At 39.9% G+C, this 288,358-nt stretch overlaps 9 protein-coding genes across 15 annotated transcripts in view; 4 read left to right on the top strand and 5 right to left on the bottom strand.

The window, feature by feature from the left end:
• The window catches only part of LOC121963142 (rab GTPase-activating protein 1-like), a 95,007-nt gene extending 79,941 nt beyond the window's left edge, over positions 1-15,066 (bottom strand). The window contains exons 1-7 of the mRNA XM_042513472.1: positions 14,987-15,066; positions 8,913-9,127; positions 7,490-7,649; positions 3,939-4,143; positions 2,828-3,002; positions 1,755-1,912; positions 3-113 (exon numbers count right to left, since the gene is read on the bottom strand). Of these exons, the coding sequence (XP_042369406.1) occupies positions 3-113; positions 1,755-1,912; positions 2,828-3,002; positions 3,939-4,143; positions 7,490-7,649; positions 8,913-9,050 (947 nt within the window). The 5' untranslated portion in view covers positions 9,051-9,127; positions 14,987-15,066. The remainder of the gene's footprint in view (positions 1-2; positions 114-1,754; positions 1,913-2,827; positions 3,003-3,938; positions 4,144-7,489; positions 7,650-8,912; positions 9,128-14,986) is intronic.
• A 3,236-nt stretch (positions 15,067-18,302) lies between these two features.
• fam163ab (family with sequence similarity 163 member Ab) lies at positions 18,303-44,925 on the bottom strand. Its single transcript, XM_042484209.1, is given in 6 exon segments — positions 18,303-18,588; positions 18,591-18,737; positions 19,113-19,227; positions 19,574-19,595; positions 19,677-19,776; positions 44,523-44,925. Coding segments are annotated over 3 exon segments (492 nt in total). The 5' UTR covers positions 19,206-19,227; positions 19,574-19,595; positions 19,677-19,776; positions 44,523-44,925; the 3' UTR covers positions 18,303-18,336.
• Positions 44,926-60,859: 15,934 nt separating this feature from the next.
• Positions 60,860-76,280, bottom strand: tdrd5 (tudor domain containing 5). 4 transcript variants are annotated; one of them, XM_042483693.1, is made up of 18 exons: positions 76,165-76,279; positions 74,658-74,901; positions 74,283-74,494; positions 72,536-72,842; positions 72,007-72,176; positions 71,621-71,704; positions 71,400-71,456; positions 69,652-69,814; positions 69,424-69,476; positions 68,925-69,139; positions 67,649-67,858; positions 67,451-67,517; positions 67,000-67,200; positions 65,755-65,889; positions 64,125-64,190; positions 63,639-63,824; positions 63,332-63,512; positions 60,860-61,048 (listed from the first exon to the last, which is right to left on the bottom strand). In XM_042483693.1, the coding sequence occupies exons 2-18, from the start codon at positions 74,899-74,901 to the stop codon at positions 60,981-60,983; spliced, it is 2,619 nt and encodes an 872-aa protein (XP_042339627.1). In that variant the 5' UTR covers positions 76,165-76,279; the 3' UTR covers positions 60,860-60,980. The 4 variants fall into 4 exon arrangements, with proteins under 4 accessions (XP_042339627.1, XP_042339629.1, XP_042339628.1 ...); XM_042483695.1 differs by having other exon boundaries at positions 72,007-72,110; XM_042483694.1 differs by lacking the exon at positions 76,165-76,279 and adding an exon at positions 75,786-75,852.
• A 2,650-nt stretch (positions 76,281-78,930) lies between these two features.
• nphs2 (NPHS2 stomatin family member, podocin) lies at positions 78,931-84,149 on the top strand. Its single transcript, XM_042484218.1, has 7 exons — positions 78,931-79,389; positions 80,148-80,251; positions 80,751-80,823; positions 81,878-81,960; positions 82,261-82,520; positions 83,324-83,402; positions 83,893-84,149. The coding sequence occupies exons 1-7, from the start codon at positions 79,065-79,067 to the stop codon at positions 84,100-84,102; spliced, it is 1,134 nt and encodes a 377-aa protein (XP_042340152.1). The 5' UTR covers positions 78,931-79,064; the 3' UTR covers positions 84,103-84,149.
• Positions 84,150-84,433: 284 nt separating this feature from the next.
• Positions 84,434-98,656, bottom strand: axdnd1 (axonemal dynein light chain domain containing 1). Its single transcript, XM_042483968.1, has 26 exons — positions 98,480-98,656; positions 96,645-96,802; positions 96,456-96,559; positions 95,873-95,966; positions 95,067-95,152; positions 94,907-94,963; positions 94,569-94,677; positions 94,271-94,392; positions 93,720-93,860; positions 93,434-93,538; positions 92,877-92,997; positions 91,834-91,935; positions 91,557-91,723; positions 91,283-91,352; positions 89,678-89,912; positions 89,102-89,318; positions 88,512-88,605; positions 88,062-88,252; positions 87,707-87,797; positions 87,310-87,453; positions 86,879-86,953; positions 86,167-86,208; positions 85,621-85,722; positions 85,411-85,499; positions 84,921-85,060; positions 84,434-84,823 (listed from the first exon to the last, which is right to left on the bottom strand). The coding sequence occupies exons 1-26, from the start codon at positions 98,547-98,549 to the stop codon at positions 84,711-84,713; spliced, it is 3,039 nt and encodes a 1,012-aa protein (XP_042339902.1). The 5' UTR covers positions 98,550-98,656; the 3' UTR covers positions 84,434-84,710.
• A 1,567-nt stretch (positions 98,657-100,223) lies between these two features.
• crb1 (crumbs cell polarity complex component 1) lies at positions 100,224-126,025 on the top strand. The gene is made up of 13 exons (XM_042483964.1): positions 100,224-100,293; positions 104,541-104,780; positions 105,642-105,837; positions 106,000-106,139; positions 107,237-107,416; positions 109,862-110,827; positions 112,571-113,121; positions 113,296-113,461; positions 115,808-116,756; positions 117,431-117,475; positions 118,151-118,273; positions 120,311-120,437; positions 125,786-126,025. The coding sequence occupies exons 1-13, from the start codon at positions 100,224-100,226 to the stop codon at positions 126,023-126,025; spliced, it is 3,993 nt and encodes a 1,330-aa protein (XP_042339898.1).
• Positions 126,026-128,694: 2,669 nt separating this feature from the next.
• Positions 128,695-249,256, bottom strand: dennd1b (DENN/MADD domain containing 1B). Of its 2 annotated transcripts, XM_042515126.1 has the most exons (23): positions 248,980-249,256; positions 248,283-248,347; positions 223,245-223,288; positions 200,240-200,289; positions 199,111-199,230; positions 193,832-193,901; positions 191,991-192,071; positions 190,623-190,682; positions 186,843-186,896; positions 186,144-186,254; positions 177,406-177,506; positions 175,191-175,236; positions 173,511-173,612; positions 162,854-162,979; positions 155,739-155,840; positions 148,198-148,288; positions 146,667-146,707; positions 145,267-145,302; positions 144,765-144,821; positions 143,357-143,446; positions 135,307-135,392; positions 134,682-134,904; positions 128,695-133,783 (listed from the first exon to the last, which is right to left on the bottom strand). In XM_042515126.1, exons 1-23 carry the CDS (start codon positions 248,994-248,996, stop codon positions 132,935-132,937), a joined length of 2,622 nt encoding a protein of 873 aa, XP_042371060.1. In that variant the 5' UTR covers positions 248,997-249,256; the 3' UTR covers positions 128,695-132,934. The 2 variants fall into 2 exon arrangements, with proteins under 2 accessions (XP_042371060.1, XP_042371066.1); XM_042515132.1 differs by lacking the exon at positions 190,623-190,682.
• Positions 249,257-252,865: 3,609 nt separating this feature from the next.
• c3h1orf53 (chromosome 3 C1orf53 homolog) lies at positions 252,866-260,389 on the top strand. The gene is made up of 3 exons (XM_042481861.1): positions 252,866-253,316; positions 256,631-256,732; positions 260,060-260,389. Exons 1-3 carry the CDS (start codon positions 253,047-253,049, stop codon positions 260,129-260,131), a joined length of 444 nt encoding a protein of 147 aa, XP_042337795.1. The 5' UTR covers positions 252,866-253,046; the 3' UTR covers positions 260,132-260,389.
• Positions 260,390-269,929: 9,540 nt separating this feature from the next.
• lhx9 (LIM homeobox 9) lies at positions 269,930-281,308 on the top strand. Of its 3 annotated transcripts, none has more exons than XM_042484226.1 (5): positions 269,930-270,604; positions 271,545-271,747; positions 272,831-273,189; positions 276,970-277,172; positions 280,415-281,308. In XM_042484226.1, the coding sequence occupies exons 1-5, from the start codon at positions 270,425-270,427 to the stop codon at positions 280,469-280,471; spliced, it is 1,002 nt and encodes a 333-aa protein (XP_042340160.1). In that variant the 5' UTR covers positions 269,930-270,424; the 3' UTR covers positions 280,472-281,308. The 3 variants fall into 3 exon arrangements, with proteins under 3 accessions (XP_042340160.1, XP_042340159.1, XP_042340158.1); XM_042484225.1 differs by lacking the exon at positions 280,415-281,308 and adding an exon at positions 277,811-279,914 and having other exon boundaries at positions 272,834-273,189; XM_042484224.1 differs by lacking the exon at positions 280,415-281,308 and adding an exon at positions 277,811-279,914.
• Positions 281,309-288,358: the final 7,050 nt, after the last annotated feature.

Genomic DNA, 288,358 nt, shown 5'->3' with positions numbered 1-288,358 from the left:
ACCTCTCGATGCCCAGCTCCTTGTTGCACATTTGCTGAACTGAAACTACGACCTTCTTCTGAATGCCCTGTCGCAGCTTAAAGTAGAATTTATCTCTGTCCTTAGGCACTGGACTGTGGAGGGAAAGAACAGGGGGGTTGTTACACATAACCTTAGAGACTTTGATGTGATTCAATTTATTGTGTTGTTGTACTGAGGTGTTCTTTAATGTAATTTCAAGTGTATTTTGAATGTACTTTGTTTTATGTTATTTTTCCCTCTGCCTAATGCCCCTTTCTTTGCTAGATCTCGATCTAGTGTCTGCTGTGCTTTCAGAGCAGCTACTGCGCCATTTTTCAGAGGAGAAAAGAAATGAAAATCCATCACTAAAAAACTCGATATATGATGGCTTGTGAAAATGGAAAAATTGTCTTACTGTGCCGATAAGCTTTATGCTTGTAACAGAAGAACGATAACAATCTGATAAAACAGTGTTGCAGCAAAATATTAATGCTTTTCAACTATGAACATATCTGTGATATAAACACTCGGTCCTGAGCTGATAAGAAACACACAGTATGAGTTTTGTGTACGGGTGTGTGTGTGTGTGTCACATCTATCACAGAGCTTTACTCAAAAAAATGAATAATGGCACCCCATGATCATACAATAACAGTGTTTCCCCTACCAATATATTGGTGGTATGGCCCACCCTGCCTCACCAACAGGGAATTAAACCTTTTTTCTTTTACTCTTCTTTTAAATTAAATCAACATAAAGATATTATTAAATAAACTTGACATTTAAGGTTGAAAAATGTCCCATGTTATCATGTAGGCTTCATGTATTGCATTTCTAAATGTTGTGGCATTATGTCCATATAAAAAGGTTGTTTATCTTTCAAACACACACATTATTTGCTTCAGTTGTAGCATGCAAAGTTGCAGCAGGATGCACTTTATTTGGGTTATTTGAAAGAGACTAACTTATAACCATCGGCGTAATGGTCAAGGGATCCAGATGCTGCCTCGTGAAGCACGAGAACTAACGGAGTAACAGTCAAGCCAGCTGACACTTGCAACTTTAGCTACCTCAAAAGTTAGAGTGTACCCATACTCTAACCTTTATGGTAAAAGCCTTTATATTAACTAAGCCGGTCTAGGGCACACATGTCCACTTTCCAAAATAGGATATTAACATAGAGTATATGCAAAGTATATATATGAAATTAATATTTATTAGATTATATTTACAGGAATTATAAAACATGAAACAGGAAATAAGAAATCCAATTAAAGAAATATGCTTAAGTCTTTAATTTTGATTTGCTGAGGAAAAAAATGAAGGCATCTCTGACTCTGAATACATACAGACGCCAATCAAGCAAAGTTTTCTGGCTCAGTTTGGAGAACAACCTAAATTGAAGCTCCAAATGTGCACCTCTAAATAGCTACATTTTTAAAAAAAACATTAGGTTTCATTAAAAATAATGCATTGTTTAAACTGAACTTTACTCAAAGAATGCCGGAAAGCATCTTAATATTTATGTTAAGCCATTTTAGCCATTATATTGTCTCCACCCCTCCAAGACAGCTGATCTGAGGGAAACACTGCAATAATGTAGCTCTATAGTTCTGCTAAAAAAAGGTTGTTTAATTCTAAAGCAGTTTTCATAAATAATGCAGAAGATAGGTTAAATACTTTTTGTGAATGTATAGAGCCATCTTACTTGGAAACACCTATACACCTAGTGCGTGTCTGTGTGGACAGTGTACCTGTAGTTCCCCTTGCCATCATCCTCCTTGATCTCCAGCGAGACAGTGAAGGTGTAGAGGTCGCCGTCAGGCGGACTGGACATCGCTGAGTCCCTGATGTCTGCTGGCCGTGAAGAACGCCGAAAGGCTGTGGAGAAACTGTACAGGATACGACTGACCTGGAAAAAGAAAATAAAAAGAGAAGCTTTAGAGACAGAATAACAAGGAAGTAGAGAATATTAGGAAGAAAAAGTTAATAAAAAAAGAATAAACTGGAATGAAGTAACATGTGAAAGGAAATTAGTAAAAAGAATAAAAAGAAACAAATAGAAATGAACAGAACATGACAGAAAAGGATATTTCTAACAAGAGTGGAAAAGAACTGGACAATATTGAGAAAAAAATACAAAAAAAGACAACAGCGCCCTCAGCTGGTATACTAGTGTCAGTACCTATAGGACTGAAATACATCTATACAACATACTGAAATGGCTTTTCTTTAAGTTACAGCAGAAGAGGGTATTATGTAAATAAGAGTCCAGAGCCTGAAGACAGCTTCACAAATCTGCCACTTAAGAATGAATTCACTTCGGACAAATACTCACTGATTATGGAGTTGTATTGTATTTATAAATGTTAATGGGGATGACTTTGTACACTACACTCTCTTGGTGTATCACGATGGCTTGAAATCAAATCTGCAGCAATGTTACTTACTCAAATGACATTTAACATTTTAAAAAGGAAAGAGACGGCTTATATGGTGTCTCTGGAATGCAGAATTTTGATTAACTACTTAAAATCTTACTCTAACCAAATTACTTTCATAATTCTATTTCCTGTTCAACAGTTCTATTAATATCTAATATACTTCTATTCTTCTTTCTTGAAAAAAGAAATGACAGGAGTACCAAGTTAACCGTCTTAAAAAGTGACAATTTGGTGAGGTTTTGTATTATATGTGGATCTCAAAAAGTAACGGATAAATATTTGGAAAAGTAACTGATATAGAAGCTTTAAAGTGTTAAATTTGAGAACTGAATTTGGTGTGGAGTTCTGCAGTTTATAATGTGAAATACATGTATGTAACTCACAGCCTCTTTGATGTGGCAGGAGAAGACGTGAATCTGGAAGTCCTCAGAGCTTCGGTAACTCTCGGTGAAGGAGAAACAGTCACTTTCCACAGAACCCTCTCGTCCGCGGGCACAGAACAACACCTTGTAGATGGGAAATGAGGCAATCTCTGTACCCGAGGCCTGGTCCACAATCCTGAGAAGAGTCAGTATATTTCCCACGTGAAAATAATGCTCTGGTCCAGACTTCTGATCAGTGTAACAGCATATTAAAGACACTAAATTTCAATTTGTAAACCTGTGTAATCTATTTTAACTTTTAACAAGAAGTAACATTTTCAAGATTCCCTTTTCTCTATAGCTCTGTGAGCTCAAATGCCAGAGCAAACATCAAACATTTCGAAGAACTTTTGAAATGTGTCATATCATGCAAAATTAGCATCGATACTTCACATTACTTTGGACTAAACAGAAGTTCTGTAACAGTCAACTCAATCAATGGCATCAAACTTTGTATTCAACCTAGCTTCCATTCAATCAAGAGGTGAGGCATTCATCTTACTGCTGTCTAGCTGAGCGTAAATATAAACATTTTCAGCATGGTCAAAAAAAAAAGCCATGTCTCATTTCCTCTTTGGTGCAGCTGCATTTCATGTTCCCTTTTCATTTCATGACTCAAGATTGCAGATAAGTTTCTCTCCAAATCCTGTAATATACACTCTATCTGAAACTCCATGTCATCTGCTGGCTAACAGGCCTCAGAGGCGATAGGCACCTTTAACAGGCAAAAAACTCATGATGATCTGTTCTTGGTTGGTCTGACATGTTTTATACTGTACACAGGAACCTGTGATGTGCAAAGTTCTGCTTTAACAAAGAAATAGTGATGTAGTGGTCAGACTTAGAGTCTCTGTAGTCATGTTCACCTCTTTAATGTATCCCTAACACAGTTATCACTGGTTTATATGATGACCATGCATCATTAATATACTGTGTTGTGTTTTAGTTTCTTTGCTGTTAATTTGTAGTTCAATCTGTTTAAAATGCAGATTTCAGCAAACTTTCCTCATAGCTCATTTTAAATCAACAACAACATCAAAGACACATACTTCTGTCTCAATGTGTGCCTGACCTGACAGAGCCGTCTGATCCACAGGGCACATGCAGGGTGATGGGGATGGGGATGGCACTTTCAGCACGCAAGGTGGCCATGGCCCTCTGTGCTTCTGCCTCATTGCGCGGGGCTTTGACCCAGGTGCAGCCAAGGTAGGACAACTTGTTGAACTGGACACTGTCCTCCTCCAGCACTGTAGGGCTAGGTGGTGCTGGACATGATTCTTTGAGCAGACAGAAAGGTTGTGCAAAGTTGAAAGCCCTGGTTTTCTGTTTGTACTCAAAGCTAAACAGATGTCTGCTTTTCTACTATCTCGTAACATCTTAACCAAATTTTAACCAAGATAATAAATATATATTTTATTACCAGCTTTCAACAACATCACTTCCCATGAGTCTGGCAAGCCGTCAAAAGTGTCATGAGAATGAAATTTCACAACCTGTGGTCTAACAGATATACCAGACCGGTGCATTTAAGGGGAGAGGGAAACAGACAAACCCTCAAAAACGAAGTACGAAATTAAGATGAGCACAGGAAGAGACTACGCAGGAAGTTAGAGGGTCTTCTCTAAAATACACTTTGACCTGATACTTTCACACTTTGCAAACAGGAAGCAGAACAATGAGAGCAGCAGCTGGATTTCCACAACTGACTGGCTATTATTCTACACCATGCTAACTATTTCCTCTTAGTTCACTCAGCAATTGTTAAGCACAAAAACAACACTTAGGAGGTAAGAAATGAAATAACGGCAAGTAAATAAATAAAAATGTTTCCTGACGTAAAATGTTCTCTCTAGGATCTAAAAATACCAATCCACAGTTTGCGTGAAAAATAATCACCTCATACCATGAAATATTTTTGACATACCTTGATTTTTGGCATTTTGTTGTGCTACAAACTTCATTGTTGACAGCATTGCTAAACCCACTGTATGTTTGGAGAAACAGAGCTAGCCATGTACTTCCTTCCTCTATGACGCTTGCGGTTTCATTTCACCTGAAAGTGAGGAGCTTCACCAGAAGACGTCATCCATAATCACCTACAGAGGAGCTTTCATTTGACTTAATCTTCTAAGATCCTAGGCATGAAAGCTATCTTTGTGTAGCGTTTGAGGAGCTGAAGGTTCAGGGGTGTATTCCATCAAAATAAAAAAGGAAAACTATTATATTCTTGTCCACACTGACTCTCGATAATATGGAATATGCCCAATTATTGTAGCGCTGAGCCTTCTCCACCAACTCACTCATGGTGCAAATAATAACCTAACACAAAGATGACAATAACCAGAATAAACTACCATTTTTGGACTTAACAAATTCTAAACACTAAAAAGAGTGAGATTTGCATTTTGGACCATAAAAAAGCACACTTAACTGCAAATCACAATCTACTCAGTCCATCACAAGGCATGATGGGAAATGAGCATCGCTACAACATAGCCTACAGTCTAAAATCTGTAGATTGAGGGTGATTGTGTATAAAATCAGGATTAACTGATATAGGATGGCCTATATCAAATAATCTACTGGCTTTTTAAGACTGTTAAAGTGGTGAGAGATGATTTTTTGAAAATGTTTTATTATTCCGTTCTTTGTAACTAAATCAAATATGTACATTTATGACTGGTCACATTGTGAGAAAAACGTCCTAAACCTGGGACAAAAGTGAAGGTAGGCTGCTATACGGAGCTGTCTTTTTGGATTCTTTGACATGTAGCTAAACTAAGTGTAACAGTTATCCTGCCAGACTAGTTCGGCAGCATAAGTTACCATGGTTACTGAACGGGGACTCACATAAGACACATTCATGGAACTGATGTCTTGCTTAATGTAGCGAGACTTATCAAAATAAACCAGGCTTTTCCTTTATCCACCTTGGTGGAATACCCCTAAGGTCTGTAAATCACTAGAACAAGCACATTTGATGTTTGAGTGAACTGAATAATTTGGACAGTAAAATCAGGGCTGAACAGGGATGGACATGAAACCAAAACATAATAACGCTCATGATGCATCAAGTTTGCAGGAAAATAATCTAAAATTCTTAAACATAAATGCCCATAAATAAATCCCAGAAAATGAAATATAATTCAACAGTTTCAATAATGAGAGACCTCAGAGGAACTGGGACTTGTAAGTTTTAACTTTGGTAGCTTTGCACCTGCCACTGAGCTAAACAGCGCAGTCCATTGACCACTGCTAGCTTGTTGTTCTTGCAGAAATGTTCGTTTAGCTGTCAGGGTCAACCTGTCCTTGTTAAAAGAACAAAGACAGTCGAATCAATGTCAGAGAGTTCAGATACCAGCCCTGCTAATCTGATATGGCAAAACTTTACCTTGGTATGTCAATGCCATGCAAAAAGCTACATCGTTACCTGCACAGCGCTATAATTTAAAACATTTCTCATCCAGTAGTGCTTGTTATTTTCACTCTGGTGAAAAAAAGACTTGTACTAACTTATAAATCTCTGAAAGTCATTCCCCATAATAACATGATTTGACAACTACATCCAGATAAACAATTACAAAAGAAAACTACATTTCTCATTGCAGCATTTTTCCATCATGGCCTGGGCCTTCAGTTCTGCATGAACTTATCCATCAATTATTCAATTTATTGTGATTCACTGTCCTATATAAATGATAAAAAGCTCATTAAAATCTGACAGCTTACATATGAATACTGTCACAGTGCCCTTTCTAAATTAAAGGTATTTTTAAATTTGGACCTTATTTTCCTTTGTTTTGTGTCTAAGTGATGAATGGGAACAACAAATTTTTCAATTGGTACAGTGTTGAGAGAGACAGCTGCAGTTGGCAGCTGCAAAACAAGCTGCAATGTTAACTATTTCGGGCATGCTTGCATGTTAAAGAGTTTGTTGTTGAGATTGTTAAAGAGTAAGATCATTTTTCTCTAACCAGAAACAGCTCTGAAATAACCATTGCCATTTCCACCAAGTTGCATTTAAATAAAAACTAATTTTAGCATGTGTACAGCCAGGATATTTCCACATCTAACTGATTCACTTTGAGTTGGAGGTGTAGAAAGAAGAGTGTGTTTTTGTGAGTGTTTAAGATGATAAAATTACTGTTTATTAAATGGAGTTATTAAATGGATTACTGATAGCGATTTTGAGACCGTTTCTGGTTAAATTATACTTATTTTAATCTTTAACAAAAAGGTCGACCTCTGTAGGTATCCTTTCCATAAGTTGTTCAACGCTTACAATAAAGATCTGAACATGTTAGTGGTGAAAAACAAGCACTTTCAGTGGACAGTGCAAACATGTCTTGAATGGTTACTGCAGCTTATCTTGGCCAATACTTGGACAATTTCAAAAATTGCTGTTCCTATTCGTTACTTAAACACAAATATAGGAAAACAGCAAATATGAATATGAAATATAAACAGCAAAGCAATGCCAAACATATCATTTAACTACAGTAGTAATTTTTTAAAATTAAAAGTACAATATAGTTGACATTTCACTTTTAAAGCATGTTTGAGTGAATTTAAGAATAGCTGACTTTAACTGCCTGCAAGTAGATACACTGACTGTAAACGGACCTGAGTCTTTACCTGCTGGTTGTGGCTCCAGGACTCGGCTCTCTGGGTCCCTGTGCTTCTCCATCTTTTCCACATTGCTCTTCTCCACCTTCATGTCATCATCATCATCCAACACCTCCTCCATAGCTTTCTCCAACTGCTCACTCCCATTCAAAGACATCTGAGGAGAGGAAAAGAAAAGAACATTTGTGAGAAACAGGAAGCGATAAAGCAGGATGATGACAAGGATACATAGAAATAGATGCAGCAGAGTGGAGCTTACTGGACTGAGTCAGCGTTTTTACAAAGAACTGTTGATCACTCTGTTTCAGTTTGCTTTCATCATGCTTTCTATCTATAATAAAAGTACAAACACATTCTTGGAAAATCTAATCAGCCACACAAGCTCTGGTGGTAGCATGGGACACCCTTGGCTAAGTTAAAACGACAGTTATCTCTATAAACAGATATCTGCATATGTATGCAGAATCCATGGGAAAAATATTAAGATTTTGGTATCAGAAGCTTTCTGGTTTCAGTCTGTAGTTCGATTCGTTGTGAACAATCATGTTTAAGTAGGTTTTAGTTGCCAACAGATATGCAATGGCCAAAATGTAATCTCAGCTCAAACTTTCAGATATTGTCTAATATCTAATTTAATGTCTAATGTCTAATTTATTTTTTACAATATTTTTTATTTTTTACAGTTTTACAAATGTATTTGCTTCAAAATACAGATATCTTGTTATTGAGATTAGTTCAAATGTTATCTGAACCTGTCTTAAGTTGCTAATTCAACTGCAGACAATGACTAGCACACAGAAAATGAAGTTTTAGCCTGGATATCCACTGTAAGTATTAGCTGTTGCCCCCATAAGATTATTGCTGTCACAGTGATAGCTGATGAGTTCTGAGATCTACAAGAGAGGTAGGCTATTAAATCCAGGAGGGTTATTTAGAAAGTTTTTGATGTTTTACAATTGTAAACCTGACGTAACAGTTGAAATTGTGAAATGTACCTTTAAGACATATTGTGTTGCTAAGTTATGACACTAGATGATGCCTTGTTTATCTTTGAAGTTAGCGGCGCTCTCGCCATGGAGGGATGCCTGTTACCAAACTCCTGTCTTTCTGTAGCCTCTAAACTCAACACTGAAGTAAGGGTACCGTGTATGCTTAATATCTGCTCATGTATGATGAAATAGCAGCCATACAACTGGGCTTTGTAAGATTGATGTGTGGTTTGTAATAAATGACAAGCATTGTGGAAACCCCAGACACATGTGGCTGTACACTTTTGGCTAACTTTACGCTCTCAAAACCTCTATTATCCAAGAAGCACGGACACAAACCGTTACACTGAGCTTCATGTTTGTGCAGTGACAGAATGAATATTACATATTGTACAAGTCAAGTCAGGAGTAAAACTATGTGTTGTTCTGACCTTAAGTTTTGGTTTGCCCTCTGAGCCTTGTGGTGACCCAGCAGCACTGGACTGTACCAGAACAAATTCCTCACTGGTGACGGTGGCCACGGACTCGGTAGAGCTGCTGACTTTTCCAAGTGAGGAGCGGTCATCCATGGCTGGCTGGTTTACTTAGGGTCGGCTGGGGAGACCAGGGTTAAAGCTCTCCCCTTCCCTCTCCTGTCCACCCAGCTCTGCGGGAAGACAAACGGATTAAATTATACAGGTGTTTTTCTAGTATTTCAGTGAATATTTTAGGCACCATACTGACAACAAAAATACCCAATTTGCTTTGGACACATCTGTAAATGAGATGAGGTGATGAAAATTCTTACATGTGAATACATCTCAATAATAGTTACAAGGTCACAGACTTAAGGTACCATCATGTGTGCAGTGTTTTCACTGTGATGCGCAATGCCAAACCACAACACACCCATTAAGTACATGGGCACAGCAGGGACAAAAAAGGCACTGGCTAAATAACTCTGGCCCTTATAGGCCACATTTTTAGGTTGTGAGTCTGAGCCAGAGTAACTCTAACCCCCCTATCATCTCTGAGTTAATGAAACTAGCTGAGAACGTGGGCACAATTTGTAAACCTAACCACAAATCTGCTGTTCTGCAATTCCTAACATTGTTTTGAGTGCGTAGGGTGTGATTAGTGTCTTACAGATCACTCTGGCATTTACCCATTGCTTGTCAGTGTCTGACAGGCCCAAGCTAGCTGGAAAATTTTCTGTATGACTCTATTTTCAACATGCTTCTTCACACAGAACGTTATGAGCATTAAAGAGGAGTGATATGTCAGCAGTATCCACAAATAATTATGTAACACTTTTAATGATACACAGTAGCACAATGAAACGGACGCATTTTAGCCCTAGGCTTTCCTGAGTGTTACTGGGACATTCGCGGGTGTGACCCTTATTTAATCGTAGCCAGAAACCCGCTGGTGATGACCAATCAGCTGGTCAGGGTCAGATCCAATATATTTTACAGCAGTTAAACTGACATAGTTGCAACATTTTGTCAGATCTGTGACCAAACAAATATATTACTTACACAACATTCACAGTAACTGTTGCACTCATGTTGATTGCTATCTATTGTTCTCTTTTTTTTGTATTCTTCTGGACTCTGTGTGTGTTTGCTAGCACAGCACCAAAAGACAAGCACTGACAAAGTATGTCTGCACATCTGTATCGGCTTCTTGTCTCTACATGTTACATCCTGTTGGCTCTTCAATTCTGCTATGGGCAGGACTCCACCACAAACAAACAACTCATCATGCAGAGCCAGTTAAAACCTGGCTGTAAGCAAGTCAGTAAGCTTTATTAAATTAATACACATTAAGAAAGTTTTAATTAAAGTTCTACTGTTGAATTTAAAACAGAAAATGCTGACATTAAAAACTGATAAGGAACTGCAAACTCAAGCCTGGCAGACCGCTTGCTTTTAGCATTCACAAATTATATTTACCTTTTGATGAACACACGGATACAATGTAACCAGAGATTTTTATTGCAAAATGAACAAAATTTAATTGGTTTGAGTTCATAAATTTCATGAACTTGCTGCTTTTCTCTGTTTCGTATTAGTGTACCTTGAAATTCTTCAGGTTTGGAGTGTTGGTCAGACAAACCAATAGATTTGAAAATGCAAATTTGAGCTTTCCCTCCACCCTATTTTCTGAAATAGATCAAATTATTAAATTGATCAATATATGAATTATGCAGTAGTTACAATGCCGCTGAAGAAGCATGCACACAATTGCACTAAAACATTAACACAAGCAAATTCAAATAGCTGAGAACAAAAGCATGAAGGGGCATTCATTCACACACGGTGACATGATTACATGCATACAAAAGGCATTAACCCTGGCAAATTATATATGAATGTGCACACCACACAGACACACATGAGGAGAGTAACAGGGTCATGCGCTCCAATCACACTTATTCAATTACACAGAGCAGCATGAGGCAGAAAAGCGAACACTCCCACTGATTCACTTATGGAAGAAGTTGCAATGAGAGGGAACATTATGTAATTTAGAGCAAAAGTATGCATCGGCTCTGTAGGATCACGTCTCTTCTTCAAGAATCAGACTGGGTCAGAAACTGTTACTGTAAATATAGCCACACTGAACTGGCTATTACTTAGAATTTGGTAATATTGACTGTGAAATTATAGAACATCCCATAATCTCCCTCTCTCACAACAGAAACACATTGGCACAGAAAGGCACTATGTAACACTGTATTTTGTAAAAATTAAAAGTTAAGCTAAAATTGCATGTGATAAGATATATTTCTACCAGCGTAAGTAAATAAGACAGACTGCAACAAAGGCTTGTGAACTGTAAAATAACATTTGGTAGATGACTTTGACTGACTTATCTCTCAAAGATCATTTTAACCTATATCTGTCAGTTGCATGGTGGTCATTTCATACCTGGTTATTAAGAGTATTTGCACAGATTACACTGTTTCTGTCCTTTTTCTTACTCCTGCTTTCCTTGTGTAGCCAAATAGTTATTTCCTCATTGGCTGTAACTCAAACTGTAAACACAGCAGAGAGTTTGCACCCAGTCATTACCAGCCTGCTACTCCAGTACAGTCCCAGTTGGCAGCCTTGCTACCAAACCACTGGCTGTATGGAAACTGTGAGTGCCAAGTGGTGTAGACAGACTGAACAACACCCACAGGTTCTGGGCTTACCAGACACATTACATCCGTGAGGGTGTGTTTCTGTGGGTCAACTGGCTCTGCTGTTACATTCAACAGTGTCAACAGACACACATGGTTACTGTAATCCCTGTCATAAGAATCAGAACAGCACACCGTGTGCATGGACACCAGCTAAGTTGACTGAAACAACACAAAATCTATTAGTACTTAATTATCAAAAAATAGAGACTAGTAATTTTTGCAATGAAAAAGTTAAATAAAATGATACTGGGACACATTATACCTTTATCCAAAAAAATAATAATCCAGCTCTAGTCTAGGTTTGAGGTCTTCTTCACCAACCTGGAACTGACTCATCCTGGTATCATAGACCTTATTAATTTAATAAAGTTAAAATAGATGTAAGAAAATAAACTAGTTAAATTTGGCAACTGCATGAAACTACTGCAAAACAAAATAGAAGATTTCACATTGTTATGGGTCTAATATGTGTCATTTGTCTGTTTTTTACTAATACACAGTAGTTGTACTATGTCAATGACTTTTCCATTTGATTTCTTGTGTTGTGTGGTTCAGGAGTTATGAAAATTGGTGATTTTCAATCAATTTAAACTGGCTGCCAAACGAACCCCATGTGCCATGAGTTGACCTTGGCATAAGCACACTGAACACACCTGTCATTGCAACATGGAAAACCTGTTCAATGGGTATAAAAGAAGTATTGTTGTTTGGGATGGGCAGATTTTAATCACTTTTGTAAGGCAATATTAACTTTATGTGCAATCTTTGGTCTTGTCTGTTTTCACTGAACATAGTCTCTGTACTGGTGATATCTGGATGAGTACTTTCATACTGGGATTACTGTCAGGGTTGGCAGTTCATTTCCGCTTAAGTATTAATGTTCCTGAAAACCGTTTTGCGCAAAACCATCCATTGCACATCTTGCTACAAGTAACCTCAGTCAGTCCTTACATATGAGCATGATTGTGCAGGGCTCACAAATATTTGAGCCTCCTTTGCAACAGGGACTGAAACTCGCTCTGAGGCTTGTTGGTGCACACAACAGAATGTGTCCTTTTTAGTGACACCTCATACCTCACTGAATCACTTCCTGTTAGGTCATTTTCATAGTCAAATACATGGTCTCATCTGTTTGGTCTGTTTATGGCAGCCATGGATGAAGCGCACTGTTTCAACCTGAAATGTGCTGTTGCGAAAATGCGTAATGCACATTATACAACACAGCTGTAACACTGCATACAAAACAATGAATACACTACATGTACTTCAGTCAGACCTAAATCTGATGAATCAATGTGAAACATAAGGTAATTAATTCCAGATATACTGGTTAGTTCTCTATCTGACTGTGTAATGCTACTTCTTACTAGACAAAAACACCTCTCCATCAACACACACAACAAAAGGCCATTTTGGTTTAGTGCCAATGTTAAAGCCTGGCCTTCAGAAGACTAGCAGCTGTTTAGCCACAAACTCCTGCAGGTGAAAAAGCTCCACAGTTGTTAAATTACTATTCTCAGCATTATTATTATTCTCCATGAATTACACTAGTGATATAATTTCCTATTCATTCAAATACCCATCCCAGTTTCTCTGAGTACAAAGTCAATAATCCAAAACCCAAAGTAAAAAAAACAAATATAAAACACAAAAAAGTATAATAACTTAATATAAAACAGCAAGTGTTCCTGCTTAAAAATATCTTCAATACTGATTTTTATCACTTACTTTAAATTTTATTCATGCTATTTTTTATGCTTTATTTTAACTTGCACAACTTTATATCCTTGTATCTTGATTATCTTTTTGTTTCTACTTGTCTGATTTTAGTTGGGTTTTTTTTTTTTTTTTTTTTTTTTTTTACATATTTCAACTGCATTGTTGGAGGGAGTCTGTGACCCAAGTTTTTCAATAGCAATGACTGCCCTTGCAATAGTTGTTCAATTGGCAATAAATAACTTATATAACTAGTTACCCTTCATTGACTGATTATTGCAGCTTGAAATCAGCTACTTTACTTTTAAAATAATGCCAGTGTAGAGCAGCTTTATCATTTTAAAATCAAGTCCAGCCCATCATTAACAATAGCTGATTGCACATCACAACCATATAATATTGTAGAGTTTAATTTTGTTCAACAATGCTTCTGTCCTCTTTGGAAGTAACTGTACTCTTAACTTAAAACTTTTTATTACCCATTTCAAAGTCAGTAACACTGTAATATTTTTGTTAATATCACCTTGCCCTGCTTCAGTTATGGCTTTTGAATTTTTAAGTCTCTGTTTCCCCTTCTGTTGGACAGCAAAGACACAGACAGTAATGATGATGTCATCCGGAGACAATCCTGGAGCTGATCCGCAGGCATTGAAACAAATGCTGTGACACCATGACAGCAGCCGCAATAATGTTACTGAGGTATTGGTATTTTCTACTATTTATCTGTAAGCCCTCCTGTCAAATAAAACTCAGCAGGGTAGAATATGTCAAACAAACGCAAAACAAAGAAAATATGAGCCCTTTCTAAATTGGAAACTAATATTGTGTAAATGGCTCATTTCCAAAAACTGTCATGATGACAATGATGGCATCATTTATTCAGATGTTGCTGCTCTTTTTCCAGCTTAGACAGTTGCCAGTGTTTGTAGATGATGACTTTGCGCCCCAAATCTTAATTGATCATTGTGTGTTAGATTATGTGTTAGGGTAGATTTTCTCAGAAATTACTGCAAAAAAATGTTATTGCAGCTCAGGTGTCTGCAGGCCTGGATGTAGCACATCATAAAATATCTGGAAGCATTAGCTGCAGACTAGCTTTGTAGGGCAGCTTTATTTCAACTGCTGACAAAAGGACATTTAGAAGATTAAATGAAATTGGCAAGGTAGTTGTAAAGCGGACAGACTCCTCTCACAGCAGCTAGCACAACACAGACACACACAGGCAAGGCAAAATTAGCTAGCGGTGAGCTAACTTATCCGCACAAAAACCGCGTCTTTTTCAAAATAACATAATGACAGCAATAACACTGGTTTGTCACAAGCAGACTTGTAAACAAGGAGATAACTGGCAGAACAGGTGAATGCAGTCTAAACAGGAAGTACCTGTGTGTGTGCCAGGCTAAAGCTGCGAGCTAAAGCTAAATTTGGCTAACGCTAACCAGCTCGAAGTCCAAAACAGTTGGACCACTATCTGGAGGAAGGACCTCACCGAGCAACACCCCGCCCGGCTCCAGAGGAAAATGACGACAAATAAGAAGGAAAACAACGTTGTTCTTCCCACTGCATGCCACCGTGACACTGAAACGAGTGTTTATGTTTATAAAAGAGCTGTCAACTTACTTGTTTGCAGCGTAGAGGAGTTGCTTGCTAGCTGTCAGAAGAGTTGCAGCGAAGATCGTTTATGTTTAGGAAGATGAATCACTCGGGTTTAGTGGCACGCCTTCCGGTTTGGAATTTCACGCATGCGCTGTACTCCTGCAGATTAGCGGGACTTCACTGTAATACATCCATGAAACTCACAGACCTTGGACAATGATTTCTTTTTTCTTTTTTTACCACTTAGGATTTGCCATATAGGTGTCTAGCCTACATTTACACAGAACCATTTATTTTTTGAGGTGTATAAAAATTATGCATTATTCTACTTTTGACCTCTTCAATTCATATTGCCCATCAAGTAGCATAATTTCTGTCTATCTTCCTTATTGTCGCATGATCAGATAAAAAAAAATTAAAACATTTTCAGCCATCAAGACTTAGTTTTTGCACTGAAGGGCATTCTTTAGAGCACTGGCTCCTATATGGGGGGCCTGACCCCCATCAAGGGTTAACAAAGCCTCTAAGGCCATCTTGATTTTTTTTTTTTTTTGGAGCATAATTCTCTTTTTATTGGTTTATGTGTAGACAGTGGTATATGCAAATATGCAAGTATGCATATACCACTGCTTTAATGAACAACAGAAGCAAAGTTCATGCGTTGTGCTGACAATTAGTGTCATCATCTGACAGTGGTTGTTTGACTCATGACAATCATTAGCTGGAGGTCAAAGTTCATTGTGCCTTCAGAGCTCATGATTATTTATGACTTTTAGATTTATTTTCTTCCTTCAGCTTTAACATTTTGATGACAATAAAATAAAAACATGGAAATATTTGTGGAAATAACATTTACATGTGCATGTGTGCATAGTCTTGTCAATCACGACAAAGAGCCATTTCAAGCAGTTACAAATCTTTAATTGTCAAAAGTTAACACTGTCAAATATTATTGTTTCAGTATTTGTCAGGTACGATATCTGTTTTAACCACTTCTCTAAAAATCTTTTTTTCTCTGTTTTTAAAGATAACTGGTTAAGTACGTAGTAAAATATATAGTTAATACAATGCCCAAATAAAAGAATGATGACCATGAATCCTTAATTGTGGTAGTAGACAACAACATGGAGAAACTCTGCTTTTATTTCACTGAATCCTCTTCAGAGAATCCAGATTTCACCCCAAAAATCTAACCTTTAGCAATGAACTTTTATTTTGCCTGTACTCTATACATATTTGCCCTTTTAAATTAATCCAGAGAAATAAAACAATAACACAATCCTGGTGTGAAACGGTCTTGAGAAGTTTCAAGATGTATAGTGTAATGGCACTGACAATGGCTGAATCAAAAATGTAACCGATAAATAAAATAGCTGCTAATCAATGAATTGTATTTTTTAAATGCACTGTTGTTTAACCCTTTAAAACCTGAGCAAATTGACTTGATCTCTTTCAAAAACATAGGAAGAAGGCAATAAGCAATGAAAGAAGAAATTACCCAAAAATCAGCAAAATTAGTAAAAAAAAAAAAGTACAAGAAAATTAACCTGAAAATTAAAAAAGAAAAAGAAATTTAAAGAAGAAAGAAATTATTATATATATATTATATATATATAACTATAATAATCCTGTGGCATATTTTTAAATATATAATTTTGATAATTATAAATAGATTTTCTCCTACACATTTTTCCATAGCCTTTAAAAAATAACTTTCTAAATCTATTAATATCTGGTAATTTGTGGAACATTTCATACCAAGTTGCTCATCACAGTTTTTTTTTCCATGTTTTTGAAAGTAATCACACCAATTTGCTCAGGGTTTTAAAGTTTAAATATTTAGGACAGGTGTCTAAGTGCAGCATGAGAAAAGTGATGATGCTCCCGGGTTTAACAGATAATGTGTGAATGATGTGAATGATAACACCAGGCCTGTCCGAAAATCTTGTCAAATAACAATTATCACACCATTCAAGTCCTTAAGGTTACTTGCACTGCTTATTCAGCCTCACTGCATCCTGCTGTACACATAAATATAAAGACAAATATCACTGGAAATATTATTGTGTATGACAGGCAATGTTGGGTAAGTGTTATGTAAAAAAATGAATGCTGTGAAAAGGTTCTCTATCACATAAACGTGTAATCTGACTTCTCACAATATGAAAAAAAAAATTAAAAGAAATGACATGATTATTTGCATTTCACAGATTCAACATGAGAGTAGTACAGGAGTATAGGAGGAGTGTGTGGACAAATTAGCACAAACTAGTAAATCACACTCCCTCATTCAAAATACATCAAATCTCAGGGTGCATCTCTGTCCATAGAGAACACAATGGGATCAAGAGACGTGTTTGTTGCCTTCTGGTGAATATTTACATATCAAACTTTTTGCATCACGGTCAAAAGAGAAATTCACTCAGTTCATTTCAAGCTTTCCACTGTTGCATTCAAGGGCTCAGGCGCCCTTGCTCGTTCACATGTTTTACACCTTGGGGGAGAAAGAGGAGGTTCAGTGTGGATCTAGCAACCCAGGAGAGCTACTGTATCCATGATCCAGGTTTAAATGCTTGTATGTCTATCTACATGTGCAGCATCACCATATCTCACCCGATGGAACAAAAACTGCTGAAAGAAGCAGACTGGAAATGAAGAGCTGCAGTGGTTTGCCAGACAGCTTGCATAGAGAAAGTTCAGGTCGTTTGTCCTCTTCCACCTTTCCTGTAACTCAAGCATGTTTCCAGAGATCCAGAAAACTGCAGATGGGATGTTCAATTCTTGGGACTTCTTCAAATGTATTTCAGTCTGCCTTCTGCTTATCATGAAAACATTGCTTCATATTTACTGCATCATACTCCTTTTTTGTCTTTTTGGCAGTCAGTAGGAAGATGTGTAGCAGGGGGAAAACATAATTTATCTAAGATAGCCCTCAGTCAGTAAAGACACAGTAACAGTCAACAGACAGATTACAAGTTTACAACCATACCCTCATGTGGGAGCATAGAGACATTTTCTTACAAGAAAACTACAGTTTAATCTACCATCAATTACAGAATTACTATCTTACTGAACATGAAAACTTAAAATGTAAGGGTATAAAGTGAGAAACTAGCTTTGAGAGTGATCCTTGCTTGTCACTTTCAGCAGTCGGCTAAAACAATTCTCTCTTTAATCCCCCCAAACCCTAAACAAATGTGATAACCTTCACAAACAGTGGGCCTTTATGCTGCAGATCCTCACTGGCAGCTGCAGTAGGTGTCAAAACTAAGTTTGCGGTCCTGTTAGTGTTGGTGCTGGTGTGTGTGTGCGTGAGTGAAGACAGGTGTGTGTCTGTGTGTGTATGGGTGGTGTTGGGGTTTTTCGGGGGTTGGTCACACCTCAGTGCTGACGGCTCTGGTGTTGGTGTAAAACTCTGGAGGCCGCCCTCTGTGAGTGTCCCTCAGCAGGGAGCCTCGGACAGAGGGCAGCGGCATGGCCAGCGCCTGGTTCTCATAGTGCGTGGGCATGTAGGTGATGCGCTCGCCACCGTTGCGCATTTCATCAGTGGTACGGATGTAGAAGGGCGAGTCATACGGTGAGCAGGTGGGGCAGTAAGTGCGTTGCCTCCCTGTGGGTTTGGTTGGGGGTCAGAGGATCCGGGCGGCTCTGGTGGCGACATGGACAGCGGGGTGACAATCGACCCATCCAGGCCGGAGACACTGCAGGCATTGCAGGCAAAGTGTTGCTGAGAGATGGAACCGCTGTCAGACCCATTCTTCTTACAGCAGTAGTACTGCATTGAGAGAGAATTTCACCACATGTCAAAAATAAAAGAATAAACCGCCTTTCTAAGGTCACAGTGACCTTTAACCTTTATAATGGGAATACATACATAATACATGACATAGCCGGTACTATGTGATTATTTTAATATATTTAACATATATTTGCATTTTGAAAACAATGCTGATGTATTACTCTTCTCCAGCCGACTGTCTGGAAGGATTAATAATGAAATGGGAATGTATACATCTTTCACACACAGACACACAGAGACACACAGACACACACACACACACACACACACACACACACACACACACACACACACACACACACACACACACACACACACACACACACAAACAAACACACAAAAGAGGCGTACCTGGAGTCTACAGTAGCAGAGCACAGCTATGATACACAGAAGTATCACTGTGGCCAGTATTCCTCCAGTTATGACAACAGTTCCAGCTGTCATCCGACCAGCTCTCCATCAAACTCTGACACAGGCACAGGAAGTGACATCATTAACAAGAGAGCCTCCCACTGCATAGCAAATGTGAAGTTTAATCAAGTCATGCAAAGGTCAGCATCACAGCAAACACAGACGCAATGTGATGGAATATATTTTCGATGTAAGTAAGTGCGTTAATAGGGCGAACTCAAAAGGTCATTCTATAATTTATGTGGAGGGAATTAGGTGGAGAACATGCACACTGTAAATGACTTAAGCATGCATTAGGATTAGAACAGAAATGGACTGCCATCATGTAGACACCTGAATATATATATATATATATATATATATATATATATATATATATATATATATATATAAATACTCACGTTCAGCAAAGTTGCTTAACACCTGAAAGCAGAAAACAGTAAAATGTCATGGATAGATAGACAGATAGATAGATACATCTATAGATAGACAGACCAGACTTACATCAGAAGAGTGTTTTAAAGTTGTAAGGGTGTAGAGAAGTCAAATCACAGGTCAAAGGTGAGAGGTCACACCGCTGGATGGCCACAATGTATAAACATCTCTAATAAAAGAGGAATTGGAAGAAATGGAAAGTGTATCAGTTTATTAGAGAAGCTTTTAACATTTTTCTCCACAAGGTGGCACTGATAGAACACCAAAGTATCTCTTACAGACACAAACATACAACACTTAAGACAGGATCATGCCTTGGAATGATTAGGATGATATAAGGATGAAGAAGAAGGGGTTGAAGAAAGTAAGGAAGCAAGTAATGAAAAGTAAATGAAAAATGCAGAAAGAGGTAAGCAATGTTAAGTCTTTTACTGTTGTATTAATGGCTTATTTATCATATGGCCAAGGGAGAGCAGTCGAAAATAAGCTTTTGGCTAGCACTGGCACATTTAAAGTCATTATAAATATGCATTATGATTGAGCATGAATCAATGAATTTGTAAAAACATTATTAACTAAGAATCATATAAAATGTAAACAAGGAATACACATGACACCACAAATGTGTGTTGCATTTCATAACGTACATACAAGATAACAGCAGTACCTGTTCCTATTTTGCATTGCAATGCAATTCAGTATATTTTAAAAAAAAACATGGCCAACTGAATTTACCACCAGAATACAGCTTCAAGCAAGCATGAATTTGCTATAGCTTTTAACCATGTATGCATCCATACCTTGCCCATTTTAACCAATTGGCATGAACACTTCACACACCTTCAAACAAACACTCACTCGAGCTCCATGCCAAATTTAAGCCTCCTAGGGCAAGAAGTGTGGCCGCCAAAGGGTGGGGAAGTTTTTTTTGGACCGGCCAAACAACCAACAGACTGACAGAGTGAGCCATAGAGTTGCTGGTCACAGCAAAAAATATGACAGAGTTGAATCAACTTTTCACTGACACAGTCACAACTCTGCATCACATCTTTCATAAACACAAGTATTAAGGGGCTGTTGGATTGCATTTAAGATGTTCTAATTGTGTCCACCTGCTTCAGATAAGCACAAAATTGTCATTATATTTAATAAATACATGTGATGTCTTGTTTCATGGATTTCTGTTGATGAAGTTTGACCTTCTGTATGTCGCACTCCTTGTCTGAAAAATAATCAGTATTTAAAATCAAAACATCAAAGTGTCCAAATTCTGAGATGTGCTAATTCTTGAGCTATGTCTCCCTATTTCATCCACACACAAATACGCCCAAACACATGCATGCAGCATGCAGTAAAAGTGATTTAGCGGTGAGACGCTCAGTTGTTTAGGGGTTTTATTGTGCAGGCTGAGGCTTGTCTAGGTGAAGAGAAATCTATCACTGCTGATAAAAAATGCCAAACCCATGATTGGGGTGGTAGACAGGGAAAGGAAAAACATTTTGAAATCATTAGGGAAAAAGATGGAGAAGGTGAGAAGGTAATAAAGGAGGAAAGTGGAAGTAAGAAACTACAAGAGGAGAAAGGAAGGAATTGAGGTAGTAGTACTATTGGTAAAGATATGTTTGGAGGACACACACACACACACACACACACACACACACACACACACACACACATTTTTCTGCATGAGTGCCGAGAGCTAATTTCTTAGCCTATCATTTATGATTCCTGCTGTTTGATGTCTAAATGGACCACAGTGTGTGTTTGTGTGTGTCATGTTTTCATGTGAACAGTTTGTCCTGCACATGTGATGTGAAAGATGAAGTGTGTCAGTCCATCTTTGTGCAACGTGTCAGTGAAGCCCAGATTTAATTAGAGCCCAGTGAATCTAATGAGATCTCACTCCACATGGCTGCACGTGGGCTTGACTCTGCATGTGGGCTCTGCTGGATATATGGGAGATGCCCACTGAGAAAACCTGTTCACATCTGTGACCAGGTGGATATTACACATCTGACAACTTCTCTGCTTTTTGTTTTTTTCTGAGACATGGGATGATTGTGTCCTGTATTATGGCACTCAAAAATGGATCAATCTCACTGTGCATGTTTGTATTTTAAATATAGACTTTATAAAAGAAGTGGATGTAGACACTGAGATGTCACCCACTGGGTTGTTGACTACTGTTTTGAAGCCTTGACTTTGGCATTTTGGCTGTCACCATTGTGATGTTTTGAAGCCAGAAGTGACTATATTTTGACAAGAGGGTGGAGCTATGAAGGAACAAGGTGATTTGAGAAGCAGGGTCATTTTCACTTTATACGATTTGACTTCTTTTGCAACCAGAGGAGTTGCCCCCTTCTGGCCATTAGAAAGAATCCAGGTTGAAGGCACTTCTGCATTGGCTTCAACTTTGAAACCAGAAGATAACTCCCACATTTCAAAGTGACTAAGAGTGACCGCATTACATACTGTAATTACACAGAATTACATTGTACTTTTTATGTAATGGATAAAGAGACTAACTGTATTAGATGCCGGTGAGACAGGCTGAGGTCAGCAAAATACTCTGGGACCAAACTGCATCACACTCCTGAGATGTGTTGAACATCTCAAACTGATGACATGTACCATTGTTAAGAGAAGCTGAAAACACACTGAGCTGGAAGCATTGTAAAACTCTCCACTGAGGAGAAGAAAAGGAGGCTGCAGTTTGAACCGCTACACTGGCACCGAGCTCATAAACCATGTTTCTGTCAGAAAGTACACTAGCCTTCAATTATTTGTGGAGACCAAACGGGATGGCAGCTGACAGATTCCTCTTAACATCATTCATCATAACTCTCTCCAGTGCGTGCAATCTCAGACTCGGCACACCAAACTATTTTTCATAATTAATGCCAGCACGGTGACTTGTACTGCATGGAGAAAATGGAAGTAGAGTCACTGCTGCTGTCACCACGTCATCCTTTACTCAGACACACAGACACAAAATAACAGATTTGTTTTTCTGATGTTTACATGTTGCTCTGCAAGCACTTCCAGGCAAACTTGTTGGTTAGATTAATTTGAGTTCAATTGGTTTGAAAAACTACAGTGAGGAATGAGATATCTGCATCAACACACACAAACTCTCACACTCATGCTGAGCACAGACGGAGAGAGAGCTGGATCAGTCACCACTGGGTCCAGATTAGAGTGGCCTTCAATCCCCAGTATTGCCTGAAGAGCCCTGTATACTGATAAGACTCTCACACTGCGCTCATACAAAATTCACTCAGGCAAACATGTACTCATGCATTACCAAATGAATAAGAACATCCTAATAAAACATCCATTATAACAGACAGCAGTCTTCACGACACTTAGTTGCAGTTAGAGCACAAAAGGCACAAGTGTTTCATTTACTAAATAACACCACTAAACATCAACACTCACTACAAATGTCTAATAAACAAATAAGGTTTGATACAGCAGTGTAATAGATGTAACATCCAATTCATTCTAGTGCATCTAGGCAGTAGAATTTATGTCATTTGTAGCAGCTTATAAAGTGCTCCAGGAATGAGTCCTAAAACCTGGGAATGAGTTCGTATTTTAGCACTTCTGGTTCTCTCATCACAAAGTCAGTAGATTTTTTAATGGGTTTTTGGTTAGATGCCTGAAATAAGGTTTGTGGTTAACACAAGATTAACAGACTTTCGCATTTTGTTCTACGACATAAAATACAACAGTAAATACCCTACTATTGAATTTTGAAGCCTTTATGTGTCTTACAAAAGTTGGTTGCTAACAAGTGGCTAAATGAGACTACATTCTGCTGTAAAGTTGTGCATTTGAATATAGGGGTCTATGGGAATTTAATCCGTTTTGGAGCCAGCCCCAAGTGGCCATTCAATGAACTGCAGTTTTGGCACTTCCGCATTGACTTTATCTTTCAAACTCAGTGACTGCTGCTTGTGTGAAACACTTCACAGCTCTAAGATACACACTGAACAAGCAACTTGTCTGTAGATCTATTCCCATCACAGTGGTAATCATAATAATATGAAAATGAGGTGTGTCTCAGGTGGATCGTAGTCTGTGGTTAATGAAATCCTCACTGAATCTATTAGATGGGTCACCTTGCTGTGAGTTGGAGCTGCACTGCATTTTGGTGTTCAGCACATTTTAGTTTTGGACAAACTGTTATTTTTCCTTTAGCTTGAATCTGTAACATTTTAGCTTGTGGCAGAATACACACACACACACACACACACACACACACACACACATATACAAAAAAAATCCCATCACTGTTTAAGTTACCACGCTCCCCATTTTAGTGGGCTTGTGTCTTGTATCTATCCTGAGGCTGTAAGCGATGTTTGTGAGCGTTGCTTTTATTACATCATGTTACACTATTCTAACAATGCAACTTTTAAAAAACTTCTTAATTTTAAAAATAACAAAACAGGTGAAGAGGTAGCCTGTTTCCTAACCTCCTGCATCTTTAATTTGCTGAATGGTTAAAGTAGGTCTGCTGTTGAGCTCATTGACAACTGTTTTCCTTGGCTGAATCAGGGCTTTGAAGGTAACAAAAGATATGTCCTCTTCCTACAAAGCTAACTACCTAGCTATATCCTTGAAAAATTACAGAATGTGCGGATGCTCTTCTAGCATATTTTGAGCTGTCCTGACCACAAGAGAATGCTGCTTATTGTTAACAGCGATGCACACTCCCTTCTGGGGGCAGGACTCAGAATGTTTTGATACCTAGAAGCCCAAAATGATGTGAAAATTAGTTTAAATTGATGAATAATTCATAAGAATATGGGGTATTGCCTTTGTTAAAGTGTTTTTTAATTATATATGCCAGACTGCATTATGCTACACTACACAGTCCTGCTATGCTATAGAGATATTATATTATGTTTGATACATGTGTTTTGTTATTGTATAGACCTACTGCAAACTGTATACTACACTCTGTTACTCTCCATTATGTTAGATTATGCTGTGGTATGGTACAATACACTGCACTGCACTACAGCAGACTATGTTAATGTTTTAAAGCTTTTACACCTGCAATCATTGGTCGTTCATATTTTATGGGTTTCATCAGCCTGTTGGCACTCCATTGTGCCCACTTCCATTATTGGTTTCCTTTGTCCTGTAAGTTATTTTATTTGTAGGATAAAAACTCTTCATGCTGTAAAACTGCAGGTTTCCCATACGCTGTTTCTGGCAAATCAGAGTAATGAGAATATCTCAGGAGCTACTTCTCTCTCCCTCTCTCTCTCTGATGGACTGTTCCCTCTGGAGTCTCAGCCATCAGTCTTCAGAAGCATCAGAAGGACCTTGACTGCTCTGCAGGATTTTTACAAGATTGATTCTTTGGATCTTAAATTCAGCAGCGGTCAGCCAGTCTCTCCTCCTCCAAACACACTACAAACACAGTTCATGCTTGTGACATAAATGCCACAAGTTTGATGCCCACAGTGTATCCCCCTCAAACAAGTAAGGCTTTCTCTTTGCTTTTTTTCTCCATATAGTTTTGTTCAGTGAAATTTGTGGGACATACACGAGTCATTAGTTCAGCCATTAAGTTTTAATGCCCATTCCTGAATAAGTAAATATACAAAGGTAAATACCTCTATAGGCTACTTGGAGAGATGAAGAGATAGAAAAAAGTAATAACAAAAATTGAATATAAAAGATACACTTAAAAAATAACAACAATCTTCAATAATAATAATAATAAATAAATAAATAAAAAAATCAGAGAGAGACAATATAGTTATAATTAAGTGTAATAAGCAAAATATAAAGGATATTCTTACCGAATCCTTCTTTTAAAATTTGGAAGCAATTCTGAACACCTATCCCTTGTTTAAGTTTAAGCCTGGAAAACATCCAGCAAGAACCAATTGTGAAAACCAGGTAGAAGATTAGTGAACACGAGCTGATGATATTGCCTCGCCTCTAATTGGTGAAGCAAACAACTACTTAAAATAGGTGTCAGAATATTAAAATAATTCAACAACTGTATGTCTTGTTTCTCCCCATCTAGTACTAGGAAAATAATTTATCAATAGCTTTAAAAAGTATTATACTAAAACTGAAAACACAGACAGCTCAATACTTAGTATGTGTGTCACTGTAGGAAGTGTTCACTGTCAGTCATCAGTGGTTCTTGAAATGCACGTTTATCCACGGCCTTATCAGACCACAGTGACAAAATTGTGGGCTGCCTCTACAAGGTTAACTTCACCTGAGTCCCCAAAAATAAGGATGAGATAAGTGGAGGATGGACAATCTCCCCTTCATCAATGTCAATCCAAACTCTGAACCCGGGACTGTGTTTGAGAATTTCTTACCAAACTTCTTGCTAAATTATTTTCTATTCTTGACAACTTCAGGTGTTAGTCTCAACAGCAGAAGCTCAGACTCCAAGCCAGTCTACTCAGGCAATAATTCATGCAAAATTTAAGCACACATTATTTTGGAAAACCACCATTTTGTCATTTAAACTCCACCGCTCTATGACTGTTGTTGTAAGCACAGAAAACAAGTCCCACATCCAAACAGGATTCATGGTCACAGTTGAAATGTAATTTGTCTAATCCTGTTATCTGGCGTTCCAAAGGCTTTCCTCTATCTGTTTCCTCTCTCTATCGTCTCTGCTGCGGTGCAGCGTGGGCGTCTGAGTGTGTATGTTTGCATCTGTGTTTGTGTGTGTGCTTTGTTTGTTTGCATGCGTGGGTGTGAAGTAAACACAATTTAGGGGGTCGATTTAGAAATTGTGAAATAGCTTTTTCATGAAGATTATTCACCATAAAAGTAGAATCATGGGTAAAATGTCAAAACAAAAAGAACCTAATCTGTTAAGGCTGTACTGGGAAACTTCACAAAGGGGCAGCTCTGAATTAAATCACAGGATAGAACTGTTTGGATCATTTGATTTTGGTTGATGTTGTGAGGTGACTACCTCACATTGTACACAGCTCTTCATGTTTGTTGGTTGCAGTGCAGCTCTGACTGTAAATTGAAAAAGCACTAATATTATATAGTTTAGTTCACTAGAAACATATGATCAGCTGAAACACATCAGGTGCGCTACTCTCCTGTAGATCAGGAATCAGGAATGTGTGCTGTCCTTGGTGCTGAAGTGATGTTAAAGGAAACAATGTTTTGTCAATTGTTTTGTCATTGTATTTATGTAATTTTGTCTATGTTGTTTAATGCAATAAATCAAATACATTTTAAGTCTGGGGGATTGAGCATAATTGCAGGTTACTGTGTGAATTATTGGTTTGGTTTGGCTACAGAAATTCAGTTTATATGTTGTTCTTGCTGGTGAAACACTACAGCACGGCTGTTCCCTCTTCCTACACACATTGAAAAATCAAGCAAAGATCCAGAGTGGGATAGTGAGGGATTTGGGGGTTTGTGGTGCATGTTTGTCTGCTAAGGACACTCAAAAGCACCCAATTTGGCTTGCAGCAACCTCTGGGGCTGAAAAATTAATTGCAAAAAAACTGCAGTTCCTCTACTGACCACTCCAAAACAGAGTAAACCCACATGTTTAAATAGTCAGCACTACAGCAGAAGCATGTTTACAGCCTGGAAAAAAAAACAACAACAAAAAAAAAGGTTTTGGTCTCTATAGCTAATTTTAACATTCATGACAACTATGCACAGATGAAGCAAACTAAACACAAGCAAACAAAATGAAATGGAACACATGAAACAACCAAGAAATTACTCCAATCTCTTGGATCTGTTTGCCACTTTACTAAAATCAGCAAGTCCTCTGAACCAACCAACTACATACATCATTTGCATTTATCCTCACAGGAGCATTTGCTGAATTCACACCTCTACTGGTTAAGTTGGATTTAGGACAAGAATCCTACTTTGGGTTTAAATAATGTATATATTAAAAGAACTGGATACAAAACCCCAGATGGCTCCTATTTAGTCAAACAAGATTTGCACAGCTGATGCAGATGTAAAAATAACTTCCTATCTTCAGGTTTAATTTCTGGGGTATGCTTCCCACTGAATCGCCGTAGTATTTCTGTTCACAAGTTCCTGCTTGGCTCTTAGACATTATGTTGTGATGACATCACAGATTTTTTAAAACGCTTTCCTTGGCTCGAGAGATTTTTACAATGATTAAACTGCCATGGATCAAAAATTCAGAAAAGTAAGAGTCATAATTGACCTTGTTTGCAGTTTAAGGTGTCCTGTCAACGTTTTTATGACTTCTCTTTTATCTACGGTGATCTTTGGGGAAAATACTTTTTGGAAAAACTGGAAGCAAGTCTGAGCAGTGTTTCTGGGGTCTGGTTAAAATTAGTCATCACATTAGGTAACATGATAATGTAATCTTAGCTATGTAACATGATAATGCATACATACATAAATACATAACTAAGTGTTGACTTTTGGTTCCATAGGGGAACACAAAAGGCCGTCTTTTTGGTTAGTATCAATGCAATGTTTGTTAAAACTCATCCATACACCCTGATCGCCCCTTATACTACATCACCTGACTTCTTCCCTCTCTTCTGTCATCATTGCTACAGCTACTAGAGGTCACCGAACACTTACCTCACCTATGGTGTCATTTTGGGGAGGACAGCAACGTCAAAATCTTTAAATACTTTAAAATCAGATGTTTTTGATGTAATAATGCACCAAATGATGAGTAGATGAACTTCCCGAATGTTAACAATTACATGTGACCTTGAAAGTCTTTATCTACTGAGACACCTAAAGGAGTTCAACCAACCGTTAACCCATCTTACCTCTTAAGCTGTCGCAGCAGTTACGGCCCAGTAGGCAGAGATTGATGACTGAACATTTTAGTTCAATTACCAGATTTTGCTCGAGGTCATTTGGGGGCGAAGAATGCAATGAATGCGAAGAACCACTACCCAGAATGATCTTCTTGGCCCTATAAAAGCACATGATCAATACAGGCGGTAAAGCGCCTTCGCCCCTGTGAAGATGGAGAGAGGACGACAGAGAGTTGGAACACAGTTTCAGTCTTTTTCCTTGTCCAATCTGGACCATGTTCTGATGCCGTATACGCTGCTGGCAGATTTATAACTGGTGTACATTACGCCGTTATGCAGCTCTCCAGGCTACTGTACTCCAGCCTGCCAGCTCCTGATTCAGCCTTTTTACACACTCCCTGAGACTCAAGATTTTCAAGATGTGGTGAATACCTTCACTCACATGGTGAGCAAAAGATTCATTACTGGCGGTCCATCTGTAATTTTATACAAATGTCAAATTCCACTTCCTCTCCTCCAATAAAGGCCTATCACCATCGATCCAGGCCAGTGGAATGGCAGTGTCTCCCAGCTGCTTTTTTATTGCTGTTACTGTTCAATCACAAAAACCCATTACTATTACTCTATGACAAATGCTGCTTTGTGCATAATGCTTACAAATTCTTGATTCTTCTGAATGAAAAAAGGCAGACAGAGTTTTCTTTTGATACTTGACATTTGCTAGATTCACAGCCAGTACTCGAGACGCATCTACTGACCATAGGCAGATTATGACACCGTGTGCCCCTGGGTCTAGACTCGTAAAAGGTCCCCCTAATCCACAGAATTAGAGTCCTGTAAATAAACTGAGGGGATTACTTAAATTGTATCACAATGGTTTCTTTCTTGTGACAATGTTTAACTCCTTCAGGTTAACTTTGAGAGCTCTGTGATTGACATGACTGACTAAGCCTTTTGACAAAAATGCAAAGTAAATAACTTCATGCAGAGTTTCTGGCGCAGGGTACCCCTGAGACCTTAGCCCTTGAGCCAGGGCTTGGTAGACCCGTTTGAAAATACACCCATGCCACTGACCTGAAAAATCAGTTTCTGTTCCTGCTTCTCCATTCCTACATACTTTTATTTCAATATTTTATTGAAATAATTCTTATCAACAGTGAAAAAAGCACATGTGCACACTCACATCTGTGCAATAATCATGTTTACCATGCAAGTTTTTGGTCAGAGACCTTCTTCAAGGCTTGAAGAGGGTCTCTGACCGAAAGCTTGCTTAGTAAACATGATTTTTCATGGATTTGTGTGAATGTGCTTTTTTCACTGTTGATAATGATTCTGCTCCAGCACCTCAGTCTCAGTCCAAATACTGAGTGGGCAGTGTTTTTCCAAGATTAAAAGAATTCTTCAAATGATCCCGAGTATATCAGTTTCTCACCTCGTGTTACACTGAATTCGTGCAGAACCCCTTTTTTCCACATGCCTCCACAGTGAACAAAGAATAAAAAAAAACTGTTCTAGATGAATTGGAGTAGAGGTGGGTAGCGTTAAACAACAACATAACAATATCAATGGATAATATCATGGATTGTTCATTCACTTCACAAATTCCACGTAAGACAATGTAAGTGATATATAAATAATCATTTTGTGGGTGAGGTATTCCTTCAACATTGCTTTGACAGTTTGATTGACATTTGACTTCACTGTTTTTGACCATGTTAACTATTCTCTTGTGTTGATTATTTCAGTAGAGTTATAATTTTATCATGTGTTGCGCTATAGTTTATTCATTTCTTCTGGGTTTTTCTGTCCTTTTGTACAAAGCATTGTGTGCTGCATTTATTTTTTAATGAATTCTGCTATATTTGGAAAATGCTTTATTCTTATGTGTTGGAGAAAACTAACGACTATAACTGTTACAACCCTCGACAGTTGCTAGTAGCAGCTGAATGAATAGCTGTTGGTAACAGAGTGTGGTCACGCAACACACATGACACAAAACGCATAATTATTTCACATTTTAACAAAATCTATCAGCATGAATCACATCAGTTACAAAACTGTTGGTGACGGGGGGGGGGGGCTTTGGAGATTTCTTGTGAGTACACTAAAAACGACAGTGGGCACAAAGCCTGTATCAGAGAGCTCATAAACTATTGCATGTAGGCAATTTTGCTCTAACATGGTTAAATTTATGACAAAGATGATTAAATCTGATGAGGAGCCTGTCACAAAAACTGATAGAAACTCTGGACCAACTATGGAAGTCTGCAAATAAAGCCCTTCTATAAAGCAACAATGGCTTGGCTCAGAGAGCGCCCTTAGGCAAGACACTACACTCTGTAACTGCTGTAGCATGAGCCAACAGTAGCAGATTGTGAGCTAGGTTTGAATGTGTGGACCTGTTCTAATTTAGAGCAGGACAGTGTTAGAAACAAGCATGGCGCTCAGCCCATTTCCTCAGGAAAAACATCCCCAAACACACTTAGATATTAAACAGAGGTAGACAGAGCAGCCTGCAGCAATGCTCAGCAAATACGGAAGATAAAGCTGCACCAGTGGTTATCCACTTCTGCTGTTTGTTTTCTTCAAACTGGGCCGATTTCTATCTGACATCTACTGTTGTTGTTTCTTTTACCATGCTGTAAAATTATATTAGTAGATTTTGTGCTGATTTGGACTTTACAGTAAATGCTTACTGAGTGGGGCTAAACAAAAAATATCCAGAGTCATTGCTGTTGTAAACAACAGCCCAGTAAACAGGAAGAAGAGGAGCACAGAGCAGACACGCAATGTGAGAAGAGCACTGTGTGTCTATGATAGTATCGCTTTCAGCTAAATAAAATGTTGCTGAATGATGCAAATGATTGCAACCATAGAAACTATTCATATACAATCAACGTTAAGAATAACAATATGATGAGGTCTGAGTTCTAACCCACAGAGACGTAAAAATCAACATCCACAGTCATTGGAATATCAGTTTTCACATATTAATTGCTCTTAACAACACTTCTCTTACCATTATTTGAGTGGCAGCAGACACAATCAATGATAAAACAACAGCCCACTCTACCCACCAGGTATCGTTCCGGCATGCGATGCATATGAGTACAAGGGCGGAGACAATAACAGTTTTGTGTGAAACTCCCTAAAAATGTGGTATTTCACCCAGATGGGCATGATTTTGCAGGACGCAACAGTGCACTCTACAGTGAGCTCCCTACCATCTGAGCCCATGTTCTGAGCACACCATAACCAGCATGCATCTTTGCAAGACCCCTTCTAATTTAGTCCATCTAAATGGCAATATATTTTTATGCTTTTTATTTGTACATATTTTCCAAAATAACATTATGATGGACAATTTCAGAAATTTGAGAAATCAGCAGTCATGTGAATATTTGTAGGGACGTCCAGTCACAGGTGCAGCTTTGCCAGCAGTAAGGATCAAAGATCTAAGTGTATTGTCATGAATCCATAACCACACACACAAGAGGAAATCTCTGTTTAAAGTTAGTTAGGCATAAGGTCTCCTGTATGTTTAACTTGGGGTTAACAGTCACAACCCTAAATCATTACATAACTTAAGACCTCCTGGAAATCTTGTCTTTGCTGATGCTGATCTCTATCGGTTTAACCTCTAATGTTGTTTCACTGATTTACAGGTGTGGTCCTAACACGTTCTCATCTCAAGCCGCAATATGTTGCTGCTTTGCAGTGTACTACAGCCCAGTACCTTCCAGGTATCCCTTTTTGTCTGCTACTGACATTACAGGATACCACAACTGTGATATCAATAAAAGTGCATGGTAGGATTGCACTGCATTTGGTTATGTTTAGCCAACAAAAAGCACATGGCAACCAATGCAAGGACATCAACAAATGTATGGATGGATTATTAGATTGGTGTAAAAAAAAAAAAACAACATAACATTCAGACAGGAAGCGAACACCGGACTCTAGCATGAAGGTCTGGGGTTTCTGATGCATCCACCACTCCTCCTGCCGGCCCAACGGACCTTTATGATCTTTATTTATATTATTATTTATATTCTTACCACCAGTGTTTACCTGACAAGACTTGTTCCATCTGGCCACTTTCTCAGCTGACACTGCCAGTCCAAGTAACGCGCTGCTGCAGTTGGTGCGATCTGTATAATAACACCACGAATGGTTCTGTCTGGCATATCATGCAGGCATATACACGTCTTTTGACGTTGGGATCTTATGCCGAAAGTATTATTTATACTTTTACATGCACACTGAAATTCAGATTTTCTTTTATTCTGAATATGACAATATTCTGAATTTGACCAGGTTGTTTAAACAGCATATTTCACTCAGATTTTCTGAATAAGGCCTTATTTGGAATGAAGCAATTTCCGATTAGGACATGTGGAATATGCCAATATTATTCTAGCCTGATACAGCCATCCTGATGACGTTAGCTTCAACATTCTATTTTTTCCTCTGTGTATTAGTCTGGACTCTCTGCTGCCCCAAACATTTTCTAGAAATTACAATCTAGTCAGGGCCATTCAGTTAGCCGGACCATAGCTGACAATAGAAAAAATCCTATTGCGATGCAAAGAAGCAGAATGGTGCAAGTGGCTCCAGCCTTTACACTTTCTCATATTTTACGTGATAAATTACATCCTCGCGTGAGATAACCTGAGTATGCGCGGCTACATGTAAACTGTAATAGTTGTGGAATGTTAGTTTTCATTAGTCATGTGAACACCTGATCAGGAATCTTTGCTTTTTGGAATAAGGAAAAAACCAGAATATTTAAAATGTAAATGTAGTCACTGTTGGGTATGGTTAGAGGTGCAAGACAGCACATTTCTGATCACAGCCTGGGTGTCAGAGGTAAAACAGGATGGAAACTTTCAGCCAGAAAGGACAGCAAAACATGAAGTTACTCTTTACGATTCTTAAAAAACAATCAGACTCAGACTACTGCCTATGGCTTTGAAGGGACAGGTCTAAACACTGAGCCATTGACTTACTTGCACTTCAAAATGGAAGGCTTGAATTGATTTTCTAGCTAATTTATATCCCGTTCAGACAGATTCACAGCGAGGAACTTGAGCAGGAAAGGGGACTTGACGTTAAACATGCATACAGCTCTGCATCTGCCTGCTTTATGAGGTTTGCAGAGGTTTCATTATAGCTGCTCAGCTCCTCCTCTGCTGTCCTGCGATATGCCAGCTTCTCTTTCACACTTGGCAGCAGAGCAGCATCATTGAACGCATACTCTGTATAGGGCAGCGGGCAGCCGGGGAAGCTGTAATTACTGTACCTCCATTCTGCTGGTCAGCACGGCAGTCTCATAAAAGGAAATGAAATGGTCCAGCTACTATCTTTGAGGGAGTAATGTACCACGAATATTACATTAGCATACATTCACATGGACATTTTATCTGTGACAGTTAATAAAGTGAGGGAGCGCAGGCAAAGAAGGCAGGGCTGCTGTGGTGCCTTGCTTAGGAGCACTAACACGAGTTGTCAGCTTTCTCTACAGACCTGTATATGTCCATGTTTCACCGAATTAAACTGTCAACCTTAGAAATGCCTGTGGATCAATGCATATCACTCCACCATAGATTGATTTCACAACTAATTTCTGCTTTAAACATATAGTACTGATGGAAGTTTACTTGTTTAAGAGATTTTTTTTAGCTCTTCTCCTTTAATTTATGGGACAGTTTTAAGTCAGAATCGAACTCACAGTCGCTGCGGCAACGACACAGCCCAGCACATGGGGCACCCGCTCCACCTGGCTAGCCACTAGCTGCCTTGATGGTTGTTTACGTTTAAGCATTATATAAAATATGTTATACTGAAGACAAAGCAGTTAGTGTTAAGTGAAGGGGCTTTCACTGCTTTTTTTCTAAGGTCTAGGGATCAAACAAATGTTACTGTGCTAAGGTTGCAACGGTATGAGGTTTTCACAGTATGGTAACCGCCTCAGAAAATGTTGTGGTTCCACTGTGTCACAGTAACAAAGAATTGATATTATTATTATTAGTAGTTGTAGTAGTATTATCAGTCAGAATGACCTTTGAAGGAATAAAAACACAATGGTTATATCTGGTTTAATAATTGTTTTATCACTATAATTTAATCTTGAAACTACTTTTTTATGTAAGTATGTGATGAAATAGCTAAAATAAGGGTGAGATTTTCCATTCCGTTACATTTTTTTAAAATACCAAAGATAAGCAAAATGTACACAGTATGACAATCCTCAAATGTCATATCTCGGTATACCTCAAAACCTGTATATTGCTGCAATGCTAAACATCCTTTTTTCATTTCAAATCATGATGTCAAACATGACATTGTTCTATAAATATAAAACACATCTGCCTAGAGCGTAATAAAGCTGTCACTATCAAAATCTTGGTCAACTTGCGACCCTTTCCCACAACTGTCAAAATTAGAAATAACACCATATGCTTTGCTGTCAGCCTTAAAATGAATGATGTAGGTGTGAAATTGAGAACACTGCTCAAGGCCGTTCCAACACATGGCTGTGCAAAAACACTGAACCTGTGACCTTCAGCTGACAGGATGGTAACTGAATCCACTGTGCCACCCTGCTAACAGACACACAGGAGGAGAGAAGCTTCCAGGACAAACAGCGACTCAAATCTCATCCCTCTGCATTAGTTAAGCTGTCATTTTTATATCTGTTGCTGCAATAACTGTTTAAATAAACACCATTAAGAATAGGAAGGTCGTTTATAGAAATTGGACCTAGCCATTGTTTTGCAAGTCACAAGTCTCATGTCTTTGCACTCAAGTCCCAAGTCCTTAACTTTGAGTTTCGAGTCTCAAAAAAGCTGGAATGCACTTTGTACTGACTCTAAAAACAGAAATACAGTATATTCATTTTTTATAATTAATTATGCATAACCCCCATGTTTTGGATAATTATAATTATTTTTTTGATTGCGTTTAAATATACTTTTGTATTTATTTGTTTATACCAGTGCAATCAAACCCAATCAGAAAAAGTAATGCTGACACACATTGTCGAAGCACCAGTCAAAGCATCATTAACCATTAACCAACTCCACAATCAGTTATGTTGTTTCGTTTCTCAACTATCAATATTTTCAAGTCAAAGGGTTCAAGTTCAAATGAAATCACAAGTCAATGGTGTTAAAGTCCAAGTTGAGGCGCAGGTGTTTTTTTTATTTTGTCTGGTAGAGTCTAAAGTCATCAAATTGGTGACTGAAGTCTAACTTATGTCCAAGTCAAGTGACTCGAGTCTGCACTGCAGGTAATTTAACAAATCTCACAGAGGTGTGCAGACACATCCATAATCAAAATGTTTTACGAATACGAACATTTCTGATTTATAAATAAAAAGTATTAAAACACCTCACACAAGAATAATTGTTGTCTTATTTAGCAACAACAATAAGTTGTCATACAATAAGAAGAATATATCAGTAACTCAATTTTGACAAAAATGTCACAGAACCTTATAATTCTAAGGTGACGATACTGTTAGCAGATAAGAGAAACAGGAGAGAGAGAACAGATTCAGCCGAAATCCTACAGTCTTCTCACACACCAATTTCATCTATCAGCATCTTTACATTCACACCTTAAATTGTCAGCTTGAGGCAATATTGAGATTAAAGGTTTACATGGTTTAAAGAAATATGATTTCTCTAACATTTTCTTTTACACAGATTAATTTAAAAATCCGTCTGTATGCGCTTCCCTATGTTGTGTTCTGTGGCAGGTTAAAGGCATTTAATCTCCCCAGAAAATAAAAACTTATTATGATCATAGTGTGATTAACATTATCATATGAAAGTGAAATGCTGATGTGCATGTAATGGTTTTCTTAAGGATACCTGCTCTTATGCATTGGTTTCCACTTTTTTCATAAAAGTCATGTTGTGACTTTAAGTTTCTTTCATGGATATATATACTAAACTAACTACTATGTATACTAAGTAAACCCTTATATAAAACTGAAGCTATTTTACAGTCAAAATTATCTTAAAAACGGGTTGACCGTAACAAAAGTGTTTTGGGAATGTGCACAGAAGTCAGTTACATCTCATGTTTATTGATGTATTTAAGTAATGTCTTGAAATATAATGTAATGTAATGTAATGACTGGATGAGAAAAGGATTGAGGGTGTGGAATTGGTAAGAGGGGCAGAGTGTAGTGAATGAAAACAATCATGTAACTTCATGAATAAATGCATAATTTCAGGTTGGAAGTCTAGACGTCAGCCATATTAAGGTTTAGCCTCAGATGTGTGGTATCTTTTATTCATACTGAATATATATTTGAACATATATATCCTCCATGTTCACCTCCGGTCAAAGATTATTATCTGGGTCCTGTAACCTACAACCTTTTTTCCTCCTTACTATTCATTGCATGATCTGGGGAGTGTGCTGCAGCTTGCTGCGGGTAAGAGAAACAGGAAAACTGCTTATTGTAAGTTTGATGGACTTAAGCTTGAAAAAAATTCTTGCATACATGAACTGTTAGACAAGTGTTGAATAAAAAAAAAGTTAGGGAGCTGGTGGGTAGTCACGATAAAGGACTGAAGTTTTGAGAAGGATGACGCTTTTGGACAAACATAACACGATCCATGCATGATCAGCGAAGGATTTAGGATAGAAACAGGTGGTAATTTTAGGATGAGACAGGTGATCAAAATAAAGGTGTGAGGGTCATTGAGGGGTGGACAGATATAGGAATGGATCTTTAGCTCAATTGTCCATAGTGTCGCATTGCAAAACCTACTTCCAGAGTATTGTATCAGAAGAAGATCTGGACGCACACATTATTATTCTGCCATTGGAGAAAAAAATGCTCTGGCTTGTTTGTATTTCTTGAAACCAATTAGAGTTGTCTTGGGCAGTGTTTATCCCAGGATGCAACAGCCATGCCCCTGTAAATTAGTGTCAGGGGTACCTTGTTTGAAAAGAACATTTGCACAAAGGGAGAAGAGCACTGTCATTAAAAGTGCTTAGTTACTGCAAAAGAAAACAGTAACAGATGTATTTTGACCATGTGCTACAGCTTTTAGTGATAAAAATGACAAAGATAATTTGATAATTGGTGCCAGAGAGGTTAAGCCTGAGTTAAGTTCAGAAGGACCTCACTGGAGCTGTTAAATCTACTGATGATTTGCTGGCTGTATGTGGCTTTTGCAGATTATTATTACAACATCACAGAAGCTTGTGTGAAAAGGAAATGATTTTTACAAATTAAAAAAAGAGAAAAAAAGTGGCAAATCAACCCTGACTGGCTGTGTCAGAAATCAGATCATCAGGCAAAAGAGTCCTGCCGGACAAAATATGGGCTTTTTCAAATGTTTTATTGTTGTAGATCTTTTCAACAAAGCAAGCATACCTTACTGCACAATCAAAATCTTTGCTAGGGGGCGACAGATAATTGGCCTGACTGTTTATTTGGGGCTGATATTTGGAATTTTGCCGATTTTCTGTATCAGCATTTTATTTTAATGATCACAGATAGAAATAATTAATTAAAAAGTACAATGACATTTTGAGCATGGGAGGAACTTTTTCTTTGTAAAACTTCACAGAGCTATTTTTATTTATTCTTTTTTTAAAAAAAATAATTTTCAAGTGACTTTATAAAGCAGTTGCTGGGAACTTGCTGTATATGATGTTGAAAGTTTCAGTTTCAGGCATTTAACAAAGTTTCATGTTGGAGTTTGTTATATTCAAAATTCTAAGTACTGATGGAAAGATTTTCATTTTTATTGTAAATCTGTATTGGTTCCAATTATCGGTTATCAGTCTAATTAACTACAAATAATCGGTATTGGACTGAACCCATAATCTTTGCCAAAACATGCCATTTTTAGTGTGTAAGGTTGTTAGCTCAGAGGTTGTTGTTATTACATTCTTCATCCGTCATGTCATACTAAATTTTCCCTAGTTCAATTCCCAACTCACAAGTCCAAGTTTTTTTAACTGTGAGAGATTTTAATGTATTTAACAAGGATAAGTGTTAACATTTCCAAATTTTGTTCTAGCACATCATCTTAGCATCAGTCCCTATAACAGAAAATCAAAGTTAAGTCATTTCACAAAATTCTATGTGACTTTTGATCTTGAAAAAATGTCACACTTGCTTACAGTACTAAAACAGTGCGTGTATGGTGTGCATGTATTCTTCAATGTCCAAGTGTGTCTTTGTAAGAAATCAGAGAATTGTATTTGTCTGTGTGCATGTCTCAAGGCGCATATTAAACTCTGTGTGTGTGTAAATGTCAAAGACTATTGTGTTATTTTAAGGGTGTGCTCGCTTATGTTTGTCAGTCTGATTAAGTCAGGAAGCGTCTCTATAAGTGTGTATGTCTGTATGTGTGTGTGTTTTCTGATGAGTCACTACAGATACAGCAGCCAGCAGCAGTAGAGCAACGTTAGCAGATAACAGCGTTTCTGTTCCAGGGGCCTCCGGCTCTGCCAACAAGCCTTCCTCTCGCTGGCCTCATCCTCACCCAGCTTGGCTGCACTTAAGAAGCTGCGCTAACATCCACACACCACGCATCGCTTTGCACAACGCCACAGTGCGAGTCACCAGCTGTGATCCAAACAACCAAAGCAACTGGAAACAAATGATACATGCTCAAATCCACCTGATGCTGGTGATGACCGATGTTGTGGTGTGTTCGTAGCTAATGATAGCCACAGAGTGTACTGTGGATTAAAGTGTGTGTTTGTGTGTGTGTGTGTGTGTGTGTGTGTGTGTGTGTGTGTACTGAGGGTATAGGCCTGTCCTTGGCCAGCTATTTCAGTTTCCTCCCCTTTTGCTATCTGGGTGCTACCGTTTTGAAAGGGCACCATCGCTACATCCTGGGTTTAGTGATTGGTTAAAATAAATGTAAACAACCCAGACTGTTTTCCCCCTATACCATAATGATAATGAGTACTTTCAGACCTTTTTTTCTCTAGCACTGACACAGCCCTGTGAAGACAGATCTGGCTATGTGAGACCAACTCTTTGTAACTGGGGATTAGCTACCATACCAGGAAACAAAAAAGCGCCATGAATTTCTCGGATTTTATTGTGGAATGGTAAACACACCCCACTGGCCCACTGGCAAACAGAACTGCTTTGTAAAAGCGAGGCTTATGGAGGACAAATTTAAAAGCAATTGTTGTTTTTTGTTGATTTACTTCTTGAAGATAAGTTAAAGAAAACACTTTTTTTAAATTCCTTTTTAATACCCCTAGACATGGCAACAAATCCTTCCTCCACTACAATTTTAACTAGGGGTCGACAAATTATCCGCCTGGCTGATTGATGGGGCCGATATTTGGCATTTTGCCAGTTATCTGTATCGGCATTTTATTTTAATGATTGCCGATAGAATCAACTAATTAAAAAGTCCAAAGAAAGTGTCTGGATGGGAGGAACTTTTTCTTTGTAAAACCTCAGCTATTCTATTCTATTTTTATTTAAACTTTACTTAAATTTTCACAACAAAAGTTGCTGGGAACTTGCTGTGTATGATGTTGAAAGTTTCAGTTTTGATTAAACATTTGCTAAAGACATTTAACCGAAGTTTTATGTTGGAGTTTGTTATAATCCAAATATTGACAGAAAGATGTTTATTGTAAAGGAATATTCTGTTCATATCATGTTCCAAGTATTGGCTATTGGTCTAATTAACTCCTAATGATTGGTATCGACCTGAAAAACCAATATTGGTGGACCCATCTTTAATGTAAAGGTACGTAATTTAAGTAAACTTATGGAGGTTAGATTTAGGCAAGGGGAAAGTCTTGTGTTTTATGACCCATCCACCACCCAAACCTGCATCGTTACTAGACTGCTCAACCGCTTCCTTGTTTACTCCCATCAGCACATTGGTTATGTGGTCTAAGCCTTCCAAATCATGTGGGTTATGCATGAACTACGGGCACATCATTATGTGGGATATGTAGAAGTTTTGTAGGAAAACATGCAGAGTATGAGAACAGCCTGCCTACAGACACAGAGACTTTGTGGTGGTTTTGGCTCTTTTTTGTAGTTGTTTTGTGTCTCTTTGTAGTTGTTTTTTTGTCTCTTTAAGGTAATTGTGTTTTATTTTGTCTTCTGTCAGTTTGTGTCTTACTGTGGTTGTTTTATGTCTCAGAGTTATTATGTCTCTCTTTGGGGGCATTTTATGCCTTTTTTGGTCATTTCGTGCCTGTGGTTGCTTTGCCCCTATTTGTGGTTATTTGTGTCTCTTTGCAGTTCCCTGCCCTCTCTTTTCTCTTTTGTCAACTGTAGTAATTTTAAGTCTTGCTGGTTTGTCAGTGTTAATTTGAATGACATTTTGCAGATAAAGGCTACGACAGCCCCTGACACTCTGGGCCCTTGGGCTTGTGCCCAACCAACTTATTCTAATTTCGAACTCGTCACATGGTGTCACTCCGTTAGGACTTTCTGTGCCACCCTGTGACATTTTAGTTATCCTCATGGGATGCTGTTACAGTGATATCAACAAATGCACATGGTGGAATCAAGCTGCAAGGTCCCTATGTTTACACAACAGCGTGGACTGTCACGGCAGTTGGGATTAGGCAAAAGAGGTGCATGGTAAAGTGTAGAAAACACATACACACACAGACACACATACACACACACGGTTACATGGTTACTGGCAGCATTGTAACCTGACACTGTGCTTCAGGGTTTCAGGAACATGCGACCAGTTTCGCCCAGCTGCGTTGTGAAGTGACAGGGCCCGTGCACATTGCATGTGGACAACTCCGCTGTCATTCGGCTGCCAAATGATGATGAAACGATGCCACCGGTTCTGTCCATCACCAGCTGATGCGTCTGTGCATATTGCATGTGGACGTGGAAGGTGGCTTTTGACATCACACTTGTAAACCAAAAGCACTGACGGAGCGGCACTATTTGACTATATCGAAATGAGAATGGGTTGGCCTCGAAAGGCCCGTTCAGTAATCCATCTGTGAGTGAAAGCTATTTTTAAGAGACACACATACCAACATAGTATTTGGGTGTCTTTCACATATGGCAATCTGACAGCAATCTGCTGGGTCGATTCTCTTTGATTGAACACATCCATGTGTTATAGTGGCTCTTCCAGACACTTCCACCAGATATCAGCCATCATCTGGTGATTCAAATCTACAATATCAGCTGGTTGTTCGTGGCAGACCTTATGACGAGCCTTTTGTCAGAAGCTGGAAGCAGACGCTGGAGTAAAGTTTCCTGTCCTGCTAATGCTGCAGTGCAGTTTGGACACAGCTCGTCTCACCTTTAAAGTGTGATTACAGTACACTCGACTCACGACTGTATGGCAAGAAATACCGATTGAGCAGCCAGAAAAATCTTGAGGGCTTTTCAATAATTCACACACCACTCCTGAAACACTGAAACACTTTCCCTGGGTAGCTCCCCAACCCATCCCTAACATCAAATCAACAAACACACACACATACATACACACACACACACACACACACACACACACACACACACACACACACACACACACACACACACACACACACACACCACAGCCACATCTTAAAAACACTCTTCCATGCATGTTGTCCCAGAAAATACATTGAGTGGAGTGTCAGCAGGAGGAAGCAAGACATGACTTTACAAGCGAAGGTAGGCTGAGTACAGTAGTCTTCTTCCAGAGAGCAAGAGGAACTAAATCTAAGACTTTCCTATAACAGTGTCTCTGCTTTGATTAAAAAAATGGCTCATTTAAATTCCACACAACCCAGAGCAGATTTGAGTCTGTGATGGTGTTGGGATTTAAATTACAGCATGATTTGTGTCACACACAAAGCTCACTAACTTTCAGATTTTTATGCCAATCTTGTGTGGACATGATACAAGATTGTGGGTTACGCTTAATAGAAAAATTCAACCACATGTGCTCATCTAAGATGACTTACTTTTGACCAGCCAGCTTCAATTTGAGGTTCTTTAATGTATTTTTTAGTTGCCCGAACATGACTCAGATCTCCAAAATGTTGGATGAAGACTATAAAACTTTTAAAATACAGACAGTCATACGAGGCCAGTTCTCAGTGTCTGCATAAGGACAGAGATTAGGATGGCTGGATCATAGTGGCAACTTTTGCTTAAAAACACATCTGCAGGCTGGTGAGGATGCATGTGACCAACATATCACTGCAGTATGGCTGTAAACATCAGTTTGTCCAACAGGTTTAATTGGTCTAACACAAGATCAAATCCTCCCAGTATCTCTTCAGCTGAAGCGAAAGCGTAAAAATCATGAGCCACAAGGATTTGTCAGGGTTAATAAGGAAGCCTGGGTTAACTGTTCCTTAAATTAACTGAGCATCATCAAATATTTAGTTTCTCAGCCAGAGAGGCTGTTACAGAACAACTTTGCACTGGCAGACTAAATGTTGCTAGCAGCTAGTTGTAATTTCCCTCAGTGTTTTGAACTGTTGGCACAGCACACCATTATACAACCTGTGTATTAAATACATTTTGTCTGTTGCTGCTGTGTTAGCTGTGACAGGCCCTGACTGCAGACTCCTCTGGGAAATCAGCCCACTTCCTGTTGTATCACAGCCACTGGAGGTGGAGGAATTAAGAAGTGTTTGTGTGCACATGTGTTTGTGTATATGTGTGTGCATGTGTGTGTCTATTTGTGTGTGTGTTTGGAGCGAGGTGGAGACAGGAGGATATAGAGAGGCTGCTCTACAGTTATTTAGTCAAGCTGTATTTTTCTGTAGCTTCCTCTGTGAGAAATGGGTCAGAGCAGCACCGCACCTGCTGCTGGCTGTTGATGTGGAAGATCAATACTCTTCACATACTGCTACTTTAGCTGCCATAAAGTAATGGACTAATTATACAGCAATGAGAGATTTGTATATATATTTAATAAGTATATATTTATATTTGAGACAGATGCAAGTGCATGAGCCACCGCAAGCATTCAAGAGTTTTGAATATGTTTAATCTAAAAAACTAAATTGCAAATTAAAAAATTAAAAAATAAATTGGGATTAGAGAAATGCAGTATTCTTTCATCTGTTGCAGAATCTCAGCTCTATCCATAAAAATAACATCCTGTTCACAGCCAACAAGTAAACCGAAGTAATCAATATACAGTATTTGTATAATTCAAACAGAAAAAGATGCAGAAAAAACAGTTGGGGTGAAGAACAGTTGGGTGATGTGTTGACATATTGTTGTAAAGTGTATGCATGAAAGGTGCATGTATTTTATGTATATATGTGTTTTAACTGTCCTTTACTGTCTATTTTTACACTGTGTTGCCAGAGGTAAAATTTCCGTTTCATGTAATGGAAAATTTTGTTATGTTACATATGTCTTCTTCTGGTCTTAATGGTCGTATTACAAATGACATAAACATTTGAACTTTTTGAGTTTTATAGCTGGATGAAATGATCAAAATCAGCCTCAGCTTATTTGTTTGTTTACTATGTTCCCATTAATGATAACTGTTACTCATTTTTTCCACATCTAAATCTTATACAAGCAATTCAGAGGTAAATGTAGTGAATCACTTTCAGCCAAAACATTTTCAACAGGAGTGGCCTCTGTGACCTCTTTCTGTCCGAAATGCAACATGATTGAACATAATTTAAATTACAGTTTGTGGGCATTCAACCCCTTGCTGTGCCAGTCACTGCCTCACTTTGCTCTTCATCTTTTCAACTAGAAATGATGCAGTCTTTTTAAACCAAATGCCAGCGGCAGCGGCAGGCCACCCAGACCAGACTGAACCAGTGTGAAAGAAGATCACAGCATTCGCAAAATGGCAAAACCCCCGAGACTCCAGCTCCTGCTGAGCTGCTCCACTGCCACTTCCTCTCCTTTGGCAGCCTTAAAGGCACATTTCACGTTAAACTTAAAGTGCAACTGAAGTCACAAATCTCTGTGCTTGGCAATGTGAACCTTTACATTTTCGCCATTGGCACTAAATGAGAGCGACTCCTTCACATCAAAGGTCCGAGTCAGAGAAGTACCTGCCATCCCTGACATGTAGATCCAGAGCCAATTTCTCAAATAATAAAACATTTTCTGACATAAAATATGACCCCATCTCCCTATTTTTATTATTGCACATACCTGAGCTGGTTACATGGTCCGTTTGTTCAACTCAAGGCTAATCCTGTGGACTTGGACCGTGTAAAATCACCAGCATCCTTATCGCAGCAGGAGGAGAGCAGAAGGGCGCTGTGCATGGGACTGCGGCGGAACTTCTCCAAGGATGAGCCGGAGTCCAGAGCGCACAACGCCGCCGGGAAAACCCAACACTCCCGCTCTGGGAGCAGCAGACTAAAGGTCAGAGGGACGACTGCAGAGACAGCCACGACCGGCAGACACGGAAAAGCGGAGCATAGTCACGGTATGCACCCGGAGCAAACAAACAAACAGGTAAGGACAACGCTTCAGGGTAAGCGCTTTTTACGCGCACGTAACCTGCAAAAACGCTTTAACCTTCATACGCGGCGGCGGTCTTCTCAGGACTCAGAGAGGACAAACAACCACGGAGAAGCTTGAAATTGCATAAATTTGAACGGAGACATCCAACAAGTGAGGGACTAGGAGGCGAAATGACGGAGTCCGCGGCTGGGCGGACTGGGAGGAGGCGGTGGGAGGAGAGGAGCCGCCCCGCATCACACTACCCTCCTGGCAAAGGACTTGATATGGTACATGATTTCAGAGGGACACTATAAAACATTAGTTGAAATATAAGGTATTTATGAGAGGAAATATTACTAAGATATGAAAAACTACAGGCTTTTGTCAGGTCTCTGCAGTTAAATTCACATCACTGTAGATGCCTGGCAGAATATTATCAGACTATATCACACCACAAATACAGTATCAAAGTGCAGTGCGGTCTAGATGCTAGGAGTTACATTATACTATTTCCATGATTAAATAATAAATGATAAACCCTATGAGTTGAGGTAATATAAAGTGATTATAAAGTCACTATTGATCACCACAGACACATTCTGAGTGTTCAAATAGCAATCATGACATGAATATAATAATGTTTGCTCAGGATGTTTCCATTAAAAAGCAGAATGGGTAATGCGGTTGCGCCCTGCACACAGTAAATAAATGCTACAGTAACCCCCCCTCTTAAACACAGGCCACTGAGCTACAGTAATTGATTTGCCCTCAATCACTGGTCTGTTAATCTACTTACTGTTGCAACCAAGTCAACGCAAATATCGACAGCAAGGGAAGGCCTGGCTGACAGAACAGGGCTATGCTGCACCACAAAACTGAGACGCTTATAGACTGATAACACTCAATCCCAGGACCAACTGGGAAGATGAAGTTTGGGGCTCACACAACACTACATCATTCTGCAGTATTTTAAACGCTTCAACAATCAGGTTGAGAGAGTTAAATATCAATTTAGGGGATATATTGGTAGGAATGGAATATATTACTGTAAGTATGGGTTCTTTAGTGTATCATGACTTGAAAATGAGAATCATCATGCTTTTGTTATCCTAGAATAAACAGTTTTTGTCTACATTTGTAGCTGGTCCTCGTCTATAGAGATCACCATGTTGCACCACCATGTTTTTTACAGTAGCCCAGGACGGACAAACCAAACGCTGGCTCCGGATAGGGCCAGTTGCGTTTTTAGGTCACCCACCATGGTTTGCTTTTTTCTGTGTTTTTGCCGGTTTAAATCACATTTGTTCTAGAGAGACAGAGTCCTCTGCAGATAATTACACTCTCGTAAAAAACCTCCTGACCAATGAACACTGAAGGAATTCTAACTGGGAGCTATTTCAGCAGGTTGCAATCTGAACTCCTTACTGCCAAATGCTACTAAATCCCCCTAAACCTCCAGTAAGACGTGTTGCAACAGAAGTGCTCAAAAGAAGAAGAATTGATTCTGAAGATGACTTGATGGGCTGAAAAGAACTCTAATCCAAGTGAGCTTTCTGATGCCTTTTGAGACTTTAAGCTAATAAACCAATGAGCAGAAAGTCAGAGCACAGCAAGTAAGTATCTTAGTTAGTTCATTAACATGCATGCCAATAATTTGATCTTTACTTCACTAAGCCTACATAGTCAATGAACTCCTGGGCAAAGTTTTGTATTTTTGCCAATTCTTATCCTATTCTTTTAGTCAGCATCAAGTGCTGTACATCATATGATTCAGAGGAACCTACCCTTTCTTTCTAGTGGTGTTTTAAGTCCCAATCATGCATTACCTTTGTGTGGGCACACCCAGCAAGTTTTTATCCCAAGTCGTCTCATATTGCCGCTTTGTCAGTGGACTTCCTGTTGACAATCCATAATGCCACTACCATCGCCGCAATGTCAACCAAAGCACGTGGTGGGATCACATTATAAAAGCACGTATTTATGTTTGGGCAACAAAAGCACATGGCAACCAATGCTGGGACGTCAACAAAATAACATTCTTAGGTTTAGGGGTTAAGGCTTTTTTTCAGCCGATGCTGCCCGCAGGCGTATTTTATAGCCACAAAAGGTGGCTTTTGGAGTTGGGATCTTACACGGAAATGACTGCAAAAGCAGCATATCTGATGACTTTGGAATGAGAATGGGTTGCAACACCATATTTGAAATGGGAAAAAAACTTATGTTTTGTTGAATAACCCTATAGTCAACCAGGGAATTTTTGTTTTATTCTATATGAAAAGTTGTATGTAGGGGTTTGGGGCCTCTACGTGAACTTTAGCGCAAAACATACCTTTTCCTCAGTGAATTACAGGCATTATGGGATATTGTCTTGGGCATTTTTTAGTAGACAAAATGACAATAATACATTTTGTTGCTGTCTTAAAATTTTTTGTCAGTAATGGACATTAATTTAACACTTCAAACTGCTATTAATGTAAAATATTTTACTATAATGATTAAAGATTGTGGTATTTTCTCCAGATATTGGAAGGTTACACCTTTACACTTATTCATTCATACAACTGCAGTGACAGAGTATAGCAGGATGGCTACCTTCAACCTGCTGTTAACCATGTTTGGCTAGAAGCAGGCGTTACCACAAGCATTTATTTGGGTTTTGAAACAGAAAAAAAAAACAAAAATTGAGAATAAAAACAAACTCAAATTTCTCCTTGTTGCTGCTGGGATTTCTTGCTTTTTTGCCGCTAGCCTCACATTCACAGCCACACCCATCTGACCTCTAGCCTATGAGACACACCCACAGTAAATTCATAAATGCCCCCAAAGCTTCAAAGCATGATATTGCAACACAGTTAAAAATTAAAGAGAGAAAACTCTCCCTGAAACAGCAGCTTCTGTTTATGATAGTCGGCAGCAGAAATAAAGCTGCAGGGAGTGCTGGTTGTACAGCTCCATACTTCATCTGTGTTCATTCAGCTAGAAAACTGCCAGCACTGCTGCAGAAAGTGATTTTACCCTTAGCTGCCCAAAATACAGACACAGATTGGGGCAATGAGAAACAGCGGGCATTATTATCTTCGAAATATAGTCAGTGGTAAGAATGCAGATGGATACATGTCGGTAAAAAAATAAGGTGTACGCACTTGTCTGTTCGGTCCTTGAAAAGGTACTCAGCCTGCCATTGAGCAAGGCATTAACCCCCTAGCAGCTCAACAGCAGACTCTGGTGTTGATGATGAAATATTTGGGCAACATAAATATTTGCTTTCTTGCTGAGAGTTATATGAGGGGAGCGATACCATGCTATATTCTGTTTAATTATGCAAGAACTGTGACAAACTATTTCTAGGGTGTGAACAGTGACAAATAAACAAAGGTTCCAACGTCCTTGAAACCAAAACAAAGATGACTCACAATCTCCACTGCTGAAAAAAAAATTCAAATGGCTATAATGTAGAAATTAAAGGCTCCCTCACAATAAAACAGGATTAATTTTAAGAATTCAATTTCAAGTCTTCTATGGCTGTTTACAAAGCTTACTTGAAAGTTAATTGGATATGAAACTCCCTCCTGTTTAAATTACCTCAGTAATCCAGCTCATCAGGAGAAGAGCAGTGCAGAACTGGCTAGAGCAGAGGTATTGCCAATATTTTGAGGGTGTATATGATTTAAACTGATGGTATTGACTGGGTGGGAGCTGCAGAGAACTGCCCAGGTGTGACACTAGATCTGAGCTCCAAATTGCTGGGTCAGTCAGCAATGACCTTCCCTCTTTGCATCCAGGACCAAAGTCCTGCAGCATTACATTGGAGTCCGGCTGGCACTCACTGGCTGCTGCTTGAGTTTGTGGATTTCAGATTCCAAGGTCAGAGGTCAAAATGTTCAGATAGATAATACTGTTTAAAAAATAGCTAACACTGCAGCAAAATACAAGAACACATAATGGTAGCGTGTCATAAAACGTGGAAGAAGTCTAAGCGGCGGTTTGGTTTGGGTTGGTGGTGAACACTGTTGCAACCACACGTCGGGAACCAGGCAAACAGTTTGAAATGAGTATTAATGAGACTGATTTGAACCATTTGTCTTAATAAGAGCCCCAAACTAAACATTGGCTTGCGGCAATTGTTCGATCGGTCTGGCAGACAAGCTATCCATTACAGTGATGAGCTAGAGCTAGAGGTTTGAGTCTCACAAACAAGTTCAATATGGAGAAAGAAGAGAAACAGGAGATGCTGTTTCATGAGGGACAATTCTCTTTTGTGCCAGATGACACATTTTACAACTATGTGCTGTTTTCATTAATCACAAGAAGGACTGGATAAGTTGGCATGCACAGTGATAGCCACTATGGCTGAACCAACAAAGAAAAACCCAAAGACCCACCCACACTGACAGGTGGATTCTGGGAAATGCAGTGCTTGAAACACAATGCAGAGTACTGGCACTGAAAGTGGAGCCTCTATAAAATCTAATAAAGCAGTGTGTCTGGTGCTGAATGCATACAACATATCAAATGAACATACAACACACAGTAGACTTCACATGGCCAGCTGTTTGAGCGTGCAAGAACAAGCATCTCTATGACAACCTGGGTAGTAAGAGGTCACCGTGTGTGTGTGTGTGTGTGTGTGTGAGAGAGAGAGAGAGAGAGAGAGAGAACAAAGCTAATGTTATTTCCTGTGCTGGGAGGCAGTTTGATGCTTATCTGGATTTGCCCATCCCTGATATTTTAGTGTACTGACTATTTTCTCTCTGCCCATGTCCCCTCTGATGTGAATAAAATTTTTCATTTAGAAATTTTAAAACCACAATATAAAAACACTTAAATCTCTTCTATTGGGCTTGTGTAGGTCATTCTTAATGTTGCTTTACTCAAAACCTTTAGAACATTTTTATGTGACTGACTGTTTTCCACATTTTTACCCAATTGCAAATCCACATTCCCTGAGAACTGTGGTCCTTATCATTGACCAAGAAGATGTGGACAAGCCTTGAGCGTCCTCTGTTAAATCAATAGTTGCCAAATACTTAATTTTACCACTCAGGAAAGTGCTTTATCAGCAGGGCTTAACATGTTCCTCCACTTTCACAAAGGTTTTTTTTTTTTCAATCTGGTGAGTTTAAAAATGGATCACATCATTACAGCACCTTAGTTACATTTTCTCAGACATGCATGAGAAATTATATATATATATATTATTCAATATCATACTAAACTACAAGATGGATGGAAAGCATGACAAAGTCGGGTTTGATCTAGACTCTAGAGCCATAGCACAGGAAAGAAAGCAATGCTATCATGTTGTACTATATATAGCACTTTAATTTTCAGCTGGTCAATACCACTTTAAATATAACTTAATAAACGCAATGATTACAGGTGACATTCCAATTTCCTCTGTCCCTGTGAAGGCAAACAAGGAAGAGGAGAGGAGAGAAAGAGGAGAGAGGACAGGAAGAGAGATGACAAAAAGGGGAGAAGAGAGAAGATCGCAGGGCACAAAAAGGTACTGTATCAAGAATTGAGATATGGGAAGAAGAGAGGAGGAAAGAGGGGGAAAGGGATAAAATAGAAGAGTAGAGGAGGCGAGAGGAAGAGGAGAGAGGAGTCGAGGCATGTGGGTGATGATTGATCATGACTAAGCGTTATGCTGCTGGCTGTAAGTGAGGCCATTCATCAGGTGACCTGCTGCTCCGTCTGCTCTTTGTTCTACGCTGCTTTCTCTAAACACAAAGTCTCGTCAATTAACTGCAGACAGACAACATCAGTTTAAAATCAATTCCATGCAGCCAGTTAACATCAGTTTCTATCTATGCTAACTCAAGTGCAGATATGCAACTTTTCAAATCAATATAAATGAACAGCGTGCGTCCTGCATTATCAGTCAGCAGCAATCGAGCAGGATCAAGCAGTGACAGAGGACTGTTTTTCCAGATTTTTCTTTTTACTTTTTTTTTTTTTTAACTTTTAGAGTGAAATGCTTAACATTTCCCCAACAATTGTCCCATTATATTGGTGAAACTGATTCATTACAATGTCCGTTTATGAATCTATTCATCTGTTTTCTGCATATTGTAATATAGGTTGAGGATGCTGCGGCAGCACACTAAAAAGCAAAGTAGCCTGATATCGTTTTCCCTACACAGATCTCCAGCTGGAGTCCACCTAATTGGACATGCCCAGAGTAACTCCAAAAGATGTTGTCCAGACAGCATCCTAAATAGATACCTAAACCACCTTAACTACTTTCTTTCATCCAAAGGGATCAACTGGTTCAACTCCAACCTCCCTGAAGCTCCTTTTCCTCTTTTCAAGAAGGTCCCTCTGCCCCAACAGTCCAATCACTGCCAATGCTATACAAACATGCACTCATTTACAACACTTAAATTGTACCTTCCCTCACAAACAAAACCTGAGATACTCTGAGCTCTTTAACATGAGACCATACCTTCTACAGATGCAGGTAATCCAAAATTTCCTTGAACAGCACCAGTGGCCTCAGAATTTGTGACTAAGCACAACCTTTCTGTGTTTTTTTAGCAAGATTGTCTGAAGAACCAGTGATATAGAAGATACAGATGCTCAGAACTGAGCATCTGCAAAGACAGGATGCCATCGACGCTTTCCACCAATGAAAAGTAACCATCATGTTTAATGGAATGTTCGACCAAGTTTGAAGCACTGTTGCCTTGGAAGCGAGCTTGGTCACCGTGGCAGCGGATGACTGCCCTTAACACTTGTATGAACACAATCTTTATAGAAAAGTTCAGTATCCCTATAGGCATCGTGTTCACATTGGACAACTTTGCAGTGAATATCTTACATCCAGTGACAACATTCAGTACCAAAGTAGTAAATAGAACACAGTTAATACAAGTGTGCAGGTTGTGGTGGTTGGTAGTTATGGAGAGATGCTGTCCTCTATGCATGAAGTCAGACTTTATGCCCCAACACAGATCAACCTTTAACTAACCCTAACCCTAACCTTTTCCCTGAGTACAATTAAGTGTTTTAGTTGCCTAATAGTAATCCCCCTATATTTGCAAAAAGCACAATATTTCCCTAATCACAACCATCCACCATGAAGGGCCATAGAAACAGATAACTGAGCATATAAAAACTCTGACATTGAATGTAATCCAAGATTATACAGAATCATCCAACATTAACATTCTGTCTCGAAGTGATTCACTTGGGTTTCACAATATTATCTTTTGTGACAGTATATTAATTAAAAAAAAACCAACTCACCTGATCATCTATCACTTGATTCTTGCCAATCCACAGCCCTTTTTCTGTCACCCTTGACTCCAAGTATTTTGCATGTCTTGGGCACTAAATGGTTGTCATTTTAAATAGCAGTGTGTCTCCAGCAAAGAAAATGTCTTTGGTGCAAAAGCTACAGACTCGAGTTTAATATAAATGAAAAAATATCCAAACTGAAGGGTTGCTGAGTCCCACTGCTGTAACATTTCCTACTGCAGGGATTCTCAAAGTGGGGCATTCTGCATACTGTGCAGTAAAACTTTAACACTTTCTCTGTGTGTGTTTTTATGATGTGAAATGCACTGCAAATTAGCCCTTTTCTCTTGATTTGCCTCTGATATTTTGCTTAGGTAAAATGCTCCTTGCAGTGCATTAAATAGATGTTATTCATGTTATGTGTTGAGAGGTTGCAAGTAGTTACATGTCTGATACATTTAAATACATTTGTCTTGTGTGTGTTTTTTTAAGTTTAAGTAATGGGCTACATCAAATTACTGAAAAAGGGAAAGGGACATAATTAAGCGGTCCTTGGCTGAAACAAGGTTGAGAAGCTCGGGCCTACTGTATATGAATGGGTTTGAGCCTGTTCATCCCAGATATGTCGTATAGCTGAGTGTCTTTTGTTATACAAACTCTGTCTAATGCACCAAAGGGACTGACAATGGAGTGAGCAGAGGGGGTTTTAACTACACATTCACAGTACTTATTGGAGGTCACTTCTCAGAGGAACATGTATACACTGAGTATAGCTTTCTGCCGGGACTTTAATGGATACATTTTATAATCTTTTAAAGGGTGAAATAGTCAGGCAAAAGTGTTTGCTCAAATAGCGAAGGCTAGCGAAAGAGACAAAAGCAGGGAGGAAGGGATGAGGAAAAGATGACAATGGAGGTGGGGAGACAGGATAAGAGACAGAGAGAGGAGGGGAGGGAGAGTGGTCTACGGGGACAAACAATACACAGTGATGGTGTATATTGTCTCTGTTGTCACCGAGCATGGCAGTTTGATGCATTGCACTGCTGGATCAAAGACAATTCTGCGAATGCGGACAGCCTGGCGTATCTGCATATCGATTACTTGTGGCTGTCATAAATACGGTTTAATGGAACTGTCAGTGTGTGCCATCGCATATTAACTGAGGCTGGAGCTCAGCTGCAGCTGGATGCTGCTGCCAAACAATACTGGCCACATCTGCATCCAGGTGGAGAACAGCAGGGAGTGTAGCAGGTGGTCTGAGGAACCTGTACTGACATGAGAAGGATCATATTTTAATTTCAACAACTACCCTGTATATTATCACCATATCTCACTGAGGACAAAAATAACAAAACTGCTTTGGAATTTGCTAGAATTTTGCCTATTCATTGTAAGGTTTGTTCTTTTTCATAATGCAACTTAAACTGTAATACAATGCATAAAAATTTTGTCGTGTCTTGATGTCTTTGTGTCTGAATGTGTTGTACATTGTCTGTGTATATGTAATTTCTTCTTTCGATGTGTGGACAGTAGTTTTCACTCTGCACTATTAGTGATGTATAGATGTGTGTATGCCATCGACGTGACTGAGATCACAATATATTTTTTATCTAGCAAAATAAAGGTTTAAACACACTGAACTTTACAAAACAAAATAACATACTCCTACATGATATAATCCATATCAATCCCACCCTGGATCAACATCCCTCTGAAGACTTTGGAATTCTGGTATTTTTTTCAAGGGTTATTGTTAATTTTGTTCACTGTAGACATGGTGCTTTTCCTATTTAAAAAACATGGTTTGTTTCATTGTTAATTATTTTCCAATTATGTTCTGTGTTTCCATTGAGCCACATAAACAGACTGTGGAGCATGTTTTTGAAAAAATTAAGTAATCACTTGGACTAAACTGACTGAACATGGTTCACCTAATAGCTTTCTCTGACGCTTTCAACATTTTAATGGTCTTCACTCATAGACAGAGCTGAGAGTCTTAATTTTGTTTCTGTTAAACTACTGTTTGCAAAGTCAAGAATTAACTGTCATGCTCAAAGTTTAATTTCCTTTATGATGATTATTCAGATTTCCATCAGCAGCTCACTGTGATTTATCAAACAATAAAGACAAGGTACCAACCACATCTATTTTGTCTCTCCATACTAGTATACAACTATGATAGCCTGTCTATCAGAACGACTCCAATGCAGCTGTAAAGTTGGTGGTACTAGTGCTTGTATTGGGATTTAAAGCTAATTAATACCTGGAAGTGGCTTGCTACTGTTTCAAGTCAGAAGTGATATGGGACTTTATGAGATAAGCCCTTTTTAATATCACTACACTGAAAACACTTAATACTCCCTGAAAACCAGATTTGCAATACGGATGGAGGACTAAACCGTCACTTAACAGTGCAAAGTTTAAACTGGGACACCACAACATTTAACCATAAAGTGCAATCATATAGGCTACCATCGAGGACAAGGGAGAGGTAAAAAAAAAAAAAAATCCCTCATCCCTCTTCGCTCCCTCTAGCCATCAGTCCTTTTTCCCTCTGTGCTTCCTAACAGGCTGCTCTCCTCTGCCCCCCAGGGTCTCTTCAAGGCATCAGTTAATTCACAGAGCCATAAATTCTCAAATTCAGAATGACAGGAGGCAGGTCTGGGATCATAAGGGGAGGGTCATCCAGACAGGTGGAAAGATGCTGTGTCTTTACAAATATCTAAAAAGTTCTGATATATAGATAGACTGATGTTGTCAACTGTGCTGAAAGCCTCCATCACATCACATCATGGGGCCCATAGAGCATACGTGCTAGAGACTTTTGGCGGCTGAGTGCACCCGAGCGGGTAACTTCCAGCGGCTAAGCGGCTGATTTCTGGTAGTGCATTCCACTAGCTTGAATGGTGTTTAAATAATTTAATCTTGCAGCTCTTTAGACGTTCCAAATGTTGTAAAACTGAATGGATTAAGTCTTGATAGCAAAATGCGTCGTTTCGGGAGGTTTTGGCACTCACAAACGGGTATCCACTGATTAACAGACATGTTTTTCCCAATGTGAGTCAATGGGATTAAGTCTTTCTGGGCCCCACAGCATCACGTGATGGAAACATGTTGACCCCCCCCCCCCCGGTAGGCCTGACTGCAGTATGGTATAGTAACATGTAATGCTATGAAAAATGGGACTTTGACATCATGATTAACAGGTGTGTATGCTAATCAATGTGCTTGCTATCAATGGCACTACTTGTTCAGACGGGTGTATTGGCAGGAACACAGACTGGCTCCAAATCCAGTCACCAGCGCAAGACGTCAGTGGTCTTACCTTGGACATGTTGATTTTTTTTTTTTTCTTTTTATAAAGTGGATCAGTGGAGACATGTCTTACATCTTTACAGTCTATGGTACAGAGCTACAGCTAGGAAGTGAGTAGATAATTTAGCAAAAACCCTTGAGGCAGGATGGGAGGGGGTGTACTTGTAAGCTGCCCCTCTTTGTTTTAGCCATACACAAACAAAAAGCCAGTACTACAAGAGGTAGTTTGTTTTCTTAATGTTAGGGGAATTAAATGTTTGTCATCACCATGTTGGTTGCGGTTATGGTTACTGTGGTTAAAGGACAGCACTAAAGGACACCTGCTACTCAGTAACCAATAACACACACTAACACACCAATGGAACAGCCATTAAGAGCAATTTGGGGTTCAGTATCTTGCCCAAGGATACTTGTTCATTGGAGGAGCCAGGGATTAAATCACTAATTTTCAGATTAGTGGACAACCTGCTCTATCTCTGACCGCCCACAACTTCTCACAAAACCACAAATAGTTTCTTTAACATTTCTGTATGTGTATGAATTAAACGGAAAAGATAATCTGGTTTTCTGTTATAAAGCAATTCAATTTGTGGACACAATTTAAAAAATTCAGATGGGTGGCATATGATATAGGGTTTAAACCAAATTGTTTAGACTCTAGATTCAAGCACTTTTTTAGATATTTACAGCTGCATCAATATTTCCTAAAAGAAATTGTGAGAAGTGAACCAAACACAGAACCTAATGAACTAATACAATTAGTCACGCAGGCACACAGTGGTTGTATCAAGTCTATCATCTCAAAACTTTATCGGGAAATTGCAAAGAGTAGAGGAACCTCGACAAACTATTTAAAGGAGAGATGGGAAAAAGAATTACAAGATAAAATAACCAGTCAACAATGGGAAAACGTGTGAAACTACTATTTCTACATCTTGTTCTATGTGCTGGCGTGAATTTGCTTGGAAAAATCTGGTTCACTTTTTCATCACTCCCAAGCTGAAAACACATTTAAGATCTACAGACCATAAATGCTGGAGAAACTGTGGAGATGATAAGGCAAACCATCACCACATTTTTTGGACTTGCCCAAAGGTTCAATTGTTTTGGATAAATATTTGGGGAATCATGCAGCAGATTATTTGGCTACAAATCCCACTTACATGCATAACCCTTTTTTTTAGGTGACCTACCAGAAGAGATAACAGGAAGTGATAGATACCTGCTGAAAATATTTATAATAGCAGCAAAAAAAGCAATCACGCAAAAATGGTTACAGACTGACCCACCTACAGAAGACATTTGGCTCACAATCGTCAGAGAAATTCATGAGATGGAGAGGCTGACCTTTTTACTAAGACTGAGAAAAGAATTATACACTGCAAGATGGACAAAATGGACAAATTATGTATCAAAGTAACAAACAAATATGAGGTCTGTCTCACCAACCCTCATTGCTTAAGGTCTTACCTACCTTCTTTATGTCAGTTTACCTGCTGAAACAATGTCTGTATGCTCTGTGACCAAGAAATACTGTATTCAACTCCACACTCTTAACATGATAGAAGATGTAAACCAAATGGATAATGTATATGTCATATTGCCTGGCAATCCTGTTTGGTTCTATGTGTTAAAATGAATAATAAAACTTAAGTATCAACAAAATAAACAGAAAATATATATGTGATATGTGTTCATAAATGAACTTTGGACAGGGCCAGGCCAGCTTTTTGATGAGATTGGTTTTGGTATTTACTTTTAATTCTTGGCAAGAAAACGGATGAGCGGATTTCCAAAATTTTCTATAAAACTGCACTGGATGTCATTGTTTCTGCTGAGGACCTATGAGGCCCTTTAAGCTATTCTTTTGATTAAGAGTGACAAAAATAATCTTGCATTGATAATACCAACAGCTTATCAAAAAGACAAATTCTTGCACATGTTGTGGTGATTAAAGGTTAGAAGAAGGAACAAGGAAACTGTTATTAACCAAGCATGACATAAATTCAATGTGTAGAGTGGATATGCTTCATTAAGAGTGCTGGGTCTACTGATACGAGTGTGTGTGCGTGCGTGCATGTGTGTAAGTAGCAAAACCAGAGGCCTGAGGGATAAGAAGAAGCTTCACCGAATTGTCCTCGAATTAATACAGCAGATAAGAATTTTGACACAGTGATAAAAATAAAGGCGCCTCTCTTCTAGAAATTATCTCTCAGTGGATGAGTGTGAGTTAATTCACCCTCGTTTACACACAGCATACAAATTCACACGCGCTCAGCTGCTCACACACAAACCTCCCCATATACTATACACCCTATTAGCGCACATTTGGACACACTTGCACACATTAACATCCATCTCAACGTGTAAAGTTAGGCAAGAGGAGAGACTGGAGAACAGAGAAAATACTAGTCTAGTGGCCACTCTGTATTCCTCCACTTGATATCTTTTAAGATAAATGTCAAATATTCTGTGCTACTGTAATAAATGGTTTATATTTATTATAACCACATTCCATAAAGACTCGGGCAATATTTTACTTAAACATTGACATATTTCAGGTAATATAACAAGGCAAGGCCAACTTTTATTGAAGGAAAAGTACCCCAATGTTAAAAATACCATGTAAAATAGTACAAGTAAATTGTTAGCAGAATGTACTTCAAGTATCAACAGAAATGGTCCTTAACTGACATGTTACAATAAATCACGAGTAGATTGTTATAACTAATTCATCAATGTGAAAACAGCATTTTATTGTTGGAGAAGGTAGAGATAGAGCTAGTTTTAACCTCTGGACTAAACTACTCAACTTCATACATTCAGCTAATTTAGTCCAGTGGTTCCCAAACTAGGAGTAGGGTCCCTTCAAAGAGTCACAAGATCAATGGTGTGGGATTCTGGGTTTCTTTTCACATGGATATCTATTCATTGGTACAAACCAAACACTATTTTAATTTTTTTTAGTGTTTATAGGTGTTTTATCAGGGTTCTTACAGATTTAATACTTTTTAAAACTTTCTTAACGCCAATTGGAATTAAATTTTTAACCAACTTTATAATAAAAACTGATGAAAAAATTTAAATCAACATCAATTACATTAAGTAGTCCAGGAACATTGTGTGCAATCTTACTCAGTTATTTAACTTGGTGCTTTGTCACCGTGATCAGACAACACAGTGCCTCTGTTTTCTGTGTAGGTGCTGACCCTGGTGCAGGTATCGGAGGTAGGGATAGAGGCGTTGTGGAGATGAGGGTAGAACAGAATTGGGAAATACTTTGTGTTTATTGAAGGGTTTTCTTTGTAATTTTGTGTTTCTCATTCTACTGTCTTGATTCCCATTGTGCTTAGTTTTAAAAAGTATTTGCATAAAATACACTGAGCTTCGTATGCATTGCCTTGTACTGGTTTCAACCAAGTTGCAAAATCTTGGTTAAATAGCCAATTATCATTGAATAAGCACTTCCCCATGTCACCAAAGGTATGGTGACTGATAAATAGAAAACAGTGGATGATATGCTCTGAGCATCCCGGTAAAAAGGAGACATCCAGATGATCAATGGAACCTGTCATCTACTCAGCTAATCAGCAAGCCAAATGCCTCTGAACAAACAAACAAAAACAGTCTTTTTTCTGAAAGTCTGGTTCAGGGTCCCGACTGTAAATCAGAGCCATCAGATCTTCATGCTTCATTCAGCACACTGATGCTCTGCTGCTGTTGGCTGCTAATTCAGCAGCAACCACATTACTCTCCGCCTTAATAAGGTTTTCGTGTGCGTCTGCCTTACCAACCCTAACACTCACACTCACCCTCCACCACACACACACACGCACACGCACACACATGCACACGCACACACATGCACACACTCTCTCTAATTGAGCATGTATCATGCAATGCCTCGCAGTGTGTGTTCATTTGTAAAAGCTTTGTTGTGTATTGGTGTTGAAGTATTAGTGTTGTGTGCATGCTTGTTTAAGTCTGCCATTGTTTGTCTGCTTGAGTATCAGGATAAGCTGAGAACATCTTGGACAATGATTGTAATTTTGTGTTTATATATAGTTTTGATTGTCATTCACTTGACTTACATTAAAATAATACTGTGTGTGCACACAAATTGTTAATAGTTTTGTGTTACAAATGACGTTCGTATAAATTATGTATGAAAATGTAGGTTTTACATTGTCATTTTAAGCCTATTCTGTAAAAGCAGCTACATGTATGTTTGTGTGTGCACAGTATGTAGGTTAATGCTCTTTTTTGTGTTGCTGTGTTATAATGAAAGGAGGAGATGCACTAATTAGGAGTCCTTAAAAACTAATTGACTAAGCCAGTAAAGGACAGGAAGCCCAGCAGGATGCAGACTAATCTCCACATTCTGCTTTAACTGTTCAAGTTATAAGCTATAGCTCCATAAGTTATAGACGATACATTAAATTAACTTTTTGTTTTTTAGTGGCAAAGTGAGGAGCTATACTGGGTTGTGTGGGTGGCTCAGCTAAATATAACAAACACATTTTAGCTCCACAACTTTCAGCTCAGTTCAGTAAAGCACCTTGACTCACAGCAACGAGCACCACTGACTTCAGAGATGATCTCCTTGTTGTTTTGTTTTATTCATTGTTCCTGTGCACTGATCTTGTCTCTCTCGCTCATACTCCCTCTGAGACACGTTTTTAAAGCGTCGCTGTTCGCATGCAGTCGAGTCACGCAAGTCAAATGCAGGAAAACTGATTTGAATAAACAAGAGAAGTTTGAGTGACTCAGCAGGATGAGGCAAAGTATAGATTCACTGTCTGAAAGTTACACTGACATTGTCCTGAAGAGGTAAGTAGAACCAGAGAGAAGGAGAAGCACTACAGCTGCAGCATTACTCAACCAACAACACTGAAATCACAAAACTAACCTGGCTAACAACATCATAAAGACATTCAAAGCTTCATTTGAAAACCTCAATAGAGGCTTTGAAAATGATATTCTGTTCAGCCCTAAGATCCACTGATGCAAAGGAAAAAAACAAGAACCATCCACTACTATAACCTACTACCAAGACTCATATGACACAAGCAAAATACTAAAATATTCTACTAAATAAGATTTATTTTTTCAAAATAAAATTACATTTGTCATGACTTTCTGTAATTTTCATTTTAACAGTATTTCGAAAATGTTTTAACCCGTCCAGAACAACAATACTAGTATGTTTAAGGGAATTTAACCATTTAACAAATCGCAGACATTTTGATGGCACTTCACACAACATAAAAAGGTTTTTAAAACAAAAAGCATTAATTATCAAAATTTAAGAAAGAGCAGCCATCAACTGTTAAGAAAGTGCTACAATCACATCGATATCAAACTATCAAACAGAGCCTAACATACAATTTAACTAATCGATACTAGATTAATATTCACTTCTTATTAAAATGCTTTTAGCACTTTCACCAAGTCAGTAAATAAGTCAAGTGCTTAAGGGGAAATTATTCCAAAACTGGAAGTGTTGTGATATTTTATTAGAAGTAGAAGTTATTAGGGAATGTTCCTTCCTTTGGATTTTGACTCATTCAGGCCACTGGATTGGTGGATGGATGCGGTGGAGACCTACCTGGCCCCAAACAGAGGAAACAGCATGCCAGAGTTTCGCAGGTGGAGTGGGGAAACTGGTAGCGCTGGGCAACAGAATAAACACATAATATCAACATGAGACACAACTACTACTGTTAAGGGTGTTCACTACATGTATAAAGACATCTTTACTTGAAAGTGAACTCACAATACTAAATCACCACAGTCATTAAACACATGAGTAGCTTTTAGCAGTGATCACCTCACTGGTGACTGAGAGCACTGTCAGCTCAACTGTGACTCACAGCACGTTACGTCCTCGTTACAGGCAGGAAGACAGAAAATGCCAGAGAGAAAAAAATCACAATCTGATAAGTCAGTTGTAAATAAGTGGCTGTTGAGCTATTAACCTCATCTGCAGTGCTGTTGTATTCATTATTCATTCATCTATTATCCATAACCACTTATCCTATGTTAACACCCATGACAAAATGTCCATGACTGTTCACAATGTATAACACAAAGATTGCTCCATCTAAAAAATGCAGTGCAATTTAAAAGTACTATTAGGTACCACAACTTTGAAATTCATTACCCTAGATGTTATATTAGACTGTCACAACATTATTTTTTATCTTATTTAAACTGATGATTCAGACATAATTCTAGCTAGCCCCCATACATGAAGGGAGAGATGAACGCAGGAGAAAATAAAGAAAGGTACTTGATTATAAACAAAACATCACACATCGGCACACATTAAAGCTACCTTAACTGCAAGAGAAAATATATATGCTGTTACAGTGAGGAAGATTTTCCACAAAGGATTAATGTAACAGTTCCATTACACACAACAAAATTCCAAGACTTTTCCAAAACCATCAAGAATTTTACCAATGCCATTAGTTTCCCAGGCCTGTAAAACCGCATTGGGCGAGACTCACAACACTCCCACTGTGATAAGTGGTCAGAGGTGTGCTCATCTGCACCCACACCTGTTCCAAGCACAATCTGAGTACATTCGATCATTAAAATAGCAAAGGAAGAACTCCAACTACTGGAGGTGATCAAAAGCAAGATCTGCTGTATTAGGCTGCTCTTAAGGCTTCCAAGATTTTTCTATAATTTTGAAAAAAAACAACAACTTTAAAATGGTCACTTCCAGGTTTGTTCATACTCTGAGATTCCACACTGTGTTTTCTCCTAGGAGCAGCTGAACAGGCTGAGTACTGACTCTTTAGTAACAAATAACAACAAAGCTGTATGAGAAGATTCAAGAGAATCACGACAAGGGACGAAGTGCCAGCTTTGCTTTTGTGAGGCATTGCGTAATTTTTTTTCGAGTCATATTTCTGCAATGTCAGGTTTCTGAGGAAAGCCAGCATACAAGTCTAAGGGCATGCTGGAAAACAAAAACTAAAATGAGAAGGAAGTATAAAGGGGAAGAGTATTAATCGTCAGCAGATACAGACACACACTCAAACATCATATCTTCTAATCTGTCATGTACTTATTCTTGTTTCTATCTTGTGTTTTATCTGTATTTGTGCAGCTGTGTAAAGCACTTTGAAACGCTACAGTTCACAAAAGCGATTTGTGGATAAATCTGCCTTGACCCACTTTGTTTTGCTTTTTTCATTAACACTGTGTGAGCAGAGGCATGGTGGAGCAGCACTGTATCGATATCAGGACAAATGCAATGCAATGAAAGCAGCTTGTTGGGTCAAATAGCTCTGGTAACAGGTCTAATTGAATCCGTGTCAGGTTCTCAGTGCAGGTACATCCACCACTGCAAGCAGCAGGATGGAAATCAATACGTCCTCTCTGCAACCATGGACACAGTCTAATTTCATTGAAGGCTTCTCTGTCTCTCTGTGTGCATGTGCAGGTTAATGAAGGTCACTGTAATCCTATTAGAAAATGAGAGTGTGTGCGCAAGCGAGGGTAAAAAGCCTTTGTATGTACATAAGGACTTTTACGACACCACATTACCTTTCTACGAATTGACGGAAATGATACTTCTCTTACAAATAAAGCTCAATGCGATGACTAAAAATCTAAAATAACCCGTTAGAGTTTCCTATTTCAATCTATGGTCTGATTTGTTTATAACGAGCAAGAATGATAAGAACAATGTTGTTGCTATTCAACAACAAATTCTCGTGAGAAAAACACATTTGCTGAAACAACTTAACACTAAGTCAAAGTGTGTCATCACTCTCCAATGAAGAGGTTAAGTGTTTATTTACACAAATCTGTTGCAGTTACTCACTTTGAATCTCAAGTTTTTAGCAGACTAAATTCTTTTGGTTGTGACTTATGTGTAGATCATGCAAGCTCTCAAGAAGTAACTCAGTGTGTGTGTGTGCGTGTGTGTGTGTGTGTACCCTGAGAGCAGTCATGGATTTGGCCCAGGTCAGAGGTGCGGAGGCTCAAGGTTCTCAGGATCGGAGGTGGCTTGACCAAAGAGGGGGCAGCGAGTCTGGACCGGTGCTGCTCCTCTTCTGGTGTCAGGCAGCAGGAGCTGGTCTGAATTCTGGATGCAGTTGGTGGAATCATGCTCAGAGTCTGAGAACAAAGTAAAGTTTCTTTAATAGACAAAAAAAAGACAACTATCACTTTTTAAGTGCTTTATGAAAACCATAAAGGGTGATTTCTCCTCCATAAAACCAAACAATAATGATATCTTCTCACTTTAAGATCAGCTTTACAGTGTGTTGGGGTTGTTTGGATCTGGATCAGATCTGGAGGGGCCAGAGGACTGGAGGTCGGACAGGAAGAGCTGGTAGGAGGTGATTTGTTGGTTGAGTCCCAGTCCAATTCACTGAAGCTGATGGTTTGATCCTTTAGGAGAGCATTGAACGGGTTGGCGTCCATTCCCTGAACAAGACAGCAACAAAGAAGATTTTAGTTTTGTCTGTCAACACTTTTTGGCAAAACAGAAAATCTCTTCACACATACAGACAAATAGCACTACTGGCTATCAACCATTTTACTACATCTATCCTTTATTTAAATTAGGTGATGGAAATGGAAAAGCAGAGTGAATCAGCCAAAACTGGAGCTGTATTCCAAAGTTAAGTCCAGATAAACATTGATAAGGCTCCAATTACATAAATGCTCATCTACTGTAGGCATAAACTATTAATGTACATTGACATGAAATCGAGGTGGTCGTACCTGGATAAAGGAGCTGACCTCATTTTCCTCAATATACTCCAGGGCAGGCTGCTCTATGTCTTCAACCTGAGACACCAAGAAACTTCCTGTTTTCTACAGATTCATATCTCAATGACAAATCTAACTGTACAAATCTTTGGTTGTACTTTCTGGATGTTGATTCATAATCCAACATGTACTACAGCAATTGCAATTTACATCGCACATTTGTTAATATGGCATATTGTAAAGGATTTTAGCTGGTGGCATTTCATAACAATTACAAGGTATTTTACCTTAGCCTATATTGAAGTTTATTTACTGAAACAGATTATGACCATGTAAACTCAGACATTGTTCTAATGACTACAGGGTTTCTTCAAATAGCTGCCTCCATTACCATCAGAGGGGAATATTATTGAGATAAATATATTTAAATTTAAATTAAATAAAGCTTTAACCTTCAAGAAAAGGTCACATTTGTCAATGAAGCTACTTCTTAAACCTTTATTTACTCTATAAATCGTAAAGATCAGCAATACAAGAGTTGCGCCTTGAGGATCTGTCAGATTTAGCAGGTGATGTTTGAGTAACGGCTCACATTCACATCAAAGTAATTATTCAGAGCAGCATGTTAAAATGTTGGGATGCAGAGAGAAAATGTTCTGAATAATGTTGAAGAGCACAAGCAGCACAGGCTGATGAAACGCTGTTTAAATTTGCTCAGGGGCATAAAAATTCATCAGCTGGACACATATTTCATACACAGCATGCCTCAAGTTAGCTTTAAGTTTCCCATTTGCCAGCTGGGATACAATTTCAATCGAGCTAGAAGCACATTAATGACATAACTATCTTTCAACTATCTCTAAAACGTGTACATAAGACAGCAGGGAAAGAACCACTGATTTAAGCTGGACTATCTGCTTGCTGTCTTTATGTTTATATAGACTAAATACAGCATACACCCAGATTTCAAAAACTGTTTTGAGTTCAGTTTCTTTTATCATGTCATTGTTGTGCCACTGTTGTTCAGTGTAGTTGCGTCCATGCTTCTAAAATAACATTTTTTATTACAGACACTGTGAAATCTCCTTTCCTCTATGCTTGGTTTAACAACCATCCACTCATTAACATAAGAGTGACACAATCTTGTAATCCAATATCCATTAAACAGCCCACTGATTGGGTGTCATCTTATTTATTGTCCAACAACAAGCTGTGACCTTCCAAACTGTGTGCCTATACATTAAGAAGCACTGGATTGGAACCCTCCCCCTTTGCCAAGAGGATGTGTGTGTGTGTTTGATGTGAGTGTGTACACTCACAATGTGTGTGCGCGCGTCAGTGTGTGCTGAGGTTGTGTGGTGCTGCAGAGAGCCTGCAGCAGTGACAGTATGGCTGGTAAGATAACAGCTATGAACAGTGGAGAATAAAAGCTTTACACCAACATTAAAAGATTGAGTGAGAAAGAGGAAGTGAGTGAGGGCGGGGAGGGAAAGAAAAGACAAAAAGAGTGCACTCTTAGATAGGAAACAATTGAGACATAAAGCTGCAAATCCACTAGAAATATTGAAGTAACCAACTACTGAGATGATTGTTTTGTTTGGCTGTACTGCAACCTCAAAAATTGTGTGTGTGTCTAAAGTACCTTCGGTGAAGCTGACATGGACCGTTCACGTATGCTGGCTTGCTTTGGGGATAAAATGGCCACCTCCTCTACTTCTGGCAGGTCAACCATTCCCTCCCCCAGGTAGAGACTCACTGGACAGGACTTGACACACAGCTGAGAGTACACAGGAAGTACACAATACAGGTTATTTATAAGCAGGTGTACAGATCAAGTACATGTATCAATATAAATAAGCAGTTTTTTAATACTTTTACCATGGCCATGTAAAAAATGTCTGTTATCATAGTTAGAAATGAACTCATACCTAACCTAAATCAAAAATATTAATGATAGCAACTATTATAACTTCCAGGCACATATCCAATACACTGTTTTTAGCACAGTGGGTAAAAGTTCAAATGTATAAGATTTGGGGGAATATGTGAGAAATGTAATATAAAATCATTATTTTGTTTACTTTGGTGTACCGTCACCTAAAAATAAGAGTCATTGCAGTTAGCAGCTCCTCTGCGACAAGCCAAACAGCATCAGAGAAATACTCATTCGTAAAAGAAGACTGGTTTTATCATGTTTTCTCCCAGTTTAAATCACCTTATCTGTCTGTTTTGGAAAGGAAGAGACCTCTGTGGATAATTTGGCTCCTGTTAAAAATCTCCTGAACAATGAACAATGAAGGAATCCTGTTTGAGAGTTCACATGTGGCACATGGGAGAAGTTTCAGCTGGATGCAATCTGCAATCTTTGCCACTAGATGTCACTAAATCCTAAACACTGCTCCTTTAACTCTCAACCACACAGATTGATCCTAGTTTGGTTTGCTGGTTTATCTTTAATTTACTTTCAAAGACACCTGAAGACCAATCAAAAACTGGTATTCATCACTGCCATGATATAAATAAGTTTGTCTGCATGTACCAATACCCACACTAGCATACTATTTATTATAGCAAAATAGATTTAGTATGCATTATAACTTAAGGGTTAAACTACATACAATGCAAAGTAACAACAGCAGAGCTCTTCAGGTTAATCTCTCTGCTCTGACAAACTCTGTGAATGGTGTTTGATCTCCATGGTAACAGATATATGAGCAAGAGGTTTTTTATGAAGAAGTAGTATGTCCCGATTGTGTTCATATTTCATGCAACAGTGCATACTATGTAAGGGCAGCTGCAATACCTACTGAAAGTGAAAAGAAATAGTATGCGATTCTGAACGCACCCTGAGAGTCAGAGAGTGTGAGAGTGTGCGTGTGCGTCTTACTGCTGCACTGGCTGCAGGGCTGCAAGCTTCCCCGTGGCCCTGGCTCAGCAGGACAGTGTGAATGTAGATATCAATATCAGTGTGTGTGTCACACAGGTAGAGCTGAAGCACATCTCCAGCGTAACAATCCAAAGCACCCACCAGGGTGCGGTCGGAGCATAGCTTCTGGAAAGAAGCCTTGGCCTCAGCAGTCCAGCTGCCCTGCAAGAGGCAAACCACAACACTCTCGCTCATACATCTCTTTCAAGTCAAAGGCCAATATATCATAGTACGATCAGTCTCAGTACAATGCAGGGTGATTTCATGAAGGAACATGAAATACTGTCTGCAGCACTACTATAATATCGGTGTTAGATATAGACAGGCACTTGTCGTACTAACAAGAAGTTAGTTGAGGCCTTTGCAGGAGAGCTCACACTAAATATATGAGCACATATGCTATCAGACTCACATTGGTGGGTTTGATTCCAGCAAGTGATGATGGAACAGCTTGTGCTGGAAGAGCTGAGTAACATGACCTGATAAAACAGAGATGAACAGCAGAGAGCACAGCAAAAACTCACACACTGATCAGGTTAGCAGCAGTAATGGTGGTACTAGATGGATTGTTTAACTGTTTTTTTGGTTTTCTTTTTTTAAATGCCCCTACTTTAGGAACTTGAGGTTGGCGCTCTGTACCACGGTCATATCTCCAAAGTCGATGTAATATACCTCCACCTGAGTGGGGCTGATGATCTGATGGATGACCACCCGGTAGAACCACATTCCTTTGGGTGACACGCAACAGACTTGACCTCGTCGTAGAAATTGCTTAGGCAGGCAATACTGCTCCGACACCTCAGGACAGGTGTAACATCGTCTGGAGGCGACAGAGAAAGAGTGGGAAAAAATGAGAGACAGGATGTCATTGCTCATAGAGAATCACCAGGAAGCTTGATATGTAAATGTTTATGTTGAGACAGTACTGATTAAATTTTGATGTTTTACAGCACAGCTTATTTCTATTATAGCAGTTTTATTTCTAGTTAAAAACTCTGTTTTAACTTCTTGTTGCACTAAAGACTGAATAACAAGGCTGAGTGTTTGGTAACGTCTAAAAAATACTGTGAAATGCGTCAAGAGGAACTTAATTTGGGGGATAACATTTCAAAGATGTACACAATAAAAAGTTCTATTTTTCTTAACTTGTGTTGGTCAAGCTAAATGACTATTTATTTTGATAAATGCAATGATGAACCCCATTTTTAGAAAAAATATAGATTTTTTTAACCTTTTGAAACCTGAGCATATTGGCTTGATTTTCTTCAAAAACATGTGAAGGCAAAAATTGAGCAGCAAAAGAAAACTGCCCTAAAAATTGGCGAGAAACTAGTAAAAATTACAATTACCTAAAAAATCAGTTTAAAAACAATAAAACAAACACCCCCTGACACCAAAAAAAACGAAATTTAAATTAAGAAAAGGAAATGACCTGGAGAAAGTGCTTCAGATGTATAATAATTCTGCACATAATTTATAGTATTTTTTTTCCTGGACCTTTTTCTTTAGGTTTCTTTTTAAACGATTTTCTCATTTCTTGCACTTCATGGAACATTTCTTACCAAGTTGCTCATTGCCTTTTTTTTCCATGATTTTGAAAGAAATCAAACCAATTAGGTCAGGGTTCAAAGGTTTAAATTCTTGTGAAAAGCGAGAGGAGCACTAGAAAAGTGATGTCGCTTCAGGTTTCAAAGGGTTAAATTCCCATCAGCTAAAGCAATATGGTTTGACAAAGTGAGAGCGTGCCGGGCATGATGAAATGGTACATATTGAGAAACATTATGAACTGTATTACTAATTAACGTGCAATTCAAAAGGGGAACCCTATTATTGCAGTAGCTACAAGAAGTGGCAGCACATTGAGCTGCCTCTAACATGTCCACCACCTCATCTCAATCATCATGTCCTCCATAGCCCGGGCCTCCTCACTCTCGCTGAAGCGGATGTAGAAATGTCCGGGCGTCTCCATGTGCTCCACTAGGACCTCTATCAGCTCTCGAGCACCATGGCGTGTTGGTGGTTTGACACGTTGGCTCTGCAAGGCATCCAAGGGTACTGCAGGGGAGCAATGCATCTGAATGGAAAGGTACGTCTGAGACATCTACAGGAGGACACATGAAAAGCAAAGTGAGAGTGGTGAATGGCACACAGCAGGTATATTACATATTTAGTATTATTCTGCAGCTCTGTTAAAGAGAACCAGCTGGGATACAAACAACAACAGTTTTCAGAGTTGTGAAACCTGCATTTATGGACAAAACTGACGTTTTACACAGATAGTGACACCTGCTTGTTAAGTGCAGTGAAAAAACAATCGTGAGTACCACTGGCTTCACACCATGTGACGCTCTGATTAGCAATATGATGAAAAATGTGTCGTCTAACCGTTTCCTGGGTCTTGGAATTGCTACCGGTCTCCAGCTTTTCATTCTCATCATCTGCAGAAAAAAACATTAAACACTTAGCTGAAAGCCAGCGTTCCACAAGAGTGGTTATCTCAGACAACACCGTTTTACCGTTTATTATAATAGGTCATTGATTAGAAAAGTGCAGACTCCATAAACACAACACATACATTAATCAGTGATTTACATGACTTTTATCTTAACACACCTGATTGTATACCGTCACTGTCCTGTATGTCCATGACTATCCAGTGTTGCCCATTGTCACCCACTACAGGTTTCAAATGGAAGATGTCACTCATGGCACTGACCAGTTCAGTGACACTGACGAAGCCACTCTGCAGCAACGGAATATCCTCACCAAACAGCCTCTGAAGAACAAAACCAAACACATCATTCATTATAAACAGAAGTGTAAAACAGCATAGCACTGAACTTGTTTAACATACAAAACCAACACATTGAAGCCAGTACTTATATTTCGCTGGTTCTTAAATTACTGAATTTTAATTCTCAAAATTGCAAGTTCTTAAGCTCCCAGCCCCATGACCAATTTCTTAAGGATGCGTTCACAACTGACCTCTTTGGTTCGGTTAAAACAAACTCAGGTCTGTTAGCTTGGTTAGTGTGGTTCCTTTTGGCTGGTTTGAAAGCCGTCGATCAAACCAGTGTGTGAACCAAATAACTGAACCGAGACTGCCTGAAAAGGTGGGTCTCGCTCTACTTCCCAGCAGCCTCTGGTGCAGTTTGTTTGTGGTGTAAACGACCCAGCCATAGAATTTTATGAAAGCAGATAGGAGATTTTAGCAAATTTTCAAAAGCTTAACTACTACAAAATCTAACTGCTGATTGTGAAATCTGTCCCTGATCCAGGGTTTCCACACATTTTCATGGACAAACTTTCAAAACTTTTCCATGACGCTTCAAGGACCCATAATAATATATATTTTTTAAATTGTTGCTCCACTTGCCCAGTGTTTTTAAAACTTATCAGATTCAACCTGTTCAAACACAATTTCTTCTAACTGTCATACATCAAGGGAGAGAAGGTACCCTGGGAGAAAATGAAGAAAAGTATGCAATGGTTAACATCGACGCAAACAAGAGCTACGTTTCGTCAACAGCTATGGAAATAAAATTTGCCGCCATGTCACATTACATGGAAGATTATCCATGCAAAATTACTGTAACAATTTCATTACACACAACAAAATTCCAAGACTTTTCAAAACCTTCTTACAGATCCGGTACATTAATGGTTGTTATCCTGGGTTTTAAGGAGAAAGGAAATCAAGCTAGAGGGTCGATAACGGTGCATTTCTCCTCCTGTATGTGATGCACTTTTGCTAGATGTTTTGAAAGCTTGCTCATGTTTCCCTCCTTACATGCAAAAGAGTTGTTGCACTTTTGTGTCGGCACAAACTCTTGTAAAGTATAACCAGAATTTGGAACATTGTAACTGACAGCAGGGCTCCTGTGTATGTGTGTGTGTGTGTGTGTCAGACAGAGTGGCAGTGCTGACCCCACCCCGCCCCTCGCACATGCTGCCATGCTCCGACAATCAGAGCTCTCCTCAAGATTGGATAGTGATAATGCATCACAGAAGAATGTCTTAATCTTACTGCAAAGTGGAAATGGAGATGGTGAGATAAGAACTGTACAAGATAACATTTATATAACCTAAATAAACAAGAAATACATTTTCTTTATTTCTGCGATACAGACAGCATAACTGTTCATGTTGGAGCTTATCAATATTGCAGCCTTTAATAATTCTGCCCCGGGGCCCATTTAATATCGGGTACCCATCCCAAGTCCAGACCAGAATTTAAATGCAACAATGTATCATTACTTAGCCTTGGTACAGACCTCATAAACCAAACTACAGATGCAACAGCACCTTAAACTCTCAAGTTACAGCGTGAAGGTGAACAGAAGAACTGCATGACTTTTTACCTTGTATTCAGCAGGTAGATCATGCACTGATAATCCTCCACTGCTCTGACACACAACCTGTAGAGAGCCATGAACACATACATTTCTTTACAAGACCTGTCACCATATGTCTTGGTTTCCTTCTGTACCAAAAATAATTCTTGCCATGAACGCAAAGCTTATTAGAGTGTTGTGGTCACTACTGACAGAAGGTGTTTGCTTAAACTGGCAGGAAGTCTGACCGTTTGTAGCTTGTCCTTCAGCTCCTGACTAATGACGCCAGCGACTCCATTCTCCAAAATTCTCTGGCGAAGCTCCTCCTGCAGCTGAAGTACAATTTCAGCAGAAAGCTTACTACAAATAACTGTATACAAAATCATTCCTCTCACATTTCTTGATGATGTCATGCAGTGATATGGCAGTATTTGATGTATTTCTGCCATGGCATCTTAATGTGCCACAAAAATCCTTTCAGTTGTAGCTGCAACACAAAATTTTCTTACACTTAACACTGGATAGAGTACTGGATGATGTGTCTTTAAATAGCCAGGCATGGTCTTGTTTCCCCCCATTTCACATTCTTATGTCTTGCTCTAAAAAACAAGATGCAGGAACTATGTTTTCTTACCTTAAGGACACGATTCTCAAAGAGCCGACCATCCTGGCAGGGCTCTGGGTCCTCTTCCTGCTTCCTCTCAACCACATGTGGCCTGTTACTGACAGCCATTGTCTCTTTGTGAACAGGGTGCAAGGAAGTCTCAGTAGTGGGCTGGTTTTGAGAAGTCTGTGTCACTGGAACTTCAGTCAAGGTAAACCACAAAATTTAGAAAATTCAGACTAGTGCTAAAGATAACAACAATATTACAAAACACACGGCGCCCCTGCACACTTTGAACAGTGTGTTAGTTTGTCATGACTGATGTAATAACCCCATCAACATTTGGCCAGTACTTGCAACATGGGTGGAGTAAGTAGTTATTTAAAACTGAGTTCTCTCACATTTTCCTGGACAAATTTCAACAATTCTAATTATCTTCAACCCTTTCCCCACTTTCCCTATCAGGCAGCGTTAATACATGGAGGGAGAGACAGAACGTGGGAGATAGAAGTTGCTAGACAAATTCAAGCAAGCTGTTTAAAATGTTTAAATGCATCACCTGGAGGTATTGTTGGTGTCACAGCTCCGGTTTCTGCCCCTTTGGAGGCTGATTTGTCAGTTTTAGGCAAGTCTGACTTTATCGGCCCAGTCCTCCTCTGTGAGCTTAACGGTCTGAGCAGCTGCCTGGGCAGCATCCGATCCCTCAGGCTCAGGACTGAGCCCAGCCTGCTCTGCTGGATAATGATCAGGTCTGCCACTCCCTCCAGCATCTCTCCAGTGGAGTAGAAGCCGTAGCTGTGGACACGCAGCGGGTAGCCAAAGCAGCGCAGGAAGCTGGACTCCAGGTCAGACAACCTGAGTGGACCCTGGAAGAGTGGCCACGTGGTTACTTGAAACAAGACAACATTTTGCAAGTTTAGGGTTCTCACACCTATTTATGGACAAAATTCAAAACTCTTTCATGACTTTTCAAGGACCCATAATACAAATTTTCATGTTGGAAAAGCATATGCTTAATTGCGTCTCTGGCACTTCCCAGCCTGGTTACAGTGCAGCTACACCACATCACAACTTCACTTTTGTTGTCAGACACCTTTCACAAGTATTTTAACTTTCGAATCCCTAGCAAAGTGATTTGATTTCTTTCGGAAACATGGGGGGAAAAGTCAATGAAGAACTTGGAACTTTTCAATTTGAAAAATAATTTAATCATAAGATAGGGAAAATGTCTGGAAAACTACAGTATATTTATAATCATAATTACATATTGAAAAATATCTCACAGAGTTATATTTATTCATAAGCATTTTTTAAAAAGTCAATTTCTCTTTTGTTTTTTACATTCCTCTCCTTTTACTTTTTTTGCGCAAATTTTCAGGTAATTTTCTTGGATTTTTTTTTTTTTTTTTACTAATTTCTTGCTTATTTTTAAGTTATTTCTTCTCAGGTTGCTCATTGCCTTCTCTAAGTGTTTTGAAGGAAATCAAGCTGATTTGCTCAGGGTTTAAAGGGTTAAAGGGGAAGGCTCTGCAAATTTTTCATTTGTATCAAGCAGCAAATGAGTTGTTTGAGTTAATTTGCCTTATTTGACATCACACGTCCTTTGATGAATTAAACAATTTATCAAGCACCCTTAAGTCCATACATATTAATATATTATAAGTTCTGTCAACAGCTAACTTTAAGAAAATGAATTTTCTTTTATGTTTCATTACTTGGGAGGTTATCACTGGAAGATTACTGGAAGAAATTCCATGACATTTCCAAAACTTTCAATGTTTTTTGTTTTTTTTTTTTTACATTTTCCAATACTTTTCCAAGCCTGGAAATGAGACTGCAAAATGTCATGACTCTTCCAGGTTTTCCATGATTGTGGGAACCCCGAGTAATGGAGCTACATGATTTTGTTAAAACAAATAGAAGAGTCGACTCTTCTTCTCTCAGTGCATTCAGTGCTTGGAGTTTTCTATTTATGCGTTTGAGCATGTAAACACTATATTCTAATTATGAGAAACCTGAATATGCAAGTTGAAGTACTCTAAAAAAGAAACTTAAAAAAAAAAGAAAAGAAACTGGGGTGTACATGCGGAATGTAAATAACCTAATTTCTCTGTGCATATGTAAACACCATATCCTGAATATGATCACAACCAGGAGAAACCTCAGAAATAGGTCATTTGTGTCCATGTGACCACAGTCTCTGATTTAGTAGTTCCTGTTTGAATAGCGCACTGCAAAACTCAAGTAAACAGTTTTGACATCATGAGGCTAAAAGCAAAACTTCCCAGGGTTCCTTCACGTCATACCTGTGAGAGCAGTATGCGGAGCTGTGCCCTCAGCTGGGCAGGGACAGCTGGAGGAGCCCGACCTCTTCTGGGAAGGTTAACAGGTGGAGGCAGGTAACGGTTGCGGGGTGAGAAGTAGCTGACACCTCCACTCCTGAACTTCTTGTCAGTTTTAGATATGCGCTGCTTAGCCACTAGCTCCTCAATGTTTCGGGTGCTATCGTCACTAACAGCTGCAATGGCAGACATACATAGGTGAGAGCATGATGTGTAAAAGGATTTTGACAGACAGATGTCTGAGAGGTGTTATGCATTAAATACTGCTGTGCTTTGGTTTATTTTACATCAATGCTAGATTGAGACAAATACATGTTCAAATGAAAACAAGGACCCTACCCTTTAAATATATGCTGCCATCGGGCCTGAAGTTAACTGACACCACGTCAGGCATCTCTTTCACCATATCCATGATGTGTCTGAAGCCCAGTTGTTTCAGGGGCAGGGGATGGCCCATCGTGGCAACATAGTCTCGCCTGAGCTGATCAGGGTCCAGGCCCAGTTTAGATGAAATGAGCAAGGAACGAATTTCCTTCTTTATCTTCTCCAAAGCATCTTGCTGGTTCATCTTGCCTGCTGACATCTGGAGAACATAGCAAGAGGAGAAATGGTACAAAACATACTGTCAGAGACTGTACTTTATTGAATAGAGTAAGGGGGTGACTGGGGTGTGACTTTTGTTTTTTTCAATATGAAGTATGGGTGGGAGTCACCTCAGACCCTATGATGCAACAGTATTACAACAGTTAACTCAAAAAACAACATTAATGCCTTTGCAATCATGTTGTAATACACTGAATATTGCCATTTCAGATACTGCGATATATTACCCTTTTCAGCTGCAAAATATTTCCCCAAAGTTAAACTTATGTTAACATGCATTTTTCAGTCTGTTTATCTCACTTAAGTTAAGTTATTGCAGCAAATTGTATCGAGCAGTCTGAAAAAGCAATAGATTCTAACACTGTTGTGAGCTATCAAAAGTTTAGTTTGTATTTGTGTTATTGACAATTTATAATTAAAATCTATGCTATTGATCAAAAATTGCCACACAAAAATATTGTGCATACAGTTTCTTGCTATGATAAATTGTGTTATTTTTAAAGAAAACATGCCTTCAAACCCAACTTATGGGTTCTGTGACTCAGAGTATTTAAAATAAATACAAAACACAACAATTTAAAGTTGAATGTCCCTCTCCTCAGTGCCTTAAAAATAAGTCCCTCCACAGGGCTTAAAAGGTTATTTGAGGGGCCTCCCCTGTAATATCACCCCCCCATAAATGACCAACAGTCCCTAAATACATCCTTAACCCCAAACAGGTGGCTGAAACTACAAGGAGGAGAAATGCAGACTCCACAATAGTAAAAATAAACCGACGAATTCTGTAATCTTGCACCTTAAATATCTTGAATAAGATTTTTTAAACCACAAAAGCACGTAGTCAAATTTGGCACTTGTATTCACCTTTAAAAAGCTGCAAATGCTGAGATGATCAAACCTCACTGGGCCATCTTTAATTGTTACCGCATGCTTGTAAAGTAGCAAGCATACTTAAAACTGCCATTAAAGGTAAAAAAAAAAAAAAATCGTAAGATAACACACCTACACCATAAACACGAGTAACATTAGCTAGTGAAACTACCTTTGCGCTGCACAGACACACGACGCAACTGTTGAATTAGCAAACGTAAACGTTAGCATCCGCCATTCAGAGCAGAAAACCTCCCGCAGCCAACGTTTAACCGCAGCTGCAATCCGAAATAAATTCATTCATAACTTAACACGGTCAAAACAGTCCTGTCTTGCTAAAATTGATCCAAGAGTATTGTGGATGCAATGTTACCTTAAGTCATAAAAATCTTTGCAGCATCCTCCCACGATATGTGGACCTTTGTTTCCTCCACACTCTCCACACCTGTTGCTACCACGCCGCCCTCCGTGCACGTTGTTGAGTAACAAGCAGCTCAAGTAAGGTTTATGGGGGTTTTTAAAAAAAAAAAAAAAAAAAAAAGGCAACAAAAAATGAGCTTTGTTGTCAACAAGTACCTTATATGCAACCAAAACTTCTGCTCATGTGTAGCTTGCAATAAGTAAAAACGACCGTTTCATTCAGTCACTCGCTAATAAGCTTGCACAGTGTCTTGCAGTTACCGTGACACCGCGAACACAGATCGTTTATTGCAAAAGCAACGCTGACGATGTTAGGAAAAAAATAAACGAGCACGAAACTCGTTCACGTGAACTCTGGATTATTCTGATAAGCACAGCAGAATTGTGTATATAAAATGGACAATACGGCTAAAAATATGGTTTCCATATTTTCAGGACTTAAAATAAAGGCTGTACAACGGGATGAAAACACTTTAAAACCACTTTCAACTATTTCCAAGCTCTGACTCCACTGAAGAGACGGCAGCGCCCTCTGCTGTTTGTAAAGAGAAGTGAAAAAGCCCGCAGCACCGGGTATTTCCAGGCGGTCTCCCATCCACATACCTTTATTATACTGCCGAGAACAAAAGCTTTCAGGGTAGTATGGCTTTAAGTAGCCGAATTGTTACTTTTACAAACAGGCTTTTAAAGGGTGACGTAAGGTGTAATACATTTGTTATTCTGTTCATATTGGTAGCAACTATAGATTGTAAAAAATATTTTTAAAAATCTTACAAAAATTGAAAAGTAGCCTTAACGAACTCTGTTATTGGTCTTCACCTGCAAAATGTCACTCCAAATTAACATGAGGAGTTCAAAATAATAATACACAGAAAGACTGCAAAGAATACAAAAGTCATGCAAAAACACACAAAGAAATTTTTAAATTGAACCATGAAGAGAAACAAAGTACAGAGAGATTTAAATCAAATGACAACAGAGACACAAAACGACCAATAAAATACACAAAATCACCTCAATAAGACACAAACAACTCCAAAGAGGCACAAAACTACAACAAGTACACACAAAGAGATGCAAAAAGACCACAATGGAATGCAAAGGAACTACAAAGAGACATTAAATAACAGCCACTGGACACAAAACGACTACAGAGACTCAAAACAACCTCAAGGAGAAAAAAAATTAGGAGACACAAAACAACCCCAAAAAACCCTGACACGAAATGATCTCAAAAAGTCACAAAACAACCACAAAGGGATGCAAGATCCATAAAATACAAAATTAGGCAAAACAACCACAAGTAGAAATGACCATAGAGTCACTCCAAACAACCACAAGGAGACACAAAATGACCAAAACAATATGCAAAATTACCTCAGAAGGACCTTATAACGGCTAAAAAAAGAGAGACACAAAATCACAACATGTAACTCAACATTTGTGTGTGCATGTAAGTGAAATTAATTATTCAATATGTAACAATACGGTTCCCATATCCATGTGCCCAAATTTCAGGATAATGTTACTCTCAGTATTTAATAATGCACTCATACTGACGTCTTCATATTGATTCAAGTGCCATATTTACACACACATTGAGCCGTGGCCCTCTAACCACCAGGAACTTGGCCCCCGGTTCAACCACAGTGTATTATCGGAAACCCTATAGGCACCGTTGCCTTTGCCTTGGTTTGCACACAATTAGACTCAGGACTTCCGTAGCAGAAAAACATCTAGGCCACATAATTAATTTTCAGTTTAATTAAGGATATATTCGGGAGGATACTTTGTGTCTTTTCCTGTAAAAACAGAGAAAAAAAACTTCATCAGCTCTTTGGAAAGGAGAGGCCTGAGTCTGCACATTCCCACTGAAGATGCACCGTGACTCCCTGAGCTCCACTGACACAATGTGCTCCAGCAGTCATCTGAATTCTGGACCACAGACTTCTCAGGATGGCACTGGTTTTACAAGGGAGAAACAAAATCCATTCAAATGGACTAGAGCTATAAAGGTTTTTAATGCAATTAGTATGCATGTTTTATATTTTATATGACATGTACTCAAGTAGCATGTTCTATGCATGATTTAATGGCATACAATTAAAAATGTTCCCACAAGACACCCACTGGCATGCACCTTCACTTTCCAAAGCAATGATGTCAGTGATTTTATCGGGTCACATATAACTATATATAGTGTATGTGTTACCATGCTATATACCAAATGTAAGACCAACATTTTGTTTTTCTACTTAGAAATGAGGAAAAGCTCTGTTTATCTTTACTTTTTTAAGAGAAGAGATTAGGTTCAGTAAGGAGGACCAAAAATGTGGTACTACTGCCATTGTTTATACCCTTACAAAAGCTTTTGGGTAAGAATTAGCAAAGAATTATGCAAACAGACAATTGCTGAAATAAACTTATTTCAGCAACCCCTGGAAATTTGGATTTATGTCTTATAATGCCCTTCTGAATCTGTGAAAAAGATCACTTGATGTTTTTTCAAATTTCTCACTTATCATTTTCTTTTAATTTAGTTTGCTGCTTTGACAGCATATAGCCTGATTGAATATCACGCTCACAGAAGTTCACTGACCTTAAATTTGAAAAAGACAGAGAGGGCGGCAAGTGGCACTCCCACTGCTGTCCTACTCCCACATTCCAACAGTCATCTATGTATTCTGTCTGAGACGGCAGCACCAGTGTCTCCATTTACAAACCTCCAGCCAGAGGAAGCAACTCACAGCATTAAAACTTGCAAAATGTCCTCCTGCTTCTCTGCTTTCACCCAAAAAGAGAACCGTCCACTAACCCACTGAGCAGGAACATCCAAATAGAAACATCACTCCTATGCTCTTTACTGCAGAGCCTCCAGCCAGTATGGAGAAGGCCTCCAAAGTCCACTCCAGTCTTCCTCCGAGATCCAGAATGACGCCCAGGAAGGAGAGGGAGAGTGGAGCCTCGGTGCCTCCCAGAAGTCACCGACAAAGGCCATCGAAGGCATCATCAGTGAGGAAAGAGAGGCCACAGAAAGAGAAGCTGGAGACAAATGAGGTGAAGGTAGAGCAGGACACGGAAGTGAAGGTGAAGTCCACCGTGGTGGACATAGACAGCGTGAGAGAGGAGGAGGTCAAGGAGGAGAACCTGGGGCTCCTGGAAGCAGCAGAGCAGGATGGTAAGTCGAGGGCATACATTTTACACACAGTGAGGGGAGAGTTTAACAGTGATTTTACCAATGTTATGGATTGTTTTATGTCCTAGGGATGTAGACACTTGTGAAAGAATTACAGATAATTAACCCTTTAAAACCTGGGCACGTTGATTTGATTTCTTTCAAAAGAAGGCATTGAGCAAATTAACTAGACATGGCCCAAAAATATTCTAATAATATTTTATAGTATTATAATAAATTACCTGGAAATAAGCAACAAAAGCTAAAAAACAAACAAGAAAACTGACTACTTTTTCTTTAAGATAATTTTAAAATATTATTAAAATAAAAATAAAGTTTTCCTGACATTTTTGTCTAGTTTTTTTTTTTTGGATACCCCATTTAAGAAAATAAATCAGGGCATTTTCTTGTCACCGACTAATTCCTTGCAGGTTTTCTTGCAGTTTTTGCAAAGTTGCTCATTGCCTTTTCCCATGTGGGAGAAATCAAACCAATCTGCTCCGATTTTAAATGGTTAATGAAAGTCGTCTAAACGCAGCACAAAAGCAACTGATGTCAATCCAGGTTTCAAAGGGTTAAATAAATAGTAATGTAAATTGAGGCATGTGGAAAAAGAAATAAATTAATCCAGAATTTTTTCTTGATATTGATAAATCATAACTCATTGGCAGCTCTTATGAAAATGCTTAACTTTACTCTGAATTCTATTTTATCAGTTCTTGGTTGTATTTCTTCATACTAAGTACTGTGGATCTCTGCAGGTCTGAAGCGCAAGAGCCTGGGAGTGTTTGAGTGGCTGCTGATGGTCTTCGTCTTTGCTCTGGTTCTCCTCTTCTTCCCACTTTCCATCTGGTTCTGTGTCAAAGTATGAACCACAGGCCTAACAGAAACCAAAAACTGTTCAATGTTCGAATTATGAGTGAGATTCCTTCTAAATTTATGCAAAGGATTAAGATGAGTAAAACCAGCTAGGCACGTGTAGTTTGTGATGGAGATGTAAAAGATAGAGATTTTTATCATTTAATTTTAATCTCTGAATGGTCAAAACACTATTTCTACCTTTTCAACCTCAACAAGAAGTAAAATATTTGAAGAAATTAATGAATGTTGGGGAATCTTAGCATGAAAGTCAGCTATTTTTAATGTAGAGGTACTATTTTCACCTCATAGCCATTGTTTCATCTTGAGTCAAACACAGTAAAATTTGTCAATGCCCCACTACTTTCTGACTACACTGTTTGTTACTGAACAAAAGTACTGCATTAAAGATGGCATTCTGGTGTTGTATGTTAACTGGACACTTCAGCAAACATTGTCTTCTGCTCATATTTAGTGACAGATGCGTATCATTGTTTGACTGACAGGTGGTGAGGGAGCATGAGAGAGCTGTGATCTTTAGACTGGGTCATCTACTGCGTGGAAAACCCAGAGGACCAGGTTGTCACCAATTACTTTCATTTTTTTAGTGCAAAACAGTTAACTTGCCATTTCTGAGGTTGTGTGTCATTGTTTGAATTGCTGTTGGGTTTGCTTGGCAGGTGATCATCATACAGCTAAATCATGTAAAGTTTAAGTTAAAATTGTGTTAGTCATCTGCATGCATTCTCTCATATAACAGTCTTAGGAAAATCATTTTTAATAAAACATACTTGTAATTAAAGGGGCAGTTCATCCCAAAATCTAAAAATACATAATTTACCTGAAGTGGTATTTATCACTCTAGATTGTTTTGGTGTGAGCTGCTGAGTGTTGGAGATATCAGCTCTAGAGTTGTCTGCCTCCTCATGTACATAATGGAACTAGAAGACACTCGGCTTGTGGTGCTCAAATCACCAAAAACACATTTGAAAAACTCAACAGATCTGTCTCTTTCCAGAAATCATGATGCAGTTACTCAAGACCTTGTTCTGAGTAGTTTCATGTGGGAAATATTTTCTCTCCACTGAACTACACCCCCCAACTGGATCACCACACACAACAAAGTGTGCATCCACTTCTAGCTGACCTAGCACCACTGAGCCAACTAAAGTTACAGCTCAGGTGAAGAGGACATCATTAATGTTTACATCTCGCGCTGTCATGAGCCTCTTCCTTATGAGTACACGCACACTTCCTTCTGTGCAGTAACACAGTTAGAAGGTGCAGTCCAGTAGAAAGAAAATAGTTCCTACATAAAACTGCACACATCAAGGTATGTGGAATATCTTGAGTAAATAGGTCATGATTTATAGAAAGAGACATTGATGTTGATTTTTTTTGTGCTTTGAGCACCACAAGCAGAGTGCAACCTTGTTCATTATATTGAAGAGAAGCCAGACATCTCTACAGATGATAGAGGTGTCAGAGATCTGAAACTCAAACCTAAACAATCTAGACAGATAAATAGGACTATGTGTAAATGAAAAATATGTATTTTTGATTTGGGGGTTAACAGTTAGTTTAATATAAAAAATCTGTCCTTAGATCAAACCCTTTTCCTCCCCCTCTCCAGGTCTTCTTTTCTACCTCCCAATCCTAGATGTGTGTCACAAGGTCGACATACGACTGAACATGCTGAAGATTCCTTCTCACACGGTACAGCACAGTAAAGCAAAACACTACTGACATATTCACATTCAACCTAATATGTAAAAATGTTAACTGTTAACTGTATATGCACCTTCCCTGCGCATACAGTACACCTTTCACAGTCCATAAAGAGATCAGACTTATTCGTCACTTCAACAGCAACAGAAGTTTAAATCTTTGTTAGTGTTTCTTAACCTTTTAGGATAGTGAGGAAATTAAACGCTACCCCCTGCTAAACTAATCTGTGAGACAGTGACAAGGCTTTAATTGCATTCAATTTGTGACTTCTCATATGCCTGTATGCAGGTGGTGACAAAGGACTTGGTGAGGCCGGAGCTGAGTGCAGTGTGTTATTACCAGATAGAGAACGTAGCTCTGTGCAGCACGGCTCTTTCCTGTTTGACCACAGTCCTGCAGACTGTGGTCGAAGCAGCAGTCAGAGACATTCTCGCACAGCACACATTCAGCCACGTCCTGCTGCACAGGAGGAGGATTGGACTGCAGATACAAGCAGCGGTTGACTCTGTTGCTTGTCATTGGGGCATCAGGGTGGAGAGAGCAGACATGTAAGACTGAAGATAAAAAATGAAAACATTAATTGTGATTCCTCAGCTGCATCTGTATCTCAGTGTGTTTCAATGGAAGTCAAGGTTAAAACTCACATAACATCATGTGGCATCAATGCATTCTGGGAAGTGAAAGTTTAGGGCCCCATGTCCAGCAGACGGCCACCAAGAACGCTTCACATGTCCCAAAAGCAGAGGTTGGCGACCCTACACTCACTATGGAAGTGCATAGGCTAAGCAAATTATGCAAGGCCTCCCCCTTGTATCACAGCAGGTTTTGGTATTTACAACTTGAGTGAGAGGATTAAACCAAACTACCCCTCTGATCACAAAAAGAGAAAAAACAAACATCAGCGTGAAAGTGAAATGAGGGATCAGTAATCAGGCTAACTTCTGTAAACTGTTCTGTCTAATCAAATCTGCTTGGCCCCCCAAGGTTTAGGGCCGGCCCTGGTACAGTCTGATCTTGATGGCCCTCCCTCACTGGGTGACGACTTTTGATTGTTCAATATTAGTGCAAAAGGCACAATGGGGCGCTTTAAAAGTGAGGGCCTAACAGTATTACCTCATATTCACAGCTGATGCTTTAAATTGCTGAAAGAATCAAGATTTTTTTTTTCTTTTTAAGATCTGATTTGTACAACACAATGGATTAGCAGTGCTCCTGAAAAAATGATTCACTTTCTGTGTGCAAATTCTTTTTCTTATAAAAGCTTTGATTTTTCCAGGTAAACAGCAAGAAGAATGTAGAGATTTGTGGTGTACTGTACTGCTGACCGGGCGTGTGTTTGATTTTCTGTCAGAGACGAGCTCAGTTTTCCTGTGGAGTTACAGCAGAGTCTGGCTGCTGAAGCTGAGGCCAAGAGACAACAGCAGGCCAAAGTGAGTAACTATATCCTATAAAATATATAAAACTATACTACCTTTTTAAAAATCAGATGTTTGTTTACTGTATCTTAATACTTGTTTTTGCATTTTAAATGTTCATGGTTAATGCATTTTCAGTTACCATTTCAGAAAGCGTATTATTTGTAAAACTTGTGGAATGTAGGTAGAAAAACCTTAGTAAAGCCTCTGTGTACAATCAGAACATGTCTTTGGCTTAACTTAGTGGCAGTTTCAAAGACAGCAGCTGACAGCAAATAAAGCCAGTGGCTGATCTCTGTTCCTGAGCCTTCCAATACTCAATGCACTTTTGTTTCCATTTCCATTCTAATATTTTTTTCTGTATTTTCATCCCAGAGCGTGGCGTTGGTTTAGTATGCAGATCAATGCTTCTTCAGATCTGTAAAGTTAGGTTTACCTCTGCCAGGGGGATCATTTTTCTCAGTAGTATAAATACGTTTCCGACATCAGTCCGTCTCTCCATCAGGTCAAAGCAGCAGAAGGGGAGAGAGATGTCTGGGAGGGGTTCAGGGCCTCCCTCCGTCTCCTCCATCCTGCCCTGGTCCTTCCACTCCCTCCAGATCTCCTCAGCGTGACCCCTGACCTCTCATCCTTACCACCCCCTCCTCCTCCTGCTGTGGAGGGAGAAGGAGGGACGACAGAGGCGGAGCCAGACACAGACTCGCCAATGATGTGATAGACATGAAAGCTTATTATTGCTGAAAAGTTCATAATGAATTATTCCTAAACACCTAACAGAGGCAAATTAAAGCCAGTGATTCTCAGCTAACGGTTGAGTTTAATAGAGATTTTGATCATGCTAAAGAGTGTAACCTTGAGTTAAATGATTGTTGATTTAAGCATGATTTCAAATATGACTTAATTGTTTGGAGCTTTTGAATGTTTTACACTGGTGAGCTTTATCTATGGAGGATCTGAGAGCCTAAACTGAAGGATAAGTGAGTTTGTGTTGTATTTGAAAATAAATCTCCAAAGTTGAACTCATTTAAAAGTAACGTCTGCAGAAACTTTATTTTTTAAAGGCAACAAAAACTAATCTTCCTTAACTTGCGAGTCAAAAACACATTACAAGGTTAAACAAAACCACAACAAGCCAGCGTTGGTAATGCGTGCCAGAAGTCTTAATATCTTTGGGTGGTTTTCCTTTACTACTTTTAAACTGTGATGGAGTGCAGATGATGAATCTTGCTACGACTATGAAAATGCATGAAATACAAAACCCTAAAAGTGATTTCAAATATAGTTTATAAACATAAAGTTATAACACCTCCTGATCACGTCAAATCACCGTTTCTTGGTCCTTTTGGTGCCACTTGTTTTGGTTTCAGCTGTGGTTTTCTTTGGGGCAGCTGGAGTTGTCACTGCTGGTGGAGAAAGTGGAGGTGTTTTCTTTTTCTCTGTAACACAAACAAATCCATGTACCACCCAAATGCGTTAATACTGTCTCTCTGTCTAAGTCAAAAGTTTATAGATTTTTTTTTGTTTAGTCTGTACCTTCACTACATTTGACCTCCAGACTGGGTTGACCCTGCAGTTGTCTCTCCAGGTTCTGAATCTTCTCCAGCGCTGCCTGCAGAGCTTCCTCAGCCTTCAGGGCTCGCTGCTCCACACTCTGGACCCGCAGCTCTGAGTCACTGACACACACACGGAGAGAAATTTGACCTGGATGTCCTTTTCACATCCACAATTCAGTAGAGGTCCACTCTCTATTTCTGAACAACTACAGAAACTCAGCTGATGTGTGGACATCCAACAAACTTATTTCCACAATGGGATTTTGCTGAATAAACTCCACTTGAATCTGCAAGTTGTAAAAGTTTCTTTTTGAGTAATTTTTGACAAAAAGGAAACAATTAATGGGAGACACAAAAAAGACAATAGCCAGCAAGTGTCATAAGAGGAGTCATGAAAAAAAACAACAACATTGAGTTTAGGAGGACATAAAAAAACAGTGTTCCACTCAACAATAATAAAGTTAACCTACTGCAGTTCCTGCTGCAGCAATCCTACTGTGGTGAGATCACTAAAAGCTTTCTGGGCCTCATCTGTTGCTGGAGATATAACCAAATCAGTCTGATAGACAGACACAGAGACAGACACAGAGACAGACAGATGTCAGATAGACAGTTTGTTCAGTTCTATACACTGTGAAAGAATGCTAACACTGAAAAAGTGTGTAATTTAACTGTCTGACCCCGTTCAGGTAGACACTGCTCTCTCCCAGCTTTCTTTGTGTAATGTTTCCATCATAGCCAATCAGCTTCAGCACTGGAGTCTCACAAACCATTAGCTCCCCCTGCAGGTTAACAACATTAACAACAAAATCACTGTTCATTTTTTGCCAAATAGTGTGGTTAATACAGTACAAAAATGTGTAAAACAATCATGTTTCTTTTATAAGACTCTTTTGTAAAATTCCCTGTAATCCTGAAGAAATTATCTCATTTCTTCACACTGTTCTGTCTTCAATGCAGATCTCCAAATTCATAGATACTCCAAAGATTTCCTGATCTGAGGGAGCAGTCAATACAATTCAAAGAAATACATGTTTTGTAAATTGTGTCTTTTATCTCACAAACTAACTCTATAACATTCACATTGAACTATAGATGTCTGTGGTCACTGTTCCAGACTGCCCCAGGATTTTCAGAATATCAGATGAGATACCCTAAAATTATTTTTACCCTTATGTGTAGACAATAATTTAACTAAGTACACTTGATGGAAATTATATCGATACCTGAGAAGCCTCTTGTTGTGTTTCATGTCCTTCAGCAGTACACTGTGGAGACACAAGAGAATCATCACTGCCCTCATCATTAGAATCATGATTACTGTAACATTAATTTGGTTATTTCAATAAACAAATCCCAAATTATCATTATAATAAACTGTACTCCATGATTTTCAAACAAATGGGAAACAAACAGCTCTAGTCAGTAAATACAATTCTATTTAATGTCATTATTCAACCTACAACTTACAGTCATTTATACTGTGACAAGGCCATAAAATGTTTAAGCAAACACTCAACTGAAAATAGGATTAAAGATGTGGACAAAAGGTCCATCAATTTGTTAACTCACAATGAAAACCTGACTGCTCTAGGCCTAATTGCCTATTCAGTGAAATTTCAGAGGGCAGATATTGACTGAGACAGGAGTTCAAACTTGATCATCTGATCAAATAATAGACTGTCTAACTACTGCCTGTTGCCCTTTATCATCAATAGCATTCATGCCATTTCTCCTTTTTAGCCTTTAACTCACTACAAAATGTTTGGATGTGTGAATGACCTCCACAGTGTGTCCAATAACAAGAGATGAGCTCCAAAACAAGTTTAGGGTTGTGTAGTCAAACTTTTTTCCATTTTCTAAAGAGCAGTCTCACAGTAACATGGTATCATAAGTTTCTCACTTGTACTCCACAGCTGTTGCAGTAATACGACTCACCTCTCTTAGTTCTGCCTCAGTCTCATCTTTGACCTCACTGTTTGCTGTAGGATCAGCTGAAACTTCCACGTTCACCTACACAAACACACACACACACACACACACACACACACACACACACACACACACACACACACACACACACACAAAGTTTCTCATTCTTCTCACATTGACCTTGACTACAGTAAAATCTGATGCAAACTCTCCTATTTTGTCGGCTCTACTTCACTGTAGCAAGAGCAACATGGCCAGTCACCTGACACCAGTTATTTCTTTAATAATAAAGACAAAACTACATGAAAATATATATATTTTAAAAACTACACCCATGCTCATCTTAGGCCAATGTAAACTAAAGAAAAAATACAATCATTAAATAATTTAAAATATAAGGTTTATCCATGTGGGTTGTATTAAAATGGACTCCTCACCAAAGGCTCCATGCTGTCTGCTGGAGAGACTGTGACATCACTGCTGGAAGCGGGGTTAGCCTGTCGGACAGGCAGCCCCACAGGACCACCTGTCACTCCAGAGAGCAGGATTAAACAGGTCTCCACCCAGTCACTGCACTCCGTCTGAGGACAGATAGTACAGATCCAGGTTTTTAAGGTTTATCTTACCCATGTATGTGACTGCAGTGTGGCTCCCTCTTCTGGAGCTTTGTAATACTTGAACACAACAAGCTGGTCTCAAAATGGAACATGATGCATCTCTTGATTTTTCTAGTGTATTTAAAGTAATGATTACTGGTGAAATGTAAACGTTTTCGGATCTGATGATAGCCCAGTTCCTTGCTTGTATCTAATTCTGTATCAGAACATTGTTTACCTGCAGCTTTTTGCACTCATTCATCTCATTTTCAACCTCAACTTCACGTGAGTTGTGCAGAATCTGCTCCTCCAGAATCAGCTTGCAAGATCTGGAGTCAAAAGCACACATTTCCTGATAAGTAAATCATAGAGAAAACCCCCCTCTGATGATCCTTTCAATCTTACACTAAACATACTTTAGCCAACATTCATTTCTATGTGATGTTAGTCAGTATGTGTGGTGTAAATAGGTTATCATCAAAATTCAGTTCAGCACTTGTGTGAGACAAAAAGGTGTACTTATTGTACTGTGCACTAATTGTGACTTACTCTGGTAACTGCAAATTGTAAAAACAAGTAAAAACTTCTGGTACCTGCTGATGTATATAGAAAAAAAGTCCAGTTTCTCTGCCAGCATCTTGGCATCCTCATCCAGTGTCTGTACGGAGACATTTGTAATGTAGTAGTGTTCCTGTACTTGGTCGTTGTTCTCACCATGGTCAGGTACCATGAGGAGCAACAGATCCAACATCCAGCGGGTCTGAGCCATGTGAATAGAACTGGCCTGGTGGGAGAGGAAATACTAAAACTCAAAGGAAGCACCTTGTAATATTAAAGCAAACAAACACATTAATTAAAAATAACACAGCAAATAAAGTATTTGCTGTCACCTAAGTGACTTCCTGAAACATACGTGTTTGGCCATTTGGATGAATCGTCTGTATAATATCTGAGCATCACATTTATGGAGCTGATATGTTTGTTTCAAAACACTCGAGTGAACATTTTTGAAAATGTGTTGAGTGAACGTGGTTTGTACTGACCTGCTCACTGAGTCTCTGGTTCTCACCATCAGTGAAGTTCGTCAGGCTGCTTATGAACTCTTGCACTTTATCTAACACATTTTCTGCTTCTCTACTATTTGAAGAAACAATCACACATAACAGAAACAGGAATTTCAGTATTGAGACACGTCATTTTAATTTCTAAGTTGTATTTTTCTATTACATTTTAGCACAAGCAATAAACACAGTGTGTTAATAAAGACATAAAATCTTAAAACTAAGATTGTAAAGAAAAAAACTCCAACAAAAAACTTTTACCAAACATATATCTAAAAGTTAGCCTCAATTTGCACGCATTAGTGAAAATTTGTTGCTGTGTTACTTTAAGACTTTCTCATAATATGTCACAGATCACAGTGTTTGTGAATCAGGAGTAAGCATAATAAAATATGCATATGTGAGTATACATAATAAAACATGTATACAATTGCTCCACAAACACACAGAATATCAATTTTTTCTTGCAGAACATTCAAAAGTTTTATCATGAGAGTATATTACAAACATATCAACAAAATGTTGATAAATGAGGCATATGTCTTTTCATTACATCCCCTGTCAAAACTTACTATATGTCAGGTTTGTTTTTGTCCTTTTCATTCTCTGTCTGCATGCTGAAGACGTTCTGAGAGGCTTTTTCCGCCAAACTCTGCCAGTTTTGCAGTTCCTTCTCCAGCTTCAGCCCGTCAGAGACAGACATCATTTCTTGATGACCAATCACTGCACCAAGCTTGGAACCCCAGGACTCTATCAACCCACGCAGTGACGTGATCTGTCTGTGGATCCCTGAAACAGCATGACTAGAATCAGTTTCAACACATTAGTTATAACAAGAAACATTTGTTCTTATTTTGAACCATTAAAACAAGTAACAGATATATGGAGATTCTGTGGCTGTCTGGCTATAGCTTATGAGTGTGTACGTGTTTTTGTGTCAGGACCAAACACTGTGACGCTAACCAAAGTCCTGATTTTGCAGCTGTCATCAGTTCTGTTTCTTTACACATTTCTATTCGGAGTACAGTCAAGCAAAAAACTGAAGAAGCGCCAAATGACAGTGTATACTGTACTTACCTGTCGGCCTCAGAATCATGGTTTCTTGATCTTTTTAAATTATTCAAAATTGTGCCTCTATCAGCTCTCACCTTTCTCTCCACTGACTTGTTCATCCAGCTGTTTGAGGAGCTCAGATAGGACGCTCTCCAGCTCTTGTAGGGCCCGCTGGCCTGCGGGGGGTTCACCATCAGAAGAGGGGTGTCTTCTGAACAGCTCAAGGCTCATATTTAGACATCTTTCCTGCACATGGCCAAGCTCACCCAGTGTCTGCTGGCAGGAAAGCAGCTTGTCACCTTGGTAGCGTTCACACTGGAGGGCCAATGTCTGCAGAGAAACAGAGTACAGAGGAGGACTTCAATATTAAAAAAAAAGAAAACTCAGCTGCTGACTAGACATACTGTATGCGCCAAATATCCACTATCCACTACACATTTGGAATAGAATCTAATCTCAGACTGTCAAAATGTCCACTACCTACAACATAGACAGAAAAAAATACCTTAAACATGCTGAAAAACTAGTTTGTCCTGGTTTAAAGATTGTTTAAACATCAATTCTCAACTGAGACCTACACCAATTACTTTCATACTTATTTTTATAATTATAATTATAATTTTTTAACATACTGATTTTACCATAAAACTCACCCAGTAAATAACTGAAATATCTATAACTGTTTTTTGTATTACAGATTTTCTGAAAGTTTGTTGAAATATGCAAAAGATTAATTATCTAATTAAATTTGCACAGATTTCCTTTAAAAGCAGAGTCTTTAAAATAATTTTTGATATCTCTTTTTATCACTCCATAAATCAGAAAAAAAATTAATCTTCACTATATTTCTAGAATAGGAATAAAACCTTAAATAAATCACCTTATGAATGATGTTTGAATGAATCCCTCTGTACAAAACCTTGAGAATATAAATGGGAATAAAACTGGAAAGGTTTGTGTATGTAAGTGCTACTGAAGTGGAAATTCCTGGCTCGGAGTATGGGGAAAAAAATAATTTTATAAAATTGCATTTCAATATTACATTTTTTAGACAAAAATAAAACACTACAGGTGAACAGGGCAAACATTTCTGCTAATAGATATCACCATGAAACTTCCCCAGCTGATTACTTACAGTTAGACATTTATTTTTTGTATTACAAGTTTTCTGAAATTTATGTGTTTAAATTTGCAAAAAAAAAGGCATTGTTGAAATGAATTTACAAAAATCTGGACTAAAATGAATAGTCTGGAGGAGGACAGCAATATAGTCCAAAATCTCAAACCAGTGCATTTAAAACTATGTTTTCTCCTGGGGTGTCTTGCCAATTTCCAATTGGTAAAGGATTTTCAGACAGAGACACAGATGAGTAACGAGTGATCAGTGGTTGACTGATACGAGAAAGCCAAGATGAAAGGGACGGATGACAGCATGACATAGATGAGGAGCATCAGACATGACAAGTGATGGTAATAATGAGAGATTTGAAGCTGATCAGTTAGGTGAAAGTGAAAAGATGATGTGATTACATCAGAAACGTGACAGAGCTGAGACAGACTCGATGACAATGAGACTTTTGTCAGAAATAAGAGACACAAGTGGAAGACAAAGGTGAGATACATCACATACATTCACAATAACACTGATGGGTAGGAGAAAAACATGCACACACACAGAGGAAGTAAATGTACTCTCTTACATTTGACCACTGCTTCAAATCAGCATGAATCTTTTCCAGAGATGCTTTCTCATATTTTGGGTCAGGACACCTTGAAAGAGAGTAAGAGCATCTTTGGTAGAATACACACACAGATCAATCTTTTTCATTTGCTAATCATTGACACCACACCAGGTGTTGAGTGGGCTATTACGGTTTTCCAGAAAAACACATTATCTTAAACTGATAGCGCTTTATACTAATGGATAATCATGTAACCTTACATAAACGCTTTGATATCTTAGCTTGGCCTTACTTGTTCTGTGTTGTGCAGAAGGCGAGCCACTTGGCGATGCCTTGCTGGATGGCACACATCTGTTCAGACTGAGCATCCTCAGTCTTCTTCAGCTGGGACATGAAAGCAGTCAGCTGCTCTTTCCAGTAGGTAGAAAGCTCCATGATGACATTCAGCTCCTCCGTGTCCTACATTTTGATTGTCAAAGGCATAGTGTAAATGAACAATCAGGGATATATCTAAAGAGTCATCTAGGGCATTGAGTGTTTTTGCTATGAGCTAGGAACTGCATTATTACCTTCATAGCGAGGTAAAGGCTGCAGTGTTCGGCCGTCTTGAACCAGCTCTGCTCGATGATATGCAGCCGACTGATCTGCTGCAGCTTCTTCACACTGATCACCTGACAATCACAGAAAAATCAGATCCTTACAATGTCGATGAAGGTTCTCAGTCATCCAGGTCACGGTATTCATAAGTGCTGTTTCGTTGACAACTGGACTTGTTTTAGTTCCTTTCAAGGAACTGCAAGGCAACAAAACAAGGCAAGAAAGCAATGAGCAACTAAACAAGAAAGGGCCACAAAAGCAAGAAATGATTGAAAAGCTATGTAAAAATGTATTTGAAAATAACAAAAAATAAAAGTAAAGACAAGACAGAAGAAAGTGCTAAGTGATATGCATTTTTTTTCTGTAACATAATTTTAAATCTATAATTACCCGAGGGACATCTGCTGGAGCGAAACATGGTTATATTAATTTTATAAATACGTCTGTAGTAAGCTGAACAGTGAGCATGCGTTTCTCTCTTTGTTTATAAATTGCACCCTTCTCCGATGCACCTGTCATACACTCAGGTCTGCGGAGATTCTCTTCAGCAAATATCTAATTAAAAGAATTACATTTATAGTTTTCTTGACATTTTCCCTGTTTTTCTGATAGAATAATCCCCCTAATTTTCATGTCATTTTTTGTCCTGTCAAGTCAGTAAATTTTATTTATAAAGCCTGGTATGACATACCATTTGCCTCAGAGGGCTTTACAGCATACAACATCCTTCTGTCTTTGGACTCTCAAAACAGATAAGGAAAAACTCCCCCAAAAAGCCCTTTAATGGATCACCTTTAACTATTTTTTTTTTTTTTTTTTGCAATTACAGAAATCAAACCAATTTTCTCAGGTGTCACGAGGTTTAAATGCTAGTGAAAGGAGACTGAATGCTACACAAGAATATTGATGTCAATCCAGGCGTTAAAGGGTTAATCAACTATTAATTATGCACACCACCCTCAAACATGCAAGATGAGTCGAATTGAAAGAAAAGACTAGATCCTGACTGACACACCTTGAGGGCGAGGCAGAGGGTAAGTTGACTCCAGCAGTCTTTCTCCTCAGTCATCTGCAGCAGCTGAGCCTCGAGGCGTCCCCTCTGCAGCTCATACAGCTCGTGGTAACCCTGGACCACACTGACAAGAGTACAAGGACCATTTGAGACAGAACACCTGGTCACATGTTGTACTTTTGCACTGTATGCTTACTGAACCTCTGTTGCATTTAGACTCCATCTCAGAGGACTTTTTGACTTAGACTTTTTGCTTCCTTGAAACACTAAAATATTTTGTGGTAATAATTAATGATATAATAACTACTACTGTGTACATTACAACATGGATGCACTGATAGCAGTACCTGATATCTAGTGCATCTGTCAAAGTATCAAATTTTACTGTGTTACTCATTTTTTGACGAAGACGCAAATACATTTTGCTTGAAATAAATCACTCATATCGACCAGAAATGTTTATAATGTTTACACTGGTGAATTTTGGAATGCACTAACTGACAAACACTTGGCTTTGACTGAATGAACAGTAGTTCAGTTCAGTCTTACCAGGGACTCACTCTGAATTGGTGTTACTCTGCTCGAGCGCCCCAGCCAGCTGCTGGTGAGCACGCTCTGCCTGCTGGGACACAAAGACATCATGGTCTCTGACTCTGACAAGTTCCCTGAGGATAAACACACACACAGAAATTAACACACTCATTTTTCATATTCACACATTGTAATCAGTGCTATTATTTAAATTTCCTATGTTTATTATCTCCTGTATAAGCATGTTCTAGTACTTTACAGCTCAAAATCAATCCATTCATCATAACCCCACAGTCTCACACCTGACCTACATACGTGTTGAGCTGCTGGATGGAACTCTTGATGCAGTGGATCTCCTCAGTGAGCCGGCGGTCCAGAGCCCGCTGTGCCACTGCCTCAGTGTGCAGAGCCTTCAGGCAGCGGGGGATTCGCTCGAGCAGGGACTGGTAACGCTGTCTGGACACACAAACACATGAGCTGCTGCGAAATAGGCTTTCTGGGGTCATTACTGGAAAAGATTTTCTGATAATGGAAAATGTCTCTCAAACTTTATGTCAAAATACATTTAAGAATTTACTTTAACTTAACTTTATTTCACATAAGGTGGTTTTAAGTCTTATGAAACTATCTTCAAGTGGTGCCATGTAGTTTGAGAGAGGCTGAACTAAATTTGTTCTGTAAAAAAGGAAGGCATAATAAGCCTGAGCTTCAGCCTACACCATTTCGATTGGCTTAATCCCTCAGTGTATTTTATTTGCTAAGAAGATCAAACTTCAATGTATTTTTTGTTAAGGGTAAAATGCTGATTGAAATGAACTTCCACGATTACTACTAGCAGTTACTGTCCTTATGTGTTGGCTGCTAACCTGAGTTTGGCAAGCAGCTGTCCTCTCTCAGCACAGCCCACGCTGACCTGCCTGATCAGTTCATGGAAAATAATGTTGTATATATTCTGCTCAACCTGCACCAGCTCCAGCAGACCCTCCATCTGTAAGACATTTGAATAAACTGTCTCTGAGAATATCCAAGCACTTTTGTTTTTATACACACATTTTAGCAAGAAGGAACGCACATAAATACCCAAATAGACGTAAAACGTCAAACCCTGATGTGGCACCAATTTGTATTTTTCTCTGTGCATGAATGCCTACTCCGTCTGCCTACCTGGGAGAGCTCAGTCAGCTCCTCTCTCCGCTGATCCACTCCAGCCTTCTCCAGCATGTCGTCCATTATCCTCATCAGCTGGAGCACTTCCTGTCTGCCACTGGGCCGCCTGGACACACAGATCATACATACAAATATGTACAACTACACATTCAAGTGTTTCCTGAACAACATTTATCTCTTATAATATCAGAACTTTGCCTACTTGATAGTACATAGTAGTATTCCTCCCTACTATTAAGCTGTATCATTATTAGTAAGGCAAGAAATTCTCCCAATGAAGACCACACCACTAAGCTTCATCTGTAAATTAAATTAAATAATATTTTTGAACTCACAGTGAAGGGAAGACCCGTAACTTCTGCTCATCATCCTGCAGCTGCACTGTGAATGCACTGAGGAAGAGAAGCAAAGTGAGAATCAATATAATTAATACTATAGTGTAAGAGTGCACAGTAAAGATGAGTAAAGTAGATGAACATAATGAGGCAGACTCACTCCTCAAAGAACTCGAGGCTCCGTAGCCCTTTGTGTTTGACAATGTGATATTCTTCTGGGATCAGACTTTCTGAGACACTTAAGTTCTGAAAGACAGACTGGCTGTGGTTATCACTTCACACTGTATAATTGTGTACATATATTGATAAATGGCAGCAAATGTGAATTTATAGTCAGCACTATTACAGTAAATCACAGCATTTGTAAGACAACTGTAAAATATTCTACTACTTCAAATGAAAAATGTATTTGAATCTTGGTTTGCCTTGCCTTTGGTAGAATGAACAATGAAGTACTATGGTTTTTGAGCTGAGATATCTTGTTTTTTTGTCACATCTGGTAGATTTTGATGCATTGTAAAGCCTTGCTTTTGCTTTATACCACACATTATGTTGCTAAGAAAAAAAACTGTCAGCAAAAAAGGCATATTATAAGGCCCTCCTTATTTTTGTGGTAAAGGGTTAAAAGGCCAGATAGTGAAACAGGGGCATGTTCAGTCTGAAAATGGTGGCTATGTCAGAGGTGTCAGCAGTGATTTGTACATAAATAAATGTCAAGCAGATCTTTACTTGTTGTACTTACGTTTTTTAGTTTTTATTTTAAAATTGCTTTCACGATGTATACATATGTTTCTCAGGTCAATTCTTTGTCCCCTTTGAACTGAACTGAACTAAACCCCACCATAACATAAGGGAATGCACTTGCATAACACAACAAGGTGTTCAGCGGACCACTGTTTTCGCTTAAATAAACATTAAGCTAAGTTTTGCTGAAGCTGAACACAGCCCTCAGCTGAGGCACCTTACCTGTGTATCTCCAGTGCCACTTCTGTCAGTCAGTGGTGGGAGGGGTGTAGTCCTCCTCTGGGTCTCCATAGCATCACACAGGAACGAAATGTCCCTGTATGGGCACCGTCAAAACAGAAGAAAGAAAAAAAAAAAACACATTAAGTTTCTTTCGGTCATTTGCAGATTTTAGGAATCCAGATTTGAGATTTTTTGAGACATGAAAGGTTGCCCCGATATAAGAAAAATATAATTATCTGATTAAAAATAAGTAACTTTATACAGAAACTAAAATTAGTTTGGTTTTAAAAGGTATCTGCTTATGATATTGCTAAACTGAATCTGAGCTGGCTTTGTATTAATCATGTCCTCTGTTAGTGTCAAGAGTAAACATACATAAATGTGTTGCTGTCAGCGCTGAAAGAGTTATATGTATATGTATATACATATAACTATATATGTATATGTATGTATATGAATGTATTGTTGACTAGATAGCAAAACATCACTGACTGACATTCAGTTCAACTTAATCTTTGAAGAAACTACATTGTTGCAACAACATTGTTTAGGTTGTTGCATATGTGTTGATGGTTTAGCTCACCTGCCAGCTCCAGTCAAGGACGTTGGCTGCTCCAGAAAGAATTTGTATTTCTTTCGTCCAAGAGGGTGATGCCAAACAGCATCCGGCCGTCTGATTCCACAGCTCTGTAAACAAAGTCATCTTAGAAACACTGGTGTCAACTAATTTCAGCCACACAGAAATAACCATACAAAAAGGGCTTGAATGTACCTTGCAGTGCCGATGGTGTGCAGTGTGCCCGAGTGTGCTCCTGTTGCAGACAGTGGAGGTAAGGCTGACCAATAGTTCATCTGGGATGATGTGGTTGTTGACAGGAGGAAGTTGTTTCTTTCTGCTCTCTGCTGGGACTTGACAATTCAGTTCTGCCACTGAGAAAAAATCAAATCAAACAAACCTAGACTCTGACTTTGGTATGAGGGGATGGTATATTTGTATAGACCGTAGCTGTTCCACATTTTGATGTTTACATATTTTTCTTGCATCACACACAAGGAACAAGGATATATATGACAACATTTGTTTAGTTTATCAAAACTTGTGGGGAGGAAAGAGATATTGTGCATCAGATAGAATAGTATTATTTCAGCTGATAGAAGAGTATTTAGGTAATCTGAAAAGCAGTAAGTGATAGATGATGTGCACTGCATTTAAAACAAAGTGTGACTTATTAGTTTCCCCAAAGAAATACGTACTCATAGTTTTTTAAATTACACAAAATTAGTGTCATTAGTTAGTGTCAACATTAGTGTCACTAGTAACAAGGATTTTCTGAATGTTACAGTTGAGCATTTGTTGATAACACACATTGCATTGGCTCCTTCAGTGGCGTTTTTAGGCCTGGGTGTCTGAGGCTTCAGCCCAGAGAGTTTTTTTTTGTTTGTTTTGTTTTTTTTTAATCTGGATCTAAGTAGACTGTATGTATATATGTTTTTATAAAAAAATAAGGATAGACTTAATAATATACTTTTTTAAAAAACCCTGGATGTCATAATATGTCATTTTGTTTATGCATTAAAGCCTTCAAAAATGATAAAATACTGTTGATCAAAACAGTTTTGTGTCGTCTGTGTTATTCAAGCAGTGCATTTTGTGTGACCGCCTGCCATTGAAAAAACGCACCAGTAATCCAGATAATGTTGCAGCAGTTAAAGGTGGGGCTCATTTTAAATATACTTCTACTACTTATACTTATGGGTATTTTTTAATTATATGTAATCATTTAATAGTTGATTATATTGTCTATTATTAATCTAATTTTTCAAAGTAACTTAAGCCGACAAACGTGGTGGACTAAAAAGAACAATGTTGTGGAGTATTAAGTATAAAGTAGATTAAAATAGAAATACTCAAGTGCAAGCACCTCAAAATTCTCTAAATTTTAGTGATAGCAGTTGCAAAGTAATACTAATTACTCATTATTCCCCAATTTCTCAGTTTTTAGATCAATAAAGTATATCTATCTATCTATCTAATTACCAACAGCTACTAATAATATGTTATTCATCAAAATTAATGATTAATCAGGAAAATAAAATTCAAATATTAAAAAAACAGAAATGCTAGGGGTAAAAAAAGAAGCTAGAGTACATTTTTGAAAAGCATCAAAATAGGGCTTATTCATAAAATAAAATTCCTGGGGGAGGATACTCCAGAATGCCTTATAGAAGTCAGGGGTAGGCCCCCAAATCCTGAAACGCCTGTGGGCTCCATAAATACATACATATGGTGAGATTTTTTAAAATATGTTTTTTATGGTTAAGGGAGAGTCATACATTTCCCTCCAGCCACTCAGGGGGGCACAAGGAAATATAGCTTCTTTTTTTTTTTTTAGCACTGGGGAGGGTCAAAATGAAAAAAAAAGAGGAAGAAGTGAAATACCAGCCACCCACCTCCTCTGATAAATGAAGTACAGTCCCTTACTGTAATGTGTGAAAGTGCTGTGTTCTGTGGCAGTATGGGTAGCCTAATGCTTTCCTAACATTATCTCTTCTGGTTAAACTAACTGAGTACTGTAACGGTAAACTAGTCTCTATCACTATCGTCACCTCTGGTGTCCAGTGCTCGCTCCGGCCTCGATGAACTTGGTGCTGAATTGGCTCTCATGGACGCAGACATCCTGGGCTCGCAGTGGCGATGTTACAATAAGGTTTTGGCAAACAACTTCTGAAATTATGACGAAGTCATGTGGACGATAAGGTAGTTAATTTGCCGTAAAAACAAAACAAAAACAAACCGTCCCTTCCACTCTCCCCCCAGGTTCAACTTCCTGGTTGCGTTGCCGTGGTAACGCCCAGCGCTTTCGGTGGACGCTGAAGTCTGTTCATTTTTATCAACTGGAGAGACACCTATACCTCTCGTTTTGCCTTGTTTAGTCTGTAAATGTCTTGTTTTTAGCCTATAAATGACGCCCAAAGTATAAACAAATAATAATAATAAAGTAGTTAATTCGTAAAACAAAAAAAATATATTTTATTCTATTCGAGTCCTATTTAAGAGATCATATTTAGGCCTGCAGCATATATTTTTATAAATCAGGACACTGTCATGCTTAAGACAAACTCAAATCCTTTACGGATCTTTTAGCAAGTAACGTGTAATTTAATGTTCGACACTGATTAATTCTATTAGCAGTTTAATGATTCAATAGTTTGGCTAGTTTATTGGTATCAACTGTTTGGTTTAAACAATCTAATATTTAAGTTTAAAAAAAAAATAATCCCGCCATCACTTTCATCCTTAATGACAAAAGGAGACATTCTGATGTATTGATTTTTAGAGTTACATTCTTCAAACCAATAGCTCAATTTTAATAATAATAATAATAACAACTCCATTTCATACCACAAAAGGTAACTTATGTGCACAATAGCATATAGTAGGCATAACCATATTAGGCCTATATCAGACTTTGTACAGTTTTTTTTTTCAATTAGGCTACAAAAACTCCAACAAAGTAAACTTTTAAATATTCATTTTTGATTCAGGAACCTGGTAATTTCAGTGACTTCTATTCATTCTTAAGAATAAATCACTAATTGAGTTTTGATACATTTTTGGTACACATTTGTACATATTCGGATGTTGTGCTTTTTTTTTGTTTTGTTTGTTTTTTGTTTTGATTGTAGCCAGCATACAGACACAAACTGTAGCTGAATGTACTACACATTTAGAAACTTAAAGCTACTTAATGTTCACGTAGGCTAAATTATAATATTTGCATACTCTTAAATTCAAGGCCACCTTTAAGGGGTGAGGGGCTTTCCAGGGCCCAGCCGCCAGCAATAACCATATTCATCCAAAATAGAAGCAAATGATAACCACATAGTGCTGTTTTTTCATTATTTATGCTATAGTTAAAAAAAAGTAGGCTGTTTCCTCTCTTGAAAACAGTCACCTATGAGTCTTTTTTAAAAAAAAAAAAAAAAAAAAAAAAAAAAATTTGCTGCCTTTTCCAGTCCTTTCTGTGGGCGGCCCTGCTCATAGGTACCCTACATCCTAACATCAGTTATCTTTCTGTCTGTGCAGTGCTCTAACTCCCTCCCATGTAATCCGTCATTGCTCGGTTCTGTACGGGAGGGTGTGTGCAGCCTGTTGAACGCCACGCTGTAGTCTTTCCTTTTTTGTATGTGTGATGGAGGCTCTTGATGGTGCTTCATCCAGAGAAAAAGTGTGCATCAAGTGGATCTGGATTTGACAACAGATGAGTCGCAGGAGGCAGAAGCAAGAGCAGAGAGCTCCGTGTATGACAGGACTTCAACGCAACGATCAGAATGGTTTCCTGTCACGATTATGGATTTAATTTACACTTTTAAATTACTTGCATGCACCGTTCTCATCTCATCACTGTCGGTGATAGAGGGTAAGTATCTGCTTCTTCTCCCGTGGCTCTAAGTTTCAGTTATTGTTTACTTGTTTGTGATGCTGCATGATCATCATACCCTGTCATAGTTAACTGTTAATCAGTGCTTTGTTATATATATGTATAGGATTAGATTCATGGGGCTATTTGCAGGGGACAACTTGCATGAGTAGTTGCTGCATCCCTTCATTTTGAAGATGCCTTCTTTTGCCTCTGCAATTTAAAACGTTTATTTTGTGAACACTTCACTGCAAAAGTTTCCTGAAACCTTGAAATGAATTAAAACAGAAGTAAACATTGACACCAGCTTCAGTCTTCTGAATTTGGCCATTTGGCTTGGATTTTAGCCACTCCATGCTTTGAATATTAATTAAGACCGTGAGAGCTGACATCATCGCCTGTAGTGATTACTAAATATTCGAGGACAAAAAGAAATCTCACAATGGGAGGCCGTGTAGTGACCCATGAGGGGGTGTGATGATTGGACAGTAGGGGGTGTCTGAACAAGAGATGGGACAAAAGGGGGGACGCACTATATGTTTCTGTGGCTCTACAAAACCCCTAACAATAACATGTCTTCTTATCACCACTGAAACAAACAGACAGACAGATACACCGGCAACATGCATCTGTCAGGTGCCCTACATGTGCCATTGGAGGGCCTCCAGATAGGGCCAAACAAAGACCCTCAGAAGTGATTTGCATATGAAAAAAGCCTTACATGCTGTGGGAGGGGATGTGTGGTTGGCTGGAGATGTGTCTCAAATAGGCTCTGAATCCTCTGAACTCTGCCTCAGGGGAATATTAAAAGACCAGTGGATTCCAAAAAAAGCAAATCTTAAAACAGACACCACCTGTCATGGTTTCCCTAAAAAAATGTATGGATGGTCTTTAGTGATTTTTCTCTCGATGTCATTGTTTCTGTAGACATAACATACACACTGCTGCAACATGTGCCTCTACTTTGGTCGGAATTTACCGCCTGATCCTCGCTGTAATGAGAGCTAACATAGGCATATGGTCAGAGCATCACCACCTCCATCACACCCCGTGACACTCGGGCCGTACCTCCAAGTCCAAGTCTAGACATGTTTAAGCTGCTCCTGAAGACCCTGCTGACTGTCTGAAATTGGATGACCTCCACCAGTGACAGAAGATTGCTGCCTGAGTTGGTGAAGATGGAGCACCCAATATAATTGCGCTCTTCTACGTCTTCATAGTCTGCACTCAGCCTGATTGTGCTCTTGAGTCATGATTACAGTCTGCGATTATCATCTGCAAGGAATATTATTGCAATATCTCTGTCATATCAGCGTAGGAATATTTGTGGCTTCATAATGATGCTGAGTCTTTCTTTGTGCAAGAAACATTTTAGAGGATTTTTTGCAATGTGATCCATTCTGACTATTATCTAATAGGAGCAGCACTTGTTCATCTGATCTGAAGCCTCTTTTCGTTAGCGTCGTGTCTCTTTGGCCCCTCATGTACATTCCTGAGATTATGAGGATTGTTGCCTCTTAGCTGGTTGCATTTGTTCTGCCTGGAGTATGGCAGTTTTGAGATGCCTCATGGTAGCTTTTTGTCTTTGATGTTTTCTTGCCTATGTAAGAGCTGCAGGGGGCAAGTCTCAAGGTATATGATATATGATGGAGGAGGAGGAGTGAAGAAATCCATCATCATGCGATTGAGTTTCTAAGTTTGGTTTTGCAGTCACAGTGAAACTGTTTAAGTTTTTCTTAAATCTTCTTAAAATCACGAGCGCCGCCATACGATGTTCAAAACCACAAAAGTGAGTTTAAAGTTATCATATATGAAGGTAGATTTGGGCAGTAGCGCCCAAAGGCTAGTGATTAGAGGCTGATATTAGCCTACTGTCTTTCAGAGGCTGTGGCATGCTCTATTTTTAAGTTGGCGTGAAGGTAGTGGTATATTGTGAAACTATACAGTCTGAGGCATCCTTAGCTTGTCGGGAGGAACTAAATAATGCTCCAAATTTAGGTAAAATTTTTAGCAAGGTACCTACCGTTATGGCAGTTTAAAAAAGGGGTCAAGATATCTGAAGGAAAATGAGTTCTATGGCTACCCATGAGTTTCCACTTACCTTGAAAAGACTCAGTAAATGTTTTGTTCCTTACAATCAATGTACTTTTTCAAATCGCGAGGGTCCAGTGAAGGTAGTTTGAGCATCTGATCAGGACGCCTCCAAAATGTGACTCCCCTTAGAGGTTTTCTGTGCACTGCAGGGCAGACCCACAACAGACTGTGTGGCCTGGGATTGCCTGGGTGTCCCCCAAAAGGGGCTGGAGACTGTTGGCGAGAGGGACCTCTGGAGTACCTTGCTCAGCCTGCTGCCCTCATGACCTGACCCTGGATAAGAAAATGGATGGATGGACAATCAGTGATATTCTTCAGTTTAAATCTGTATATTAGTCTTGTTAAGAGAAAAAGGACAACTATCTTATTTGATCAGTTACTAACCTGACATGTATAGACACATAACACATTAAAATAGGACTGTTGTGAAACTCAAAATGTTAACTATACCTATTTTAGTCTATTCATATCAAACAATCATTAACATTAATTAAGAAAATAAGAAACCAAAGAATATCAGCTTGTGATGCCATAACTCTCCATATTGACACTGTTTTCAACTTTACACTACAAGAGCATAAACACACTCCTGAAATTTAGTTCTGACTTTTAGTTTTGGTGCACCATCTCAAGAGAGATGTGACCTAAATTGTTTGTCATGTAGTATATTTCCATTAGATGTTATGACTCATTCATTAAAAAAAACAAAACAAAAAAAAGTCATTGTTTTAAATGTTTTATTCAGTGTAAGCCTGACATAGCTTCAGTGTTAGAACTACCAGATGCAATTTTTATAGGTGATATTGTCATATTGCATGTTTAAAAAAACTTGAAGAGAGGTTTAAGAAGTTTAAGATGTTACGGACATTTGCCCAAACTATTCTAAACATGCAGTTCATTTTTGAGATTTGAAAAATTAGCTGTCAGGATTGTAGCCTGAGGTGGTGCTGCTACAATTTCCTTAAACATACTATTTTAAATGTAGTTCTAGACATATGAAGATTTTGAATAGTTCCTTTCGTTCTTTAAAGGTTAAGTGTGTAGGATTTAGAGGGATATATTGGCAAAACCAAATATAATATAAAAATTATACAAATTCTTGTTTGCATCCTTATGTTGTAATATGCATTCCTCACCAATAAATGCCTCTAAATCTCCCTAAATCTTACACACTGCTCCAATAAAGTTCAGATCTCTTGGGATAACACTGTTATGGTGCAGTAATGCTATATTTATGATGAGATGAGAGTCTTTGAAATATAATTTGGTTGATAAAATTTATGATCATGAAAAAGTAAACTAAAATGACAAAAAACTGTTGTATATTGTCACTTGGGTAAGGTTAACATGAACACTTCTCCAAAGTCTTTAAATAGAAACAATGTTTTAGACACACAATGTGAGAATTACTGCTTTCTGTTTAGGTATGCAGCCTGTGCCTTGTCCAAAATGAGACATAAACCCAGAGCTCTGGCAGTATGGCCCTGCTGATTAAAACACACCATTAAGTGTAAAGGAGTGAATGCCTCAAATCATCGGTCGGATGCAATTACCATGGAAATAGATTGAACACTGAGGCCAAACAGCGGAATTGGTTACCATGGAAATCATCCATGATGCCTTGAGAGGCCCTTGAATTTAAAGTCCTTGTACTGACAGCTGCTAGACACAGCTAAACAGAAATAAAAGAGCTTCATGCCAGACGTGACCAAAGTAAATTAGCAATCAAGGCAATTTCTGCTCCATGGATGTATATTGATGCAAACTATTGTGGCTTGGGGGGAATAATGATGAAGTTTCAACTGTATTTTCTGTGTAATAGTCACACAGTTTATTTGAAAGTTTGCCCTGCTGATGGGGAGCAACTTTTCAAATCTAACACTTAATAATTGGGGCATTTTTCATTACATTTTGCATTATTATAAATACAACAAGATGTTATAAAGTAAAATTTATTTTTGCACCAAAAGAATTTCAGTTGCAGCAAATTAGTCCTCTGCTCCAAGACTACAAGAATGTATGTGAGAAGCAGCTTATTGAAAATATGTTTTGTATGAAATAGATAAATAAAAAATAAATATTTACCTGCTCAGCCTAAGAGCAGTGATGTTCTGTGATATCAATATTTTAATATTTTCCATTTCTGTCCAAAGGTGCATCATCTCCTGACCGGCTTCCTTCACTAGTGGACCGATGCTCTTCAAATCCCTGCAAAAATGGCGCTATCTGCAAAGTCAGAAAGGATGGTTACGCGTGCTTCTGTGTGCCGGGGTTCCAGGGTGCTCACTGTCAGATTGATGTGAATGAGTGTGTTTCACAGCCCTGCAGGAACGGGGCCACGTGTGTGGACAGAGTGGGCAGGTTCTCCTGTCTGTGTTCTCCTGGGTTAACTGGTGAGTAGGAAGAACAGTGCTGGGTCTCCAAAGTGTAGCTTTAGAGAAACATCACATCAGTTCAATCCCAGAGCAACAGATGGCTTTGTGACAAGAGATTTATGAGACCAAGGGACTGCTGCTATATAATGTATTCTTTACTATAATTTATTGATTGAACAGAATTTTTGTAATGTGTGTTCCATGTCACACGACTTGTATAGGCATCATGGATACGTAACCCTTTGAAACCTGGAATGACACTTTTCCTGTGCTGCATTTAGATGCCTTTCACAAGTTTTTAAACCATTGAGTCCTGAGCAATTGGTTTGATTTCTTTCAAAAGCATGGGATTGAAAAGGCAATGAGCAACTTGGCAATATACATCCTAGAGATAAGGAAAACTAGTAGATTTAGAAAACTATTGTTTTTCAAAGTTAGGGAAAATTTTCTCAAGAGCTTTATTTAAAATTGTCATAATTACATATTTGAAATTATTGTTACAGAATTATTATAATTTGAATAAAACTCAGGAATAGAGCAATTCAGAATTAATATCACACATACGTGTTTTGAGAGTAAATTTCGTGCCATAAATTGGTTAGAAGGGCGTGGGGGCATTTTACCCCATTGTACCCTACATTTTTACTAGTGCAGGGATACATGTGTTATATTGCAGGGCCAGAGATACATTTATTATATATAATATACTGTTTTTAAAATTGCAAACAGCTGCAGAAGCCTTTCTGTGAGATAAAAGAGCAATCCACACATGATCACAGCCAGTACACATGAAAGCTTTGAACATTTTTGCCCCCTGCCCTCACTCTATGCAGCAGACCCACTCGCCCTCTGACATCTGTTTTGCTTTGATGTTCACAGGGGACACTTGTGAGGTCCTGATTGACGAGTGTCAATCACAGCTATGTCTCAATGGCGGCAGTTGCCATGCCTACATCAGTGGCTTCACTTGCACCTGCCTGCCCGGTTTCCAAGGACACCGATGTGAAATCAATATTGATGAGTGCCAAGAGCAGCCATGCCAGAATGGGGCTCTGTGTATAGATGGGGTGAACGAGTAAGTGGCCCAGCTCCAGTCACTGAAAATAAAAAATAAAAAATATGTTCTGCATTATGCAGATTCTTAAAAACTTTCAGTTTTTACACCTGTCAACACAGACTGGAGGAAATACTGTAAATAATCTCATTAATGTGATTTCTGCATTCTTGATTGCCTCAGCTACAGCTGTGACTGCTCTCACACAGCCTTCACTGGCAAACGCTGTGAGACACCACTGTCAGCATGCCACTCTGAACCCTGCTTCAACAGCGCCATCTGTCAGGACAACCAGGGTAACTACAGCTGTGACTGCTTGCCAGGTACATCAAGCTCTTTCTGGCTAAGTTTTCTTTGAAAAGAATTGTATGTTTGAATTACAGGCTTTTAAAAGAGATTTTTTTATAAGTCAAGAGACACAGGTTTAGCAAGTAGAGAAGAGAGCAGATGGAAGCATGGGTGAGAGACGAGAAATCTGCAAACAGAGAATTAGACAACTGATGATGAAAGAGTGAGCAAACACAGAAGTATCCTTAAAGGTCCAGTGTGGAGGCATTAGGGGGATATTTTGGCAGAAATTGAATATAATCTTATAAGTATGTTTCCTTTTGTTTATAATTGTTTTGTTTTTGTTACCTTTCAATGCTGTGGTGGCATAGGAAGCAGGTCCTTGTCCACAAAGATTACCTTGTTGCACTGCTATGTTTCAACAGTGGCCCAGAATGGACAAACCAAACACTGACTCCAAACAGAGACATTCTGTGACGTTCATGTTCTCTTGTCAGCCATGAGACGAGCACCTCTGCAATGAGAGTGTCAGAAAAACACATTTTTCAAAAAAATGAAACGGCTTTATTCAGTGTTTTTTTAGGTTTAAATCACCTGGTCGATTTGTTTTGGAGAGGACGAGACCTCTGCAGACCTTTCAGCTCCCAGTAAAAAACATTTTAACATCTGGATTTTAAGTTAGACAAAAGGTGAGCAGAGATTAGCAAGTGCTAAGTTAGCAGCCTTTCTCCAACATACCCAAACAGCATCAGAAAAACGTTGATTTGTAACATGAAACTATTTTATTCAATTTTACCGGATTAAATCACCTGGTTTGTTTGTTTTTGGGAGAAGGGGATATAACTTGTCTTATGGTAAAAACCTCTTGAACAATGAACACTGAAGGAACTGTCACCAGCAGAAGTTTCAGTTGGTTGTAATCTCCAACCTCACCACTAGACACCACTAAATCCCCCTAAATCTTAAACATTGGACTTTTAAAACAGCCACAGACTCCAAACATAATCAAGCTTACATTTCCAGGAAGCTAAACCAAAATTCTGACTCTTCCTCTTTGTCTACATACTTAATATGCACTGTCAATCTTTTATATTATTCCCTTAAAAAACACTGTCTGACTTCCTCATTCCAGGGTTTGAGGGGCATCAGTGTGATATTGACATCAATGAGTGCGGCAGCAACCCCTGCATGAATGGAGGCCGCTGCATTGAGAGGTCGTGGCAGGCTCTTTATGGCAGCCAGGCTCTGCTGCCCGAACATTATGACCCGCAGCATGCTGCAGGCTTCATCTGCAGCTGTGTAGGAGCTACAGGTAATTTATTCTGACTAATAATTATGTCTCACATAGATCTGACAGTGAGTACAGTCAGGTGTCTGATCAGGGGAATGAGCAGTTTCTGACTGGAGCAACAGCAGGGTGAAAGGGTAAATTGAAAATAGACTGTTTTGTGATTACTTAAAATGTAGGCCTATAAAATTACTCTACAAATTACATTTATTGATTATAGTTATATAGTCTACTTGCCAGCAAAGTCAGCCCGAAAATGTTGAGTACCCCCGAGTTTTATCTTATAAATACACAGTTTGGGTCTCCAACATTAGGAAACTGCCGGATGCTAACTTGCATATGTTGGCCATTTTGCCTAATTTATCTCGTTTGTGTAAACGTGCATAATCACATATACTGATGGTATTTCAGCCAGTGCTTGGCCAAATTGGACATTATCTGGTTGGTTTTAGGGTTTCTTTGAGGGTGATGAATCCATTTGCATAGTTAGCATCCAGCAGTTTCCTAATGTTGGGGACCCATACTATGCATTTATTACGTAAAACTGAAAAATGTAAGGTTGCTTAACCCTGTAAAACGTGAGCAACGTGAATTGATTTCTTTCAAAAACTCTAAGAAAACAATTAGCGACAAAAGAAGAAATTACCCAAAATTAGCGAGAGATTATTTTAAAAGTACAATAAAATAGCCTGAAAATAGGTGAAAAATAAAAAAATAAAATGACATGGAAAAGTGTTTAAAAATAATTCCATGAACATGATCTTAATTAATAATAATAGTATATAATAAATAATAATGGCAATTGTGATCATAAGTAGAATCAAAAGAAATTTCTGAATCTAATAATTTCTTGCAGTTTGTGGAACATTTCCTACAAAGTTGCTAACTCCCTCCTTTCCCATGTTTTTGGAAAAAAAACAACACACACACACACACACACACCAAACTGCATAGGGTTCAAAGCTTGAAATACTGTGAAAGGCATTTGGAAACCGTACAAGCAAAGTGATGTTGCTCCAGGTTTCAAAGGGTTAACTGGACCCAATACCTCTTTCAGTTGCAAAATCAGAAAATCCTTGTTTTCCTGCTTACACAAGACTTGATCTAACAATGGAGGTAATACTGTGAGCTGCTGCCTGTCGAGAGTTGTGTTCTAAAAATTGACTCTCTGCCAGCTGCTGTGGCAGTGACTCAGTAAGGTGGCCAAATAGCATTAGTTTAATCCCTAGGATCTGCTTTGCCGGTCTCCTGACTGGAGCCACTCAGCCCTACGTTGTTGTAGAGAAGTAGACAAGGAGCAGATCTCTGCTGGGATGGCGCGCACACATACAAACTAATATGGTGCTGTTAGACAAATTTGGGGCTATCCTGGGGGAAAAAGTGACGGCATGATGTGGACACCCGCACCATGGATTTGGGGGATTTTGTTGCTTGGAACAGGTAATATTAGAAGACATTTTTGTGCTAATAGATATAATTATAGGTATTACATAATAGGTATTTGTAAGGATTTCCTGTGTTCTTGTGCCTTTTCTTTTACAAATATCCACCTGTTGTTGCAGCATTTTTCTACAGTAGTACTGTGTTCAAGTATAAAACCTGACTACTCGTTGCATTAATATTAGCTTTTAAATTTAACCATATGTCTACAGTACACATCTCAAATACTGATAATATCTATAGCAGGGGAACCCAAATCTTTTTGAATAGGGGCCAGAGCACATAATGTAAAAATGCCTGGGGGCCATCTGCTTCTTGCATCTTTTTATTATTGTCATTAAAAAAAAAAAAAAAAATTAGACAAATGGATTTTTCGCTGCGGAAATGCCTGTTGTTATGTACCTATCTGTTTGCTTGTTTGCTGTCTCTTTATGAAAACACGTTAGTTTTATCAGCGTAGTTTCTACTTGCACGTCTAGAAACTGTATTATAGTCCTGCCATCGTAAAATGAATGGAGAAAATGCGTAATGTTCTTGACTGATTATTGATCATTGATTAGTATTATGCGGTGGGCTGCATGTAATATATTTTGAACAACAAGCCATAGGCCAGTTAAAATCAGTCCTTGGGCCACAACTGGCCCCAAGGGCGGACTCTGAATATTCCTGATCTACACAATTACACCACATAAAGACTTCCGACGGCAAACACAAGCAGACGGTGTTTAAAGGATAATACATGGACAAGTAGATGTTGGGTATACTGGTGTCTGGCTGGCGTTAACCATGACAAACATAAGAATAGGACCTAGTACAGGTGTATGAATGTGGCTTGCTTGTAGTAAATTCCCAGCAGAGAAATGTATTGCTTTCAAGACCATTGAATAAGGAATAATGCAAACATTCCCTTTTCAGTGAGCAGAATAATTTAGAACAGTACAGAGTTTATATCTGCAATCACATTTTTAAGTTCTCTTAAAAAGCAGTAACATAGTTTAAAAGTGTTTGTGTCTTGATTTTCTTCTGCAGGTTCCCTCTGCCAGGAGCTGATAAACCAGTGTGACCCCAGTCCCTGCCAGAATGGGGGGAGGTGTGAGAGCCACGTTGGAGGCTACACTTGCCACTGCCAGAAACAGAGTCACAATGGCTTCCTCTATGGAGGTGTAAACTGTGATGTGAGGCTAGTGGGCTGTGAGGGACATGACTGCCAGAACCAAGGCTCCTGCTCTCCTTTCTTGAAAGATGGGACTCACGGATACACCTGTTCCTGCTCACCTGGACACACTGGACCCCTTTGTAACACCCCCACCACCTTCTCCTTTGAACGCAGAGGCTACCTGCTGCTGCAAAGTCCATTAGTGGATGACGTGTTGTCCTGCAACATCACCCTCAGTTTCAAGACAACTCTGTCCAGAGCGTTGTTATTCCAGCAGAACAGCAGGGGGCATCTGCTGAGCCTGGAGCTGGACAATTGGCGGCTTCGTCTCACACTGAAGAAGGAGGCCTCTGCTGGGGCTGAAGCAGAAAGTCCAAGCCAGGTCCTGGAGCTTCCACACTATGTCACAGATGGAGAGTGGCATTCTGTTGAGGCTGTGCTCAGAAGCTGGACGCTCAGTCTGACGCTCTTGGATGATGCTGGGAGCTGTGGGAGCCAGTCATGCCACAATGTGGCCCAAGTCCAAGGCACCCTGGCCAGGCTGGTGTCACCTCCTCAGAACACTTACATTGGAGGAGTGCATCAGGACTCAAATGGCCGCAGCGAGGCCTCTCCACTTCCAGCATTCATTGGCTGCATGCGAGATGTGTTTGTGGATGGGCAGCTCGTTGTCCCTCAGGAATGGCTGAGCCACTCTGCTGTTAATGTGTCCCCTGGCTGCATCCACAGGGACCGCTGCCTGGACGTGCCTTGCCAAAACAGAGGACAGTGTGTTAACCTGTGGCAGAGCTACGAGTGCCGATGTCCGCGGCCTTATGAGGGGCAGGACTGCGAGGAGGGTATGCTTACAGCTGCGAAATGACAGACCACAGCAGGTGGTGAAATTGAACAGTCAAAAAACTGCAGGACAGTATAAAAACTCGAGAAAATGATTTTGGTTTTCTAAATTTACTAGTCCCGTCAAACAAAATGTTTAAGGAAAACTTTGAGACAGCTAATCACCAAAAACAGATATAAGACTCACCAGAATCATTAAGCTTTAAAATAACTGGATTATTGAGATTGAATAAAAGACTATCATATCATTCTCACCAAATTTATGTAGTGGGTAATTAGATAACATCCTCCATTGCTGATGTGTAACAGAAGATAAGGCTAATCAAACACCACAGTAAAGGACAGCAGCAGAGATCCTCTTATCTAACGCACTGGATTAAGGATATAAGGGATTCTATTTTGGAAATACACAGAACATGCAAGGGAACACCACTCAGTATTCAGACTGTTGATTGCTGTGATTAATACGTCAGAAAGAAAATGAATTAGAAAGTTGCATTTGTAAGTTTCCCCTGTAACCACTGAATATTTCCATTTTTCCATTCAGGATATCTATAGCCTCTTGAGTCCATCAAAGCAGATTACTAATTACATACACACAACATTCACTCACAGGAGCACAAATGCACACACTTGAAATATCTACACACACACACACACACACACACACACACACACACACTGAAGCTTTCACAAGGTTCTTATATGACCTGCCCTACTCTGTGTGTCCTCTCTGCTTTGTGTGTTCTCAATGTCCTGTGTGCTGTATAAGGTGACCTGCCCACAGTGGAAAGTGCTGACAGCGAACACAGAACATACAGAACATGCGGGCTGGTGGCTGCTTAGATTTCCTCCTCATGTGCCTGTTTTTATAGCGACATAGAAGATGCATAGCAGAGATCAGAAAATAGCCCCTTTTTTACATCCTTCTGCTAAAGAGAAAATCTGAATAAATAGTAATAAAGGTCTGATAGATTTGGAAGCATAAACTCTTTTTTGTAGTAGCTGGACACTGACATTAGATGCACCTCCTGAGTGTAATTATTATTATTATTATTATTATTATTTTTTTTTTTTTACAAACAAACCACTTCATATTATAAGCTTAAACCTAAAAAGGCTCTTTGAACCCCAGAAATTAATCCCATGATGCATGGGTCTTTAACAGGAGGTGCATGACCCCAGGGGGTCCTCAAAATTAGTGCAGGGGGGCACAAATTAGTTTTCATAATTCATTCCCTTTTTTAAAAAAAATAAATAAAATTGTCTGAAAAAACCCTAAGACAAATCCAAGATATCAAAAGAGATAGTAGCTTATTAAAAAATATATATATATATATAGTACACCAAACGGATTACAAGTTAACTGTACCCATGAATCCTTGTCAGATAAATCGATATTTTATAAACACATTAATTTGTCAACAATCATAATTTTAATAGCTTGGTATTACAAGCACTTTATACAGTTTATACGTACCACTTTAGGCCGCCATACACGTTATTGTAGGCTCAGTTTAATATGCAATTCAATTTTATATTCTGGTAATTTGTATTTTTACATACAGGAATATACTGGATGGTCTCTGCACCATCTCTCTTTCAGCTAAGGGATCGTTGGCCTGACAGACGTTAAAGACCCCTGCAATAATGCATGATAACCAAGCAGGACTGTTTTGAAGATGTTTTTCTGATTTTGACACCAAGCCATTTTTTGTGGTGTAATCTTGTTCACCTTTTTGCAGAACATGTGCCTGCACGCTTTGGGAACGATGACTCTCAGAGCTACGCTGTGTTCACTGTCACGGAAGATCTGGGTCCCAAGCTTTCCATCTCCCTCTTCCTGCGTACACGGAGGCAATATGGACTTCTCCTGGCGCTTCAGAACAGCAGCAGCGTGTACCTGCGCATGATGCTGGAGGATGGAAAGGTCACAGCTCAGCTGAATAACTTTGAGATCCTGAAGGGGCAGAGAGAGATCAATGATGGGGAAGTCCACTTTGTGAGTGTAGAGGTTGCGGAGGGTCATATGGCGCTGTACGTAGCAGCTCAAAAACAGAATGATGTGGAAGTCAGGACAGTCGATGTCCAAGATGGAGATACTGTGTATGTAGGAGGTCTGTTGGACAGCTTGGAGACTTCGGTGTCTGGTGGATATTTTAAAGGCTGTATCCAGGACCTGAGGATCAATGACAGGAGGCTACAGTTCTTTGGGTTGGACACTTCAGTGAGATCTTATCCTCTGCAGAACATGGGAGGAGTGACTGCTGGATGCTCCGGGGACAACGCTTGCAGTGTGAGTAAAATACACAGAAAGCTACTATCATTATTATTATTATTATTACTATTTGTTAACCTCTTATATTCAGCCCTTACTGACAGTGTCTCTCGTTAGTGTAGAGTTATATAGGGCATGCAGAAATGGATTAAAAAAATTCTGCTGCCTATGTAATTAATGTGTGCTCCTCAGAGCAACCCTTGTCTAAACGGTGGGATGTGCTACTCCATGTGGGATGACTTCACCTGCACCTGCCCTCCCAGCACAGCAGGGCGGCGCTGTGAAGAGGTCAGGTGGTGCGAGCTGTCACCTTGTCCCGCAGACTCAGAGTGCAGGATGCTGAACCAGGGATATGAATGTAAGTGGCATCCAAGATTTCATCGATTAACAAGCAGAGATGTCAATGTGAGACATTTGAGACACTTACAGGTTGTTTCTCAAGTCATTTGAAACCAGTGAAGCCCAAATGAAATCACAAATATTCACTGGCAAATTGACAGTCATGCAGCAAGTCTTAAGGCTATGTTTAGACCAAACAGCAACCTCAGAGGCTGACAAACGAAGCCAATGCAAGAAAAGCCAAAAACATCTCCTTTAATGGCCACTTGACCATGAGGCTGGCTCCAAAAAAGCCACTTGATCACTATGTCAAATTGCCCAACCGTACAACAAAAATAAACGTGTTTATAGTGTGGTACAAAAATGGTTTTGGTCTTTAAAGCTATTTTAAGTAATCATGACAACTGTATATATAACTTTCCCTTTTAAATTTCATTAGTGTAGCTTAGTTTTGCATAACTAAGGCCATGGCTGCTTTGATTGACAAGCTGTCTGCTGTGGGCATGAGTCGGATCCTCCCTTCATGTACAAATATAGTCACCTTGGGCCACTTCTGGCTCCAAAAAATGCAACTAAACATACAACTGCCAAAATACAGAACTTTTAAAATGGCAGTCTACAAACCAGTTACGTGACATCACAGTTGCTACATCTGTTCATTGTACAGTTTATGGTTCAGATCAAAAATAGCTTTTTAAAAGCACTTGAACGTCTCCCTTTAAAATTTGTGGAGTTTATTTCATAGTCAAGACAAAGTCCTGTCAGTACACAGGAATAATAATTAGATATTCAAGGTGTCCTGAGAAGGGTTCCCTAGGGTTCCCTGAGAAAGTAATTCTTATAACCATTTCATAAATGATATCATACCAGTTCTCCAAAGATGGGGTACCTGACTTAAGTCATTTCTTTGTAATTACTTTACCAGCAGATACACCCGGTTACATTTCAAGCTTTAATTCCATTTTCACCCGATTAAGATGGATCTTTTTTTCCTTTTATCTTTTTTTAGTATTTAACAGCATCAATGACTTAAAATTTTTCCAAAGCAAACTTATGACGAAGTCACATTTGTCCTGTGTCATTAGTGATAATGTTTGTTGCCTATTCACCTTGACATGATTTCTTGATTGCATAAAAGCCCTTCAACACAGACACAGAGTTGTTTACTTCTTAGACTTACATGATATGTGTGTTACCTAATCTCTGACCTTATTTGTGGAATTGGTCATTATTGACTTAATTGGCAACCATGTAACGAGTGATACAACATGCCTGGTTATATGGCCTCAATCTGCCCTCACAGTTTACTCTATGTGCTCCGTAAAGCAGGATTGGCCTGAGGCCAGCTTATCCTTTTTTTGCTGGGATTAGTGATGATTTTCCTTGTTGCCCATCTGTCCTGTACGCCACCCTGTGTTCAATGATTAATTCATCGAGGATAGCTGCTCCTGACAGGTATTTCCGACATACGACCCCATGTTTTTGCCTAAAAGGATTGTAGTGTTATAAAACAGCAAAACACCATACTGTATTAATGCCTGTTGTTTTTATTATCTGGTGTTGCCTAATGCCTAACATAACGAAAGAACTGTATCAAAAACTAGAATTAACACCTCGTAGTTGTCTGCCTCCGCAAAGCACTTAAGTGCACACAGTTTACGTTCATTACTGTAAAAACATGGATGCTTCACACTCATCGTCAACCCGGCAGCACAGAGGATCTATACAATCAACACAGTTTTAAGGTGGACATCCAAGATTAGTGTTACCAATTCAGCATCTGACCAAATGTCTCCCCTTTGTTTCTGAGTTATGATGTTGAGTAATGGCCAGAAAAGTTTTTCTTTTCTTTTTTTTTTTTTTTATGATATCGCAGTGAAGTTGACCTTTGACTTTTGGATATTCAATTTCATCCATTTATCATTTTATCCTTTCAGACATTTGTGTGAAATTTTGTCATAATTAGCATATGAATTCTTAAATTATGGCCAAAAACATGTTTTGTGAGGTCATATTGACTTTATCTTTGACCACCAAAATCTAATCAGTGCATCGCTGAGTCCAAGTGGATGTTTGTGCCAAATTTTTTAAAAAATTCCTCAAGGGGCCATCACATTCACAAGAATGAGACAGAAGATCACATTGACCTTGACCTTTGACCTATGACCACAGAAATCTAATCAGTTCGTCGTTAAGTCAAAGTGGATGTTTGTGCGGTATTCCCTCAAGACATTCTTGAAATATTGCATTCATGTGGGACAGACAAACAACCCAAGAACATAATGCCTGTGGCCATAGCTACCACCAGTACAGAATAATGTGTAAATAAGTAAACACGACTGATGTTTTTTTTCTCATCTCTCAGGCTACTCCAATGCAACTTTCCTGGATGACAGCACTGTACTGTCCTACCGGGGAAATGGCGACATATCCCGCAATCTCACCAACCTCTCTCTAAACCTACGCACACGCAAGCGTAACGCAGCTATACTCCATGCAGAAAGGGGCTCAGCATTCATCACACTCTCCATCCAGGATGGTTTTCTCTTCATGGAGCTTCAGAGCACCACAGAGGACAACAGAGAGGAGGAGGAGGAGCAGGGAGAGAAGGGTGTGTCTACAGTCAGTCTCAGCAGTAGGATGACTGTTAGCGATGGTGGGTGGCACAGCGTCCACCTGTTCATGGCAGCGCCGTGGGCACTAACATCCCGGTGGACCCTGGTGCTGGATGATGAAATAGAGGAAGCCAGCACTTCAAGGAGCCAAGGAGGCAACCTGGACTTCCTTCGGGAGGGCGTGGACATCTTCTTAGGGGGCCTGGCCCCTGATGCTGGGTGGTCCCTGACAGGGTGTCTGAGCACAGTAGAGCTGGGTGGTATTGCCCTGCCTTTTATAAACTCCTCTGATGTGAACTTCCCACGCCTCCAGGATGAGCAGTTCATCCTGACATCGCTGCAGCCACCGCTCCTCGGCTGCAGCGGGACCCCTGTGTGTGAGCCCAACCCCTGTCTGAATGGAGGGGAGTGCCAGGACCTCTTCAACACCTACAATTGCAGCTGCGCAGCGGGCTGGGCCGGGAGAAACTGTGGTTTCTCCACCAACACCTGCGCTTCCAGTCCCTGCGTCCACGGCAACTGCAGCGTGAACGGGCTGACCTACGAGTGCACCTGTGAGTTTGGCTATGCAGGTGTGAACTGTGAAGAGGAAGTGGATATGTGTGAAAACCACCTCTGTGCCCATGGAGGCACCTGTCTGCATGGGCCGGACAGGTACGCCTGCCTCTGCCCCGAGAACTACACTGGACCACTTTGCAAGTAAGTTAAGGTGTTTGCTGGATAAACAGAAAAGTTGAATCGATAAAATAGCAACTTTCTGCTGAGTGCAAAAGGCTCGTGTGAAATACAAAAACAATGCCATAATAAATACTTCATGCCCCGAAGATGAGTTTGTGAACAGTTTTGAGAGCTTAGTTAGTTAGTTAACACAAAATGCACAAATAAATGCTCCAAATTGCACAAACAAGGGACCACACAACAACAAAAACAAAACCCTTCAATGTAAATGTCTCCACATCTCTGCCTCTGTTCAGCATTTCAACCACGCCTGCAGTGAGCGTCTCAGATGCTCCATTTCTATTCTAGTGTCAGCCAGAAAAGGCCTCAGTCTGCTGTGGTGTCTCACTACACACGGCTCTGTGGTTCAGCACCAGTTTCTTTCCCCTGTCATCTACCGTTTGCCTCGGAGAACCAGCAGGGGAACGCCTCCGAGCATTTATCCTGTAAACACACAGCCTCTTGCATATTGCCTCTTTTGCACAAGGAAAAAAAAACCTTTGCAAGTGTCTCGCTAAGACAAGCTGCACATCTCCCTTTACTGGGAACATCTACGCTGTAAAGTTTTCATCAAAATGACTTCTTTTTGTTTGTGTGTCTCTTGTTTGTGTCTCTCTCTGCCGCCTTTCCCCGTCTTTCCCTCTGTTCCTCTCCAGTGAACGCATTGAAGAGATTCCGTGGTACATTGTTGTCAGAAATGTGTAAGTTGTTTTTTTTTCTCTATTTCTCAGGTGTTCGCTATTTGTTTCCTGTTAGATATTTGTCTCTCAAATGTCATGTACGATGCTTTTTTTTTTTGTGCAACAAAATGCCAAGCAAAGCTAATATTAACGCTCCTTGTGACATTGTTTGTCTTAAAATGAGATACCCACTGTTGCAAATGAGTGACAGCTTTAGTTCAAAATGATTCCTGGCGTCTAAATTAAAACTTCACCCACCAAAAAGGTATGCTTTACAAAATAAAAAAGCCTGTATTTTGTAACCATTGAGAGATGAATTTGAAGTTGCCAACAGATTTTTTTTGGAACAGAGCTGCTGTGCTTCAGGCAAACAGGAGGTTATAGAGGCCACAGAGAAATGGCTGGCTTTTTCATTCCTGTACATGTGATTTGACCTCCTGCTGGTAAATAGTTGCCAGAGGTCTTTAATCTTATTATCCTGGTCCCCTCCTAAGCCTCTTTGTCTCCCCTGTGGGGAGCTGCAGGAAGCAGAACAATTCAGCTCCTGCCTGGCTGATCCTTCTGCTTCCGGCAGACGTCAAACTCTGCTGCACAAGGCCTGCTGAATGCCTCAATACCTCAGATGCTACCGCTTTAAATAAAACACAAACAATTCATGTATTTACCCTCGAACATGTCTCACTGTGTCCCTACCAGACGGCCGAAGCTGCCTGTTTCTGTGTGCGGCGATGACACCAGAAACTACACCTGCTTCAATGGAGGCAACTGCACTGACCGAGAGCTGTCCTGTGACTGTCCACCTGGCTTCATCGGACACCGGTAGGGAAGAAAAAGATATTCATATTTTAAATAAAGTCTGTAAATAAGTCAGATGGATCCAAAGCAGACTAAAAGACAACTCATATCATAGCATATCATAAGAGGCTGTCCACACCAGGACAACTATAACAATGATGAACAATAATGTTATGAAACAACAGCAGTGCCAAGCACACACTGCACGCTCCAGCTTAGATGCACCATACATATGTTGTTACGTTGTACTTTAGGTGACCCAAATCAGACCAGCAGGCAGGTGGTTCGTCCTGGTTTGACATCACTTTTCTTGTGCTGCTTTCAAAAGCTACAATAACCAATCAAAATTTGTTTGATTTCTTTCAAAAACACAGGGGGGAAAGGCACTCACCAACTTGGCAAGAAAGGTCTCATGAATGACTATTATATATATATATATATATATATATATATATATTGATTGACTATTTAAAATTATTTTACACAAAAAAGTATATCTTTTTTTAATTTTCTGTACTGTTTGGGGTCTTTTTCTTGCCTTCTCACCATGTTTTTACAAAAATCAAATCAGTTTGCTGAGGTATCAGAGAGTTTACAAAAGGTGAGCTTTAATCCTGGCAAAGTAGGCAGGTAAACTACAAAGAAACAAGAATCAAAACTAACCTGAAACCCATCCAGGATGACACGAGGAACACAGGAATTAATTTAGGGAGGAAATCCAAAACTGATCGCTAGAGACACGGCAGGAAACGGAGCAGGGGACGACATCATAACCACAGGGGTGAACACAGAAGAACTCGCAGGACAAAGGGAAAGACACTATCGATGGCACAAGACACAGCTGGAGAAGGTGGACACAGGCAAAAGGAGGGAAACACAGGGACTGGCTGACAACAAGGGTGTGGTAGGCACACAAGGTTGGAGCGAAAAAGAATGAGATGCTGAACAGGTGTGCAGGGAAGACTCTGACAACAGGGAAGGACTAATGAGGCTGATGTAAGACAGGTGTGACAGAAAACAGGCGGGAACAAGACAAAGGCAGGAAGTAACACATGACATGATACATGACGAGCAAATAAATCAGGAATCAGACTGATCATGATGAATGATACAAATGGATTATCACAAAAGCTATTTCCAGAATTTCGTTTGTTACTGTCGTTGTTGTTATAGTTATGATGTGGACCATCGACTTGGGTTAGAACAACTTTTAAAATTATGTATTTAGGGGAGACTGGGGACGATTGTAACATTTTTTGACAATCCTGTCTATCTCTTGCACATTACACAGTAGGCAATGCTGTCCTAAAAATAAATAAAGCAAAAGTAAGAAAATAGCCTGTCTCTGTGACCTCAAAATTATTATATCTTCCTATAAATTTTAAGAAAGTTAATAAAAGGAAAAGTCGGGGCGCCCAGTAGCCCAGTTGGTAGAGCAGGCACTCCATGTAGTCTACGTTCTCGGCGCAGTAGCTGCAGGTTCAATTCTGGCCATGGCCCTTTGCTGCATATCATACCCTCTCTCTTTCCCTTTCATGCTTAATCAATCCTGTCAAAAAAAAGCAAAAAGCCCCCCCAAAATCTTTAAAAAAAAATAAGAGGCGAAGTCATGGTGTCATATTTCATCATATCTTTGGGGTACAACACATGTGTAGTAAAATCCAGTCTGTGCTTTCTATATAAAAATGTTTATATGTATGTATGTATGTCTTTCCCTGTTTCCTCTACACTAACGGATATAGTTATTGATATGAACGGCCCTGAGTCACACTTGTACTATATATTTGGCATCAGCTGCTTCATTCATACCTCACAGTCAGTGACTAACTTCCAATCACATTCATGGAGGCGCACAAGGTGGCCATTGAACTGACATAACTAACATCTAATGTTTATGTAAGTGTATTAAGAGGATAACATTTTCTCTACAGAGATGAGATTTTTTAAAAGTTTCCTCTAGAAGCAGAGCCTTTTTTTCTTTGAAAGGTGAAGCACTGTTATCTATAGGTGGTTACTTTCTTCAGACCAGTGTCTAACTAAGCTGTGATTCTTTGTCTGTAGGTGTGAGCAAGAAGTGGACGAGTGCAAGTCTAACCCCTGTCTGAACGGAGGCTACTGCCGCAACCTCATCAACAAGTTTGTGTGCGTATGCGACATGAGCTTCGCCGGGGACACGTGCCAGACGGACGTAAGCGACATTTACTTTTATGTGGCCGTGCTGCTGTGGCAGAACCTGTTTCAGCTGCTCTCCTACCTTATACTCAGGCTGGATGATGAGCCAGAGGTGGACTGGGGAGGCAACGACTGAATGTGTGTGTGCTGGTGTGTGTGCGTCTGCACTTGTCTTTGGGACTATCTGAGAAAGTGGGTGCAGAGTGGGGTTTGCAGGTTTGCCAGTGTATGTGTATGATTAATTGACTGATCTAAAAAAATGAGATTGACCGGTGGTTTCCCATACAGAGCACAGGGGATCAGAGATTGATGACAGCGAGCTGCACACATTAGGGTTTGCTCTAGGTTGATATCAAGTTAACGGTACCACAGAGCTGTTTCTGTGCCTTAAAATGATACTTTGGTCATCAGAAGCACCTTAATCAGTATAGTTATTTATATTACTTAATTTAATGTACATATATAAGTAGCCGTAGATCACAGATGCAATAATTTCTTGCAAAATCTACACAGAAAAAAATACAGTTTGGGGCTGCAACCAAAGCACATTTTCATGAATATAAATGTGATTCTTTGACTTTTATCTCCGAAATATTCTCAGGGACCAAAGCTATACGTTCAAACTGCTTGTTTTGATCATCCAATAGTCCAAAACTTTAATGAATGTATATAAAATCAGGGAATGGTTTCTTCATAAATTACTTAAAATAAAAGTAACTGATTAATCAAATAATCTTGGATAGTAACTGTAGTCTTAAGGGAAGGATAAAGCACTTTTCGATACAGTGGAGAACATTATAGAATCTGTGTTATTTATAATGTTTCTCATTGAAGATATCCTGTCAGTCTTGACTGAACTGAATTTTGGGAGCTTCGTACGGATGAGTGTGTGAACTATCAAAAACAGTGTTGTAGTTACAAAGGCACCTGGAGGGCCTGGAAGACGACAAGATGTCTCGCTTTGTTCTTGATGTGCGTTCAGAGCACTGTGGTGACTGAGTGACTGCTGACGCTTACTGCTGTGTGTTGTTTTGTACCAAAAGAAGAAGTTTCTGTCTCTAAACCTTCCTGAGTGAGGCAAAGATATTTTAAGCCTAAAATTCTCTGCAGCTCTGCTTGAACGGTACCTATCAACATTTGCATGCTGTTGTGGTCAACATTTCATAACCCTCTAATTCATCGTCTGTCTTTCATGGACTTGAGTGTGTTTTTGTCTGTCTTTTAGTCTCATTCTGCTGACTTCATGCTGGATGATCATGTATAACTTCTTCTTTGTCTGTTTTTCCTTCATCACATTCTCTCCTCATGTTCTGTCTCGGTTTAAATCCACTCTGTCTGTCTTTGGTGTTGTCAATAAAAAAAAAAACAACAACAATCTTATCAGCCTTTGTCTGTCTTCTGTCCTCCTTTCATCTCCCTCAACGTTTTTTTCTTTTCCAACACCACATATTTTGCTTTGCTTTCCAGTTTCTCCTCCATTTTCTCCTCTAGACAGCTGCTCTACAAATCCTTTCATTGATTTCCAAATGTGTGTATTAGTGTGTGTTTGTGTGTAACGAAGCAGAGGTCGAAGTCAGGTGGCTGCCGTGACACCAAACATAGACACTTGATCCGTCTTAACGAGATGTAGTGTGAGTAGATCCCTGAATAGTCAGAGTTCATAGACACACACTGAGCAAAGGCACAGTGCTACAGTATTTGCACAGTATTTGTCCATATACTTATATGTGGTGTCAGTCAAAGACTATTTTGTCTTTGTTTGGGGTAGGAGCCAGTTTGGGGATGGCTGTTTTTTGTTTAAAGGGACAGCTTGCCCCAAAATCAAAAATACCTATTCAACCTCTTACCTGTAGCGTTATTTAACATTTTAGATTGTTGTGGTGTGAGTCGTCGACTGTTGGAGATATCGTCCATAGCGATGTCTGCTTTCTCTATATTATAATGGAACTAGATGTCACTAAATTTGTGGTTGTCAAAGAAACAGATAAAGACAGCACATTTGATTAACTCAAAAGAAATGTCTCTTCCCTGAAATCATGAGGCGGCGACTCAAGGTAAACCAAGGACCTTGTTGTGAGCATTTTCATGTTGGAACTATTTCTCTCGACTGAACTACACCTGCCTTGCGCACAGCATTGCGCAGGAGGCGTGAATCTACTGCTAGCTCACCTAGCACCTCTGCGCTAGCTAATGTTACAGCTCAGCCGAGGAGAACGCCATTAATGTTTGCATCTCAGGGAATGCCGATTACTCCAAAACCCCAATAATGTGAGAAATGTCCCATATCGGACTAAATGCCCATTGTCCACAGCCCATTATCCCACTTTTCCAAACAGATCACTGTCCACCATTAGTTTTTTACCCACTATGTTAATGTCACGACCGGCCCCTCTCTGCTTCTTACTGGCTTGTACTTGTTGCCTTCACTGGTAGGATTGGTTAGGTGTAGGCTTGAGGGATGAGACTGGTAAGGGTTGGGATAAGAATATCATGGTATTGTGGGAGGGTGAGGCTGACTGATTACAACCGGTAAAAAGTGTATTTTCAGAGTAATGGGCCTTTGGGCCATTTGTTTTTTGGAATAAGTGTCGGACAAATGGGCTTTTGGTCCAATGGGACATTTTTCAGGATATTGGGGTTTCAGGACAATAACATGTTGAAACAAATGCATGGCACCTACATACATCTTGTGCTGTCAAGAGCAGGAGCCTCTTGTCCATTAGTACAGCTGATTATAAAAAAGATTATGTAAAATTCTGTGGAAAGTTGATAATAAAGAGAAGGACTTTTATACTAAAAAGTCTGGAACTTTGAAAAGATGTCCACTTGATTAGTCTAACTCGGCTGGCAGAAGACTTAGGATGAGCAATGAATACATCTTTGCACAGATTGAGTGTTGTAGATTTTGACCGCTGCTTCTACGCTGGAAGCACATCAGGAAGGACTCTTTCCTGTAATGCTGAGCAGGGGGAATCAAACCCAGGAAACAGCAGGAAATCTAAAAGATAACTCTCAAGTCCAAAGAAACAGCAACTAACCAGTGCACGACCAAAACAAGGATCCAGCAAAGACTAAACTGAAAACCAGGACCTAAATACAAACCAGACTGATGAGGGGATGATGTGCAGGTGGGGAAAAAGGATGGAGAAGCTCAGGTGAGGGGAATAAGGTGATGAGGCAGAGGAACAGGCAGGGAGCTGATTGGCTGGGAAGAACTGAGGAGCAAGAGAGGACAAATGAGACTGATATAAGACAGGTGTGACAGAAAACAGGGAAGGAAGGGAATAAGGGCTGCGTTTGACCCAACAAAACATAGCAAAACATCTATAAAACAGAAGAAATAGTGGTAGCTTCAACACCTTGTTGTGTTATGCAGGCGCACTGACTTTTAATACGGTGGTGTTTATTTCAGTTTAGGTCAAGGGGCTATTTTGGCAAGAGAAACATATGTTTACATTCTAAAAGAAAATGTGAAATGTAAATAAAACATGTAAGTGCAATAAGTAAAGGACATTTATTTATAAACACATCGCTGCTGATTAGGTTAAACCTCTTACATTCCCACCAAATGGAAGAAGACATACCTCAGAGCCAGTTTCACACATCGTTTAGAGGAAAGATGTCGGTCAATCTGAAAACCATTATGAAAAAATGATGCAAAATGTTTTAAACATTGAACGTGCCCCCAGTGAGAAAGCTGTAGTCCTTGTACTAGTGAGGGACAGGTGAAACTAATCAGGGCGGGGCAGACAATCACTAATGCTGGAAAACAATGATAGCAGCAAGCAAATACCAGCTGCACCTGACGATTGTTTTAACACTGATCTGGAAAAGATGAAAATATATCCTTTTTTAAAGAAATTGTTCTTCAGGTTTGATGTGGAAGACGTTGAACACAGAGCCCTGACGTCAACCCCAGACCTTTCCACTCAGCATCAATGTCGGACCTCACAAAAGCTATTTGCAGTTAATGGGAGTAAATCCTTAAAGCCATGTTCCTTTTAACCATGTAACCAATATACAGTTTTACTCCTCTCCTCTCGTTGTTCTCATGCTCCTTCTGTATGTGTATACATGTGTGTGCATGAATGTGTGTGTGTCCTTTGCTAGCACAGGTAGCTCTAATGGTAAGGAAAGAGGGGGAGGAAATGGGAGGCAGTTTTTCGGTGTCGGCACTGATGTGGCCATCCTTTGAGAAAGCAGGAGAAGCAGGGAGGGAGAAATGTGCCTCGCCAGCGAAAAAAGCAGCATCTGGCGCTGAAGTGCAGTTTCAGCAGAGAGCTGGTGGCATTCACAGAAGTTCAGTCTGCTTCACAGAAACGTATGAGGGCAGCTTATCTGCCAGGCACACACACACACACACACACACACACAGAGAGCAGGCTGATAGTGCTGACAGCAGGGAAGCATCGCTGCCGTCTCTGTGTGTGTAGCTGCTCTGCCGAGGCTTCAGGGTGGCCTTGCCTTGTACCTTAGAGACTGGTTAGTTAGACATTTCCGAGTCTGTGTGTGTGGCAGTTGGTGACTGATGGCGGGTCCTGGCTGCAGGCTGCTCCGGCTCGCTTGTGTCACACTCGCTCTGACAGCTAACTGTGCTGCAGTGACAGGTAAGCACTTTCCAGGAGTCAACAAAGAACCTGTAGCAAGGGAAAGAAAGTGTAATGTCTGCAGCGCCAAGCATGAGTGCAGAAGTTATTTTTTGCCTCGGGATATAGATGGTTGTATTTTTATGAGAATTATGTTTCCATGTTGATTGCTCAGTGTAAAGTTTGCTGACTTCTGAGATTCTCTTTTTTCATAGTCTTGTGCAAGCTGACAAGTTCTGTTAGAGGCTTTAGTTTTGAAGAAGGTGTCAGCCGAAATTTGAAGTGTAATGGAGTGATACTTACAGCTGTTGTTGCTGTCGGTAACCTTGTAGCAGCCACTCAGAGTGTCACGACTATCACACCAACCAGAACTACTGATGTAAGTGCATCTGTCGCTCTGTCTTCTGCTGCTGGTTAATGAATGTTAACAATTACTGCACTGGAAGCTTTGATTCATGGGGTTTGACTCGTGAGGTCAGAAATCTGTGTGTTTGCATGCTGGGTAATTTTGTTTCTGGTTGGTGGTGAAGCTCTCTGTGTGTACGCGTGTGTGTGTGTGTGTGTGTGAGAGAGATGATCAAAGGGCCACGGGGCTGTAAGTTAAAAATGAATCTTAGCAGGTTTCACAAATCATTAAAACGCTTCATGTAAAGCAGGTCTTCTTCCTGCTTTTAGAATCATGTGTGTGTGTATGAGCTATTTTTGGTGTGTGAGTGTGCAAATGGGATCATCAGGCAGCTTCTTGTGTGTATGTCTGTGTGTGTGTGATCTTCCACAGACGGTGCGTGCTCCATACAGCTCACGGGTGGCTGCCGTGCTGGCGCCGTGTCTGATTGGCTTGGCGATAGTGGTGATGCTGGGGTTGGCGCTGGCCATTGCCAAACTGCGAGAGAGGCGGCAGACGGAGGGAGGTTTCAGTCCGCGGCAACTTGAGGCTCCTGGTGGTCGCAACCCACCTGCTGAGCTGGGAAACACATCCATCAGCACTTTGGCAGCTCGTGTGGAGCGCCTGGTGTAGTGTAAAGCAGTGAGGAGAAGAGAAGTGTGTGTGTGTGTGTGTGTGTGTGTGTGTGTGTGTGAGAGAGAGAGAGAGCGAGGGGCAGAAATAAACAATGTAATATGTGTACACGCTTCTTTAAAACAAAAACACTTGTTTCTGTCTCTTTCTCTCTAGTTGACCTCTGAGGGTTTGACCTCTGACCTCTTACTGTCCATCAGTTTGGTGTCTGTCATCCTGCTGTTGGTTCTCATCCTCACCTCCGTCAGCCTGGTGGTGGCGCTAAATCGTCGCGCCACCCATGGCACCTACAGTCCGAGTCGTCAGGAGAAGGAGGGATCACGGGTGGAGATGTGGAGCATCACTCAGCCGCCACCTATGGAGAGACTCATATGAGAGGCAGGCAGGGATGGTGTTAATACGCAGGGTGATAACACGCAGGGTGATAACACGCAGGGTGATAACACGCAGGGTGATAACGCGGTTTTTGTGCTGGTGATGGAGTACATGTTAGAAACACACCTTATAACAGATGTATAACTCCTGCAGCCTGCATGATCTTTCCCTCACAGTGCCGTCCTCTGAAATCACAGCTGACTTTCTTCCCATGCTGAAAGAACGGATGAGCTCTTGTGGCAGTGTTTTTGTGAAATCATATATCCCAGTGCTTCATCCATCTTCCTGCAGTGTTTTGCACCTGGCTTCAGCACCCAGCAGTACATCCATCTAAATGCAAAGATTTGAGTTCAGAGTGTATTGAATCTGTCTCACCTTTGTGTCCAATCCATATCTTTTAGGATTGATGGACCAGTGAGCACAAAAGGAATATCTGATCAGAATTTGGGACACACAAACACATCGTCTCAAAGCCTCATTTTGAAACAAGCAGAATCAGACTGTTCTTTGCTTTAAGGATGAGGCTTGCATTATTCTAGATTTTTTTCATAATGTTAACAAATTCCAGAAAATGATCTTAAGATATCAAAGAAAAGTTTTTACGCTTGGTCAGCAAATAAATGATGACATATAGTCATAAAGACCATCACTGCACAGGCTTCAGCTCTCAGCATTGTCTCTGGATGACTTTAAACAGCTTATGTATGCAAACGGTACTGCAAACAGAACTCTTCCAAGACCACATAGCTATAACATTCATTGTTTAAAACTCTCTATATCCATTGTCTAGTGTTGTATTAGACATTCACTGTCTTCTTTTGTTTGGGGTTTGACTGACGCTCTTTTAGTTACCTCAACTCATTGCACCCTCTTCTGCAGCAGCACCTGATTGGAGAATTACTTCCACCTGCTTCTTTTCTCGATGAACCCAGTACTCCAGCCCAATACTTAGTGGATGGAAAAACACAGAAATATGCATTTTCTTTTTCTGATTTTCTGAAAATTCAGTAAAAATTTGCATTACATTTGGAGGAAAAACCCAACTAGTGACCCTTTAGAAGACCTATGTCAGTTGCACCACAGTTTGGTCATAATAAATGCATATTTCAATGTAAAATAAAATAATTTTAATTTATCACAAACCCTACAGTGTATCTTAGATGACTTTTTGGAGAGGAGATTTGCATTTTGTATTTTTTTATTGACACCATATTCCACCCTTGCAAAGAGACCCTCACATGATGAAACAACTGTAAGTTTTTCTCTTATTGGTTCCAAATGAAGACATAAATCATCAAAAACAAGAGAAAAAAAGTAATTTTTCAAAGCAGATTGGCACTGCAGTTTCTTTTTTAAAATTATAATGTATATTTTTTAAACTGGAGTAAATGGTGCATTTGCTGGGGACTCTTTCAGCTGCGGATGAATACACGCTTAATGCTGGACAGTGAAGCAGGACAGTGCACTAAACTACAGCATCCAGAAAAATCTCAGTTAAAGAACAAGTGTAACATTGTGCCCGCTGATGTATTTCTAACTGTTTTTGGAGAACAACTGAGCTCTGTGGCACAGTAAAAAAAAAGCTTTGGGCTTCAGCTACACAGACCGTCTTTATTTTGATCAATTCAGTGTTTGTTTTGGTCTTTTCGTGGAGTTTGTTGACAATCTGAAAAATATAGAATATCACCTGACTTGTATTTAAAAAGCATGAACTTCCATCTGCGTATATTTATTACTGGACAACGTCTTTCAGAATCATTGTGTATTTCATGTCCATACACTGAGTCTTGCTGCCAGTTCTGATTCATTTTTCTGTGAACATTTCCAGTGGAAATACTGTTGCTCCATACTGACAGAATAATGTACTTAAAGAGTCAGGTTTCAGGATAAGCTGCACTAGTCGAGAATAGTTTCTTTTAGGCTAAGTAGAAATAATAATTGTCCTGACACAGCGCCATTATACATGTGCATGTATATGCCATAATTGTGATGTTATTATGTTTCAAACTGTGAATTTTAATTTCTCCCTTTAATTGTTGGCCACTGTGAGTTGAAACTGTGCTGGTTAATTCAAGTGAATTTATTTGTTTTAATTTATTTTTAACAACAAAATATTATTATTCTGGAACAGTGGGGTGCTACTAGAAGAGATGATTAGTTTTTTTTGTATTTTTTGCCTTAATAAATAAGACAATAAACTGATATTCACACACAACTACACTGTACTATTCAATAAAAAACAAAATTAAAGTTGATACAGCTTTTTTGGTGCACAAAAGGAGTCCAAAGATGCATAAGCATTAAACAGTATAATTTATTTTCAGTTCACAGTGCATACATTGTGTGCAGTTGTACCAAGTTACTCATCAATAGCACATTACTGTTAGATTGACCTCAGTTGGTGAAGACTGTTGTTTTCTCTGCAGTGAGAACATGCAAGTGTGCACAGACTCAGAAAATCAGTAAATGCCAAAATACCAAAGAGTTATCATCATTACAATACCCAGAAGAGAGACTGAGAAATAAAACTGCTTACAGTAACTCATCCCAACTTGTCACAACACTGAAAATATGTTTTTTTTAAATGTGTGGTTAAAGGGAAGTGATGTTAATATATTTGGAAAGTTGAGTGTTCTAACTTCGTAGTACCTCTGTCAACATTGCTACATAATCTACCTACCTCTCACTCCAAATTTGTAATTTCAGGACAATTAAATTACATTTTTTGTATTCCTTTACACTCTAAATTTAACAGAGTAATCACAAGTAATCCTTAGTAATCACAAGCCTGCAGACATTTAAATGCAAATCCCCTGACAATCATGTCTTTATTGCTAAGTATTTCTTACCACAATCCTCTATGGTTCGATTTACAGTAGCAAGTAACCAATGTACCAACGTTTTCTTCTACATAAAATGCAAGGCAGATGACATTTAACCCTACAATACCCAATGCAAGGCAGAATGAGTGTATTGTGTGAGACCCAAATCCATTGTTGTTGTTCTGATGGAAGCGCTCAATACTGAAATCATAATTAATACCAACAGAACAGACCACAAAACTAAACAAAGGTTAAAAATCATAGCATAAAACACATACAGGTACATACATGCAGATACAACAATAAGCATTGTACCGGAACGAGCAAGCGTCAGTCTCTGAAGGTGTCAAATGCTTCTGAACATGAATGGCTACATGGGACATTTGTTAATATTCTCTCTCTCTATATATATGTTTTTCTTCCAAAAATAAAATCTAAAACATTCAAATATAAGGTGTCATTTATTTTTTTTTTACAACATTAAACACCAATCATATATTATCCATGTAAAATAAACTCAAGCCAGCAAAAATACACGTCTATTCAGTTGAAAATAATTTCTCATCAGTATGAAATCAACTAGAGAAACTCCGCTGAGAAACATCTTGAAATGCAGTTAGCTCAGAATGAGTGTTTAAAAAGAGAGAGAACAAAAAGAGCACAAACTATTCAAAGAATCACCTATTAGTACAACCCAAGAGAGAACTTAATTTACAAAAAGTAACCCAGCGGAGAAATTCAAAGATCTTGTATTAAATACAGGCAGGAAGATTCCCGCCGACCACCGCAGCAAAGAAAAACACTGAGTAACTCCAGCTGGACTGCAGCCCAAACCGAAAAATAAAACGGCTATAAAAACAATGCTAGTACCCAAGTTCATTTCAGGTCAGTTTGTAAGGACCAAAGCAGGTCTGTTTATCATATAAATACCATAATGTTCCGTACTGTGATTTAAGGTGGTCTGAAAACATTGCATACACCTTCTACAATACTGTACCTTGTTCTGATTATACTCTTACTGTATAAGGCACACACCATTCTGGTGCTCACACACAATTAAATAGATTTTATTTATTTATTCATCTGGGGACACATGAGGCTTAGTCCCACCACAAAACTTGATTTATTATGATTATTTTTCAAGTAGAATTGTGCATTTTAATGTATTTGTTAAAGAAAACTGACCTTTTTTTTGATAATTTCTTACATATTTGCATAGTAAATAAGTTTTTTTTAAAGTGTTTACAATGCATAAGGCCAGTGCAGAGTTTGTTCTGGAGTTTTTTCCTTCTCCTTTTTGGAATTACTAGGACTGATTCCTGGGCTTTTAGAAGCACGCCAAAGACTTTATGAGCAAATCGTTAACGCAGAGCAGCAGTCAAAAAGCGGAGAAATAGCTGCTATTAAACTGCCACACCGACTGGCGTCTGGCATAAATCATAAGAACAACGAACCATAAATGTAATAATCCCAACACAAGCACATGAAAAAGCTTTTTCTTCTTTTCCCCGGGTTTGTGGCGACGCAGAGAACGATGGGAACCCACAATCTCTGGATGCAGCGTTTCTCTCCACAGGAGAGTCTGTTATAGAAATACTTTAGACTCTGTACACATTACATCCATGCAGCTACTCTCTGAGGAGAACCGTATTGCTTCATTACAGTACAATCATCTACCACTGCGTTACATTACAGTGTGTGACTCTAACCTAGAGGGGCAGAGATTGCATTTTCTCAGAAAGGGAGACAGACAGAAAGAAAGACTGAGTTGTGTGATTAATTTATCCTATAAACAGGAAATATGTCCTGAAAATGCACTATTTACTCCTTTTTGAGTAACATTTACAGTTCCCAGCTGTTAAGGAGTCTTTATTTTTTTTAACTGAAGCTATATATCTTTTTGATCCATTTTTAAAAATATCTCTAATAGGAACAAATTTGGGGATCAGTACATAATGCATTGTTTTATAGGATTTTTTGAATATTTTTTTTAGACATTGAAAATCACCAGCCTTATCTTTTTAAGATCACCTTTTCCACCCCACTCCAAACCACATTAGCTCTCCAAACAACTGGCAATCATTTTAAAGGTTGAGTGTGAAAGTCAAATGTGCTGAAACAACTCAAAGGCAGAAAATTAGGTGAGACAACATGAGGGGACAAGTGATGATGGTGGAGAAAGAAAAAGAAAAAGGATGTGGAGAACTGACTTTTCATCGTCCACTTAAACTTAACCTAGCATCTCTTCAGTGTGACAGAAATGTGCTGAGGAGGAACACAGGAAGAGGAGAGAGAGACAGAAGGTTTCTACATGCACATCTCATTATCTGGAATGCTATTTAAAAACAGCAGCTTAAAGCACATCATATATATCAACTATTCTATTAATCCAGAGAAATACAGTGCTGTTTAAGTACTATCAACTGTTGCATTTAAGTCTGAGACTACAAGAAATTCTGATTACAAAGTACCTGTTATGGTATCAATAGATTAAGACACCAGAGTATCAAAACAAATCACATGTCCATTTAAGGCATGGTGATAAAAAAAACAAAAAAATGTAAATCACACAGTGTATAAGTAGCTTCGAAGGCTTGAGTGTCTCACTTTGTTGTTTTTGCTCAAAAGGTTTAGTACCACGTGGCCAAGACTGAGTACATTTTGTTAATCTACAAGTGCAAATTTAATCTGAATTTAATGTGAAATGTTTTGAACAATAGGTTAAAGTTGTAATGATGTGTGGAAGAGATGTCATCCCTTATAATCCTCACAAAGTTCTGAGCCGTTTCTAAATTCTGTAAAGTTAAGGTGGAGAATTTCCTCAGTACCTGCTGGCTACTTATATTTCACCAAGAATTTAATTATTTGTCTTTTTCAGGTATTACATTGTGAATATATTACAAGATGAAAAATACATGTCCATAAATTTAGATGATCACAGACAGAAATACTATAACGAGCAGTAAAATACTGCAAACATGTCCTTCTTATCAAGCATTGGTGCTTTTGTAACTTTGTAATTGAGTTTTGCTGCACTCCAAAAAACACACTACACATCTCAATGCTATGGCCCTTAGTTTGTGTTTTTGAAGTGCTACTCTCTAAGCACAAGATAATTCTCTTGTCATAAAGAATAAACACTAACTGAACTCACAAGCTGTTGTCACTTTAGCAGAGTATCCAATTCACTCAGAGGTTTTGCAATGGAAATGAAAGAATTTGCCACTGTACTAAGATTTTTTCAGGTGTTTCCAGTGCAAATCATTGTTTTTTAAATTTTTTTTTATTTTTATTTTTTGATTAATTTTTTTTAACTATGTGGAGTTCTTGTTTTTGAAATTCTTAGTAGTTTCAAGATACAGATCAAGAAACCAGTACTCATTTATTGAAAACAGATTAAAATATTCTTACTACACTGGCAGATTTTTAAGGAAATTTGATTTTTAGGGCTCTATTTTACACAGATATCTTTAAAAAAACGGAGCGCTCTGCAGTGCACTAACTTTTCTCTTCCTGTTCTCTGTTCTTGAGGCTGTAACTCGCTGTTTGTGTCTGCCCTTGCGACATCAAATTTGTTCAGAATGTTTCCTGAAAACTGAGTGTTGAGATTAAAAAAGATCTGTCCTCTCAGACTGTGGCTAGTTGTACTCAAAGAACTACGGTGAGTAGATTTCAGTAGAATTTATGGCATTTTTCATTTTCTTTGATGTCCCTACGACTCGTCGGTGGCTTTGCTCTGGACCTGGTGGTGACTGTTGTTGCAGTGAACCTGTGAGAGCTGCAGGCTGGTGTGGAGGACTGAGCCGAGGCAACACATGGACTCAATCTCCTCCAGGAGGCCTTGATCCTGCACCACAGCCGTCCCTGAGCCTTTACCCTGACCCAGGCACAGGCCGAGCCCAAGGAGCCCTTCCTTGGACACCTCTTTTTCCCACGGGACCTGCATAGCTGACTGGCTGTTCCTGGACGGGCTCCCCTGACCCTCCTGTTGGCCCTTGCTGCCCTGCCTCTGGAGGGCCTTTTCCTGGTAGTGCCTCACTGTCTCCTTGGACAGCACCTTCCTCCTCAGGACGCTGGTGGAGGCAGTGTGGTTTTGGGGGGGCTGAAGAGGCTCTGTGTTCCCTTGGGGATCTGAGATGGTCCGAGGCCGGCCTGCTGGAGGAGAATAGTTTTGGAGAGAAATAGGTGCTGGAGAACTGTAGGTGTGAGAGAGAGAGGGAGATGGCAGCGTAGGTGTAACTCTATGGGACAGCGACGGTGAGTAGGAGAAGCGGTCTCCTGGTTGTCGCCCTGGAGGTAGAGGGTGAGGGTCAGAGTTGAGCTGATGTGAGCTGGCGACACCAGTGTCCTGGTCCGGGGGTGAAGCTGTGATGTTGGGCACTGCTGGAGCTGGTGCCGGTTTCTTTGACACCTTCAGGCTGCTCTTATTAGGCTGCCTGCGTGGGGACGGGGGAAGGTGTTTTCCGTGGACTGCGCTGTCATCCTGGCCCATATTCCAGCTGCCCTGATCCTCGTCTACATCATCTGCAGAGTTAGATTCACTGGAAGGTGTGGGTTTGCTCTGGAATAGAGGAAACAAGGAAATGCCATTAAAGAAATACCTTCATGAAAAGACCTGGGTGTTATTAATTATCTGGACTCTAGAGTCTGCCAAAAAAACATTCCTGTGTATCTTAATGCCAGTGTTCTGAACACTGCTTAAATGCACAGTTCACCCCAAAATCAAAAACATATTTTTTCTCTTACGTGTAGTGCTATTTATCAGTCTAGATTGTTTGGGTGTGAATTGCAGAGTGTGACTCAGACTTTGTTGTGAGGAGTTTCATGTAGGAACTATTTTGTTACTACTGAGCTACATCCACCAACCTAAGCACTGCACAGAACGAAGCGTGCATCTGCTTTTGAACGATAGGCTTGTGCTTGTGACAGTGCAAGATGTAAACATTAATAGCATCCTCCACAGCTGAGATGTAATATTTGTGTAATGTAATAAGTGGTACCAGGTGAGCTAGCACTAGATGCACACTTACTTCTATGCAGTGATATGGTTAGTGGGTATAGTTTGGCAGAAAGAAAATAGTTCCTACATTAAACTACTCACAAAAAGGTGTGTAGATTATCTTCAGTAACAGGGTCATAATTTCTGGAAAGACACATTGCTGATGAGTTTACAAGTGCATTTTTTGCTACTTTGAGCACCACAAGCCAGATGCCATCTAGTTCATTCATACTTGAGAGAAGGCAGGCGTCTCTACGGCCTATATGTCCAACACTCGGCAACTCACACCTAAACAGTCTAGAATGATAAATAGCACTAAAAAGTAAGAGGAAAAATATGTGTTATTATTTTGAATTATTTTGGGGTGAACTGTCCTCTACCTCAGTCAATGAAAAACAGTCTTTGACTGACACCACGTAAAGGAATATGGACAGAAGTCTTCTCCATCTCTCTTACATACCGGGGTCTTGTAGTCTAAATCATCCATTGACCTGAAGAAGTCCAGGCTCTTGGCAGCGCTCAGTTTGCCTTGCTCCACTGTTGTGGTGGTCAGAGAGTCCAGGATTTCCTCCAGCAGGTTCATCTGGCCTGTATGGGAGGAGTCGATGTCGAGATCTAGTGAGTAGGAGTCGTCGCTGTCCTCGATGTACGAAGGGACATCCCCGCTATCCTCTGAGGAGATCCTGAGACAGAAACAGTGTTTCATAAGAAAAAGTGTTTTTCAGTGAGCATCAAATGCTCATCTATGATATTTAATATCTAATATTTAATTTATAAAACAAGTCAACAATTACACTGTGATGACCAGTTCTCTTGAAAAGAAGTCATGACAGTGCATGACTGAGTCAATGTATGCTGTTACTAAATATGTCCACTTGGGGGCAGTATCATCATGAGTTAAAAACAAAGATTGACTCTGCTTGGAAAAGCAACTTTCAACCTGCCGTCAGCTTTTCCCTCATAAAATGAATCAGTCAGCCTGTAAAAAGTTCTCATATCTCAACATACGTGACATACATACATAAAACAACATGGAAATGGCTTCAGTGCCAAAATGTATTGATCATAATAATAGGAGTACTTACTTGCTTGCACTGTCCAGCTCATCATCATCGAGCCCGTAGCCAAGATCCCGAGGGCCCATGCTCATGGGATACTTGTTGAAGTTTTGCTGTTAATGAGAACAACACAGCAAGTGGATGTTGTTAGACACAAAGCATAATGGGATAAAACAATAAAAGTGGACCCCGGGGGCCTCTCAGCTTAAAGATACAAAGCTAGATAGAATATGGCATTCTGCTTATGTGAAGATTTTCATAAAACCGCAACTTGGAACCTGATAGAGAAAAGATGCAGGTCTGTGTCTGGTGGGTCCCCATAAGACAGGATTACGAGCTTGTTTTAATGAGCCTGGACCCTTAGGGTTGATGCTAAATTCGTCAAATTTGGGTCTAGGGATAAAAAATCTTTAAAATCCCCTGCAGTATTTTATCAAAATCAGCCATATATGCGAACTAAAAGCTGCGTTTGCACTGTGAGTGAAAATAACTGCATTAATCTTTTGCATCAGGACACTGCTGCATGTGATTGTATTTGTCATTGCAGAGTGTTGAATGATCAGCGTGTACTGTAGTTGTCTGACACAGTGGGTTTAATAAGCCACCTGTGTACCATATTTAATGGGCGGGTTAAAGAAGAGACAGGAGCTTTACAGAGCAGGGCAGGACTCTCCCCATGGGAGCTCGAATCTGCCCCAGGCCACTTATTAACATGCCTTCCAATACGACGCACATGTTCCTCTCTCACCGCATGTTCGCTTATGTTAACACTATCTCTCACTATCTAATTTACACTCTTTGCATTTTGTCCATTTACCTTCTTACATACTGCTGCTGCACACCTCCTGTGTCAATTCTTTTGGGTGTTATATCTCAAATGGTCCTTAAGGCTCCTGTTTTTTTGTACACACACAAGCACTCACAGGGTACAGTTAGCATTAGGAGGCAATGTCTTTCGTTTTGAAACACCTTCTTAGCTCCACCTCTCTGACTTCCTTTCTGTAAACTCATGTTAGCCCACATTATCAAAGCCAAAACCCTGAGAAAAAGGTTCTTTACAACCGCAAAAGTGAGCAGAGCACTGGGGGGGCGATTTAAGGAGTGAAGACTGTAGTGTTTGTGTGCGTGTGTTGTGGTTGTGGTGTAAAAGAAAAAAAAAAATCAGACACAAAGGTGAATAGAAGCAAGAAATGCTTAGTATGAAAAGGCAACAACAACACAAGTGCAAAAGATTCAATATGAAAATTTATTTTTTGAAAAAACGAAGGAAGGAAGGAAATATCAAGAGGTGGAGATAGATTCCTCAAAACCCCAAAGAATGATGGGAACGGGGGAAGAGGGGGGTGGGGGTGGGGGTGGGGGGCAGTATTGGAACCGTGGACCAAGCCGGTCTTGATTAGCCGACGCAGTGCCAGCCAGACAGGCGGAATGTAACGTGTGGCTGGCCTGGCCTCATTTAGGGCCTGTGTTCGGCCAGTGTGGGACACACACACTCATATACACACAGCCTCAGTCACATACACACCCTATTACAAAAAAAGAAAAAACACAAAGAGTTAAAGTGCCATTTTCTCCATAAAAGTCAGCGGAGGAGATGTGTGCAGTAGCCACTTAAGCCTCTCAGCCATCGGGCTAAACACGAACACATGTGGTGGCACTGCTGATTGGCCGAGCCGCTCCCCTTCCATGGTAGCTTGGAGCTATAATGAAAGAAATTTCAGAGGGGGCTCAGGCCTGGGATCCCTAAACAGCCTTTAATGGATTCCTGTGTCAGGGCAGTAAATCTGGGGCCAGGCCGATATGCCAGCCAGCTAAAGTGGGCCGGTGGAGCGGAGATGCACCTGTGAGACACTCAGGGAGGGGTGGGGTTTGGACGGAAAAGGTTACACACAAACACGTGACGCTGTATGTTCGCGGTGCGTGCAGTTATTTAGACTGTGCGTTTGCACTAGAGGGCTGTGTTTAGGGAAGCGGGGCCTCTCTGTGCGTCTAGGTGTTTATTAAAGCAAGGTGAACCCAAACACAACCAGACACAGGTCATGAAGCCTGGCCCTCTGATCTCGGTTACAGCTTTGGTGCTGTCTACAAAAGGAAGTTCCATAGGGAGCAGTAAATGGATGGTACCTCACTTCACGGCTTTATCAATTTGTCATTCCCTCTCTTCACTGTGACCCTTTAGTGCCACAGTTAAGATTAAACTATTTACAACCAAGCATTTTACGATAGAAGGATTTTTTTCCCCACTTTTTAACGGCCAACATATTCATTCCAATTTACTGGTAACGTGAGATACAAAAATATGCTTTTGTCACTCCTCAAAAGCTGTCAAAATTTAACAGCATCAGTTAAATCTGAGTTCTAAAATTAGATGTCAATGCAAAAAAAAAAAAAAAAAATATGGAGACTGTTCAAATTTAGACATCCACGATGAAATATTCTCAACCAGTGCAAACAAGTCCCGTGTTAAAGCTGCGACAGCTCTGCTCTACCTCCCCAGGCCTGACAGGACAGGAGGGAAGCATGAAATAGCTGAACAACAGATTATCATACTGCTCCTTCATTAGCTTCTCGCTGTCGGCTAATGGGAAGCTGAAAGGTGAAAATGAAAAAGTAATTCTCCCCTCCATGACTCCCTGTCTCCCATTTTCTCCCGCCGTCACTCTGCTGTCAGTGACAGATGTCACCGTTTCTGTCTGTCTGCCTCTCGCTTCCCTTCCCTCTCCACCACGTCGCACAGATCGCAGAGAGCGAAAGGAGTCAGGAGGAGACACAGCAGAGGAGAAGTCATGAAAATAATAAAAATGGTCAGGATGTTTCCGTAAAACTAGCTCAATCCAGTATTTTGGAAGAGGGAGAAAATCCTCTTGTTGCTTAAATAAAGGATAAGATTTGACATCTGAGCTTGTCTTTTACCCTGAGGAAAACATTTCTTAATTATTATTTTTTAAATTATTTTGTTTTCTCTTTTACTCTGATCCAAGTTCCTGAGTACCTGGCTAAGGCAGTAAAAGAATCCTGATTATCACCAGGTCAGGATTCACACATAAAAAGCAACAAAAACACAACCACTAACAAGCCTTTACTCTCAATATGATTGTGAGCAAATCATAAATGTGACCAACTTATCCTTTACTCTGACCCTTTGTACCCTGGCCGTCCCCCTTAATGCAATAAACAAAGGTATGAAACATATCTAAGGGGCCTCAGATTTGATATAACAAATTACATTTCATTTCTGTGGTTATGAGGGGAAAATAGTCATCACCATCCATTTTAGTAGCTGCATTTGGAGAAACAAACTTTCCCCTCCTCTTGCCTTCCTTCCCTGCATGACCGGTTATGCAGAACAACTATGCTTCTCTGTGACAGGGCCAAACGCCCAGCGGACTTTAATAGCCGGTCTTACATTATACATTTCATATGGTATTTCTGAGTGGGCACTGATCTCACAGCTTGGCAGTGTATGTAAAGAGATGCCGGTAAAATGCAAACAAACCTTGGGGAGAAGCAGAGCCTTTGCAGAAGTACGGCCAAGTCTGTTTAAGAGCTGCTCACTCAAAAAAAAAAACAGTGTTTGAGGCAAGATCCACTGCACGTCTGTCCAACTGGCTGTTGCTGAAAGCCCACTTCCCTTTCGCTTAAAAAGAAGCCATATAAAAGAAGGAAAATGTGCATTATGCTCATTCTGTTACACTAAACTAAACTCATCCAGTAAAATCACCAGTTGTCTTTCTGTGAATGGGCGCAGTGCAGTTCTTTGAAGGTGCCAGGAGATGGCACTTTGGTTTCAGCAAGGAAACCAGTGGGCCTCTGAAGTGGGGAGAAACTAAACGAACTGGAGACTACAAACGCATACAAATAACCATGTAGACACACACTTACACAGCTATGGACAGAGCCACTGGACTTAAAGTTCATTGTTATACATCTCGACCATTCGTCCAACAATATTTATCAACAATATTAATCTTACAATGAATATTACCAACATATTTGAGCTTTTTTCCGTTTACAATAATATGAATTGCAACACACACAAACTGCATGCTCTATAATTTACAGTACATGCATAGGCTGTGAAATAGTTATTAGCTATTCAAGTAACCCAGAAAGTATTGTCTTTGCATATTGTTTATATTATTGCACGTTCAATCATATGAACATAGTGCGCACACAGCGACTAAGTAATGCTTTATGAGTAATACTTCAAGTTAAATGTTATATTACAAGAAATACATATTAGTATAAGCATGTTTGAACTTGGAGACAAATAATGCTGAAATCATAACCACACAAATGTACACAACACAGACACAAGTCATGTGTACAGTGCACATATGTGTCCGCTGGCCATGAACACACGAAGCTGTCCCCCACAAACACACCCACCCATGCATACACACACACACACACTGCAACATGGACACACTGAAGTATCCGTGTGACTTTGTTCCTCTGCTTCACATCTCTGTCAGCTCCCTGTTTCCCCTCCACCCAGGGCTATGTGGTGTTTTCCAGGCTGGCACCTCTCCTGCCTCAACCAGGTGAGGAGTCCAGAGCCTGGGGCTGAGCCCGGCCACAAGCCTGCTGGCTGTCATTGTCCATAACGCTGTCCCAACCCCTGCTTGCCTCTGCTCTCTCAACAGCTGTCATGCTGTTGTCTCAAACCTGAGGCAAACTGCTAAATGCATGCATGCTTGTGTACATGCAGTACACACAATCAAATACATGCTTGTGTACGAAAGGGCTAAGGTACAGACACACGATGCTACATAAAACACACACAGATATACAGAATCTAAAAAAAAAAAAAAAAAATACGTGGGACTCACACACAAAACCATACAGGAGCCAGAACAATGGTTGCTGTTTGTTGTATCAGACAAGAAGTCAGCGGTCCAATTCAGTCTTGTTTTTGTCAAACGAAAGGATTACTCCTACATTCTTAATCAACAAGCTCCACCAAACACTGCGCATCACCCACATTGCCAGATAACGGCTGAAATATGTACGCAAATGACAGCGGCACTTTCACTTTAGTACATGTGTTGGCTGATCAAATGGAATATGAATTTCATAACTCTGATTATTTTTTTTTGCTATGATTAATTAAAGTAAGCTACTCCAGGATCATTCATTTCATTTCAAGGACAGACATAGAGAGGTTTGCAAAAAAAAAGATGATGAATGATAAAAATGTATCAGGCTTCTTCTTTCAAACAGGGAGATGGAATGTCTTTAATCAGACATTATTTTTGGAGTGCCAGATGACAACTTCTTTCTGAATTTATATTAGCAGGTGAATGAACCTTCAGTGGTCACTTGGTCAGAGGTGTGGAAAGGACACACAGAGTTATTGGTATTTATTTTCCTGTAAGATTTATGCACATTTCCTTAAAAAACTGTCTTATGTTTGCTCTAAATTAAGTTAGTTTCCTTTCAACTGGGCATGAATATTGCTAAATAAGCAGAAACATTGCACTACCTTCGATATACATTTAGCTGCAAGTTTATCAGGTACACCTACATTAGCTAAAACGAATCAGGTACTATCATTCTGAAGGTTATAATGTTTGACTGTTAAAGAGAGGTTCTGACTCAACTTGATGGTCATTTTGGAAGCTGCTTTTTTAAATTTTATTTTGGTGGTGCTGTGTTGAACTGTTGAACTGAGAGCTATTTCTAATAATACGTCTACCAACACTGATGTAATATGGGCATTATGTGAGTTCAAAAAATTTAGGATTTTTAAAATTTTATCTTAGGAAAATAACATTTTAGGATGGACATTTAAAGAGTGTCATTGCAGTGTTGAGACTGTAGACGAAGACAGGACAGAGAGGGACATATTCTAATTAATGCAGGGTTAAGAATAAGAGCAGGTATTGCTTTAAGTGTCTGTGTGTGGGCACAAGAAGGAAAGGAGATATGAGGGTTAAAGCATGTTTCCTATTTTTTTTTCTTTTTATTTAACCTTTATTTAACCAGGTTAGTCCCACTGAGAGCAATTTCTCTTGCAACGAACACCTGGTCAAGACAGTTGTGGGCAGAGCACAGTATCAAGATTTCATAGGAAGCAATCTTAAAAAAAACACAGATAGAAAGGTGAGAGCTGGAGAGATGAGAGAGAGAGAACAATAGGTATATTTTCCTCCAACATGCTTTTGAACTAACGGAAATGTAAATACGATGTGCTTTAAAGAGTAAATAAATGGCTACCATACAGTGTAGCTATATTAAAAAAAACACGAGGAACCTAAGAAGAGTGTTTATTTAAGTATGTACTTGCCAAATTATTTTTCAGTGGCCTTTTATAAACAAACAAAAAAATCTCTCTGAACTGGATATGAAAACTTTTTGCGTAAGAATTAGTTATTTTTCAGCTTCAATATTGAGTTTCCAAGTAGTACGCTTTAATACGGGTATAAAGATAAACCAAGCTAACAACAAAACACTGAAAGAGCCAAATATTTCCAGCAAAAAAAATACTGTTTTGAGGAGTTTCAATCTTCCAGGGGTTACTGCACACTGACAGGCCATAAATTATCAAGGCTTTCTTGGCTTCTCAATTTTCAGTCTTAGTTTCAGCTGACAAGGAAAAAAATTCGGAGATGTCAGAGTGCACTCTCCTCCTGGGGTTTGTGTCTTTAAAGTGTTGGTGTCTGGATAATTTACTAATATACCTGGGTTATGAAGTAATGCTAAAAAAAAGACAAGAATAAGGAGAGCACTGCTAAAGAGAAACTGATGGTTAAATATATATAAACACAAACACACACAAAACCAGTTCTGTGGGACATGCTAAGCTGTGTCCTGTGTGTCCCTCCTCCAGTGGTCTCAAGGGACCCGTTACTGCGGCAATGAACAGGCCTCAGTGGCAGGGACAGGGGTGTGAGCGTGTGTATATCCCGAATGTGGCGTGCAATATGTGTTTGAGGGTGTGTGCACACAACAATTGCATGTTAACTGTTAATCTGTGTGTGTGTGTGTGTGTGTGTGTGTGTGTGTGTGTGTGTGTGTGCGTGTGTGTGTGTGTGTTTTGGGTTGGGCCCGTCTTTGTGTGTGTGTGCTGGCTGGGGGGGAAGGGTGTCCGAAGAGGCCTTTAGAAAAGCCCTAATTGCCGTTCCTCTCCTCTCCCCGGCCGTCACACCTTCCTCTGCGCTAAGACTTTCCAGCCTCATCACACACACAGGAAACACAACGCTAATTAGAGACAGCACAACCTCTCCTAATCACACTCTTACATGACTGTGACCAAAATGTCAGTGTGTGCATGCAGGCATGTTTTTTGTGGGTTTTTTTAGACAGAATTGGAAGTCTACTTGCTGTTTTTATTTGGCAATAAGAGGTGGAAAAGCTGCAGCTTTGAGAAGTATAGATATAAGGTGGAAGATATAACTCTTAACTTGAGGCTGTTTGCATATGTTCAATACTGCACAAATTAAATTTCATGACACTTCCGACACCAAAAACTGTATAAGTGCACGTCTTCATTTACACTACTGTCTTATCATTTTCTATCTTTTTTCTTTTTTTCTACCTCTCTTGATAAATTTATTGATGATTGTGTATTTTGTGAGTGTGCATGTGCTTGCATACTGTATGCCAGCTCTGCACACAACAAAGAAAAAAAAAACACACGTGCAAACCACTTATGGTGCACAAGCAAATTCTTCAGAGGAAATGCTGACCAGCAGATGATTTTACTGTCCGCGCTGTTCAGAGAAAAATACTGAATGTACAACATGAGTGTGTTGTAAGAAAAAAAATGCTTATCATTACATTTGGCACCCTGACAAACTACTGTACTTCCAAGAGCTGTTACAAGAGAGAGGAAGTAGGGAGAGACAGAGAGATGGAGATAGAAAAAAAGGAGTCCGGATGGAGAGAGGAAAGAAATGAGAGCAAAAAGTGGACGGAAGGAGCACAGAAGTGGAAGACTGCATCCATGTCGGTCAAGTGAAAACTGAGCTCTGGTATGATCAGCCAGTGTACATGTAGTTAACTCATTTACTGATGTGCATCTGTCTGTGTGTGTGTGTGTGTGTGTGTGTGTGTGTGTGCGTGCGTGTCATACCCGTCTCATCTTCTGCAGTCTCCTTGGAGACAGGCTCTTGGTGCTGGTGGGAGACCCGGCACAGACCATCATCCCTTCTTCTTCTTCTTCCTGAGAGAGAAACGATGAATGTAAATCTTGGATGATTTGTGCTGTAAATGAAATGAAGTTACTAAATCACAACAGATTCAATATATTACTCGCTTGTTTAAGGTGACGCTCTTTGTCCTGTTTGCTGCAATTTCTCAGCCACATTTGTAAAGCTAATGGATCAGTCTGGCAATATTACATTTTATTCTTACTGCTAAAAAAATCCCATGAGATGATTTATTGATCCTACTAACAGATATTGTGTATTTATAGTGTGATATTGCTTATTCATCTGTGCCATAAATCCAAAGGTGTTGTTTAAAAACTATTATACACATCAGTGAGCCACACTGTCCGATAAAAACTACAGTGCAGAGCTATTTGGGGTAATCAGGAGGGCTTTTTCCACTCATGATCTGTCTTTAAAGATTTAATGCATTTTTAGGAATAAATACTTTTGGATTAGAAGTAATTTATTGTTGGTTTTTTGTATTTTTCATGGGATTTTTAGATGATAGCAAATAAATCAAATTTCACCTGCTGTATACTTTTAAAATGTTCTCTACAAGGTTATAACAATTATATTCAAGGTAACCACCACTGATGAGTTTAATTTCAATATGTTTGTGCACTGAGGTCTCTGTGCAGACATCTGTGGCTGGCAACCACATAAATGCACTGCAGATTGAGTGTGATCCTAAAAAAACACTTAAATTAATTCATTTGTGTATCTGTGAATGAATTTAAGAACACACAGGAAATCTGTTAAACTTCAAATCAAATAGATTTCAACACCTCTATTTGCCTCTACTGTGTGTGTTTGTGCACACACACGCTGCAGAACACTGCGTACTCGTCGTGTTCATCATCGGTGCCCTCTCTGCTCAGTTTCCCACTGACAGATCAAACTGCTATTGCCTTATCAAATCCATCAGGCTTATGGAAACATACACCTCGTTACATTAGCTTTGAGGAAATCACAGGCTCACTGATGAAATATGCAGACAATAAAAGAGAAAAAGGGGCCGGGGCTCGGATGACATGACAGGCCATAGCCAGAGGGGCGTTGGTTAAAAATGTACAGCCCTGAACAAAGCGCTAAGCAGGCTTCAACAGTCATTAAAGGGCCCAGCGTCAGAATCACACACTCCATGTAAAGCAGCCTTCCTGTCTGTTTCTATGAGGGGGGGTATGTCTACTGTATCTGTGCGGCTCAGAACGAAATGTGTGTGTGTGTGTGTGTGTGTGTGTGTGTGTGTGTGTGTGTGTGTGTGTGCACGCATGTTTCTACAAGCGTGTGCATGTGTGTCAGAAAGGTGTGAGGGTCCATGCTGCTCACCCTCGCTTTGAGTCTGCCCTTAAAGTCCCGGATGCCCCTCTTGGCATGACTCTTGGCCTAGGAGGAAAAACAACACACACACATACAAATACACACACACACACACACACACACACACGGATTACTAATCAAAACATGTTGCATTAACATTCTGTTCTGGTTTCATGTAACATCAAGAAATGCTTTGATCCCTGTGGCAAAAACACAGAGACAAAAGGCTGGATAAGAGAGCCTCGCACACTAACAGGAGGCTATAACATGAAAGGGCACCCTGACCACCTATTGTACAGCACATAAGGACATGGCACTGCTCATTAAACACCATGAACAATGCTCCAAGTCCTTCCACTGTCAACTCCAAAACAGACATGAATTTGTCTTATATTTAAGCAGACTAACTATTTTTTACAACCTGCTAAAATGTCATCTGAGGACTTGATGTTATTTACTTATAAAACAATGCATGAGGCTACATTTATTTAAGCGTTTTTGCAGAACGTACTTTTGTCACAGCTGTGTTGATGAGTGCTCCTCCTCTCTGTAACAGAAAGAAAATTATTAACAGGTCACTTAAAGTCTTTTTGGGTGATTTTCCACACATTCACATTTATTTTAATACAGTAAATATTCATGTTACACACACAGCATGCAATAAAATTGTGATATTATATTACATATTCAACACAAATGACTGAGAGCATGCTTTGACAATCAGTTTCAGATTATTTTGTGTGTGAATTCTGTCACACTGTGATGCATGGTGTCCCTATCAATATGATGATAATTATTTCTTCCATATCATTGGCCTCCCGCAGTAGTCACAAAGGAGTAATTTTCAATATCAAACACAACCAAAACTCCCTGTGCAGCTGTAAATAGTACTGTAATGCAACTTCAGTGAACAAATGGTGACACCAGGCAAAGTATCATATCGCTGAGCCATGATAGGCCGCATGATTCAAAGCATTCAGGAGGTTTTTATTTAGAAGCAGCCTAAAACAGCGATGGAAGGGACTGCGTGTGATTGATTTCTACTTTGAGTTCTGCAGACTGACATTATGGCACCCAATATCTCTCTGTGCCTGTCTTCTTTTCTCTCTCTGAGAGTTGCTGCATCTCTCCTTCGGCGTCTCACTCTTTTTCTCTGTTTGGTCTTTAGTGTAAGCACAAAGCGTCAGCTAAACGGCTAAACAGAGTAAATGGCAGACAGCGTTTCAGAAGTCGGCAAAGGGAGAGGAGGAGAGAGGCCGAGGTGAAGGCCCCTCTTATAGATCCCTGTCAGTCAGGAAATGTGAACTTTAACAAACCTTTGAAGAGCACTCTAGAGAACTAATTCAGCCTTAGCTGACGGCGTGGGGAGAGAGGGAGGGTGAGGGAGAGATACTCAGTGAGAGAGAGAGAGAGAGAGAGAGGGAGACAGAGGGGGGGCTGTGACAGAGATGAAAAGAAGGAGAGAGGAAGACAGGGAGAGAGAGATAGGGGAAGAAAAGGAGAGGAGGAAAGAGACAGGAAGATGAAGAAGGAAGGAGAGATCTGTGTTCTTGGGTCGGTTCAGCGGAGTAACGCCTGTGTTTGCTGCCAGATCAACATGTCATGTCGGAGGACGTCTTGTCACGTCAAATCACTTCTGTCTCCCTCCCTGTCTGTCTCGACTGTCCTGCTGCACGCGCCGCTTCACACACACCAAACTGCATTCGAGCTGGGTCTGTACATTTAGGCAGCCCCCCCACTTCATTCCAAAGGCAACACCAGGACTTCAAACACTGAGTCGTGTCAATCACACCTTCAATTAAATATAACTTGGGAACGAAATGGGTGAAATGTAAAAAAAAAAAAAGAAGAAAAAAAAGAAGCCGTAGATAAAAGCATTTAGGTATGATATGCAGGACATTCTGCGAATACCTTCACAGTGTGCATCCATTGCTGGTAAGACCTTGAATTACCTGGAGGGATGTATAAAACACAGAGTATATGAATTAATCATTTTGCACTCGATAGCAGAGTATTAACATTGCAAAGCAAAGGTAACTATGTATATTACACTGTGACACAGTCTCTGAGACACACACTCACATATTATTGTGTATTTAAAAAAAATTAGACAAAAGTATACTGAACAAACAGGTAATGTGGTTGATAAAAAATGTTAAATATAAATAAATTATCTAAAAGTAAAACATTTACTGATAATGTAAAATTAACATTAGTAACTGGATATAAATGACTTGAGAGGGCAGAAAATAGAATCACAGATGACAGTGTGGGTTTGAGTCAAGATCAGAACTCATAAGCCCATTAATATGACGGATATTTATTTGATGGATGCGTCTGGATGCCATTTCTTTTTTCCTTGTCGTGTAAATACCACTAAAACCTGAAATATTGTGATCAAAATGATCTAATTTGTCTGAGCACTCCTGTGGGATTTCAAACTTGTGATGTCTTGTGCATAGTCTCCACATGTAATAACACTCGATCCTGCCAAAACATTACTAATTCTTTCGTCAATCTTTTGTCGCCACATTCAATCAGATTAACAAGTAACCTTTGTATCAGCTCCAATAGATTGTTTTACAACAAATGACAGTAAACATGCGTGTCAAATATTTTTTTTTAAAAATGAAACAATTCTCCACGAGTTAAGAGTCATTTGTCATTTTTAATCAGTTGTGTGCTTCCAGAGACGGTACGATCATTGGTGCATTGTATTTAAAGTGCTTCATGTGGTCACACATGAGAAATTTATGAGAAATTTTACAACAGCCTTAAAAATTACTCAAACAAAAAGTAGACCAGAACCAGAAATGTTTTAAAATTAACATGTTATAAAGCACGAGCACCACAGTATTCTATATCATTTATTAGGGATGGGAATTACCAGAGGCCCCAAGATACAATATTATAACAATACTTAAGTCAAAGTATAATATTATTGAAATTTTAATGGTTTTGCAATTACATATATGGCAATAAGTTTGAATTTATTATTTTTTATCAACTGCAAATTATGTACAGTTTTTAGTCTTTCCATCTCACGTTAGTCATTTTTATTGCAGCAAAATGTATCTAGTGTACTGAAAAAGCAAATGACTTTCTAGAAGCCTGCCAAAAGTTTAATTTGTATTTGCAGTATCAATATTTTTTTTAACAGAAAAAATAATACTCAGTGTCTTGGTATTAAAACAGTGTTGCCACAGGAAATATCAGGATACTGTTCTGTATGTATTTCCCCCATTCCTATATTTTACCAGATTTTTAATCAGTTTATCAGTGTTTTAGAATACGTATTTTTTATAACTTTGAAGGTTTGTCCTTGTTCTGCTTGTTGCTTTTATATTTTACTATAGCACAATAACTGCATTGTATCGCATGAAATACTGCGAACGAATGAACACAATGTGGCTAATTGACAAATGGGTCTAGAACTACTCACTTCCACAGAAGCCCCCCTCTGTGATCTCTTCTTCAAACACGTCGGAGAAGCCACGGCCTGCGTTCAATTTGGCCAGCCGTCCGTCGATGAACTACAACCATAAATTACAATGTGGTTAATAAAGAAGGGAGAGGGAGGGGGTGGTAGAGTGAGTGGACACACTTAAACAGATACAAACACATACAAACCGATTCAAACACTCAGGCCACAGTGGGGTGGTTATTAATCCTACCTGACAGAAACTACATCCCAAGATTAGGTGGGCTGCAGGTAATAGGGATTTGGTAATGTGGAGCAGGTGAGGGATTAGAGCAGCAGACTACATGCTGCACACTGTCTGAGACATGAGGAAGTTTCATTTCCTCCCTTTGTAACATGGAGCGCATAAAACTCCATCTCATAAATATGGAACCTAACAGCCAAGACAGCTACACATTTCATGAGCACAGTCACGTAAATATGTCACGCAAGTACAAGAAGTCACACACATACAATGACATTTGTGATTAACACAATAAAAATAAAGAACAGTATTCTTTAGAGATTAAGCATGCGATCTAGTTTTTACAGGCTAAATAAAAGCAGGGATAAGAGGGGAAGGAAAGCACAAAATGATGTCAATTACAGTTTTAAACACACTTCTTATCATTTTTTGGCTCATTATGAGAGCTTTGGTTCCTCCTCCGAGCAGTTTACAGGCTCAGTTATGTGACTGACAGTTGCATTGTAGTTTTTGCAGGAAAAAAAACCCACTGTATATCATCTTTCAGAATATTGAACATGAAGAAAATCTTAAAAACAATTATGTCGGTGTAGATCACTAAGTGACACATATGGTGCGCTGTTTTCCATTAGCTCAACCCAACCACATTGACCCCCAAGTTGCTGTTAGTTTCCTGTCCCATTGCTTAGAATATCAGCAAACCTCTGCGTGAAAATGATACTTTCAAATGAAAGCCAAGAGCTGATCTTGGCAAGTTTCTGGTGTAAAAAAACAAAACAAAAAACAAGCAGCTACAATATCATACATTTTCTATCCTCTTCAGAGTTCATTTGTTTAAAAATAGGAAGAAAAACAATCGGTAACAATGTCATTCAAAATAACTAGTACATACAAAACATTTTGGATTTAAAACTAAAATTTATTTTGACTGATAACTGCATTTATTAACAATCCACACCTCCTACCTTTCAAGCAAGCTTTGTATTTTGAACAACAACAACAAAAAAAAATTAATTCTTGAAAGCAACATATTGTCAGATGATTTCTTAACTGAACAGTCCCACTCCCACCTCTGCAACTGTGTCCAAAGTGTAACAACAGTGTAGGTTGTTTTAGGGCGCGTGTCCTCAGGGACAGCCTGCTAACACGGCCACCCGCTCCTCTGGTCAGAAGAGCCGGAGACTCATCATTAGATCATTTTAATGAGAGGTGAGACTGCAGGTTTCAACCACTGCTCTGCTACTTGGCCGGCCCAATTAGTGCAGATAATCAACCCAAACCATCACCAACAAGACCACTCCTCCTCCTATCTCACCCCCCCCCCTCCCTCCGCACACCCCGGCCAGATTACCTGCCTCACTGTGGGTCTTAATTGGACATTACTCAACAATGGCAGACTGTGATCACCACACTCTCACACATGCAAACAGACACTTAAAAAAACACTTGCTCACACACACACGCACGTACACAAACACAAGGACACAACACAAAGGCTCATTTTAACAGGGTTACCATGTATTCTCATGGATAAAATTTCAAAAATTTTCCATGACTACAAGGACCAATGAAAAAGACACATTTTCTTGCACTTCTTGCTTTTTTTCAAACCTATCAGATTCCAAATCTATTCACACATTATTTCAGCTAACTACCATACATGGAGAAAGAGGCAAATTGCAGGGAGAAAATAAAGAACTGTACATGACAGTCAAACATTTTCACACATAGGCGCATATTAGAGATACGTTGCGTCACCAGCTACAAAAAAATGATTTGCTGGTAGTTACATTGTGTGGAAGTTATCCATATTAGATTACTGGAACAATGTTATTACAAATTTCCATGACCTTTCCAAAACTTTCAATGATTCCACAACTATTTTAGGCCTGGAAAATGTAAATTTGGAATTCCACAGGTTTATTGCCCCCCCCCAAAAAAAAGTTTTAGTTTTTGTCTTTTATTAAACAAACCCAAATTAGATGTGTAAATGAAGTCCACAGTGAGTTGAGCTCTACCCTTGGACGTAAATCCTGCTCCATCTCTTCATATCTACATGTCATCTTGTTTCCTGCTGCTGTCGTAGTTGCAGACCGTAGACAAGGAGAGTTATTCCATCTGGCTACCAGCACGCTGACTCACACACTGGTCGGTCACAGTGGTCTAAATTAATTTAAACTCAGGAATTGTGGAGCCAGAAGTTGGGATTAGGACTCTACAGGGGTTCATTTACAGAGAAATACACAGCTGAAGGAAATGCAATTTCTGCATCCTGGAATTTTAGGCCATAAACTTTAGATACTCTGGGGTATAGCAGAAATCATGTCACTCGTGGGTTTCTGTGGTGAAGTTTTTAAGTGGATTTGGGCTAACTGTACAGGTAACCACCGTCTTTGCTTATTACAACAGCATTAAAATTTAGCAACCATTATTGTTGCATTGTAGGTCTAGGCAATATGTCGCTATAATATCGATATCATGATATGAGACTAGATATTGTCTTTGATTTTGAAAACTGGAATGTTGTTAGTGTTTTAAGGCTGCATTACAGTTAAGTAATATTATTTTCTGAATTAACCAATTTTTTGTAGCTTTTCTGTTATTTGTCTTTATCCACTTAGTCATTATATCCTTATTACTGATGATTATTTATGAAAAATCTCATTGTGTTAGTATTTCATAAAAGCACCAATAGTAAACCCCACAATATCACTGCGATATTGATATACAAGTATTTAGTCAAAAATATTGTGGTATTTTATTTTATCCATGAAACATTTGTCAATCAAACATTGAAAAACATATTTCTTTTCATGCTGCAATACCTCCCATTTGATGACTCTAAAACATGTCACAGAGACACACATAAGATTATTTCAAATAAGTTATGAAGACCCAAATGTAAACTAAACAAGTAGGAGTGCTCTTTAAAGCACTTTGCTTGGCTTTGGAGGTGAATACTTGTTCTATTCATCACTTATTAAAATCACATCACTATTAATAATGTATATAAATGTGCTGTTATATAACCACAATATAATGTGGTTGTTTTATTTTCAAACATCCCCCTTAACACTGACATTTTAATATGGTAGTTTTATTTTTTTTAATTTTTATTACCCTTTTTTCTCTCCTGTATGTTTAATCCAATTGTAGAATGTTTTGGGACCTTACTTCATAGTGACTGCACACTTTAAATAAAATTGACTAATTGATTCCTATTGGTAATAATGAAAATTCAGTTTTTCAGTTCACAGAGTTTTGTGGAGTTAATGGAGAGAACGGAGTGGATGGACCAACTACACAATCAGATTTTAAATTCGATCATTTGGTTTTGCAAGGACACACCTTTCCCCCTTTCAACAGATGTCTCAGCTGTTGCATTCATAAACACCGAGAATGGCAGATGACTATTGACTGAAGGGACGCACATTGTCTACAAAGGCTCCTGGCGGTAAATTATCAGAGTAGAAGTCCCCCTACAGACTCAATAAAACTGTGTATAGCTTAGTTTTGTCAATACGAGGAGGAGACTTCATTGAATCAGTCTCTACTTGCACAATACACACACACGCACACACACACACACACACACACACACACACACACAAGACAGAGTGTGTGTGTTTGTACAAGTGTGTAGGAGCTGAGGACGGTTGATAGGAAGCAGGTTAATGTCGACAGGCCTTCCCCCCGCATTCTTTTAGGAGACTTCTCCCACTTGTGTTCTGAACAGAGATGAGCTGGTGAGCCCAGCATGCGGGAAACCGTTAAGGAAGAAAAGTGTGTGAGAAGGTGAAACTGTGACATTTTAAGAGGTGTGTTTGTGTTATATTTATTTTAAAGTTGGCTTCACAGAGGCACAAGAAAAGAGGGGCTATTGTTTCTTATTTGTCTCCTAAGCACACAACTCACATGCACTCAACATTACATTACAAGTTATTAAGGTGTTCTTATTCAATATCTTACAGTAACTAATTTTTTACAATAATACATTTTAGTAGGGGTACTGAAAGTAATTAATGGACTTTAATGACACATGACAGAACACAATAGCCTCTCTGTCCATGAGGTCATGCAGCTCCAAAAGCATTACTAATGTTTTGCTGAATTTGCATTAAAAAAAAACTCCACTCTGTTCCCTCCGCAAAACTGGAATTACTTGTAAAGCAAAAGCTTTACAAGAACCGAACAACAAAATCACCTGTAGAAAAGCAATTTCCTGCTCAAACGGTAACACCTCAAACTCAGGTAACACCTCTGCATTTTGTGTGTGTGCTGCACCGTGTGCACAGTGTGTGCTGTGGTCTAACCAATTCCAATAATATGTTTTGAATTTAGCTCAAGTTTAACCCATTATTGTTTAAATATAGGTGACAGTAATAAATGTCACAATCCCTTTAAAGGCCTTTGTGTGCAAGTTACGTATTGTATTCGACACATCATTCCAGTCTAACACTGCTGACTGGTTGCCTGATAACTGAGAAATCCGACCTGTTTGTTTACACTATCCTCTGTCCTCAATCCTATTGGGAAATTAAGTTCAAACTGGTAAATTTAGCTGGAGAATAAGGGAAACAAACTAACTGTGCTTTTTGTGACATTGTGAAATTTTAACCTTTTTTTTGGCTCTTCCTGCACTGTATACTGTTATTTTTTTGTCATTATGTGTATTTTTAAATTGTACAAAAATAAAAAAAAATGATGAAAAAACTTTTTAAAAGAATGCTACTGCAAAAGGTTAATCCCTGCTCCTTTTGTAACAACAGCAATACAACATATGTGGATCTTAAGCTATTTTATATATACACTATATGGAGCTAAATGTTATTAATGTTTTTGCTAAGGCAGCAATAATGTCCAATATAATGACTACATGTTTTACTATAGGTGCATAATAAGGCATAGCTTAATATACAAAAACACATTAATATATAAACAATCAATAACAAAACAAGGAGCAAAAGCACTGGAAAAAAAGTCCAAACCTCTCCAGTCCCAGGGTGTGTAGTTTCTTATATAAAAATTAATGTGTGCATGTGTGTGGCCACGCAAGTTGAGTATTGTTTGTGTGTTTGCAAGCGGATGTGGGTCATGGCCAGAGCAGGGCTCAGGCGGACCACTGGCCTCTCTTACTTTAGTCGAAAGAGGAGTAGAGGAGATAAGCTCACCCCATCCCCCGTGCTAGAGAGGAGGAGGAGGAGATAAGGGTCTGTTTCCCAATGCTACCGCTGAGGCAGGAGCCAGCCTGGGAGGATGCTTTGAACTGCTGCTCGCTATCTGCTCTGCCTGGGAAAATTATAGACGGGGCAGAGTGTCCAGAGAAACAAAAGGCTGATTGAGGGCCGCTGTGCAGCAACTCTCGGGGGTAAATCACACTACTATCACGGGTCAGAGAGCGCAAAGAAAAATTCAAGGGGTGAGAGGAAATTTTTCTTCGGAGCCAGAGGTGTCTCTCCAATCGGCTCTAGCTCTGCTAAGTTTAGTATTGCTGAAGGGATTTGGGGGGGAAAACATATCAAGTATACATGAGTGATTTTAAGGGAAACTCATGTAACCACACATGAATAAAGGATACCTGCTCACACACATATCCTCTACATACACTGCACATACATACACACGAACAAAGTTGATAATGTATGTAATAGTGGTGGATACTTAATTTTCTGTGCACAAAGTTAAAATTCAGGCCACATTTTTTGCTTTAACAGGCTGGTGCAAAGACTTAATGTGACCTCGATATGGTATTGCTCAGTAAAGATTCTTTTGACAGACCTGACTTATCATGGTTTTGTTTGTACACCAGGCAAAATTGAACAAACAGAGATATTAAGACATAACAAAAATGTGTTGAGATAACCGCAGTAAACATTTTCTAGAGGGTCAATAACCGTCTAATCCCAGGCCTCTCTCTTCTCCATTTCAACTGAATTTTAGAAACAGAACAGTCGAGATGCTAAATGCTAACTTTACCCAGTTGACAGTTTGCTGAGCACAAGTGGTGCTGAAAGACATCTGTAAAAATGAAGACCTTTACCCCTCTAAATTGAAAAATCAGCTTGAAAAATAAACTGCTCAAAAATAAACTGACATTGAGAGAGGACGGAGTAACCTCTATGCACCTAGTCATCTTTTTCGATTTGTGCTTTCCCATAGTTTACAGGATAGAGATGTGCATCTGTCAATGTACCCATGTGTAGGCTTTATAAAATCCTACATACTGAACAAAAATAAACACAGCACTTTTGTTTTTCTCTCATTTTTCACAGGTTTAGATGAAAGATTTACTTTTTCATGCATTCAATAGATATATTTCTCAAAAGTTTTGGATGCAAATTTGTTAAAATCCATGTAAGTGAGCACTTCTCCATCTCCAAAGGCGTTTACATTATTTTGGCAGCACATCCAGCCAGCCTCACAACCTCAAAAGTCAGTTGCGATGGCAAACTGCTTTCAGGTCAAGACCCTGGTGAGGAAGAAGAGCTTGCAGATTAACTTTCCTATGAGTGTTTTTGACAGTTTGCGAAGAATTTCTTCAATTGTGCGAATCAGTTGTTGCATAAGCAGTTCAGGTGGCTGGACTCAGACAATCTTGCAGGTGAAGATGTTAGATGTGGAGGCCCTGAGCTGGCGTGGTTACGTGCTGTGGTTATGAGGGCAGTTGGATGTACTGCCATATGAACATAAATGAGACTGAAGGCATCTTATGGTGGTGAAATGAACATTACATTTACAGGCAACAGCTTTAGTGGACATTCCTGCTGTCAGTATCCCGGTGACACGCTCCCTCATAATTTGTGACATCTGTGGCATCATGTTGTGTGACAAAACTGCACATTTTAGAGTGGTCTTTCACTGTGACCATCCCAAGGTACACCTGTGTAGTAATGATGCTGTTAAACGAGCATCTTGATATGCTACACCTAACAGGATGGATTATCGTGGAAAAGGAGAAATCCTCACTCAATAAAGATTTTATTATTGCGACCAAAACTAAAGAAAAATATATCTGTTTAGTTGAAAAAAGTTTTAGATCTTTAACTTAAACCTGTGAAAATGGGAGCAAAAACAAATGTGGTGTTTACATTTTTGTTCAGTAAAAAATTATGATCTAAGGATGAGTAAAGGCTGTGTTTTTATGCACAAGTTAAATATATTCTAGTATATTCTAGTTTTAGATTTATTTTACTGGTTGAAGTATAAGTGAGTAGTTAATGCTCTTTAAAAGAAAGTGACGCACACTATTACACACACACACACACACACACACACACACACACACACACACACACAGTATGCAGACAGTTGTTCGTACCTGTTTGAAGAGCTGCAGGTTGACAGCCATGGACAGGAAGCTCCTCATGGTGCTCGATCGATGGTTCACAAAGCTTTCCTCACAGAAAGTGATTGGTTCCCCCTGAGGAGTCCACAGAGACATTATTGGCAAAATATTTAAATAAAAAAATAATACTTATTAATTTTGGCTCTTTTTCCTCTGAACCAATCTGTTTTTCCACCATTTTTACTTGGCTCTGAAATGAGCCACAAGAAATGAAGGCAGATGCGTGTGGTGCCTTGAAAGGCGGGGGGTCTAAACTAAACAATGTTGTTTATAATATGATTTGTAGCATTAAGACGATCACATCATGCCTTTTATTACTATGCACTGTAAAGTCTAAAGTATTTCAACTGATTTCTTCATTAGTGAGCTAAGTGGGCCTGAAAACAGCAAAATGAGGCACAGAGACAGGAAGGAAAGAGGAAGGATCAAGAAGGGGGAGGAAGAGCTCCCCTGGAAGAGCCGCTCGATCTCCCGCAGACCAGAAGACAGTGTCCCAGTAAACTCCCAAGTACTCCTCATGAGCACATTATCACATTATTACTATTTCTTACATCATGTCTGTTGGCCTGTGAGCTATAGACACGGAGGATGACAACAGAACCACTGCAGGCCAATCACACGCTGCCCCACAGACATTTTCAATTCATGTTTTCTCATAATTAACATAATTCTCACATATTTCAATGATGCTCTAAATTCTTCTGGTGTAAAACAATGTGCTTTGTCTGTTTAAGGCTACGAGCACAGTGCGGCACATAAAAACAAGTTAACAACACCGGAGACTAACCCCATTTATCGAGGATGGGCGGATGATACCAGTGGCCCGAATTACATCACAGGAATACTGCCCCACTTACATCACTAAAAGTTTTTAAGGCGTATTCTCTCGTAAAAGCAGAGTTGAAAGCAACTTGTTGTAGTTTAATCAGCATCGCAGTCTCCATCTGGCTGCTACAGCCTCGGACCATACTGCAGCGAACAAAACTGAATAGCATGCTGAGACTAACAACTAACTGCTACTGAAAAAAACTTCCAAAGTCAACTTTAAGACTGGGTCTGTGTACACAGTACAGTATCCAACAAAATCCTTTGGTTCACACAGGCCTGCACCGAATGCCAACTGCTAACGCTGCTGGAATCTTCCAACTAGACTGTTTTAAAGGAAAGAAAAGGAAGAAAGCCACATTCATTTTATCTATTTTAAGAGGGTCTAAAGGTCGCCCAGCACAAGAAAAGAGGATGCCAACTTCCTGTTAAAGAACAGAAAACTACATCAACTGTATGTAGCCAATAAAGTTGGTTTAGTGAAACAAAGTTTGCTCAGAGAAACAACATGAGGCTGGGCTGGTGCTGTAATTGCATGAAAAGAGAAGGCCTTATACACCCACACCTTCATGAAATAAACACAATATTACACCAACACATTTTATTAAAACAGGTTGAGTGCCTTGCTTAAAGTAAGAGTCATCTTACGGTAAACGAGTGATAAGCACTACTTGTTAACATCCAAGACTGCAACAATCTATGCTGCCATGGTAATTAATGTGTCATGTTGAAGTTAAGTGACTACTGGTGGTTTGTTTTTTAATAAAAACTACAGACTTGATTTTAACACATCAATTATGTATCACACACTAGCTCCAGAGCCACATGCAGCCCTTTAGCTTCTCTCCAGTGGCTGTCTGTGGCTGTGCCGAAAAAATTATCTAGAACTGATATACAGTTATTTTTCTAACATTTAAATTTTAATTTTTCTTTGTTGTATGCCCAAAGTCATTCCTGAATTAGAAGTTGTAAAAATGAGTGCCCTTTACATCCAATAAAAAAAACATTTTAACATTTAGTCAACTAAAATGTGCATCATATGTCTATGGCCTGGCACCTTACTTTTTTGTAATTCTCTTTTTATTGGTTTATGCGAACATACAAAAACAAAATATAAAACCAAATGAACATGAAGACCCTTCAATTGTGTACAAAGGGAAAAAAATTGATAAATTTAAAAAAATGAAAAATAGAAAGACAGATAAAAAAACAAAATAAAAGGAACAAATAAATAGGTGGGGAAAAAATGAAAAAAGGGGTAATTGAACAAAAAAAATGGGTGGCTACTAGTTACACTACAGTGTGTTTCTGAAACTTGTTCACACAAAGTCAGGTCTGATATGCGAAACATACACAATCCATTTTGTCCAGTTTTCAATAAAAGTATCCTGGGTTCGCAAATTAAAAGTCATTCTCTCCATTACATCATTCTGTATATAACATCAATCCATTCTTCAACACTGGGTATTTCTTTTTTCAGCCATTTCTTGGATTGGGATTTCTTACAGGCCACTAATAACATTCTTAACAGGTATTTATCCTTTTTTCTCCATACGACTTCCTCCAGTCTAACCAGACACATCAGTTTAAAGTTCAAAGTAATTTTGGCTGAATCGACTGGCTCCCAGGATGTCATGAATTTTAGTCCAAAAAGGACCCACAGAGGAACACTTCCAAAAGATATGGAAGTGATTTGCCTCTTTGTCTCTGCAGGTTCCCCAACAGTCTGCCTGATTTGAGTAAGATTTTTCCTGGGCAGGGGTACAGAAATAACGCATAACATTCTTCCAACTAAATTCTTTCCAGGATGGCAAGCTTGTTGTTGTCTGAATATCTCTTTCCATTCCCCGTGTGTGATTATTAGATTATCCTCACTTTCTCATCTTGTTTCTACTTAAAGTGCATTTTCAGTATTAAGTTGTTGAAGGCCCAGGTATAGTTTTGAAATAACCTTTATAGGGTTCGTTCTCATATGCTCTAATAAATGTTTGGATTAGTTTGTTTGTTTTTCTTTATTTATTTTTCTAATAGAGTTGTTAATCTGTAAGTATCACAAAAAAGTCCTTGTTATACCTTGCTTTATGAGAGTACAGTATGCCATTAGCCCACTGGAGTACCAATCTTTAAACCTTTCGCCATGTTTACAAGGTACGAAAACTGGGTCATATGCAAACCATTTTAGAATATCAGCTGTCTTCTTCAACTTAAAACGTTAAAGAGTTTTATTCCATGTTTACGATGAACTGCTATCGATGGGCCTGGCACCTTTATCTCTAAATTCTGCCGTACCTTTTTAGCAGTTGAGTTGAGTCTCTAAGGAAAACACAAAAATGTAATACTGCATGGAGGGATTTGTTTGTTTTCTGTCACCAACACTGCAAATTTAAAGGATCAGTGGGGGCTATATTGGCAGAAATTGAGTATAATATTGATAACTTTGTTTTTATTAGTTTATAATCACCTAAAAATAAGAATCATTGTGTTTTCGTTAGGTCCTCTTTTACAGAGTCCGCCATGTTATTTCAACAGTAAAAAACACTGGCTCTGAAGAGGGCCATTCGCTTTTTCACATTCTCGTTGGCTGCTATAGTACTCTCTACATGCTTGGCACATGTGAGAAGTTTCAGTTGGTTGCAATCTGCAAACTCACCACTTGATGCCACTACATCCACACACTGGACATTTAAAGTATCAAATAATCATTAGTAGCAAACTACAGAGGAGGCGCCTTGTGTTAAAACACATAAGTGGACGCTCATGTAGATCTATTAGTAATGCTAACAGGCTTATTTAGATTTAATAGGCTGTGTTTTCCTCATTTTAAGGGTCAAGTCAGGGTCAAGACGTGGCCACAGACAGATTTTCTTTCAGCTGAATAATGTATTCTTTGATGGTAAAAGTTGCTGATGCCTGCACTTAACTATTCTCCATTTATGTGAGCGAGAAACTCATCTTGAAGCAGAGTTTATCAGAAACTCATTTTAAATAGTGGTACTACAAGAGTACCCTACTTGACGGATGTGTGACATCGAACTATGCCATATTTAATATATACACTCTATGAGAGACTGTAAGCATCAAGGAAGCCATTACATAGAAACAATTATATAAAAAAATAAATAAATCATGTAACAGATGTGTTCAATGTGCCAGAAAAAACAGGCACTTCTCTGCGGATGAATGTTCAGATCTAGGGGGAACTGAGGAAAGTAGAAATCTATGAATATGACAGTATAATTTACCATGACAGAGGAGTGGATGTGTGGACGCTGCTAAATCTATGTGCTATATTTACTTTGGCAAACCTGTAGCTATTTTCATCAGATTATTAAATGAGTATTGTTTTTTAGTGAGTTCATGATGAAAGCTAATGTAAATTAGTGTGTAAGCATTGTTCCACATAGATGTTATGATCAAACTGAATAATGTAATGACAATAACTGAATAATACCTGAATGGTAAGAACTGAATGACCAGTAGCGGCTTCTTAAACTTCAGACTGAATATTCCTTAGAATAAACAGTGGTCACCACAGTAACTTTTCAGGTTTTTTATGTTTCATGCTTTAATTTTATGCAATACACCTTCTTATGCTATTTACAGTTTGTATCATTTTCTTTAATCTGTATTGTGTCTTGGTGCATGTCAGTGTTCGATGTGTTGGTGTGTTAAGTGTAGATGTTTTATGAATGACTAAAACCAAACCGAGCTTTTTATTCACATACAGCTGTTGTAAAATGTGTATTTGAATATACCCTGCTTGTTTTTATGTTATATTATGTTTCAAACAATCAACTTCCAAAAGCAAATTGCAAGTTGATATAGACAGCAAGTTCTCGTGCAGGACTCCTGCTGTATGTGAACACATAATATCGATTTTTTATACATCAGAATGTGCAATGTGTAAGATTCTGGATCTAAAACAGTCTTGGCTACTTTTAAACATGTGATGGCACCCCTACCTTCCCTACCCAAAGTCTTCACACCTGGTTGGATGATATGAAGTGGTTATCTGCCCATTTGATTCAAACTTCCAATAATTAAAGACATTTTATGTCAAGAGTCCCTTTCTAGAGGGAGTTCGGGAGAGCCAACAGAGAGCTAATTCTGCCCCCAAATAGGACCGAGCACGCACCAGTTAAATATGTGCACTCTCCTAACCACCTCGGCTTCATCAATGGTGGTGAAAACTAATTGAACTGCTATTTCAGGTTCTTTTTGCCAGACACATGTGCTGCTCTGCACTGGTGAGAAGCATCTACTAGAGCATCAACGTGAGCTGAAATAGATTAACGAAGAAATGCCGTCCTAATCACCTGATTGCTTTTCAACTCATTATCGTTTTAAAGTATTGTTTCATTTACAACTCAGCAAGACTCCGATCAAACATCCACGCCCCTCCTTCTGTTGAGGCACACGGGCCTGTGAACCACTGCACTCGGCTCAGCGCTGTCTGAGAAGATCTTTTCCTCAGATCAGAACAATCGCGAGCAGTGATATTCCACAAATATCAGAATGCAGTGAGTACCATCAGCATCTTCATGAAAGCAGATGTGCATTTTGTGCATGCTTATGTGTGTGCATGTATGTTAACTCCAGGGCTTTTACACAGATCCTGTCTAAAAGAAACGTGAGTGAACTGAAAAATCCTGCATGTTGTGCTCACACATACACTAACACGCACATACAGAATCTCAGTGCTCATGTCAGAGGGGAGGCAGTTTGTTCGTATACTGTCTGTATACAGAGGAAAGAAAGACAGCATCAATAATGTAGCATCTTGACTCCGGGAGTCCACAAAGTCCAATTAATCTCAAAGCCAAAGGAACAAAGGCTTTGCTATTTGACAAACAGGACATGCTGTAGTTTGCTCTGCTCTGACTCAGACTTGATAAGCAGAAAAGATCCAGAGAAGAAATGTTAGGGGGGCTTAGTAAAGGAGAGTAAAACACCAAAGGTGGCTAAAAGGGATCTTCAAAGGGAATGTCCTGACTCTTTTCAGCTCCTCTGACATTTCACTGCCTCAGACAGGCCCACCTTAGCTCTGCGCTCCAGCTGAAAATACACCTTTTACCTTCAGTCAAAACTGCCCCAGTCTAACCAGACTCCAGTCAAATTTGACTCACTTCACCTGAACGGAGATCGCTACTGTGCGCTACACAGTCTGTGGAGCCAAAAATAATATATTCATATCTGTGGGTATTTCTGCATGTGAGTGTCTGTGAACCTGTGGCCGATACTTAATGAGTAAGTGGGTGTCTTTGTGTTTATATCCACAGAGCACAATCATTGTTGAAAATGATAACTATAAATTAAAATAATAGTTATACATTTTTGTTTTCTGTTTCGACAGAGAGACATATCTGAGATGAGTCTGAGTGGTCAGTTCAGCCAAATTATAAAAAGAAAAATTGCTAATCGCCGGCCAACATTCCCGTCTTTAAGAGGATGTACCAGACTTAGTTTTAAAGCTCGGCTGAGTTTTAAAGCTAGAGCGATTATACTATTATATATATATATATATATATATATTTGCAATTTACATATAAAACTAGAAGATTTGAGGAAACCATGATACCATGTCATGCTAGCATCTCAGGAAGAGGGTTGAATAATGAAATTAGGCAATGAAAAAACAGCATGGCTATTTCACAGCATTCCCTTAACATCTGATCTAAATTCAAATGGGTTCTATGGGTAACCATGGGGTTTCCCTTTTACAGACATGCCAACTTGATGATGATGATGAGGAGGAAGATATAAAAGAGCATAAAGATTGCATAAAGACAGAGAGATCAACAGTGTGGTGACAGAGAGGGAAGACAGGACAGCTCAGCCCCTTCAGGTAGCCGTGGTGCCAAAAGCAAAATTTAGGCAGAGGGTGGCGAATAGAACAATGAAGCACGTTGGACTCAGTGTGCAGGGTTTCTGTGCCTTACTATTTTTAGATGATGGGATAAAAAAAATACATGACAAATACAGACTTGGTGTGCAAACGCTTGAAGGGAGACATTTTGTTGTGATAACCAAAACTTGGGATTATTAAAAGCAAAATTCTCTGTATGGCTAGTATGTAAAGATAATAATTTGGGTGATATGACCATTTAAACAAGGAGAGCGGGATGGATGTATCATACTCTGGGTTTGATGGTAAACACTCATATATCCAAACAGAAATGATTTAATAAAATAAGGCTCTAACAGGACACAGCAATGCTAATACACAAGATGATTGATAGAGATTAAGGACACTGGATCCTTACGGGTTTATATCTGAGTGCGTCTCGGTAGGATCCAAACAGAGCGGCCTGCGCTCTCAGGAAGGCCCTCGCCACACCACTTCCTGTTGCTGTTGACTGCTTCTTCAGCTTGCTCTTCAGAGAGGACACCTGGTGAAAAACACAAAGACAGAGAGAGAGAAAGACGGAAAAAAGGGAGACAGAAAGTGAAGGAAAGGTAGGGAGGGGTGGGATGGTGGGAAAGGGGAGAGATGGAGGGGTAAAAGTTAAATTATCACCTCTGAAATTGGTGGAGGAAAGAGCTAGCCCATTCTGGGTGTGAAGTATCACATTTGCAGGTCATCTTAAAAAAGGAAAGAAAAGAAAGGGAAAAGCTTCAGCCTTTCCTCCAAGCTTATGTGTTGTGCTGCTGGGAGCACCTGCTGCTTTGCTAATTGAGCAGTGGAAGGAGGGGGTGGGGGGGGCAGAGAGGAAATGGAAACTCACATCTTCTCTCTTCCTCTATCACCCTCTCTCTCCATGTTCCCACCCCCGCTCCGCTCTCCTCCCCATCACCTTCTTGCGTTTTTCACTTCTCCCTCCATTTCCAACTCTTCTTTCTTTGCAGTCCTCCTGTTTCCCCTCCCCTGTTGGCTCTCTCGAACTCCCTCTAGAAAGGGACTCTTGACATAAAATGTCTTTAATTATTTTCCCCTCTCCTGGCTCTGTCTCCAGGACTCCAGGCGAGAGTGGAGGAGCAGCAGGCCCGAGCTTGTTTTAGGATGACAAAAGATTCACCCTGGCCACCGGGCCCTGGGGAGTCTGGAAAGGAAGTTGTCAAGAGGCTCTCCTCACCTGCTCAGCAGTAGTCTGACTGTGTTGTGGCAGTGCGAGGAGGAGGCAGAGATAGCGAGGGACTGCTGCTCTCTGTGTGGGCTGTGCCAGTGTAGCACAAAAGCACAACGTTTGATTGGGTTGCACAGGAGGTCTAGATTGCTGTAATGCAGTGTGGTGTGGGCTGTCAGCAGTGGTACGGGCTTGGATCGCAGTTTTAAAGATAAAGTTTAACCTTCAACTTCAATTAGTGAAAAACAGATTAATTGTAGATCCTCACTGAATAACTTTGCATTGTTTTATCTTGTATTCTATATTGTGCACTAACATAGTAAAAGCTAAAAATGCTAGAGCACAACTCAGAAGAGTTCTGCCTATAGAACTGAGCCTGTGGCTGATGAGGATTTGGTGGTTTACTCATGGGCACTACAGCAGAGTAAGCCAAAGCTCTCCAGGTATGGATGTTCTGCCTTCTTATGCTTGATTTCTGTTTGACGCATCCGCAATGGTCACAAGCGTCTGCACAGTCAAAGTGATGTCACATGATTAGATACGTCCCTGTGCAGGGGTCCCATGTGCAATTTACATTTCCTGGGATAGCGAAGGAAATATCCACCTTACTCTTGTCTTACCCTGTCATTCTTCATTCATTCATTACCCTTCATTCGAACATCAACCAATCCCACTCCTCTTGCCTAAAACTAATCAAACCAACCAACAAAGGCAATAAGTATAAGCCAATCAGATGGACAGTAGGGCCAGTTGTTCCTTCCTATCCAAGGATTTGAGAATTTGCATCCTATGCCGCAGGTTTTCCACCTGTCTGTGCAGATCTAACATTTTCTATACTATACTACTACTATTAACTATACGAAACCCAGATTGGCGGAGGAAATAGAGTGCTGCAGAGTCCTAAAACACAGAAATGAGTTAGCAATTTTGCCCTTCCACTTCCCTAATCTCAACGTCAAGCAGCAATCTCCAAGGCCAGGAAATAAAGCTAACATGGAACTGCCAAAAACTGCATTTCATCGAATGGCCACTTTAGGCTGGCTCCATAAAAGAGTAAATCCCCATAGACCCCCATGTTAAAATGCCCAACTTTACAGCAGAAACAAACATGTTAACAGCCTGGTACAAAAAACAGTTTTGGTCTCTGCAGCTAATTTCAGCACTAATGCCAACTGTGCGGGAAGTGATTTTTTTTATATAACTCACCCTTTTACATTTTATTAGGGCCCAAAGTTATGCATATTTTATGGCAGGGCTGCATGTGTGACAGGCCACCAAAAGTCCATGCTAGATCCACCCGTCCATCTCCACAGCTCCAACCTCTTTTCCAAATGTGGTCACTTCTGGCGTAAAAAACTAAGATAAGTATTTATGCCGCCTATGATTTAAGTCAATGGGTTTTTTCGGTTAGATTCCTGAAACAAAGTCTATGGTTAACATGAGCTTATGCAATGATCATGTTTTATTCTAGTTTCTACGAAACTTGTGAATTTAGATTTTTTTATGCATCTTAAATAAGTCTAATAATTTGCAAACATCTTTTCAGCCTTGTTGTGGTAGAAATGTTAAGTTATGCGACCGTAGTGTAGTTTGTTTAGAGCCTAATGTTGCTTACTTCTGATGATTGGATTTACGCTGCAAAAATCATAAAAGTGGTGTTCATTTGTGAAGATTATCTTATTAGCTCAACAAAACGTATGAACGTAAAGTATCTTAACTTTTTTTTTTTTTGTCACAGAGCTTATTTGAGGCAGTTATCCAAAATTATATGAAAAAATACCATTGGCTTTTTGTCAAGAAAACTAGAGTGATACTAACTTCCCAGCTGGCCTACTACAAAACGCCACTCCTTGTCAGAAATCATGTATAAGACATACAGTGCATTTCAGTACACTGCCCCGTACAGTTTGGGAGGATATCGGTCTGCCATGAGGAGAAACCACAACGCAGTAGAAAAGATCCAAATGTTTCCTTTTTACAATTCTACATCAGCTCATGTCCGTGTAGAGAGCATAACTGAAGCTTAACTCTCCTCATTACTTACTTTACCTCTCTGCTATCTGAAGACGATGCGAAACAACAAGCTATAAGTGTGCGCACAATGACGAGGAACAGAGGAAATGCGCATATTTGGTTTACTTTGTAATCATTAGATTCAACACTGCACTGCATATTTCACCAATCCATTTCATTATCAACTTAGTATACAATGCGACATCTTGTTGTGTGTGTTCTGGTGGTTCTGTGCTGTGTGTTATAGATGTTTGTGTGTTAAATGTTTGTCTGCCTCTCTAAAGCAGTGCAGAACATTTGCAACTAATATACATTAACATTATTAGTTTCAATGCTGCCATTGGCTGGAGAAATATCTGTGGGCAGGAAGAAACGAGAGAAGAGATGAAAGCAGCAGAAAATTTGAGTTCGTGTCTACCATTAAATGATCCCACTTCTTCTGTAATGTGATAAAATTTTGATCAGGTCAACTTCAATCAGAGGTGACCAAATATATCACGCTGTGTAGCTGCAGCTTTAGAGGGATATCACGGTCTGGCGTCTGCAATTAGCCTATGTGGAAAACTTCAGGGAGGAGAAGCAAAGTGTGAGCACAGCTCATACAGAGGACAGGCAGAAAGAAAAAGAGGCTGAGAGAAAAGGAGAGAAAGTGAGACAGAGAGAGTGGCAGTCTTAAACTGGGACAAAGACAAAACGAACAGCGTGGATTCCTCTCCCCTGGGCTTTCTCACTCTCCACAACGTCCCCGCGCTGCCATTGCAAATGCTCCCAGGCATCAAACAGGAAGTTTATCACGGTTAAATTAACAAGTGTCATCTCCATATTCACTCATTGTGCTAAATGCTTTTATGTTTATGTAAAGCCTTTTCTGGAATTAATATTTCATGTTTATGTGCGTTTTCACTGATTTTTTTCATCCTCGCAAATCATTAAACTGTCTTTTTTTCGGGGGGGAGAATCAAAGCGAACACAATGTCAGTCTAAGTGGGGGAGGCATACCCCAAAGACTGTCAGAGCAGACGGGATAGCGGCGGAGTTTACTCTGCACACAGAGTTCTGTACAGCAGCTTTGAACGGGTGAGAGCACTGCAGTGGCAAACACTTTTTAATGAGGTGGGGACACAATCACTTGTGTTTTGTTACCCAGAGAAAAATGGGTGATAAAGTGACATGTTCAAAGTTTCACATTTATTCACGAGTACGATTAGGCATGATGAGAAATACTCTTCTTTAGTCACATGTGGTAATTAATTAAATTGTCACATATAACAAATATAGCAGAAGTGCATGACAAATACCAGAATATCGTTTTTGCTAATAGAAAAAAAACGAAGCACTGCCTATGGTGCAGTCCTTCACATATCCGACAAAAAATAAATGTGTGTTTTGTAATTGGATATTGAATATGGCGCCTACGCCACAATCATCAGGTATGCCTCCACAGTAATGGCTCTGTCAAACTAATTAACTTCTACAGTTTGAGTGAAGCTAACGAGATGCGAACAGGCATCAGAGGAAGGCCAGGCTCTACAGGTGATAACCCTATTTGGCAGTGACATTTTTTAGTGTAAAGTCACAGTGGCGGTGATGAGATCAAAGGCAGAGAGTCCCCCATTGGGTCCAATTAGAACTATAGCATTGTACAGGGAAGGGGTGGCAGGAGGAGAGAGGGGAGTGGGTGGTTGGGGGAAGAGGGTGGAAAAAAAAAACTGTTGAGTTATGATATTCATAATCTATGCAGAGAGGCCTTTCCAGTACAGGTCTTCTCCCCATAGCTGTGATCTTTTCAATTTACATCAAGGGAGGATGGTCGGGGATGAAAGTGGGGCATCCAAGGCGCACAGCCCACAGAGGGCAGACATGGGGCCTCATTAAGGCCCAGCCCAGCCAGCCCCAAACAGGGTTTGAAGTGCGTCACATAAAGAGCACGGGGTCAAAGGTCAGACATAGAACAGATCTCCATTTAACTCTCCAGCTGGAGATGGTAATTAGCAGGTGCAATGATGATCTCTGCCTGACTGTAAGCGATGATACCGCTGTAGGTGACACTAGACATCTGTGTGAATGTGTGGGTGTGAGTCCATGCGTGTGTACACACAATGCCTGATGTCACCTACAGTGGGATCGTCTCCTTAAAGTCAGGCAGGTACCATAAGTAAACAAACATCCATCCATCCAGGGACCAAAACTTATATCATGTATCATACATACGTGCATGTCAATCCAGAATATACAAATACTATATATACATTACATTTACACCCACACAATTATCACAAAAAATCTGGAAGTGAGCTTTACAAAAACAAAAACACTTCTCTGTCTCAAAGCTCAACCTGATAAAATTATCACAATATTTTCACTTAATGTTTCGCATGAAAACAAGCCTTTTTTTTTTTTTTTACAAAGACTTCATAAAATATGAAACCATTGCTGTTAATTAACTATCAGACATATCATTAACTTCCACTTCTACCTTACAATAACAAAAAAAAAGAAAAACACAACATGAAAAAAATGTAAGAGCCTGGCTGAAAATATTGAATTTACTATTGAGTAAATAAAAGAGGAAGGGTAATTTAAGAATAAAAAAAGGTATTCATAAAACCCTGAATATATATTTAGAATTTTCCTCTAAATTTTCACTAGAGCATAAAAAAATCCCTCCTAAATAACGACCCTGACACTTGTCTGTTGTTAAAATAAATAAATAAATAAAAAAGTTGGGTTTTCTTCTCACAAAAAAAGAATGTTTTGTTTAAGATTCTGTCCAGGGAAAGAAAGCCATGGGGACGCAATTAAAGAACTACAAAGAAAAAAAAATAGTTATGAAAATCTCCCACTTTCTTTTGATGTGCTGCAGTCTGAACTGTACACACACACGTACACACAAACATACACACACACACACACACAGAAATCTGAACAAAGACACACGGAGAAGCGGCATACTCTCTCTCACACACACATACATGTGCACAAAGAGCGTGTGACTTGCAATCTATGAAATTCTTTCTTCGTTCAATTTAGGACAAATATTAGATATTTTATGATTTTTTTTTCTTTTTGCACAATAATAGGCATATTACTTAAGTTAATGGGCTGGAGTTATCTACACTCTTTTATTAATAACAACATAAGATCACTTACTTTAAGGCTTTAGTATGATAGCAAATACTACAAACATTAGATTAGCAAATAAACACGCAAAAATGGAGACTACTAAGGCACGTTTCAAAACATAACATAATTCTTGGTCATTCAGTATGTTGATCTGCTGTTAAGTGCATGCAAAACAATACATTAGTCAAACTAAATTAAAAAAAAGAGAGAGTGAGAAAGCAAGGAGAAAAAGAGTCTGTGTGTGTGTGTGTGTGTGTGTGTGTGTGTGTGTGTGTGTGTGTGTGTGTGTGTGTGTGTGTTTTAATAGGGCTATCTCATTGCCATGAGATTCTCCCCGGTGTGGGGTTACTTTGTCAAGCTGACCTCTTATAGCAGCTGAGCGGCTGAGTTTTGCATACATAATTAACTACAGCTAAATGTCATCTTTCACTTCAATAACTAACGCAGTGGGTGATGCTGCTCTCTCTTTTTGACTCTTAATTCAGAGTGAACTGCTGGCAGAACGAGTATGTGAAAATGAAGTGCAGCTTTTAAACTCCACATGAGTAAATGAGGGGCTGCTAACACCGCAGAGCGAGGGTGTATGCACAGTTCAACGCCATCTAAAACAATCGTAACCTCTAAAATAATGTTCCAAATAAGCAGATCTCAACATTTACAGTTGGTAAAGTAAAGGCTCGACAACAACAACAACAAAATCAAATACTTTGGAGCTTGTTATTATATGTTGTAGACAGCGAGACTTGGTACAGCATGTAACTGAGGTGGAGCAACCGCATTCCCAGCACCGAGCTACCATCTAGTTAGTGCAGCATGTGAGGGGCTTTACTGTAGGTGGCTCCGCTATACTGAGAGACACCAGTGAAATGAAACACTCGGCTGTATCTAAACTGAAAATGGGAGAAATCTGGTGGACATACCAAAAATCTGTGAGTAGCAAAAGTTTCCTCGTGAACTAGATCTGAATGTCATTGATGAACATTCCTGGCCAACAATGTGTAGGCGTCTCTGTGTGTGTGTGTCGGTGCATCTGTGTGTGTGAGTGTTTGCCTGCTGTCGGCTGTACTCTGTTGTAGATGATGATGTAGATGTTGTTTTCTGGGAGCATCGGAAAACTGAACACCAAATTAAAGCCGCGATGTTTGATTAAGTGTGCCAGGTGATCTCAGGAGAGGCACGCAGACACAACCTCAACCCCCTCATTCATTTGTAAACCTCCAAATGCAGGCTTGAAATACAGGAAGTAGGAGTGTACGCTGTAAATTTCCCCCTTGATTGGGAATACAAATGATCAAATGTATGAAGGCTAGGAATGTATGGGTACACGGTGTCAGCAAAGTAGCGAGAGGCAGGGAGGAGGAGAATAGAAGGAATTAGGCTGTGATGTGAGAGAGAGCATCTGAAAATAAAGATGTAAGCTGCATTGTAGCACCTCACCTTGAATATGTGGCACAGAAAGAATAATACATGAAAAAAATTCTTCCGTCATTGGTTTGAGATCAATTGCCGGGATCAAACAAAAATCCGATTCAGTCACACACTGTTTGTTTTCAGAATTAACAGACTCCTAATTCGCTATTCTTGGATACTTTTAATGACTAGTGCGGTAAACAGCTCCACCAACCAAAAGCCAATTATAACTTTATCAGCACAATCTCTGTGTGGAAGAGGAACTGTGGATCTCAGAAAGAGAAACAAAAATACCTTGATCTTCCAGGGAAAAAACAGTTTTTTTTATTGAATATTTCTTTTCAGTGTGCTTGTCAACACATTGATTTTACTGACACTAGCACAGTCTCTCTGAGATTAATATGATTTATTAATGTGTAAAAACTATTGAAACTTTCAGTTCAACTTACAGTAGGCAAACTGAAAATATGCTAAATCTGGCTAAAAATACATGATGTAAAATAAAATAAAAAAAGATCAGTTTCTCTAATAATATCACAATGTTCATCTAAAATAACAGCGAAAACAAGAGAAAAGCACAAACTCAAACAAAGCAACAGAAAGTTCCTTGATCTACATTTTTTTTAAAATACCAAAATACCCTAGTTAAAATAGGAAATGTTTAGAATGACTTGAAAATGATAAAGGGATTTTAAAAAAAAAATCTAAAAACAAAAAGTTAAAGAGACTGAGGTGATTCATTTATGGCTACTGTCAAAGCCTGCCCTGTGCATTTAAAAGACAAATCCAGATCAAAAGCACAATTAATACTGGACCTTTGATTCATATGACATATCCAATTTAAATAACGTTATTCTAAAAAGATTGTTGCATCCTTTTTTGACCCGTTACCAATTACTCTGTTATTCAGATCTTTCCTTTTTCTGCTAAACGGAACCGCTACTGGCATGGTAGCATTTGTAATAGTCAATAAATCTAAAATATTATGTGTGAAGTTGCGGGGAAAGACCATTAAGGGGGCGGGCACTAGTGGTGCCGGTGTAGGGGTCCTGTCTGAAAAAGGGCGGCTAATTCAGGACAACTGTGAACTCTGAACCTGCTAAAAGCACGGCCACTGGTCAGCGGAGCCACGTAATAAAGTCCACATGTGCTCACAGCCTGCATTGCCATAATTAGATGGATCTCTAAAGGTTTGCTTAAATCAACATCAGAGTGCTTTGTTTTCACTCTTAGTTAGACTTAAAAGACACACAAAAACTGCCTGTGGCCTTCACCTTTTTTAATCCAAATCATGTTTTTTATATTCATACAAAGTGATGCTGGGCTTTTAAAGTGAGAATAATCATTACTTCATAGGTCTCAGGGCTTCGGTTTCACGCTGAATAAAGCCGGAGAGTTAAGTAGCCAGTGTTACAGTGAGAATTACGGAGAAATGAAGAGTGTTTTAATAGCTCAGAAACAACGCGCGGCAGCTCAGCCCAGGCAGAGAATCACTCAGCATTAATCAAAATTTCAGGCCTCCGTTTGACAAACTGCACAATGCCTCAAACATCTCCTTGTGTGTAAACACAAACATCAAATGCCATGTGGCATGTCCTCATCACTAACAAGCAAACTAACAAGAGACCTGGAATTCCTCTCAATTAGTACCTGCTCGCTTCCTTATTAATCTACTAGCCCCGGTGAAAAGATGAGAGGAGACAGGAGAAAAAAACGTGAATTGGAATAAAAACAACAACAACAATTTGTTGCGATAAATATATTAATGCCAGTGAGGCTTCCGTTTCAGGTGGTGTAATTTGACATGATATGCGGGCTATGTTCTGTCATTAGTAAGGAAAAATGGTGAGTGGGGGATCAAAGCGAAAAGGCTCTGAGCCTGCCACTTAATTTATCACACGGCAAAGACAAAGGCTTTTCTCTCTGCTTCTGTCGCTTTTCAAAAGCCCTGACTCCTTTTTATGACAAACTCAGTTTGCAATTTAATTTAGGGCTCGAGTCCCTGGGTGCAGAAAAGCAAGCAGGCAGGAAGTAAAAAGAAGGTACTGTAGCCAGACAGGCACACAGGCAAAGAAGCAAACAGTGGGTGCAAGAAACGTCCGGGCTGGCGGTAAATACTGTGAGAAAGAGAGAGAGAGAGAGACAGGAAGGCAGACAGGTGTCATGAAACTCGAGCAGCCAGCCAGTAAGGCATGCAGGCAAACTAGCTCAAAAAAAGTGGGCAGGAAAATGTATAAAATGTAGGAAAGATCGAATGATTGCAGGTTGTGAGGAGGCATTAATGCACACGAACAGTCGCAGTAGGCTGAGCAGTGCAAACTAGAGTGGGAGTTTGACAAGGTCTGCAGTCGTTTGGGCAGCATATTGAGTTATATATTGCTGGTAGGGCAAGAGTCCGGTAGGCGGTGGAACCTGAGAATATAGCAGTGTGGGTAACACTACATCCGCAGCCTCAGCGGGGCCTCAGAGCCTCACAGGGGAGCTTTAATACATACGCCCAGAGAAACAACTTGACAAACAGATTCCTATTTCGACAAAGACTATGGAAGACAAGCACGTGCGTTGTTTTTTATGTCTGTATGTGTGTATGTAAGAGTGTGTGTGTGAATGTGTGTAAATGTGCGAGTGACCCTGACGCCGTGGTGATGCTTCCTGTAGCACTGACCGGCGTCAGTGCTCCATTAATTAAAGAGACGATGCACTGGCAGGTGGCTTCACTGCCCACACTGGTAATTGGCCCCCTTCTTCCCACTCTCTCCCCCTAGAAAATCACCCATCTCTGCCTTTTCTTTTCTCTTCTCTGCCTTGTTCCCTCCTCCTATCTCTCGTTCTCAGAAACGTGCCAGTGGGCAGGCAGAAATGCAAGACTTTGTGAAATAATGATTAGAATGGATGAAGATGAAGGGAAGGGAGTTGCACATTTTCCCACAAGCCTCTGATGGTCAGGGAATGCTGTTTGCCTTCAAGCGTCATACGACGCGACGGGAGTTTACTTTAGACAGCCACAATCTGAGGAGCCAGTACTGCAGTCATTAATGATGTGGGGAGGGGACAGAGCTATACTTTGACAAGTTTTTGCAGGTGTGTGTTTGTCTGTGTAGGTTTTTCTGCATGTGTGCATGTGGGCGTGAGTGAGAGTATCTGAATATGAAAGTACATTGGAGGACAAGAGAATGGGTTTATGCAAGTGAGCCTGAATGTGAAAAGAGGAAAAACAATCCTTCTGTGTGTCTGGTGTAATGAGACAATAAAGGTTGAGTAGCTCTGGAAGGTGTGTGTGTGTGTGTGTGTGTGTGTGTGTGTGTCTCACCACATCACTGGGCAAGTTGTGCAGGTCATCAAAGGGACTCTCCAGGCCGTTGGTGTCCACATTCAGAATGACCACGTCCTCCAGTGATCGACTGCGTACTCTCTAAAGGAGAAAATGTCCAGTGTTATCAAATTATTTTAATTAAAGACAACTCTTATTATCATCTCTCTCAAATCTCCTCCTGTCAATATTACTACACATCAAATTTTGCATTTATAAATTCTTGTAATATTCAAAATTAATAATATATATTTTTTCTACTTTTACATAATGCAATTAAAGCATTATTTTTAAAAGTTAACATATTTGTTTTGGCCATCTCATAGAAATGAGTTATGTCCACAACTGGACAAAAAATAGAATCATGAATGTTTTAAATAAATAACAAAGTGTGTGAGAAAATAGTTTAGATAATCATCAAATCATGAAATTAGATTGAAATTCCAAGTGTGGCCCGGGTGCGTTTCCCAGACAAAGTTGTTTCTGTCCTGAAGCTGCGGGAAGGAGAACGCTCAGCGGTCACATTTAAAACCACACTGTCATCACACTCCTTTACGATTAACGATGAAATATGGCGTGTAGAAAAAAAATATTAGGACATCTTTACTGTAACACAAATGCGCTCCCAAAATGAAGAATGGCACTGAGAGGAAACATTTGGATTGCGCAAACATTTTCCACAGCACCAAAAAACCTCATGCATCAACAACAACACAGTGATGCTGTGTTGTGCGCATTCTGATGGCGACAAATTCAACTATTATTTCAGTGTGGCGCAGGATGCAGGCAGGTGTGGGGGGGGGGGGGCAGCATAGTGTGTGAATTTCTAGTTTGTCACTTTTGTGACAGCCTGTGCAGTGGAGGCTCACATGCTGATCTGGACTAATTATGTAGTGGCGGAAAGGGGGTCTGTCATGGATGCAGAGTGTGATAAATACTGCCACTGCCGCAACTGTCAGACAAATATCACACACACACACACACACACACACACACACACACACACACACACACGCATTACAACATATGCATTTGCACAATTACATGCACACACAGACAAACAGTTACATACTAACACTTACACACAAGTGCAAATGTGCGCGTGCTTGCAACATGCATTCACACACAACAGCAGTGCTGGTGATGGCTTGCCCCCCAACCAACACACAAGGTTTAACAATGAAGTAGAAAAGCTCTTTGTTCGCAGATGCTTTTTCTGCCTTTCTCTCTCTGTCTTTTGTACTTCTGGTTAAGAATGCACACAAGCAAGACAGGGAAATAAAGAGGAAAAAACATTCTGTCAATTTTTTTGATTCAGTGTGTTGGAGGTGCCAAACATCTTAGTGAAATTTCAAATATTTTATGCCAAAATTAAGAAGCAATTCACCAAACAAGGTGCAGCATTAGACCACTGACAGAGAGGAAATATATACATTTATAGCATTCTCCCTAAATGTTACTTGAGTTTTTCTTTTAAGAGAATCAATTGAAATTCATGATATCTATGCAATGTAAATTAGGAAACATTAACATTTCACTTATCATATACACTACAGAGTTTTTACACATATACATCAATTTGCAGGAACATATATAATTATGCACATACACTATAATGATGTACACTTATTTACATTCACAGTTCTATGCACAGGCATACCCACAGACTGACTAACGTACCTCCAGCAGACTAAGATGAACTCCCACAAAGTATGGCATGGGGGCACTGCGGATGGAAAGAGGAAAACAAAGCTGTAAGCAATATCAATATCAGATGGGTACATGCAGTAAGTAAATATTTACGGAGGCTACGTTAACACAGCACATTTTACACGCCCATCTGAAAAAGTTATAAGCTTTTTGTTGAGGGTTTGAGCCAATAACTATGTTGATTAATCTTTAGTTATTTATTGAAATATAAACTAACATAAATAACCCCCTCTTTAGTATGAGGATTTGTATGCTGTCAGCAATCTGAAAATATGATTTGACTACGATATATACTTTGTGATGGCATTTGTGGTTATTTTAGCATGTATTCAAATTATGTTTTTAAAAAAATACTCAGATTAAAAAAACAACAACCACGTATTCAATGCCCCTCATAATAAAAGCAAAGACTATTTTATACGTTAAATCTATTTTATCAACTGTACCGTAATGCAACAGATGTGCATTGGATGCATTAAAACTAACTTCGCATGAGATATCACAACTGTAATGTAGGCAACAACACTGATTATCATCCATATGTTGCTCTTTAATTTAATCACATTACATGAACAGCACAGACTTAAAAATCTGACTATTTTCCCATGAACCACCATGTCTCGTCATTAGATTAACTTGTGTATGGAACAGCGCATTGATCTGGTGCTTCTGGACTGTTTTTTGAACAACTTTTCCTTTCATGTTGACTCCAAGTGTTTCAGATTTTGTTGCTTAAAAAGTTAAAATGTGATTAAAAATGTGTTTTTGTCCCAAATTGTGACACTCCTGCTATCTGTTAGCATGAATTAAACTGAAAAGACATCACAGAAAAATACTGAGAATACCAATGCCACAACTCTTACTACTAGCACTATTATGACAATAAAAACACTATTTACGCTAACAACTTATTTTTCAAGACAATTAATAGAATTTTTCCTCTAAAAAGATAGCAGATTCAGTCTAGACTTGAAAAACTTAAGGGAAGAAGTGTGAAATGTTTTCTTTTTACCCTAAAAAACATATTCGTTGCATGGTCATTACCATGTCATTCTTGTTTTATGTGTTTAAAATTTATGTTCATATTCAAAATTAGTGGTAAGGAAAGGCTGAATCATAGAGCACGTTTTTACCATCCACTAAGATGGATAAAATCAACAAAAACAGTCAATAATAAAAATAAAAAAAATACAAACCATTTTTATGATGAGGTTTACGGAGGAGGCAATAATCAGAGAGCTTTGGGTCAGTGTGTTCCTGGCCAGAATGATTCAGAGGCCACAGGCTTGTAATCAACTTAAAGCAACAGCATAACAAACAGGAGGCCTGTAGCTCTGAACTTTAGCCGCTGTCTTCTTCATTTCATGAATATCCAGCGCTGACTTTCATCAACATCTACACAAATACATGCACACATACACACACGCAGAGCATCTAATATAATTTCGTTATCAAATCAGTGCATGAAGGACACCCCTGTGATTTAATAAGATAATGATGAGTCTTCACAGAGTGTTGGAAATCACATTTTACTGTCAGTGATGAACAGCTTTTTGAAGCTGATGTGTCCCTCATAGTAAAGCGCTGTAATGTACGCGCTATCGGCACTGATTCGACGAAAAACAGCTCCTTTTACATAAGATGACTTTCCCACTCTGCTTTATTTATTTATTTATTTTTTATATGTACATTTGACGTGAACCCATGTAGATGTGTAGACAAGCTGTTACCTCTGCTTTCCATTCAGTTTCAATCAAGTCCATTTAGATTGGTTGGACCTGAGTTAGATGGCTGGTAATGAACCCCTGAGAGGGCTGAGATGATGAGAGCGTGGTGCTAGCACTGGCATGAAATATGGAGCAAGGTGATTCAGGTCGTTCATTATGTCGAGGGGGCCACACAGGAGAAGGCGCACCGCGAGAAGAATCATGAGAACGACTCGGAGAACGTGTGGGAGAATGTGTGAACATGTGTGTCTGCACTTTTACGTTGACGTTTTAGCGGCAGAGCACGGTGTTCGGCCGGCACACATGGCATGTGTTTGCGTGTGTATGTGAGTGTGCATGTGAGGGAAAGAGGGGGAGAAAGTGGCAGGAGAGAAAAGGTGCGGGTGTAAACATTTATTATGATGATCCTGATGGTGTTTGTGTATGTGTGTGTGAGTTTCAGAGGTGGTCAGCCTTACCAGCAGTAGTCCAGAAGATGCGGGGGCAGCACAGGGATGAAGATGTGCTGCCAGTACATAGGAAAGAGCAGAGCAGCCGCACCGTGGACACATGCAGTTAACTACAGAGAGAGAGGGAGGGAGAGCGGGAGGACAAACTCAACACAACTTTTCAAGGCAAAACTAAGAAAAGGAAAGACACTTCTATGGTGCATGTTTACTGGTAGTTTCATTTTTTTTTTAACTGTAGGTTTGCGTGACTTCACTCTCAAGAATTTCCAAAAGAAAAAACTGCAACAAGTAAAAAGAAAAGTAACTTTGAGCTAAATATACTGCTCTTCATTTTTTCATTCTTATACATTTCTGCAACTCATTCAACTAAGTTTCTAAACTGCTAAACTCTATAGAATAAGTCTGGAGAACCACAGCTCTATTTTTTTCCAAACAACATTCTGTTTTTAAAAAAAATCTAGAGGTCTGATCAAGGTTGCTGCTGCTGTGGTGATACGTCAATGTACAATATGTTTGATTGCATTGAGTTAGCCTTTAATCTCACTCACAAACAAAAGCCCACAGTAAGAATGTGGTACACCGACATGTCTGTTGTGATGAACACAAGACCTGCAAGCTATTGTTGGAGGAAGAGACTGAACGCTGGAGATCAACCGGCTGATATAAGCCTTGTCTTAAACTCATGACAGAAACACAGCAGAGGAGAGGCAGATTGATGAGGAGGTGAAAAGACTGAGATGAAGAACGGCAACATATGCTTTACACTCAAAGAAACATGAGACCAATGTTTCCTTCATACTGATTCATTTGTGGTGGGTCATCACTGCAATAATACTGCCACAATTGCACATGGCAGCGAAACATAAAACAAATCATTCAAAGTACAGATTTTAATCTGATCTGAACACAAAAATGAGAGCAAATACAAGCCCAGCGTTCATAATTAACTGCTTTTCAATTCAATGTCAAAGAGAGAATTGTGCTGTGACCTGCACAAAAACAACAAAAGGAACCCAAAACAGTGCTGACAGTAACCATAAAAATCAGAATTAACCCAACTCCTATGACTATGAAATTAAAGAGAAAATAACCTCATTTTTTACCAAATAATGAGAGGCAATCACATGAAGATGGCATTCCCTTTCAAAGGAGCTCTCCACATTGTCAAACCAGCATTACACATAAAATTAAACTCATTGTCTCCCATTGTCTTAAAACCAGCATCCCCCTCTTGACATCTCGTCTCATGAAAACCCAGCTATAGTAATGACCTGCAACACACACACACACACACACACACACACACACACACACTGAGACACACAGACACGGCAGGAGAAAGAGGCGTTAGCTCATCCCCCAGATTAAAATAACATGATTAAATATGGAAAGAGAACAGAGGTCTGAGGGGCTCCTGCGGGACTTCATTAGGGCAAATTGCCAAAGAATGAAACATGAGTTAGCCAAGAGAGACTGCGGGCTAGGCCAATACCGCCGGGACCCCGGAGCAGCAGCCGCTGTTATACTGCTGCAGCTTCACAGTCAATGTGTGAAGCGGACACACGCTATCACACACACACGCACAACTACCAGGAGACCCCCTGCTCACTGACACACACAGTGTCACAATTGACCGGCCAAAAGCGGGCGAAGCTTGGCGGCTGAAAACCACCACTGCCAGAGGGAGAGAAAGAGTGCCCCACCCTCTGAATCCACCCCAACATCAAGCCCGGACATCTGAAAAGCTTACAACAAAAAAGTGTGTGTGTTTGTGTGTGTCCGTGTGCCTCCCTCCCTGCATGTTTGTTTTAACTGCATTCATTTTTCATATCGGCTGGAGAAAAAAAAAGCAATGATCTTTTTTTTATTGTCTCCGTGCAATCTCTCATACACCCAGTCCCACAATAGTTAGGACTTAATCAACATTTAATTGGTGTCTTGCTCTATGTATCTGCATATGCATATTTGCGCTGCCTGCCGTCTTCAAATAAAACACAACAATGCCACGCTCCTGTCAGGATTAATTCCCCGGCAAACAGTTTGTTTTTTTGCTAATTCTGAAAATAAATCAATGCTATGAATATTAATGTCTGAAAGTGAGGCACTTGGTGGAAGAGCTACTATCAAAACCATCACACCCTCCTGCCTTTTTCCAAAGCGAGGACGGTAAGGGGCCATTAAATTGTGATGAAGAGAGGTCAACGATCTGGCCGTGGATATACATACACATACGTACATGTGCCACACGCGCACGCACACACACACTAAGCGGAGCACCAACAGGCTAGTGTATTCCTCCTCTGGGAGTGCGAGACAAGCCCCAGCCATTCGCTGGTACCAGGAGGTAATGGCACAGAACACCTCGCTAACCAACTCCAATTATCTCCACCAGGCCTCAAGGTGAGCCCCCCAACTGGCATGATTTACTCTCAGGTTGAAAGGGAAAACAGGAGTCTCTCTCTCCTCTCTGCTTCTCCTCTTCTCAGGCTGGGTGGCTGGCTTGGGGGAGTTGGCCGAGAGGGGAGGAGAAGGGGTTACTGAAACTAAGATAATGATTTATAAAGCAAATCTAGATTTCTGTTTTCTTTTATTTGCTATCTCCAAAGCAACGGAGGTGGCAATGTGCCTGAGATAAGGCAACTTGGAGGGAACTCCAGAGGAATAGTTCACATATTTGCTTCTCTAATTCAGCTTAATACAAATCCCTGTGTCCTTGTTCAGGTTTTAGAACGAATGAGGCAAAAAGTAAAAGGAAGATAAATTGGAAAAAAGAAAAATCGTACCCCCTTTTTTTTCTTCATTTAAGGGAGGGGGGGCTTCACATGAGAGTGGGTCATGAGAGGCTAAGGCTGATAAAATATTTGCCAGGCTGATAAATAATAGATGAGTGGAGCCAAATGGCTTACACGCTCCACAAAAGACCTGGGTGCTTAATATTCCATTCAATGGAGAATCACAGATACAGTCCCCAAGAACAAATACAGGATTAGGTGCTGGGTCCAGTCCTTAGGGACCAGGGCTCTGCCCGGTAATGAGGGGCTGCCTGCCTCTTACACTGTGTGTGTGTGTGTGTGCATGTGTGTGCATGTGTGTGTGTTCCCCTTTCCTCTGAGAGAAGCTAACCGATTATACAGCGACAGCCTGCTTCAAAAAGCAGTCAAGGTCTTTGGTTCTGCCCTGAGAGCGTTTTTAGTGCGCTGTAGCCAAGACAGAAAGTGTCCACACTAACACTGGTCTTCCACGATCCATTCAACAAGACTAAAGGAAGGAGAGACAAAAAATGACAGACAAAAAGAGACAGACAAGCAGGTAAAAGTAGGAGAAGAGAGAAGTGGGGGGATCAAGTTTGCAGTGCATCTTTGAAGCAGGTAGCAACAAAGTTAAACTAAGAGGTCACACGTCAGCTCTGTCAATTACAGGGTCTGAGTGTAGGTCAATTGTTGTGTTCTATCCCATATTACAGTACATACTATAAACTATATACTAAATATTGGATTGCAGTCAGTATAACATCACTATGTTGATTTTTTAAAACGCTAACGTGAAATGAAACAATGTGTGTGCCACTGATGTCAATCAAACTGCGACTTTGGAATGTCACTACCAATTAAACTTCACAAATAGACATTAAAATGTTTTTCATGGATTTAATAGTTATTTTTCATCTTCTGCTGTGTTCACAAAGCTGTTTTACCACCATCTACAATTTGTTTTAATACTTTCCAGCTGTGAGTAGTTGCCCCATTTCCTTTGTGCAATGCATTGTGGGACAATAACGTCCATCAATAGTACTCTGCAAAATCAAGTGCTGTATGCATGCTGGCTGAACTGTGTCAGGTTTGCACTTTGAATCCGCTTAGAAGTAGTATATAGTGTGTAATACGGATATGTTTTGTTTTTCTGTAGCTGAATCATGTAACATACATTCACCCAGGTGACTAAAAACAAATCTTAATTACTTTATCAAATCTTCTGACAGCTCACACGCCTTCAAATTGCTCTCTATACTCATACATCAACATATTACAATGAGTTTGTCCCTCTACCTTCCTGAACAGCTACACAACCCATCAACAGTGATGTTTCCTTAAAGAGCTGTACCCTCCAGAAACATCAGATCTCCTCAATACTAAAACTCTGAGCTGTGCAGACTGTCAGTAAGCATTGTGTTTCCACCCACACCGTTCCTCTTTACCTGAGCAACTGGACATGTTGAAGTGAAACGCAGACCGAAAAAGGAGAAACTACTACTGTGGGGGCCATCATACTCCGCTTTTGCATATTTTTCATATAAAACTGAAGTGTAATGGAGATTTGATTGGACTGAGAGAACTCACTTCCTCTGCTTACATACTTAGATGAGGGAACCTACTGCACATGTTAAATTACAGCGAGAGCACGGTGTGAGACAAATAGCTGGCTGCTGCAGGCAAAGTAATTCAATTTGACAGGAGGAATGGTATCAACAGAGTCGCTCTTGACCTCTTCACACCAGCCTCAAACACTCATTTCCCCTCCACTAGCCTTTCCTTCCAACTCTGTCCCAGCGCACTCTCCAAATTCAATCCTCTCTTCTCTTCTCCCAGTCTCATTTCCATCCCAGTTCTTCATTTCTTATTCTGTTTTCCTCCTCTCATCCTTCTGTCCTCCTGTCCATTGCTACTTCTCCCTCGTTCCTCCTGTTGGTAAATCACCATGCTAGCCTTTCCCTCTCCCCTCCCCTGCACAGAGTAAGTCACCAATTACCCGCGCTGTGCTTCTCCCTCTGTTGACAAACGCCGGTGTCAGGCCCAGCACAACGCAGGTGTGCCACAAACAAGTAGGTGGCACGGGGAGAGAGAGAGAGGGCACATCGGACGACACGGGGTAACAGCTAACGCCAGTGCCTCCCACGCATGCACACACAGTCACTGACTCTCTTGCAGAAAGACACAAGACATAAGGTACAAACACCTGTGAGTGCACGAGACACACAAACAGATGCATGCAGGTGAGACACAAACACCCACAATGTGCACATGTGCACAAACACACATTCACCACGGCACAAGTCAAACACATGGCATGGTGCTGAGATAAGTCTATTGAGGGGAAGGATGTCCCGATGTTCTGCAGATGCCCAACAACAGAGAGACGCATTAAGACACCCAGAAAGAAGGAGGCAAAGTCAGAGAGAAAGAGAGGTGTATGGCAGGGTGAGTGAAAGACAGATGGACAGAAAAATAATATGTCAGCGAGGAGGAATAACTAAGATAGAGAGAAAGTAGAGAGACAGGGAGAAAGTCAGGGAAGGAGAAGAAGAAGAAGAGAGAAAAAGGCAGGAAACAGAGAGACAGCTGGCACTCTAGGGCATGGTGGATGGATAGTTCCTTGTTAGCATAGGCCTGACAGGCTGATGAGAGGGCTGCTGTCAGCCAGTGCTGGGGCCGGGGCTGTATGAGTTTGGGCGATAGGCAGGGCAGAGGCTGGGCTTGAGAGCTGGGGGGCCCTCGGCAGATGAAAGACGCGGAGGGTGGTGGGGCGATGGTGGTGGTGGGGGTCCTCCCAACTGACTAGTTAGAGGAAGGGCCGATGCAGCCCTATTATACGGCCCTATGACAAGGCTGCACGCTCGGCTGGCTCCCGCCCCTGCGCCACCGCCAACCGGCCTTTTAAAACAGTGGTACCATTCACCTCCGGTCACGAAACAGCAATAAGTCAACTGACGCATTGTTGTAAGATCATGATTTATTCCTTTGCTGTTGGCTGCTTGCGAGACGCGCCGGCCATGTACCGGCAGACTGACACACTGGGTTCACCAGGGGCTTTAACACAGGCAGCACCTAGAGCAGGCAGAATAAATGCAGCATATCTGTGTGTGTGTGTGTGTGTGTGTGTGTGTGTCTTTCGCTCTCTTTCCACTTTCTATTCCCTGTTTCTCTTTGCTTGGCTGAGAGGCTGGACAGGCGGAGGTGGTGAAAAGCAGCTGGATGGTACTAACGATGTTACTAACAATACCTTCTCTCATACATCCTCTGTCTGTGGCAAGCGGACTATAGAAATATTACCTGTCCATCCAGTGACTGCTAACACTCACTTTAACAAACATTTTTGACAAACTTTGACGTTAATTATATATTTCCGATCCTTTACGATATTTGATCACAAGACAGTGGCATGGATAATGAGCTGGGCCCTTTGCAGTTTAGTATGTATACACTCAGATAGCTGGCATCCAGAATCATGGCAGCCATTTCCACTTGAACTAGGAGGTCATCCTACCCAACAGCAAAAAATAACGCATCACAGGAGCAGTAATAACATCAGGCCTGCAAGTAATCCCAGTGGAGATGTGAAAATACCTTTGTACTACAGTGCCTGACATATATCGCTACCAAACCCAAACACCTCTCCCTGAGGAAGGTGGATGGATAGACAGATGAGTGGATGAAGAATTGCAGAGGATGAAAGGTTTGCAGAGGTAAAGGTCTGACGTGGAAGCTCTTAAAAAAATCCTGTCGGCATAAATTTGTTTAAAAGAAAAAAACAAGCCAAGATTAGTCTCAGAGCTGCAGAAAACTGTAAATCACAGACAAATATCGCCTCCACCCCTCTTCCTGCTCAAAAGAAAAACAGCTTCACCCTTGAGTCTGATAATTTACATCTTGTAACCCTTGTGTCACAGCACAGTGTGCAGCCTAGACCCTGAGCAGAGCGCTGCTGGTCTGAGGAGCTGAGGGGAGACAGGTGATATTCTCTGAGGGCTGAGTAATTTTTACAGCTCTTTCTGATTATAGCTCCTATGGGAGACCTTGGGTACCGTTCCCTCCAGCACCCATCACCACCCACAGGCCCCTCCGGCTGTTCAGTGTTCTGCAGCCTTGTAGATACCAAGGCAGGACCAGCTACACTACAGATACAGATAGGACTTGGGTGACATCACTTCCCTCTCCCATCTCATCTGTCATAAACATTTGGCTCTGCCTCATCAGCAACTAGATAATGGAGGGGGGGGATGAAGAACAGTGGGAGGAAGAGAGGGAGAAAGACACAGAGAGATTTCCTCCCTCATACAGACAAACAAAGGGACTTTAAATTATGTGAGAGAGTTAAGACATGTAATAACGGATAATTTAAGGCTTTTTGGCCATTAATATGTTGCTGTTATAAGACAAACAGTCAAATATAATCCAGCTTTAGTGTGGATTCCCCAGCTTGTCAGAGCGTGGTGATAGTGCTGCTGTCTGACTGCAGGATGCCTGGGCAAAGAGGGGTTGTAGGGGGTGCAGACAGATCAGTTCAACTCTCTCTGTACAAGCAGCGTAGCTGTGTCAGATAAATATCCTCATCGTGCTAATTAGGGTTTGATATCCTGCTGGATTATTGATGAAGAGAATCATGTTCAATCTAGGAAAGAGTCCCAACATTTGAGCTATATACTTTTTTAAGAGGGAAAATCCCTATCTGAATTTGATATGAAGCCTAAAATAGCAACCGTGACTCTCTATAACAGCAGATTAGCAACATTTTCTGATATTATGATACCAAGTTTTTTAGGATGCAAGTGAGATAGGTAACAAAATCCTATATTATATTACATAACATTCTGAGTAGGGCTGTGTATTGGCAAGGATATGGCGATACGATATATATCATGATACAGGGGTTGTGATTCAATATATTGCAATACTGTTAGCAAATCAATACAGCAACTGGAGAATCTTCAGCACAACACTATAATTATACTATACTATATACTATAATAAAGTACTTAGCATTGGCAGCAATAGCCACTATAAAAGTGTTATGACAAAAATCTGGGGATATGATACAAATAAGGAGGGTTAGTGTTACAACTCAATATTTTGTGATACTTTTAGCAACACACTAAATTGACTTTTTAATGATAATTATTGATGGTTGAATACAAGAACTGAAGCATTTGAGTACAATAAATAATCTTGTAGTTAGCATTGGCAGCAATAGCCACTAGTATTGTGTTTTGACAAGAATCTGACAATCCAATACGTATCACAATACAGGGATTGGGATTCAATATATTGTGATACTGTTAGCAACAAAAAACATTGACATTTTTAAGGATCATCATTTATGGTTAAATACAGTAACTGAAACATTTAACCAAAATAACATTGTAGTTAGCATAGGCAGCAATAGCCACTAGGGCTGTGTATTGGTAAGAATCTGGCGATGCGATAAGCATCACGAGACAGTATATGACAATACTATTCGCAATGTGATATAATGATATTTATAGAAATCTAATTTTAGGAGCTAGAGGTGTGCCTCCTTATGACTGCCTGTTTCATAGGCCCATGTTTGTTGCCTTTATGCTAGCGATAGATTGTTATAATAGAGTGAAAGAGTTAAACGGCTGAAGACATATTAGGACTGTTATCTAATGGTTGAAAATTTAAACACAACACAAAATGAATCACTGTCACAAGTTTTTGAATGAAAACTACTTATCAAAAGTTGATTCAGTGTTTTTGATAACTGATACTGTATCACAAAAAACGATACTTGCGGATCATTGTTTTCTTAAACTCCTACTACTGAGAGCACACAGCTTTACATTTTATGACTGAAAGCTTTACCCAAACTTGAATTAAATGTTTAGGAAAACTCATCCTTCAAGCACTTGCAGTACTTGAACTATTTTCTGAAATATTTTCCCCTTGTGCCTGACAGGGCAGAGCTGATAACAGACTGCAGCTGAGAGAATGACTTGGAAGGGATGGACTCACAGTGCTAAGCTTGCTTGAGGTAATGATGATGCGCCGTTCGTGCAGCATACTGGCGTAGAGCTGGAGCATGTTGTTGACGTCCACAGCCACAAAGTACTCTGTCAGGTTCCTCTGGAGATAGACAGGAACAGAAGGATGTGTAGGTACATACAGTAACAAACTGTCCTTGCTTACAGTAAAGTGTCAATGCTACAGACAGGGAGAGTGCCAGAGTGTGCCAAACAGAGAGATACAGTACTAGCTGTAAAAGGACTCGGACTTCCATCTCTACACATGTCGTTTTGCAGTCAAAATAAATGGATGAGAAATACATTTTTAAATCTGATATAGTAAGGTTATGAAAATAGATAATGTATAAATCAGTGTTGCTAGAATATTTCAGATTGATTATTGTTTTAATGTTGCTGTAGGGACCTGAGATGCTCGATGTCTGAGCTACAATTTAAATGCAAAATCAACAAGAAAGAAAATGTGTTCAGTTTGAATTCCTCTAATACCCATGGCAATCACTGAACTTCGACATTAAAAGTACGAGCACCACAGGAGATAAAACTGAAACAAGGGGATGATGCAATAATTTCAAAAGGTGACAAGTGTATCTGATTAAAAACGATTAGAGACAGAGATGTTTCCAGAAGAGCGGGATCTCTCTTTATCTCCTTTTGTCTCTTTTCTGTTTCTTTTTCCATGAATACTTACGCTCTCAGGGATGGTTGGCAGTCCATTGATATCCGGGGCGATGAAGTAGGAGTGCTGCGAAAAACACAAACATGCAGGAGAAAGATGAGGGAAGGTCACAAGTGAAGCATACCACTCACACAGAAGAGAATGAGGGGAAGAGTGGAGGGGGAAAGGCCGTTCACTTTGTTCTATGATTTATGGCTCATCTTCAGCTCTGTCTATATGAATTGCTGAGCTGGTGTCTGAACTGTGGCAATGCTTTTATCAGGCCTACAGAACAGAGAAAGCTCAATAGCAGCTCAGCTCCCCATAGACACAGACTGGGGTGATGTCTCCGGTGGAAAACTGAGTCTTTATTTAAGCATTAAAAAGGCTTGCGGAGTACCAACACACAGACAAAAGTATACGCGTACATGTGCGCACGTGTGCATCCACACAGACAGACAGACAGACAGACAGACAGACACACACACACACACACACACACACACACACACACACACACACACACACACACACAGGTTGTTTAGAGGATCACAGGGCTGCCTGTCTCACTTTGGGAGAGCAGGGCAAGTTCAGTGTTCAGATCAAAGGGGCCTGAGAGAGGTGGTGTTTGGAGACAGGTAGACAAAGCACCAACTGAAACACACTATTGTGTTTCTCACACACGCTCTCCTGGATCCTTAGTACACCTGCGTTTCGCTAGGCCTTTACTCGACCATCTGTTGCAGGTCTTCTCTTAAATCCACTGAAGTGCATACAGTAGGTACTCACACAGTATTTAAAGTAAAAAATTAAAATTTATTTAGTCTTCTTAGACTTCACAATGTTTAAACTTGCAACTACTGTTTGCTTGCAAATGCAGATCATTAAAGAAATAATGTCAAGCTTATGCACGGTGTTTTCTCTAATAGTTGAGAATTCATTTGATTTGTGGCCCTTGTGGCAGGAAGAATGACATCCGACACCTGAGAGGTGGTTGCAAAACAGTTTGATTAGCTGCATTTTTAAAGGACACAATAATAAACAGAAAAAAGCATAAAGGACAGAGGACTATTAACAGTCACACATAACATAACAACATGATTAAGAAGATGCAAACATAAAAGGAGTCATTCAAAATCAGCAACCCCACCGAAAGTATCACCACCGAGAAAGATGTCTCTGGTTATCGAGACATAAGAACACAGGAGAAGAGAGAAAGCCCGTCACAGTCAGACAGGAAAAATATGAAATTTAATAAATCCATGTTGATGTACAAATATCAGCTTAATGTGCCAAACTACATAAGGCTTGATTCTGTGCCATTCTGAATAAAGCTGAGTTAACCCTTGTCCATGCCATTATTTACCTGACTGATTCAACAATGTCCAATAACCACAATGTTTGTTTTAGAAGGTGCTGCTGTTTGGTACTCAAGGGCATAGGTTTTGTTTCTTTGTTTCAACATTGGATGGGTGGGGGTCAGTTTAATGTAAAAATAAACATGTTTCACGCTCTAACTGCATTTTTATTAAATGTGAAAAATGTAAAATCAATTATCATGAGTAAACAATTGTCATATTCCCAGGGGATGGTTATTGTTAAAGTAGGGTGAAGCTTGGAGTAGAAGAGCATTCAGCACAAAAAGACCAGCACCCAAGGCTTTTGGGTAAATAAAAAAAAAGATAAGTTTCAAAACGACCGTTAAAGTTACACTAAAGTAGCAAAACATGCAGTGAAAGACTCTGAGGCTCTCTTCCAGCAGCAGCAGGCTACATACAAAAGTTAAATATATAAGTTCATTTAGTGCTGAATATGAATTTTTGGCAGAGTCAAACATTCGAACGGAAGCCAACCAGTTGTTTTATTTACTGTGTGCTTTTTTGCCAAAAAGCAAGAGAGAAACAGAGGTGCCAGGTTTTTCTGCCCTAGAAGGTTGTGGAAAAGAGAACAAAACAAAGCAATATTTCCTGTTTTTAATGTGCGTATTCTGAAGACAGTTACTGTATGTTGGGTTGTGACAAGTGTGTATTCTGATGTGAAGCATCACATTTTTCCTATTAAAGTAAACACTGCTGGTTGGTTTGTGGTTATACTGTAGCTGAGGGGCAGAAGTAGGCTAGTTAGCATTCAAGCTAATAAGTGCTGCTACTACAAAATAAACCACAAGATAGGAGATAGCAAGACAGCTAGCTAGTATGGCTGGTTAGTTGTTGACTTCATAAAACAAACATAAATTAGATAGCTATTGGTACAAAATCATTTGTTAGATAAACTATTGTATTGAATTTGTTAATTTAAATGATCCACACTTTAATAAAGTCAAAGTTTTTTTTTTTACAGTGCACTTCACTTTCAACTTTGCGTCCATTTTTTAATCAGCTCTGTTTAAAAGGGGATTTCCAGTGGCACTTGTAGGAATACTTAAGTTTTGAAAAATGATTTAAAGACTGCAGAGTAGGGCTTACACAGTAACAGATTTTCCTACAAATTGTCACAAAAAGAATTCATAATATTATCATGGTATCTTTGGAAAATCTGAAAACAATAATAATAATAACAATAATAATAATAATAATAATAAAATAATAATAATAATAATAATAATAATAATAATAATGCTATAAGTTAATTACATATTTAACTTTGTTAATTGTGTGTTTTGTCTATTTTTTATTTGGTAGGAAATTTCACATCAAACATTTAGATTACAAAACAATTATAGGTAGGTGGAGTGAAAGACAAAGCGAGAATGGAACGAAATGGAAGTGAATAAATAGACACTGGATTATATTATCATATGTACATTATTAACATAATATCGATACTTTGTTTTTATATATTACAGTTATTGTCAATACCAGTACAATGCAACACTCCTACAGCACATAATATAATAAAAATAGATTTGGATTACCATGGTTCTGATTATACCTTGTTAATTAACTCACCTGGGTAAGTCTCATTCCTACACTGGATGGCAATGAGGGCACAGATAAGCTAATTTCAGTTTCCTCTGCTGTGCCATTTTTTCTTTACATTTAGCTAAATACTACATGCCAGATAAGTGGTTTTGAAAGTCTCTGCCTCCTCGTCATTTTTGTAAACAATACTGTTTGCGAGCAGGGTAGTCTATTCATGGTCGACTGCAGACACAACAAAACAAAAGGGCTATTGCAACCAAATATATAAACTCTAATCAAAGATCAGGGAATTGAGGTAACATCTGAGGCGCTGAACAACCCCCAAATAACAACACTTACAGTTAAACAGTATACTGCATATATCTCAGTCTTTCTTTTCCCATGCTCTGTGTGCAAAATTATGTTTCTCTGTTGGTCTACAAATTCATGGCACTGTGATAATCACAAGCCATGCTCCCCAACTCAACCCAGACTTTCATTGGCTGTTTGCTTGCTTATCTGCTTTTTTCTTATTCCTTCGAAGACATGTTTATATAAAAACATTGAAAGTGGGTTAACTGGAGAGGCATCAAGGAGATTTTTTGAGCACAATTGCCTTTGCTTTAAACATAAAGAGGGAGAAAAAAAAAACTTTTGATATTCAGAGAGAGAATATAGCAGTGTGGAATGGCATTAATCATTTACAAGGTTTGATTGTTTTCCAGAGGAGAAGAAACATACACCAAGGCCCAGGATAGTTTGTTTTTGTTATATTTAAAAAGATAGCGCAGCTTATTTGGCCAAATTGGAAAGCCGTGGCTCCCATGCGATTAGTACAGCGGCGGTTTCATATTTCACAGCAGCCTCCTTCCCTCCTCCCGCTTCTGCCGTTCACTCATTCCCCTCCACTCACCGGCTCCTTGCTCCGCCGATCTCTCAGTACTTGCCCAGTGGCAATATACAACTGCTCATTCTTGCACAATGAGAGAGGGAGATAGAGAACAAAACAGGGTTCACACATAAAAGGGGACAATGATCCTTCTTCTTGGCTGCCATGATAAAACAAAAAACACTCTTTTAGGGAATAATTCTGCTTCATCAATTAAATATCAAACTGGTGGCTTCTCCAGAAAAGACATGGAGCGATCACCTCTGTTCTCCGGGGCTTCTTTTCCAATGAAGCTCTGAGATGCAGATGAAAAGACTTTCGCATATATACAGCTGATAAAAAAAAAAAAAAAAAAAAAACTGACACAAAGAAAAAAATAAATCACAAGGAATGTTAACTGACCTTGTTAACCTTCATGGAGATACATTGATTACCTCATATTAGTCTTGTTATGTTGTAAATTCATCTGTGTAATTAGATGCGTATCCTTCTGAGACCTATGCCGCAGAAAAAGACCCAGAGTTGCTTTTTTAATTGGTCCAAAAAAAGGAGCGGAGGTCCTCAAGGACAAAGGCTAACACCGAAACTCTTTTGATCCCCTAATGGTGTGGAGTCTAAACAACTCAAAAATAAAGATATTAGTGAACAAAATACCATGAGTTTAGCAGTCCAACTGAAAATCATTCTGTTCTGCTTATATAGGCCAGCTTTATGGGAGCGAAAACTGTTTCAGAGTGTTATATGTGGGAGCTACAAGGAGAGATTGTGTCAGAGTTAACACAAACACACACTGACTTTGAGGGACCTGGGTTCGTTAAGCCATTTCAGTTTTTGATAAGCAGGAGACATGACGAGTTCTGAGAGGACCCTTAGAGTTTAAACACGTCCAGCTTGGGCTTATCACACAAAAACCTGTTAGCGCCACTTCTTGTTTCCAAACAGAGTGTCAGTCCCGGGCCCTGTGTGTCTCTGTCTTCCCACCTAGTGTATCTTAACCTCCTTGTGCTCTCCACGTTCTGTCTGCTCCATCGTTCCCTCATTTATCTCGTCCATTCCAACCTCTACGTTTTGTCGATCTCTCCCTGTTTCTGCCTGCCTGTCCTATTTTCTTTCTGCCTGTTTTTATGCCATCATTGTCTCCCCTTCTCCTCTTTGTGTCTATTTCATTTTATTTCTCATTATTCCTCCCTTTTGTCTCCTATAAATTTTGTCTTTAGTGTCTCCCGCTCCACTTTTATCTTCTTCAGCCAACTTTTATCATCTCATTTCTGCAGCCTCCTTCCTGATGCAACACACTGCTATAGTAATCTACCTGTCCCGCTTCTCCCTCTTTCTACTGCGACTCTCAGCTGTCTTGCCTCTGATAAGGGGGAATAAGAGATCTATACCTACCACACTCAGGTTGACTGGCGTGAAGGGCTTTGGCACAGGCAGATCATAGAGAGAATTCAGCATGTCATTCAAGTCATTTTCCTGCGGGAGAGAAAACAAACAACAAAAGAGAGAAAAGACATAGGACACATGAATTTTATTTACTTGTTTTGTTGATGTCACGAGTTATGTGTCAATCTTAACAACAGCGCTGGGACAGGCGCTGCTGCAGTCCAGAGGGCAATCCTGCAGCGAGGCCTGAAGGGCTCCAAAAACTTCCGACTGACATATGTTTAACGAGCAATGGTGAGGTTAAAAGACGGCTGAGTGCAGAGCTTGCAGACGCTTATTATCCGGCGGGGTTGATTTACAGCCGAGAGCGGGCTGTCAGTAATTAAGCAGGGGTCCCCGCTCCAAAGACAGGGGCTTTAAGAAGCCGTCAGAGAGAGCTAGCTTGACCACAGAACAGGCCCCGAGATTATTCTTGCAGCATTTATGAGCTCCACGACAAGACTGCTATTTACGCTCTCGGGCCTCTGGCTGGAGAACGGATGGGGACAACAGTTTGCAACTTGTACTTAAACTAAACTTACTACTGTGAACACAGAGGTTGCGCATTGTTGTTTGTTTTAGATTCTTTTTCTATCCGCCCTCTCGGAGAACTTTGTTTTGGTTTTTGGCTGCGAACCATTGCTCATTTGAGGAAATGTGCACGTGCGTGAGTGTATATGCATGTGCGAGCCAGAAGGAAATAGAAACTCGAGAGGAATGGGCGGCAATAAACAGTAAGAGAAGGAAAATGGTAGGTGGGAGGGAGGGAGGATTGCACGCGATGGGGTGGTTAGGGTGTGTGCAATCGAACAGCCTCCTGTCATGAGAGGCTCAATGCTCACACGCATGGTCAGCAACACGGCCTGGGGAAACACTTCATTTACCCCTCGCCTTAAACCCTCATCGCTCTTCTGTCTTCCCTCGTCTGTCAACATCTCCCTCTCGCCTGGAACGGACAGCGGGGTAAATAGAAACCAAATCATGCACACTAACACTTCAGTCGCCCAGGATTTCTAGCAATCTTTCTGTCTCTCTCTTCCTCACACACAAACTGGTCTATTCTACTTATCTGTCTCTCTCTATATTTGACTATTCTGCCTCTCAATTACATAAATGTGTGTGAATGTTTATGTGTTTGTAATTGTCTACTTTAGCATGCCTCTCTGTCCTGATCATCGCTCTCTAAAGGGTCTTGGAAGAAGCAGCAGCGACTACATAACAATTGAAAGCAGTCCCAAAGCTCCCTGCATCTCTCCCCTTGCTCTGCCTCTCTCCCTCTTCTTCTCTCTTCAGTCTAAACATGGGAACATCACCTACACCCTCTGCGCTAGACGCTGCACATCTCCCCAGTTTGTTGCATATTTTACATTTCCCCTCCCTTTACTAGTACAATGCAGTGAATAGTCAGGGGAAAAGACTTTTGTGAAGTGCGAGCATTCGTGTGTATGTTTGTGTGCGTGTGTGTGTGTGTGTGTGTGTTTTTTTTTTCTTAACGATTTGTTTTCCAGTAAATCATCAGGAATAACTTCCAGTGTCAGATCAGTGTTTGGTCTGTGAAATGTCAACATTGTTGCTGCTAACAACAGGAGCCAAGTCGAGCCCAAGACGGCGAACAAAACTTGCACACAAAAGACAACATGCAGAAGGAGAACAGAATGGAGGGAAATATCTTTACCACAGTACAGTTTTCAAAGACACTAAACTGTGTGCTTGTTTCTCAGTCAAATCAAACTGCCATGTCTTATTTTGCATGTACTTACACCGCACCTTATATACATACAATTATAAGTACATCCAGGAGAGATGATTACCTGTTGTTTTGTTAGGTAGTCTGCCAGAGTATTTAGCAACTTGTAGTAGATTTCAAACCATGGTAGATAGCTGCAAGAGTCAGAGAGACAAAGTGTGTTAATGGCAAAGTTTTAATTCATTTTATAATCTGCAACACATTGCTTCACAATGTCTATAAAAAATTTCACCATCTGATGGAGAGTAAAAATGTAAACAGCATCAAGTTTGTTATATTACCGTGTGCATGTGCTGGTTATTGTCAGTGACCTATTGCTTAAAGATCAAATGCAACCAGGACATTGATAATGGATTGTGTTGCCAGCTATCTCAAAGCACAGAGTCGTTGTTACATTGGGGGAAAAAAAGTAAATGCTATCTAGTCCTTATTATGACATTTTTTGTACCCGGGGCCCTCGCATGCTAAGGATTCCTGTCATGTCTGCCCTTTAAGCCAATAGGAAGGGAGGGTAGAAGGGGAAAAAAAAACAATGATTTGAAAGATAGATTCTTTAACAAAAAAAACACCATCGCTTTCATGTGACACAGTGGGATGCTATGGTTTACAAGCATGCTGCTCACAGATGCACAGACTTAACAAAAATGCAGCCCAAGATGCCTCCTGCCCCCACCCCCCCACCACCACCTCCTTCTGCCCCTCTCTCTGCTTTTTCTTCTTCTCATGCCCTTTGCATTTAAAACAAATCTTTGCCTTATGCAATTAATGTAAAATAAATAAATTCATTAACACGCTCAAAATAATTTATACTGCGGTGTTTGTGTTAAAGCTAATCACGGCGTACACCCACCATAAGCTAAAAGCATCTGCAGCATGGCTTTCTTTACAAAGTTGACATATTCTTGGCCAAGTCGACTTGCTTTCCGGGTGGATGATGGCCAACATTTTTCTTTTGGCGTTAAAAAGCTGCGAGGGCCCAGTTCATTTAATGTTATGCAATCAAATAGTAAAAACATGGTGTCCTATCAATGTATTGAATTTTTATTTAGTTTGGGGTTTTTTAACATGCAGTTTTGAACACTGCATGAATAATGATTCTAGATAAGGACTTCTTAGCATTACCATGAAATAAACAGACTCTCATATTAATGCTTCATTAACTCGCCTGGATGCAGGGGTTGAAAAATAAATTGGTGGCAAAATGATCAATCAAAAGTGGATTTGCTCAACAAATTCAGAGTATTTCTTAATGTCAATAGGTTAAGACGTGTTAAATACAAGTTTTTGGGACAATAATTTCACTCAAATTAGAAATCTTCAACTTTAAATCTACAGTTTCTTTGTTATATAATAGAAATTCATAAGAGTGCAGCTTTGATTGTGTGAGAGTTTATAAGACAGTCAAGTCCTGCTCCAGCAGTTGGCTGGAGACTGAGGAGTTTCAAGGCCATGGGTCACTGGCTGCTCTGTAGACTGGAATTAACAGACAACAAGAAAAACAATAAAGTGAACCTAATGCAAATTTTCATACCGCTAAATCCGCAAGGGGCCAATGACAGGCCGGGTTCCCGGAGGAGTGCAGCCAAGCGCACCAATCAGAGAGGCTGAGTGACCATTAGCCTGAAACAATCAGCCTCTTAGCATGCCAATATTTTGACGTCTGTGTGAAGATTCACCGCAATCAGGTCACATTCGCGGGTGAGTCTAAATCAAACACGCGTATGTTAATTCACATGCTGACCGGATATCAACCTGAAGACCTATTTCTGCCACGTCAAACTGCATACAACGCAAATATCTGCATATGGGGTCAGTTTACATTTAGCATTTACACAAAAACTTCAGCCTGATATAATGAGTAAAGGGGGAAAACAAAGCCCGTGTATTATCTGCCTTCATCATGTGTGTTTAAAAAGCTTGGCTTCTGGACATTAATCCTTCATTTTTCAGAGCTGAAGGGGATGTAAATAGGACTCTCGCTGTCAGAGCAGCCGTCAGGCCTCACAGACCTCACAGTCATTACACTCCTACACCAAGGTGCTGTAAATCTTTTGTTTTAGAGGCAAACACATGATAGCTGGCAAAGGAAGCCAACCATAAATTATCAATATTCTCCTAACATCTTCCTAAAATAGCTTTGCATGCTTTATTCAAATGCAATAGAATGAATATAACTTAAAGATGTATTGTTTTGTTGTACTTACACCCCCCCCCCATCTCTGCTCCCTCTGTTGATGCAAAGTTAAAGTTTGGAAAGCTTAGAGAGATACTCCTACTCGTCACAGTTCATTGCTCAGATCTGTTTGTGCTTCGCAAATCCTCCGATAGAGAGAGAGAGGCATCCATCACAGGAGTGCTCAGTGTGTGGGGGCCCCACAATCTCTCCTGCCATTTCAAACACATGTCTTCTCAAAGTGCCATGTACTCAAAGAATGAACCATTTAATCTGCCGTCCACTCACAGCCCGTCGTGCTCTTCACCCACGGCTCAGACTACCTACTAGCATGGAAATATCTGACAGAAGACAGGGACACAGACAGGCCGTTGGAACTTACAATTATGCCATTATGGATAGGAGCACACAAGAAAACAGACGTAGCAGAAATAAGCCTTACAAAACTGGCTTTTCAAGTTTTGGATATATCCCCAAAGAAAACAAAAATTAAGCAAACCATTCACAAAATCTCCTAATGTTATATAAACTCATATTCCTACATTTTATCAACACACCTTGGCAGTTAAGCTGTTTCACATTCTATATTGGCGCGCTAATATCTTTTTGTTGCTATAAAATACCCCTTGGGTGCCTAGCACGACACTTATTTATGCTCCTTAGATGAGTCTTAAATCTCCTTTAATGCGCAGGCACCTTAATCATAAGTCAACTTACACTTTGTAGACGGCTGAGTGGAAGATTTCATTACACCTTTACTTTCTCAGGTTAAGGGTTAAGTACAGGGAAGGAAGTGTCCTCCGGCGATCCGCTAAGTGACCACAAACTGGAGCAACACACTCCCTAAAACGTATCCTAAAGCCTCAGTCATTAAATAAAACTGAGGAAATCCTCATTTCTCTTCACAGAATTACTCATATGTTGAATAAAAAAATGTGAAGAAGATGGGGAGTAACAGTATAACATAGAAACAAATTATATTTTGTGTGTGTGTGTGTTGTTTCTTTTTTTTTTTTTTTTTTTTTGTCGAGAGTTTGCCTGGAGGGTGTATGGCCTTTTCGGCCACAGCTTTAGCAGTGCGACTACAAAGGGCTGTCCACATAAAACTGTCCTACTCATTAAGGCACTTCCTCCTGTAAGCAGAGGTGACAATTTTACGGTCCCACCACTTCAACAATCACAGAGACACAAACTGTTTTAATTACTTTTATTCCATTTTCATGGGAAATTATAGAAAAGTAACTAGTGGGCCTGGGCCTTCCTGCTTCACTCTTTAAAGAGACACATTTTAACTGATAATTCTTTAAGATAAACAATTAACATTATCTGTATTTTTTTTGCTTTTCTTTGGTTAACATTTTTTTTCTTAACACTAACATTTCCTTAATACCATCCAGCATGACTAATATGGTAGAATGAAAAAAAGTTTAAAGAATAATAAACAAAGAAGAGAAACATTTGACTCAGAGCCTCGAATGCAAGAACTAAATTTATACATTTCTTGCATTTATTGGATGTTTAAAAAAAATTGCTTAAATGTTTTAGAATATTTTCACTTATCTTACTAATGAAATAAAAAATAGAAAGACAAAAAAGAACGAAAAACCTAACTGGGGAGCACACATACAATTTTAAATTAACAACAACAGAAAAAAAAACTTTCTATACGTTGTCTTATTAAAAATGAAGCAAGCCATGCAAACTACTCAAAATGCATAATGAATTTTATACATCATATGTCAAATGAATTAGCATGTCTAACTCAGCGAGAGGGACAGGGGAACCTCTGCTAATTGGCAGTGAAGCTTCATGCATAATTATGGGCCAGGCGTCTTTGCTGTCGCACTGTGGCAGTAGCCGAATAACGAGGAGAAAAGACAGAGAGAGATAGAGAGAGAGACACATAGAGGGAGAGAGCGAGAAAGAGAGAGAGAGAGAGAGAGAGAGAGGAGAAGAGAGAGCGAGAAAAGAAAAACAAAGGCCATGGAAGCTGGCCGCGAAGGGTGGGTGGTGTGGGGAGGAGGGACAGTGTTCTTCACAGCAGCTCATCAGGGCAGCGACAAACCCACGACTGTCCATCAACAGCCACATACACCCAGCGTGTGCACACACGCACACACACACACACACACACACACACACACACACACACACACACACAGAGAACAGCACTTCCAGGAGTGCTGCTTTACACTAACAGAGAAAAAGCAAAAGCTTTGTGCTCCATTTCCAGTTCGTTGTTTGTTAAACTGCTTAATACATTCATTAAAAATGGATTTATTTTGTACATTTTCCTCAGTTTATTTTAAAGTGCATAAGCCTGTCCACTGAGACTACCACTGGAGTGCTCCTTCTTTGTAATGGTAAGGTAATTACATCTGTAAAAACATTGTGTCAACATGCAATTACATGGGAATTAAATGATAATAGCCTTTGTTGGAGAGTAATTATGCGAAAAAAATGCAATTTTTCTGGGTTTGGTTTCCTCATTTATGTACGCTGTGATAAGATAAATCCACCTATGAAATATCAAAAACTGCTAAACTTTTGGATAATTATAGGCACATCACTAACATATTTGTGTGGGCAGATGAGAATATAAATTTGTTATTCTGGCATAGTGCAGCTCAGTGTGAAGTGTGAGAATGAATGGAAATGCTGTCTGAAAAATGTGTGTTCTCTTCTAAGATCTGGTAAATTAATTTTTTTTTCATCACATTTAAGAAATAAATGCAGACATTAAAAAAAGCCGCTCTGAGACTGATACATGGATAATTTGAAAAAGGGCAAAACAGACCAAGTCTTTGGATATTTGAACGAGTAAATAAAGACACTGGTGTTTGAACGAGTCTTTTTCCACACATTCTCTTGATTCTGATTCAGAAAGTAAAATGACTTTTATATGTTTAGATTTGTGAAGTGCAGCATAACTTTTAACACATCCAGTTGCTTCCCTTTTGACATTTGTTTTTATGGAAGTTGTTTAATCTTTTAAAAATTTACAAAGTGTATGATGCCCAGTGTTGAAGACGGCAGTTAGATTCAGTCCATTAGGACAACTTGATTTTGAACCAAGAACAGAAAAAAAATGTACCTTGAGGATATTAATTCAAATAAAAAAGCTAGCTTAAGTAAGCATGTGAATATGTGAGCGCACGTGTGTGTGTTACCTGAGCAGACATATGCAGACCCGGCAGCCTTGAGTGAGTCGACAGAAACCAAACCTCTGTTTGCTGTCGATGTCCGTCAGCACAAAGGTGAAATTCTGCCCCACCTGATTCTGGGAAACCCTGGGGCCAGACACAAGGGACACACACATTCACAAACTGCCAAAATAACATCACTTAATCACTGGATATAATATGGTGCAACATATCTATGAAATCATACATATATTTCAAATACAATATAATAAAACATAATTTAGTTTGGCTGGATCAGGCATCTGGATCTCAGGCAAAATCTCACCATGAGCTAAATCTCCGGTCAAGGTCCAAATCAGATGTCACATATTTCCAGTACGGTTGTTTGAAAAACTGTAAAAAGCTTTTCGAAGCCCAAGGTGAATTTCAGAGAAGCTCTGTACGTCCTTACACCACTAGATGGCAGCAGCTCAGCTTCAGTAGAAGACTGCACAATTACCCCACTTCCACCCTCTCCTGTCTCTCTCTCTCTGTCTTTACAATGGGAATTTTAACATGTCATTTTCCATCCTCAAAATAAAGAGGCCGGTACTTTTCATAGTGCTGCCAGCCTGATCGGACCCATATTATGTAGAAAACGAACATCCTGAATCTCTTTCACACACATGTACTTTTAAACGTGCACAACACATCAAGTGGGCAGGTCACCTATGACCTCATCTGTATCATCCTTAAATGAAGCTTGTTGTTTTTATTATCATAATCATTATCATGTGTCCTGACGGTCACACCATCGACATTTTGGGGATTTTTTTTGTCAACATCTGTGTTGTTTGCAGAAACAGTGAGTGCAAGATTTGTTGGGGTTGCAATCACACCAACAAATACACACATTGTCACACTGACTGTTAGTAAATCATGTGTCTGGAGGAACGATGGTGATATCACCGGAAGACAACTGTGTGATGCACAAAACACACATCATCTCATTTCCTTTTCCAAATGCATATGTGTCTAGGAGGAGAGTTTGGCATATGTAATTTGTGTGTGTGTGTGTGTGTGTGTGTGTGTGTGTGTGTGTGTGTGTGTGTTAAGGAGGTGAAAGTAAGCTTCAGTGCTAAAGAAACAGGGAAGCAGAGAGGTAGAGGAATCATACCTTTCCACGTCAAAGGGAAAGCAGAACTTTGGTATCGTCTGAAGGACCTCCTGAGAAACCAGAACAGAGACACACACACACACACACACACACACACCTTTTTAGAGAAACACACTTCACAGAGAAAACAAATAATAACCTCGTATTTCAATGGTAAAAATCTCTTGGGCTTCTGCTAAGTGGGTGCTATCAACTGGCTGAATAAAATGAGGATTAATGTTAAACGGTGCTGATAGCAATCTGACAAAGTCTTCACATCCCAAACACTGCAGCCTAAATGCACTTAATCCAAATGAATGGGCAATATAAACCACTTCATTTGGCAGAACTGAGTGGAAAGGTTCCCCTCTTTTTTTCCGAGGATGGGGAGGGATCCTCGTTCCACAGCTTGAATAATTAGCAGTTAATAAGTTCATCGATTACCGGGTGCCAAAAGGAGATGAAAGATGAAGGAAGAGAGAGAAAGAAAGAGAGAAGGAGTGAGAGAGGGGACACAACACCAAGGCGATGGTGGCAGATTGTAGTGACAATGGGCTAAGCAGCTCTGAGGGGTTAAGAGGTACAGAGGGGGGGCTGGGGGGTACAAGCCTTCAGGGCTTTACCTCCCAACACCTCCCTTGTGGGTTGGGGGATTGTGTGGAGGGAGGGTGAGGGTCTGCATGCTCTTGAAGAGAGGTGGGAGGGGGGAGGAGGGGGCACCTTTCCACCAGCAGCATATGGATTTAGACAGGGAGCAGGAACAGAGCGGAGCACCATATGGGTGAGCCACTCCAGACCAGCCACACAGCCACCGAGTACCCGGGTCCCTGCTCTGTCTGTCGCTCTGTCTGCCCGTCTCTCTGGCTGCTAACCTGGCCCAGAGCAGGCGCCAGGCACCAGGTCCTTTTTGCCGTCTGTCTTTCTGCTACCTCTCTCTCTCTCTCTCAGTTCCAGGCTCTGCCAACCCCACAGACTAATCCTTGGGACTGGGTGGCTGTCTGCTATGCTCTGGCCTCTCTCGCCATCTCTCTCTTTCTCTTGGTTTGCCTGCCAAGCTGAGCCACTGAGCCCAAGGTCTGTCTCTTCTTTCTGATCGGAGATGTCCGAACTGAGAGTGATGCAGCTGCTCCACTATCTCTCTGTCTGCCTCGTCCCCCAGAGGCCAATGTGGACGACAGGTTGGGTGTCTTCTGCTGCTGCCTACTGTTGCTAAGACCTCGCCGTGGGGAGCAGTCACTGATCCCCCCTCCCAACTGCCCCTCCTTATCAAAACTTAAAGCTGCCACCCCAGCACAACACGACCATTGCCACAGACAAGCAAGCAACAGCAACAATGAGCTGTGACAGAAGGGGGGTGTGAGGGTATGGGAGTGTGTGTGTGTGTGTGTGTGTGTGTGTCATGTGTATTTGTGAATTTGAGTGTATGATGTACGTGCCTGCTTCAAGGACTTTGTGCATTCAGCGTGAGAAGGTGGTTTAAGCATGTATATTTGTACGTGTGTGTATGTGTGTGTGGGTGGGTGGCTGGGTTTGACTCGGCTATATGTTTGTGTGCCTGCCCACATATGGAGCGTACGTGAGGGGCGGGGAGGCGGGGTAGGGTGGTTGTTTTTACTTATCTGGATCTGTGATAATATTGAGAACTCAACAAAGACGGAGGGCTCGGTGGCAGAGGAGGTCTCCGTCTCTGCTGTGGGAGTGTGTGTGTGTGTGTGTGTGTGTGTGTGTGTGTGTGTGTGTGTGTACATGTGTGTGACTGTGTCTTGGCGTGTGCGGCTGTAAAACTGTCACACACATCAGAGCTGCCATCGCTGTATGCGTTTGCTACTATTATTAACCACTATGTACGCACACCAATATGTTCCAGAGAGCCCTCCCTGGCGCACTGCATATGGCACACAAACCCAAACAGACACACATACGCACACACACACAAATACACAGGCACTCGCTTTCCCTGCAAATAAAAACATTTGACTTGCCAGATTTGAGAGTTGTCACAGCCCCGCCCACATCACTTGTCTGTGTTTGAGTGACAGTCTCTGGGCTGTAGAGACTCTGATCTCAGACAGGACCAGTGGGAAGTGATGTGTTTGTATGTGGGTATAATGTGACAGCAGACATGCTCTCTCTATATATATATACATTCTGAGCACCATATATACATATCAGTCTGTGTGCCTCAGGTATACTGACGCCATACAGTCTATAGACGTATTTAATCTGCTGCCAGTTAAATAGACGATGGGATTTTCTGTTTCTGAGATCAGACAAGATCCACTCTCTTTTTTATCTCCTGATTTATAGTTACATACTCTAGTGTTGCAACTTCATTATCTACAATCATTACCCAATCATCTGCTGATAATCTTCTCTGTTAATCATAGGTGTAAATTTTGCAAAGAGATGCAGGGTACTGTCCCCATAATATTTAGATCATGTGGATTTGTCACCCCACAGCAAAAAGATGAAAGATTTAAGACATTTCCACTTTGTACTGATGCAGCAAAGACACAAATTTGTACTTAAAAATTCACCAGAGTGCAGAAAAATTGACGTGTTGAGTGTTCGACGGTCAACATTTCCTGGGGGAGGACCCCAGACCCCCCCACGTTTCATAGGTGTCAGCCCAGGTCTTGAAATGAAATCCACGCCCTTGCTATTAATCAATTATTTTAGTTTACAAAATATCCAAAAATAGTGAAAAAAACACCTCAACACAATTCCTCACAGCCTAAGATGATGTTTAAAATTGTTTTCCAACCAACAGTCCAACACTTAAAGATAATATCTTTAAGTCGGCTAATAGGAGTTGGTCTCTAGAATATGACACAACTGTAAACTGAATATCACAGACGAATTGATTCAGCTCTAATTTATTTACATACATATGATAACTACTGTTCAGACCAAAATGCTTGACACTAATATTGCAACAATATTGTAGGGCTGATTATTGGTGCTTTCAGAAAACATTTACACAATTAAATTTTTTGGATAAATAATAGGTAATGTGAATTTGATGACTAACTGCGCAAAGGCAAATAATAGCACATCAGTGCCTCCGTTACTCTGCATGATCTACAGACTTCACTGTGAAAAGCGTCTATTTTCTGAGAAAAAGTATCCAAAAAGATGTGAATATCTCAAAGTAAATATGTAAAAAAAAAAACAGCTCAAAACCTAGGTGATAAATACCAAAACTATCTGCATGGCTACACACCACTGGTAAGTGAAAAATGTGTTCTGGATGAATCGCCCCTTTATACTGAGCTCCACAGTGTTTGTGTTCCGACACCCCTTTAAGTTTTAAACCAAATACACTGCTTACATGTGATATGCAACTCATAATCTTTCTTTTCCTCATCTGTCAGTCTGTTTTCTGTTTCCTACATCATACCTGTATCACTCATAACTCTCCTTCGGATCTGTAGCTCTCTTTCCCTCCCTCCATGACTGGGCCCTATACTGTGGGGATATATCTAAACAGGAATGGCACAAAGGGGGGTGTTCTTCCACAGTTTCTTAGTACAGCAAGCCCCCCAACACCTCTACCACACACACATACATGCACACACTCCCCCTGCTTGCCATTTTCCCAAGACAAAAGAAAAAGAGGCAGCTAATATATTTGCAGCTTTGCGAGGGGGATTGGAGTGGTGGTAGTGGAGGGGGGGGGCGGAGGAATCTGCTGCTAGGCTGGGCTTTGCAGACAGTATGTGTGTGCGCGTGTGTGTGTGTGTGCACTGTTTATCGTGAGTGGAGACAGGGGTATCACTCAGTGAGACAGAATACTCTGGGTTCCCCCAGCGGACGCTCCTGCTATCATTGCACCACAACACTACAACAGCACTGTGCAGCAGCACTGTGCAGCTTTGCACCATGCCCCTGCAGGATAGCACGGTACAGCAGGGAAGAGCAACAAACTTTTCAGCACAGGGCGACAATCTCCCTTTTCTGCTCTTAAAAAATAGGCCTAAACTTCACTTTTATTCCTGCTCTACCCTGATTCTCTCAGAAGCAATTGTGGTGAGTTAAGCTATATATGGCTGAGTCATACAGGAGTATACTGGAGGGATTTAACACATGACGTGCACCTCCCCTCTTGGCCACTCACCATCACTTAAAAGAGGAAAACCAGCTTTTCAGATCACAGCAAATGGACAGAATGATGTTAACCAGTTTATTATTAGCAGATTAAATGCTAAACTCAGCATCAGCCATGGTGTTTCATTTTGGGTGTGAACTTCATGGGCAACATTCATTTTCCCATATGGCTGCAAATATAGAGGAGAGAAGCAGACGGGTGTTGTAGAGCACTGGTTCCCTACTGGTCCAGTCACAAGCTCCAGATTTCTACTTAGTCATTAGTTCAAGATCCACACATTCGATAAATGACCACATATTCAGTTTTATTTCACAATATGTAAACAACATGTTGGCTTAAAACACAAAGAAATAAAATATTTTGCAAGAATAAACAGAAGAGACACTTCAAAATAAAAGCTCTGTGCCAGAAATTCACTGAATTTCAAAGTTAAGTGTGTTTTTTTTTACAAACTTGACATGTTCACAAGTCACTTGTGGTCCATTCAGAATGGACCCACAACCCATTTTTGGACCTCAACCCATCAGTTGGGAGCCACAGTTGCGGAGAAATGTGTACTCATAGAGGGAAGGGATGGAGTGAATGGGAAAATTAAATAATAAAAAATACACGAAAAAGAGTGGGAGAAAGGCAGACAGAGTGAATGTCGTAAGGAAGGAGAGATGGAGGAGGTATTCTGGATGGACACAACAACAGAAGGAGGGAGGAAGAAAGGGAGGGAGGGAGGGAGGAGCAGCCCAGTTCATGCCCCTCTCCCCATGCAGCGAGGACTCCTCCCTGGGGGGACTCAGACTTTAAGCCCCTGCCCTGCTTTATATTCCCCTGGCTACTGCAGCCAGATCAATCTAGCTTGCATCCCAGTGTAACTCAACCTAGTTCAGTGCAGTCTGGCCCCCAGAGCCCTCCATACAGGCTGTAGTTTTAGGAGAAATGGAGGCTGGAGGCAGGCAAATTTGTAAATGTACCACTGGTATAACGATATTAGAAGCAGACTTTAAAAGGACTATATCAGTGTTTTTGCATGTGTTAGCCCATTACTACAGTTCACATATACTTTACATTACTGTCAGCTGTTTTCAAAGCATGCTGCACTGGTTTAGATTTCTGAATGTGTTTTTTGCCGTATAATCCATCACAGTGAACACTGTGCCTGCTTTTATTTTTTGTCAAAGTTAATTTATTATTTCCTGGTAATGCAACTGCAAGACTGATTTGAAAAGCCTGCACTGCATTACTTCACAAAAATAACATAACTCAAAATAATGCAGGCAAGATGTTCGTTGTGATGGATTACCGAACTCAAGCTAAGTTTTTGCAAGATAAGTTTTTATAACATATGGAAATAAATAGAAGACAATTAAAGCCAGGGAGGTAGTAGAATACATCTAAACACCTAAAACAGCATGTGAACATCTTTGGAGGAGTGCATCACATGTTGGTCAGTTAATGTGCACAAGTCATCAAAGGACTGGAGACTTAAACCAGCTCTGAATTATTTTGTTCATTCTCAAGGGTAACAACCCCTCTCCAGACACATTAATAGTTTTAACTCACATCCTGTGACATCATTAATGTCATAAAATATTATAAGTGTCAGGCCAGGGCGTTTAACATTCACTCATGATTCAAACTGGTGACCTTCAGGGTGAAATATGGTGAACCACTGCTGGTCCTTTGTGGAAACGTTGGGGGAAAAAGGGGTCACATAGAATTAAAAAAAAAATCAAATAATTATTCTAACTTCTGTCAGAAACTCAATGTTAACCAACGCAAGCAGAGCAAAATTCTGTCGGTACGAAATTCTGTTAGATTTAAGAATGAGTTGTCAGTATGATCGCTGTCATAGTAATCGATGCCCAAATCAGTATTCAAATACTCCCCTTTTCTATTCCATTACTCCATATGTCCCAAATAGACAATAAATTAAGAAACAGTAATTCAACATAATTCATTATGCATGGACCCTGCAGATTTACCAACAAGATGTTAAAAAAGTCAGTTGTCTGGAATACGTTTAAATTTGCAAAGATGGACACCAAAAAGGCGAGAGCCAGATACGCCCAAGCAGCAACCTTTAAGGCTCTACAGCTCAAACCTCTCGTCTATATATGGTCACTTCTTCTCATAACTCTATTCAAAATTTATTAACTCTGTATTATATTAGATCACGATCCAATATAATAGCAACACCATTGCAATTGTGCTGTGCACTGGGCAGTTGAACACGTGAATAGTTCACATTAATAATGTCATACCTCACAGGATATTTTTTCTCCAACTATTCATGCATATGAGAATAATCCCTGACTGATGCCAGCTCTGTTGGAATCAAAAGCATGCTTTAAGGTAAAAGTTGAGAGAGACCAGTTCCTGTTTGAGTATTTTTAATAACAGCAAGAAAAGCGGCATGAGCAAAGCTATCTTTTCCATATGTCAAACATGCAGAATAATGGAGTTTTAATGCTACAGTGGTTTGCAGCAAGCAGGGACCTTGGTTATCCAGCCAGCACTTCAACAGTATAATGACACAGTCAGCAGGGCTACTAACACATCAGCGCTGCAAACCACAGTGTCTCCGCTCACCCTTCCTTCACCTCTTCCTCCCGCACGCTCTCGTGCCCTCTTCATCACCTCCTCTCTTCCTTCCGTCTCTCTCGTTCCCTCCATCCCCCGCTCTCCGTCCTCTTTCACCTCACTCCTAAACCCCCTGTCGTCATCTTAGATTCCCCCCTTCCTGCATACCCCACCTTTTCCTCACCCTTACCAACACCCCTCGTCCCCCCTCTCGCCCCCCTTTTCCCAATTAGTCTGTCTGTGTGCAGCTACCCAGCCGATCTCTGCCCATCCTGCCGGTGCTGGTTCGCTCACCCAGCCCCTCTGGCGAACATGACAAAGAGAGATCCTCAGTATTCAAACAGACACACACTGCTTTCAAATGCCGAATGGCAGGGTCGACCTGGGTGCAGCTTTAAGCAAAATATTCAAATTCTCAGCCTTTCTTTTTAAGAATTTGCATGGATATGCATTCATTTGCAATGTGTAAAGGCACAAGGACAGCTGAGCCTTGGTTTTAGACAGCGGGTAAAAAAAAAAAAATAATGCAGAATAAAAATGTATGATGGTATGAAATCTTGTTTGGGTAGATGGGTGGATTAAAACTAGGTTCAAAACTGGTAAAAACACAAGGTCAAAAACCTAATGAGACAAACATATTTGTAACTGATGAACTGGTGACAATTATCAGTCCTTGTACCGAGAAAGAGGAGTGTGTTAGTCTGTGATCTAATATACTGTAAATAAAAGATTTCCTGAAGAACTTCCTGTTTCCTCAGTAATCTTCAAACTACATCAGATACCAAAAGGTTACTGGATGTGACATCATGACAGAAAGGGACAGAAAAAAAAAACTGAGAGAAACACAGAGGCAAAGACACAGTGAGAGAATCTGAGATGAGATCAGCTGGGTAACTGTCAGTGTTTAGCGCTTTAATAGAGCTTTTGAAAACATTTTAAAAAACATTAACATTGTTAATGCTAAATAAAAGGTAGCACTGGATGTGACATGATGAGCAGTTTTTGTTCCTCTCAGGCAAACACAGCAAGATGCTAAAACCCAATACCAATACTATATTTTTTCTTGGTCAATTTCTATACCTCCCACACTAAAACCTTTTTGCATTAACATGATTAAACCAATAAATGGAAAAGCAAGAAGAGATTGTCATGTAACAGACTACAGCATATTAGTCCACCGCTTTACAAGTATCTAACAATCAATAAAAGCAACTTTTCCCAATAATGTTTACCAGTGCACATCATCTTTCAGAACAGTACCATTATTTTCTAAGCCCAATAAATAAAGGCAGGTATGCAAACTAAATGATGGCAGTAAGGTCGCATACGACTTTAAACTAAAATGGCAAAGCTACAGGGTATTTTTCTGTGAGAACTAAAATGGTCGATGCGAATACCAGTCAGCACTGCTACTGTTTACAGGGACAGGATATTTGGAGAGTGGGAACCAAGATTTAATGCCCTATGTTAGGACATTTTATCTGTGTCCCGAGCAAGCGACCTCTGGCCTTCCTGTCAAGGGAATCAATGTGGTTAGTTAATTTACTTCAATTAATATAAGAGGTATGATTGTATAGATGATCATGAGGGAAAAGAAATTGAACATACATTTGTTTCAACGGCTTCATGGTAAAATCTCTGCCATTGTGGTATATTCAACATTATGCATTGGCAACAGTCAACAGTAGAAACACTTAAGCCTCATCTCATTCATATGAGCCCAAAGCGAATTTTTAGCGGGCAGCTTATAGGAGTGCAAACATCATCTGACACAGATGCAGGTAGCTTCAAACTTAAAGATGTAAAGTTAGAGAGAGAACAAGACAAAGGAAAAGAGAGATTATGACAGAGAGAGACACAGATAATGACAGACAGACACACAGAGAGAGACAGGGGAGATGGTAGGGAAGCCAGATTTAGAGATGGGGGAAAAAAAGCAGAATAGTGAGGAGAGGAGCAGAGGAACAACAGGCAGAGGCACAGCCTCCTCTGGCCGCTGCAGACCTCAGACCCTGCAGAGATTCCTTTCATTAGGCTTTAATATTATGCTGCCGGCTTGCCATTCTGACCTGCGCTCTGTGCCAGCAATAAGAACGGCCTTCAAAGCCGGACCAAAGCAACAGAGCTGCTTGAGAGGGGGGGGGGTGTGATGGTGATGGTGATGGAGAAAGGTGGAGGGGCACATGAGCCGATGAGGTGCACTTTCAAATTGACACAGGGGCGTTACATTTTCACATCCTCACTCGCTCTGCCCGAGCTGATAGGAAAGGGAGATGGGGGAAGAGGGAGTTTTGTCTTTCTGGGGTTTTTTTTTTAACTCCCCTCCACAAGTTTCTGTTCCTAGTGACCCCCTCTGCTGCACAGTGTCTGTGTTAAGGGAGGTTATTTTGGTTAACAATGGTCCCATGTTGCCAAAGCCCTTCTCCAGGAGGTGTAGAAGGTGGCAGATTGATCTTATGGCCTCTTCAAGCACTTGCCAACACCTGACAGGTATATGTGTTCTTATATAATCATATGTGTATGTGCCATCTCTATGGCAGCACTGTTTGCTGAAAAAAATGTGACTTTCAAATCTGCACTTCTGGACCCTTAAGGACATTCCAGATAAAGCCTTAGTTTTGCTCTCCTGTGAAGCGAGACAGCACGCGTTCCACTGGCCTCAACACCTTACCTTACCCTCTTGAATTGAAACGTCACTGGAAAAATTAACATCCCAGAAGCCATTGCATTTACCCTCAGAGTTGTCCTTGCTCAAATTTAATAAGGATAAAATGATGCTTGGATTGTGTTTTTTCCCCCTCTTTAGGCTATCACGCATATGTAGTTTGAATTCATCAATTTGTGTTAACAAGAAGGATAACATCCCCTTAACCTCCCACTGTCCAGCCCCAAATTCCTTCCCCCGTCTATCAGCTGTTAATGAGTCACCTCTAATATAAAAAAATTCCTCTGAGGTAGTATACATGCAGTCCATCGTACTGCACTAATTTATTTTCTGCTTATTCCACAATGGATGTATTTATTTATGTTATGGGGTGAAGGGGCACACTGCTTGGAGAATAAGTATATGGCGTCAACAATAACAGTGTGCATTATTCCAGTGCTAATAACCTGTCCTGCTGATGTCCTTTCTACATATCACAGATGGGCTCAGACAGGGGAGAGCGGCAGTATTATGCCTCTGCCGAGATCTTCCACTGAATATATTACCATGTGATAGGGAGAGATGTCTCACTCCCTCACACACACACACACACACACACACACACTTGTAGTGTTGGGCCAAGAGAGCTGCATATGCCCCAAACATACAAGCATGGGCTTCATTAATGAAGTGCCAGGAGGAGAGGGAGAGGGATAGAGAGAGCGAGCACGTGTGTGTGTGTGTGTGTGTGTGTGTGTGTGTGTGTGTGTGTGTGTGTGCGCGCGCACCACGCAGCCGGGGGGGATTTCCTTCTTTAAGCTTTCAGCTCCCACTGGGCTTAGCTCGACTGTATGAACCCTGATGTGGGCCTGCCTCTAACACATGGCGTCACACACACACTCTTGCACGCGCACGCACGCACGCGCACACACACACACACACACACACACACACACACACACACACACACACATATATACACAAAGAATGTATACATTGAAGCTCAGCAGGAGGGCAGCAGTGCAGCACTGGCTCCTAAACATTTGGTTGTGGACGTCTCATTGACAGATGTACATGGAATCTAGCAGAGAAGGTCAGGTCATCGCTGCACCCTCCTCTTCCTCCATCTAATTCTCCCCCCTTTCTCCATCCTTCTCTTCCTTTACACAACACCCTATTTGTTGTGCCATCGCTTCTATCTATGTCTTTGGCCGGTGGCTGCTGGTTGTGCCATGTATCAGGTCGTTAAGGAAAAATGGACGCCAATTAAGCCACATTGTTGTATGTGTGATAGCTCTGTTGGCAACAGCAGTATGTGCTTAGGGTAAGTCTGGCATCTGATACTGTAAATGAGCTTCCTGGTTGACAGGGACAACCTGTTTCCGAGTGTAGATGCACTCTTTTTTTCTCTGTGACTGCAGCCATTATACTTAAAGAGTTTGGCAGCATTTATACATATATTGCTATGACGATGGCAGCGCAAGTAGATGCAGCAGCATGTAGCTCCTTTTTCACAATAGACAAGCTCTTATCAACATCGGGAAACATTGTGCAGGGTTTGGACTGAATGCAGCAGACTGCAAGAGGATGGACAAAATGGCATACACTGAGCGGCCAGTCAGACCACAAAGGAGAAACGAAACCGAAAGTGCCGGACGAAGAGAGGGAAGAGAGACTGACAGCTGTTCCTCTACCAAGCCTTCTTCTGGCTAATGTCGGGTCACAGGAGAATAAAGTGGATGCAATGCGATTGGGACTCACTCAGCAACAGGAGATTGGCTCTGCACACATCCTTACAGAGACATGGTAACATTCTGGGACCAAACCATTGCAATGGATGGGCGGATCTTGTTGGGAGGCATAAGGACACAAGACTCTGATGCAAATTCAAAAAATGCACTGCAGGAATTGAATGATACAACCAGCAGCAACATGCTCAAGCTACCGGACTGAATTTTCATAGTAGCTCCTGATTTTAATCAACTTATCCTTCAACTCCAAAGATGTAGCAGCATCAAGGATGAATTTTATTTCGTTTTTGAAACTTTGTTTAAAAAATTACTAATGAATTTACCTTCTACCTTCTTCTAACTTCATATACATTACACAATACAGACGTGTGTGTGCGTTTGTTACATGTATGCAGCGTTGGTCAGCCAATCACTTGCATATTGCATGTATTAGACCCAACAAGGAGCTCTGACAAATGTTGTAGAATTCATTACAAAAAAGGGCTGAAAAATGTTTTACCACATGACTAACAATCTCCTTGTTCCTAATTCTAAAATCTCTGTTCCCTATCTGTGGTCATGTGTACAAAAACTGTTTCAAACAGACCACAACAGTAGTTACATAATTGCATGTTTAAAGTCTCTTGATAAACTAGAATTACCAACTCGTGCTTCTATGCTTCCACAAACTAGTCAAGTTGCAGTTACAGTTTACATCCACGTCCGTCCAAACTCATATGGAGCCATGACAGTTGCTTAAAATGTGGGTGTTGCTGCAAACAAGCTACATATTTGAAAACATAGATGCTTTAGACACAGAAGCACAGAAGATCTATACAATAAGCACAGTTTCAAGACGGACACAGGATTAGTGTCACCAATACAGTATCTGACCAAATGTCTCTCCTTCTGTTCCTGAGTTACGGCGAGGAGCAATAGCCAGAAAAGGGTATTAGCAAATATTACGTCAGAGAGAAGTTTAACTTAGACCTTTTTGACATAAGATGTCATCACTTCATCATTTAATTCTACAAGACATTTGTGTGAAATTTTGTCATAATTAGCATATGAATTATGGCCAAAAATATTGACCTTTGACCATTTGACCATTCAAATAAGTTGGGTCAAAGTGGATGTGCGTGCCAAATTTGAAGGAATTTCCTCAAAGCGTTCTAAGGTATGGTGTTCAGGAGAATGAGACAAACACAGGTTCACAGTAACCTTGTTGAGTTTAGGTGGATGTGTGTACCAGAAATGGGGGAATTCCCTGAAGGTGTTCTTGGGATATCATGTCCAGAGAGAGACAACCCCAAAACAAAATGCCTCCAACCACAGCTACTGCCACAACAGAGGCCTAACGAGACAATCTTCATGAACTATTTAACTTTTTGTACATGCTGTGTCACCTCTATAATCCATCAAAATGGTCATTGTTGACCAGTTACGAACGAGTTAAGTACACATTCAACATCAATTTATGGCACATTGCTTCTGAAACAATTGTTCTGGGGGCAGAATGGCAGTGAAGTCAACATACATGTGTAGCTGAATCCACGACTGTCCACTGACCAAAACACACCACCGCTTTCTTTCCGCCGGTCACTGGGCGATGCTGGAGAGATGTGAGCAGCGGGCCGTAAAAACACTTCCCCTGCTCTCTTCTTTCGTCTCCACCACCCATCTTCTCCCAGGAAGCCAGCCCAGAGGTCAGTGCAATCAGGACCCATGAGCAACAAAGGGCCCTACTTAGGCGTCCGGCTCAGTGCCTGAGCCAAAGGCCAGCTTAGTGGGGCGAGACTGTCCATTAGGCAAGACCCTGGAACACCCCAGGGATCTGAGGTGAAAAGGGTTAGGAAGAAGAATAAAAACACCATCAACCCAGACACACACACACACATATTCTCAAAGACATACACAGATCATATGAGGCCTTGTTTGACACTGCTGTCAGGGTGCAGTGAAGGGGAAAGAAGAGCCCCTGTGACACGCTGAGACATCACACACATACATGTACACAAATAAGTGCACACACACACACACACACACACACACACACACACATTTAGGCCTATACCTCCCTCCACACACAAACACAAAAAAAGGTATGAATTACCATCTTTTTCATCTCTCAGTTTCCCACACCTCGTGCCTTGCTGTTACAGCTTCACAAAACGGGCTGTAGCAGCACCCAAAAAGCCGGCAAAATATGCTCATTCTCAACATCTCGTCACAACACATCACTACTTTGTGTTTCCTATCATTTCTGAGGATGGGTGGGGAAGTTGGCCCTTGTGAAGAGACTCTGGCCTGACAGAGGGGCTGTACTTTTCTCTGCAGCACCATCTCCTTCACTGCTATCAACTTTCCCAAGGCCTTCTTCTGTCAACTACACTCAGCATACACAAACTTTACCACGTGGTGTCTTAAGTCATTGAGGATATCACCCATTTAAGCAATTATTGGTGTTTTACATAACCAAAATATTGCAATACCATGCTAGTGACAAGCCAACAGTAAGCAACTGCCACAATGGCTATGTTTACATTTGTTTTTTTTTCATAGGATCACCACATATTTACACTATGTTACAAATGCCCTCAGCATGACTGGGCACTGAGAGTCTCCTCTGTGCTAAGCACTGCAAGTACAGCCGTAATCAATCACAGAGAATCTAGCTTGACTAAAATTGTACATACTCAACAGCCAGTCAATTGATTGATGGGAGAAAAAATCTGCACGTTATTCCTTGGTTAACTAAATCACTATGGTGCACAAGTGTACTCTACCTGATAGCATTATGAGTGCACCGAAGCATTTTTATTTTTTTCATGTCACAGACATTAACACTTGCCCAGGGCAAGTAAACTCTATGTTCAGGCACGTGGAATGCCTCAAGTGAAAAATACATTTGATCTCCAATGTAATATTATCCGAAAATAAACTGCACATTGTAATGCTTTTCCACCTGAGCTGCGTGCCTGAGCCCATTTCACAGCTGAACAAGACTAATGAGAAAAAACGGAAATACCGGATTCTACAGAAGTAAACTCTGGCAGTGATGATGATGGTCGGGTAAGAGCATAACAACCAAATAATCGACGAACCGCTCAGAGGCCCTAGCTGCATGTTTGATGTTTTCTTCTGATCGAAGCGTGTCGAAAGATATCCAGTTTTGGGTGAAACACTGTAGTTGTCGTCACAGACAGTTATTACCCAGCCGTCCAATCACAGTGTAGGCGGGGCTGGGCAAATATCACAAAGACCAACCAACACATCGCTGAGCAACAGCAACAGCAACAGCAACAATGGAATACAAATGAATACTGAACACGCATATCCAGAGGAAGCTCTCTACCTTATGCCAACATCTTGCCCTGCTATGTTCTGCCTTAAACAATGCACAAGTCTTAACATTTTAAAAAAAAACAAACATATCATCTCTGTAATTTGAACAGCAAAAACATACCTAATAATAGCCTAACAATAAATCTTATTTACAAAGCACTAAAATCAGGATAAATGATGTACTTTGCAAAACCAACAACAAATGGCGTGTCACACTTAATCACCCTCACTTCCCCTTAATTTTAACATGTAAATTTGTGTATTTATGTAAACATATAACCTCTAAAACTAGGATGCCAAACTAATTTACTGTTTTTCTCTGTCCTCCATCATTTCTCAACTTCTTTCCCATTTTGTCACTTCACATACCTCTTATCTTGCTGTCATCTTTGAACCTCCCCATTCCTCCAATCTCATGACTTCTTCACCTCCCTCCAGCTTTACCGTCTACCAGTTTTTTTTCTAATAAATCTCCCTTTAAACTAATCTACTTCCCATTTTCCACCTCCTTATGCCTGCCTCTTCTCCTTTTCTGTATCACGATAACCTTTGGGTACTATACAAGGTCTCACCTGAGGGTCACATATCATTGTCTCAAGTTAGCATCTCTGGCCCCCTGCTACTGAACCTCCACACACCCATATTGACTCCTCAACCACCACTCTCACCCACTATCCCCTCCTCTCTTCAGGGTCGACACTCAGCTCCCTCTGGGCTGAAGTCACCAATCACCAGCTCTTCTCCTTTACCTCTATCCCTCAGACCACTGCTACCTCACCCACCCAATTGAGCCCCCTTCCCCGCCTCCCCCACCCAGGGGCCTGTCCAGGGCTGTGGCCACCAATCACATCATGTCAGGCAGCTTGTCCTGATGGAGCACGGTGTCAGAGCAACACTCAGAGTTGCCAAGGTTGAAGCCTCGAGAGACTCGCTGCCTCTCTTCTCTCTCTCTTCGTCTGTCCCTCTCTCTCTTCCTGTCTGGTTGATGACACAGTGGGCTTTTGAGCAGAGATGGATATACAGGAATACGTGAACAGAAAATAAGCCAAGTTTAGCCTGAAGTCGTGGCATCTCCATAAACTTGACAGTGGTTAAAACTAAATAAGCACAAGAATAGGATCATTTGAATAACTTATTAATAAATGAGGCAAAAAAATAAACAATAAGCATTTAAAACTGCTTTAAAGATGGCGTAAGGTAAAGTGATAGTTAAATTCTGAAGACAGCTGCTATATTTGCCTTGTTCCTATGTCTAACTTGCCCAAAGCAGATTACAGAACATTAGACATTGGAAGCTGTGATACAATGACGTGTAATACAAGGAAATATTTTTACAAACTAAAACACCTGCTGTAAACATCCATTTTTGCACCAAAATATAACACTTACACGAGGAAAATCGCCATCATCGAAGAAGCAAAGACATCACTTACTCCACCTAAGCTAATTATTCCAAAATGCAAAGTAGCATCAACACACAAGATGCTTTAAATAAGGTCTGTGACTCAGTTTTTCTCAACTGGGGAAACTTTTTCTTTGCTACAGCGATTGCTCTCTTCACCACCTACATGTTTCCAAATGCAACAGGCTCATAAAAAAGGCCTACTAGGAAATGTAGGAAGTCACAAGAATATTGCTCATGTGGAGGGGAAAAGTACATGACTACATTTTTCACGACATAAGTACCGGAGTGTAATAAATATCACAAACTGATCATACATAGCAACATATATATGTCTGTATCAAAGCATAGATTTCCTTTTAGGATCAAATCACACCTACTACAGCCTTGCTATAAATGAAAAACAGCATGTAATGTGTTCAATTTCATGCAGTATGCAGCAGGAAGATCAAAGGTTCCCTATTAAAATGTGTGGAATGGCCATAGAGAGTTAACATCAACTTTAGTTCATAGCTGAGAGTAAAATCTATTCATTATTCAATATTTCCTTTATTTCTCTCTGGATATTATGCTGCAACCAGGCTGGTGGTTTATATGTAATTTGCAATTTCCTGCAACAGTGTCTTTAGAGGCGAAATATGAGAAGAGGTGTTTGGGAATGAGAAGGCTGGGAGTAAGAGATACAAAGGAACAGAGGAGATGGAGGGATACTGCCAAAAAATAAGAAAGATGGGCATAAAGAGAGTTATGAAGGTGGAGAAGGAGACATGCAGGACTGGAGAGTGAAAAATAAGGAAAAGATCAACAGGAACACCAACAGGTTGAACCAGAATGACGCATGATGACAATATGCCAAGAGAGAAAACACAAACTCTTATCTCCCTGTGTATGCATGTGAGGGCATGCACATGTGAGATATGCAAGTAAACTGGAGGTAAAAAGCTAACTCTTAACTGTAAGGAAGGTGCAAGAAAACACAACATGGATGGAGTGTGCATTACTAGAACAAAAAAGCGTGCAACTGCAAGTGTGTAGTGTCAGTTTTGTGAAGGTAGCAGTCCTATTTCAGCCATTTCCATCCATTTCCTTGGAGAATAGATGGGTGACAGTGTCTATGAAAGGTAGGGGGGCTTTCTATGGGCAGCATTTGAAAATGTTTTTTGTTTAAAAATGACATTGAGGGAATACAATTTATTTTTTTAATTAAAGGATAAATATAACAAGGCTATAACATGATTACAACAACTTAATTTTTCTTGGATAGTCGCAGAGAACAGTGACTGAAGTAAACAATAATAAGAGAACGAGATAGCGCAACTGGTACACGTGTCAAATACCACAGAAAATGAGTATTGAAACCATTTAAAATATTCAAAATTGATATGTATCGACAATCAGCATTTTTGACAACATGTTAGAGCACCTCCCATCACTACTAAAATCCAGTAATCCAGTATGAGATTAAAAGTTCCACTTTGCCTCACAGCTAAATATATAGACAGTGCCAAATAAGTGGCCATGGTTGACCACAGTTGATCCACACATCCTCCAGCAGGAGTATCGTGTCCCAGTTAATACTGATTTATGCTCAGGAGTTATAACAGCAAACAAACAAAAAATCTGGTTTGTTTTGTACACATGTCTCTCTTCATTAGGGATTTGATGGAAGTACACTAAGTTTCCCAGGCTTGCAGCCACAACCCCTGAGGTATTTTCTTTCTTATCTCTTTTTTTCCCATCAATGCTTTATATAATTCCTTTAATTTTTGCTCACTGAGGTGACACCTTTGTATATAATGCCTATAATATAATTTCTTTGTTACACTCACAATTACAAGCATCTTTTAAAATCTGACAAAAAAAATGACCTGTAAAATACTTTACTTTTGCAACTGCAACTTAATAAACTTCAAATGTGATCCATTTTTATGGAGAGAAGTCAATTAAAGCTGAGTAGTATATAGACTTGTTTGTTTAACCCTTTAAATCCATGGTGGGCTGACAGCTGGGAAGGACATCAGGACAACCCAAAGCTAACTAAATAAACAAACAGAAAGACAAACACAGATATGTGTATGTTAGGAAATGAAAGAAAAATCAAACACATTATAAATGCAAAGGTGGCACTGGAGCCTGTCAACCTTAAAAATATTTTTTTGCCTGCAGTTAGAGAGGGAAGTACAGCAATGTGCAGAGGGGTGTATCTGTGTGTGCAACTTATCATTTTTAAGTACTGCAGAGCTGCTCACAGTCTCTTTAAGTTTTCAAATGGATGTCTGTTTGTGGAACTTGCTGAGTGTTTATCATATTATCCTCTGTTCTTTACAGAGGAGTGGGCCCTCTATACACCAAACTGTGGTTAGCTAGAATTAAATGGCAGAACCATTTTCTCTGTGTGCGTGTGTGTGTGTGTGTGTGTGTGTGTGTGTGTGTGTGTGTGTGTGTTTGTGTGTGTGTGTGTGTTTGTCTACTGCGCACGTATGTGTGTGTGCGTTCTGTCTGCTGTGTTTTTTCCACAACTTTGGGATGAGATCTGAGAGGAAACAGACAGATTTCCATCTGTCTGCTTCATTTGCAAAAAAAAACCTTCTTGCGATTCAAATATATGCTTTAGCCACCTCTCTCTTGCCCTCCCTCTCTCTCTCTCTCTCTCTCTCTCTCTCTCTCTCTCTCTCTCTCTCTCCCTCTCTCTCTTTCTCACTCTCTCTCTTCCGTCTCTCCATCTCTCCCTCTCTATCCAAGTGGCATCTGTGGATGACCAGGGCATCAAGAGTCTCAGGGGCTGAGGGAAGAATAGGGGGAGCAGCAGGGAAAAAGAAAAAGAGTGAAAGAGAGAAAGAGAAAGAGGGAGCAAGCGCCTCTAAATTATTCCATTCAATTTCTTAATAATCCCACTTTAATTTTTGCATCTTTGAGTGAACCACCTTATTCCTTTTATAATGCTCTCTTAATATAATTTTCATATTGCTTATCTATCTTGTACTTTCAGTTATGGTCTTCTTTTAAATTCCATGACTCAAAAAAACGAGCCTAGAACTTTACACTTTACTTTTGCAACTAAACCAACACTATAACCGACTTCAATATAGTGATTCATTATATCAGAAAAAATTAACAGATCTCTAGCAATATATTATATTAACAACAGAATTTTTTGTTTGTTAAAAACCATTCAAACCTGGTGGCCGACAGCTGGGAAGGTACAACAGACAACCCAAAACTAACTTAACCAAACAGAACACCCCCAAACCATCTATATGCCGTATGTTAGGAAACCAAGAATCAAAGATCAAACAATTATAAAATGCAAACCACTGAAGCCTGTAAACAAAAATAAAAATAATTTTTTTGAAACAAGTTACAAACCAAAAATCCAAATGCTGCCAAAATCAAAAATTGTGTGTGTGTGTGTGTGTGTGTGTGTGTGTGTGTGTGTGTGTCACTGCGCACGTATGTGTGTGTGCGTTCTGTCTGCTGTGTTTTTTCCACAACTTTGGGATGAGATCTGAGAGGAAACAGACAGATTTCCATCTGTCTGCTTCATTTGCAAAAAAAAACCTTCTTGCGATTCAAATATATGCTTTAGCCACCTCTCTCTTGCCCTCCCTCTCTCTCTCTCTCTCTCTCTCTCTCTCTCTCTCTCTCTCCCTCTCTCTCTTTCTCACTCTCTCTCTTCCGTCTCTCCATCTCTCCCTCTCTATCCAAGTGGCATCTGTGGATGACCAGGGCATCAAGAGTCTCAGGGGCTGAGGGAAGAATAGGGGGAGCAGCAGGGAAAAAGAAAAAGAGTGAAAGAGAGAAAGAGAAAGAGGGAGCAAGCGCCTCTCACTTCATATTTCCCCAGCACCACCCCGACGTGCCAGCCAGCCTGCAGTCTGTTCTCCTTTGAGCTTTCTATTCTACCACAGAACAGAAAAAAAATCAATTCATATTTCCATAATCCACACTCCTGTCTGTCTGCATGTCTTTGCCTGTCCCCCCTCCTTCCATCCCTCTCTCTTTCTCCCTCTTTCTGTCTCCCTCTCTCTCTCCCCCTCTCCCCTGGGGTAGACTAACCCCTCCACCCCGATCCTACGGCCTACAAATGTCATTACGCTGAGCAACAATAACAGCCTAAACAAAAGGAGGCCTTGCTCTGAGCTCTGAGCCCCTCTGTGGAGACTGTTGGCTGCTGCTGCCATATGCTGGCCAGCTCGGGCCACAGAAAGAGACAGAGACTGTGGCTACAGAGGACTCCAGCCTTCAGCCCCACAAAGGAGGAAAGGAGCCCTAATCCTGGTAATGAGGCCTGTGAATACAGCCTTTATGTATATGGGGGAAAGGGCCAATCCCTCTGTACACAGCACGCTAACTAGCCATCTTAAGGGCCATCTTATCCACACAAACGATCTGGTCGACAACAGAATGAAAGAAAAGTAAAGTTGTGGGGGGGCTAAAAAGAGAGACATGTCAGAGAGGAAGGATGAGGCAGACCCGTGACAACACATGCACTATGTTTACACTATTTTTTATTTCATCTCTCTTGGGCTCAGCTGCTCTTTTTTACTCCTTCTCCATCACTTCCATTTCCTGTGCCTACCTCTGCAAGTGTGTAATTTCTTGCTCACACTCTCGTTCCCTCACTCCCTCTACCTCTTACTCTGATAGCATGCTCTGGTTCTTGTGGGGCAGGCAGACATCGCCTGAAGCGTCTTTCTACAAGCCCGTTTATTCCTCAAAGTGGATCAGAGAGGCAAGAGAGCTGCTTAAACTCACTGGCTCGGCTGCTGTGTTGAGAGATAGTTAGCCTACGCACATATTGTTGTCTTTCTCTCCAGTTTTTTTCTAGATGTCCATTTTTTCTCTTTGGCCCATGGATGGTCTGCTGCAGTCATCTGTCCACAGAGTGCTCCAGGACCTGTTTTGTGCTGTTGCCACTTTGGGATCATGAAATATATGTCTTTTTTTATTTTTATTCTATAAATCTGTAGTTGTCTGTCATTCTTAGAACTAACTAACTGCCACTGCAAAAATCACACACACACAAGCTGCCTGAAGAAGCCACAGCAGCGGTGAGCAGGAGTCATGGAGTCATCACATGTTGGAGCAACAACAGGAGAATGAGTCAACCTCATCTACCTACAGCGTGATGTGCACAACATAGAGTTTAATACACATATTATTACAGGCTGTGTGATTGTTTTGATCAAGTTGGATCTAGACTGTGGCTCTTTGAAGGTGAAGCCAGAGAGAAATAACAAAGACACCCTGCTGAGGTGGTGTATTTTTTCTAAGGGTAAAGAGCAAGGCTTTTAAATAAAAGAGATATCAAATCAATTTATATTATTCCAAGGATTTTTTTTTCTTTTTGCATATGTGCATGTTGTCCCCCTGAGGGAGCTGATGAGACTTGAGATTGGCATAAGGGGTTTTTTGGGTTCACGACAACTTATTTTGTAGATTTGGCCATCAATTCTATCAATAACACCCCTCACCAAGTTAACTGACGTGACATAATTGAAAAGGGATTAAGATGGGACAAAAAGAAAAACATTTAGCAAGCATTTAGACAACAGACTGGTTAAATAAACCCCCATGAGGACAAAACTAGGGATGCATCGTTATAACTTTTTATCTCCTGATACAGTTCTGGAAGACCACTATCAGGTGCTGAAACACTACCAGTGTCATTTCCCAAATCTAGATCAGTATACTACAATGCGTGGAACTTATTGGATTTATTTTTATGTCAGGTAACAGGAGGTCTGGGATTGCTTTGGTACTGTAAACTGGTAACAGAAACACAGAATTCTATTCATTACCCTCATCAAGTTGGTTATGTTTTGGTTTTTTGGATTACATAAAACTACAGCCCAGTCTTTATGAAACTTGTTGTAAGGGTGCAGTATGGGCCAAAGAAAAATCCAATACATTTTTGATCAGATCTGAACCATGGGGCAGATACAGAATATATTTTTCACTTTTGTTACTATTACAAGATTTGGCCATTAGCCCTTGGTGGAGGTCTGTTCTCTCAGAGTTCCCTTGTAGGTTTTCTTATTATAAACAAAGAATCTGTATCAAAAGTGGACTGGCCATTTCATGCTGTATTGACCATAAAAATAATCTGCCAACAGAAGCTGTGCATCTCTCAGGGAAACAAAGGCGAATTAAAGAATATTACCCAAACCATTCACTGTAAACATCCATTACAGGTTATAGACAGACTTCCTGGTTAAACTTTGACACACCGTACTTACCACAGTTGTGCACACACACAGTAAGGGAATATAGTGGAAAGTTTGGGTAAACTTACTTTCAGTTTATTTCCAAATCAAGAAGTTTTGATTGGTTTGTTGTGAACTGGTTGGCTAGTTGGTTTTTGCCCCATCGGATTTTATTGTGGAAGTTTCCCAAATCCCAACTACTACTTTGTATCTTTAGTTATTATTTCTATTGATTGTAATAGCCTTGAACTCCTCAAACATAAGACCTGAGTTGGATTCATCCTTTACACAATGTACTAATCAAAATGTGCTTCTTAAACAATAGAGACTAGTGGGAGATACTGAGGTGTAAGCCTGCAATACTTCCCTCTGACTGGTTTAGGAGGAACATGGTGTTCCAAAAAATATTGCAAAACAGCTGCAGGTTTTGCTTTCAGCTCGAAAATGAACCCGATAATGCTATAAATGTGAAACAATGGGAAGCAGACAGAGAAGCACAATGAGAGAAAAAGCAAGAGATACAAACAGAGAGAGAGAGAGAGAGAGAGAGAGAGAGAGAGAGAGAGAGACAGAGGGGAAAACAGAGGTGTGCATTCCTGTCACGGTTGCATGATAATTACTGATTCGTCGGTTATTGAAGACCTGCTCACTGCTTTTCATTACCAGCAACAGACGTACAATGAGACAGAGAGGGAGACAGAGAAGAGGAGGAGGAGGAGGAGGAGGAGGAGGAGGAGAGAAGAAGAGGAAGTACTGATAGGGATGAGGAGGAGAGTAGTGGTGGTGGTGGTGGTGGTGGTGGTGGTGATAGGTGTTGGGGAGGAGGTTACCACAGGATGGCAGGGTGAGTGAGGGCATTAGGCAAGGAAGGGAGATTGGAGAGGAGGAGGAGGTAGAGGTTGTCTGCAAAAGTGAACGAGTGAGGGAGAGAGATTCGGAAAGAGAGAGAGAGAGAGAGAGAGAGAGAGAGAGGGGAAGAGAGTGAGAAAAGAATGAAAAAGCAGAGTGTGTTCCAACCTGGTCTGTGTGGTCCTGGGGGAAGCTCCACAGCACGGTTGGATCTAGAGGTAATTGACAGACAGCATTAATCAGCGGGTGAGAAACACACCGTCTTCGCTAGCTGCCTCAGAACACATACATATTAATGAGAGGGGTGGGGGCAAGGGTGGCTGCTGCGAGGCTGTGCACGCACGCACACACACACGCACATTTACACTTATATACTTACACACACACACACACACACACACACACACACACACACACACACGGAGCAGTGCTCAGTAAAAGACAAGAGAGTGTCTGAGCAGTATGTGCTGTAAATATGCTAATCTATATACTCAGTGTAGATATGATAGCTTATATTATACACCAAATCATGCACGTTTAAGAAAGTCGTATCAACACACACTCTAGTTTATTTGCTTAATTATTCCTACATTGATACAAGCCAAGCTATTTTGGTAAAGGTTTATCACTGTAACAGGGATTTGAGATTGTTTTTATAAGTATAATAAGTAACATAAGTTCTGCAGTAGACTATTTAATTTATAGATTGACAGAAAATCAACTAATTCTATTGCCAATTATCAGTTAGGTCAGCTACTGAGTGTAAATACAGAACATAAATGCATCACAAATGGCAATTTAAAATGTATATTTGTGGGGTTTAGGCTGCTGATCAAACTAAATAAGACATTTTAACAAAAAACGTTTTGTTTATAAGCTGCAATCGTCATGTACAAAATTCATTAGTTGCAGTCAACCTAGAATAACCATTCTTGTTTTAAGATTATGCTTCAAATATATTCAGGTTATTAATGATTTATATAAATGTTAAAGAGTACAACAAATACATGAGCGTTATTATTTTAGTACTGATAGTTCAATATTATAGCAGTGAAGATGGGCATTGTTCATTTTTTTAAAACTGATTATTCAGTATTTTTTGAGAAACATAAACTTGTGTATAAGCATAAACAAAAATAAGTAGTATACAAAAAAAAATATGCAGGCATGTGCAATACTACACAAATGTGCGTGTTGGTCTTACACTATGCGTAGAACCAAACTTTTAACTGATGAAATAAAAATCAAAGATGTCTGTAAGAAAGAAAACATAAAAGAGAGAGAACAGAAAAACAAGGTACTGCCATTTAATAAACTGGGACTGGAGTTCCAGCAGTCCAGTCCCCTGATCCAAGAGGACCACCTAAACTTTCCAGGTGTCAGAAAAAAAAAACCAAAAATTGCTCATTGAAGACAGGACTGGCAAATTGACACAGGAAAAAAATATACCAAACTGCACAAAATAAATTTATTTTTCTGCACTGTTGCCTTAGTGTCACTCTTGCAACATGCATTTCTATTAAAGCTTCCAAACCTAAACATGAGCTTTGCTTCTTGCAGGCTTAGACCATGTGGTTGAAAGGAAAGCAGCCACCGAGCCATAGCCTGAACACAGGGGTCTCTGGTAAACATGGCTTCCACAGCTCCAAGGTCACCCTGTGACCTCAGCAGGAACAGCGAGGGTTTGAAGAGACGAGCTCTCACATGCCAGGTTCACTGTCATGGACATACAAAAGGCCTACAGGCTCATGAACACACCCCCGCCTCTGTCTAAACAAAGCTGGCTGAGAGAAGGTGGATCTGGAAGTACCAAACCTTTTAATAGCATAGATCTCAGAAAAACAGTAACATAGCTCAACAGGTATAAACTATGAGGCTGATTAAATCCCTAAACTAAAGATGTATGAGCGTTTTAACACAGGCTAAATTTCGGTATGACTCTTTCTTTACACATATGGCCAAAAACATTAATGTAGGAAATTTATGAAGCCAGAGGAGAAGAGCCCTTCCTCAGTAAAGAGGACATGTAATAAAACACAACGTGTAAAGTAGCTTCATGGCTAACACACCAGGCTGCCTGAGAGAAAGAGGCATACAATGGACAACGGATGACAGGACGCAGCAGAATCCATCATGCCTTACATAATCCTGTTGGATAATTTCATGGGCCCCATCTTGAAAAGAGCGGCACAGGAAAAAAAGCAGCAGAGCTCAAAGCTATACACACCAACTCCGACTGACCCCCCCCCCCATTCTCCCTACCCTATGATCTGCCACAGTTAGGGCTATTTTATGCTGATTTACTGGGTGAGAGGATGGGAACTGCTGCTGGAGTGTGATACAGGACTGAAGAAAAGGCACAGGAAGAGAAGGGAGTAGGGGGGTCCAGTGTTTGTAACTTTCGGCAGCTATGCCTACAGTACTTTCTGCAGTGATTGGCCAAGTGTAGAGGTATGAAAATAGAGGGAACTTCAAATCTCTACTTTGTCAGTATCCATGTTCACAGCTGATCTAATGGATTTTTTGTTTTGTTTTTGACAATACAGGAGTAGTAGGACTGAAATCGAGTTTCAGAAAAATGGACACACACTGGATGTGTCCATTTTTACACAGCAGACATTTAAACTTTTCATGCAGAAAGAGCGCAGGTGACAACCTGTAGCTGCATGCTCCCTGTAAATGAATGCATGCATAATGATGCAGCTGTAATATTTAGTGTAAGATACAAAAGGGGGGGGAGGGGGGGGGGGTAAACTAAGGATTATTTTTATTGGCGATTAATCTATGGATTAATTTCTTGATAAACTGATTAGTTGTTTTGTCTTTAGAATGTCAATAAATGGTGAAAAATGTTAATCAGTATTTCCCAAAGCCCAATATGATGTCCTCAAGTGTCTTGTTTTGTCCACAACCCAAGGCATTCAGTTAATTGTCATGGAAGAGTACAGAATCCATACAATATTCACATTTAAGAAGCTGGAATCAGAGAATTTTTGACTTTTTTTTCCTTTAAAAATAACCCAAAATGATTATTGATTTCAACTCAGTAGGCAATTAATTTAATAGTTGACAATGAATTGATTCATCATTGTGGCTCTAGTGTAGTGCCAAGATGATTCATGAATAACTGATCAGTTAAAAAATAGAAAAATTAATAACTCAATAACAAAATTACAGTTTTACCATTTCAATTTTTTAATTACAATTAACAGTTTTGGATGAGATCACTTTTGGCAACTGCCAGCAGTATATATAGATAAAAAGCAAAAATCTTTCGATACCATCTTTGGATATCTTGCGTACCATGCACGAAAGCTCCAACAGTAGCCTGCTATAAGAGCATGTCATGTGACCAAATAAACTTCAAATCAACATACCTTTTCCCAACCATTTTAAATGTATGGCTGAATGTGTGTGTTCACAGAGTCACATAGAAGGAGAGTGGTGTAAAGAGAGTGAGAGAGAGGCATGAAAAAAGAGAGCAGGAGACAGAAAACAGTGAGTCGTAACAACACACACTGGAGGACATGTGAGAACTTCAGAGCACCACCAAACACCTTCCTTCATCATTCATATCTCCTCTGCATCCTGTGTGCACTTTACTTTCTATCCAACAGGCTCTCATTCTTTCTGTTGTGCTCCACCTCCACATTTATCTGCCAATCATTTCACTTCTTGCTTATCTTTGGTTCCACTATATATATATGATTATATAAATATTATATATTCCTCTCATTTCCCCCGCTTCTGCCTCATTTCTGGTCTCTCTTCTCTCCACTCTATTTCCTGTGCTTGCCTCAATTTTTCTATTTCTTTCCCAACCTTTCTTTCTCTTCATCCCGCCCTCCCCTGCAGCTCTCTGTCCTCTTCACTTCTGCCCCCCCTCCTTATTTTATTCACTCTTTTGCGTTGGTTCACCCCTCCCTCTGGACGTGCGGGGCGTGTGGTGGACGCAAGAGGGGGCCCGAAGGGGGTTAAGGCTGAAAGTTGAAGGTTACAAGGGTGAAGAGGACCCCTGCTGCTCCGCCAGGGGACACAAATGTCACCATGACAGATCCTGCACCGGTTAATCCACCCTCCCCTTCTCCAAACACACACACACACACACAGAGCGACGTGGCAGTGGCCAAAAAACAGAACAATTAATTTCTGAATACTGCAACTGTCAACTGTGAAATATGCAAACTACAGAGCCTGTAGTAAACCATTCTCTCTTTTGCACATAAAAAAATATTTGAGGTGCAAATGACATGCTCATAATTTTCTCTGTTTGAATGTTGTCAAAATGTTTCAGTACTTGGTTTGCAGGGAAGGGATTCTGGACAGCATGAGTCCACAGTAAATACATTTTTGGCTGCAGCCTCTGTGGGATCTTGCATTTTCAAAACACAGGCTGTGAATTTTACAAGTGCATTATATGAAGGTTTTGGCTTGCTCACAAGGTCATAAAACATGTTATGCATGCAACAGACAATGGTAGGTAGCTGTCAGCTATAATAAAAAAATGACAAAATTAGAGATACAGGGGTTTTGGAGGACACAAGCAATGCCATATGCAAGCATGAAAGCATAAACACATTTAGAGCTAAAACAATGCAAAAGGCAGAAATACAGTGCCATGTCCATGGGCACTCGATAAAGGTTTGACAAATGCCAATATGCAATAACCTCAGAGAACCCCAGGAATGAGTCCTAAAACCCAGAAATGAATAAGCATTTCCTCCTCAAGGTCAGTGGGATTTTTGAATTTTTGAGTTTTTTGTTAGAACCCTGAAATAAGGTCTGTGGTTAACACATGATGAAGAGACTTTCACGTTTTGCTCTGCGACATAAAATACATAAGTTAATTCCCCACTTGTGGAATTTAAAGCTTTTGTATGTCTTTAAAAAGGCAGTTGCAAGCACGTAGCTAAATGAGACTAAACTACATCATCAGGCCAAGAACGCCTTTACAGCCTTGTAGTGGTGGCAGTGTTAAGTCATTCAACCATCATGTAGTTTGTTTATAGCCCTTAGCTTTTTACTTCTGTCAATTGCCTTTAGGCTTCAAAAATTCTTAAAGTGGTGTTGACTTGTAAATATTATCTTGCTGAACAAATTGTGCAAATATCATAAACCTGTGGTTCCTAACTGGTCAAATCAGGGGGTCCAGATTTCTCCTTAGTCAAAAGTTCAAGGTCCACACATAAGATAAATTAACACATATTCAATTTTATTTCACTAAATGTAAACACATGGGCTTACAACACAGTAGAACAAATTTAGTAAATTCAGTAAATATAACACACTGAAACCAAAAAAGTGCCTGTTATTGCTTAAAGACCTGTGACATGAGAACAATGGAAAGGCAGAGCTTGTTAATAGGCCAAGTAATACCAGAAACAGGGCAATAAAGTAGTTGGTGAACTGGAAAAAAAAGAGGTTTACATGATATGAGGCCCTTAAAAAAGTCTTTGTTCAAAATAAAGTGGTTTGACATACTTGACACATTCATAAGTCGCTTTGGGTCGCGGGTCCATTGGTAACCACTGGTATGTATGTTTTTTTTTCCACAGAGTTCATTTTTTGCAATAATCCAAAATCCCATGGAAAAATCCCATAGGCTTTTTGACGAGGGAACCAGGGCAACGCTAACTTCTGTGTCAACCTACATAGAAATGTCATCCCTTTGGCACTCTATTGTAACTTCTAGCTTTTTTTAGACTAATCAACCACTTCCTACACTTTCATGACACCTATTTTTCCAAACATATATCTTTCAAGCCATGCTTTATTAGGCCTGACTCATTGCTTTGTTAGACATCCTTTCTGTCACCTGTCCCCAAAAACTGACTCAAAATGTGTTTATTGTATTTCCTCCAGTTGACAAAATCTACAAAGAGCTGTTGTAAAACAGTCAATTTGATGTGGCACCAGTGGCTGCACGAGTGACAAGGGGAAAACAACCTATAGCATATTTCACCCTGGTGGAGTGTAAACAGATCCAGTGGGTGAGAATTGAATTGAAATCACCTATCCAGAGTTAGATTCCTCCATTCACACCCCAGGAAATGGAGGGTGGTAAATGTGATGAAAGCTCAAAGAGTGACCATTTGGTCTCTGTTTGCAAAGTGCACGTATGTGTGTGCACAAACTGTACAAGTACATGCATGTTTACATAAAGATAGCAAGCTCAGGAGTGAATATTTACTGTACGGTAGCATGTCCATTGATCTCTAAGGGCTTCAAGCATGGCTGACCCCCAACAGTCACGTTGGGAGTAACATGTGGGAGGCCCCTGAGCCGTGCCACAGATACTGCAGAGAGGGGTTGTGGTGGTGGTGGTAGATATGGTGAAAATCAATGTTTTGGCTATTCCTGACACACCCGTCTTTTAAAGTCAGAGAAGAGTGAGTGTGGAGAAAGGAGGGTTAATAGGTGAAGGGTGCTGGGAACTGAGAGCAGGGCAACAGGGAAAGAGTGGGAGGAGGAAGGACGGGATGAGGGAAGAAATGGATGGCTTGCTAAGAGTGGGAGACAGAACTCTGCCGCTCCCAACTGACACTTCCTTCCTACCTACTCAGGTGGATCTTTAAACGTGATGGGATTAAACAGAATAAATTAGCAAGATATGTGTTCACCGAAACATGAGATAGCGGAGAAATAAGCCTACCCCTTCATGTCTTATTTCCTCTATTCTCTGCATAAATTTACTGGCACTTCCAAGTAGGCTAAAAAATGAAAAATGCTGGCATCTTCATCTTGGCAGAAATCTACAGTTCTTGGGATTTCCAAGTAGGCTAAAAAGAAGCTGTTGGCAGCGGATGTCATTGCTAATGCTGCTGGCTAGAAGAGAAAAAGTTGGCGCATTGCACTAGTGTGTCAGAAACCTCGCACTGCCCAGCGCAGCACAGCAAGTTATTAATCTTTGAGCCATGTTGTCACTAAAAAAGTAGAACTGCTTACTCTGAATGATGTAACGCTTTATAAAAATAGCCTTTGCAACATGGGAAAAGCATATGATAAACATAAAACACACCCACAGTGCAGAGGCCTGCGTTTGTGTTTCTATAGGATCACCTTTGCAGCTCAATAACAGTGGCCCGAATGCATGGTTCTGGCTTTAAGACTGGGAGAGATTTCAGTAAAACACAAAAAGACCTAACCCTAAATCCAGTGTGAATACACATTTAGATGAAAGCCTCTAGTTTATAATTCTCTATACTATGTGAATCAAACACAGACTTAGAGCCCTCATGGCCATCCAATGTTCTAAAGGCATAAAAAATGCACTTTTTTCACCTTATTCCATGAACGACTGAATGTGTGTTGTGAGTGAATAGGGGGCCTGTTTGTTAAGAGAGGCCAAATCCCATATGGTGAACAGCAGCTCCTCTGGTGAGAAGAGAGGCTGTGAAAGCCACCGGCAGCCCCTCTCCTCCATCCGTGCTCCGGAGATGAAGGGATGTAGCGCCTGCCTCTCCTTGTTCCTCCTTTCTCTCGCTCCCTTTGCCTCCTCTCCTCCCTCTTTCTTGGCCAGGGGTTAAACTGCTGCACTCTAACCTCCTTGGCAGTGATTTCATTCACTCCGTTTCTCTCGCTCGTTCTCTCATCTCTGAGAGAGATTTATTTCACAGTATGTAGTGGATTAGGCCCCCCTTGTACGCCCTCAGACAAAAGCATTGTTTTAGCACTAGCCTGTTCGCTGTAACGGGAGGAAGCTACAGCTACTAAGCATCCACAATGCGGCCATTGTGGACACAGGGCTGGAAGGACCCTGCCTCGGAGGCCGTCTAGACTTTGAGCCTGGGCCGATTGGAGAAACAGAGGGAGAAAATCCCATCAGGCAGTGGAGTGAAAGTTAACTAAGGTAACCTGCTGTGAACCTGATGAAGATGTCAAGCCAACATATGGTAAAAAATGTCTATTGTCAGAACAAGGAGCTTTCTTCCCTCTGAGGGAGGGTACGGTGGAGGAGGAGGAGATGAGGGGTGGCTAAAGAAGACTAAGGGGGGGCTTGCACAACCTAAAGGAAGGAATAACTGTGGTGGTCATCGTTTTACTTCTGGATCAGTAGCCTTATTCTGGCCGGGAGGAGGCCCAACCCCTACACTCACAATTAAAGGAGTAAGCAGATTAACTGGCATCTTTCAAAGGCCAGCAGAAAGAAAAACACACTCACAGACGTTTAAAACTTTTTTTCCCCCTTTTGCCTATCAAGTCTCAGACTGCACTCTGCAAATGGCATTACATTTCATGCTGATTTAGTGAGACGAGGAATTCAGAAAAGAGAAACTTCTTAAACGATGATATGCTCCTTAAGTTTACTAATACTGATTGGTCACACTGTGTTGTTACAAATGAGGACTGGGAACTCACAGGAATCATGACAGAATGAAGTTAGCCAGAATCTACCTGGATTAAATTAAAGCAGTATCGGGTCTGGGTAAAGCAAAATCAGTGATTTCTTTAGAAACACATCATAAATGTGAGAAAATAATTGCTGAAAATGTGTGAAAAGACTGGAAATTGTGTAGTGCTATAAATTGTAGAGTTAGACCATAGATTTTTTGGGCGGGCCTTAAAGCATGCTTTATGATGCACTAGAGACATCTAACAACATAATCCCTCCCCCACTAATATAAAAGAACAACAAATTGATGTAAAGCAATGAACTCTCATTAGCAGCTACCTCAGCAGCACAAAGTACACACATCCCCAAGCCAAAGAACAAGCCACTGCGCAGCTACAGACACTCAATCAGTAGAATAGGAACATACACACTAGCTGAGGAACAAGAGAGCTGCTGTGCTGCTGCAGTAGGAAATAGTAGCTACCGTTAGCACAGAGCTCACACCCAAAGCAGTGAGCAGTAGCTACCAGCAGGCAGGGTAGCTCATTTGGACTGAAATGACTAAAAGCATGTTAGCGACAGATATCTTGCTTGTGTTTACATGATTGTAGATTTAACAGCCTTTTTCACACATGTATTTATTAGACTGAAAGAGCTAAAAGGGCTTGTAGAATGTAACAAACTTGCTGCTCAAACAGTGTGAACAGAACAAAACTACTATATGACGTTAGTAATAAACATAGCGTAACTTCAGCTCCTTCAGCAGACATGCCCCCCATATATCAGAGGAGAGAAAACTGCTCAGTTTTTCATGACTTTGAAACAATTTTATATACCTGACCCAGACTTTTAATTGATATCTCTAACCTGAAAATAATGATGAAAAAAAAGCACATATAATTTATTGTAAAAGGCACTAGCAAATGCATCATCACATTGGTCTAGATTAGGTCTGGAAATAGGTCTAAATTTGCAAAGGGGAGATGCATTTTAATTCCAGTGCTTGAAATTTGAATAAAACAAAAAAGAAAACAACCTCTAAGGTAGAACCTCCTTTACCAGCCAAAAAATCAACTGGCAGGCTGCACATGTGAGAGATGCTGGCCTGGGGGATTTCGAAGCCATTTCTACAGCTACATCTGAAAAAAATATAAACAACAGCCTCAGCCACTGGAAGGAGAAGAAAGAAAGAGCTGCCTGGAGATGATGTGACCCTATTAATGCCACATTAGTTGTTCCGTCTTCCCAGAAAAATGCTTCAGTGGGATAAGCTGAGAGAGAGCAAGGAAGAGAGAAGAGGTGGAGCGAGAGAGAGACGGAAAGAGAGAAGTGAAAGCGATACTGTCTCCAGGCTAGTTGGGATGCAACCCAATTTCACAGCTTCACGAATGAGTGGCACAGCATATGGATGCAACCTTTGTGACAGCCTCGGTGTATCACCACATATCAGCGTTGATATTCCCAGTCAGATTCCATACTGGTCCAACATTATGTCAAACACTGGCTTCGCATGAGTGCATCTTCAACACAGCACACAGACAGCATGTTTGTTGGGGGGGGGGGTTAACCTCCTAAGCTAAGAAAAACAAACCAGTATCTCCCTAGACAGACTACTCTCCAACTCTGTCTTCACTGTAAGATGTTCAGTTGCTGCAGAACAACAAAATCAAGCGCTTATATTAAAGCAGTGATGTGCTCTAAAATCTGAGATATAACCTGAAAACTGAGATATGACCCAGATATTTATCTCCAAATAGACAGGGGAAAAGGCTGCAGAGTTTTGACTGTGACAGCGCAGGTTAATGGTGATAATTCCATCTCTGGTTGTTTGCTGGTTGGCTTAAAAACCAACATTTCTTCACATAATCAGATACTTCTCTCCATATGGTCCAACCATCTGCCTCAGTCAAAAAACAACATCTATATAAGCAGAGTAAATGAATAACTCTATTATTAAGCTAATATGCATAAAAAGGCATAAATATAACCTGTACTAAGAGTGTAACCTACTTCACAAGGCAAGTTTATCTCCCGGGCACCAGAAAACACCATACTTTTACACTCAAGTGGTACTCCAGTATCATTTTCAAGTTAGTTAGAACTGAGTTTGAGAGAGAGAGAGAGACAAGGGATGCAAAACAATATTGGCATGTCATCAGTATCGACAGAAATGGACTTGAACTTGAAATATCGGACTCAACCAGCACGCTGGTCCCTGCTGATATTTTACTGCCAAAGTGAACATGTACAAAACATCAACCCTAACTTGAAGTATTTTTCTTATTTTGCACAATAAATGACTATTACATACATTAAAAAGTATTGTATTTCATTTCTCCATCTACTGGTGGGCCATCACATTAAGAGTATACATAATATGAAGTTAATTCCACTGCAGAGGAGACTTGATGATCACTACAAGTAGGTAGGACAAATAATGGATATATCGATATGTCAGCATTGGATATTGGATATAAAAATCAAATATCTTGCATTTTTAGCAGAGACTAAATGAGTAAGAAACATGAAAAAAAAAACATAACATTTTCACTGGCCTCCATGCTGCTTTCTACTGCTTACTAACCTGTTTAAAGGCCCATCCGGAAAAAAGGCACACACATTTAAGGCATACTGTCTGCCACAGAGCCCTGTGCCCTATCACTGTGTTTAATAAACCAGCATACAGACACTCATTTTAGTGGAAAAAATTATTGAGTAAACTGTTGACTTTGTTATTATGACTGTAAAAGAAGCTTTGCAGAATCTTTCTTTTTTTTTTTTTTTTTTTTTTTGGTGTGGTCTCATGTGACAGAAATGGTAGTCTGAGAAGTCTGCCAAAATGTTGTTTTTGGATTTACAACTTACAAAGTTTAAGAACGCTGGTGTTCCGGTCATTGTCACTCAATTACACATGCTTAGGGGAGAGTTCCTTTTCTTGTCTTCGAGGTGGTAGTTGCAGCATCAGAGAAAACACTGTGTGCAGCACAGCAGCTCCTTGAGGTGTGGAGAGGATCGATCTCAGCTAATGTCATATGGCACAGCACCCAGAGGCAGCTGCGTGGTGCTGATGACAGTGCAAAGCCTTGCCTTTGGCGGCTACATGCTTGGTGCTGCCGAGCTGTGATTTGAAGTTCAAATGCAAAGGCTGACAGACAGACAGCTCTCAGTCAGGCAGTCAGTCAGTCAGTCAGCCAGCCAATCTTTCCACAGGGATGACAATACATCTGTATCTGTTAAAAGCGTACAATAGTGCCTAATCCTGAACACAGTCACAGGGGTCTCAATGCTCTGCAGGACTGATGGACAAAATACTGACAGAAAAATACACTATCAAACCCCTGAAACTTAAACACACACACACACACACACACACACACACACACACAAAGACTTCTCCACAATGTTACTGGCTTCTGCAGGAAAAGTAGATGTCAAGTTCTGGAGAATCATAACTTCTTAGATTAGCTTGGATGGCCATGCGAGGAAAAAAAGGGCCCTTGCAGTCCAGAAATTTAAACCAGTATCATTCATTTTCAAACCTTGCATTTCCCCAGTTTGATTCATAGTTAAATGAAGTCATGTTTGCAGGTTGTAAGACAAACTGGCTAAATTTTTTTGAAATAACATATCTATGCTCGCATAGGCTGGCTGGTTCATTTCATTTACCTTCCTCAGCATACTTTCTTTGAATCCCATGGGAATCTGAAAAGTAGGTTTAGCAAACAAGTGATTCAGCAGACAAGACTGGACTGAGACACATCAGCAGAACTACCACCACTTTCACACACAAGCCCATGTTTGATGTGGGTCAGTAAACACACATTCTGCCCGCATTGGACCCATTAATATCAGACTGTTGTCACAGCTTTCGTTCCTTGTCATCCACATTCACACAGGACCTAGGACTGCAGTTCCATAGAGATCACCGCTAAACCAGTAATTTAGTTACAATAGACCTGATTACAGATGCAGCTGAGAACAATTTTTACAAAAAGTCCTAGATCTATGGATAGAGAGCATCATATGCTGTACTTTGAGGCAAATGTGTGATTTGGGGCTAAATAAATATGTAAATAAAATTCAATTTATTTGAAAGCCGAGCAGCTGTTTTACCCTGTTGAAAGCAGATTCTAAGCACTGGCTGGATAATGCATGTTAGCCTATTCACTCTAACCACAAATACAGGTTAATCCTGCATCATTGTGTCAGTCTGAAATGGGTATTAAGTGTTTATACAACTCCTAGTCACATAGTAACCAGTTCCACTGAAGTGAGATAATCAGAAATTATTCCACATTCGTGAGGTACATTCAACAATAGCAGTCAATGTGAAGATAGATTAAGTATTGGAAGGTGAGGGAGGCATCAATGTGTGTGTGTGTGTGTGTGTGTGTGTGTGTGTGTGTGTGTGTGTATCCATCTATATGAAAACAAAGACCTTTTGGATGAAATACATGATATGCAATGATAAATGGTCTCAGACATTCACAAAGACGTCAAGATTGACCTATATTTTCTGTCTTGAAAAATAGGCCAGAACCCAAATTAAGGGCCAGTAGGGCTACTACATGCACGTAAACGCCATCATCTTCACAGTAATTGTGTGGTGTTAGGCAACGTTGAAGCAACCTTGAATGGAGAGACATAGCCTCAGGGCATAGCTGTTGACATGTAAATAGTGGGGACCGAAGCCGAAATGACAGCACAGTGGGCTTGTACGACTAGTTCTGCTTGACTTGGGTTTGGCCTTGGCCATAAAAATTAGGGTTTAAAGGACAACAGTCTAGATGTCAAGATACCAGTACTCATATCATGTCAATAAGTAAGCTGATTTCCTTAATTGCCGGGGAAAATACATTTCTGCCTTTTACGTCAGTCATCTTTTAGATCATTTTACGTCAGTCTACATGGCAGCAGCCCTGTGAGACCACAATAAAACCTGAGACTACATCCTTTGTAACAATCGCTGCCTTTATCTGCTTCTTCAATTTGTCTAAAAGTGCGATTTTAAGATCTCCTGCAAAACGAATACTCATCATTTTACATTTTATATTATTTGCCAACAATACAATACAAATAGGACGACAGTCAAAAGACAGTCAGCGCCTGCATATTTGTAAAATTCTAAATCAAAAACACTCACAGATAAAAGATTCCTGTAGGAAAATCTCAGATCAAGTGGTGTCATGTTTAATACGGTTGGAATCCTTCATGTGAAAACCTTTATGAGCCTCTGCTTTTGCTATCATTCCCACTGCAAACGACAAGATATGTGGGCAGGTTGATGTAGTCATGAGTCAACCCCAAATCCAGTTAAATTCCTGTCATTATAAAATCTTCTCAATACGACAGTCACAAAAGTCAACATATTTTTGAGCACAGCTTTTTTTTTATGAAATCCAATTTGTCAGATTAACATCACTAAAGCTACATTAAAGCAGGAGCTGCACTAATCCTGTTCATTTGTGGGCTAAACTAGGCCACATTGGTATTACATGCATAAGAACCAGCCAATCATTGTTCTTTGACTCACAATACTTGTTATGTGTGCTTGTGGGGGTGTGCATGTATGTGCGTTTGGTTGTACATGCTATGCCATCTGCTGTGCTGAACAGAATATATGTCCTTCTTGGCCATCTATTGTCATCCTTTGACATGATACATGTGAAGAAGAGCTTAGCTTCAAGATGACACTAGCTGTTTTTTGGAAGCCGAATTCAGCTGGACGTTATCCTAGCCTTTGCATCATGCATTTTATTTTTAAACACATAAAATTCCCACAGCTCTCTGGAGCATAGCTTAAGAGTGGTCACAAGGGAATAAATTCATCTGCCATCGCACAAAGATACATAGCACACGCACACAGACACACAAACAAAACCAAAGCCACCGACAACAATGCTGTGAGGCTGCAAGTGGGGGTGACGTGATGAAACTCTTCTGCATTCATCAAATTCATCTCATTTTAAATCATTGATCGGGTCCCTACTTTTCCCCACTTTTTCGCCATGGAAAGGGGAAGTCTAAAAATAGCCTGTGAGCGTCAGTGCCTAGAAGTCTTTCCATGTTCTCCCAGTCTGGCAGCATTAGTGAATTCAGATGAGCCTCCTGCAGCTCTCACAGCTTCTGTGTCTCTTTCTCCTGAACACTCACACACATGCGTGCAGCCGTGCACACGCTCACACATGCGCACAATACACACTGTTCACTTAAACATGTACCTGCTATCACACACAAAAAATAGCTTGCCCCTGGAGTTCAGTACTGCGTCAGTGAGTGGGAAAGCTCAGCCAGCAACCCCCCCTCAGTATCTCACCTCTCAGTTTATAGACTACTGCCATCAGCATATCCACCAGCTCCTTCATCCTCCCTGCCCCACCCCATCTCATTTTGCCCCAGTTCTTCATGCTCTGCCCAATAATACTTGGTGCTCTGAACAGAGGAGTCCACTTACAGCTGTCCTGCTGGTGGTGGATGCATGTGTGTGTTTGCCAAAACATGAGTGTAGCGAGGTCACATGGCACCACCTGAAAAGTTCCAGCGACTTGTTCCCTCTCTCCTTTCTCCCTGTAGGGCCCGTCTGTCCCTGTCATAGCAAGTGATAATCAAAAAGGAGCACGAGAGGGATTGCGCCTTGTTTGTGATTTTGCAAACGACGTGTGATCACAAAGAAAAAGTTGCTATGTTGGAGGAAGAACAGGTAGAGACAGGTTTTAAGAAGTGTGAGTAAAGCGTGTATGTGTGGAAAAGGCAGCTGTTCCTGGACAGAATGAATTAACAGAGAATAGCAGTTACAGGGTAATTTGTGTCCAGAGCCAGACCAACAAGAACAAATCAAAGAGTGCACATTAATTTGCATTACTTTTTGCAGGCAAAGATGAATTCTCCTGCAATTAAATAATAAGAAATGCTTTCTTACATTTGTGTGTTATCATTGCCCAAAATACTATCTTGGAATTTCAATGGTGCCCTTACCTGAGCAACAACTTACATGTCAAGTGTCTGCACTGGCCAAAAGCTGTTATTTTTACTCTGAGCTTCACCATATAATCTGAAACAGGACCGGCTAGGGTGAAATGTGAGGACAACACTTGTTTCCATCTCTTTTAAATAAGAAAAGAGTTGGAACTAAACCCAGTAAGCAGCAGGCCACCACACAGTTACTGAATGGATGAGTGACTGCGAGCAGGGAGCTACAAATGACTCCAGACAGGGACAAAAGAACAAGGCTGTAGAGCACTGAGAAAAGCAGTAACACTAGCTGGCCAACTTTGTCATCTGGATAACCACATCAGAAATCTTAAGTCTTAATGTTATATCTGCGTAGCAGAGGTGGATCCAAGTTATTGTTTTGAATAAATAAGTTTTACGTCTTTAACTCTCGCGTACAGTCCCAAGTCCTAAACTTTTAGTTTTGAGTCCTTAACAAGTCAGAATGCACGCTTTACCAAATGTAATGCCTTTCTGGGGGGAACTAACTTTATTTAGCATCAAGATGATACATTGATCACATACAATCTTGGGTGTTTCTTGTGCAGTCATTTTTTCCATTATGTACACCTGTCTCAGACTCAATCTAATGCCATGTGAACAAAAGAGATATTACATTTTTATTTCAAAGAAATCATTAGTGCTTTTTAAAATCTTTATTAATTTGCTAACAGGTTTCTTCCTGCACATTTTTCATTTTTAGATTTTTGTTGACCACCATGTAGTAATTGGGTGCTCATGAAAAATGACTGGGAATGACTAGCCTTACTGTTGGTTGATTCAGGAGACGAAGGGACTTGTGGCACATTTTTATGTAACACACTTTTTTTATCTTTGGGCTTGGAGGAAAAGAATTTTCATGTTCAAAGGTTCAAGTCCAAATGAAGTCACAAGTCATTGGTGTTAAAGTCCAAGCTGTGTCGCAAATATTTTTTAATTTTGTCGAGTCGAGTCTTAAGTCATCCGATTTCTGACTCAAGTATACCAGGAGTCCAGGTTGTGTGAGTTGAGTCCACATCTCTGCTGCACATAGACTGTAAAAATAATGGATTTAGCTACTGTGATGGCACTCATGGGTCTGTGAACCTCGAGTTCGGCATTTCAGCCATCACCCACTAAGCTTTTTGGAGCCAGAAGTGATCATATTTGGGCGAGACACTGGCACAGTGGAAGAGTGAGGGGTGGATCTGACCGAGAAGCTGAGGACACTATCAGCCTGTCGTTCAAAGTGGCCCAGACTTAATTATGCATAACTTTTGGATTCAATAAATTGTAAACAGATAAGTTATATAAAACATTTCCCCTGCACAGTTGTCATGAACTTGGAAATTAGCTATAGACACCAAAAACTGTTTGTTTGTCTCAGTCTGTAAAGATGTTTATTTCTGCTGTTATTTTGGGCATTTTGACATGGCAGTCTGTGGGGATTGATTCACTGCTGGAGCCAGCCACTAGTGGCCATTCAAAGAGTTGTGGTTTTTGGCATTTCCACTTTGGCTTTATTTTTCAGCCCCGGAGGCTGCCGCTTACTGCTGCATAGAATACAAGAAAAACCGTTAAAAAGCATAGCATTGAACTGAATTAATTTTGCTAATAAAATCAAAAAGCCTTGTCTTGATGTGGACATGAAACTTTTCCAAAAAAACTTAACCGCACTTCAAGTGTATTGTCAATGATGCAGATGTAGATTTTGGCTCAGAGATATACCTTTCAATGACATTTTTCTTTCAGGAAAGTAATATCATCCACACATATTCAAGTTGCCTATTCCAATTAAAATCACACAAATTACAGTGATTTCAATTTCTCACCTAGAGCTATTCTGATGCAATTTAAACCTTTTCAATGTGGTTGTGATCTCCAGTCAGGTGATGCAGTTTTAAAAAAACCTTAATGTACTGATTACTGCGCCACATTAGCAGGGCAATTTGGACACAATGGGCCATCACATGTCTCAGTATGTCATGTCATTGAGAGTGTTCTCGAAAGGAGAGGGCTTCAGAATGCAAACAAACAATCACATTAACACCCCCCCCCCCAATGCAGACACACACAAAAAAGCTGGCTGGCTAAATGTTAGACTGTGGGTCAGACATGATCCTATAGATACTCAGAGGATATTGAGTGGGAGGAGATTTCTGAAAGTTCACTAACACTGCGGTCATTACCATACCATAGCAGGGAAGTTAAGAGACTTCCTCAATTCGCTTCAGAGGAAACCAATAAAAGACAACAAAGACTTGGATGATATCTGACTCTGTGTAAAAGATCCAATTTAGCAAAGTCATATGTGTGAGACAAAAGAGAAAGGCAGAAGGGTTGCGAGATAAACAAAGTGTGAGACCCCAGGGTCCTCTCAGGAGTGTGAGCGGAGGAGTGTGGCCTCTCTAATGACCAATCAACACCCTCCTTGCTGCCATGGCATCTGTTAGTACTCCAATGGCCTCCCGTCTGGGTGTGAGCCCACCGTGAACTCAACACGCAGCCGGAATCCAATCAGACCGCAGAACCGACAAAGCGCGGGTCAAGGAGCAATTCTGACATTTTGCAGAATGTCAACGTTCAACCTTTTCTAAAAGTTCTACTACACGGGAGTTTTGCTCTATGAATACGAAGGGTGGAAATGGGAAGGGGTGAAAGCCAAAGGAAAAAAAAACAAGGAACATCACAGTGCTGCTTGAGGGGGCTACAGCAGAAAAGAAGCAGATTGATAACTAACTAGTGAACAGTAGGTGACACTGTGAGACCTCCAGGTCTCAGAGAAAATGTTCTTCAGTAAAAGAACAAAAGTAACTTTTCATAGTTGGACCAACTGAAGCTATAAGGCTGCGTGGATCAAAGAGCTAATTGCATACTCTATACTATTGCATTCTGGTCCCAAAATCTATGCAACCTCACTTATATTCTAACATTTAAACCTCCTGCAGCACATTTTAATAACAGTGAGGAGCAATCTTGAGATACAGGAGCAGCCAATAAATCTGTCACTTATTTCAGACAAATAAAAAAAACATGCTCAATGATAAACAACTGACAGGCACAAACATGACATTAAAACTAGATGCATGCTTTCACCCAGCCTTTAAGGCAAGAGTTTGTCATGTGCTGTGCGTGTTGTAACGAATGTCAGTCTATTATAAAGGTATGGAAAAACATTCATTCAGGCAATTTGAAGCTCCCAAATTATCTGACCTACAGAGAGTGTAGTATACAGATCGCAAAGCCCCCCAAAGGCAAATTTGTGATTTGTGATATTTGGCTAAATAAAAATGTCTTGACTTGACCAGCATGTCTGAACTGAGGCAGGAATGCAGAAAAAGCAAGTGTGCGCATAAAGAGCATGAAAAGCAAAGCACATAAAGAAAAGCCAGGTTTTAAACCCTTCAGTCGCCCTGTAAGGCATCAATGACAACCAAACTGCCCCCAATTAAGTTTTTTTTTAAAAAAAAACAATAAATTACCCTAATTGCAGCATGAATGTTGCAGTAAAATTGATACACCAATCTATTAAGTTTATTGCTTTGTTACTAGGAACAATCTGGCTGCAGGGAGCGGGCGAGGACAGGTAGCATCTGTCCCCACCTACTGCCTTGGCAGCATTAGCGTCATCTGCTAGCTTTGGCAGCATCTTGGAAGCACATCAATATGGCTTTATGTAGCCAGGGCCGCTAGTAGCTAGCATGCCAGTCACGCTCTCAGGCAACGCTCGCTCGCAGCCCGAGCATCAACAGAGCACTGAGCCAACAGAGCTAAGCGGAACTGAGCTCGGGCTGAACAGGGAGGCCAGGTCTCCATGGACCTGCATGAGGAAAAAGGGCCAGTGTCTGTCATCTCTCCACACATCCATAGTTAGAAGTGTGGAGCAGATATGAACACTGCCACCACTGTAGCTGTGAGCTTTATTTTCCTGTTTTTTCCTCCATCAGCACTTCTCTTGTGGAATGTTAATGCTCTTGTCAAATCACAATTACAATATAATAATTAAATTTGCGGGGTGATGGACTTTCTGTTCATACCTGCACCACTGATGTTATGTTGTCACCACAAGTGTTTGCCAAAAGACAGGAAAATCAAACCGACCCACGGGAGTAATAATTGGGACTTTGTCCAGCGGGAACAAACACTGGCAGCGTTAATTATTCAAAATGACAGGCTTTTAGCTACACACTTACAAACAGCACTCTCCTTCACCACAGTATGTAAAAAAAAACTTGATCTGAATGCCTGTGAACCAGACTGGATGTTAGGACTAAAAGGTCATACATCAATAGTAGAAAAGTCCATGTCATTCAGAGCTGAATGGGCCTGTTGGCTGAACATCACAGTTCTTCAGAAATCTTATGAGACTGTGTAAACAGCAGCGTATGTAACAGTCAAATCTGTGCAGAGCATTTCACAACAAAGTACAAACATAGACGGAATTTATTTTAGTTGTATCGATTTTAGACTGGATTGTTGTTTGGCTTTTACTGGAAATATAAAAATGACAAAGGGTGCTGAATTGGCACCTGCATCTTTGGACTATCTTAAACAATGCTTAGTTACAATGAATGCAAGTTTTAAACATCTTCCTTCAAGATGCCCTGTGGAGTTTTCTTGTAAACAAATAATGTTTAGATTCAGTCACCAAAACACAGAGTGTGTATCCCTCGGGTGTGTACATGTCAAATGCATTTCCTGCCTCTTTAACACTTGCAAAGCAGATTCTTTAAGTATTTTAAATGCAATTAAATTCAGTACTTTATTACTATGTCAACAGAGTTGACAGGAATTTGCCTCAATGCAGTTTTAAAAACAGACAAAAGTATGCAAATTTAAGTAAATAAAATATGTAAAATAAAAGTAGTCATCAAAAACAGACATAGCAATAAAGCCCCAAAGTGATTTGTGCTGCTACATTCATTTCAAGAGCTTGTTCCTTTGTGCTGCTAACCTACTTACTTTTTAAGTGCCTGTTGGCTAATACTTTCTTTACTACAACAAGTGCTTGTGTGTCAGAGTTCAAGTATCGAAACAGCCTCAGGATATGTGCTATACCTGAGGTGAGATGTCCTACACCTAAAACTCTAGAATCTGCTCCTGGAGGGTATAGATTAAAAGAGAAAGCTGCAGGGTGAGAGGAGTCAGCGATCACCTTCTGCTTTGTGCATCTGTTACATGTGGCTTACATGGAGAAGACAGAGGGAAGGTCACAGCCAACGATCTTTGACGCTGTGCGTACAACTCTTTCCAACTGTCCCCTCTCAAGGGCATTTGTGTTGCCATACCACACTGTGACTGAGAAGATGAGGACACTCTTCAAAGCAGCTCTGTAGACGTACAGCATCTACTTCTAAACAAAGTTAACTTTTTAGACTGGTGCAGAAAGTAAAGTTACTGGTGGGTGTTCTTAAATATATGGCTGTTTTTGGCTTCCCACTTAAGCATCAATCCAGCATTGTTCACATCCATGTTTACAAGCTTACAGGCTTCTTCTTTAATGCCTTTGCTGGCACACTGCAGCAGATCTTGGCGTGTGATCCCCACCTGTTGTGTAAGTGGAATAGTGAGGCATCATTGGTAGGATGATGCATCACTTCCCCCACGTGTGCGTGTGATAAACAAAACTACTTAACCCGCTTATGGAAGAGACACTACATAGCGCTCCACAGGGAGGCCTTTCATAAATTGCCCACCATAATAATGATCAATAATTATCATACAAATTGAGACTTATTAAACACAAACGGATGGGCTATTGACATGACATTGGCGTTTTTGTGCAGCGCAGCCTTACTAGCTATTTCAATATGCACAAGATCAACATGATACGATCAATTTAAAGGTATACTACGCAGGATTGTCAGTAAATGTTTGTTAGCGTGGTCGCTACTGAAATAGACAACCACAAATTAATTCTGGTTTGGCATTTCGCCTTGCTCTATGCAAGTTTTTTCGATGCTGTGGCTCTTGGATGCCTGCTGCTTAGGGTCTGGCACCTGGTTGCTAATTTTTTATAAAGCCTTATCCTCACCTCAGCGCTGTGGGGGCACACACAAATGGCCCAAACACATACATGAAAAAGAAAATAAGAAAACAAAGGCAGAGTGCAGAGTCTCTTCCCCAAAATACCCTGCCACACACTTTTAGTGAGTCATAAGCAACGATTAAGAGAGATTGCTTTTGTATGAGAACATGTATTTTAAGAAGATAATGCATGATGTATCTTTTAAATATGTTTTATTGTTTTTCAGTACATATTCAGAACAAAAATTTGCATAATGTATCTTTTTAAAAAATTCTGTTACTTAAAACTGCCACTCCGACTCTGGTATTCAGTTTTCATAATTCATAATTCTTAACAGTTTGAGTACTGTTCTGGTGGACATAAATGACACTATGGGCAGGTCACATGAACAAAGTATAAGCCATTAGTTAAACAACAAAAAAGGTCTGCACAAATACCTATATGAAATAGAAATTTCCACCATCACATAACAACAGTCAGATGGTTTTTCATTTAAAATATGTGGGTAATTATGTGGTCAGGGATGGGTTGTGTGCTGCTTAGTGAAACACTACTTGCAGCATGTATTTGCAAGGGGGATTTAGCCATGCAAGAGGCAGCCAGAGTGACCAGGTTAGATAAAATATGTAGGTGTTTATTTCAGTTTGGCACCAACTCCAACAAATCAACGAGGTCAACAACACTTTACTGTGTGGTCACACCATGCCTGCATCACCTGACCCTAATAGTGCACACAGCACACTTATTATTGGAAAGTCAGCATAGCTCCAGCCAGTGAAACAACCTCCACAATTAAAATCAATTTCCCCGTGCCAATTTTGCTCTGTATCAGCTTTTATATTGAAACAGGTCTCTCTTGAGAATGAAACCCTGTGTGTCAATAAGATTACCTGTATAAATACAGGTTACATAAAATAATATCTTTCTCTGAAAGTTTTCACATTGATTAATTACTTATTGATCAATTAATTATTAACATTAGCATAAATAATTCAGCACTAAGGTTTGGGCTCAGGTGTGGGCTGTCACTTAAAGGAATATTAAGATGTCAACTTAAGCTGTAAACTGTAAACTGTATGATGAGTGAGCAATCTATTCTGAGAGTAGTGGAAAGTAGTGACAGGTCATAGTGACAAAACTTAATAAAAAGTAGCTGTACTGCAGGTCTGTCTGCAAACATGTGGGTGTCATCTGCACACGTATAGCTGTCAACAGAAGGTGCGAAACCCAGTTAACACAGGAAGTTGGGGGAAAATTTATATTGACCATCTATAAAGAGCTGGGTTTTATTTGTCTGACTACAGTGCAGGCTACTCTGCAGTTGCTCATAACCAGAAGAAATAATAAAGGGGACCACCCTCTACACTATCGTGGCATGCTGAAACAGATCTAGTCTCACAACTGCAAGTCCAGGATGTGGTTAGTGTGGCCAAACAGTGAAGCAGCATCGGCAAACCCTGCACACACCATCCAGACACTCAAAGAGGACACCCTTTCAGTCACTTTAATGCATTGCATTACAAACTAGTTTGCTGATAGGAGTACACAACAACTGAAATGCAGCCAAAATCAATCTAAAATTAAACTTGTATTCCCTAAACTGTGAGGAAGAGATATGAGAAATATGAGCAAGCTGAAACCTTCCAGCACTTTTCCAAATGCTTAAATGTCCAGTACCATGTTGCTATGACAATTTAATTATAGTCTATCATGGTTGCACTGTTGTTTGTTTGCCTCTGTGAGTTAGTGGGAAAATAATGTGTGAAAGTGAAGTGGTGCTTTTTGGCAAAGTACCTAATGTTTGGCTGTAGGAGAGCCATCTCTAGTTTGTGGCAAGTGACTGTGGCGGTTTCATAGCTGGCCAAAGCTGCTCTGTTATGACTCATAGCATTAACCCTTTCAGCTCATAATAAAAGTAAGCACCACAGAACTGAGACAAATGCATGCCTAATGATAGAATTTTAGGGCTTAATGCATGTGTGCACATATAATATTCGCATACATTCAATATATTCAAGCCTGGTACAACAATAGAAGTCCATGCAGCACGGTTTCAGCATTTCATTTCATACAGATGTCAAGTAAAGCCAAATCTAAGAAGGGGAAACTGATCAGACTCAGAGAGAAGTGACTCATTTCTCAAATGGTTATCTGAAACTGCTCCTTTAAAAAACAATCCACCGCAACCCTAAGCCTCTGCTGGCAGAAAGTGCATTTATACATCATTACAACGTCCTCAACAGGAACATTCTTACATCCAATCAAGAGTCAGCACAGGGCAAAGAGAGCACTTGGTCAAATGACTGAGTAGAATGCGTATTTTCAAGTTGACCTTAGGGGTGTGTAAACGTTGCTCTGTAGCTGTGCTCCAGGGAGCAGGAGTCCGGATATGAGTCTGACCCTGGATCATACATGAGGGGAAGTCAGTTATTACAGTGCAGACCGGTGCTTTATGAGTTTGGTTTAAAATCCAATATCAGATCTACATCCAAGGACAACTTTCAGTCTACTCTGGTCAGCTCAGCAGCTGCACAAGTGAACCGTCCACATAACACCTCTTTAACGTCAAAACCGAGTGGGCAAAATAAGACAGCTAGTGTAATGTGCCGTGAAAATGTTTTTACATGATATTTGACTTATGGGCAACACGAAATATTAATGTGAAATATAGGTTACTTTATTTCCCATATTCATAAAAGGTAGAATATGGTGTTGTTCTTCATTGGCCACAGTCATTTCCCGAGCTAGTCTGAACACTTTTTGTCCTGACCACCACTGCTGGAATGTTTGACCACTGCAAACAGCAGAGTGGTTAATGCAGCTTGCTGACCCAAGCGTGATCTTTCTAAAACAATCTTTGTGGGGTCACGGTTACAAGTGAAATGTCTGCACTGGTTAAGTTATGGTCATGCTTAATAAAAGAATAATGGAGATTGGAAAATCAGTTAAATAAATGGAGAATGTATAACAAAATCTTAAAACAGCTAACATCTCAGACAATTTTACAACTGAACTCAGTGTTGACCTTCTCCTATCCTCGGGAGTAAACTCTGCAGCACACGTTACAACACCACGGACATAATGATTCCTCTCATTGTGCAAGACTGGACTCAGTCATGCAGTGTAGCTCTGTGACACTGTCTGACTTAAAATACTGTGCAGAAACACTGCTGCTAACATTGCGTGACGTCTTGGCTGTACAGCCTTACAATTACTGTAATTACACTACAAACAGTCATTTTAACAAACACATGGTTTACAAAAAGATACAACCAGCAAGCACACATAAACTTCTTCAACAAGACAAACTAACAGCCATTTTTACTGTTGAATGCTCTTGTTGTCTATGGGGTTTTTTTCTAAATGATTTGTTGTTCTAAAAATGCAAGAAATATGAGAAAAATGTCTATCACAGTTTCTCAGGGTGAAGCTTCACGTGTCATCTTTTGTCTTTCCAGTAGCGAAAACCCAAAGATATAGCATTTACACATAACATAAAACTTTGAAAAGCAGAAAATCTTTACATTTGGGATGCCGGAAAATCAAAAATGTTTGGCATTCTTGTTTGATAAATGACTTAATAAATGGCTGGTTATTAAAACTGCTTAACTATGCCAACCAACTAATCATTTCAGCAATGATGGACGTAACAATCATCACAAAAAAATAATATGCACTTATTAGGGCTGCAACTAACAAAAAAATGACTTACGTGCTTTTCTGTCCCAATAATCAGTCAGTCTACTAATTGTTTTCAACTCTGCCTTAATTGTGCATAACATTTAAATGTTCAGAAACACTCTCTTTTGCCTTGCACTCTCCAAGCAGGATTACAGACTTACAGCATATTATTAATGGAAATTATGATATCACCTACCCTCATTTTCAGATGTTGGACATGCCACCTGTACAACCAGATCAAATGTTCTTTCTGGATTCTCCCTGCAAAGAACAAAACACTGTTTACTCAGGGGAGATAAGGGGGCAGCTGTTGTTATTACACACAATGGGCAACAAGTGTGTACTCAGCATTAGCACGCAGCAACTGTGTTGAATTCCATTACATGTGCATTAGTATATTAATACAGTGGACCTGCCCTACTTTAGTCACACAGTCAATATCTGGCCATGTCAATATCAGCATGTTAGCTAAAGCTGCTGGTGCTTTTATGTAAGAATGAGAAGTTTTCTTATCTCTGGCAACATTTTCTGGACAAACTCGGGTCACAGGACTCGGTGTTACACCGGTCGCTCGGTGTCGTGTCCACATGTAACCTATTTAACGCCGTCTGCTTGGCTAGCGGAGCTGCTAATTGGTGGTCAGCTAGTAGACGGAGCAACAGACTGACCCAAATGCTGTCGAGCCAGCTGGCCTGGCGGTTAAATCCACTGGTGGAGATGGCTCACATTACGGCCACACATTCCTTCGTGTGTATCACATTCAGCTCCGAGTTAACGTTACGTTGCCGGGGACCAGACGTTAGCCGTTAGCCCGACAGCTATCTAAATGAAGAAGCGACAGAGAGGGGGGGCAAAAAAAAAACAAAACAAAACACAAAACTCAGGGGTCTTACTTTATTCTGCTGTCCATGGTTTAGCTACAACATCGCGACAACTCCGTGCTGTCGGCGGCTCTGCTCGGAATATTTCCCCCTCGTCCTTCCTCAGTCTCAGACGTCACTTCTTTTGCCTTATCTGACACCGGTCGAAAGCTGCCACGACCGCATGCTGCTGGAGGTGGGATAGTGTGGTAGTTTGTGCCGTCCTCCTGCCGTTGGATGTAGCCTGAATCCCCTCAGTTCAGCACCGCGGCGTTTATTTCCCACAACAAACACCACTCCAGGAAGTGCTGTCAAAGATTTGGTGACGTCAGCGCGTCAGATGAGCACCTTGCTGCTGCTTCTGCCTGCAAGCATCCCTCTTCCTCTTAACATGAGTAATAAGCATGATACACACAGCAGACCTGAGCTGTGTGATTCATGATCCTGATGAAAAACGTATTTCCCTATGAGACTGCATTATTAGGTCAGTAACTGTGGCAATGGTAGCCTTCAGCAATGGCTCCCAAAGTGGGGTCCAGGGACCATCAGAGGTCCTTGAGAGGGCTTCCAAAATGAGCACTTTGAACCCCTATTAATATTTTTGGCCACTTGAGGATTGCCAAACAAACTGCTAACACATTATAACATTACATGTTATCATCAGTGTTGGGAAGGTAACTTTTGAAATGTAATAGGTTACAGATTACTAGTTACACTGTTAAAATTGTTATAAGTTACATAACTATTTTAATTACTTTAATATTTTAATTACTTACTAGTTGTCAGTCCCATGTCACCCCAGTTCTTGCCTCTCTTCATTGGCTTCCAGTTAGATACAGGTTTTGGTTTTTTTTTTTATTTTACTTATCACTTACAAGGCATTGCATGGCCTGGTCCCTATATAGCAGAGATGTGGAGCCCCCTGTTCTACTGGTCAGCCACTTTGATCATCAGATCAAGGCCTCCTATCTATTCCCTGTTCCTATTTTAAATATTTTAAATCCAGAGGTGACCAAGCTTGTTTTTTCCTCTCATGTGCTGACCCCTTTCTTCAAGAGCACTTGCATTTTTTCCTCAGTTATTAAAGACAGTCCTTAAGCACACCACTATCTCATTTTCACAAGCTGAATTATTTTAATATTGCATTGTGCAGTGTTATGTTGGTACCACATTTCAAAATAAAGGTGTGTTAAATCAAATGCCACAAACTGACACACAGACAACCTGGTAGTGGTACTTAAGCCCAGGAATCCTGTGTGTTTCTCAGCAAATAGTGAAGCTGAAACTTGTGGTCTGCTGTGAGCACTTGGAGGTGACAGACACAATGCAAAGAGGGACGTATTTGGATTTGAGGTTCAAAAGGAGCACCACAATAAATTTAGGTTCACAGGTTAAGCCAGAAATGACCGCAGCTTATCAAACATGGGTCACTTGCAGGTCTAGGGCCCCAGGCAGGAAATTTTGTGCATCAAACATTCACTTTTTTGTGAGTTATGGTGAATGTTTGTGCATCCGTTTGGGCCATTTCTGCATCAATTTATGGTGGAAATGACTTTCAGTTAATCAAATTAAAAGACTTTAGCTACTTTCATGTTTTTGTTGGGGGACACAATTCCATAAGTATCAAATATTGAGGGTGATGTGTCCCCTGAGTCCCCCCTGAAATCTACAACTGTGGTTGTTGGCTTGGTTTGTGTGGGAAATGTGACTGAGTCCTGCTTGCCCCTCCCTTGTTACAACCAACAAAGTGCCTTTGAGCAAGGCTTTCAAGTCCAAACTGCATCAGATGAGCTGCTCAGCAGCCTACAGATCAGAACGTGGTGGCCATAGAAGACTGGTGAAGACTGGCATGATTACTTTATCCTGCATAATTATAGCGTGTTGTGTGTAAATGCTACTTACAGTGTAAGATGACAGTAGTCCATGCATGAAATACATGCTGAAGTTACATTACATGACTCAGTTATGTGAGATTTTAGATAATGAAAAACTGTCTGTGTCATACATGCAAACCATGTAGAACCAGCCTATACTGTATATGACAGTTAAAGGCTACTTCAAGACTCCACATTAAACACAATGCTGATGATTAAGCTGAGTCACTGGCTTCTTAAAGCGGAAATCCACCCTAAGATGAAATAATTTATATAATTGGGGTCAGGGTTTAATTTGGAAATTTAAATAAGAAAACTCCTTGTTTCATGGGTCCACATCCTGATTCAAAACTGTAAACCTTCATTAAATTATTTAGGTGTAATATCTCAACCAAATATTAACCTTTATGAGCCCGCAGAGTCCCAAATTGGACCAGCTCCCTGAAGTGACAAGAATGATTAGTATCATGATGCGCTTGCTTGCTTTATTTATTTGTCTTCTTATAGACGTCAGCTTTACCAGCCAAAATCACTTAAATGCGATGCCATGTAAATTCTGTTTTAGGGTGGACTTGCCTTTTATTGTTTGCATGTTTAAGCAATATTTGTCCCATGGTAAATTGAAACCAATGGCTTAGATGTACTTCTCTCCCCTCTCCAGAGAGTCTGACTGGATCAGAGCCAGATTTCTTCAGGCTGACTGGAAGGTAATTAAGTGGCAGCAGACTGGGGCATGCTGTTTCAGGCGTCCGTATGAAATGATAATGGCAGGGCTGCTGCCTTAACATAAGAGAAAAAAGCAACAACAATATGACATACATACACAAAAAGAGACATAGAGCTCTTAAGAGTCCTGAGCACTGGCAACCAGTGAGGTTTCACATTTCAGAGAACAGTAAACAGTAAACAGTCCTGGATTAGGTTCATTTAAGGGAATCTAAAACTGTGAAAAAAATACAGTGTCACATTATTTTTTTTGAGGCCCTGAAAATGGATTTTATTCTGGCTTTAATTTGACCTAGCTGAGGTATACAGGATTTGTATTTCTACATTGAAATGTCACTCACAAGAAAAATATTTAATGAGGGTTCCCTCTGTTTTTGAATGAATAAAAATGCAGTCTGGCCTATATGTAGACATCAGTGGAGTTGATAAAAAGTCTTGCATTCTTCCCAGGTTATAGTATTTCTTTTTTTATATTTACAAAAATAAGCTTGTTTTATAGGCTCCATAGTACTGTTTGTGTGCACTATGTTTCTCATGGTAAGCATGCATATATTTTTAGTGATGTGTAATTTGACTGAGGGTAAATTGACCCCACAGTGTCAGTCAAAAGACACTTGTCAGGTTTCATTACCCAGAATTCAGTTGTAGACACGTCATCAGAGGTGGCTTACAGCAGTGGATAACCTTGAAAACACTCATTAATGTCCACTCATCAACCTTGCAGTGCTTTGTCCAAGTCACTTTATTACTTAGATATTATGGAGAGGTGTCTTTGTTTGCACTGCAGTGTCATTGTAGCCAAGGAGATCAAAGCTGGGCATGTACAGGAATACTGAGGTATCTGCTTTAGCTCATATCTAGCTGCATTTACAGTTATAGACTTATATGAATGTTAAAATGGCTTATGGCACAGTATCATGTAGGCTACATCATGACCAGAGGTGCATATAACGGTAAAATACAGTAGAGCAAGGTTGTGTAGAGGTAGAGCCCCAACGGTCTCCTGGGAGAGGGTCTTTGAAGTTGAGAGACCCAAAACCTCCAATGACCCCATGTCCTATCAGTGATGATGTGTCCAAGTCCAAGAGCATCAATACATGTATGTCAGTGCCGTTTATTTTATTTTATTTATCTATCTATCTATTTTTTTTAATTTATTTTATTTAATTTTGCTATGTATCCTTCAGTAAAGTGCACTTATCTGCAGGAGCCCTTGTAGCTGCAGTGAAACAGCGGAGGCGCTGTGTGAGCAAGTGGATATGTGTGACGAGTGGTCACATGTCACCTGTATGACGTAGAAAAGCAGGAAGTGCATTTCAGTGCAGGCGAGTGGAGGAGGGAAAAAGTAAACATGCAGCATCTGTGAAGTGAACGATAAGTTGTAACTGTTTTTAAACCAGAGATGGCCTGCCTTCACGGATATCTGTCCGCACACGTTTGCACGGCGAGTAGTTTAAAGTAGTTTAACTTTCACTCTGTTTCAGATAGTTTTACAGCAGCATGTTTCACCAAAACTACCCGGCTAAAGTATTTGTCAGCAGATTGATTCTCCTTCATGTCCAGTTTAATAAACGACATGTAACAATGTCAATAGCGAAGCTATCGGAAGAAAGCTCGCAGAGAGGCAGTTTACAGATCAATGCAGGCGGCAGAGGAGCAGACCTCAGTGAGGTGGTGACAGGCAGCAGGGGGAGTGAAAACAACCACACTGGAGGAAAGTTCACAGAGGAAGAGATGACCATCCATAGAGTCCACACAGAGGCATGTGAGGTAAGATGAATCACCTCAAATCCAATGATGTCATCTTGTTCAATGTTGATTACCGTATGATTAATTAGAGCCAGACATAACCGCATGTTTTTCTGCTGGTTATAGTTTTGTACTTGGTGGGCTTACATAACTGCAGTGGAGAAATTTAGATCATTTCCTTTAAAGAAGCACTACCGAATTATAAAAATGTACTCCAAGTTAGGGTTGCAATGCGATTTTTACGGTATGATTACCAGCTCAAAAAATATTGTGGTGTCATGATATGACGGTATCAAGAATTACATAACGCTTAATATTAGGGATACACGATAATATCGGCATGTCATCGGAATCGGCGGTTAAAATAAACTTTAAAATCAAATGTCGACGGCCTGAAATTTACATTTCTGCTGATATAACAGGCTGTCAAGATGAAGCTCAAATTATGCGACTTTAATTAGTGGAAATAGGTCAAATTTGCCCTGGTTTTGGTGATCAGCAGGGTTGTCTCAGTGAGTGTCTTGCAAGCCTGTTAAGTGGGACAGATTTTACAGTTTTGTTTGAAATTTGTTAGGTAAAAATGTTTAGCATGTAACCTGGGCTTTTTTAAAAAAGCATTATAGGCTACTGAGTCTGCCATTAGTTGGCCATTGCCATAAGAGTGATATGTTAATGCCACCACAGGTGAGACATGATGTTCACTGCAATTAGGTGGATAAAAATATGTGCATATATCGGTATCTGCAATTGGCCAAAATGTATCAGAAAATATTAAAGATCGTGCATCCCTAGTTATCAATATCAGCTTCAGTAACCCTGAAAAGAATAAAAAATAAGGGCATTCTGGTTGAACCAATGTTTTATTACTAACATTGAAACTTGAAACCATTTATTCAATGGAAGTAAACCGTTGTGTGAAATGTCTCCCTTTTTAAAGTGAATAATATAAAGGTGAGATTGTCCAGGCGATTTTCTACCTTATAACTGGCAATTTTTGTACCAAGTTGTGCCTTGAAACCAGAAGTTCTGTCTTGCAAAATATTACAAAACAAAATGTATTTAATGTTAAAAGTAAAGCTGGTCATGCAAAATGACCTCTTTCAGAGCACTAATTTTTTACTGTATGTAGTTGGTTATAATGCTGGATTAGTAGGAAGGAAGCGGCATTTTAATGTCGTGGCATGGGTATGTTGACCTAATATCTGGTTACTTACTGTTTGGTGCGATCTATTAAAATGTATCATATGATCTTTATATGTGTAAATCTAAACGTACAAACTAACTGAAGCTGTCAAAAATTTATATTAGTTAAAACAAATATGTCTTTCTGAAATGTCGTAGACTATAAGTACAGCATCAGATACGAATGGCATCTCTTAACTTTACTTTAGTACCTGAGTAAATGTAAGTGTTATTACTGTAGTGCTGCAGTTAAACTCTGCGGGTCTTTTAACAACAAAAGCTGAATCCATTTAGGGCTGCAGCGGTAAACTGTACAACTATATTCATGGTATGGAAATTGGTGGTTATCAGTCTGTGTGCTCATTGGTATTTTAACATCTCCTTTTCTCCTCAATTGCCTGTCAGACTTTTTACATGAACTTCCATTAAATAAATGGTAAATTACAATTATGAGGGTTTGATCAAATGAAAAATCTCTTTTTTTCATGCGTCATTATAACTTAAAATCATTATTATGATATTAATTGTGTAATTCTACATACCATGATACTGTGAAGTTTCTAAACTGTGATATTTTCTGGGGTGGTTATCATACAGTGAACATCTTATACTGTTACCATAATTTGCTAAAATTATTTAACAACATGTCGTTACAATATCAGTTGCATTGATTTTTAGAGTTAATACCTATACTCAATATTCTCTCTACCATGTTTATCAATTTGTCATGTTATTGTTTGATTTATGAGGCTCTTAGCACACACCAGGATGTCAGACATGAGGCAATTAAGTGTTGTTTTTTGTAAAAACCATTTCCATTTTCATTTTCAAAGAAAACAGATGTTATAATGTCTATGTTAATTCAACATTAGGCCAAATATCATCAGTACAAATACCAGCAAAACAGTAAGACCATTGTTTATTGACGTTGATATCAGTCGTAGAAAGCTAATATTCCAGCTGTGGTGCATCCCCAGAGCCCACCTGTCCTCTGCGCAGAGTTCTCAATGGGTAAAATTTTACGTTAATTTTAATTACTTAAAGTGATTATCATGGTCGTATCAGGTTTCATTCTTTCCATTCTTACCTCCCTAACTATAATGTTTATTATTTTCTCATTTAACAAGGAGATTGTGGGTAGATGCAACAAAATCAAATGGTATCTGAATAAGTTGAAGGAGATTCTGTTTTTTAAACACTTTTGTTACAATTTTACTGAGAAGCAAAGCTACCCAATGCTTTATACACATTACCTGTCATATAAGTAATGATGACCATTGTTTTTGTCAGATCCTTTATATTCGCCAAATCTTCCTTGCTCTTCCATCAAACGGAGCCAGTGAGCTCTGTGGTCATGACAGTAGTGAATAGGTGTCATCTTCATGCCTTGAGGCTTATCTGTTGTAAATATTGTGCTTCTGAGTGTGGGTGAAGTTGAGGCAAGTTGGCCGCGACCTGAGGAGAGTGGTAGGGCCTGGGTGGGAAAAGCACAATACAGAGGGGGCCCAGCTATGCCAGCTTCACTATGTGCCCCTGCAATGCCATGAGAAATGACAGGCCGTGTCACCGAAAGGCCTGGGGCTTTTTTCCCTTTGCGGCCTGTCAAAGCTCACCAACTAGTGGGCTCTCAGTTTGAAACAGACTGAGAGATGACATTTTCTAACTTCCTAAGGGATGACAGAGTAGTTCAGTGTTTTTCACGTACAGAAGGTGTTTGTGTGTCTGTACAAGATGAACGACTGGTCAGAATAAAAGAATAATTGTGTCAAAAAATATGTTTTGTTTTTTTTTAAGCATCCTTCAAATATGCTATATAAAATTTTATATAATAACTACAGTGCAACCAGTTGATTAATCATCGCAGATTGTCACTAAATTGCACGCAAAAGAACAGCACAAATTAATTAGTGACATCATAAGAGTTAGACTGTCTTACATCTGTTTGTATGCATAAAGGTCGTCCATTCCCTCGTCTCCTTGACCCAAAGCAATCTGTCTCTATGTATATGTTCACATTCAGTATTATGCTCACATGTGCCTTTGTTTTTGGGTGTGTATATGTACTGTATACAGTTATGTATGCGGGGGTCACACACCAGTATACGTGTTTGTATGTCTGACTAATTAAATAATAATATCTTCATTATGTTCAGGCAAAGAAGCAGATGTATGTCGACCCTTCCAGTGGGTACAAGGTGTTCACAGAGTATGCCCACCTTCAGAGAGGGAAATGCTGCGGCAGCGCATGCAGACATGTGAGCCCTTTGTTTTCTGTTTTAGCAGGCTGTGTGTTTTACATCTGGCCTTGGCTGTTTTTGTTTTCTCGTGTTGTCCCATCCTCCTCAGCTCTTTTCTCGTATGGACCGTGTTTTCCAATAATACTTTACCTTTACTTTACTTTACTTTACTTTACCTTGAATGTTAACTCTTTGTTAATGATCTCAACTGTTTTATGCCCAAAACATCACATAAAAACAATGTAATGTGCATGGCTTTTAAAAGCATCTTAACATCAGCTGTCCATGGTGCTGAAGAGGATGATCAAATAGCTCAACAGGACTAATTTGACTTGTTTTTTTTCCCCAAACAACAGAAATGTTTACAAATCAGTTCTCTCAGTATGACAGTGTACCGTAATATTCAGTCAATACTCTGAGCTCCTGGCTGCCTTCATTCAATATGACACATGTTATTTGTTGGAAGTATGTGTAAGTAAAGTAAGTAAACCCTAAAATGATTTGCCTGCTGCTGAGCAGGTGTTGCACTAATGCAGAAATTAAGAAATAGCTTCAAACTAGAAGCAATATTTCTTAAGGTTACCGAAGGAGATCAATATTATCTATCTACGCATGTGGTCATGTTATTGTCAAATAAACCTTCCTGTATTAAAATCGTGTCAATGAAATTGTAAAATCTAGCCTCGTATCACAGCAAACTGTTAAGTCGTTACACACCGTATGGATGTTTTTTTTTAAATTATTTTATTTTAACCTAGAAACATCTATATTATGTAACAACACCAGATGAATCAGTCAGTCATCATTGTGGAGTAGGCGGATTTCAAGTTCTGGATCAAGAAAAAAAAGAAGTTGATTTTAAAACAAAATCTCTGACTGAGAAACAAATGGTGCTACATCAAATAAAGAGTAACAGTACTGAAGCTAAAAAAAATCAAATAAAGTGTTCCTTTGGTCAGATGGTGGCTAAAAGTCATGTTAAAAGAAGTATAGGCAAAAGTCCAGCTTGTTTTCTTTAGTTCAGTTCGCTATCAATTTAAAAATACACATTTTTACTTTTACCTGTTGTGTTATTTATGAGTTGACATTGTTATGGTGTGAGTTACAGAGATCTGGAGCTAACAGTCGCAGAAATGTCTGCCTTCTCTCAAATGTTATGGAAGTAGATGGCACTCGACATGTGGTGCCCAAAGCTCCAAATAAATATGTTAATTAATTAATTAAAAAACTCAGCAGCAATGCCTCCTTACAGAATTCATGACCCGGTTACTCGAGATGATCTACAGACCTTTTTGTGAGCAGTTTCATGTAGGAACTATTTTCTTTCTACCAAACTACACCCACCAACCGAATCACCATAGAAGCATGCATCTACTGCTGGCTCACCTAGCACCACCTATCTAACGCTAACTAACGTTACAGCTCAGCTGAGGAGGACCCAAATTACATTTACATCTATAGCTGTCAGCATAAACCTCTCATTCATGTGTACATGCATACTTTCTCTGCCTGATACAGTTGTCAGATGTAGTTCAGTGAGAAAACAGTAACGGCTTATGATTTGTGCAGGAAGACGTTGCTGTTGAGTTTTTTTACATTCATTTTGTGGTGCTTTGAGCACCACAAGCCGCGAACCATCTAGTTTCATTGTATTAGTGACACACAACAGTCCGACAGTAAATATCTCCAACACTCAGCAACTCTAACTAAAACGATTTTAGACTGATAAATAGCAGTGCAGGTCAGAGGGAAAATCTGTATTTTTGATTTTGGGGTGAACTGTCCCTTTGAAGGTCACACCAACAAATTCTATTTAGCTCAGATTAAAGGAGCACGATAATAAAGTCTGGTAGATGACTGTACATCATTGCGGCCTCAGTGATGACACTCTTACATGATTTAGAGAGAGAGGAGGAAGATGGTGACAGATCAGCTGATGTGAACCAGACAAGGGCTGTGCAACATGTGGCCAGAACATTTGTTTTTTCTCCTGTGGTTTCACTTTTGCAGATATAACCAGTTTAAGCCATGAAGAACTAAAATCTGGCACACTCTATTTTTATTTAATAAGAATACAATTTAAAAAAACACCATGAGCAAATGCACAAACAACAACAAAAAACAAGAAGTGTATAAGCAGTTAAAAGCAACAAACAAACAAAACAGCAAGACAAATCAAAGCTGTTAGAGCAATAACCATTCACTACAATATTCCAATAGATTAATGACCGGTTGCTAGATTTTATGAAATAACTAAAATCTGAATTTGTTTCATATTAAGTGGGCCTATTTTATAGGCATCAATTATGTTGAGACGAGGAGTCAATGGATTACTGGCCTGGCTGGTTATCAGGCGTATTTGGCATTTTGCAGATTATCTGTCTCAGCGTTTTACTTTAATGATCGACAACAAATTTAATTAATGAAAAAGTATGCGTATTACACTCAACTAACACCAGGGAAGGCAGTCTGCAATACGTGCAAAGAAAGTGTCAGCATAGAAGGAACTTTTACTTTGTGAAATCTTAGGGATTTTTTAAAATTTAAATTCTCACTGAACTTTATAAAAACAAAGTTGCTGCATATGATGTTGAAAGTTTTGGTTCTGATTAGACATTTGCAAAAGCCTTTTAAACAAAGTGTTGGAGTTTGTTACATTCCAAATTTTGATTTCAACAAATATTTTCATTTGTATTATATATGCATATTGGTTCCAAATGTGGGTTATCTGTGTCATTAAGTACCAGTAATCGGTATCTTCGCTGAAAAATCAATACTGGTTGAGCCCCAGTTGAGACCATCCACATTAATTCACAGAGAGAATTTCTGGTTGAAAGTTCCTGGTTATGATATTAGCTTAAAGATCAATGGAACAAAAAAAACAGCACATGGTTCACAGTTAGTCCTTCAGGTGTTTGGACTTTTTAAGATGCTTTTAACCTTTTATAAGTTGACAGGAATTGATCTTTAGTTTTTACATCTTTATCACAACCGTTTCTGTAAACACCTTGTGAGTGGAGGTGGATATAGACATACAGATGTTGGATGGGTCTACTCACTTTACTTCTGTTGTCATGGTGACACTTGGTCCGTCTAGTCCACATCCTGTCCCATCCCTCCCTGTCCTATACCATCCTTTCTTATACAGTCTTTTTTCTTTGTTGCTGTGCTTAATCCCCTCTCATTCTGTCCTCTCTTGCTCTGTGAGCTTCAGCTCTGATTTGATTCTGCCTCATCCTGTTCTCCTTTTGTTTTGAGCGTTTGGCTGTACGCGTCTTGTTCTCTGTGTGACTGAAGTTCTGCTCCGCATCTAACACCATTTCATTATTTCATTTTCTCCTCTAGTGTCCATATGGCCAAGTCAACGTGAAGGACCCCGCAATGAAGAAACAGTTTAACTCTCTATTTTATGTATAGGCCCGACGTGACGGAGGTAAAACGCCTGCTCAGAATGGAACCCAGAGCACGTTGCTTGTCTTCTGCCTGTCGTTATTTGGACTGCTTGAGAGTCATTTTTAGCAGTGTACCAAGTGATGAAATATGGGTAGTGTCTGTGCAATATCTACCTCCTGTGAATCACAACTATTCTCAGGATTATTTTTATTCTCGCAGGACAGGGGAGGAGGAGAAAGGATTTGTTCACTAGAACCTCATGTAAAATAGTCTTTTATCACATTTTTGTTTTGCTGGTATTTTTCAGATATTTTCTCTCGAATGTCCAACGAAATGCCTTGAGCTTCATTTTTCGTCTCTCTTTAAGAGTATTTAATATTTTGTGGTGTTCGGCTCCTCTGATGCATTTACAAGGGTTGTGGGAGTATGGAGATGAAAACCGAAAGAGCATTTTAGATCTTCGCCCTCCAGATAAAGGGCATATAAGCGAATGGAGCTGTAGCAAGTCAGATGGAGTCTGGTGCTCTTTTGCTTTGCATCTCTTGTTATTTTTCCTCCCAAATGTACGACTGCATGAATATTAGCATCATTTACACTCCACAAGTGCTCAACTGAACTGTCTACCTTTGACTGAAACGCTGTGTTGTTAAAAATAGGCAGGGGCCAAGGGTCAGCCCTCACACTTGGCTGCTCTGCTTTTACACCACTTGATGGAATCAGGCTGTTAACAAACATGCCATGGACATCAACAGCAGCCCTCCCCACCGGACTCGCAGCTCAGCCTCCTGGCAACACTTGGCTACAGCACAGCTCCCTGCGGCTGCTCTCCTGAGCTGCAGCCTAATGAACTCCTGGGCCCTCTCATCCCAGCACTGCAACAGATCAGCTCATGTTCACGAGCACGCTCAGACGCACACATGCATAGGCAGGCTTACTCCATCACAACACCCTGTGGCTCCTAATAGGCCAATATAGAATAAAGGTTGCGCTAAACTCCGCACTCTGTAGCCCACAGTAATAGCACAAGGTGAGGTCAAGCGCTCATGCAGCACTACCTGTGCGTGCAAGAGATGTTGAGGAAAGATGTGCCACTTGATTTGTGAGTGCATGTGGGTAGGCAGCGCGATGCCTCCGGGCGCTGGCTCTGAACCTGCCACACACACTCGCCTGTCTCCGCCTGATTGGGCAAACAGCGTCAGGATGAGAGGATGTGTCTGCCGTGGAAATTCTGTCGCAGCCGCCTACTGACGCGGCCACAATTTCCCCTCGGCAGGTGGGTCCCAAAGGCAAGTGCTTAGTGATCGGAGGCAAAGCCCTGTGAGCGGCTACAAGGAGATTCATGATCCCAACAGTGCTGGGGAGGACAGGTTCTTGGGGACGCGTCGTCAGGCGGGATGAGAGGCGAATTTATTTGGTGTTATTCTAAAGCGAGGCAGCGGAGCGTGCGGCAGCAACATTTCTACAGCGGGACGGTGAAGGTGTCACACTCATCAAGTACCTGGGCCCGCTTGCCTGCCGCGGCTCTGCGGGTTTTGCCTAGGGGACTCGTCTGTCACATTAAAGTAGATGCATTGCCATTCAGGGCCTCGGCGGTCCCGCAGCCTGACCATGAAATAGGCCAACTTTCATGTCTGCCTCATCCCTCCACGTCTTCCCAATCCAGTGATGGCACAGTTTGAAATGTTTTCTCTTTTTTTATATCATGCTCTAGCATAGCAGTTGGTGACTGAGACACAAACAGCACAGCAATCCCTTCGACAGATTTATGGAGAAATTTTACTTGAAAATCCACCCTGCCTTTTACCAGCATGGTCACTCATCATTAAATTATATTTAGCTCTGTTTTTGGGACTGTTCGTCATTTATTAGAGGGGGAGGGTGCAAAATGGGGGTGGCATTTTTTCAAGCACTGGAGAGGGAGTTAGATTTTTTTGATTTGGTGTAGGGGAGGGGCATTTGACTTTAAATGGTGGTGTGTGTTTTTGTTTGTTTTTTTTTCACCCCAGATCCCCCAAACCTGCAAGTGAGGTTTTAAAGGCATATTTTTTTCCCCCCAAAAAAAATCGAAATTACACAATTTTTCATAGCCAGAAACTGTAAAACATGGTTGATTATGGTGGCGAAAGGGTCATGCATTCACCCCAGAGACTAAAGGAAAAATAATTGTAGGCCCTAGTTCTGCATAGGATCATTATATTAAAAAAAAAGAATTGCACTCTAGCCAATCCAAACTCTGATAAATAAAGTACAGTCCCTTACATTTTCTTAATGTGTGTCCTTTTAAATGCATTGTTGAATGTGTCATGTTCGTCTATAATGGGAGCGCGTTTAACTAAAAGTATGATCTTCCATCTTTGCCTGTTTAGTTGCAGTTTAATTGTTAACAATATAGTTTTTAGTTAGCATAGCTTATTTTATTTGACTAAACAATAACATCAATGCCATTACTCACAAAATGCCTTGTTAATTTGCCTTATTCCTGGATTAATTTAGTTGGTTTTGGATGTATAAGGCAATGCCAGAAGAATGATGAAAACTGGAGACATTTTTTAAAGTTTTATTTCTCAATATAAGCCAATATATACACATACAATGGTATTCCCTCTGTGCAGATGTGTTCCAAAGTTACAACAGCCAACCTGACATGTGAGGTGTTTATTTCAGGCAGTTTGAACTGAACATCTCTGACCTTCAGTGGAGCATATGCTGTGCTGGAGCAGAGTGGCAGCTATATACCGTGTGCCTTTCTACAGGACGATGGCACTCGCCGCAGAGAAAAAGAGAGCTGTCCAGTTTGGAACTGTGACCAGACAGGCTCTAGTCACAACCAGTTGACAGGCCAAAGCAGCCCCCCCCCCCCCCCCCCCCCCCCCCCACAAGTTTTTTTTTTTTCCGCCTCCAACCCCCCTCTCCATCTCAAACAGGCACAGCAGCCCTGCGGCCAATGGCCTCAACCACAGTCAGTTACAGTGTCTCCATCACTTTTGGCCAGACCAGCCAGGAACTGACACGGGGGTTGGCGGCGGAAAAAAAAAACTTGAGTGTCAGCCGTATGATGGCTGAAAGGAACATCAGTCTCAGCAATTGGCCAGGCACTGCTTTGTACTTTTGTGTGTGTGCACGCACGTGCATGGGGGCCGCACATGTGCGTCTTGATATTCAAGCAGCATTTGAGCAGCCCCTACATCAACGTCTGGTCCTTCTACACAGACAATGTCAGCTCGCCTCGGGGCAGCAGCCTCCACAGTGGTCATATGGACAACCAGATCCCTGTGGTAGAATTAGTGATAAAAAACACACATGGCCACTGAGTGACAGTCAGCGCACCAGATTCCTTTGGACAGACAGGGCTGCAAATAGCACAGAGGAGCAGTTTCTCCCTCAGACCGCAACTGGTGGTCAGGCTCATGCCAGGCCAAGTTGTGGCCGCCAGATGAGACCAGATAAAAGGAGAGTCAGAGGCAGTAACAGGCACCTAAGTGCCTAAGGAGCACTTTGGCCTGTTTATTTCCCTCCTGGTCTTACATCAGTGCGGTTATATCTCTGATTTCTTTTCTACACTGACAAGACAAGTGATGTAATTACCACTTTTTTTGGCTTTTACACTATTTAACCTCTAACTTAAGCTCCTCTCTGTCTGTCTTCAATGAGTGGTTGAAGCAGGAAGACAGAGCATTTTACAATACAACAACATATACAAGCATCATCATCATCAGCTTTGCGCCGTAAGGTTGTATAGCGATAAAGAACATCCGTCTATTATGTTTCCATGTCCTTTCTAGTGTGGCCAGATATGGACTAATACGCGCACCATTCCCCAGGAGGATACTCTGTCCCCAGAGGAGGTGGAGGGAGATGGAGGGGTGGAGGTGGCGGTGTGCTGTTTGAGCTGTTCTGGAGGCAGGGAGGGGAGGCAGGCAGCAGTTGGTGTGCAGAGAGCAGAGGCTCAGGCTGGCTAGTTAAGAGCTTCTCTCTCCTATCCTCCATCTGCCAGGGACCGGGGTTGTGATTTGAGCTCCAGCAGAGCAGAGCAGGGAGGAGATCGAAGGAGGGGTGGAGGGAGGTAGGGGGTGGTGGTGAGAGGTAGTGAGGGGGTGAGGGGAGGGGGAGCGTTGGTTGGTTGGAAGAGACAGAAAAGAGAAAGTGGAAGAAGCGGGGAGTTGGAGGAGGAGAGGGGAAAAAATGAGGGAGAAAGACCTGGAGAGAGAAAATAAGGATGGAAATGAAAAACAGGACGCGTTGGGGATTTAGACGCCTCAAAAATCTATTTATAGGCTTATTCTTGTCAATCATTATTATTCTAAATCACTGTTAGACATTTTAATTTGAGGTATCGACCATAAAAAAACACTTCTTTGGTCATATATCACCCAAACTTGTGCATTTTGATATTTCCTCTACTCCAATAATTATGAAGCCATGTCCACTGTGTGTTTGTAAATATTTCCAGGATGTCTCACACCATACTCTCACCCACCCACCCTGACTCATGTGACTGGGATACATGTGACTTGGATACAGCTTTACAGTGCTTCACTCCTCCCTCTGTTCCTCCTCCTCAACACCCCCCCTTCCCTTCCCTTCCCACTCCTCCTCTCCTTCACTCTGTCAGTGTTTAGCCTGTGGTTCCCTGCACCACAGTGGATCCTGGGAGAGCCTTCCCCACCTCCTCCTTGCTCGCCTCCTCCTTTGCCTCCTCTGCTCCTTGCTTTGGGAGTGACTGAGAGCTCCCTCTGCAAGACTGAGTGTCACTTGAGGTGACCCAGAAATGATGACTCCAGATAAACCCTGGATGTGTGGTAATCTAACCACCATGCCCAAGGAGCCAGGCAGGCAGGCAGGCAGGCATCCCGGGTTGATGCTGTTTCTGTGGTCTCACTGTTGAACCAAAGCACGCTGCAGAGCCTGTCTGGGTATCATGCTCGGAGGACGCTGTGTGCACGGTATGTGTTGTGGTGCAAAGTGAAATGGATCTCAGTGCCGTTGCATTATTGATGAGATACATTGTGATGTCAGCCCAGGCGGAAGGAGCAGAGCAAAATGACTGTTAGCAGTGTGGCACAGTGTCATTTATGCAAGCAGCACAGAGGTGTAATTAATTGTCACCCTTTGCTCTGGAGCATTCACAAAATACAAACCCCTCTATTCACTTGTTGTCAATTGAAATCAGTCCATCTACACCACAGTGTGTTCTCTAAGTGGCCAGTGTTAGCACGTTTAGGACATCCTGTCTGCTGGATGAGCTATCTCTGTCATACTAAGACTAAATATGAAATTCATTCGGAGGCAGGGTACACTTTAAACTGTTTTGCATTTTGGTATCAGTGTTGTTATTATTTAATGGCTTGTTGTCACATTGTTTAAGCCTATCAGGTGAATAATAATCCAGTGAATGAAATTACACCAATACAATGACAAAAGCAGCATTATATAATAAGAATATTGAATATTTGAATTGAGAAAAATATAGTCTTGTTATTGGTCAGGCACAATCAAACCATCTTCAAAGCATAAACAATATAAATATTTACTTAAAACTTGACATTATTAAACAGTGGTGAATTTTTCATCAGCAACATTTCTTTATTCATTAGATGCTGCAACATGAGGCCAAATGTGTGCAGAATGGTTCCTGGCTAAATACACTCAATACTGCATTGAATTTATATGAAGTTTGTCAGCTTGATTTTCCAGGTGAGAAGGATGAAGGGACATACAGTTAAGTGGAAACGAAAAAATGAGCCCAAGAATTACAATATTTCGATATTTTTGGAGTGTTGATTTATATTCTAATATAACAGTGGAAAAAAACAGAACAGTGATTGAGCATATTTTAAAAAAATACATTTCAATTATTCTCAGGTAGCCTTTTAACGTGTGTGCATGTTTTGATGACGTTGAAAGAAAAATAAAAATCAATATAGTCTAGTCATTAAAAACTGCCATACCACTGCTTGGTTTCGATTACTGTCACACGTTAAAATGCGTAAAATTCAGAAATTATTTCGCACTTTTATTTTGAAAAATGATTTCATCAATTTTTTTTTGCACGAATACCAAACCTTTTATTTCCACAGCAGGCTTTGTTTTGTCGTGCTCCATGTCTTTGTCACATTGATTGATCTAGTTTGACTATAGATCTAATTATTTATCAACACAAACCTCTGCTGACATATACCACTGAAATTAGAGCTGTAACCGTATCCCATCTCACTTAAATATCATGAACTCGTAGTGATATAGAGCTATATGTGCTTCAAACTTTGCAAAATGCGGTTAAATCGTCTTTTGGGGATAAAATAAAACTCAAAAATTCTTTCATTATAGACGGAAAAATACGGCGTTTAAGGGGGGAAAAAACATCTGATTTAAAACACTCCCTAAATGTTGCTGTCTGTAAAGGTAGTTGTTCATTTTGCGCTCACCGACTCCAGATTAGTTAATTCTGTAATTTATACATCACATATTCTAACCTACATGCTGAGTAGGCCATTGGCTCCTGGCTTCCTATTTTCTGTGCGTTGACTGTGTGTGTGTGTTGTGCTGAGGGCTGCCTGCATACGGGAGAGGAATATTTAAATGTCTTGTGTTTTAATTGACGCTCGAACTAGAAGTGTAAGCTCAGAAACGAGGAACAGCCCCCATCTACCGGCAGCAGCGTCTCCTCTGTCTCCTCTGCACAGCGCGCACAGTCCGGAGCTGCTCAGCCTGCGCGCTGCACAGGGATCTCACACACTGCACAGCCGCAGGTAAGAGCATTTTTTTCTATATATGCTTGGGAAAATAACAATATAAGGTTTGCTTTTTAATAAAAGCGTGTGAAGCAATGCGCGACTGCTCTGATGCATGACAAATACAGTGACATGGCTAATAATCTCCGGGATGTGTAGGTAAACCAATCTAAACTCACTCTACCTATATTTTTATTTACAAATGTTTAAACAAATATTTTTTCTCCGATAATATTCTTAATTATGTTAACATATAGCCTAACATAGGCGTTTGTGAGTGGAATCAAAACTATTGCAAGCTGAGCGGCGAGGAAATAAAAAACGACGCTTTTTAAAATAAATACCGAAAATAAGTAATTTTGTTTGTATTGTTGGCTTAGATGTGATAATTTATTTTCTTTATTTAGATGAGAAAAATCTGTGACCCACTGAGCATCCTGCAGTGTGTTCACACGCCATTTTAAACATGGTTGTTAACACTGTTTCTATTTAACTTTTAAAACGCGTCAAAGGTTTAAATGGAGCTCAAAACAGCACGAATGAGCAACCAATATTATTTGGTTTTAAAAGACTTTAGTGTAACAGGATCAGAAATCTTAAGGGCAATTAGGGCAAATCATTCTCAGTAAGCAAACGAAAAACTGACACAGAACCGCCCAGATTCATTTAATTCAATTTATCTGAAGACAGTAATGAAATATGATGGGTAACATACATAATGTGGTTACTTAATTAATATGATATATTAAGAAAACGTTTCGAGGGAGAAATATTATTTACAAATTGAGTAAATATTGTCACTTTTTAAGCATCATTTCGTGAATTGGTTTTGGCTTCTCTGCAGATTTTCTCCAATTACGAACTGAAAAAAAATAAACAAAGTATATTTAGGCCTATTAATATTCCAATTAGATCAACAGAAACGAAATAAAGCCAAAACACAAAAGACATTACTCCCTGAGCCCCTTGGTGTTCGCTGACACATTGTTAAACCCTCTTCAGTCAAATGAAATGTCACTGCTGGAGGCAACGGGTCAAAACAGTGTTCTTTGTCGACATTACCGACTTGATTGATGTCTTGTTTTAAAAAAAACGAAAGTGTGATTACTGTATTTATATTTTACAGTCTCATTAAGTCCATTGAAAAAAAATTAGACGCCGTTATTTTCCGTAGAAAGAGAGAGAGAGAGAAATCAGCAGACTGATTAAATATCACACAGAGCTGAGTTGATCGGTCCTCTCGGGGTGTCTTTGTCCAGGTGGAATGAAATCCGTGTGTCCCTTTTGAGTGTCTTTTCAGCGCTCTTTGGCTTGGTGCTGAGACACTGACGGATCGCAAATTAACGTCAGGACAGCTGCAGGTCCAGCCCGTCCAGGAGGGTCCAAGCCTCGTCTTATAGCGCTGTTATCAAGGGGCCTCCAATTAAAGCCAACACAACTTCATGGTGGTGGTGTGGGGAGGCAGGGATGCAGGGAGGATGTAGAGGGGGGGTGGAGGGGGCTGCACATGATAATGTATCACGTCTTGAGATGAAGCATCCACACCTGCAAACCCCCCTGAGCCTCGGTAAATCTATTAATGTGACCAGAGCCGAGCCGCACATCCAGCCCGTGTTTCTATATGGCGGAAAATCTTGAGCCATCGACCTTGCAGAGGCCAGAGCTCGTTATCCGGCTTTCAGCTGTAAAGACTCGCCTTGTGTTTGTCCAAATACAGACCTTGAGCTGCCTCGTTTTGGTTTGTTGTCACCATATTTGGCCTGGACAGTTAAGCCATTCAGTCTTATTTGCGTAACTGAGTTTTCTCACCCTTTAAAACTGACACAGATCGTGATTGCACCGCCACAGTGGCCTCTTTAGATTGTCATAAGTAAGATATAAGGAGCGTGGATTTGAGAAAATATGCAAAAACTGGCGGTGATTTTCCCTACTTTTTTAGCTCGGCTGCATTCACGCCGCTTGTTACACAGACTGTAAGATAAATAAAAAATATTATTATAGCTGCGATCCGGTTTCTGTTTTGATCGAATCAACTCTTCTAAAGGTAGACGAATTTTTTTGGCCCAATTAAAGAGACAGAGAAAAGACAAGAGGCTCTTTAATAGATGCTCCGTAAAGAATTAAACTTGTTTTAAATTTTGATCGAGAGAGAATTCTTGCACACAAAAAAGGCTGAGTATATATATATATATATATATATATATGTACTGTACGTCTCAACGTGTGTGTGTGTGTGTGTGTGTGTGTGTGTGTGTGTGTGTTTAGGCCTCGTCAAATTACAGAGCATCAAAATTTAGGGGGGGGGGGGGGGTTTGGGATTACCTTATTCGAGAAAATAAATTATAACGGCGTATGATGCTTTTATTTCTAAACAAAATCTCATTCAGTTGTGTTAAAAAAAAAACCGCTGTCTCCTAAATTGTTTAATACAATCTGTCCCCGCCCTCTAGCCTATCACTGATCACTGCCCCGCCCCAAACAGTACACTTATAACACACACACACGCGCGCGCGCGCGCGCCTATTATGTTATTTTGGGACAACCAAGAACCTCATAAAGCAGGAGTCAAACCTCCAAAACTGTAAGGTTTTGAAATTGCAAGAGCTCAAAATTAAATCAATGAAATTGTCTCCACAGTCATGTAGGAGAAGCATGACTCTCCTACCTGACCTCTGTAGGAGAACTGCAGTTATCCATATTTCTGACCCTTTTAATAAACCCAAAGGAGTTTATTGTACTTGAGATGCATATTATTTGTTTAGATTAATGAATAAAATATTTACACCCAAAGTACTCTGAGCCAATTTCAGCTTTATGGAACTTCTGACTACACTCCAGCATCCTCTCCTGTAAATGGGGGAATAAAAGTAATGAAAATGTCAATACCATAAAGTAGTGGTCCTTCGCGCAGCCAGAATCTGGAGTTTTTGAGGGAAGAGTGACAGCTCTTTGTTGGTGAATAGAAATCAGTGGCGATGGAGAGAGAGAGAGAGAAAGAGAGATTGAGGGAGAGACACCAAGTGAGAGGAGAGAGAGTGAGAGAGAGAGAGAGAGAGGGAGAGAGGGGAACTCCTCCTACCAAATTATTCAGACTGGGCAGGCTTTGCTCTCTTCACAAATAGGACACGGTTCTCAAATCCAGGCAGTCCCAACCTGACCTCCAAGCACCAAGGAACCCCTGACTGGGATAATCGGGAGAGAGAAATCACCAAAAAGAAACAACAACAAAAAAAACTTTGTGTCATTATTTTTGGCGAGTGTTCACTCTGTAGCCCCCCTCCCCTCCTCCCTCCCCACCACCACTTCCACACCGGTTTGTCGCGTCATTTGGACTATATATTTTTTGCTGGAGGAGAGACATTCACGGGAAGAAGGAAAAAGCTGGTGTACCACCACCACCAACTCCTCCTGTCCCACCCATGTTGTAGTTTCTTCGTGCTTCTTTTCTTCCAGTTGCCTTTGCACTGTGGCGAGGAGGTGATCTGAATCTCTGGGGCTGTGTTGTTGTTGTTTTGTTTGCCTCTCAGAGCCTCATAGCCCATTTGGATGCGCTGAGAGAGCGGGGCGCAGCGCTGCAGTACAGTATATGGAAGTTGTGGGCTGCAAGACAGAGGCAGGCAGTTGCACGTTGCGTCCAGGACCGGGAGCCATGCTTTTCCACGGGATCTCCGGGGATCACATCCAAGGGATCATGGAGGAGATGGAGAGAAGGTCGAAAACGGAGTCGCGCCTGGCGAAGGGCATGCAGCTCAACGGCAGAGAGTCGGTAAGAGCCCCGTTGACCCGCGTTTGAATTCATGTTAAAAGTCGTTTTAACCTCCGTCACTGCGTAAACGGCGACCGTGGCACCGTTAACCTGCTAGGAAATGTACAGTTGTTCTGTGGTAAGTCAGAGACCACTAAGAAGGATTTATCAGTTACTTCTTTGTATATAATTATGGTAAAAATCTTTTCTTTCAATTTTAAATCCAAAATCTATTTTCTCCTCTATAATTAATATCCTATGATTTTAATAGCTCAAAATTTTCCTGCTCAAAACATAAACTCCGTGCCTGCAACTTGACATGCAGTTGTCTCAAAATATATTCGAAATACACACATTTACTTTTGGCAGCAAATAAAACATTGTACATTAAAACAGTAATATTTAATTTATGTGGACACATATTAATTTTAAATCTGGTAATTACACATTTATAAATAACTGTTGACAAAAAAAACACGGTGAAATATTATTATTATAACACATTTGTGTTTTATTCTTTTAACCAGAAAAATACTATATTCACTATGTATATATTTTAAAAAGGCTTGTATTTAATATTTTAATAACTTTCACACCCAAACTAACAGTTTGTTCTTTTCTTTGAATTTGTCTACAAATAAAGGGGATATTAAACTAATACAATATTAGGTTAGCAATACAAATGTATTTCTTTCTCCTCGATATTGAGATTTTTTCAGTTTCATAGATGTCGTTTATTCCTTCATTTGGGCCGTAACACACCGAGCCTGCGTTTCTTTAACGGCGTGTTGAAATTGCTCTTCAAAAGGCCTTTAGCTACTTGACAGATAAAACTAGTTTAAAATCATGTCCAGAAATTTACCAAAGGCCTGTTGTTTCTGTTTTAGTATACTATATTTTGCATTAGATTTCCCCGTCAGGAGGTAGTTACCATGCGCTCTCTCCCCTCTCTGTGCCTCAGACCATGCCTTCAATGAGCCCGGAGAAGCCTGCTCTGTGTGCCGGCTGTGGCGGCAAGATTTCGGACAGATACTACCTCCTGGCCGTGGACAAACAGTGGCACCTGAGGTGTCTCAAATGCTGTGAATGTAAACTAGCGCTGGAGTCGGAGTTAACGTGTTTTGCCAAGGATGGGAGTATCTATTGCAAGGAGGATTACTACAGGTAAGAAAAATTAAGGTTACACATTCATAGCTTGTAAATTTACAAGACAGCTTTGGAAAATATTTGGCTCTCTGTCATGCGCACACGCACGCGCGTGTAATCATCAAAAGCTGCTGCTTTACAGGAAAATTCCTTTTAAACTTTTAAATGAATTTTTGGAAAAAAGAAGAATAAGAAGCACAGCCACTGTTATTAACCCTGATTCAACAGGCTCCTGTTGTTCATCTGGAATAATTTTGAAGCTTTCAGTCCAATTAGACGTGATTCTTGTCTGAATAGAATCCTAACACTCTCCCAGGGCCACTGCATGCTGTTCACTGAGAAAAAGTTCTGATATGATTTTTTTTTCTTTTTACTTTTATTCGTTTGTGGTTTAGATGTAATAGTTTCTATAGCTCTGAGTGTAATATAAACTACATTAGCTTGCATGAGTCAGCCCAGGAACAAAGGACTACATCGTTATATCCTTCATTTATATATTTTTTTTCTTAAAAAAAAAGTAAAATACAGTGGCTTTTGTCAGCATGTAAAGTGGCCTAACATGACTTAATATGGAAATAATAAATTAAAAATGCTGTTATGGGTCAGATATGTTGTACAATATTTTAGCATGGCTTTACACAGCCATGCCATAATGTTATTTATAAGCATAAGAAAACAACCCATGAAAGAAAAAAATGCTACTGGCGAAATATGTTACTCTCTTACAATACCATACCTGTAGCCTTTTGTGTTTAATGTCAGCTTAACTGCCAAGAGGTTAGTAATAATAGGCTGGTTTTATCATTGAAACTGTACTGACTTTTTGCTTATTTAATAGGGACGCACATGGAAAGTATATTTTTACTCCAAACAAAATGTGGCCTATCGACCAGCCGTCACTCAGTTGCAGGCCATATGTAGCCATACAGCCTGTTACAGGCTGTGTCAGACGGTCTACACACGCCTCACTGAAACGCACGAAAAAATAGTTAGCATATTTTAGCCTCTGACAGCTCGTGTTAGCTTATTTCGCCCTCTGCCTTTGTGTTTGTCCCATTTGGTCTCTATGTATGAGGAGTCTTGACGATTTGTCTGTTCCAGAAGGTTCTCAGTGCAGAGGTGCGCGCGCTGCCACCTCGGGATATCGGCCTCGGAGATGGTGATGCGGGCGCGCGACTCCGTGTACCACCTGAGCTGCTTCACGTGCACTACTTGCAACAAGACGCTGACTACGGGCGACCACTTCGGCATGAAGGACAGCCTGGTGTACTGCCGGCTCCACTTCGAGACGCTGGTACAGGGACCGGACTACCATCAGCAGCTCAACTTCGCCGAGCTGGCAGCCAAGGGGGGCGGCCTCACCCTACCCTACTTCAACGGTACCGGAACGGCACAGAAAGGGAGGCCGCGCAAGAGGAAGAGCCCGGCCATGGGGATAGATATACCCAGCTACAACACAGGTGAGACAGCATGCTGCTCGGAGCTCAGAGCAGAGCCTCGCATCAATGACATACAAACACATACACAATGGAAAATCATTTGTAAATAGCCAGTCTGAGTTTTTTTGTAACTTACTTTGTTTAGGTGCAAAAGTAGGCTGGACGTCTGCCCTGTGGTTAGGCCTATATATAGAGAAAGTGAAACGTACAGCAAAACACACCGAGCTTTTTACCAGACTGCACTCTATACTAAACTGTTCCTCATATAGCTCAGAAAACAAAACAAAACAAAACAAAACAAAACAAAACAAAACAAAATAAACAAACAAACCTATGGTCCCTGGACCATAACAAGGGAACATTTCACTGCTTTGTGATTTATGCATTCCTCACTAAAATGGTCCTCGGACTTTACTGATCAAAATATCGTCGTATTGATTTATTTTATTGTTTTAAAATATAGCAGCAAAAGTATTAAAGTTACTTTAAATCAACCTCAAATAAATAGAAAATAAATAAAGTAAATAATTCAGTTAAAAAAAACATCTCCTTTGAGGGGCAGGAGGGCAAGGGGAGACAACACGATTTTTTTTTTTTGCTTGTTTGCTCTGTGATTTATATTCCTTGCATTCCAATAAAAATGAAAAATCTAACAAAAAAAACCCCAAAAAACAAACAAACAATGAAATAAAAAATCGGGATTTTTTCCATTGCGCAGAAGACCCTCGCTATTTTTAGTCCAAACGGTTTCTCAACGCCCCATCTCCATCAGCCGTCTGAAATGGATGCATGTCTCCTGCAGGCTATGCTAATATAGGTGAGCACTGCGTGCGTGTAACGGCGCCCGCAGCCGTGTGCTAATTGATCTACAGCTTTCTGTCCACGCGTCTTTGACGCACCGTTGTTGTGCATTAAACTGTGGCGTGTGTTGCGCAGAGAGTGATCGAAATTTGACCTCACCGTTAACGTGCATATTGAAGTCTATAATTAATATGAGCTAATTTAGGTCAAAATAAATTTGTAGAATGGATGTGACGGGGGTACATGAAGTCTGGAACTCATGCGTAAAAATCGTGGCCAAAATCATTGTTTTGCACGTCTTTGACTTTTGTTGGATGGCAGAAAAACTGTAATCACACTCATCATTGAGAAACTGTTAAATGTAGGTTTCATCTCAAATCTTGCATTGAATCGCTGAATGTTATAACCCGACCCCCCACCCCCCCTGCAGCGTCCCCATTTTGTTGTCGCTTTCTGCGAATTAGTGTGCGGTTGAGAAAGTTTGTCATTGTGCGCCAAGTTTCCTCTGTTCCCGGTGAATAGGGAGGAATAAGGGTAATCTGCGCGTTAATTGTTCTCCGTTAATTAGAGGTGACGTTGGAATCCCTGGCCTCCCGTGCGGCGGTCAGCACAGTTCTCAGGGACACAGCAGCGCCGTGCAGAGGGGCCTGCTGCAGGGAGAGGGGCCAGCGGCTCCAAACACAGCACTGTACAGTCCGCGCTCCGCTTCAAGGGGCTTTGGGTTTGTTATTCGCAAACAAAATTCCGAGAGATTATGCAAATCCTAAAATTCTCATGGATGCCTTAATAGGAAAATAACTGTTCTAGAACTGTGTTTTTTTTTTTTTTAAATATCAGAATATCTGTACTACAACAAACTTTTGAGATGAAATAAAATAAGAAATATTATGCTGCTACAAAAGGTAAAAAAAAATCACACAAAAGAAAATCCCACAGAGAAAGACATAAAATACTGTAAGATTTCCCCGTGAGCTCATTATTAAGCACCACAGACACAGTAAAGGTCCCAGTGGGAATATTATATTTTTCATTTGGGATGTTTAAATAGAATAGACTAGTGTGAAGTAGAATAGAATAATGTCCTAATTTAAAAAGAGGCTTTCTGGCTTCTTTAAGCCTAAGTGCAATGCCTTTTTTTGTGCATTTTGGAAATGTTAATTATAATTCTTGTATGATGATTTTTTTTTTTTTTACCTCATAACAGACAGATTTAAACTAAAACAACAAAAATCAGAACATAGAAAAGAAAAAAGAAAATATATTTGTATAAAAAATGGAATTAGCAAACAACTAAAAGATATAGTTTATATTTTCTTTTTTCCAACATACTCTTTTCCCTGTTTTGTTCAGGTTAATGCATCGTTCTGCAGATCAGGAGATTCAATATTCATGACAAATAGAATGAGGTTTTGTTTGAGGTTTTGTTTCTGCTTTAGCGAGCACATTCATGTTTGTTTTCACCAGGGAAAGGTGTGGGTCTACTGAGTATTGCACACCACTCTGTAAAGTTTGGTCTTGTTTGGATATAGAGACCCCTAGTGGGTAATATCAAGTGAAACACAATCCAGTGAGGGCTAGAACACAAGAACATAGGTGTCAATAATTGTCATATTAAAGGTTCAAATAGGTGTCACAAGAAAAATTCTCACATGAAAATAAAATCAGAATTCACGGCATATTATAAGACAGCGCCAAACATTAAAAATCCCACAGTTTGATGAATCAGTTTCTGCCTTATTCACATGGATTTGTAATTGAATTCAATAATTCATTTTTAAGAAAGTGTTTGCACTGTATCCTTATGATGAAATCTTGGTGTAAGTTATTTGATATTTTATCATCCACTGAGCAAAACAACGGGTCAGCATTTTGGTTACAAGGAGACAAGAAAATCAATACAACCTACTATATAATTTAGAAATCCTATGCTCTTTCTTTGGTGCTCAGATTTCCACTCCTTCTGCACTAAAGTAAGAGATGAGATTTTAGTAAATGCTAGATTCTATAGAAAAATCTAAACAAATAACAATGGATTGTCACTGATTGTATTTTGTTGTATATTTTGGTTGCAGTCATGTAAATGTTCTATAGTCACATGCTAATTTAATTTGCAAGTATTTATTTGGCATTGGAATTTTATCTGTTCCCACAGTAAAGAGTTATGTAAGCATTTTATTTCTAAAACAACACCATAGTGAAATAAAGTGCTAAGATTATATTTTTCTTAAATGCACCTGCAAATGTTTCAGAAGCACTGTTAAGAAATACATTAATTTAATTTAGTGGATACGTTTTTTGCATTTTGCCGTTTTAATATTCATACAGGACTAAGCAACTGACAAATGAGGCCCATTAGGACTATTAGTCTTTGCAAACACAAGCAAATAGTTTTTAGCCTGATCCCGGTATACGGTTATAATACATCATTTTTCATTTAAAGAAAGAAATGTACTTGCATTTTTTAGAAAAGCTACAATAATCACAATTTCCAGTGTATTATAGTTATTTCAGTTTAGTCAGTTCAGTGAGATTCTTGACTGCCATTTGTCCATATATTCCAATTTATTGTGATAAATATAACAAACTTTAAATATTTCTCATGATGGCGTATTATAGATCTGTTAGGATAGCAAGTCAATGGAAATACAGGAACAATCAAATTCACGTCATAGGCTTAATCTAATTGTGTCTTTTCTTTCCCTGCAAAACTGGAGTTTGTAACAAGATATTCAATTAAATATTGAGCCTTCAGACGATGTAATATTCAGTCAGTGACCATTGCAAGTCGTCAGATTTAAGCAGTTTTATGATTTGAATAACATCATCTTGATAGTAGAGGAGTGATTTGCTTTATTACCACTTAGTTGTCACTTCTTTGTCAGTCATTTAGCATAATATCAAAATAAATCCAGATGCAAAGCACTAGTTTAAAAAAAAGAAAATGCAGTTGTTGCATTTGGACTGTGACCCACCCCTGTGCTCTGCTGTCTGCCCTCTCAGGCTGTAATGAGAATGACACCGATCACTTGGACCGGGACCAGCAGGCCTACGCTCCAACACAGAAGACCAAACGCATGCGGACCTCCTTCAAGCACCATCAGCTGCGGACAATGAAATCCTACTTTGCCATCAACCACAACCCAGATGCCAAGGACTTAAAGCAGCTGGCCCAGAAAACAGGCCTCACTAAGAGAGTTTTACAGGTAAGCAGAAAGCCATTCTTCTTACTGATCTGATCACCCCATATCTGTGTCTGCACCCTACTCCTCCTCCACGTCCCTCTCATCTCACACCAGTATTATCATTAAAGTCATCCTTTTGATTTTGTTTGTTTGTTTGGTCCATTTAGTCATTAGATGTATATCCAGGGGTTTTATCAGAAATCGTATAGATTCTTAAATGTTATTTTTTTCTGGGAAAGAAAGGAGAAAAGTCGTTCAGAAGCGTAGAAACTTAAGTGTAAAACTGTAGCTGGTATTATTAATAATGAGAGTGCACATGTTCTATTTATCTGTGGAATAGAAAAGGGTGTAATTTAGCTCTCACAGATAAAAAAAAAAATTAAAAGGAAAGGATTATTGTTTTGATTTGCTATTAAAATTCACAGTTCTGTAACTGCTAACTGGTTTATTGTTATCTGCCCCTTAAGATCAAAATAATGTATGAAAAATGCCATTTAAAGTTTTATATACACAAGAAAAGGGAAAGTTGATACAGTAATAGCTGTGATAACTTGATATGTAAAATACTGTACAAATGATTTGATACTTTCTTTTTTTTTATATATATAAAATTAATCTTAAACACAAAAAGTAAAAGCCACACTGGGATTGGTTTGCAGGTTTGGTTCCAAAACGCAAGAGCCAAATTCAGAAGGAACGTTTTGCGACAGGAGAATGGAGGTGTTGATAAGGCTGATGGCACCTCACTCCCTCCACCCTCATCTGACAGTGGGGCCCTGACCCCCCCCTCCAGCGCGGCCACACTAACAGACCTGACAAACCCCTCTATCACTGTAGTGACCTCCGTCACCTCTAGTTTGGACAGCCATGATTCGGGGAGCCCTTCGCAAACTACCTTGACAAACCTTTTCTAACAAGCTATCCCTAGCAGACTGATTTTTTTTTTATCTGATTTTATTTTGTTTTTGTTTATTTTATTTTATTTTATTTTTTCTTTCCTCAATTTACATTTTATTTTTTTAAGTGACACCTTTAAATCTACCAGAGACAGCTCCCTGGAACAGAAAGTGCTGTACTGTGTACACAAACAAGAACAACAAGAGCAAGAAACAGCAGCGACCACATTAAAAACACAAGGAAATCATTTTAATGTGTAGCATTTGAAACCGCATGGCAGCCGTGTCTGTAGTTGACTAACAGTATGCTGAGACTGATTTTGGACAGGATATTTTTGAAGCTGACGGCATTAGAACATTGTCATGGATCCCACAATTCATCGGAAAAAAAAACTAAACTTGAATCTTGTCTGGAAAGCTAGATTTTTACTTGATTTGACCTTATTTGTACATTTGTATTGAATTATGATAAAATGATCCCTTCCTAATTTATGGTTAATTGCTAAATTTTAAAATAATATGAATATTTTGCCCTCAGAAACATGTATATGTATGCACTGTGTTCGCACTATCCAATTTAAAGATTTCTTTTTCTGTTTTGGAATCATTTGGGAAATAAACTTGTAGAATGTTCTGTATATGGGCAACTCCAGAAAACAGGCTTTAATTATTTCCGAATGTTTCGGTCTTAAAGACTGAGTTGGATGGAATCAGACTTCGAGATATCCCACAGAGCTACATGTCTAAATTGCATAATAAGCCCCTAACCATCGCAGCTTATACGGCAGGTACATGCTGAAACCACACACATTTTTGTCTTGAGTCACAGATCTGCTGTGATAAAGAAAAAGAAGCTAATCCCACAATCTGTACAGTGGTAACTGTTCAACATGTAATGTTTCTATCCCATTGATAGAAATGGTTTGATAATTAGAAGTCAGCGGGAGAAATTCGGATTGGAGAACAGTTAATGCACGCTGTTGCAATCGATTGTTTTCTTGACAGAGCACTTTTTCAGATTTGTTGGCCTCATAGATTAACTGTAGTCAAATGGATAAATCCTAGTAAGCATATTCATAAACCCACAGCTAAACTCAATTGCACAGTGACAATATACTGCCCAGTGAAAAGTGCATTATTGTTTTTATCATGTTGCTCAGGGTAACAATGTGATTTTAAAAAGGGAAAAGGAGTCGGGGTGGTGAGAAATTAAGTGATTGCGACGTTGCAGACTAGATTTGTAGAGCTGACATGAGCATTCAAATGACCTCAGATAGGTGGAGTCGTAAGAGGCAGCCAGTGGGAAATCATTGTCCATGTGTTCTCCTTTTTGGCCATATTTATACTTTCTTTAATGACACTTGCCACTGAACAGACCAAAAACATGTTTCTTCTGGCTGAAAGATAGAGAGAAAAGAAAGATCTTCAATGGAGTTGATACATTTCATTGTGAGCGTCACAATTTGTTCTATTGTAGAACAAAGTGGTACTCTAGATCTACTTATTGAAGTAGATGCCTAACTCAGTTCTACTATGTGCCTTATGCTATAACTTGGGAGAAAGTTTGTGAAATTCAGGATATATGTGTTCTTTGTTAACTGATTCACATCCTTTTGACGCCTCACTAGTTTTGTACTGTTTTGCATCTTATTTCCGAAGATCTTTTTATGGTGTATCCTGTTAAAAAGGGGGCAGCGATGTCATAGAAAGCATTTGTGCACTCTTTCAGATATAGTTGGGTAATCCAAGAACCTTATATATTGATCTTCGTGTTAATAGTTGAGTACAGTAAGTGTTCTATCAAGATTGTCCATGTTTCCCTGTTTCTTGATAAAGATGGTGTATAGAAACTATTTCCCCTTAAATATTTATGGACCAAACGGTTGTTATATATCTTATTAAATTTGTGTGAATAAAAAAATACTTTGCTTTAAATGGGTTTTATTTTTCATTACACTTGCCATTTTTTGTGTTCTATCTTGAATACAATTTTTCGTTTATCACATCAACAAACGAGAAAGCATTCAGTTCTTAATGACCAGTTAAACGTCCTCATTTTGCTTCCATTTTTAATTTCTATTTCCTATTTTATGATGTTTATGGTTTTTAACGTAATGCCCCATGGATTTGCATCTAAACCCTGCAGTCAAAAATATGAAATTGCTTTTTAATGCATGAACATGGCTTTAAAATTTAAATCAAAGGAATGCTGCAAAGCATACTCTGACATCTTTCTAGGTATATCAATATAGTATATATTTATGCATAACATATTGGTAAACCTAAAATGAAGTAAGAGTAAATGCAGACCTCGTAAAGCCAGGTTGCTCTGTAGTTAATATATTCTTACTCTATCATTTCTTTCAGGGAGAACAAATCTTGGGGCATTACAGCCATACATCCCGACGTTTGAAAATTCCCTAAAGTATTAACAGAAGGGGAAAACTTTGATGGGAATTCCTCACCATTGAAGACAAAGACAATATTAGGATAAGATGATAGCATATTGAGAACAAATAAAAGACCAACATAAAACCTGTTTTAGTTGCAAATGTACATCAGATGATTTTTTAAAACAAAAGTTTGTCCTGAATGTTCGAATCCATCAGCGGAGGAGACCTCACAATGTATGATATTTATGATATCAATGTGAAAAAAAAAACAACTTTCTGTGTTGGAATGGTTAAATGCACAAAACTGATGATAAAATGTATTGTAACATAGTAAAAAAAAAACCTCACAGAAAGGTACAGGATGTGATTAGAAGACAGCAGGCATCCAACATGACAACAGTGTGAAACAGAGACGGTATGGATGCTACTGGTACAAAAACACACACGCACACACGACACATAACCTTTCTCCCACTGCCTTGCTCCTATCTAAGCACAATATACACATTCCCACAATCTTTGTTCTCCAACACACACAAACACACATGCACTGTTACACACACATACACGAATGCACACATGCTGCTGCCCCCATGCACCCCACCCAAGAATCAGCTTGCTAAATAGAAGTTTTCTTTTGTCACAAGTGTCATTTCGTAAACACATGGCCTCCTTGAAACTCGGCAGCAGGATGCCCATCAAATATGATGAGTGTATGAAGAGGACTGCAGAGCTGGAGCTTTGCCATCTGGCTGTACCGAGGGAAGGAAGTGAAAAAAACAAAGCAGATAAAGAAGAGATTCTCATTTTGCATGCGCCTCATCATCTTGTTAACATTTTTCCTTGAGATGTATATTATTTCCTTTGATTCATTGTATGATCCATTGTCAGCTGCAAAATAAAGCATATGAAAATGATGTCCCTGATGCCCATATAGTACCTCACAGTGGAAAAACATTTCTATAAATTATATTACAGCTGCCATTTTTTTTTTTTAATATTTATGGTATAAATCAATTCTTTTTAGTTCTATTTCACTCAAACTAAAAAGTGATTTAAAAGTATAGTCACACGTGCACATGCACATACATGTTTTTGTAGGTTAACAAAAAAGGTGGACAATAAATTTAAACTGTAACACAGGTAAAAACATAATTGCTTCAGTTAGTTGTTAGTCTCATTACTTAGTATGAATGCTGGGTATGTAATGTAAAGAAGGTGTGTTGTGGAAAGAGAAAAAAGAGAAAGAGAGAGCGAGAGAGAGTGAGAGAGAGACTGAAGCCACATGGGGACCAGTAAACAGGCTGGTGTTGAATTCCAACAATGTGGGAAACAGCAAACACTTCAGTCAGTCCAAGAGGAAACCTCAGTCGCTGGGGTGCCTGTGCGCTGTGGCAGCAGGGCTGTGTTCCCTGGGTCTGATGGGAGGACGGTGGGCGGGTTGACACCACAGAGCTACAGGAAGCAGGGGCTGGAGCAGAAAACACAAACAAACACAGCCAGCCCCGCACAGTTTTTGGAGCTGCGAGATGAAAATTCTGGACAGCGTCATTGCCCTGTGTTGACAAGAATTTCAGGGGTTTGCTGCTGGGCTGGCGGTGACTGGAATGCATCTTATCGGAAACATTTGTGTGTATGTGTGTGTGTGTGTGTGTGTGTGTGTGTGTGTGTGTACGTGCGTGTGTGTAAGCAATGCCTAATCAGCCACTATCTTGCCAATAGGACCGCTTCAACATATTCCAGGTATGTTATTATTTTTTTAATTTCCAGAAATATATTGTAAGGAAGAATGAAAAATACATGTTGTGTTCCCTTGTGACTATGCAATCAAGCATTTGTGCACCACATGTATCTTTGGCCTGTTAAAGTGGAAACAGACAGGTTTTTGCTTTAACTTGTTCTGAGGTAGATGTTGATTGCACAATGTAATGGATGTAGAGTAATGATAGCAATTGCGGTCAGACCGGTCCCCTATAAATGTTGCTTTAACTATGCAATTCTGTCGGAATGCAGGTATGATCTCTTGGGAAAATGAAGGTGTGATTATGACACAAAGGAAGTGCGTCAGCCATTGTGCAAGCAAAACAGGACGAAGATAGCGCTGTTGTTTTCCCTGATAGCAATCCCCCCGTTTCCATAGAATATGTGCATTAGTCTCCCCATGATGTGGCAGATAACTTTAATTTAAAAAAATCAATGCTCAATATTTTCTGTCTGGAAACCCCCATCTCATATGTGCCCCCCTAAATGTTAAAACAAAACGTACGCCCTTACCGAATGTCAAAGAGTATGAATGTAAGTTCTTTGTATTTCTATCTCCAGTATTGAAAATGGCAGATGTTGGCACCAGGTTTTGAGGAAAATGAAAAGCGATCTATTTCAGAAGTTGTATGTTTCCACTTTAACTTACTGCAAAACCACAAAATTCAGTAACTAGTGAGACAAATCTTATTTTTTAAAGATTATTTTTGTCTTTTTGCCTTAAGTCAGTGGGACAGTTTAGGTGTAAAAGGGTAGAGAGAAAGGGGACAACATGCAGCAAAGGGCTGCAGGTTGGAATTGAACCCTCAGCTGCTGCAATAAGGTCACAGCCCCAGCACATGGGGCATCTGCTCTACCAGGTGAGCTACCAGGCACCCAAAGAGAAATCTAATTTCAACCTGCAACCCTTACTGTTCCATTAATCTCAGTGTCAAAAAATAAATACAGTGCTGCCTGTCTATGCAGAGACCTCAACAGGTAGAAAAGGAGGGCTTCTGCCATCTGACATCCTCCTCCACCTCTCTTATCTCCTCCCCCTGTTAAATGACAGCCTCTGTGTACTGTGACTGCACAAAAACAATGCTGACAGGGATGACTGTTTCCTGTCATACAAGCAGCCTGTTTATAGAGTGCAGGAGACTCTGATATGTGACACATTGAAAAGAAAAGATATGAAATGCTCTCCCATATAAGCTCAAATGTAAAACTTGCAGAAACTAAAAATACACACTTTTTATGGACAACACATGAGTAGGTTTTTATTTAATTCACTGACAGCAAGGGTTAAAATATTTGCAGCATTTTAAATGTATAAACAAGGAGAAAGTACATTTAACTTACACTGGGTTCATGCCAGTTCATTAGGGTTTTAAAAAACTGCTCAAACTTGTGACATTTACCACTGAAGCCTGCCTATTTGGTCAGCTCTGCAGAAAAAAAAACAGTGTTACAAAGGTCAGACTACAAGGACGAGCACTTTCTTCTGTCTGACATCACATACAAATATTAGGGGAAATCTCCAGTGCCCATAAATCATGTTGACATCAGATACCACTCGGCAACTGCCACATAAACCACATCAACAATACAATCACATCCTCTAGCGTCCAACATGTTGTAGGTATCAAAGCTATTCTCCGTAAACAAGAGGTTGCAGCTGTTGAACTAAATCTGGGTGGATATTTTCACCATAGCTCTACTCACTACAACATCACTACCTTCTACAGCTATATAAATTCCCCAGTGTGATCAGTATACACCAGGTAAAGTGTATGTCTGCAGGCACACACACACACACACACACACACACACACACACACACACAAACATGGTCACATGGACATTACCACACATTATACACACACAGTGACAGGCGACAGGGTCGAAACAAAGTATGGGATGATCACTGAGGCATAGGCCACACCTGCAGTTTACATGATGCCCTGATAGTGTTGTTTCTGTTGTCACTGCTTCTGTGTGTGTGTGTGTGTGTGTGTGTGTGTGTGTGTGTGTGTGTGTGTGTGTGTGTGCGTGCGTGTGTGTGTGATATTCTGCCAGTTCCGCCTCAGTTCCCTCCTCTCATTGCTAGGCGCCTATTTAACCTCACCTCACACACCAACCACCCTGCTAACACAGATACACACCGGCACTGGGACACACACAAACACCGACGCACACAGGCAGATGTCAGAGGGGTGACGATGTGAATGAGACACAGCTAAACTGCAATGTGTGTGTATGTGTGTGTATTTTCTGTACATGTGTGTGAGGCTGAGGCCTGCCCTGCTGGTTGATGCAGAGCAGGTGGAGAGATCCTCTGTGCTGGGTGTTTGCCAAGAGAAGGAATACACTAACGTATACACATCCAAGTGCACACAAAACATCACACAAACACACAAAAACAGCCACTGAAAAGCAGGTTTTATAGAGCAGTCTAGGCAGAAATTATATGCCAGTTTTGTCCTTCACATTATCAGACTACCCCTCCTGTGCCTCATTTACGCAGTGCTCTCCACACGCCATAAATCCTTTATTTCTTTGTTGTGCTGTTATTCTATATTTAAAGGTATTTGTTATGTGACGGCTCACATCTAGACAACCTTGAAAATGCTGCGATCAAGGCTGATAACTACGGGTTGCAATTGCACTTTGAAGACAAAACAACATTAATTAGCATTTAAAATGGAAATGCAGGCGTCACATGCATACTGCCTCCAAGTTCACCTGGGTATATGAAGAGAGAGACAACATTTCATACATATTTCCATCTGTAATCCCTTCCTCTTTCCCTCTGATAGCTGTGCTCTGTGAGGTACATAAACAGGAAGCTCATCTACATTGATACGGCATGTTTCAGTGTGTGACAGGTCATCTTTGTACTGGTGGAGTGTAACCTCTCAGTTCTTGCTAAACCTTCAGGATGCACGCAGCTCCTCTCCCCTCCATCTGCTGGTCTCTATGAAGTCTGCACCGGATCACAGGAGCTTTGACTGCAGCTTCTGTCTCTACCACATTGCAGTCATACCTAACCCCTGAGCCAGATCAACAACACAGAGGGAAATAAAAAAGACATGAGTGAAAACATCAACATTTTTTTTCTTTTTAAGTGTCTAAAGTGTGCTTTCAGCCCCTGGGTGCAAAAATTCTGCATATTTAGCAATGAGAAACCCAGGTAGCATTGCACTGAAATGTGTATGTTGAAGAAAACAAAAACTGAACTATGCATGTGTTATAGCAGGTCTTGTTTGCAATAAGTGTTGGTCTTATCATTGCAATACACTTTTGATTGGAAAATAGCCCTTTTCTTTGTATTCAGCAAAGGTCAAATTTGGCCTTAAAAGCTTTTAGATGTTCTTTCATAGTGTTTGCATTCATAAGCAAAACGCATTTATGGCCACATTCTCATAAATCCAATTTAATTATCATTGCATTGCATTTGTGGGCAATTTTTGCTCAGAAAAAGGCCCCATATATGAGCACGGGTTTGTACTAATGCATCAGAGTTAAATGTCACGCTTACAGTAAAATGTCTAAAGCGTCTCTATAAATCCGGCAATTCAACCTTCTTCATTTCCCCTGGAGGGAGAACCTTTTCCATCCTGGTTACCTGCAAGCGACACCAGAAAGTTTGAAGGGGAAGCGAGTGAAAAGATGACAATACTCTCTTCATGCTATAAAAAATATCCCAGAATCAAAAGGAAATCCATTCTTTTAAATAAACAATATCAGCAAAAAAGAACACAAAAAGTTTGCTATTGGTTTAAAGCACCAGATCAGTGCAGAGAGCCACTTTTAGAACAATGGAAATTCAACACGATTATTAAACAGTTTTCTACCAAACAGACGTGGAGGCATGCGTGTTGAACTAGAGGATCTCTGGGTGCAGCTCCCCTCGCAGACTGATGCATTACTTTTCATCCATCCATCTAATTATTCCCTCAGAAACCTGAAATTTGAAGATACAAAAGACCGTCCCTATCTGTCACTGAGCGCCATTGATCTTATTGAAAGAAAATGTGGGTGTAGAGGAAACCCAATATAACTCATGCCATTAAATTCCACACAGCATTATTCACATACAGAATTGACAGATTTCTGTGAGACGTTTCTTTTAATCTTCAACTGTTGTTGAAGAAAAAAAAGGGGGAAAAATCCTACACTCCAGGCATCTCTCCCTTTCCATATTTGCAGTGAGGTTAACAAAAAAGGCTATTGAAGTGTAGCAGAAAAAACACAACCCCACCTAACTTGTTGATTATTAACAATGGGGATGGGAAGAAGACAGATGTGTTTCCTGTGTATCAGCAGTGTTTGAATTGTCAGTCTGAAATCAACGATGAAACTTTTATCAAAGCAAAGTAAGCTGATCAATTCCAGATGCTCTCGCTGTCCATGCGAGTCAATCTGCGATACCATTTTTGTCAATAAATTCTCATGATATTCCCAGGAGCACGCCGTGGGTGTGTGTCATGGGATGTGTGGGTACTCTGCATGCATGTGTATAATGATGGCAAGCGGGACTGTGTGTCGAAGTGTGCGCTTATAACTGTTGTGTCAGGAGAATCCATTAAGCCTACCTCTGTCTCTCCTGCACACAGACACACTCACATAAGCGAATCATCATTGTGTATTCTAAATGAAGTTGGTATTTTTTAGTTTTGTTGCAACTTATGTGTCACCCTCAGTTGGTGAAAGTAAATAAGTGTATTTACTCTGCAGCAAAAGGTCTTATTTTCATTAAAATATACACTTATACTATTTCTCTTTTTAAAGGGGAGAAATACCTTTTGTACTACACAATATTTATCTGACAGCTTTTGTTAATTTGAAGATCAAAATTTTATATATATATATATATATGATATATATATATAATATAATATATAATATGGAGTTTAACCCTTTGAGACCTGAGCATATTGGGTTCTTTCAATAACATGGGGAAAGGCAATGAGCAAGGAAAGAAAAATATCCAAAATATAGTTTAAAAGAATAGACAAAAAATATCTTTTTGAATAAATTTGTGTTTTTGCTTGGTTTTGTGTCACATAGTGGTCCCTTTTTGTTATTATTTTGTATCTCTTTGTAGTTCCTTTGCATTTTGTTGTATCTATTTGTGGTCATTATGTGTCTCTTTCTGATTGCTAATTTGAGTGACATTTTGCAGATGAGGGCCTGTGCTCGGGAGGCCCGTTCAGTAATCCATCCATGCCCTCACTTTCATCTTCACTGCAAGCTCAAATTTGTTCATGTGGTTCAAAGCTCAGCAAAAAAATAGTAAGCTGGCCATTGTTTCAGTTTTTTTTTCAAAAGTCAAATTGTTATTTCCATGTTAAAGGATTAACTTAAGTATGTAAGTTACAAAATTAAAACGCTGATTGCACATTACCAACTGTGGTAACTGCCCCACACCCTGAGGTGCCCCAAAAGCCTGAAGTTCAATGTAAATAATTTCATGTCATTTAATCAACTGCAAGATTTTATTAGCAAATTTGCACAACTAATCAAATAAAGTTGGTCCTGCATTATGACCTTATGTTGTGTAATAAAGTTGTTCTTAACTCTTCATGTCGAGGACCCCCAGATTGACACACATTATGTCTCTGACCCCCATTTGATAAGATTTCACTTCAAGGACCTCCAACTTAAAAGATTAAAGCCAAGAACTATTACTCACATTGGTGTATGATGAGGTTTTTTTTTTTTTTTTAATGAAAATTTGAAATGAGGACATTTCATTTGAAGAAGGGGAAGAATGTGAGATGAGTTTTTTTTTTAGAAGTTTTATTTTTTTTGGCAGATATTATTTTATTCTCTGGTTTATTTAGATAAGTAAGTTAATTTCATTGATGCTAAATTCACAGACTGTTTTAAGTTGCTCCTACTTTTAGTTAAAATAGCGAACTACTTAATGTGGTGCAACTTCTGCTGAGTGTTATGAAGGATGCGTCTCGTGTGTTCAGTAAAGATGAGTTGTTGTCCTGTTGATGGACATTAAAAAAAAGAGTTAAAAAAAACTGAGGAGATGTCCCCATACAAGTTAAGGCTAGAACAAAGCAGCCGTACATTAGGCGCATTTCTATAGTGAATTAAATCATGAAAATAAACAACTCTACATTTTTTTCTGGGGACCACTGGAGCTCCCACGAGGACCCAT

This window comes from Plectropomus leopardus, chromosome 3 (genome assembly GCF_008729295.1).
Source record: "Plectropomus leopardus isolate mb chromosome 3, YSFRI_Pleo_2.0, whole genome shotgun sequence".
NCBI lineage: Eukaryota > Metazoa > Chordata > Actinopteri > Perciformes > Serranidae > Plectropomus > Plectropomus leopardus.
The sequence above is the reverse complement of the archived record's forward strand: the minus strand, read 5'-3'. Positions and strand labels throughout refer to the sequence as shown.

What these genes read in the sequence shown, in the direction of transcription:
- tdrd5 (XM_042483693.1), bottom strand. Translation starts at nt 74,901, where the DNA reads ATGTCAGCAGGCAAGATGAACCAGCAAGATGCTTTGGAGAAGATAAAG. An exon ending in TGAAGGACAAGCTACAAACG is followed by an intron (nt 71,457 to 71,620) that starts GTCAGACTTCCT and finishes GGCTCTCTACAG; the next exon opens with GTTGTGTGTCAGAGCAGTGG. An exon ending in GCCAACCTCAAGTTCCTAAA is followed by an intron (nt 67,518 to 67,648) that starts GTAGGGGCATTT and finishes CTGTTTTATCAG; the next exon opens with GTCATGTTACTCAGCTCTTC.
- nphs2 (XM_042484218.1), top strand. Translation starts at nt 79,065, where the DNA reads ATGCTCTTTACTGCAGAGCCTCCAGCCAGTATGGAGAAGGCCTCCAAA. An exon ending in TGAAGATTCCTTCTCACACG is followed by an intron (nt 81,961 to 82,260) that starts GTACAGCACAGT and finishes GCCTGTATGCAG; the next exon opens with GTGGTGACAAAGGACTTGGT. An exon ending in AGGGTGGAGAGAGCAGACAT is followed by an intron (nt 82,521 to 83,323) that starts GTAAGACTGAAG and finishes ATTTTCTGTCAG; the next exon opens with AGACGAGCTCAGTTTTCCTG.
- axdnd1 (XM_042483968.1), bottom strand. Translation starts at nt 98,549, where the DNA reads ATGTCTGCGTCCATGAGAGCCAATTCAGCACCAAGTTCATCGAGGCCG. An exon ending in TCCATCCAGCAGCTCAACAC is followed by an intron (nt 93,539 to 93,719) that starts GTATGTAGGTCA and finishes GTTTATCCTCAG; the next exon opens with GGAACTTGTCAGAGTCAGAG. An exon ending in CACAACAAGAGGCTTCTCAG is followed by an intron (nt 85,723 to 86,166) that starts GTATCGATATAA and finishes GTTAACCTGCAG; the next exon opens with GGGGAGCTAATGGTTTGTGA.
- crb1 (XM_042483964.1), top strand. Translation starts at nt 100,224, where the DNA reads ATGGATTTAATTTACACTTTTAAATTACTTGCATGCACCGTTCTCATC. An exon ending in ATCACTGTCGGTGATAGAGG is followed by an intron (nt 100,294 to 104,540) that starts GTAAGTATCTGC and finishes TTCTGTCCAAAG; the next exon opens with GTGCATCATCTCCTGACCGG. An exon ending in TGTATAGATGGGGTGAACGA is followed by an intron (nt 105,838 to 105,999) that starts GTAAGTGGCCCA and finishes TGATTGCCTCAG; the next exon opens with CTACAGCTGTGACTGCTCTC.
- dennd1b (XM_042515126.1), bottom strand. An exon ending in CATCTTCTGGACTACTGCTG is followed by an intron (nt 175,237 to 177,405) that starts GTAAGGCTGACC and finishes TTCCATCCGCAG; the next exon opens with TGCCCCCATGCCATACTTTG. An exon ending in ACAACTTGCCCAGTGATGTG is followed by an intron (nt 162,980 to 173,510) that starts GTGAGACACACA and finishes GTTTTTCACCAG; the next exon opens with GTGTCCTCTCTGAAGAGCAA.
- c3h1orf53 (XM_042481861.1), top strand. Translation starts at nt 253,047, where the DNA reads ATGTTTCACCAAAACTACCCGGCTAAAGTATTTGTCAGCAGATTGATT. An exon ending in TCCACACAGAGGCATGTGAG is followed by an intron (nt 253,317 to 256,630) that starts GTAAGATGAATC and finishes CATTATGTTCAG; the next exon opens with GCAAAGAAGCAGATGTATGT. An exon ending in GCGGCAGCGCATGCAGACAT is followed by an intron (nt 256,733 to 260,059) that starts GTGAGCCCTTTG and finishes TTTCTCCTCTAG; the next exon opens with TGTCCATATGGCCAAGTCAA.
- lhx9 (XM_042484224.1), top strand. Translation starts at nt 270,425, where the DNA reads ATGGAAGTTGTGGGCTGCAAGACAGAGGCAGGCAGTTGCACGTTGCGT. An exon ending in AGCTCAACGGCAGAGAGTCG is followed by an intron (nt 270,605 to 271,544) that starts GTAAGAGCCCCG and finishes TCTGTGCCTCAG; the next exon opens with ACCATGCCTTCAATGAGCCC. An exon ending in TGCAAGGAGGATTACTACAG is followed by an intron (nt 271,748 to 272,830) that starts GTAAGAAAAATT and finishes TGTCTGTTCCAG; the next exon opens with AAGGTTCTCAGTGCAGAGGT.